At 41.2% G+C, this 218,633-nt stretch overlaps 2 protein-coding genes, 1 long non-coding RNA gene and 1 other non-coding gene across 9 annotated transcripts; all 4 read right to left on the reverse strand.

Moving 5' to 3' along the window:
• Positions 1 to 4,859: 4,859 nt before the first annotated feature.
• Positions 4,860 to 137,160, reverse strand: SCARA5 (scavenger receptor class A member 5). Of its 2 annotated transcripts, none has more exons than XM_077152879.1 (9): positions 134,168 to 137,160; positions 129,744 to 129,856; positions 98,435 to 98,563; positions 47,884 to 48,558; positions 38,958 to 39,038; positions 36,164 to 36,262; positions 34,284 to 34,340; positions 13,806 to 14,000; positions 4,860 to 7,958 (listed from the first exon to the last, which is right to left on the reverse strand). In XM_077152879.1, exons 2-9 carry the CDS (start codon positions 129,853 to 129,855, stop codon positions 7,822 to 7,824), a joined length of 1,485 nt encoding a protein of 494 aa, XP_077008994.1. In that variant the 5' UTR covers position 129,856; positions 134,168 to 137,160; the 3' UTR covers positions 4,860 to 7,821. The 2 variants fall into 2 exon arrangements, with proteins under 2 accessions (XP_077008994.1, XP_077008993.1); XM_077152878.1 differs by having other exon boundaries at positions 4,861 to 7,958; positions 129,744 to 129,861.
• Positions 26,934 to 27,004, reverse strand: TRNAR-UCU (transfer RNA arginine (anticodon UCU)). The gene has a single exon. It is a non-coding gene; the product is annotated as a tRNA-Arg (tRNA).
• On the reverse strand, positions 105,289 to 129,719 carry LOC143677189 (uncharacterized). 4 transcript variants are annotated; one of them, XR_013172430.1, is made up of 6 exons: positions 121,939 to 129,719; positions 118,179 to 118,332; positions 117,634 to 117,733; positions 117,384 to 117,522; positions 107,469 to 108,408; positions 105,289 to 105,935 (listed from the first exon to the last, which is right to left on the reverse strand). It is a non-coding gene; the product is annotated as an uncharacterized LOC143677189 (long non-coding RNA). The 4 variants fall into 4 exon arrangements; XR_013172428.1 differs by lacking the exon at positions 105,289 to 105,935 and having other exon boundaries at positions 106,954 to 108,408; positions 118,168 to 118,332; positions 121,939 to 129,712; XR_013172427.1 differs by lacking the exon at positions 105,289 to 105,935 and having other exon boundaries at positions 106,954 to 108,408; positions 121,939 to 129,709.
• A 19,133-nt stretch (positions 137,161 to 156,293) lies between the features above and the next one.
• NUGGC (nuclear GTPase, germinal center associated) lies at positions 156,294 to 214,790 on the reverse strand. Of its 2 annotated transcripts, none has more exons than XM_077152882.1 (19): positions 214,640 to 214,790; positions 202,574 to 202,661; positions 200,368 to 200,472; positions 199,704 to 199,812; positions 198,426 to 198,648; positions 197,648 to 197,878; positions 194,926 to 195,138; positions 188,568 to 188,743; positions 187,084 to 187,102; positions 186,798 to 186,887; positions 177,431 to 177,536; positions 175,778 to 175,911; positions 172,264 to 172,428; positions 167,487 to 167,644; positions 165,810 to 165,948; positions 162,433 to 162,541; positions 161,693 to 161,829; positions 159,539 to 159,629; positions 156,294 to 156,531 (listed from the first exon to the last, which is right to left on the reverse strand). In XM_077152882.1, exons 2-19 carry the CDS (start codon positions 202,614 to 202,616, stop codon positions 156,392 to 156,394), a joined length of 2,388 nt encoding a protein of 795 aa, XP_077008997.1. In that variant the 5' UTR covers positions 202,617 to 202,661; positions 214,640 to 214,790; the 3' UTR covers positions 156,294 to 156,391. The 2 variants fall into 2 exon arrangements, with proteins under 2 accessions (XP_077008997.1, XP_077008996.1); XM_077152881.1 differs by having other exon boundaries at positions 172,228 to 172,428.
• Between the last annotated feature and the right edge of the window lie 3,843 nt (positions 214,791 to 218,633).

The raw sequence follows: 218,633 nt of genomic DNA on the forward strand, positions 1-218,633 counted from the left end.
GGCATGTCACTCTCCAGCTGATGGAAGATTATGACAACTTAAGGCATGGTATTCCAGGGAGATTGGCCAACTAAACCTGGAATGATGACCAAAATGACATTTTCAAAACTTTTATTTTCTCTCAGACATTGGAATCTTGCTTTCAGAATATTACACTGTCTGGAATTGTCATTAAGAAGTTGAAATAGGAGAGGGTCACAATATTCCCAATAAGATACAGGATTCTAATTGCCTTTTTCTGAATTATGTCATCGAATCTGAACTTCCTAGGTCCCCAGCTTAAAACTTGGAGCCTCATAGAAAGCCCCGGATTTCTAACAAACCCAACTCCTGTCCTGATTTTCCTACAGCAAATTACCGCCTCTTTCTCTCCCATTTTGAACATTATAACCCAGTCTGAACCAACTTCCTTCCCTCACACCTCTCCCTGTGTAAAATGCAGGTACCCTGCCTGCCCTTTACCCTCCACTGCCCAACACTAAGCTATCCAAGATGGAACACCATAGGCTGGCCTTTATGTGATATCTTTTTTAACTTTCTGGTTTTCTGTTTTCACGTGTAAGTATGTCTCAGAAACACATGCAAAGAGTATGATGTTTATCTAATTATAGCTATATACCTTAGGAAATAAGTTCAACCTAAATAGTAAAGGACTGTTAAGCTTGATTCAGGAAATATTCTCCCTTTGCATGATTAGCATGTGATGTAGTGAGACCTGCCTGACATTCTCCTTCACATAGATTTATACAGCCCCAAATGTTGAACAGCTTTCTCCTCAGTTCAATTTGTGACTCAAGAATAAATGTCAAGTGATTTATGCCACATATTCATGCCAAATGATTTTAGCGAGCGAAGAGATAATAGACAAAAGTGGTGTGGTTTGAAATCCTTTGCTAAGAGAGAGTTTTTTAGGAATAATTTCAGAAATACCAAAGCTGCTGAGTCATATGGGAAGGAAAAGAAAGTAACCCAAAGTGTTTTGGATCATACATGGACTTATTTATGGTGTAACAAGGTCCACAGATCAGAGGAATTCCATCACTTTATCTTTACCTGACTCTCTTAAATGCTATAAAAAGCTGAGGTCTTCCAGGATTAGAGCGGGAGAAGGAGTCTCCAGCCTCTTAAGAGAACCTACTGGGGATCAAAGATAGTGTGATCTTTCTGTCCGGGTTGGTCATAATTAAGGGCATACTGTGGGCACATTTCCTATAGGTGATTGTGGCGGTTTGAAGTAGTATAATAAATACAGAATAAAACATGTTCTTAAGTCTAATCCATTTCTGTGTGAACCCATTGTAAGTAGGAGCTTTTGATAAGTTTACTGCAGTTAAGGTGTGGCCCAACTCTTAATCATATTTTTAGAGTCCTTTATAAGAGAATAAAATTCAGACAGAGAGAGAAAGCCACAGGAAGCAGGAACCCAGAAGAGAAGGACGAGACCAGGAGACACTGCCATGTGTCTTGCCAGGTGACAGAGGTGCCAATGGTCATTGGGAGTCAGCCCCAGAACACAGGTCTGTGGGAAGAAAGCATCATTTTGATGATGCCTTGATTTGAACATCTTCCCAGCCTCAAATTGTGAGCGAATAAATTCCCATTGTTTAAGCCATAGTATTTGCTGGAGCAAATTCATAGTATTTGCTGGAGCAGCCTAGGAAACTAAAACAGTGATGCTTTGGTCATTTGCTTGGGGATAACTGGATGTACGATTGTATTTTTCTGGAAATATATTAACAAAACTCAGGAGCTCAAATGTTTTTTATTCTGACATAATTGACCATGACCTTACTTTCATCTTCCAGAGTTGAACTTTCAGAATTCTAGTACTATTGTTGTTTATGTTTTATAAATAGAGTGCGATATTTAAGATTTACTGGATTCAAATTTAAAGTCTCCATCTACTGTGTGCTCCTCTCAGTGCCTGTGTTTCCCCACCGGTAGCACCAGAATGATTAGAACAGAATCAGCAGTTTTGAACATTCAGGGAGTTCATTCCTGTAAAGCCAGCTCCTAGAACCTGCCACACAGTAAATGTTCAGTGAATGTTAGCTACTGTTCCTGCCATATAATCTCTGCTTATCTACTACTATTTTGAATGAATGGGTTTTATTCTCAGTGTTTAATTATCTCCATCTGGAATTGTTGGTTATTTGTATAACCAGAGCTACCTGTGCCCATGTTAACTCACTAGCAATGAAGATGGTGATTAAATTTTTTTTTTTAACAATTAAGCTATTTTTGTTTTGCCTAATTAGGTTTGCAAGCAACCTTTGTTCCTTTGACCTATATATTTCCTGTGGTTCGATGCCATTGTTCTGTGTGTTGTTTAACATTATTCTAAAAGTCTGCAAAAAGCGCAAGAGCTTGAATATAAACTTCATGAGGCAGGGACCAAATCACTCTATCTGCTGTACCTAGCTCAGGGCTGTGCATGTGGGAGGTACTCCATACTTATGAAATGAACAAGTCAGTGAAAGAAGGGGAAGAACTGTCAAAGCCATTCCTCTATGGGTAGGAAATGGGTTTCCATAGAGAAAGAAACTTCATTCATTGTGTCCATCAAAACTCACCTGCATCTGTCATCGCGGAAGTACGAGGTCTCAGCGAACGGAGCCCAGGTGGGTGACAGAGTCAGCACGCTGTTTTCTGAGAAGACACCGTGAAACACAAAAAGAGCACCCATGGTGTGGACATAGGTAGGACCTGAGAGAAAAGTGAGCCAGTTTGGGACCACAACTGAAGTGGTTATTAAAAGACTTCTATTTTGGAGACTTGTCTGTTTTGAAGCTGTTAGAGTTTTTCTGAAAATACCTCCTTGTTGCTCATCCGTAGCTTAACTACGCCAGTAGTAAGGAGAACCTAGCAAGAGCTTTGGGGGCTAACCTTTGAAACAAGTCTGGGGGTGGTGGGCCTTGCTGGATGGAGTGAGAGAACCTTAAGTGGAAGACCCTACAGGTTCAGTCCCACCCAAGATTCTTGAGAATCTTGAGAACAGAGCTAGTCTCTGTGACTCTTGAGAACAGAGCTTGTCTCTGTTAAACCCTCATATTGTGTTTTAACAATGAAGGCTGTTCCTTTGTAATTCTCTCTGACCAGAAAATGCCTAAAGGGAGGATTTCTAATTCAGGGTGTATGAGAGGAATTACCAGAATTCCCACTGAAATAACCAGAAAATTGCACAAAATATTGAAACATGTATTTTCCGACATTGGACAACAGACTGTGATCCCTGAGAAAAGGCAAACAAGTAAGGTGAGTCCTCTCTTTGCCTAGGCTTTCTGCCAGACTGAAGTACAGGGAAGGGGGCCCATACAGAGTCTAAAAATCTTACTGAAGTGAAGAGATGAAGATTGGAGATGGGTGCAGCTAAGGCGGCTGGAACTTTCAAGGCACAGTACCAGAGAGAAGGGAGCTTCTTAGAAAAGAGTTCCAGAAATGTCCCTCGAGTCTTTGGCTGAATGCTATTCTGTGGATAGGTGAATCTGTGAGGCCCACAAGAACAACTTCTGAGGAAAGAACATTTTTCAGTGTCCACACAGGGCTGGGAGTCATTGAGTTCCCTCCAGCCAGAGTGAAAAAATTACCTAAGGGATTGAACATCTTTCTTCTTGAAATCTCTTGACCTATTCTAATTTGGGGATAAGTGGGCTGGTGAAGAGGGATAGATAAGTAAGAAAACTTTAGTCAGTCAGAACCCCAGAGCCCCTACTGGTCTTATTTTGCCAGGCTTCTATGATAAATACCTTAAAAAGGGTTGGCTTAAACAACAGCAATTTACTGTCTCATGGTTTTAGAGGCTAGAAAGCCTGCTTCTTCCTGGGGTTAGTAGTGCTTTGATGCTAGCTTGCATCAATTCTTGGGGTTCCTTGGTTTTTCTCTATTTCCTTCCAGTCACATGTTGATATCCTCTCCTTTTCTGTTCTGGGCTCACACTAATTTCCTGCTTACAGTTCCTCCTCTGTGGCTTTCTCTTACACTGCCTTCCCTTTTCTTCTTCTCTGTGAGGCCCCCAGTAATCCAGATTAAGCCCCAACCTCATTCAATTGTTATTCATAACTGTTTCAGTTTGCTAAAGCTGCTGTAATGCAATAACTAGAAATGGGCTGGCTTTTCCAATGGGGATTTATTAGACTACAAATTTATAGCTCTAAGGCTATGAAAATGTCAAAATTAAGGCATCAAGAGTAAGATAACCTTCTCTGATAAAAATTGCTGGCATCTGGGGTTCCTATGTCACATGGGAAGGCACATGGCATCTGCTGTCCTTCATTCCTGAATTCTGGTATCAAAATGGCTGTCTCAGCTCCTGTGGTTCCTTCTTGCTTCTTTCTCTGAGCTCTCTCTTGGTTTTATCTACTTTTTATACTCTCATAAAGGATTCCAGCAAGGAGATTAAGACTCGCCTTGAATGGGTTGGGTCACATCTCCATGGAAACAATCTAACCAAAAGGTCTCACCCACAACAGATCTGCCCCCACAAGGATGGATTCAGAGAATACGGCCTCTTCTGGGGTGCATAACAGCTTCAAACCAGCATAATAACTAAAAACAACATCTTCAGGAGATTCTATTTATAATGGGGGTTCACACCCATAGGAATGCAGGTTGAGATTAAGAATATGTCTAAATTAGGGTACATAATTCAATCTACTATACCAACTCAGCTCCAAAAAGCTAAAGGTTAGGGAAAGGAGAGAAAAGGCGGGAAGGCAGAGGAGGTGTTCTATGAGAGCTGAGGGAAGAGCTATTCTGAGAACAAAAAGACAAGCGACTTACACATCTGAAATCTTATAGAAATGTTAGAATACTTGATTGTCATAAAACAATATAGTTGAAGACTTAAAGGGCACCTAAGATTGAGAAAATTTTAATTCCTTTATGCATATCCAGTCCGTTACAGTGATTTTGTTTAAGTACAACACACATTGGTCCTAAAGCTAGGTCATCACAAGCATTTGAAAGAAGGGTGTCAGTGGTGCATTTTATATATTAGAGAGGCTGTAAAAAGGGGGTTCTCTCTCCTTTCCTATGGGAAGCCATTTACAGAACAGGAACCATAATGATTTTGCGCGGGGAGGAGGGAAAAGTTATCACCAGGCCTTTTAGAGGAGAGAAACAGGGTTCTTCCTCTGAAGATTTCCAGAAAATCAACTTTTTCTCTCTTGACTTCTTTTAGCAAATTATCATGGCCCATAGCAAGGTTGGGGCCATTGTGGATTCCCAAGGGTGCCAACAGTGAGCACGTGACCAGGATTAGGCAGTGGCCTCGGCCATACCCCACCTCTCCCAACTACAGCCCTGTACCTGGTACTTCCTGCCTCTCATTAGATGATGAGGCTCAGTGGCTTGGCTGACCTTGTACCTAGCTCTGAGGATTATCTTCTTACATGTGAATAAAAAATGCTAGCATTTATAATTCAACTCCAGAGGGAGCACATTCCCAAATAAGAATTCGAGGTGTGAGAAAATAGTGTATTTTCTTTATTAACTATGAAAGCAATTATCTTATAAGATGGACCTTGTTCTGTTGCTTGGGATTCATTTCCTTTGGTTACCAAAGAAAGATTGAGACATCATATTCCATCATGTTCTTGGTCAAGACTATGTTTATTGTCCTCCAGAAACTAATGAGACAGCTTTCCATATGCTCTCACTGAATTTTTTTGGGTGGGACTGCATGGTCCAGGAATCGAACCCTGGTCTCCCACATGGAAGGCGAACATTCTACTACTGAGCTACCCTTGCACCACCCCCACAGTCACTGAATTTTAATAAGAAAGAATATGATGGACAGCTTCTCAGTGACATGTTTTTAGCTTTATTGAAAATTTCTTTAAAATATTTTATTAATTTCAGACCAGGTCTAATGTCCTTTAGTCCCTAAAATACACAAGTCCATGATCATTTCCATGTCCTTTTAAGCAGGTATGTAAATTAATAGACTTTCTTTTTTTTAAGGTTCAAACAGTTGACACTTTTTTTAATTTAACAAACAAGATTTGTAAATTTTCAAATAAAAAGACCAGGTCAGAAATCTATGTGGGTCTTCATTGGTGTGGTAACAGGATTCTTGGCCAGAATTGACTTAGGAATTTATTTGTTAAATGTGACTTATTTCTGTGCTTATTATTTTTTTAAATGCAAACTTTGCATGTGCTGAGCTAAGTAGTAAAGAGTGCTATGTTTATATATGCATACATATATCGGCTCTGGAAAAAAGATGCATGAGTTCATGCGTGTTACACAAACATAGCAAATGGTCAGAAGAAGAGTTTCTGATCATGAGGACATTAATGAAACACAAGCATATTATAAGCAAAGAATGACCAGTAGCACACATTCATTGAGATGTCAGCTAGGAACTTTGATGGTCCTACACTTGGAGGGTCCAAGGTCTCAATTTTTCCAGACAAACCTGTGCTTGCCCAGATACGAGGGATGATTGTGCATCCAAGGCCTGTGAATTTGTGATTCCCCCAAACAAGGTGGATTGGTGCTCACTAGCTATGATGTAGCTCCCCTAGTCCTAGAACAATGTATAACGGCCCAGTCCTACCTCCTTGTATAAATATAGAAGATGATCTCTCTGTCAATAGAAGGGGACTGTGAATCAGACTTGCAAAGGTCCCATGGCCCTTTCTTCCCCCTGGAGGTTATAGGGAATCCTCACTTCATTCTACCCCTATAGGATCCATAGAGATGCATCACCTCCTGATCACAGGATTATATCCAGTGCAGCCTGGAAAATGCAACATCATCACCTCCAAAGAGCTCTGAGTTACTTGTGTGCCATGACAACACAGGTTTTAACCCTGATGCTCAATGACTGAGTATTGGCCTTGGTTTAACACAGACAGTGCCCATGTCACTCTCCAAATCAGCTTTCCTCCTGTGTACCCGGAAGCCAATCATCTCTGGTCTTGTACTTTTTACACCATAAATTTTGGAATACGTCGCTTTCTAGTCACATGTGTCTCATACCCAAGCTTCTTGCTCAAGCCTAGCAAATATAGAATAGGGTTCAGGTGAGGCCAATGGTCTCAATCATTCTCGGTTTTCTGATTTGTATGCCAGGTGAAAGGGTCAGGTGAGTGTTACCTGGAAGAAAGGTCCTACCCAAGTTTATAAGGCAAAGTGGACAAATGAATTTAGCACCCATGATACTATTTAGCACACCTTGGTTGTTATTCCATAAATGTTAGTTTCATTCCCTTGCTCCAAATCCAGTTTGATTCCTCCAGGTAACTACTGGCATTTCCTTCTCTTTCCTACAGCTGGCCTCTACCTTCTATCACTTCCCCAAACTAGAAAAGTCAGAGTAAAGAGGGAAAATGAATCATTCAGTATTGCCTCTTGCTGGGGAGGAAGATATTGAAACTACCGACTTAAATGAGGTTTAGGATTACCCAAGAAGTAAATGATCCATAATGCTTCCCTCCCAAGTTCATTGTTACATTTCTCTGACATATTCTCAGCATCAATCTGTAACTAACAGACCAAAAAGAACATGGATTCTGAGTCTTAATAAGTGGTGTTTGAAGGCTGAGCACGATTCAGTTGACCAGGGCTCCTTACGCAGGAATCCTGGTGGAAAGGAGATATTGGCAGTAGGTCCCAGAGTCACAATGCTTTGGAGCAGTTGCCCAAGTGGAGAACGATGACAGCCCACCACAGTCTTAGGATAAGGAATATGGGGGCAGGAGGGATGCTGGTGTGGTCAGGACAGGCATGGACAGAGTAGCCCAAAGTGATGCCTCATCCCAGGAATGCAGGAAGAAAGCTCTGCAGCAGTGCCTGGACCTGAGGCTGTGTCCACTGTCAGTGTCTGCTGCATGTGACCCCTGCATCCTCAGCATGTCCGCAATTTGTCACTCCCCATTTGGAGAAGCTGCAGCGGAAGATGGTATCCTCTGTGCCCTTGCAGGCAATGTCATCCATCCAAATCCTCCCTGTGCCTGTGGAGACAAGTCAATACAGTTTCATAGCAGCTATGCAGGAGATCAAGGAGTTGGGGAAAAGGCAGCATTCCTGTTTCTGTGCTTAACCAGGCTGTCCTGGGCTCCTCTGGCCTTCTCAAATCTGTTGGCTTCCTTCTGCTACACCCAACCCAGATTTCAGCCTTATTTTCTTGCTCAGTCTCTTGATGGTGATGATTGTAAAATTTACTGAGTACCTTCTACATATCAGGCATCTTACACATGATATTCCTCACCATGATGCTGTGAGATAGTTATTAATAAACCCACTTTATAGTGGATAAACTGAGGCTCCAAAAGCAATTGGTCCTAGTAGCTTAGAGTCTTGCTACTAAAAGTATGATGTGCAGACCAGCAGCAGCGATGTCACCCAGAAGCTTGTTAGGAATGCAGAGCCTCAGGTCCCACCCAGACATATTAAACCAGAATCTACATTCTAGTGAAGTGAGTAGGCATTAAAGTTTGAGAAGCACTGATATAGAGAAAGAAGTAAGCCCCTGCAGTAGGACAGACCTAGATGCAAGTTTCAGAACCATCTAGTGTGACCATTTCAGTTTTAAAAATGGGAGGGGATGACCAGGACATGGGATTTTCAGTGCTAAACCAGGTAAGTTCCAGGCAAGCAGCACAAATTGGTCACTCTGGCACCATCACTTATTGGTTCTACGACCTGGCACAAAAAAGCACTAGATTAAGAGTCATGAATTGGGTTCTAACATTTATTTGCTCTGTCACCTTGAGCAAATCAAATGAGGTAATGGTTCTTGTACTAGAAAGGGCCTTCAAAAACTACCAAAGCCCTTTCACAAGGTAGCTCAGGCATTAGAACCTTACCCTGATCCCAGTGCCTTCTCCTGCCTGAAACAGCTCACTGAAGAGTCTGGCAAACCACAAGACTCTCACATGGCACCCTCCCCATACCATTTCTCTGTGGCCATAAAACTTTCCCTTTTACAGAAATTTTGAAAACTATTAAAACCTTGAAATTCTGTAATTCACTCTTGAACTGCACCGATGAAATTCTTCTACAATGAATGTAAAGGAAACATCTAAACGATTTCGATGACCACTGATATACAGCATAATTAAACAATTAAAACATAGTTTTGTCATACAGAGATTTTTAGCACATGTAATGGGATTGCTTTGCAGTGAATTCAAGGACAGGGTTGGGGTGACATCTCCTTCCAGCCAACTTTTTGGATGTTGTTTCTTCATCAGAGCCTCTTCCCTGGCTCTGGCTCTGGCCTGGAGACCCTGTGACTCTTACACAATAAACCCTTTCATGCAGAGCAATCATTTGCAGATTAAACATCTCCTGGAAAACACATCAGTTTATAAATTACCCAAGAAAAGGATACATCCAGGCCCAAGAGCTCTGCCAGTTAGTCACACCCAAAGCAAATAAAGAAGCTCTGAGGAGACTGACAAATAAAGAATAGCCTAAGATTACCCAGCCCTAATGCATATAGAGTATATCTGAACTGTGAACAAATAATGGGAATGGGATCATTAAATTAGCATCACTGAATGTCTGCATTTACTAGACACTAAGTATGATCACTGAAAGGCTAATTAGGCAGTGAACCATCTTCCCTCCTCTGACCAGGGCCTAGAGGCCAAGATGCCACTACTCCAGGTACAATCATCACTTCAGCCTTAGAAGTGACATTTGATTATTCTAAGCATGTCCAGACGGGCGTCTGTTAGAAATGCAGAGACTTGGGCCCCACCCCAGACTTTAATTAGAGTTTACACTTCAATAAGACCCCTGCATACAAGTCTGAGAAGCCCTGCTCTGGAATTACATCTGCAATTTCACCTGAATGTTATCTCTTTTGAGCTATATAACAGCCCTATCAGGAAAGTAGGGTATTCTCCCTATTTCACAGATGATAAAAAAGAAGCAGCAATGAGGTAATGTTTCATCTTGAGGCTGCAAAATTGGGACTTATTAGAGCACTAAGGTTCTGCTTGAAGGTGACACCTGTTTGGGTGTAATGGAGACTGAACCTATCCTTAATATCCCTTCATTAACTCAACAAATATTTGAGGGCTTACTATGTGCTCAGTGCTATTCTAGGTGTCTGGAGTTCAATGATGAATAAAAAAAAAGATAAAACACAACAAAAAAATTCTTTGCAACATGAAGCTAACATTCAAGCTTGTATACGTTTATTTAAAATAGTACTAATACATGAATGTTTGTATGTTAAGAAAGTTTGTATGTTAAGATTTATCAATAAAATTATTTTGAAAAAAAGAACGGTATTAATAGTAGGAATAAATTATACTGAATCCTTCCACAGACTTCCATAGAAATGTAGGAAGGACAGCTTATAGAAAATAAAAAAACTGAGGTCCCCAGGGTCCCATAACTTTTAAGTGAATGAGACCATGACTCAAGCCTCTGATGCCCAGATAGTCCAGCACTTACTCCTTATATCAGCACAGTACACAGCACACAGCACCTAACACTAAGCCAGGGGTTGGCAAACTGGGGGCCAAATGCAGCCCAATGCCTGTTTTCTAAATAAAGTTTTACTGGAACACAGCCCCACCCATTTGGTTACTTTTGTGCTACAACTGCAGAGTTGAGTGGTTGTAACAGAGACTAACTAGACATATGGAGCCCAACTGAACACTCTACATGCAAAGGAGAGAATCACACGGCAGTGAAGCCCAGGTTTGGAGGTGGCTTCTCCAAGGTCACACAGACGGTGAGAAAAGCAGAGGCTGAAGTTCTGAAGATAGTCAAAGAACAGGTAGTCTGAGGAGGGGGAGAAGAGAGAGCTAAGGGTAAAGAAATTTGTAAGAAGGAGGGGCATGCAAAAACAAACAAACAAAAAAAAAAACCACAAAAAAACCGGCAAGAAGAAGGAGGGGCACGCAGATGGCAGCCAGGAGGCAGTGCCTAGGGGTCCCGGTGAAGGTGGTAGGAATGATGGGCCTGCAGTGAGGCAGCACATCCAGAAGGGAACAGATAGAAATAGAGAAGACGGAGGGGCCAAAGGGCTGCAGAGTGGGTGCCCTGGGAGTGGGAGTCAGGGCACCCCTGGGGTAGAGGGCTGTGGTTGGAGGGTGGGACAGTGGTGTTTCTGAAGACCTAATGCACAGCTCCCCCTGCTGCCAGGAGAGGCGGGCATTCTCTCCCCTCTGTCCCCACAGCTGCTGCAATATTAGAGCCTTTACCATGCTGACCTGAAACAATGAACTTGTCTAACCGACCTTCTAAACTGAGCACGTTGAGGGAGAACCAGGTTTATTTATCTCTGTGCCCCAGAACTCAGCCCATGGTAGGTGCCTGGAAGTTCCGCGTGAAGAGAAGGAAGAGAGAGTGGGGAATGCAGCTGGGCTACTGGAAAGGGCTCAGGAAGAGACTCTGTTATGTGATCCTTTCATGTATGTATCCAGGCCTCCATTTCTTCTGTGTGCCCCATTAACACCAGTCCTGTCTCCCTGCCAAGGTTTTGAGTGTCACTGAGATAAGTCACTGGACCACGATGAGGAAATAATAATGCAAATCTGATGGATATGTGGAAGCAAGTGAAGCTTACCATTGACTGGTTTAAAGGAATTGACTGGCAATTTTAGAGCTTCCCCACACTAAAGCTAGTACAAAAACCAAGGTGGGAAGAAAGAAGCCAGTCTCTGATGGGACTCCTGGCTGTACTACCTTTTAGTTTGAGGCTAACAGTACACTTTTTTGGGGGGGGAGGGAAGTGCATGGTCTGGGAATTGAACCCAGGTCTCCTGCATGGAAGATGAGCATTCTACCACTGAACCACCCATGTGCCCGAGTACTAATTTTTTTTCCCCAAAAATGGTTTTACTTCCACTTATTAGAAAGAAGGCCTTGTTGGAGCCAAATATGGAAAAGTGACAACTATTCCGAGTCTTCCTCTTATGAACAATAATGTCTATTTTCCTTGAAGAAACAGGCTGAAAGGAAGCCTGGAGTTTTAAGTAGAAGAAAACTGCTCTCTCCCAATGGACTGCCCCCCCACCTCCCACAGCCCCTTTGAACTCCCCGTTTGCTCTGGCCTTTATGTAGAGGCCGGCCGGGTCAGGCTGGGGTCAAGTGGCCGCTTTCTGCCAGCTGTCTCAACAGATGTCACAGACAGTTACTTTCTGCCGATGCTATTGAGATCGAAGGGACAAGATTCTGAGAAAGAATTGTGGGCAGTGGGTAGGGGAGGTAAGGTGAAAGGGCAACTGTGAGGAGTGGAAGGTTGCACGGTCAGTTCTGCATTTGACCTGGCTCTGTTTCCCCTGTCTGGAAACGATACTCATCTCATGCTGCACCACTGGGTCCAGTTAGCCATTTAGTACAGTGTGTATGTGTGTATGTGTATATGTGTGTGGTTGTGGTGCCAGCAGCCCACAGTCGTGGGCAAAACCCCAGGCATGTGGCTCATGCTGCTTCAGAGCTTACAAGGGGGATCAGGCAACAAGGTAGGAGAGCATTGGTCCAAACCCCTGCCCACAACCATGGGATACAGTGTCCTCTTGACAGTGAGCAGAAGCATCTTAAGTCCCAGGGGGAGCAGGCAGAAGGCACATCAGAGAGCCTGCCGACCCCCTTTAAATTACAGATGAGGAAACCGAGACCCAGAGAGGGGAAGCAATATGTTCAAGGTCACAGAGCCAAGGGATGGCCTGCTTTTATACAGGTATGGGGAGTCCAGGCTCAGTGCAATTGGATCATTGTTTTAGTTGTGTCAATATCAGCTTCTCCTTGTTCAAGGTCTGAGAGAGGAAGAGGCATGTGTGAGTGTGTGTGTGGGTGTGTGTGGCTCTGTGGGTGTTCAACACATGTTGGCCATATCTGCGTGCAAGTCTTTGGGTCAGTTTGGGTGGTGTCAGCAGTAAGCATGCTAGACTGGGAGAGAGGCTTGATACAGTGAATGGGGTCTGAGCTGGGGGAGAGGCAGCCTCCCCTCAGCAGGAAGGGAGTGGATACTGCAAGTGAGCCCCAACCCAGTAACGGTCCATGCTCCCCCCTCAAAGTCCCTTCCCATACTAGCATTTGGTAGGAAGGGAGGTGTGCTTGAGCATGTTGAAAGGAAATCAACCCAAATGGTGAAGGCTTTTGAAATCTTGTCATGTGAGGACAAGATGGAAGAAGTGGGGATATTCATCTGGAGAATAGAAAACTCAGAGACAGAGAGAGAGACAGCTCAGCAGGGTGGTTAAGAACACGGATGATGGAGCTGCCTGCTTGGGTCTGGAATTCAGTCTCTAACATTTGCTGGCTATGTGACCTTTGGCAAGTAACACAACCTCTCTGTGCCTGTTTCCTTATTAGAAAAATAGGGATAATATCTGTATCTTCCTCATTGTGTTGTAAGGATGAAATGAACAAATATCTGTAATGTGTTTAGAACAGAGGCTGGCACACAATATGTGCTATATAAATGTTAAGCAGCAAGAAAGAGGTGAGAGGGCAAAGTACTAAGATCTGAAGAGCTATGAAGTGGGAGAGGGATTTGATATGCTCTCTGAGACACAGGAAGTGGAAGTAGGGCCAGTAGGGGAAACTAAAGAGTAGAAAATATTTAAATTCAGAGAAAAGAAGAATTTTCTAATAATTATTAAGGTGTGAAGAAAGCCTGGTTTGCCCTGAGGGATAGTAAGCACCCCATTGAAGGAAGGACTCAGGCAAAGCCGGGTGCCCTCCAGGAAGGACTGCAGGATGGCTGTCCAGGGGATCCAAGCTTTGGAGGGGAGCTCAGACCAGTTAGCCCTGAAGGTCCCTTTCAGTCCCAAGACCCTTAAGCCCCCTCGTTATTGCAGAGCCAGTCCTTTTCCTTCTGAGTGCCTCACCTTGCCCAAACCGAGCGGTCCGGTACACCTCCTCCACGCCACGGAAGCCCAGCATGCGGCACACCACATCCCCATCCTTCTTGTCCCAGCCGTCGTCGCACACGGTGCCCCAGCGCCGGTCATGGTACACCTCCACGCGGCCCTCGTGGGGGCCCGAGCCATTCACCAGCCTGATGGCCATACTCTCCATGCCACCTGAGGAGAGCAGCAGGTGTTATCACTTAGCTCTGAAAGCAATAGGGCCCCGTTCAGAGAATGTCTCTGAATCCCCTCCATCCCCCTTCCCATCTGGGGCAGGAGTGGGTATATGGTTTTTCATCCTTGCCCTCTATTAGCCTTCTCTCCAGACCTGGTTATTGCCAGATGGCATCGGAGGTGGATGAGAGGAAACCCAAGTGATGGTTGAGGCTTTGGGGACAGGGTGGTCCAACTGTGAACTTAATGGCCAGAGAGGTCCCAGGAAGCATCTCAGCCCTGATTCTGTTACTCTGTCTACTTTCTCACTAGACTGTGAGCATGAAAGGGCTTGAAATCAGACAGATGGTTGTGAATTCTAACCCTGCCACTTACTATCTGCAAATGAGAGAGAGCTTCAGGAACTCGAATGTGCCACTGATTGTAAGGCACATTACTATTTTATTTTCCACTAAGAAGGGAAAAATTCCACTGACTATAATGGCAAATTACATCAGTTGTAGAATGCTTCTTGATTTCAGACATGTTAAAATGTCATAGAATCAATATATGTAAAGAAAGCTTAAAACAGCATCTGGAACATAATAGGCTCCTGTCTCTATCGGAATGACCTTAAGGAAGTCTTCTAGTTTCTCCAAGCCACATCCTCAACTGTAACACAGGACAAGCCTACTTCATAGGGCTGCTGGGCAGGCTACATGAAATCGTGTATTTAAGATGTATATTTAAGGCTCCTGGTGGAGCACCTGGCATATAGCAGGTGCTCAGCAAATGCTAGTTCGCTACCCCTTCTTTAATGGCAGAAACCCAGTTACATTCATCTCTAAACTCAGTTTTTAGCAGTATCTGGCTGTAGGAATAGAGATTTGCTGAATGGATAAGGTAATGGAGATTAATTTTTTGCATTAAAAAACACATTGCATTACTTCTTCAAGGGGGTATTTCAGGGACTCTGAGACCACAGGAGCAGCTTAAAGACGTCTTAAGATCATCTCAGAGTCAGGATTTGGCTGGGGAGTCAGTCTCAGGGTGATACATGTGGTTAGCATCAGAGTTGGGACTGGAGCTCAGATCTCCTGAGGTTGCCTTCTTCCCTTCTCTGCCACTCTCAGGGGGGCTGCTTTTACCCCTTGGGAACATGAGTTTCCTCATAAAACATAAGAGTTAATGCTGGTTCATAAATCTGACCATGCATCCAAAACATTAGGAATGCTTGTTAAATGTAGATGCCCGGGCCAATCCAGTCAAGGTGAATCAGAATCTTGGTGACTAGAGTTAAGGATTCGTATTTTCAACAAGTGCCCCAAATGACTCAGAGGCAGTTAGTCTATGGATTGGCACTTGGATGACAGGGTTTGATGATCTGAAAGGTTTCTTCCAGCTTTAATATTCAGTAATTCCAAAACCAGGGAAGATGTCAAAGTCATTTTTTTAATGACATTACTCAACTAGAAACCATCTGGAACATGTGGAATGGGAGTGGAGGCAGATACTGGTATGTGACCCAGTGACAAATGGCTGTCACGAAACAAGAAAATCCCTATGTGAATTGCCAGGAAAAAAATTGGCAAACCCATTGCGGTGAACACCTAGGGATGCCGAAACACCAGATGCTAGAAGAGACAAGGAAGGACCCTTCCCGACAGGTTTCAGAGGGAATGTGGCCCTGCTAACACCTTGATTTTAGACTTCTGACCTCCAGAACTCAGGCAATACATCTCTGTTTTGGGGGAAAAGAAAGAAGGCGAACCCCATAAAGTACTAAACTCCCAGTGAGCTGGAGGAATCTCCCCTTTAATGACTGTGACTTGGCAGGGAACCTTTGTAGGCCCTTGAGGTAATAATATAATTGAGCTGTGCCAAATGAGAAAGGAGAAGTGTCATTACTGATCATGTGTCTGTTAATCATGTGTGCTGCCTAGCCTGGGACTCCCCAGTACACTCCGCAGAGAGCAACTAGAAGCCACCAAGAAACCACATCATTTCCAAGGTGGTGAACTATTACAGGGTGTTTACTCTGAAAGGCTCCTCATGATATTTAATACTATTCTGTATGCATTCTTCATTACTGGCCAGGTCTTTCTCCCCATAGTTAGTGAAAACACGAGCTCCTGCCGGGTTGCCGAAAAAGGCCCAGGATAAGCAAGTAAGCCTAGGAATCTTGGAGATGAGGATAATATGGAGAATAGCCAGAGTCCAGAGAAAGTCCCCTGGGAGCAGTAACGAAGAGCTAACCTGAAGCCACTGGCACCAAATGAGCCCAGGCCCCTGGAAGAGGTTGGCTATGGCTGAGGTGTATGCCCAGGTTGCTCCCAGATTTCCCTCCTCTGTCATCACTGGGTCACAGTGGCAATGGGCAGGTCAGACTAGGTGGCTAACAACAGAAGCCTCAGTGGAGGGTCAGGAGGTAGAGGGAAAGATGGCCAGAGGACTCTGTGAGTCCCCTACAGGGCTTGGTGGACTAGTTTAGGACATCACACCATAACAGAAGCATAAAAGAATGAATGTCATTTGATTCTACTTAGATGAACTATCTAGAATAGGCAAATTCATAAAGATGCAGGGTAGAACAGAGGCTACCAGGGGCTTGGGGAAAGGTGGAAGGGGAGTTATTGCTTAACAGGTAAGGAGTATAGGATCATGAAAACGTTCTGGAAATAGTGGTCTTAGTTACACATACTGTGAATGTTCTTAATGATGCTGAATTGTACACTCAAAAATGGTTAAAATGGCAAATTTTAACCTACATATATTTTATCCCAATAGAAAAGGAAAATAAAAATAACACAAAGAGGCTGGACGTGATGTGGGTAGGCAGAGATGATGTTTGGAGATTTCTTGCCTTGTTCTTGGTTGCTCTGTCCAGGCTCAACTCACACCATTCAGTTATTCATTTATCTATCCATTAAACAAATATTTATTGAGTCTTCTATGTGCCTGACCCTGTTCTAGAAGCTGGGGATACAACCATGAACAAAAACCCTGCCCTCGTGGAACTGACATTCTAGTAGGAAAGACCGACAATAGGCAAAATATACAAATAAAAATATAATCTAAGGCCAAATAATGATAAGTTCATGGGAAGGGGATGGAAAGTGATGGCAGACAAGGAGGGCCTTGAGTAGAGGCCCAAATGACGCAAGGAAAGTCATGAACTCCTCTACCTCAAGAAACCCCTCTTTGGGCTCTGCTTTTCCTGTCCTTTAGAACTCAACTTAGGTGCCCCTTCTTCCAAAAAACCTCCACTGGTTCCCCAAACCTGGCTAGGGCCACTTCTACGGACATACTTGGCACTTTGTAAAATAATTGCCTGTTTATCCTCTTGGATGCTGTCAACAGTCCAATGACAGATTACATGGCCTAATACAGTGCCTGGTACACTAAGATGCCCAATAAATCTGTGAAAACTAAACACATGCATAAATGAATCAACTAGTTAAATAAGACAGACCCAGGAGGGCAGCTCCCCAGAGCCCAGGTGCCCTGGTGGGGGCCTGAATGGAAAATTGGCCATCAGGGCATTCCTCCATTCCCTCATTCTTTGCTATATCACAGCCACTTCTACTTACTCACCCACCGAAGGTTCCTTTGGGGGGATGTTCCTGGATTCTGGACTCATAGCTCAAGCTACTGGTTCAAGGACCATGCATCCCAAGTCAGAAAACAGGGACATGTTTGTCATAGGATTATGGCGGGTGCTAGAGGAAGTCTGGAAAGTATCAGTTGGATGATGAAATATTGGAATTCTCAGGATCTTTCAATGTATATGGAAGTGACTAAAGGATATTAAGAACAGGACAACTTCAAAACTTTCGAAACATATGGTAACCATAATTACGGGACCTGGTCCATGCCCCCTACTCCCTTGTAGCAGGCCTCTCTAGTCAAAAAACCCAGGATGTCCTCCACCAACTAGGACCAAATGGATCTCAGGGACTGAAAAGAGGAAAAGTGCCCATGAGGGAAAAAAAGTCTAGACAGTATCCTGCCAGAGTCTGGGGGAGGCACCACCGCATTCAGGCTCCAGTGTTGATCCCCCAAGCCCTGGCGCTTGTTCTCATCACTTGTCCCCAGATCTCCAAGATTGAGGACTTCTCCCTGCAGTGGAGCTGAACACCATCAGTTGGTACTGCCCTTGGGGTCTGCAGATGCCGTACCCTCCAAAGAGTCAAAATGATTCTGAAGGTGGCATCACCTCCCCTGGACTCATCCAACCTGGATGCCACATTTAATTCTAGCTCATCTTATGAATAGGGCACTAAGCTGTGATTTTTGCATCCCTTTTCTCCCCTAACCAACTCTTAGTTCTGTTGTGACCTCCACAGGCTGAAGTCTGATCTGTTTATGATACAGATTTTCCCAATTCAGGGACTATGGAAGTCCAAGGAGCTATTTCCATAACAATGTCTCCTGCCCCTGCCTTCTTTGCCCCTGAAGAGCTATGGGGATGGCAGGCAGACACCTTTCCCAGGCCCAAGAGATGACGCCACCACCTGGAACAAATTTGAGGAGTCACTAAACACACCCCTACAGTGACCTCCTCTCTTGCCTGAGAAGGACATCATGACTTGGTAAGAGGTTTGGGTTTCTGTGGGTGAAAGGTTTAAGCCATGCTTTTTCTGGCAGTTTCTGAACCACGGCAGAGCTTTCTTACCAAGTAACCCACCACCACTTGGAAATGTTCTCACCCCGTAGCTGTGTCAGTCCCCACATACTCACACATGGTGCCTGAGAGGCGGCCTCAGCCCAGTCTGTGACCTACCTACCCATGGCCCTCAGGATACTTCTTGTTAGTCCAGACAACTTCTTCCTTAGAGACCCCACCCAGAGAGGGCCCACCCAAAGTGGTTGCTGCAAGACGTCCAGGGTGCAAAGAGATGCCAGTGTGTCTGTCTTTACACATTACAGCAGAGGAAAATGGAAGGCAGGGGATTGAACAAAATTCAGGAACTTTTGGGCCAGTAGCAAGAGGGGATGATCCAGTTAGAGGGCAAAGTGCAAGTGCTCTCATGGTGAGCAATGGGACCTCAGGTTTTTGAAAGCGCATATGACATCTCTTAACTGCCCCTGTTTTAACGGTCCTGTACCTCCTTCTTGTATCTCATCTCAGAGAGCCCTGGGAAATCCTCCTGAAGCAAAATGAAAATCAGAAACCCTGAAGATAACCCTGCTCCTAATCATTCCCCATGTGGGTTTCTGATTTTGATTCATCCAGGAGCCTCCTAGGTGAAGGGAACATCAAACCTTTCATGTCACCTGCCCACAGTTTGCAAGCTGAGAAGACAGCACTGATTCCCAGACCAAATCCTGCTCAGCTCTGTGTACATGTCATCTTTTGGCTAGGAAACCCAAGCTAAAGGCAAATGCTAAGTAGTTTTATCACCAAAGGAAGAAATGTAGAGATTTTTCTAACTTGTCAGAAAATTTTCTAACTTAAGAGCTTAGCTTGTCCAAACCCCCAGTTCACTAAGCCTTAGGCAGAGCTTTTCCTTGTACCCCTGTAGCAGAGATACCCAGAGCTGCTTTTCCTTTTCCTGCTGCTTCAGTATTAGGGGCCACGGACCCTGCCAACATCCTTTGGCAAGGGTTCACCCATTTTATACACTGAACCAGAGAAGAGTCAGAACAGACCAGAGGCATCACTACTTAATTTCACTTGTATAACCCTAGAGGAAGAAAACTGATGAGTGGAAAGCCAGGGCAGGAGACTGGCCCTTTATGGCTGGGCAGCCTTCCTGCTTTCTCCCAGGTCAAAAGGTCTATTTCACTCAACAAGTCTTCTGGAACATCAGTGGTTCTAACTTCTTAGAATCTTCTGCCTACCTCCAGCCCCAGAGACTGGAGGCTTGGCTCTCAGTACCCTGACCCACTGCACTGACTCTGCCCCATTACTCAGGCCATTCCTGGGACCACGTATATAGCTCTCATCCACTTTCCTATAGCAAGGCCCCAAATTTGCTCAAATCTTGACCTGCAGAACTGATCTCTCAGTAGAGAGGGTGGGAATGAAGTACAGATTGGGTCATGTAATGCAGAAGGACTAGGAGTGGTGTCTGGACTAGGGAGTTTTGCATTTTCTTAGGATCTCCCTGATATTAACTTCCTTTAACTTTGTCATAGGTTACAGATGTCCCCATTACTTAGTGCATGGCACTAGGTTTAGGTAATAGTCACACAGTCTGTGGGTTTTCCAAGCATCACCAATGATGGAGAAGCATAGAATTTGCCAGCTGGCAGAGACTTGAACATCACAAAGTCCAAACTCTTCAAGTGACACAGAAGGGAAAAGAGGCCCAGAGAGGTGCTACATCTTGCACAAAGTCATCCACAGTAGAAGAAGAGCTACTTAACCCTCAGGCCAATTCTCCATATATAAACCCTTTTCTTTCCCAGAGTCCTTCATTCTTAGTAAGATTCCTTGAGCAAGGTTCATTAATTCTGCTTCACAACTTTGATGCATGATACCTTTTAATGGAGCAATTACATTAAAAACAGTACTGCTACTACCCCAAATTCAAACAGCTTTGCTTCTCTTGTCTTATCGGGGGGACCAAGATGGCAGGTGATGCTCTTGGGGAGCACAGCCACTGCTGACTTTGTATTTCAAAATGAACATGTTGACATTTCCAGGCAGAGGAAGGAGGCACATGCCTTAGCTTTTGAGGAAAGTGATAATATTCTTTGAAGTCCGGGATGATTCTACTTCTTGTGCACAAATTTGGGGTACAAAAGGTACATTATCTTTATTCTTTATACATAGCTTTATAAATGTTTGTATTTATCTTCTCAATGATCTACTTATCCATCCAAAAGCATTTATTGAGTCCCTACCATGTTCCAGTATTACATTAGGTACTAAAGATGCAAGGACAAATAAGTATAGTTTTTGCCAGAGCTGGCAGAAACCTGAGGGAATTCTTAGTCTAAATTCCTCATTTATAGATGAGGAAACTGAGATCCAGAGAGAGGAAGTAACCAGCTGTTACTGGGATGTGAGATCCCTTGCGCTCTAGACCACTTTCTTCCAACATGGGCCACTTTCAGTACTGTTTAAGCCATAAGACAGAGTTAAGCTGGTATGATGTTAAACTAATAGGGCCTAGGATGGAGGCAGGCTGGTACTCCTTACATCAGAGGATACTGTGTAATAGAGCTCAATAAAAGCTTTCTATAAGGGCTCTGCATGCATATCCTATTTTACCAATAAAATTGCCAGCTCCTTGGGAAGAGAAATCATGTCTTATTCATATATGACCACTAAGTACTTAATATTATTGACAGGCAGGCTGAAACTATTAAATAAATATTTGATGAATAGATGAGTTGAGGATAGATGGGTGGACAAACGCATGGCTTTGTCCATGGGTACAAGTGGAATCCCCATCTGAATGCCTCACGGTTCCTGTACCTCCCCGGTTCTGGTCCTAACCTTCGGGGTCTGGCTGCTCAGAATGGGTGCTAATCCACCTACGGGTCTTAACGGGTGTGAGGGCAGGAAAAGTGTTGCACTAACATGTGTACCACGTACTCACGGTGCACACAGCAACTGGACTGCAACTATTTGTACGCCCCATCTGTAGATCACTCTAGACTCCCCACTAGTGATTGATCTCTAGGCATTTATTAAGCTAGCCATGCAGACACTGAGGTATGTAATCCTGTCTCTAAAAGGCAGTTCCAGGCTGTCCCTGCTAAGTGCCACAGGAATGGTCAGAGGCAGGCAGTGTGTGAGAGGAAGAGAGCAGTGAGCCAGGAGAAAGGTGACTGGCAGAGGTCTAGTTGAGGCACGCTGCTAACCAGTTTTGAGTGCTGGAGGCACTAGGACACTCTGTTCCTCTATTTCTTTGCCGGTCATACAAACTCCCCAGGGTTGTTGAGTGGATCAAATGTGATGTCACAGGGGAAGCAGATTATAAACTGTGCCTTAGACACATGGTGTATGTTGTGCTCACAGCCCAGGAGCATTTCCTTATGCTTGGGTAAGGTCATAAAATATTGGTCTGGCTCAAAAGTTCTGTCCAAACAACTATGATGATGATTAGCAGGATAGAGTCTCTCAAGAACTGCAATTGGAGGAACAGGGAGAGAGCTGAGCAGAAGCAGAGGCAAAAACAGAGGCAGCCACCGTTAAAAAGCCACGTTAGCAATGAAACACTAGAGTGAAGAGGTGAACTCCCAGATCTGCACTGGATTCTAAATGAACTTCTAGTTCCAGGCTCTGTAAGCCACTTATTCCTGTTCTTCCAATGCTTGTGCAGATGTCCTTACCATAAGCCCTCATTACTCTAAATGCCCCAGATGAGCCTCTGGTCCTTGCTACCAAAAAAAGTACAAACAGCTCCTGTGAATCCCATACACCCCAAAAACGGCTGATTATCTACTTGCTTTCTTGCACCCTGGGTGGATTAGGGACTTTGAATGGAGGAATATACAGTAATGGTGATTCCCATAGGGAGGCATCACAGGAGAGTAGAAAGAGGTCAGTTCTAGACTTAGAAACAGAATTCTGCCTCCACCATTGGCCAGAGGCGACCACCCATGTGTCCTTGGTAGGTGAGAGCAAGGACACAAATAAAGGACTGGCCATACGTGGGCACACAATCACTGTGAGCTCTCACCCTGGCCAACAATGCTTTGCCCAGAGACATGCAGGGCTGACTCTGGAGTTTCCATGCTCTGCCGAAGATGGCCTGGATACCAGTGGGTTCATATCCATAAGAGCTTCTTTGCAGAGCAACTCTGCTGCGTGGGGAGCAGGATCAAGGGGGACTCATCTACATAACTGGATTAATCTCCTAACTTCCTCTGCTCTTCCCAGGGCTTAGTTCTTGGCTCCACAGCATATTAAGGAAAAGGGACAAGGGCGTAGGGCAGAAGACGGGCTCCTGCTGTCAGCAAATTTCTACACACTAATGCAAACTGGAAGTTATTCGTTAAGCACGGCAGCCCCGGAATGGTCTAGGAATGCAGCACTAGGGCTGAGGCCACTCTCAGGCTCCCAGTGCAGACTTTATAAATCTTCTAGTATGTGGGGATTCTCTTCTCAAAACAAGTGTTTCCTTGCTTTCTCTGCCTTATAAATATATCCTAGGGAAACAGTGGGAAAAGCAGAGTCCCAGATAGAGCAGCCTGGGGATTACTTACCCACATTCCTCTGCTTTGAAACTCTGAGCCCCAGAACTGGAAGGGGTCCTGGGAGTTGGCTTTCCAGCCCCTCCACCCACTTCCAGCACAGGAATCCTCCCTTCTCAGTATCACACCTGACAGCTGCTCATCCTGCCTCTGGGAATGGAAGGAGACTGGACAGTATCTCGAGTCTTTCAGTTCAGGGTTTAAAAACCAGCATCTGGTTTTATTCACCAGGCACTGGCATTTTTTTGATGTCTGCAGAGTTTTCTCATCTGATTATTTCCTACCTTATTTTACTCTACATGCTTTGGGTTTCAAAGCTATTAGCTAGGGAGCAAGAATTTGACTATCTTATTCTTTCTTTAGCATCTGGTAAAAGTACAATTAAGGGATTTGCTTCATTGCTTGGCCCCTCCATATCAGTGGGCTCAAGAGGAGAGTCTATTGGCCAGTAGCTGCCATCTCTTGAAACTACCTACTGCCAGCAGGTTCTGCCTAAGCTTGGCCCAGAGCTTCTCTGAAACCCAACCATAACAAAGCCAAGTTCTGGGTTCTCTCCAAGAGAGATTTCAAGTTGGGGATCAACAGTGAAGGGTACTAATAAATACTGAGTTCCCACTACATGTCAGGCCCTCCGCAAGGTTCTTTATATGTGCTTTCCCTCATTTACTCTTCACAAAAGTGACATGAGTTAGTTATTATGGCTCTCATTTAACAGAAGAGGAACTTGGAGCCCAGAAAAGTCAATAACTTACCTATGGTCACACAGTTGCTACATGGTAAATCAGGAAGAAAAGCAAAAGCCATGCATTTTCAAACTACAGAACCGACTTTCAAGCTGAATATTAATACAGATATTTAATAACAATCCTTTCCACATGTAAAGAGCCCCATGGGGACCAAAGTAATTAACCCTCAGGTGTAAGGGAAAGAGTCTGAGACTTAAAGCAGTGGTCCCAGCCCTGACTACATATAAGAATCACCTAAAGAGCTTTAAAAATGACCAGTATTGGGTCAGCTATATTTTAAAACAGTTCCCAGGTGATGCACAACCAGAGTTGAGAAACATTGCCTGTCAGAAAGTTCTGGGATCAAGCCCCAGCTACACTACTTGCAAACTGTTGGACCTTGTGAATGAGGTGGACGTACATCACCTCCTCAGGGAAGAATTCCCTGACCTGTAGCCCCATCACGTGCTCCCCATATGTGATAAATATTATACTGCATTTCCCTTTTTGCATGTCTTTATTTACTCATTGTTGTAAGTTCTGGGAAGGCAAGAACCATTTAGCATCTATACTGTTCACAATTGCAACCCCATTTGCAAGCAGAGGGCCTGGCATGTTGCAATGCTCAAAAAATTGATCTAAATGAATGAGCAAGTGAATGAATGGGATTCATAGCCCTTTGAGGGGCTCTAGGAACAGAAGTGACCACAAAATACCCCCAGAACCTATTTGGCTGGGCATTAGAAGGGTGCTGAAGCCTAGGCAACTTTCCTTTTAAAGAAAAAGAGAGGAGAGAAAACCCAAGGAGACCTGAAATTTTGTAGCTCCTTTATGTTTGTTTTTCCTGCCTTCCAATCCCCTGCCAGAACAAAACAAGTCAAAAGAAAGGAGGCTATGGAGAACAGAAATAAACACAGGGCGCTGGGAAAATAGGCTCTGATTTTCTGCAGCTGCAGAATAGAGCCTGAGGGATAATTTGGACCATCTGCCCATTAAGGAAATTGAACTTTCATTCTCTTGTAAAAGAAAGAACTCCCCGTGTCCCCAGCCTGCCGGCAGCACCAGGGCTGTTTTCGGGCTGGCCCCGCCTCCTGCAAGGCTGGGGAAAGTTGGACTGTGTCCTTCTCTTGACATGACACTTCTCTTTCCCCTGACATCCGCGGGAAATATGATCCATATGGGAAGGACAAGAGCTATCCCCAAAGCAAAAAAAGATGAATTTCTGGTCAGATTCTCCTGTAGCGCATTGCTTTCCAAATGTGGCCTGGCCTGTGGGTGTGCTTTATGAAATGCTATTTCCGAATGGTAATCTCTTAATATGGTACTTTACGATCCTTCAAAGCACTTTCATTAGAGAGTTTCATTTGATCTTTGCAGCAGTCCTCTAAGGTGGGTGGTGGTATTCCCATTTTGCAGGTCAAGTAGCTGAGCATCAGATAAGGGCAGTGACTTTCTCAGGGTCACATCACAAGTAAAGTGGCCACATCATGACTGGGACTTGGGTCTCCAGACTCACAGCCCGGTGTGCTATTGCATTGTGTCTCTCAGGATTACTCTTTCACTAGGGGTGACATGAAGTGCTTGGTATTTTCCTGGAAAGAAGGAGCAGCAAAAACATCTCTCAAAGGTTCACTGCATCTATGCCCGGTTGTCTCCCCAACTCTACTGAATGTTCTCTGGAAACTGGGAGTTTGTCCTTTCTGATTTTTCTTTCTCCAATGCCCTACCAAAATGCCCACTTCATAGTAGGTGTTCAATAAAAATGTGCCCAATCAAATAATAAAGCGCATTCCCTGCCCAGCCCAGAACCAGAAGCTTTCCCCATTGCAGTCAGAAGATGGAGCTTGCTCAGCTGGATTGGTAAGAATGTTCTGGGCAGCCCAGGTGGACAGATGAGTCATTTTCTTAGCTTTTGCTCCTGAGCCTCTCAAATGGCAGCAAGGCCAATGAGAGTTGATGTCTTTAGGACTAGAAAGAAATGATTACGAACCAGGGAAAGAGTCAATGACATCAAACTCTGATTTCACCAGGCTGGTAGCCCCTGTAAACACCTTGGAGAAAGTATTAACATCTATATGGCATTCTTTGCTCTCATCTCCAGATCCGAGGTCCAGGACTAGCACCCTTCCTGGGAGGCCCTTTCACACCCTATGCCTACACCCACGCTCCCCCACTTGTTTCATCTCTCAGGTCTGCTCGTCCTTCAAGTTCCAGCTCTAAAACCCATCTGGGATGCTTCTCTACCCCTGTGTAATAAAGACTTGAAGACAGGAACCATGTTTTGAACCACTTTCTAGTTCTATGATCTTGGGCAAATGATTTAACCTCTTGGAATAGTTTCTTCATCTGTTAAACGGGGAGATACCTTAGAGAGTTACTGTGAAGATTAAATGCAGGCCAGCTCAGCAACTGCGGTGGTCGGTTCTCAGTAAATATCTGTTGAACTTGATATAATCCCCAGGGATCATAGGTGGGGACCCAGGCATTGCAGCAAAGTGACCCACCAGCCTTCGAGTTGGGCAGGAAACCAACCCGTGACTCCCCTCCTGCCACATCCATGAGACCTCCCTGAGGAAGCCCATATGCTTCGCCTCCTGTTTTTCATCTTTTCCTTCCATCAGAATTTTACAAACAGCTCCCTAAAGAAAGCAGGCTGAAATCCAGCCACAGGGGAAGTTAGTCCAGCTAGACAAACTGGCTTTCAATACTCCTCAAGGGTGTTTTCCACCCTCTGCCTCTGGGGCCTCAGTCAGAAGCTGTGAGGGTAAGTGGAGCTGATCCAGTTTCATCAAAAAGATGATGTGGTTTACAATTTATCCTCATCTGTAGTGGGGGGACCTCCTGGACTTAATCTGCAGTAGCTTCAGCTCATTTTACTTCCCAACAGAAGGGGAAAGAAAGCAGGGTCATGGAAGTTAAGAACAATTCTTAGGTTTGTTTGAATTGTCTCCTAAATAAACAATTAATCATTCCTTGTTTTACTGTATGTCTAAACTTCAAACTTTCTTTGTATAATACCCAAATCAAAGACCAAAATGTCAATTCTTTGGTGTTTTTCATTTTTTATTTTTTTGGGTGCATGGTCCAGGAATCGAACCCAGGTCTCCTGCATAGAAGGCAATCATTCTACCACTGAACCACCCATGCACCTTGGGGGTGCTATTTTGTAAAAATTCCTTGCCCACCTTCAGTCTGAGGTTTGTATTACTAAAGAACTTTCTTGCAGGACAAATCCCAGAAACTGCATCATTTTTTTTTTTTTTTTGGTCAGGGAGTTGGGTATGAAAGAACTTTGATATGCCAGAGCTCCAGGAAGCTGCCCCATCAGGATTCTCCGTGGGAAAGAGCCCAACATTTCGATTAAATGTGGATACTGAGAGAAGTCAGCATACAGCATACAATAGGTTCACCGGCTCACTGTAAAAATAATAGATGCTTGGAGAACAATAAAACTGATTATCTCTACCCACAAGCATGAAATTCCCTGCTAGAGTAAAGGTTAAAAGCAGCAAACCTTCCAAAGTAACGATCTCATATCTGGCTGCTAACTCTTAACTTCAAATACAGGCTTATTTATTTTTATCCATCTAGGGTCCTTTTCAAGTTCTGGCCCTTGGTTCTTGTTTTAACTTAGCATATACTTAGCATGAAAATATTAAAGGTGCAATTAATGACCGCGTAGGCCTGCTCACTCCTTGGTGGGAGCACTGCTCTCTAAGCCGGGGTGGGGGTGGGGTGCTCAGTTCTCAGGCACACTCCCATACCTCTTGAACCCTCACTTTGCCACCTGGCTTCTTAAAGGGGCAGGCCTTTTATTTTTCCAGGCTCTTTTTGAATCTATTTGAAATCATTAAACCAAACATAACAGGGTTTAAACAGAATTAAATGGTTTTCTGCATATAATAATCTAAGCGCTCTCCTGGAAGGGGTCACTAGGAAACTTTAGGAAAAGTAACTGGATTTGGTTTTGGACGGCTTAAAAAAGGATTTTGGCAAACCAGAATTTCTGTAAGGCCAGATCTCATCCTCTGCACAGAACAGGGGGGAAAAGAGGAAATTATGGTCCAGGAAGGCTGAGCAACTGTCCCCTAGGGCTGCACAGACGATTGGGTCAGAATGGGGACTTGGCTCTAGGTTTTGCTACGCTAAGGTCAGTGCTGCTCCTGTAGAATTCCAGAGAGTTCATGTGTCTTCTCAGGAAATACAGTACTTTCTGAAGGGGGAGCAGCTCCGACACAAGAAGGAACAGCAAAGAAAACGTGGATTTGAAATGTGGACCTTTTCCACCGGGAGGAAGGGTCTACCTCCCATGCCACCAGGTCTTGGTGTTGGTGGCTGCACTGAGGGAATCCATGGATTCTCAAGGCTCCACTTTGGGGGCCCTGTCCTTTTGACCCCTTAATCCTGCCTCCTGACTGGTTCTCCTCCCAAACATCTACCATGTTGCTGTCTGGTCCAGGAATGGATTCCCAGTGCCCAGACAATCAAGCCAAACTTATGAGGATGACAAGGCCCTTTGTAATCCCTGTATAACTTTCCAGACTCAGTCATTGTTTCTTACATCCCAAACCTTGCTGTACCAAAAGATTCAGTTTTATTCAGCAATGCTGAAAAAATCTTTGCCTTCCACATCCATCTGTTCAACTCCAACTTACTTCAAAACCTGGGTCAAAGACAACCTCCTTGAATGAGCCCACCACGGCAGGCATAGTTAGCCTTCATACCTCTACCATAGCCCTCTCCACACTCAATTGTAATTGTTTGTGTATCTTTTTCACCGGGCTAGGCTGTGAGCTCCTCAAAGGTAAGACCGTGTCTACTCATCTTGGGCTCCCTAGCCCTTAGCTAGTACCTGGTACACAGCAAATGCTCAATAAATGTTTGTTAAAGTCACGAATAAACAAGTGCTCTCTTCCCCAAGCACTTTACCTACTTTCACACATTTAGCTTTTCCTTTACAGATGTATGGGAAGGCCAGTTCCTCCCTTCCCAAGGAGACCACTTCAATCTCACTTTGTCTCTTCCAGGCCCTGTTTTCGGATTCATGTAGCTCAGACCTTTGCTGGTCCTGCTCTCCCTGAAGCTTGCTTGGTTCATCTTGTTCCCAACCTCATTTACCATTTCCTCAAGCTTGCTTCTTTCTTTCTGGTGCATCCCAGTCTGTTACAGCTAGGACTGGAAGTAGTTTTTGCCTCAGGACACTTTTGCTGAGTGGATTGTATGTCCCTGTATATTTTTCAGTTACTAGACATAAACATAGGGGAAGAAACATTTGAAAAACAGTTCTCCATTTCCAGATATTCTTTTGTATCTGCATCTGTAGAACTACCATATATTATAAAGAGAATGAATGAATGAATTAACACTGCCAGATATGTGCCAGGTGCTTCTGTATTTCCATAAACCTATCTGGCTCAATTTAAACAATCAAGAACAATGTGCAAAGTAAGGGAGGCAGAAAGGGCTTCTCTGGCCGAGGCAGAGCCCTCCTGCATGAAGTCTGCCTTGGCTTATCTCAGAGCAACAGAAGTAGGTTAAAGCAACAAAGCTTGGTGAAAATTAGAGTAGACTGAGAAAGGAAGAGTACTTTAAAAGTAAGTGGGTCTTGCTAAGGAAAAAATCAGCATCTTCATATTCAGCAGTGCTAGGAAGAGGTAGGTTGGCCCATAAGGACTCCAGGATGTCAAAACAGAAGGGGAGAAAGAACAAAAAATATACAAAGATGCTAATGAATTCTCGTGCCCTTGGATAAGTTCCTTATTCATCTCTAAAATGGACGTAATCGTTACCTCCTGAATATGGCTGTGAGAGTAAAGTGACATAATTGCACAAAAACTTTAATTCTCACAGTATCAGGCACAAGTTTATTAGTATTATATGAGTGTTAAATTTCTCTAAAAGTATGGTTTACTTTTAAATCATTCTGTTGCTGGAACATTAAAGTTATATAAGATGTTAAGTTTATATACGTGGTTAAAGTTAATAAAGAAATAACTTTGTATGTAAAAGATTCAGTTGCTCTGTCTCTCTATGCCTGAAATAAGCCTAACTTCTGATGCTACGTTATCCTAGAAAGATAGCTTGGTGTACCTGGTATAGCCACCTTGAGCCCAGGGATGAAAGGAAGGGAGCTCCTTGACTCCAAAAGACTCACCGTGCATTCCTTAACAACAGTGATACAAACATTGCATCAGCTATAGACAAAATTCTCTAGGAACCATGTCCTCTGGCAATTAATTCTTACACTGCATGCTGGGAAGCCTATGGGACCATCCTCCCCCAAACTTACTTCTTTAAAAACTGAAGACACAAGTGGTGAATTTTTCAAGTTTTGAATTGCCAATGATAACCATCAACAAGCATTGGCTTAGAATTTACCCCCGTGTCATTCTGCACATTTTTTTCCCATATGAAACCAAACTGAGGAAAGTTTTTAAAACAATCTAAACTTACATCTTACTTTAAATTCATGCTATGGGACTTAAAACTGAATCCTTTGCCCACCCTCTAGCGCAACAACACTATTTATTTTGTCTGCAAATGGACCATATACCAGGGTAAAACAAATGCCTGTCTGTCTCTAGATGTGTATATGTAACTTTATTTTCCTGGCCAAACTCCCTAAGTCAAACATCTGTGTGACTGATATCACCCTTGCCCAAGAAAATCTTTACCTCTCATCATCAAACAGATATCAGGAGATGTAGACACTAGAACCAATTTGCCCACTGACCTAAGACCTGTGCCCTGGGGAGCTTTCTCCATCTCCCTGTCCTTGATTCCTCCACGGTGAACTGGCTGGTGGGGTTGGGAGTCTGAGAGGAGTTGATCTAAAACTCCATCCAACTCGAAAATTCTATGACTGCAGATCAAAACAGTGGTAAACAATTGCAAAATTTTGTTCTGAAAAAATATTATGACTCAAAACATGGGTCACTAGGAGTTTCTCTGTAACGTTCTCTTCAAAGGAACCCCCCCTGCATCACCCCACCCCCACTGACTTCCCATCCTGAAGGGAGGGGTGTCGCTTTTTTTTTTTTTTTTGTCAATCCCTCTAATATAGTAACATCTCCACCTGCTGGAACTTTAGGTTTTTGCTGTTAAAGGTACAAGCTTAGGAAGTGTTTGGAAAAGGCTCCATAGCCTCAGGCAAAAACTGGATTACAGGAAACCAGCCTGGGTAATAGCTACTCCTCTACAGAATACACTTTTGGAGGACGGAAGAGCTCTGGTGCTGAAAACTCCTACTTCCCACCCATGAAATCCCATGGTGGGGCTGCCGTTGCCCCAGGCAATGACTAAGAAACCACCAGAAATGGTCGCTCAGTGTTCATCAAAATTTCCGCACTTTTATGAAAGATGATCTGTGGCTCCCTCTCATAGCTTGGGTCTCAGGGATACAGTTAACGCCTTTGGAACTGGAACTCCTTGGAAACATAACCAGGAGTCTGAATTTAGTTTGGCATGGGCTTGGCCAGAAGCAGGCAAGGGGGTGGAGGCCGTGGGAAGCTAGACCTCAGAACTGAATCTCTTCACCCATTTCTGAAGTTACCCTTCGGCCAGTCACTAGGGGTTTAAAGGAACTGCAGAGAAGCAATGCAAAGGGGCTGTGGAAGACCAGGTACAAGACCACGACCTAAGTTCTCATATCAGAATTTGAGCCATCAGAAGAGGCTCAGGTTTTAGTTTCAGCTCGACCCCTTCGTAATGATTTAGGAAAGTCATTTCTCCTCTCTGGGCCTCTGAAAATAAGGAGAAGGCTGGATGACCTTCTAGTTTTGTTGCTCAGCAATTCCTATATCTATCCCAGGTTCTTTCTCATGTTGCGTAAAGCCTCCCATCAATGGTGCTATCTTCATTGAGCCAGCTCACCTTCCAGTTCCATCACCATGGAGGTATTTTGTACATCTTGTCAGGGGGCAGAAGGAAAAGAGAGCTTTGGGCAAGGGCTGTTGTCTGAGGGCTCCAGTGAAGGTACAACCTCTTCAGGGCAGGAAAGGAAGCGTCAGTTCCCAAGGAATGGCCCATCTGACACTGACATCAGTCTCTTGGTGTACAGCCAATAGGCTCCTGGGCCAAGCGGATTAGGCGTCCTTGCCCCACTGGTCCCCACCCATCCCTGAGGGAGACTGCACTGTTGTGGCTTCAGCTCCCACTGTGATTGATCTCCCCAGGCCTCAGATATCAATCCATGTGCAGAGCCCAGCCAGCTGCACCCACAGAAGCAAAGTGAAGAGTGAAGATAGCCTCTTTCATGTTAATGGTGACTCTCACCAACAACGACTGCCTTTCTCCTCTGGTCGGTCCTTTGGCAGCTCCTCCTCTCCAGTTAGCTGAAAGAATGTACCAAAGGATCCCTAACAAGAACCCCTCTGGTATGTGGGCAGTGTTTCTAATCTCCCTTTCAAAGGTCGTCTTTCTACAGTTCTTCCCTTCCTCCTCACCCTCATCAGAATTTATTTTGAAGAGATAAATGTTACCATGCTTCTTAGCTACCTTGGCAGCATTCTGTCAGAAACCAGTCAACAAGTAGAGGAGGAGAAAGCAGCACCTCCAGGGCAACATATAGTTTTCAACCTATTATAAATGTGACATATCTGCTACAGATGTCATCAATAATATCCAGGCTCTGGGGTTCCTTTGCCTTCAAAACTCTTTGTGCTCCCGGCAGGGTCTACCAGATCTCCTCATCTAGTTGGCACATTTCCAGTGAAGCCCTTGAAAGGTATCCCAGATAATGCAAGAAAAATTGTGAAGGACCTAAATTGCTTTGTGGATTACAACATCTAAGGGGAGGTGGGCATGGGGAGAGTCCAGGGTATAGTGAAGGTGCGACCCTTGGTTTTCTTCATGTACTTCCCTCATTTTAGAGTTCACAAAGTGCTATCATATACATTCTTCTTATTTGAACCTTCTAATCACTGTCCTAAGGAAGGGAAGGGCAGAGGAAGTAGGAATTCCCCTCTGTCCCTCTCTTGCTGCTTACCCCTACCCTTCCCAAGCTCTAAGCTAAACGGGAGGAAACTATCATCTTAAGGACCTACTGAAATCAAGGACGATTACCCTTAGGAAAACCACCAGTTTGAGTCCAACTTGTGAACCTCCAGTGGCATTTGTCCCTGAGTTTCTGAAGGAGAACCTAGACTGGAACTTAGGTGCCCCAGGAGGGGGTAACCTGCTTATGCTCTCAGTCATAATGGCAGCATTTCAGAGCCCAACAAATACTATATGCTGGTGTGTGTGTGTGTGTGTTTTGTTTGTTTGTTTTTGTTTTTAATTTGGAAACTTGGCTCGGAGAATATATTCATTATTTTTTGGCAATCTGTCCGAGTCTCTATATTGCCCTTTGGGGAAAAAAAATTCTAAAAAAGAGTCACATAACTAGATAAGTTGGCTTACCTTATAAATATTTTGGAAAGGACCCTTGTCAGAAATATGCCCCTACTTACTCTTGCTGTCTGCCAAATAATGAGATCTTTAGCCTCCCTGCTCATCAATGGCAAAGGAGGAAAACAGTGGTACAAGTCTTACTGCAGGTCTTTCAACTCTTTCCCTCTACCCTTTACAAAATGGAGTAACTTAGATCTTAAATGCTCAAAATGGAGCTGGAGAGCTATGCATACAGCAAGCTCTTATGCTATTCCTGAAAGCACCATTGTAAGTGAAATCTAAAAACTTAGAAAATACCTCCCTTTTTGGAAAAACAAAACATAACCATCTCCTCAAACTTATCTTTTTTTTCCTCTTTTCCCCCTTAAGTACCCTTGCCCAACTACTCCAACTGGGGAGACAAACTGAATTGCTATCCAAATCTGTGTTCCCCAAATTGCAATTCTAAGACCCCCAAATAAACATCTTTTGTTGCTTTGCAGCTTAGTTTGCTATTTCTCGGTTGATGGTACCCAGGAAAGTAGTGCATTTTAACAACTCAAGTAACTGAATTTTAGCATGCATCTCCAATAATTTTGGGAAGCATACCTGAATTGGGCATTATGAGGAATAATAATTAACACTTATCAAGCACTAACCAAGGACCCTGGATAACCAAGGCACTATGATAGATACTTTACATGGATTTAATGACCACAATGATCCTGTGATGTAGGAATCCTTATTATACCCATTTTATAGATGACAAAACTGACACACAGATGTGATATAGCTAGGCAGTGAGACACTTGGGAGGGAGCCAGGCAGTCTGCCTCCAGACCCATCCATGCAACCACCGCTGGAAACATACCCTGGGCTCCTGGAGGCTATCAGTATCCCCTGTGGGACCCATGGAGCCCTGAAGTAGGTGGGGGGCTTCCAGGACATTTGAGTCTTGGCCCATGGCCCCCTACAGTCTCAGGAACCATGGGGCCATTTGGGAACAGCCACACCTTTGCTGGCACAGTATATAGTGATGCCAAAAGAATTTCCTCACCAGCATCCCCGGCTCTCTCTCCTTTCTCTCCTTTCTCTCCTTTTGGGCCTCGGTCACCTGAAAGAGAATTGGAAAATCGGCATTAGAGATGAAAACAAACCGTATTTGTAAATAAAATGTTATCTGCAAGAGATCTATTAACCCAAGACCTGAGAAACCGCCCAGGCAAGAGTCGGCAGCAACTGGAGGACAGAGTATAGCAGGGAAAATAAAGGCATACCCAACTGTGCTGCCTACCCTGGTCTCCTGGGAGAGGAGGAGCCCAGCTGAGAAAATTTAATTCCCTCCTAATTAAGGCCTCGAAGAGCAACACCTACAATCACAGAATAAAAGAGTACGCGGCATTCAACTAGGAGAAGGAAAAGCAAAGATATTCCTATTAAATAGTTAAGTTTTACAAGTCTGCATTTAAGTTTGTTCTAACAAGCATGGGTAGGGGCAGGGGTATGGGAAACCAAGGGTTTTGGTTACATAGGGTAAGAGACAGGTTATATGTCAGACAGATCTTCCTGCGTTGGAGGCTGTAAAACATGAAGCAGAGTTTCCCAGGGAATTGTGGAATTTCCTTCCTAGGAGATGGTTTAAAGAACAGACCTCTTTTCCTGGCCAGTAACTCACTCTACAAAGAAGTCCTGACATCACTTAATGGAAATTAAGATGATCAGGGAATTTTATTTCAAGAACCTCCAGGAAGATAACTGCAAATCAAAAGCCCATGACATATTGTCAAGTGAAAAGTAAGTCAGCAAGTAACAGGGGAGACTATTAAGTTTGTCCAACTCTTGAAACATACAAACAAACAAATAAAGGCAACTATGTATGTATACACGTGTATAGGTGTATGCATACATATGCTTAGAAAGAGATCTTGCAGAATATACTCCAAAGTGTATACAATGGTTACTCAAAAGAGTAAGAACTGAGGGGAATGAAGGAATGAAGGAAAGGGGTTCTTACTTTTTTACTTTAACACACTTCTGCATTATTTTTTTCCCAATAAGCATATACTGCTTTTATAATCTGCTTTAAAGTCAATTAAAAAAAAATGGTTCATAAAAGAAGGGAAAACCTCAGCCTGTTTAATAACTAACCAGAATGTAGAATATAATTTCCTAGTGACCCAAGATCAAGAGACCAACCTAGACATGCAGTTGGAATAATTAACAATCGTTTTTTCTTAGTTTTCATTTTAACAAGTGAGGAGGGGGAGCTCAGGAAAAGAGCTTCAGAACTCACCATCTTCTGAAATTATGGTAGGAGGCTGGACACTCTCAAAAGGATTATGAAAAGAGAGGGACTGACTATAAATTTGGTTCCCTTAAAAAATGAAAGAGGGAACTAAAGATAAGGAAGTGATATGTCAACGAGAAGAAAAATATCAGAAGAAATACTGTTGGTACTGTACACTTGAGAACTGAAGTTCAAAATATCTTGGGGGATTGAGGAGTGGGGAAAATACTATAGAAGTTTAAGAATATGGCACTACTGGAGAGAAGGGGGGCTGTACTGGGTCTGCAGCATAGAGATCTGCTGGTAGAGTTTCTCTTGCAGGCCCTTTTTCCTGGCTTTTCTGGTTCTATCACTGGTGCAACCGGTGATAATGAAGCCTTGCATTTGGACAGTACTTTAGAGTTTACAAAGCATACATAATTTAATCCTCATGCTAGCCCTGTGAAATATGGTAAGGATCATGAGGACTTCTAGTTTTTAGATGAAGAAACTGATGCTTAACGAGGTTAAGTGACTTGCCTAAGGTCTCTCAGCTAGTCAGTGGCAGAGCTAGAATCAGAACCCAGTTCCACTCACTCCGGTGTTCATGCTGCTTCCGAGGGGATGCTCACGAGCAAGGCTCTGTTGGTCCACCTGAGATTCATTATTACCTTTGAACCCTCTCATGCCCATCGGCCCTGTGGCTCCCAGCTTCCCATCATCGCCCTTTGGACCAGGCAGTCCTGGGGTGCCTCTCTCTCCTGGCAGACCTGGGGAGAAAAGAGACAAATGATGGAACCACAGACTCAGCACTAGAAGGGCCCCTAAAGGCCACTGTTCAGTTCAACAGTTAACCTCAACCATGGATCCCGCCGTAACCTCTGCTTCTGATTCTTCAGTCAGTTCTAAGTTAAAGATACTGTGAAAGCAGTGTCAAAAAGGGCAGCTCAAACCTTTAACCATCAGTACCTTTTATCCAATTAGACTCAGTCCCCTCCCCCTGAAAGATTCAACTCTGTAGTGAGTGAAGGAGATGGGGCCAACCCCATTTTGGACATGTCCCTTCACTCATAGCTCCTTTGGAGATTTTGACTTGCCAAGCAGTTTTTGAGCACTTCCTATATGCCAGACACTGTTCTGGATACTTTTCATAAATTATCTCATTTAATCCTGGCAACACAGTTTTAGATGAGTATTATTTCATCTGTGCTACTTTACAGATGAAGTAATTTAGACACAGAGAGATTAAATAATTTGCCCAAGGTCACACAGCAAAGAGTGTTGGGGGCAGGAACTGAGCCCTGGACTTCTTGAACTAAAAGCTCATGGTTTCTGTGTTTCATCTCATGATGAATGGAACGGGCTTACTGGTATTCAGTGGGGGGAGGTGTCATTAGGGAGTAGGAAGTAGACGTAAATAGCTCCGCTTCCTATTTAAGAAAAAATCAAAAAGGTTTCTTGCCTTCATGACTTTATCATAAAAACAGGGAGGTAAAGCAAAGGGGACTGGAGGCTGAGGAGCAGGGAGGGAGTTAGCAAGGTCAGCGAAGGGAATGGATGGCCTGCTGCTGGCCCTGGCCCCGGGGCTCCAGCCACGAGGCCTCCTGGCCACTGGCCTGCATTTCACCACTACATTGCATCACTGGAGAGCCAGAATCAACAAACGGTTTCACCAAGTGAAGCTCTGGGTCTCCAAGAGGCCTGGCCTAAGCCCACAGTTATCTTTGCAAAGCAGAATACCCTTAAGTGATTGTTCTTCTCTGTTTAGAATGTTAGTTAGTTTTCTTTGGGCTTTTTCTGTGACAGGAAGAAAACTGGCCTATTAGTAATGATTTCTCCAAAGCTAAATTCAAATGGCTGGAAAAGAACAGGGTGGTCCCAAGAGGGTGAGAGGACTTCGGAGAAGGGATGATTGAATTTCCTTTTTTATTAACACAGATGTATTTGTTCCCAGAGTTCAAAGGCCGTGTGACCACAACACTCAGAATCTAATGCCGGCTCTGCCCATGGTGCCTCGTCCCTATTATTCATCAAGTCAGAAAGAGGGGTTCCAGAGCCTTGTGAGTCACTGGGCATCCCCAATTTTGATATTAGGGAGCTGACCTGAAAAGCGGAGGTCAGGAGTGGAAGACAGACTGTTGCTCTCCCTCTGCCAGCCTCTGCCTCCTCTCCTATATTTGCAACTCCTTAGAGATTTATAATGGGGATGGTTTGGAGGTATAATTACTAAAATAAATAACCACCCCCACCCCAAACTCTTCCCCTCCTTCCATCATTTAGAATACTCTACAATCTCTTAGAAGAATGTTGCTCATAGAAGAAGCTCCAGAATGGACGGGCTGGGATGAGAAGTTTGGTAGAATAATTGAACATGAACTCCTGAACTAATGAACTTAAGAATATACTTTTCAAAAGGCCAAAAAGATCCCCTACCAAACCCCAGATTTTCAAGGCTCTCACTGTGTATAGCAGGATGGGAAATGGGAGGATGGGTAATGAATATGCATCCTTCCATTCATAGTTAACTTCACGTGTCAACTTGGCTAGGATGACAATTACTACTTAATTATTTGGTCAAGAAAGAGCCTGTCCTCTTCTTAAGGTACCCTCTTGTGAGGGTATTTGGCAGAAGGGATTTGCATATATAATTAGTTGATTACATGTACAATCAACAAAGGAGATTGTCTTCAGTAATGTGGGGTCTTTCACCATCCAATCAGTAGAGGATCTTAAAAGCCAGAACTGAGTGTTTCAGAGATCAGAAGACGATATTCTACTTCAACTTCAGCATTGGTTCTTCCTGGAATTTCCAGCAAGTCAGCTTCACCTGGGGAATTTGGACTAAAGACCTCAACATCACCTTTATTGGAGTTTCCAGCTTGCAGCCTACCCTGTAGAGTTATATAGTGAATCTCTTTCCACACACACACACACACACACACACACACACACACACACACACACACACACACACATCCTGCTGATTCTGTTTCTCTGGAGAACCCTGACTAATACAGGTGGAAGTTCATGGTCCAACCATCAATCTGGGAAGTTTCATGAGTAGTGGAGGAGGTGTCAGGTGCCAGTGATTCAGGAAAACATTGACAGGGGTAAAACATACTTGAGGGGTTGGTCTGCACCGCAGAACACCTCCAATTCCTTCTGAAGGTCCTGGTCACAAAGACTCTGACCTCAGTGTTGGGAAGTGTCTTCAGTGATGTGTGGACCTCTCATGTGCCCTTTTCTTTCAGATCCTTGCACTTTCTATGAAAAGGTATTTGCTCCATCTTGTTGTTACACCAACCATCTATTAGCATCTTAACAGAACAGGGAATTTGAAATTGTGTTAAGTATTCTTCCAAGGAGATCCATCATTGACCATGAGAAAGTAGAGAGTAAGTGATGGATTTGGGGCTCATCTCATTCCTGGTATGCCTAGGTCTCTTCCAAGGGCATCTCCATTACCTCGAAGTCCAGGTAATCCAGGAATTCCAGGATCGCCTTCCTTTCCTTCATCCCCCTGATCACCTTTGGGTCCTGGTGGTCCTGAAAGGGTTATAAATAACATCCAGGTTAGAAGACTGCTTTCTGCAAAGAAGGTCTGCTGAGGAACAAAAATCCCCTTTCTATAGAGGAAGCACATAAGCTGCCACCTCAGCCAGTCTTGGGGAGATTAAGGAAGGCTTCCTGGAAGAAGTAATATCCAAACTCAAATCTCACAGATGAACAGGAGGTAGGCAAGTAGAGGGAGAGGAGGGGAGTGAAAGGGAGAGTTCCAGGAAGAGAGAAAGTCCCTATATGGCTTAACAGTAAGAAAGAGATGCGTAGGACACAATGGACTAAGAAGCTAGGGGTCCACTGGAGGAGGAAATAGAGTATCCCAGAGGCCAGGTCTAAGTGTTATGCTTTGCTCTGAGAACACTACAGGACACAGGAAGGGCCTGGGAGAAGAAGGTGTAGTCTTTGTCTCAGGTTTGCACATAAGAAAGATAGCTCTGGCTGCAAGGTGGGAAATGGATTGGAATAGGAGGGAGACCAGAGGCAGGAAGACCGAGGAGGTAAGAGATGATGAGGCTCTGCATTAGGGAAGTGGTGGGTCAGAAGGGAAGTAAGTAACCCATTCAAAAGCTGTTTAGAAAGTAGAAGAGATGGAACTCAGCTATTCATGGATAAAGGAAAGGGAAGAGGCCAGGATAACACTCTTACTGCTGGCTGGAACACCTGAATGCTTTCTATTTGCTGCTGAGTAGGACTATCTTCTGTGGCATATGTGGTTTATTTAGTCCCCACAACAACCCAGGTGTTGAAGTAGCTTTTCTGAGGTCACAGCTTGCTAGTAAGTGAAGGACCAATGACTTCAACCAGGTGTGTCTGGCCTGCGTTCGCTCTGCTGCACCCAACGTTAGGCATATTGCTGTTTCATTGTACCTTCCTGCCACCATGCCGCTGTGCCTGCTGTTCCCAGGCTAGGGTCACTGGGAGCCTGCCCTGATAACCTCTTACCACTGCCCACCCCCAGTGCCTGCTCATTGCCACTCTCCTGGTGAAACCATCTCTGGCCAATTACTCCTGTTTAAAGTGTATGCAACCTGCTTGAACTCAGGTCATTGTGCCATTTGATATTTATCTCACACTGCCTTGTCCTACAGGTATATGTGCACTCTCTTTCTTAACAAAATTGCTAGCTCCCTGAGACAAGGATTACACCTTTATATTTCTATGTCTGTCGTGAAGAACCAGAGTCCAAGTTCTTAACTCCTGATTCCAAGCTGCTTTTTGAGAGAGGAAGGAACAAGAAAAATTCCCAAACTGTACCTCACAGCACAGCAGTAATGTCTTGCACAATAAATATTTGATAAATGAATGACGCTATGAGATGAGAGGCTGTTAATACACACAAAACAACTATGCAGCCAAGATCAAGATGTACTGATACATTCTGAGAGCTGGCACTATCCTCAAACCCTAATCAAAGTTGACAGCTGTTAATAATTCCATGGCACGTGCATAGGAGGAAAATCATCAACAATTTAAAAATTCAAAAGTTACACAGATCATTTAAGGAGGACTCTGTTTTGTAGCCATCTTTCTCTTTTCTGCAAGAAAAGTAAAGTAAGACTGGTCACATTTCTCCCAGTTTTCTGATGAGAGAATTGAGCCACAGAAGATATCGGGGACATGTCTAAGATTTTATCACAAATGAAAGGCATAATTAAGAAACCAATGAGCTTCACAACTTCCATTCCTGCAACTGGCCCACCGTGTTGAGGCTGCAGAAAAGGTAACTGAGAAAGGTGCCTTATGACTGCACTCCAAAGAGCTTGACTGCTGGCTAGACCTACTCACTGGAAATCCCTATCCCTTCCTCACTTTTATCTCCCTCATCTAGAGTGTCCCCTGCCCCGCCCCGGCCATCCAGTGCCCAGTACTCCAGGCACTGAGCTGTTCATGGATGTAATGTACCTCTCCTTCCCTCTGATGAGGGTATGGCTCAATGTATGGGTTCTCCCAGAAGTAACTCACAAAGGGAGAATGCCGCACATTGGGAGAGCTCTCACAGTTCCTCTCACAGTGGAACTTAAAGTCCTGGGGCATCAGGGTGGCAAAGATAATTTGGGGGTGGGGTTGAATATGGGTACGGAGCTTCTTGGTTTAGGTCCTGGTTCTATAAAACGTGGATAACAGTTCTTCTCATGCAATTGTAATGAGTAAATGGATTAAGTAATGTAATAGAAAAAGGTTTTGTGGTCTTTGGATGGTAAGGCGATCCCTGACCCATTGGTAGCCCACTTGTCATAATATTTCATCATAAATATTATAAGATTACTGGTTATATTTATTCTAAGATGCATCTGAAAGTATTTTGCCAAGCTTGAATTGTTCATCCAGGGAGAAGTAGGTCTAAAACACAAATATGTGGTTTGTGAGGGTCTTTACTAGAGAGCAAATGGAGAGAAGTTGGAGTGGACAAGAAAGAGGGATGCTGATCTCCAAGCCTCCATCAGATCCATAGGCAGTGTTGTCCCAGCAGATTCAGAAGAGCCTAAAATTTTGGCCAACCTGAGACTTACAGGACCCGGATGACTGGCTCTCAAGGACCAAGCACTTCTCAAAATCATTGCTGCCCATGGGAAACACACTCTTGGGATCTGACTTTTCATAATGTGCAACAGCACTATTATTTCCTCAGAATTCCAGGAGAAGTCTCAGGCCTTCTTTGACTCCTTTCTTTCCTTTGACCATCTTCCTTTCCCCACCACAACCACACATATACAAGCCCTGTTATTCAAAGAGGTCAGACTGCAGTTCGCTTAGCAGGCCTCTCTCTACCTCCTTCTTCACTGCTGCCATCCTTGTCAGGGGCCTTATTACTTTGCTCCAGCCTTTATAAAGACCTCCTTAGTCTCTGGCCTCTCTCTCTAGCCCACTGTGCCTTGCTGTCTGATTAATCTCTCCAAAACATCAAAACAATCCAATGAACCCAGAGCCTCCAAAGGCCCCTCACTGTACAATGTGCCACACCCTCTGCTCTGCCAGACATCCCTGCAGCTCATTTGCAATCTGGCCTCTTCTTCTGCAAACTCACTGCTTCATGTTTCCTGATACAAATTCTCCTTCACTTCAGCCAACATGTTCTCTTCATGGTGTCCCTGGACATCAGTTAAACCCTTTCTTTTCTCAGAGCTCGGTCCGAGTACTCCTCGACCCTGAAACCCACCTTCCTGCCCAGATGCTCATATCATAGGGCACTGCTGACAGAGTCCCATATCCAGGCACTGGAAGAAGACCTGGAGCTTGCTGGACCCTGTCCCCTCCTTGGGCGCCTCCCTGAGCCTGGCCCTGCCAGCCTCTGCCTGCCTGTGGGGCACTGCCTCCCACCTGGGACTGTGGCTGCTGTGAGGACAGGCCTGTCTGCAGGCCAGAGTCTTGTGCCTGAATGACTCAGGGCAAGGATGGAAGCTGCTGTGCTCTAGTGCGGACCGGTGGTGCCCAGATGAGCTTTTTGACTTCTTGGCTTTGACACTGTCTCATTTCTCATCCTTTCCATTGCTTGAGCAGGTCACAGCCTGGAAATGGGCGAGAACAAGGAAGAGCAGGGTGGCACTTTCTGAAGCCAGGCCATTTCCCATCAACAGTGAAAACGGCTACTGAGCCTCCTCCGCTATGGCTTCCTGGCTGGCCGGTATGCCAGCTTCTCCTTCCTGATCTCCCTCCTCCAAAGGGTCTCTCAGAGCCCTGCACGGAGCCCACCCACCAACCAGTCCTGTTCACTCCCTACCCACTACTCCTAGCCAGTTTTGCCCTTGCCTTAGGCTGCCTGGGGCAGTCCAGCTGGAAATATCTTCTGACCGAGCATTTGGGAGAAACACCAGGGTTTTTCTGGGGACCAGCCAGCTGGATGGGAAAATGCAATGCTTTCTTTCCAGGGATCCTGGAACAAGCGATGGGGTAGGGGAATCTGTCTGTGCTGGAATCAGGGGGGTGACCCTCCAAGAGCAAATTATCATAACAGCTGATGAACCAGGCCTCAGGCCAGTGGAATCGTGTCACAATTTTAATGTAAACACCAACCACGGAACCATGCTAATCCCAGGGCAGTTAATAAAGGTCAAGTCCCTCAATTAATTGCTCCAGAGCAGACTCTCTGCTTCCCTTTCACTGATATCACTGGTGTTATCAAACTTTCAGTCTCCTTTATTACCTTTACAGCTTGGGGAGCTCCCTCACTTCCATCACTCAAGTTATTCTCTCCACAACCCTGAGAATGAGGACAGGGCAGGGACTGGCAGCCCCATTTCTCAGCTGAGGAGACCTTCCTGCCCCTAAAAGCTGTAGTGACTGCCCCCTGCTGCGGTGTGATACCTTAATCTTAATCCATGTTCCTGCTGGGTGTGAACCCATTTGTAACTAGGACCCTTTGAAAGCATACCATTAGTTAGAGCATAGCCCAGCAGAATCAGGGTGGGCCTTAATTTATATTACTGGATCCCTTTATAAGCAGAAGAAATTTGGAAGCAATGAGCCAGAGAAAGCCACAAAAGAGGAAACCAAGGACATGGCTATGTGACAGAGCACTGCCATAGCCAAAACGTTACCGACCCCAGGAAGATGCATAGCTTTGCTGACATCTTGATTTTGGACTCTTAGCCTCTAAATCTGTGAGCCAATAAAATCACCCATTGTACAGTATCTGTCATAGCAGTCTGGCATACTAAGATACACTGTCTCCAAGATCAGTATGCTTTCCTCTGAGCCTCAAAGGGCAAAGGGGGTGGTGGGTGGGATTTTCACAGCACGATCCAATCCCTTCCCAGAAAAGACATAGATGTGGAAGGGGAAATCACAGAGCACAAAACAGTAAACTCAGGGGATCTCTGCCCATTCATGCTTCACAATCCTTAGTAGAAACATTATTTGACATGCCACTCTATTCAGAGAGATGCTTAAAAATCTTCAAGGGGCTCCTATCAACTAGAGGTTAAAGTCCAAACTTTTGAGCCTGGAATCCAAAGCTCCACTCTATTACTCCATCCCTTTATAAATATTTGTGGAACCAGACTTTCTCTACTCTATGAATTTTTTTCTCAAAAAATGCAGTCCACAGATAAATGTGGTTTGAAAAATTGTTTTTATGCATTAACATATGTATTTTCTACTTTCAGCTGTGCCACTGACTAGACATTTGACTTGGGAAAGTCAGTTCTCCTGTTTGGACCTCTAGTTCCTCAACTGCAAAACAGGAAAACTGGACTAGCTGATTTCAGAGATCTATTACTGCTCTAAAATTCTGATCCTATAACACTTTCATTCTTGCAAACAGAGATATTTGAATATAGCTGGAGAGTTCTGTCTACACGCCTTCCCCACTCCTGGTATGCTTCCCTTCTCTGATTATCTTTCAAAGCCATTTGATTGCTGCTGAAAACAGAAAACACCTCTGTGGATGTATACAAAAGGCTCACTGGAGACAAAACTTATAGAAAACTGTATAACAAAGTGAAAGAATTAAAACCATTTTGGGATCATACTCAAGAATAATATAAATAAGCTCATATTTGAAAAATATACATAGTTGAGTACTTGTATATTCTGAGCCAGGAAAGAGAAAATGGTGTTGAGTGAGTGAGTGAGTGAGCGAGCCTAAGTGTGTGTTTCAAGACTTTAAGAGAGGAATTGGACAAAGCTAAGGCAGAAAGCTCTCTCCAAACAGCAGTATGCAAATGTATGGAAGCTTATCTGGTAAAGCCAGGGTAAAGTTTTGTCTCAAATGGTAATTGCATTCAGATATGTTAATCAGGAATTTCTTTAATAATACTAATCGAGGACCAGGCAACTGAGAGAAAAGGAGGTAGGAAAGGAAGAACCCAGTTGCAGTAGTGATTCTGGAAGTCAGAGGGTCTGAATGGTGGTCAACTGAAAAGCCAGGAGCTTATCCAGGAACTAAACCTTAAAGAATGGAAGCTCTGGAGGCAAGACTGAGGCAAAACTTTCAGTTCAAGGGAAATGAGTGAGAAACTCAGTTTAAGAGCAAAGAAAGATTACTTGGAAAATTTCACTATAAGAACCCTGGTAAACTGGTACCCAGATCTAAGAAGAGTGGACTTAGAAATTAAAGATCCAGGTAAAAAAAGTTCAGTGAGGCCCAGTAGGACACATTAGCAGAAAACACAGTGATCAAAAATCTTATCTTGTGATGTCTGTTGACTGGAAGAGGAAGGAAAGGGATAGAGCCTGGGAGGGACTGACCCCCAATAAAAGAATGGAGTTCAAGAGACCATGGTCTCATCTCTTTTTGCCACTTGCTTGTAGCTGGTACTTCTCCACCCTGGGAAGCAGCATGGGCAGTGATAAGAACATGGGCATCTGAGCCAGACAGACACCCTTTTGGATCTTGGCTTAGCCACTTGTCAACCTCAAAAGAAATAATGGGGGAAGTCATATAATTTTTTGTGCTTCAGACTATGCATCTATAAAATGGGGACAGTAACATCTTTTTTAACGGTTGTAAGGATTAGTAGTCTTTGATGTCTATTTAGAGGATTAATGTTGACAATATGCCTGATTCATAGTAGGTCATGATTCAGTGTAGCTGCTATTAATGAGCACTTGAACATACTGTTGTAGATGTGAAAGGTCAAAAAAAAGGGAAGGTGGGGCAAGGGTAGGTCCCAGGGCATGGATTTGAAGAAGAAACTCTACCATCTACTTTCCTTTGATTTCTCAGATATGAAAGCCCCAAATGATCCAGGACAAGAAAACCAAGCTATCCTGGGGAAGCCTTTGACTGCCTAACTTCAAGATTAACAGTTGTCTGATAAACACTCATTGCTGAGAGATACAGTGATGAACAGATCAGAGTAGAATCTGGTGTAGTGGAATGAGCACTGGGTTTGGAATTAAAAGTCCTGGTTTGGCCATTGAACTAACTATACACTTAAAACAGGCACATTTTATGGTATGTGAATTATATCTCAAAAAAAGCAGTTAATAAGACAAAACCCATAGCTGGATTAGATCGTTACTAGTTGTGTGCCCCTGAGTGAGCTAAATAGTCTGAGTCTGTTTTTTTTTTCCCTGCAGGAATGCTTCCCTCAATAATAAAACCTGCCTTAAGCCAACCACAGAGGATGTCATGAAGACCCAATTTAACCCAAAATAATGAACATGAAAGCTGTAAACTACAAAGTACCATACAAATGGAAGGTCCACCATTACCACTGTTGACCCTGATTAATGTAGGAGTTCAGAGGAAGGAGATCACAGTGAGCTAGAGAGGTCAGGGGAAGTTCTTGGAGGAGGTGGGTTTGAGTTAGGTCCTGAAGGATCAGTGGGATTTGGATAGATGATACGAAGAAGAGGAGGGCATTGCAACTAGGAGGAACAGCTTGAGTAAAGCGATGACAGTGGAAATGGCGTGACTTGCTTCCAGGGCAACAAGATGTATCCCACTAGATCCAATGGATCAGAGGGTCAGGGTTACAAACTGGCCAGCTATCGACCATATACAGTTCTCAGATGTATTCTGTTTGGCCCATAAACAATTGGGAAATTTCCATAAATCTCCATGTTTCTGATTTCTCTTGAAAAATTAGAAGACTTTGTCAATCTGGGCCCACATTCCAGCCTGGCAAAAATTAGTTGGTCCTGAGTAGTAGCTGCTCCCAAATCATACCCCTGACACCTAGGTCCCTTTACATTTTCACATTGCTCCACTAGTCCTATAGACAATTCGGTCTGCAACCCCTGGAACAGTGGAAGAGAAGGCAGGAAAGACAGACTAGGAACACATGTGATGAAAAGCATACTAGCTTTGGAAGCAGAAAGGCCTGGGTCCAAATCCTGGGTGTCCTGCTTCCTAGACCTGTCACTGAGGACACATTATTTAAACTTTCCTAATTTTAATGCACTCTTCGAAAGAATGAGGGCAACACTACTATCTCACAGAATTATTTTTAAAAAACATCATATCTAATACATTTGTTACAGTATCTGACACACAGAAAGTGCCCCAAATGGTATTATCATTACTGCTGACTATTGGGCTAAAGAGGTTTTAATGACTTGGGCAGTCCTTGGGGTCCTTGATGGGTTTTGAATGGGAAGTACTGTGGGAAAGGTGCCTATCAGAAAGATGCCCCTGGCAGTGACGTCCAGAATAAACTGCAGCAGGAAGGAATGGGAGTACAGGGGCTATGGGGACCAGGTTGTTAGGAATGGAAGTGAGGGAAGTGGGTCTATGCGCCCTAACATTTGTGGGGCCCAGGGCAAGAGAACAAATGGAGACCTACACACTTTTGCCATTATACTTAAGAGTCATAAATCAAGCTAACAAATTAAATATGTTCTTCTACCTGGACGAGTAAAACTTCACAACAGCCCAGAAGTCCAGGTACAAATTTGGAATTCTCTCACTCCTTGGAGTTCCACCCATTGGAACATGATTATGCTGGAGGAGCCATTTCTGTTCCTCTCCTGAGCCTGCTAGTCTGACCCTTCTTCCCTGTGCCTCCCAGCCCCAAATTCTTAGGCTCTGCAGCCAGCAAACTCTGAGTACAACCCCTCCATCTCTCCCCCGCCACACCCATTAGCCACACCTTGGCACACTGAGTGTGTGTGCTACACTAGGAAAGATTTACCCAGAGAAGAGAGCTGTGTAGGCTTTGCAAGTGGGCACAGGGCCATTTGAGCAGAAAATCCAGGAGTTCTGTAGAACAAAGCTTGAAACAAGGGGTATGGGTCCCCACAGCCAGACCACTTGTCTTATAGACTCCTGGGCCCTTGGGGAAGGCCAGGGGCCACGGGGGAAAGCCAGAGAAGGAAGGGCCCAGGGCTAGATCCCCTCTTGCAGGGGGGTGAGAAAGGCTGGCTTATGGGCTAGCCGGTAGGGTACCTTGAGCAAGAGAGATGTTCCTCAGCGCGATGGAGTGCTCCCAGTCCTTGAGGCGCAAGTCCTCAGTGACAACATTGAGCATAGCCAGCTCCTGCTTGAGCTGCAGCTCCATGCCCATGTGCACCAGCCGCATGCGGCGTGTGTCCTCACTGGCGTTGCTCACCAGCACCTGCAGGTCCTGCAGCCGCGTGTGGTGAAGCGCCACATCGTAGGACAAGCTCTGGTTAAGACCACGCAGTGAGCCGCCCAAGTCGGCCAGCTCCTCGCCCAGGAGGCTTACCCTGCGCGCCAGCCCGTCCAGCAAGCCTGCGTGGCGCCGCAGCAGCAGCTGGCTGCTGTTGCTCTCCACTTGCAGCTGGTAGAGCTCCAGCTGTGCCGCGTCGCTCTGCTGGCGGGTGTGGTCGCGCAGCAGGGCCACGGCCTGCTCCGTCTGGGCCGCCTGTGCGTGCAGCCCCCACAGCACGCCCTCCAGGCGCTGCACCGCTCCCGCCAGCGCCTGTAGTGAGTCCGACTGGTTCTGCAGCGCATCCTGCACCTTCCACACCTGCTCCGTCAGGTCAGCCTGCAGCGGGGCCTGCAGTAGCCGCAGCTGCAAGTCCCGGAAGCTCTCGTTCAGACGGTTCACGTTGCGAGTCAGCACCTTCAGGTCATCTGGGGAGCTGCGGGGCCTGGACACTGCGGAGGAGAAGGAGAAGAGATGAGCGGTGCTGTGGAGGTGACTGGGTCTCATGAGACAGGCCCGGTGCAGAGTAGTAGGAATGCAGTAGGTGCTCAATAGCTAATAGATAAAGTAGAGGTGGCTAATGTTAATTGAGTGCTTTGATATATCTCAGCCAATGGTCTCCAAACTTATCTGTACTTTAGAATCACCTAGAAAGGTGTTCACCTGCAGAAATTGTGATATCATTGGTCTGGAATGTGATCTGTGTTTTGAAATTTTAAAAAATCTGGAGGTGATGTGAATGTGCACACAAATTTGGGAACCACTATACTAATCTAACCATTATGTATCGCCATTTTTGCATGGAGAAAGAGTCAAATGTAAGCAATTTCATGTAATTCAACCTAATATATTGTGCTTTGTTATCTCTCCCCTTTAGGCGATACCATTTTATCTTCTTTTCCAGTAAGAGCTGTTAAAGTTGCCCAAAGCAGTACAACAAGTATGTTATGGAGCTGAGGTTCAAATTCAGACTGCTTGACCCCAGAGTCTAAGTGCTTTTCCAGTGCCTAAAGGCCTTCCCACAAGTCTGCAGAACGAACGCCAGCAACAGACAACAGCCGGACTCATGGAAACAAGTGTTTATTTTATGGCCTCCTCACATGCTGCAGCAAAAGGCCATTTAGGGGTGGTGCAGATGGCTTTTATATTGGTACTCTCCTTCTTCTCAATCTTCTCTTGACCTTATCGGCAAACAATTCATCCCAGTGACTTCTCACTCTTTCTTCTTGAATAGGTTTCCTTTTGTTTGTTATACACAGCTGTTTCACAATACTAATGGGAGGGACTTTTATCTCAAATTATAACCTCATCCGCTGCTGATTTACATCTGCAGTCAGCTAGGAGGTGTGCCTGCTGCAGTGAATGACATTTGACTTAATTGGCTGGTGCTTAAATGAGACAGCCCAATGTAGCACAGCCCAAGCAGCTCAGCATACCTCATCTCAGTACTCACAGCTGAGCCCAGCCCTTTGGAGATGCAGAAAGAAGTCACCCCAGAGAAAGTTGTTGGAACCCAGAGACCTGGAGAGAAGACCAGCAGAGATCATCCTGTGCCTTCCCACGTAAGAAAGATCCTCAATGGAAAGTTAGCTGCCTTTCCTCTGAAGAACTAACAAAATAAATCCCCTTTTATTAAAAGCCAATCCGTCTCTGGTGTGTTGCATTCCAGCAGCTAGCAAAGTAGAACAATGGCCATTCAGAATTTTAAAGATGGTTATTACACCCTTGCTTAGTCTTTTCTTGTTTAAAATCTATTGTTCCCTACAACCTCAACATGGGTCCATGGACCAGATTAAGTCCTGAAACCTAGAGGGCACAGCTTCTCCAAAACATGAGCATAGTTCTATCTCCCTACCCTATATTATTGACAGCCCCTTCCAACATGAAAAAGTTAGAATGGCTATAGCCCAAATACCCCTAAAGAGAGGAATGGAAAGATCCAAAGTAATGGTGGAGTTATACAGAGAAGGTAGGATTTAATAAACGAATATGACTGCTGAATCATTAAACTGATATTTCTTTTAGTCTCCAGTATCTTACAGCAGCTTGGAGTAAAAAACTAAAATTGTGGACTTGTAACCCATACCAAATCTGTTCTACAACTAATTGTTGTTCTGTGCTTTAAAATTTATTGCTTTTTTGTATATATGTTATTTTTCCCAAAAAAGATAAAAAAGTTGATTGTGATGATAAAAAAATATTTATTCCTTCTAGCTTCCTATGTTCTGGAGCAGCTAGAAGGAAAAACCTGAGATGTTAGTATGACAGCTCACAACAAACTCTGGGATCTGTCCGGTAACTCCTTGTTGAAGAGTGCTTTGAAAACGATTGCTTTTTTCTTTCTTTGCTTGTATATATGTTATATTATACAATAAGAAAAAATGTGAAAAAAAATCAATCGTTCCTTCATCTATTCCTCTGATGACTAGGTTTTAAGCCTCCCTCCATTCTGGTTTCCCTCATTTATACTTACTCTGTTGTTCCACTCTGGAAGGTAGAACTAGAGAGTTGCCAATAGAAGTAAAAATTCTAGGGAAAATGAATTTGTGACCCAATCATGGGCAAAGTAACCACAGGAATTGTCTGTTTAGGGTCTCCTCATTGGCCAGGATTTGATTCTAAATCTGGTGTGTTAATCCAGTATTCAACACGTACTGACTGACATATAATGTTTGAGCTGAAAGGGTGCTCTTACCTCCAAGACAAGAGCAGTTGGAAAACAGAAAGTCCAATATTTTATTGTCTCCTTTCATAGTATCCCTGGCATGCAAAGAAATACTACAGCTTATCAGAAGCAGTAAGAACTCTCTTGAGTTTTGTAAGTTCTGGTATTCAAATAGGGACTGTGCATGACTAAGAGAATATGGTACAACCTACTTGATTTTAAGGCCACATTTGCTCAGGGCCTGCCAGAGGCAAAACCACAAAGTAGGCAATTTCCCTTCCTCCTACTCTCTTCCCACCAGCCCTTCCTTCCCTTTTCAGGTGGTTCCTGTGCTCTACTGGTGCCCGATGCCCTGGGAAGGCCCTGGCTGTGCCCACCAGTTGCTTCCTTTCAGAACCTACCAGCTCCAGGGCTCCTTCTCTCTATTGGGAAACTAAATTGAAACTTTGCCCATATGGTGATGGCCAACAATCAGCAACCCCTTTGTAGGGAGTTCATTTGTGTCTTTTATTGTTGTTTATTGCACAACCAATATTAACATAAATTCAAATAAAAGAAACAAAAAACACTTTCACAATCCCACAACCTCCAGCAAAGCACATTTCTTTTCTTTTTATTTTCTTTTCAAGCTCTGTTCATATGCATACCAATCTTTACAATTTGATTTCCTGTGTTTTTTTCCACTTATTATTTCATAGGCATTTCCCCACCCTTTTTTCAGTCTTTTATCATTTTATGGCTGCATAAGAGTCCATTAAGGGATGCATTATAATTGACCTATTCTCTTACTTTTGAATACTTTTATCAATCATCATAAATCAATACAAAAAGATATTTCTTTCTTGAATTTTTCCCAATCAATTCCCAGAAGTTAGACTAATAGGTCAAAAAATATAGGCGTTTTTATGATTTTTAAAGTTATATCCAAGTTACTTCCCTAAAAGTTATACTAATTTATATTTAATTCTAGATTTTCAATGTACCAGTTTTGCTGCAACCCCACTGCAAAAAATATTATAATTTTCATATCATCAGTTTCACAGATATCAAATGATACCTTTTTATTCTAGTATATTTGCCTTTTTAACTTGGTCTTTTCAAGGCAATGTGTTAATTCAAAGAAATGATGTAGACAATTTACATAGCCTAAATTCAATCAGAACAGAAATTATTTGGGGTAAGTATTCTTTGGGCATCAAACCACGCCCAAAGGGAGTAGCCTCCCTTTTTAGGCTCACTTACCCTCCCCAGGAATGAATTATCTCCTTCCAACAGTCACTCTGTGTTCTCTGCTCGCACACCACCTCCCACTCACCCTCTTCCCCTATTTAATACCTTCCAGATGTTTGCTGTCCTCAGCAGGGAACAATTCTTACTTGAGTGTGACTCTCTTAATTCAGGTTTATACAAACAGTTCATTGAGCTCTCTGCTGGGCATATCTTCTTTTAATGTGCTTTAATTAATATTCAGAAATGGGGAAATAGATCATATAGTAACAATAATAACTGCAAACTTACTATGTGCCAGGAACTATCCTAATTGCTTTCCATATGAATGCATTTAATCCCATAATGACCCTATAAGGTAAGTTTTATGATTATCCTCATATTCCAAATGAGGAAACTGAGGCACAGAGAAGTTAAGTTAATAGCTGAGACTGAACTTAGGCTCCAGCAGTTTGGTTCCAGAGTCCTCAGCTCTTAACCACTTTCCCATATAATGTTTGAGCTGAAAGGATGGAAGGTATAATACAATTTTTAAAAAACTTTTTATTGTAGTAACAATTATACAACTAAAAATTTCCCATATTAGTCACACTCAAGTGTAGAATTCAGTAGTATAAATTACATTCACAATATTGTGCTACTCTCACTGATACCCATTTCCCCTACTTTTTCCTTACTTCAAAAAGAAACTCTTTACCTATTAAGCCATAACTCTCCTCACCCAAATCCCAACCCTGGTAACCTAAAAACTACTGTCTTATGAAGTCTGCTTCTAGGTATTTCATATAAGTGATATCATACAATATTTGCCTTTTTATTATCTTTATTAGAGAAGTTGTAGGCTTACAGAAAAACCATGCATAAAATACAGAGTTCCCAAACCACCCTATTATTAACACCTTGCATTAATGTGTTATATTTGTTACAATCCACAAAAAAGGTTTTAATTATTATACTATTAACTATAATGCATCATTTACAATAGAGGTCACTGTTTGTGTAGTACAGTACAATGTTAGTTTTTTATTTTTCTTAGTATGCTGTATGGTGGAGGTCACATTTCATTCTTTTTCCATATCAATATCCCATTATTGCAGCACCATTTGTTGAATTTTTTGTTTATTTCTTTCTTCATTTGTATGTTTGTTTGTTGGGGAAGTGCATGGGCCCGGAATCAAACCCATGTCTCCCGCATGACAGCAGAGAATTCTACCACTGAACTATCCTCGCACCCCACCATGTTAGTTTTTAAAATTTTTATTCTAGTAATATATATACACAACCTAAAATTTCCCTTTTAACCACATTCAAATATATCATGCTGTTCATTACATTTACAATGTTGTGCTATCATCACCACCCTCCACTGTCCCAAATAGAAATTCTCTATATTTTAAGGATTAAGTCCCCATTCCCTATCCCTACCCTGGCTCCTGATAAGCTATATTATAGTTTCTGATCCTGTGAATTTGCTTATTCTAATTATTTCATATCAGTGAGGTTATACAATATCTGTCCTTTGTGCCTGGCTTACTTTACTCAATGTGATGTCTTCAAGATTGATCCATGTTATAGCATGTACTAGTACTTCACTTTTTATGGCTGAATAATATCCCATTGTATGGATATACATCATTTTGTTTATCCCATCTGTTGATGGACACTTGGGTTCTTTCCACCTTTTGGCTACTGTGAACAATGCTGCCATGAACATTGGAATATAAATATCTGTTTGGGTCCCTGGTTTCAATTCTTATGGGTATATGCCAAGAAATGAGATTGCTGGGTCATATGATAATATGGTAATTCTATTTTCAATTTTCTGAGGAACTGTGACACTGATTTCCAGGGTGGCTACATCTTTCTACAGTATCACCAGCAATGTGAAGTGTTCCTATTTCTCTGCATCCTCTACAGCACTTATTATTTTCTGTTTTGTTTTGTTTTTGTAATAGCCATCGTAGTAAGTGTAAAGTGGTATCTCGTGATTTTGATTTGCATTTTCCTGATGACCAATGATGTTGAGCGTCTTTTCCTGTGCTTATTGGTCATTTGCATATCTTCTTTAGATAAATGTCTATTCAAGTCCTTTGCCTATTTTTAAATTGGGTTGTTTGTTTTTTTTGTTCTTGAGTTGTAGCAATTCTTTTTATACTCTGGATATTAAATCTTTTCAGATATATGGCTCTCAATTATTTTCTCCCATTCTATAGACTGTTTTTTCACTTTCTGGGTAGTGCCCTTTGACATATAAAAGTTCTTAATTTTGACAAAGTCTGTCTTATCTATTTTTTCTTTTGTTGCTCAAGCCTTTGGTGTCATACCTAAGAAATCACTCCCAGATCCCCAGGTTACGTAGGTTCTCCCCTATGTTTTCTTCTAGAAATAGAACAATCTTTTAACAGTCCAAGATGCAGATATAGGAAATAGGCTTTGAAAGTAGTGAGCTTTCCATCATAAACCCAGGCTGTGTACAGGCTGCTTGGCAGGAATCAGGTAGAGATTCAAATTCTGACACATATTCAGTATTAACTGCATGTCTGCCTCTAGTCACGCCCTGGGATACATGTTTGCACATGCATATCTCATGCAACCTTCTCATCTGCACCACTGCCTTCTCACACACAGCCCAACGCACGTCTGTTTCCTATTCCATGATTGTCCTTTATGTTCATGAAAGAAATAATGTGCTAATTGAGTCAAGGTGCTCCAGATATGATCCGACCAGAGAGGCTGTTTTCCCCAAACACATTGGTATACTTATGCCAGTTAGGCATTTTCTATGTGAGTGTGGTCAGGAGGAAAGAAAGCTAACCATTCTTTCACTGATGTTTAGTGACCCAAGCCTCAAAACATGGTGTCAATAATTCTTTATTTTTATACAGTATTTCCACATCCAGTGCCTCACTTGATTCTCAGTATTTAACCTTTGAGGGTAGGCAGGGTGGATATTCATGAAGATGTAAGATGAGAAAAGACAGGCTCACAGAGGTCAAGAGATTGCCTGAGGCCTCGGATAAGCGATCAATGTAGGTCATCTGACCTTAATCAAGTACTCTGTCCTCTAAACCCGATGCAAGGATAATCACACGCCTAACCTCAGACTCTGGTGGGAACAGGAAATGAGATGACACTTTTATTAAGCACCTATTATATGCTGAACTTGGTTCTAGTCACTTAAAGAAGTTGTTTCATTTACTCTTTCCAAGAATCTTGTGAAGTAGCAATTATACCCTTTTTTCAGATGAAGAAGCTCAAGAAAGTGGCAGAGTGTGAATGTAGGCTCAACTTCTCAGTCTCTGATGGCCCACTGGTCCCTCACTCTTCTTCCTTTATACAAAACAGCACAGAGCCAACAAACAAGGAAAAATAAAAAACAAAAAGCAACAGCACAGAGCCACAGATCCACTCCTCTCCCCTCCTGCTTTCTAGAATACTGGTGGAGAACATCATCAGGCCACTTGGACAGAGGCCCTGTACTGGGCAGAGGAAGTGGCAGGGACTTGTCAAAGGCTTGGAAGAGCACAAAGCAGGGGTGTCCTAGAAGCCTGACTGAGGAGGCTCATGGGGAAGCAGATGCTAGAAAACTGCCAGGTGCCTAAACAGCACCTCATGTGATCTTCTGAACTCTGCGGGCAGCTGGTATCACCATTTTATGGATGAGAAAACTGAAACTAGAGAGATTAGGAAACTAGCTCAAGGCCACATAGCTAGTAGGAGGTGGAAATGGTCTGTCTGACTCTAAGTCCATGTTCCTTTCATTGCCCCACACTGAACTCCTCTCATATCTTTTTTTTGCATGTTCTAAAGTATAAAAATTTTATTGTGTTCTCCCTTTTTTATTATTATTATTTAATTAAAATTGTAGGTTTACAGCAAAATCATGTAAAAAGTACAATTCTCCCACCATGTTGACTATATCCCCTACAACACTTTCATTAGTAGGGTATCTTGGTTACAATTGATGAAAGAATATCAAATAGTGCAATTAACTATAGTCCATAGTTTACATTAGGTGTATTTTTCCCATATACTACCCTATCATTAGTGTTTTACATTTGTTATAATTCATGAAAGAACATTCATATTAAACCCAGCCCATCACCCACAACAGGATTCACTGTGTTATACAGCACCATGTTTTATCTTCTAACATTCATTCTAGTAACAAAAATGACCCAAAACTTTCCCTTTCAACCATATTCACTTACATAATTCAGCTCTGTAACTACACTCACAATAATGTATTACTATCACCACCACTCTTTTCCAAATCTTTAAAATCAACCTAAATAGGAATTCTATACAAATTAAGAATTAACTCATTTTCTGCCCCTTATTTATCCCAGGTAACTTATATTCTTGATTCTAACTCTATGAGTTTCACTTATTATAATTAGTTCATATCAGTGAGCTCATACAATATTTTGTGCCTGGCTTATTTCACTCAGCATAATGTCACCAAGATTAATCATGCTGTCACATGCATCAAGACTTCAATCTTTTTTATGGCTGAACAATATTCCATTGTATGTATATATCACATTTGGCTTATCCATTCATCAATTGATGGACACTTGGGTTACTTCCATCTTTATTCAATTGTGGATAATGCCATTGTTGTGCAAATATGTGTCTGAGTTCCTCCTTTCAATTCTTCTGGGTATATACCTAGCAGCAGGATCGCTGAGTCATTAGGTAATTCTTATATTTAGTTTCCTGAGTAACTGCCATCAACAGTGAATGAGTATTCCTATTTCTCCACATCCTCTACAATACTTGTTGTTTTCTGTTTTGTTTTGTTTTTCTGCATGGGCAGGCACCAGGAATCAAACCCAAGTCTCCAGCATGGCAGGCGAGAACTCTGCCTGCTGAGCCACCTTGGCCCACCCTTCTGTTTTTTAATAGCAGCAATTCTAGTGGGTGTAAAATGATAATTTATTGTGGTTTTGATTTGCATTTTCCTAATTGCTAGTGATGTTGAGTGTCTTTTCATGCGCATTTTAGCAATTTGTATATCCTCTTTGGAGAAATATCTATTCAAGTTTTTTGCCCATTTTAAAATTGGGTTGTTTGTCCTTTTATTGTTGTGCTGGTTTGAAAGGATGTGTGTCCCCTAGAAAAGCCATGTTTTAATCCTAATCCCATTTTGTAAAGTCAGGCATTTCTTCTAATCCCTATTCACTGTATGTTTGAAACTGTAATTAGATCATCTCCCTGGAGATGTGATGCAATCGAGAGTGGTTGTTAAACTGGATTAAGTGACAGCATGTCTCCACCCATTTGGGTGGGTCTTGATTAGTTTCTGAAGTGCTATAAAAGAGGAAACATTTTGGAGATTGGAGATTGAGAGAGAGCAGAGAATGCTGCAGCACCACGAAGCAGAGTGTCCATGAGCCAGAGACCTTTGGAGATGAAGAGGAAAATGCCTCCTGGGGAGCTTCATGAAACAGGAAGCCAGGAGAAGAAGCCAGCAGATGATGCTGTGTTCACCATGTGCCCTTCCAGATGAGAGAAGAACCCTGACCGTGCTCACCATGTGCCTTTCCAGATGAGAGAAAAACTCTGACTGTTTGCCATGTGCCCTTCCACTTGAGAGAGAAACCCTGAACTTCATTGGCCTTCTTGAACCAAGGTATCTTTCCCTGGGTGCCTTAGATTGGACATTTCTATAGACTTGTTTTAATTGAGACATTTTCTCGGCTTTAGAACTGTAAACTAGCGACTCATTAAATTCCCCCTTTTAAAAGCCATTCCGTTTCTGGTATATTACATTCTGGCAGCTAGCAAACTAAAACAATCGTCAAGTTGTAGGATTTTCTTATATATTCTGGATATTAAATTGTTATCAGATATGTGATATCCAAATATTTTCTCCAATTAAATACATTATCTTTTCACTTTTGTGACAAAGTCCTTTGATGTACAAAAGTTTTTAATTTTGAGGAGGCCCCATTTATCTATTTTTTCTTTGCTGCTTGTGCTTTGGATATAAAATCTAAGAAACCATTGACTAACACAAGATTCTGAAGATGATTGCCTACATTTCTCCTAGGAGTTTTATAGGGCTGGGTCTTATATTTAGGTCTTTGTTCCATTTTGAGTTAATATGGGGTGAGATGGGGGTCCTCATTCATTCTTTTGCATATGAATATCTAATTCTCTCAGCACCATTTGTTAAAGAGATTGTTCTTTCCCAGTTGAATCTACTTGGCAGCTTTGTCAAAAGTCAGTTGACTGCCAATTTGATGGGCCAGGCACTCAATCTTGGGGCTAGCCATTATGAAACTTATTTCCGCAGTGAAGAAGCTAAGCCTACTTATGATTATGCCTGAGAGTCAACCCCCAGAGAACCTCTTTCATAGCACAATAGTGGCCTCTCTCTTTAAGCCAACTCTGCAGCTGAACCCATTGCTCCTTCACCCCACGTGGAACATGACTCCCAGCAGGGTAATAAATCTCCCTGGCAATGTTGAACATGACTCCCCGAAATGAGCCTGGCCCTAGCAATGTGGGAATGAGAAAGTCTTCTTGGCCAAAAGGGGAAATAGAAATGAAACAATTGAAGTTTCAGTAGCTGAGAGATTTCAAATAGAGTCAAGAGGTTATTCTGGAGGTGATTCTAATGTGATATATAGATATCCCTTTCAGGTTTTGGTGTATTGGAGTAGCTAGAGGGAAATACCTGAAACTGTTGAACTGTAACCCAACAGCCTTGATTCTTGAAGATGACCAAATAGCTACAGAACTTTTAAGGTCTATCAGTGTGACCTTATCAGTGTGACTGATAGGTTTCACCTATCAGTGAAAACCTTGTGAGTGACACTCCCTTTATCCAGTGTAAGGACAGATGAGTAAGAAAAAAGACAAAAAATACATAAATAAACAATGGGGGAGGTGGGATGTTTTGGTGCTCTTTTTACTTTTATTTTTATTTTTGTTTTCTTTTAAAAAAAATGTACAGAGCTCCTACCGGAACAATGGAAATGTTTTGGTAATAGATGGTGGTATAGCATGACATTGTGAACATGATTAACTGCAACTGAACTATATATCTGAATGGTTTAAAGGGGAAATCTTATATTGTATATATGGCAATAGGATAAACATTTAAAAAAAAAATTCATGAAACTGCACTATATAAACAGTGAACCCTAAGTTAAACCATGGACTATAATTAATAGTACAGTAACAAAAATGTGCTTTCACCAATTGTAAGAAATGTGCCACACAAATGCAAGGTGTTAATAATAGGGTGGTATATGGGAATCCTGTACTTTATGCATGATTTTTCTGTAAACCAACAATTTCTCTAATAAAATTTTTAAAAAGTCAATGGGCCATAGATGTGTGTCTATTTCTGAACTCTCAGTCATAATGCATTAGTTAACATATCAATCCCTGTGCAAGTATCACGCTGTTTTGACCACCAAAACTTTGTAATATGCTAAAGGCAGGAAGTGTGAGTCCTCCAACTTCATTCTTCTTTTTCAAGATGTTTTTGGCCATTTGGGGATTCTTATCCTTCCAAATAAATCTGATAATTGGCTTTTCCATTTTGCATAGCAGGCTATTGGAATTTTGATTGGTATTGCATTGAATCTGTAAATCATTTTGGGTAAGTTTGACATATTAGTGATATTTGGTCTTCCAATCTGTGAACATGCAATGTTCTTCAATTTATTTAGGTATTCTTTGATTTCTTTTAACAGTTTTTTAGTTTTCTGTGTACAAGTCCTTTATATTCTCGGATAAATTTATTCCTAGATATTTGATTCTTTTAGTTGCTATTGTAAACAGAATTTTTTTCTTGATTTCCTCATCTTGCTCGTTACTAATGTATAAGAACACTACTGATTTCTGCATGTTAGTCCTATATCTCACTACTATGCTGAATTTAGGTATTACCTCTAGTAGTTTTGTTGTCCATTTTTCAGGACTTCCTATATTTAGGATCATGTCATTTGCAAATAGTGACAGTCTTATTTCTTCCTTTCCAATCTGGATGTCTTTTGTGCTGGTTTGAAACTATTGTGTACCCCAGAAAAGCCATGTTTGACTATGATTCAGTATTGCTGTGTGGGATTTTTTGATTGGGTTGTATCTAGGGAGATATGACCCACCCAATTGTGGGTGGGACGTTTTGATTAGGTGGTTTCCATAGAGATGTGTCTCCACCCATTCAAAGTAGGGTTGATTATTGGAGCCTTTCAAGAGGGAACCATTTTGGAAAGAGCTTCAGAGCCCACACAGCCAGAGACCTTTTGGGATGCAGAAAGAAAATGCCCCAGGGGAAGCCATTTGAAGAAGTTGGAAGAGAAAGGTAGCAGACATCACCATCTGCCTTCCCACCTAAGAGAGAAACCCTGTACATCATCAGCCCTTTCTTTGGAGTTAAGGTATCTTTCTCTGGATGCCTTAGCTTGGACATTTCTATGGTCTTAGAACCGTAAACTTGCAATTTAATCAATTCCCTTTTTAAAAGCCGTTCTGTTTCTGGTATATTGCATTCTGGCAGCTTTAGCAAACTAAAACATCTTTTATTTATTTTTCTTGCCTATTTGCTCTGTCTAGAACTTCCAGTAAAATGTTGACTGACAGTTGTGACAGCAGGCATCCTCATCTTATTCCAGATCTTAGAGGGAAAGCTTTCATTCTTTTACCATTGAGTGTGATGTTAGCTGAGGGTTTTTCATATATTCCTTTATATTGCTGAGGAAGTTTCCTTGTATTCTTATTTTTCTATGTGTTTTTATCAAGAAAGGATGCTGACTTTGTTAATGGCTTTTCTGTATCAATCAAGATGATCATGTATTTTTTTCTCTTCTTTTTATTGATGTGATGTGTAACATTATTTTCTTATGTTGCTCCACCCTTGTACACCTGTATAAAACCCACTTGGTAATGGTGTAAAATTCTTTTAAGGTGCTGCTGGATTTGATAAGTATTTTGTGGAGAATTTTTGCATTTATAGTCAGAAGAGATATTGGTCTGTAATTTTCTTTTCTTGTAGTATCTTTATCTGGCTTTGTATTAGGATGATATTAGCCTCATAAAATGAGCTGGGTAGTGTTCCCTCCTCTTCAATATTTTGGAAGAGTTTGAACAGGATTGGTATTCTTGGAATGACTGGTAGAAAACACCTGTGATGCCATCTGGTCCTGAGCTTTTCTTTGATGGGAGGATTTTGATGAGTGATTAAATCTTTTTTCACTTGCAATTGGTCTGTTGAGGTCTTCTATTTCTTCTAAAGTCAGTGTAGGTTGTTCAGGTGTTTCTAGGATTGTGTCTATTTCATCTAGGTTATCTAATTTGTTGACATACATCTGTTCATATTATCCTTTTTAATGAACCTTTTAGTTGTTGTTGGGTCACTAGTAACTCTTCCTCTCATATTTATTTGTGTCTTCTCTCTTTTTTCCTTTGTCAGTCTGGCTAAGTGTTTGTTAATTTTATTGATCTTGTCAAAAAAAACAACTTTTGGTTTTGTCGATTCTCTCTATTGTTTTTTTTTTTGCATGGGCAGGCACTGGGAATCAAACCCAGGTCTCTAGCATGGCAGGTGAGTATTCTGCCACTGTGCCACCATCACATTGCCCTCTCCATTGTTTTTTATTCTCAATTTTATTTATTTATGTTCTAATCTTTGTTATTTCTGTTCTGCTTGCTTTGAGGTTGGTTTGCTATTCTTTTTGTAGTTCCTCCAGGTGTGCAGTAAGCTGTTTGATTTTAGCTCTTTCTTCTTTTTTTAATGTAGCCATTTAGGGCTATAAATTTCCCTTTCAGCACTGCATTTGCTGCATCTCGTTAAGTTTTGATATATTGTGTTTTCAGTTTTGTTCATCTCAAGATATTTATTGATTTCCCTTGCAATTTCTTCTTTGACCAACTATTTAAGAAAGTGTTATTTAACTTTCATATATTTGTGGATTTTCCAGTTCCCTGCCTGTTTTTTATTTCCAGTTTTGTTTTTTGTGGTCAGAGAAGATGCTTGTGTGATTTCAATCCTTCTAAATTTATGAGACCTGTTTTGTGACCTCACATGTGGTCTACCCTGGAGAATGATTCATGTGCACTTGAGAAGTATATCCTGCTGATTTGGAGTGTAATATTCTGTACGTGTCTGTTAATTTTGGTTCATTTATCATATTATTCAAGTTCTCTGTGTCCTTATTCTGTCTAGATGTTCCATCTATTGTTGAGAGTGTGATTTAAGTCTCCAAGTATTATTTTTGAGGTACTTATTTCTTCCTTCAGTTTTGTCAGTGTTTGCCTCATATATTTTGGGGCACCATGATTAGGTGCATAATATTTATGATTATTTCTTCTTGGTGGATTGCCCCTTTTATTAATGATTAATGTATAGTGTCCTTTTTTGTCTCTTTAACAGGTTTTGACTTAAAGTCTATTTTGCCCAATATTAGTATAGCCATCCCAGCTCTTTTTTGGTTCCTCTTTGCAGGAAATATATTTTTCAAACTCTTCACTTTCAACCCATTGTGTCTTTGGGTCTAAGGTGAGTCTTTTATAAGTGATATATATTTAGATCATATTTTTTTATCATTCTGCCAACCTGTGCCTTTTGATTGGTGAGTTTAATCCATTTACATTCAGTGTTATTACTGTAAAGGCAGTACTTATTTCAGCCATTTTGTCCTTTTTGTTTTATATGTCATATCTTTTTTTTTTTGTCTCCCTGTTCCTTTATTGCAACCTCCTTTTCTGTACAGTTGATCTTTTATGATGTATCGGCTAGATCCTTTTTAATTTCTATTTTTATATATTTTTAAAAAATTTTCTTTGTGGTTACCCTGGGGTTTATATAACCTATATCTGTAACCTACTAATTTAAAAAGGTACCAACTAGCTTCAATGGCATACAGATTCTGTGTTTCCCTATCTGTCTGTTTCTCCTCCTTATGTCTCTTTGTCCCACTTGTCATTTTATATTTTACACATCCATTATCAGGAGGTATGCCTTTTCTTGTTCAATTGCATTCTGGCTTGTATAGAAATTAAAGAGTAGAGTTGTATATTGAGGATATGGTACCATTGGGTTTTGCATTTACCCTTTTAATTACCTTACTGATGATCTTGATTTCTTCACCTTAGCTCAAGCCACTCTGTTCTGTCTTTTCCTTTCAACCTGCATAACTTCCTTTAGAGATTCTTGAAGGGCAGGTCTTTCTTGACAGACTCTCTCGGTTTATATTTATCTATGAATATCTTAAATTCCCCCTCATTTTTGAAGGACAGTTTTTCTGGATAAAGAATTCTTGGTTGGCATTTTTTCTCTTTCATTACCTTAAATATATCGCCAATGCCTTCTTACTTCCACAGCTCCTGAAGACAAATCGGCAGTTAGCCCTCTAGAAGAAGGTCAGTGATTCACAGATACGGGGAGACTGGGGAGACAATGGGTTGTTTAAATACTGCCAGCTCTAGCCAGCATTTGGGCATGGAGGACACCTGAGGCATGGGTAATGAAGCAGCTGATGGAGGCAGAGGGTGGGAGCAGTATTGCAGGACATTCATTTAGGATCCAAAAAGGGAGGCAGTCAATTGGTAATTTTTTTAAAGTACCACATGCGCTCATTTCTATCTCAGATGGATGCTCAGGATAAATATTTACAGTAGGCTAAATTTTCCTTGCACATAAACAAGGAGGGGAGCTTTCAGTTGCAGTTCCATGCAGCAGGAGTCCCCTTTGAGAAAGAAGCTAGACTGCTGTTTTTGCACAGGTGACCTGTGCTTTTCAATGCAGTGTCAATCTGGAGACTCATCTACCAGATGCTCCTGGGGTCATAAAGTTTTTCATGCATAGGTATGGTATCCTAAATGCCTACCTGCTGTTGCCCTTGCCAGTTCAGAAACTGGGAGGATTTTCTAAGTAAAGTTGGTGGGCAGCCAATTCTAGGTCTCACAGGTAGGATTCAGTAAATAAAGCAGAGGGTGAGGACTACCTTTCCACTGGAATGGTGGGTTGACTACAATCCTGACACCCATCATTTACAAGTAGACAATGTCTCTGACACAGATGGTGAAGTGGGGGATGCATAGAGTATATGCTGTCCAGTGGCCAGTTGATGGTGACAGATAATATTAAGATGGCCTGAATAACCTCAAAAGAAGAACCAACGTGTTTCTTACTTTTCCAAGAGGTGTAGCTGAACAATTCTTGCTCCTGGCACATGTTTCCTACTGGTGGTCCAAGCAGATGAATTCTCTGATAACTTATTGCTGATTCATGCGATGATGGGATCCAAGATGAATTATAAATCAAAAGCTTCATATTGAGATTATTCTTGGGACTCAAGTCTTGGAGGGCAGAGTATCTGAAATTATTACCAGTATCAGGAAACCCTGTATTTAGAGGGAGAACATTACTCTAATAAGAAAGCAACTAATTCTTTGTGAGTTTGCATGTGATTTAGTGACTTTACTAGTTACACTAACATAGTGTCTAACACAGAAATTGTAGCCTGGTTGGTGGTCAATAAATAGTTTTCAAATGAATAAATGAATGATTGAAAATGGAGAATGTTACTGAGGCAGAGTAGTGGCTTGGTAAAAAATAATGTCCTTAAAAATAGATCTGCTTGGGCAAGAGGAGATATCTGGGACCGTTCTTCAGACATGCCTCACATGCTTTCAGCCCACCTTTTACTCCAGCCACAGCTGGAGCAATGAACTTCAGGCAGGAGTGACCTGGCTGCTCCTCAGTTAATCTATACCTCTGATCTCTTGCTTTCTGTCCCCAGGGCTTCTATGACATCTCAGAATCTAGAGACACCTGTGGTAACTGCCAGGGACTTATACATGCATAACCTTAACCCATGAGAAATACTTGGCCAACGGGGGGGCAAGAACTGGTGCATAAATGTTCTCCTCAGACAAACAATTCTGAGGCCCTTACAACACAGCTCCTTAGGGACCCTGGCAGAATTAAGCCCCAGTTGCCCATAGTGGAGACCAACTCAAGGACACATCATTGTATTTGTTTTCCATCCTTTCTCCTATTTCCTAGAATCACTTCCCATGGAGATACCAAGCTAAGACAGGAAGCATCTCTTCCTCCTTTGGCACAAAGAGTCCAGATTTCATTTTCCTCTTTGCTCTCTGCTTTTCTACATCTTAATCCCTCATTGTCCCAAAAGACTACAAAGTTCAAATTTAGGACAGTCATTCATTCATTCATACATTTAAATCATTCAGTACATTTATGTGTGGTACCAACCCAATATTTGTCTCTGGACTATGAGAAATACAAGGAAGCCTAAAATACAGGCTCTTCTATCAAAGAATTTATAATTCACTTAGGGAGAAAAACACACAGAAAAGGAACTTACCTATAACTTTGTCTTAAAACTCCCCTGTTCTAACCCAAAACACAAGCAACAAAAGAAAAAATAGATAAAATGGGTGCTCCTCAAAATCAAATGCTTTTGTGTCTCAAAAGCTTTGTCAGAAAGGTGAAGAGGCAGCCAACACAATGGGAGAAAATATTTGGAAATCACACATTGGATAAAGATTTGATATCCCGTATACATAAGGAAATCATACAACTCAACAACAACAGAACAAGCAACCCAATTTTAAACTGGGCTAAAGATATGAATAGACATTTTTCTGAAGAGCAAATATTTTTAGAAAATAGATGGCTAAAAAGCACATGAAGAGATTCTCATTCTCATTAGCTATCAGAGAAATGCAGATCAAGACTACAATGAGATACTACCTCACACCTATAAGAATGGCTGCTATTAAACAAAAAGAAAACTATAAATGTTGGAGAGGTTGTGGAGAAAATGGGGCACTTATGCACTGCTGATGAGAATGAAACGGCCACTATGGAAGACAGTTTGGTGGTTCCTTAAGAAACTAAATATTGAGTTGCCCTATGACCTGGCAATACCACTACTCAGTATATACCCAGAAGAGCTGAAAGCAAACACAAACAGATATTTACACACCGATGTGCATAGCAGTAATTACTAACCATCGCCAAAGATGGAAACAATCCAAGTGCCCATCAACAGACATATGGATTAACAAAATGTGGAATATTGGAACATTGGAATATTATGGAATATTATGCAGCAGTAAGAGGAAATGATGTCCTGAAGCACATAACAAGATGGATGAACTTTGAGGACATAATGCTGAGTGAAATAAGGCAGGCACAAAAGGATAGATACTGTATGATTCTATTTTTATGATCATGGTAAAGGTAAAATCAGAGGCTTATGATAGAGAATACAGGAAACCTAGAGATGCACGGAAGCTAGAGACAAATGAACAGTTAGCTAATGTAGATGAACTCAAATGTAAGAGAATAGATAGAAGTGAAGGTGGGTCACTAGTGGGTCTATAAGTAACATTACCACATTGAAGGTGAACATGATTGCAAGGGGTTGTATAGAACCATGTGTCCCACTCATTAATGCTATAAATATAAATAAGTTCTTACATGAACTACAGAAAAGGTATGAATCTTGTACAAAGAGTATAAGTTTGGGTCTGGGGGAAAACTGCTATTGCATGCTCTGGGCTATGTTTAACAGGAAAACATCAACTGTATCACAGAAAAATCAGGTGTAAAATAAGGAGGAGGGACAAAAGCTAAGGGGAAGTTTAGATTTTCTATTTGGTGAGGGTGTACTTATTGGTTATTTTACTCTAGGGAATAATGAAATTATCTAAAATTAAGAGTACTGATAGAGTGCTGACTTCAGACATTATACATGAGGCCCAATGAATGGAGGTGGCTTAAAGATGCACTGACTGAGAAGTAGACTGGTGAATGATGGTGTATACATATGATCAAATATTATACTGCTACAGAAAGAAACGAAGTTGTGGGACATACAACATTGTGAATGAACCTGTGGGACATTTGGTTAGGCAAAATAAGCCAGAAACAAAAGAGAAAATATTGTAGGTCTTATTTAGGAAATACTTCTAAGGAAACAAGGGCCTAGATTGTAAGCTCTTACAGCAGACACATTTAATCTGGAGTGATAATTGTTATTTCTGGATTTTGACAGGCTGTTTTATATATGTATAACATGTATACATATGATAAGAATGAGGCCTATCAGGTTGGGAATAAGGTAATTCAGAATGCAGGGGTAAGGAAGACGTTGTCTATACTTTAGAACCATACCTACCCTTTGAGCCCAAAGGAAGAAAGGTTTATTTTGTTCAGAATCTAAATTTTCAGTAGCACATAATCTAATTCAATCTGTCTGGAGAAATCATTTAAACAATCCAAACACAGGAAGCCCAGAATAAGAATGATGGCCTTAATTCTGTATAGCTAAATGTAATGCCCAGTTACATCCCATAGTATATTAAGCAGATATTAAAAAATATTGGCAAAGTCCCTTGAGGGATGGGAAAAAAATATATGGAACTATTAAACTTTATGACTGGGGAAAGCCCTGATACTGTGTCAAACATTAGGGACATTCAAATAAATAGGCCAAGCCCTTGATCTTGAGGCTTGCTCTTGTGAAGCTTATATATACAGCAGAGAAGCTTAACCTACCTGTAAGTATGCCTAAGAATTACTTCCAGAAGAACTCTTTCATTGCTCAGATGTGGTCTCTCTCTCTCTAAGCCCAACTCTGCAAAAGTGAAATCACTGCCCTTCTCCCTACATGGGACATGACATCCAGGGGTGAAAGTCTCCCTGGCAGCATGGGAGATGACTCACAGGGATGAGTCTGGCCCTGGTACCATGGGATCAACAATGCCATCCTGACCAAAAGGGGGAAAGAAGTGTAACAAATAAGGTATCAGTGGCTGAGACAGTTCAAATAGAGTTGAGCGGCTACTCTGGAGGTCACTCTTTTGCAAGACTTAGTGAGACATTGCTACCTACCATAACTTGCCAGCCCCCAACCAAAACCATTCCTGCCCATCCCAAAGAATGCCTTGTGCATTATATAAGGTTCTACAAAGGTTCCATGTACTAAAGTAACTTTCCAGAAATCTACAACCTCCACTATGGGTCCTTGAACCAGGTAAGTCCTGAAATGCAGAGAGGCCAGCCTCTCCAAACATCAATTACTTCCATCTCCCTATCCTATATTATCAGCAGCCTCCTCCAACATGAAAAAGTTAGAATGGGCTTAACCCAAATAACTTTAAAGAGTGGGAGAAATACCAAAGGTAATCGTGGAGTTATACAGAGAAGGTAGGATATAACAAATGAGTATGATTGTTGAATCATTATATTAATATTTCTTTTAGTCTCCAGTATCTTAGAACAGCTAGAATTAAAAACCTAAAATGGTGGAGTTATAACCCATACCAAACTCTGAAATCTGTTCTACAACTAGCTGCTGTTATGTGATTTGAAATTTATTGCCTTTTTGTATATATGTTATTTATCACAAAAAAATAAAAACAAACAAAACTCCCTTGTTCTAAATGCTTACAGTGTTCATTGGAGGAAAAATGCAAAACCCAACATCAAGATTAATTAAAGAAGTTGAATTTAATTAGTATCATTTTTGCAAGATGCCTCTGTCAGCAGTGAGGAGAATTAATTGGAAAGGAACAAGAACTTGAGAAGGAGAATCAGGTTTGTAGACTGTGGCAGTGATCCAGACAAGAGAAGAGAGGCCTGATCCATGGCCATGGCTACTGGGATGGAGAGAGGAGGACAGACAAAAGACACAATTAAGAAAATAAAAATGACAGGACTTGATGGCCTCTTGAAATGGAACATTGAAAAGGAGGAAGATTTCAGTACTATTGAGTAACAACGATGCCTGGTAAAATGAAACCCTCAGCCCTGTTTGAGTCAATATGCTTACTGATGAGTAATGGTGGGTGCAAAACTGTGGCCAATACTATAGATGACAAAGATCAAATTCAGAATTATCTTAACAGATGTGAATTTTCAGCTGAGGAGAAGAGGATTACATATAAAAAGGGAAAACATGGTATTTTGCATTTACAATCAACAGTGAAAGAGTTCACTGGCTTAGATGTCAGCTCCTACTTATCAAATTCCTTTCTAAACTTTGGATATTCTATATATGCCATATCATTTACCCCTTTTTTTTCTTTTTTATTGACATATTCATGCACCATACACCAACCAATGGTTCACACTATCATCACATAGATGTATTTTCATCACCATGATAATTTTTAGAACATTTGCCTCATTCCAGAAAAAGAAATGAAAAAAGAAAAACCCCACACATCCCACACCCCCTACCCCTCCCTCTCATAGGCCTCTAGTATAGCAATCTACCCTGTTTTCTTTTTACTCTTTATCCCCTCCCCATTACTCACTTATTTTTTAATATTTATTTTTTTTACTCATCTGTCATACCATGGATAAAGGAAGAGTCAGCCAAAAGGTTTTCACAATCACATGGTCACACTGTAAGTGTTATATAGTTATACAATCATCTACAAGAATTAAAGCTACTGGAAGCCCTGATCTTTGATAAGGATTGTATAAGTATACTGTAAAAAATAAAACTCAGTTGCCCATGTTCGTATGGATCTACTTCTGGATGTTTTCTTCTGTTCGACTGACAATACTACACTGTCTTGGTTAACCTGCCTCTGTTGTAGGTCTTAAAATTGGGTAGAATGCAGTACCAATGGCCAACAAGGGGGGGGGCGGTAAGGAGTATGGGTTATTTGGGGTTTTCTTTTTTCTTTTTATTTTCTTCTGGAGTAATGCAAATATTCTAAAAATGATCATGGTGATAAATGCACAACTATATGATGATAATGTGAACCATTTACTGAATACTTTGAATGGATTTTATGGTATTTCAATAAAATTACATTAAAAAAAGAATTAAGGCTACTGGAACACTTCAACAGTTTCAGGTATTTCCTTCTAGCTATTCTAATACACTAAAAACTAAAAAGGTATACCTATTTGATGCATAAGAATAACTTCTTGACTCTATATTTGAAATCTCTCAGCCAGTGAAACTTTGTCTCATTTCTCTCTACCTCCTTTTGGTCAAGAAAGCTTTCTCAATCCCAGCTCATCCCCAGGAGTCCTGTCCCACATTGCCAGGGAGATTTACACCACTAGGAATCATGTCCCATGTAGGCGGGAGGGCAGTGAGTTCACCTGCTGAGTTGGGTTAGAGAGAAAGGCCACAACTGAGTAACAAAAGAGGTTCTCAGGGAGTGACTTATAGTCATAATTATAAGTAGATTTAGCTTCTCCTTTGGAGGAATAAGATCAAGGTCTCAGCCTATTAAATTGGTTATCCCCAGCGCCTGCAAGAATATAAGGAATTCCCCAGTTGGGGAAGTTTAATATTTCCTACTTTCTCCCCAGTCTCCCAAGGGGACTTTCCAAATACTTTTTATTCTCTGCCCCAATTACTCAGGAATATATTGGGGCATCACACTAACCTGGGAAAACCAAGAAGATCTCACTCCCTATTAAAGATTCCATGTAATTATGGTGTTCAAATAAACTGGCCATTCAAGTTAAGTTAGATAGTGTGCTATCAAAAATATAAATTTTGCATCAAATAAACATCTCTTCCTTTGGTCTTACACAGAAATTGAAGTTTTATAATATACCATATCATCCCTTACCCTGTATTCTGATTTCTTAGTCCTATCCAGATCACCTTCATTCATATCTCTACTTGAAGTCTGATCACTATTTCAACTTTTTTAACAGTTGCTGTAGGGAGTAATGCTGACTTTCATAGCTTCAGAGCTCTAACTCTGAGTCTCAGGTGTCACACAAATACCTGAAGTTCCAAGGAATGACCAGGTTATGCACAAATTGCTTAGCATCTCAGAATTTAGAAATAACAGTTACAACTCTGAAATAGATGTGACTGTTGTATGAGTTTATAATCTAGGAACCTTATAATAGGCCTTAACCTGATAACCTGTGCTCTCGATTTCAGTTCTCCAAGTTTGTATATCGTAATTAGTCCATATGAGTGAAGCATGATAATATTTGTCTTTTTGTTTTTGACATTTCATTCAACATACTGTCCTTAAGGTACATTCACCTTGTTGCGTGCCTCACAATTTCATTCACTCTTGCAGCTACTCAGTAGTCCCTTGTATGTATACACCACAGTTTCCCAGTTGATGTACCTTTAGGCCACCTCCATTCATTATGAATCACAAACACCACCACCATAAATACCAGTCCTGTCATTTATCCTTTAACAACAGTCCTGTCATTTATCCTTAAACAACTCTGTGAGTAGCCATTACCATCATTCTTTTAAAGAGGAGGGAACTAAAGCTCAGTGAAATTAAGTAAACTTTGTAATGTTTTAGAGTTAAGAAAGTACAAACCAGGTGATCTGAGCCCAATGCCAGAGTTTCACATCATGCTGTCCTCTCAGCTTTACATAAGAGTGGGGAAAAAAATCATGAAAACAAAACTGTGTGATGTTTTAAACAAAATTATTGGATATTATGATTCTAAGGTGCATCTGAAAGTTATTTTGCCAAGCTTGAATTTGTTATTCACAAAGATTCAGGTCTAAAAGTCATTCTACATATTGATACACTTTAAAAACACAAACAAGTGGTTTGTGAGGGTCTTTATTAGAGAGTAAATGGAGAGAAGTTGGGGTGGACATGAAAGACAGTTGCTGATCTCCAAGCCTTGGTCATGTTCTTAGACAGTACTGTCCCAGCCCATTCAGAAAAGCCTAAAACTTTGGCCCTTCTGAGTTTCTGGCCCCTCTGAGTTTCATGGGGCCCAGCTGACTGACGCTTGAGGCCCAAACGTTCCTTCAAATCATTGCTAGGCGTTGCAATAGTGGTTCAGTGGAAGAATTCTTGCCTGCCATGCCGGAGACCGTGATTCCCAGTGCATGCTTTCTTGGAGTTATTTCTAAAAAATGGGTCTTACGGACTTCTTAACTGAGCATAGTTATAAAGAAATAAAACCTTTCCTCACAAATTTAGACTCTGTTCTCAAACCACACAAGAAAAGCAGAGAACCATTTCGAGAAGAGTGACTTGCCCCATGGCAGAAGCTCAACTGATTTTTCCTGGCATCGTTCTTTGTCATTTAAGCTGTTGTCCTCCTTGATATATAATATAATAAAGCCCCCAACCTGTAATAAAGCAGTATATCAAGAAAGGTGGGGTTAAGCACTGCTCCTTTAGAGTGAAAGTTGATCCTATCTCCAGCAGTTTTCATTCTATTTAAAAAGTAAAGAGTGAGGGAAACCTTAACTTGTTGGGTTTTATTTAATACACAATCCTTTTAGATAAATATTGTACTTCATTTTCCCATCACAAAGTTGCAATTCTTTTCTGGACTCTCAGTTCATCATTGAACTGACAACCTGAAATTTAAATATTTAAAAAAATAACAAATAGGTGTTTTTACTTTATTAAGATGTGAGATAGTTTCAACACTTATTGCTGAAATATTCTGTTTATCTTGAATAATTAACAGGCAGGGGAATAAAAAGGCATTTACTCAGCACTTGTATCAGGCACTATGCTGGGCACTTTGACCATACATGGAATATCTGATACATGCCACGAGCTTTGTAATTTTATAGCAGTACCTGGGGATAGATGCCATAGGGAAACAGAAGGTTTTCTATCTATAGGCAAGATACTCATATCAATGTGAATTTTTAATTTATGTGGTAGAAGTTATTTTTCGGACTCCACCATCTCAAACAGCATTTCCCTTCTCCCTGCCTCACCAAAGTCTGGGCCCATGATTAGATGTGTGGAGATTAACCATGTACCTCTAAAGACATGGTCCTGTGCAGGCTACTGGGTCCGAGCCAGGGTTTAGGATCACAAGGTGTAGACAAACTATTGCTCTGTCCAGTGTCTTTGGTTTCAACCTCCAAGTTGATGAATGAACTTTGCCTTTTCCATGGCCCCCAAAAGAGCCTCTGTTCCCAGCCTATCAGCTCACAAATGTGCACTGCTATCCTTAGCAGGACTCAGACAAGAAAGTAGCAAGGTTAGAACTGAAAGGTACCTTGGCAACTATTTGGAAGCAACCTCTCTATTTTACAGATAAGGAAACACAGTTCTAGACAGAAGAACCTTCTTGCCCCAGCTCACACAGCTAAACAGAGGTATAGGTGGATTACTCACTTAACCAGAAGGAAGAAGAAAGAAAACTATTATAAATGGGGGCTTACTTGGTGCCAGATAGTGGGCTGGGTACTGTCAGGCATTTTATCTCATGTGATCTGGGAATGGTTAATTTCATGAGTCAACATGGCTAGGTTTATGGTACCCAGTTGTTTGGTCAAGTAATCATGAGTCTAATTATCACCGTGAAGGTGTCATGCAGATTTAAATAATCAGTAAATTGATTACATCTATGGCTGATTACAACCTCATCAACAGAGGCGATTGCCTTCAGCAGAGGAATCTCCTCAGCAAATCATTTGGAGGCCTCAAAGTGAAAACTGAGGATTTCAGCAGTCAGGAAAGAAGAATGTCTATTCCTGCCTCAGCCAGCCCGCTTTTCCTGTGGAATTCAATTTCACCTTCATCGAGTTTCCAACTTGCAGCCTGCCTTGTGGAATTCAGACTCGCCAATCTCCATGGTCACATGAGCTAATTCCTGTAATAAATCTCTGTCGGTTCTGTTTCTCTGGACAACTCTGACTAACACAGATCCTCTGAGGTAACTGTTCGTATTTACAGTTTTACAGATAACTGAAGCATAGAGGCATGGAGTGGCTTGTTCAAGATAACAGAGCTAGTGAATGGCAATAATTTAAACTCCAGGCTACCTGACTCTCTTCTCGCTCTCTGAGGGTGCAGGGTCCGTCCCTGTTGCTCTGACAAGAGCCTGACTGAGTCTGGGTTAAAAGACCCCTCCTGTGTCTCCAGTCTGCCTCCTGGCCAGAGTCACATGAAGCTGCTATCTGAAATCAGTGAGGGAGGCGAGTATTGTTTCTGTTTCTATCTTTCTGGACAATTTGTTCCATAAGTGCTTGTTTTCAAACAGTTCAACATTGCTCCCCCAGGGTTTCCAGGCTGCTTTGGATTGGAGCAGTGTGTGCTCCCCCCGGTTGGCTGATTTTCTCAGATCCATCTTTCTTCATTTGTCCCTGTCATAAAGTATTTTAAGGAGGTTGGGAATTATTCTCACTACTAAGCATGTGAGGAATCCGGGCCAGATTTGCTGCAAGTCTAGGCATTTATTGGGTTTCCTCTCTCAGAACATGCGGTTTGGAGCCTACGTATCAAAATCCTCACATCACTGCTCTTCAAAAAGCCAACTAATGATGCAGAAGGATCTTAGATGCTTTGAGCTGAAAGTGACATTAATAATGATTTACTTCTCATGTTCAGATGAGGAAATGAAGACTGAGAAAGGTCATATGAAATGGGTCCAAGTTGACCTAGATAATTGGTGGCAGAGCCAGGGATAGCACTATATTTCTTAAAACCCAGTTCATGTCTCTTTCCACTATACCACATGGCTATTGAGGAAACCAGAATTAGATATCTGTCCATCCATCCAACAATCCATCCATCCATCCATCCATCCATCCATAGATACCATTTATCTATCCATATGACTCATCATTGAAAATAAAGCAAAAAGCATTTCCACACAAAAAGGTAGAGTTTCTCCACTTAAAACCATTTAAGCTAAGAGTAAAATTTACACTGAAGGATTAATTGGTCCCCAGAGTTTTTGCATTATTAAGTTGGTTGGATGTCTTTAGTATTGCAAAAGACTCCTATGAAATTGTTTCAGTTCCAGTCATCAATCAGAGCCTTTTATACATAAGGGAAAATTTTTAATGACAACTTTTAACATCTTGTAATAGTAAAAAAACTGTATGCATCTCACGTTTATAATTTTTCAAAAACTGACAGTTTGTGTGACGTGCAGATTGCATGAAGGAAGTCGGTTTTAGAATTTCATGGACTCTGAGAGCCAGATAAGTCCTTAGGCATAAATTAGAAAAGAAGGAATATTGAACTTGAATCCAAAGGCCTGGGTTCAAGTCCTGGCCAATACTTAATCTGCTAAATATTCTTGGGCAAAGGAATTAGTTTGAGTGTCACCCTTTTCATCTAAAAATGGAATTAATGACATCTACCACACGGGGTTGTTCTGAAAACTAATTGAACAGTTTCTATGGGCCAGACATTGTGCTGTGTGTGTTTTCTGCAGATGTTATCCCATTTGAGGAAATCAAATATATGGGAAGAAAATCTCATATATACTGCAAAGCCTTATTCAAATTCAAACTACTGGGATTATTGTTAACATTATTTCCATGCACACCATTCACTCTGGATGCCTTCTGCCTCTTAAATGATGACTCCCACTACATCACCCCTAAGCAGGCTCATGGACATTAATATCCATAATGAAATATCAAACAGATGTATAGAGCTTTACATTTTATAGAGCACTGTTAAGTACCTTATCTAACTTTATACTGTTGACTAGAATTTAATCCCCAGTTATATCAGATGGGGAATTGAGGCCAATGAGAAGAAATGATTTTTCCACCATTAGCTTGTGGCAGCCAGGACTTGAGACTCAGTCTTGCAACTCTAGATCACAGTGTGTTCCACACATCTTTATCTCTCATTTTTCCCATGTTTATCATTTTCTGACATCCTGAGCATCCTCCAGTATCACTCCCTTAGGACTGATAATCACTTAGTACTGTCCCAAAAAGATCCAGAACACTGTTCTTCCTGCTTCAACAACCACTGCTACACCTATCAGCTCTCTCACCACGAGGGAACCTGCCCATTTTCTTCAATCCTGGTAACTTGACTTTGGCTATACATGGATTCAGAGCTGCTTTCAAATGTCCTTGGTCTCCATGTGAGTTTACCCACTTCTATGCTCAATGATGAACCCTGGCCACCTGTATCCACCTACTTTTCTTGCTTTAACTCTTAGAACATATAGCACTGCTGGAGCATTGTGCTAATCTGGCCCATTCTTTTGGCCCAAGCTCTTTGAATACACTTGGATACACTTCCTTGAGTGGACGGTGGGCTGGAACCCACCCCCAACTCCACCCCTTGGCTGCTATAGGAAACCTGCATGCTCCATAACTCCCAAGCCTGCTTGGTCCTACTCACTCTTAGAAATAACTTTGAAGTCACTTTACCAAGAAAAAGAAAGCCATTTAGCATGAATTCTATCTCCTCTGTACCTTATAGGTATCTACACATTCATATTGCTTCCACTGAGATCAAAGTAAGAAACATCCCCTTCCCTTTCCAAGGTAACCTGCACCCTCTCTGTTTCATTCCATCCCCTGCCTTCTTCTCTTTATGAAGGCACAAAGTGGGAGATGCAGAGTACATGTAATCTTTTCCCGGAATGACTGGAGCACCAAGTGGAGAGGTGTGTGTTTGGGGGGAAGGGGTGGTATTAAATAGTTACCTCCTAACATGAGGATTCCCTACAAAACAGTCCTTTAAATATGTGAAGACACCTTTTTATGTTTCTTCTTTTCAGACTTCACTTCTCTTTCCTTAAGCTTTCAAGTTCCTTTACTACCATATCATTCTTTCTTGAATGTGTTTCAGCTTGTCTGCATTCAGTGGTATATTGCTAAATGTTGCAGGGAAGAGAAACCCAATTTGAGGACTTACTAATTTCTGAGATGCAAATACTCTGGCTATGGTGGATTTTAAGCTACCAATGTGACATCACTGAATATACAGCTGGGAAAAGATGCCTATAATTGGAACTGGCTTCAGCATACCCCTGTCTACATCTATCTTAAACCTAGTGCCCAGAGATGAAAACAGCATTGAGGAAGGTTAGAAAAACCACTGTGTTATGACCAGCTTAGTAATAACTGATTAAGGCAAGAATTATTAATGGATATGGAAATCATTGGATTTGGGGGAAACAGCATATTTACACAACAATCAAAGTATCTCCCAAGAAATCACTTCTTAATTACAAAGGGGGTGAAAGAGACTCTTATAGAAAATAGCTCTGGTGGAAACCACCTTAATCAACTAATCAACTTAAACATGACCAAAAAAAGGAGGGGGGGGGACAAAATGACACAAATGTCCCTGATGCAACACATTGAGAGTACTTATGCAGTATTTCTGCTAAAGAATGTTTACTCTATATCTAATCACAAGGAAGCAAAGAAACCCAAATTGAGGGACATTATACGAAGGAAATAACCTGTATTCTTCAAAAATATCAATACCATGAAAGAATGAAAGACCAGGTGCTCTTCTAGATCAAAGAAAACTAAGAGACATGATAACTAAATTTGTGATCCTGGATTGAATCCTGCATGGAGGTAGTAAGTTGCTAAAAAAGACCATGGGAGCAATTTAAGAAAGTTGGATGTGAGCTATATATTTATAATCATATTATATCAATGTTAAATTTCTTGAATTTAATAACTGTATGGCAGTTATATAAGAAAATGTTCTTGTTTTTGGAAACAATGCTGAAGTATTTAGGGATGAAATCTGCAACTTACTCTCGAATGATTCCATAAAAATAAAAATAGTAATAATCAAAATAGAGAAACAGAACAAATGCAGCAAAATTTTAACAACTGGTGAAGCAACAGTGAAGGGTATGTAGGTGCTCATTATATACCATCTTTTGAAATGTTCTGTGGGTTTAAAATTTGACCTTTTAAGTTTTTTCAAAATAAAAAATTGAAAGGGAAAAAAGACAAACCACTGCGGAGTTAACTGGTATGGAATAATGGAATTGAACAGGACTATCACCTCCCTTATTCTGCATACTGTATCTCTATTAACATGAATTATGATTGCAATAGCTTTTGAGAGGCAACCATATGACATAGTTACTTATATCAAGTACACTGTCAACCACAAATTCTAAAACTTGCTTTAAAAATTGTTGTCACGTCACATCTTCTCCATCATGTAGTACAGGATGTTGTCAGCACATACATATTAAATTATCAGAAGTCCAGGCTGTCTCTCTGGGTTTCAGGCTCATTTTAGATCCTGATTCTGCCTTCCTTTGAATTCAGTATCTTTGCAGATCTCTGTGAACTGCAAATAACATGCTATTTGGGATTTAAGTACATTCATAAAAATTTATTGAGCATGCAACAGGCAAAGTAGTGGAATGGATACAAAGGAATCAACAATGAATAAGACATAATTATTGACTGTAGTCTTCTGGAAGATAAGAAGTATTTAAACTTCCTTAGTATCCCCAGAGTGTTAAGCATGCTGGTTGAGCATGTACTAGATACTTAATATCTGTTGTGGCATCAAACAGATAAGCAGGCAAAAGGCTTCAAAGCCAGTTCCCTTAAGAGGTGATACAATTAAGAATCAAATGTATGGACAAATTTACAAGATCAATAGTTATCAAAGAAATGCAAAACAAAGAAAATGAAATATCTCTAAAAATAATAGGATGGTACTACACGATGTTGGCAAGACTGGCGAAAAATAGCATGTTTTTACATTGCTGATGACAGTGTAAAATATTTTTGGAAAGAAATTTGGCATCTCAAGAGCCATGAAAATGTGCACTTCCTTTGTTCAATAATGTCACTCTTGGGAGTTTATCCTAATGAAATAACTTCATAGAAGGGGAAAGCTATATTACAAAGAAAAACATTACACTCTTGCTTGTAGCAGTGAAAAACTGGAGAAGTCGTGACTGAGTGATTAAAATAATTAAATCATGGTACATCAACTAGATGAACTTGAATAAAGCCCTAAAAGTTGTAATCATAAAGTCTATTATGTAACAATGTGGGAAATGCATATGCTATAATATTAAGCAAATAAAGCACACAAATACAAGGATTAAAAAAACAGGGATTATTAAGAGTAACTGAATTTTTAGAGTGGTGGAATTATTAGTAATTTTTATTCAGTTTTCTGATGGTGTTGTTATGGTTGAAGAATATAAATAATATAATCTTGTATTGACTGAAGGAGGAAAGGACCATAGTAGTCAACCTAGTCAGGAAGGGTTCACTTGGTTATGTCTAAGAGGCTAATAATCAGAAGACTGGGTGGGATGGACTGGTCATTACAGATCCCACCAAATGTGCCCAAGACCAGAGAAAATCTTATGAGGGCCCTTTTTCACTGTCTTCAATTCACTGAATGGAATGTCCAACCTTCAGGCTCTGAAACTTGCTGCAAATCAGAAGTACCAGCGAGACTTTTATATCACAGCCTGGGGATCCCGATTCAGGAAGTTTGGAGTGGGCCTGGGAATCTGCATTCTAATAACACCCCACTCTCCACCTCATTTCTGTTTCAAGGACATAGCAGTGCTGATATCCCGTAAGATGACTGAAATTCATTAGCTCTTAGTGCTCTTCTCTATGCAACCTTTCTGTTTCTCGTAGCAAACAGAGGTCCCAGTTTTCAGAATCTCCGGTTGGAATGTCAAGTGCAAATTGGTTTAAAAATCTAAAGGGAGGTTTAGATTTTTAAGACAATCTAAGGTGTCTCAGTGACAGAATTCTCACCTGCCATGCCGGAGACCCAGGTTGGATTCCCGTAGCCTGTCCATGCAAAAAAATAAAATAAAATAAAATAAAAATCTAAAGTGGAACTAAAGAGAGGAGGCAGGGTGGGGTGAGGGACAGGAAGATGGACTAAGTTTCTGGGCTGGGTCTCTGGACTTACTCCCTGGGGTAAGGGTGGCGGCTTAAGAAGGAGAGTAATGCTGGATCCAAGTAAGCACTCCAGGCAAGCAATTACTCAACTTGTGCTGAGTCCCACCCAAGGCCAGATGATATACGGCCTGATTGGGACTAAGTGGAGCCCCAGCTCAAGTTTCAGAACCTGGCCTGGAGCCCATGCTTTTCCCTTCTCCCCCATCTTTTCTTCAATCAAATAAAAAGGCCTGGGGGCCTGGGGCTGTACCTGTTCTTTGGGTGAGTAAGGATTGTCCTGCTCAGCTTTTCTGCCTGCTGGGAAGAAGAGCCTGGTGCCTGGGGCCCTGTGTGTTTGGGGTTTGTATGGCTGGGGATTTGAGAGCTCTTCAAATTAGCCTTTCCCATGGATTTTGGTGGGTAACATTCCCAGTCCCTCTCCAAGGAAGAAAAACAAACAGCTGAGAGCAGGCAGTTCCAGCTGTGGGGCAATTTCCAAGATTGAAAGGGGAAAAAAAATTATTACAGCTCCAAACGCCTAGTTAAATTGAAAGCAACGGCTGTAAAAGGGAATGGGAACTTAGCCATAAACCCCAGTTTTATCAAGGAAATTTAAAAATCCATCCCTGAGAATTTATGCATTTTGCTTTGTAATTTGCAATGTGGTATTATAGTCCTTCTTATACATCTGTTTGAATAATATATACTATAAAAGACCATAAAAATCCACATGGCCAGGCTACGTGAACTGAGCACAAATGGTGGAACAGAGTTTCGGCTTGGTAGTTGCCTTCCTTGTAGAAAATCATCGTTCTTGTCCCTCACTACTGGATGCTTTGGTTTCCCTATTTACTTCCTGCCAAAAGGACTGGTGATGTGGGGGTCAGACATTGGACTTCAGAAGAACACCTAATTTGATCACATATTAGTAGACCTTCCTACCTGGGCCCACAGCTCTAGTGCCAAGAAGGTCTGCATTCCCTTGGTGGGAGCCAGACAGAAACCAGGCATAAGGCTAATGGGATGAGCACTTGACTAGGAAAGCAGAGTCTGAGCTACAGCTCCAAAACTCTAGCCACAACCAATTAAATTTAATGAACACCTATTTATTTCTTCCATGAAAACTATCAACCTTTTTTGGCCTGTCTTCTCATCTATTAATGGGGATAATTATATCTGTATATAATGCTGTGAGGACCAAGTGAAATAATGGAAGTAAAATAGAATCAATACTGTAATACAATGATAACATTAGTGGTAAGGATAATAGGAAGGTGAGGGCTTTGGGAACCCTACAAATTGAATAGCTCTGGAATTAGGCCACTGAAGTCACACAATAACTCTATCCTGAGAAGGCAAGAAAGGTAGAGACAAGCAGCATCATATGATTCATGCCCAACTGACCTCCTTACACCTTCACCACATTCAATTAAAAGGGCTTTTCCCTGTGGAAATTGGTAGGTCCATGGTGACCCAAGCCAGATGGTAAATATCCCTGCCCAACAGTGTTTCAAGCCTGGGTGTTAGTCTCCACTGCAGTATGTCTGGGCAAGGATGGGGCAATTGTCACAGGTCTGGCTCCTGAAGAGGAGCTTGAGGGTGCAATGGGATGGGACATAGAGGTGCCAGCTGCTCCAGCCACAGGGAATAAGTGCTGTTGCAGAAAATACTTGAGTGGAGTTAGCTGGCTGGGCTGATGGGTTGCCAAGCATGAAAGAGGAGGCTGGTCTGGGTGGGTTCAGAGAGCACCTTAGTGTCCAGCAATGCATTCAACACACCATCATTCCTCACAGTGAGAGGTGGGTGAAGAGCCCTAAACCAGCCTGGGCAATGCCAAACCTTGCCTCTAAGCAGAGCTTTGCAGCAAGGGGAGGTCCAGAACCACCAAGGAGGTAAGAGGGCTCAGCACATCTTCACTGCCAATTGGAGGCTGGCCCCAGGGTGTGAGGCAGTGATACCAACACCTTTATTGCCATTAAATCACATGTGTCTGGCCTTGATGAGAGCCAGACCCCAGAAGTGTTAGGATCACATAAGCCTACCCAGAACCTTGTCCAAGCACACTCCTATCTTTTTCAGGAAAACATCACCACCCCTTCCACTTCCTGTTCATTACTCATGCATATGGACACCCCAGCCTGTATGTCCCAGTTTCACTCTACCCCCAACACCTGCAAACAGCTACCCCTTTGATAGCAATATGGTTTGCCCTCAGGAGGCTAGTCCAATGACCCTGGAAGAAAACTGGAGACTTCGGGGCATAGAATTCCACAGTCCCACATCCCTAGAGTGTGGTGCAGAATGAGGGGAACATGGGAGAGAATATGCCCATCTGGAGGCATATTCTCTTAACCCTGAGGACTGCTAGTCTTTTGGGATGGGGTATGACCAGATGAGGGACAGAGTGGGGCCCTCTAAAGTGTGGGGACCATGGTAGGGGCTCCAGTTGCCTGAAGCTGACAGTGACACTGACCATGTCCATCCTCAGCATTGCCCAGGAACCCCAGTGCTGATGCTATTCCTTGAATATATGTTAACAAATACCATCTATGCCTTCATTGTATCAATCTGTTTAAGACCCATTATAAAATGACTATATGAAATAGAACTGTACAACACAAAGAAGGAGCACTAATGTAAACCATGAACTATAGTTAACAATATAATTATGATATTGGTGGGGTGATGGGAAGTTTTCTGGAAACTCTATTCTTTCCACATGATTTTTCTGTAGACCTACAACAATTGTAATAAAAAATGTTAAATGCCTATAAGAGTGTTCAGCTCTATGAGAAAAATAGGTTAGCATAGACCAAACTTTGTTATATAGATGAAACCAATAACTCACATGTGTTAGAACTCACTGAATCCACTGCTTGCCAAGAGGAATGATGAGCACTTAAATACATTATCTCATTCAAGGGTCAAAGCAGTACTTAAAGGAAGCATTAGGATTCCCATCTTACAGGTAAGGAAACAGGCTCAAAGAGGTTAAATACTTTGCCTAAATTCACAGTGAAAAAGTAGCAAAATGGGATTTGAATCCAAGTCTGTGTAATTTCAAACTACACAGATGATGTAAAAATATTAAAATATGTCCCCTGCTCTCAAGGAATTTCCAGTTAGTGGGGTGTAGGACATAGAACCAACCAGCCTCAATACAAGAGCAGGACAAAAGAACTGCTAAATAGATGCAGGGTGGCATACTTTTTTCACACGACATTGGATTTTTCAGAGCTGATGGAACTTTGAAGGTCTAGCTCAGAAATACTCAATTTGGAGTCCCTTGATATAACCTTTAAAGGGTTCCAAAGTAGAAATGGGTTTTCTCATTGGCTAACACCTGGGGATTATTGACATGTCAAACGGTCAAGTCAAATGTAGGGGCTAGGCCTCCTGCCCAAGGCCATACAGCCAGTGGCAGTGCAGGAACTGGAAGATCTGACCACCCATCCAAGGATCTGTCCTCCACAGTAGAGCTGCTGCCCTGATCACAGCCACATGGTGATGCAGGAGGCAGAGCCAAACTGAGAATGTGCACATTCTTCCCTAGACATTCCAGATCTATGGAAGCTGGGAGTATGTCTCCTACACTCAACTGAGGATGCAAGAGGCTTCCTCTTCCCATGGAATGGAAGTTCTCCAAGATTCAGGAGGAGAGGAGGAAGCCCAGAATACTTTCTTCTTCTCAATACTTTTCACTAGGAATGACTACAAGTGTACTTTACTTAATTGGGGAGTCATTTTCTGGTCAGCTCAAAGTTGGAATATGAGACTTTGGATAGAGACACAAGTTTGTACGGACCATGTCCTTGGAAAGTGGCTGGACAGTGGACTCTCTTTTTGCTTTTGCTGTCACCACATAAGGGCATGGCTATACACACTGAAAAGCACTGCTTCCCTTGGCTCCCATGCCCTCAGACTGGTAGTCTAAAGTGCAACTAATCTATTTACTCAGTTTCTTCCAGGTAACAAGATCTTTCTTGTGGATCCAATAATAACAAACCATTTATACATATTTATAGTGACAATAAAATATAGCTGTTGCATGTAAATTGGTTCAAACTCTCCATAAATGTATGTAAATCCACAAAATGTATATACACTTTGACCCAGAAATATCATTAAGAATCTATCCTAAGGAAATAATTGGCTATAATGTGTAACTACGTATGCACAAACATTATTTATTATAGCAAAACAATGTGTTACAGTATAGATTTTTTCCCCTCTCCTTTCACCCCCTTCCTGGCCATGACACAGACCCAGCTCTTATTGGGACTAGGCATAGGCCAAGCTAGGGTAATAGAAGAAGGCCTTTTGCAATAAGCCACAAAGAAAAAGATGACAGGAACTCTTTTTAGCACAATAGTGAAGAGGAGTATTGCTTGGAAGAGGTCACTTTTGCAAGTAAAAGGTCTGCTACACATAGATGTCTGACCCTAAGGCAGAAGAGTGGGGGCTGTTTTTCTTCATCCCTTTCCCTCTTTCTGCAGTCTAATCCAGAGGAAAACCAGATGGCCTGAAGATTGACAAGCTGGGCCAAAGGCTAAGAAGAGGTAGGATGGGATGAGGTGAGATGGTGAGGTGGAGTGCAGGGTAGAGAAGTATAAGAGACCTAAGAGAGAGGGATCCATTGGGCCAGGTAGTTGGAACAAAAGAGGCTCCCTCTTGAGGGTTCCAAGAGCCCAAAGCTAAGAGGCATGGGTGAATATGCTGCAGGAGCCCTTTCCTACTCCTTACCCAGGGAGGGCTCACCGGGCTGCTGGAAACTGGGCTGAAGAGCAAGCCTGCACTCCTTCCTGGGCTCCGTATATTTACTCAGCCAGCCATAGAACAACATTCTCAAAAATGGACTGTTTTGTCTTGTCCTTCAGGTATAGAGTTGGAAACTTAAGTGTCCAACAACAAGGATTTGGGTAAAGGAACGGTGGTACATCCATATAATGTACTTCACAATTTATAGATGGCAATGCTATTAGCCAAGGTGAAGAATAAAAGAGGATGTGATAAGGGGAGACAGTGATTTGAGGCTTGTGTGTGTTGAAATTGAAGTGCTTGGGCACTTCTGTGGAGTTCTTTAAAGGCAGTTGCATGCACAGAAAGAAGTTGAGACTCGATGTCATCAAAGCCTGCACAAGGTGGTGGACACCATGGCAGCAGGTAATAATACATTTTACAAGAGTTGATCAAACCATCCATGTGTGCTCCTCACTGGAGCACTGGCTCGTGGGGAAGAGTCACCACTGCAGAACAGTTTAAGGGGGAACTTAGAGCATTCGGATAATGACTTTACTCACAAAAAAGGTAGAAGTTTTTTTAAAAAAATAGCAAAGCAATGGGCTTAGGAACCTAGGGAGTGACAGCGGGGGACACTGAGGAGAGTGTACAGGGAGACAGGGGATCAGGCTGGTGCATGTCTCCATTCTGCCACGAGGAACACAGATGCTCCCCCACTGGGTAGTTAGATTCAGTTGTCAACTTGGCCAGGTGAAGGCACCTGATTCTGTTGCTGTGGACATGAGCCAATGGTATGTGAACCTCATCTGTTGCTGATTACATCTGCAGTTGGCTAGGAGGTGTGCCTGCTGCAATGAATGATGTTTAACAATTGGCTGGTGCTTAAATGAGAAAGTGCAAGGTAGCACAGCTCAAGCAGCTCAGCATACCTCATCTCAGCACTCACAGCTCAGACCACGCTTTTGGAGATGCAGAAAGAAATCACCCCAGGGAAAGTTGTTGGAACCCAGAGGCCTGGAGAGAAGGCCAGCAGAGACCATACTGTGCCTTCCCACATAAGAAAGAACCTCAGTGGAAAGTTACCCGCCTTTCCTCTGAAGAACTAACAAAATAAATCCCCTTTTATTAAAAGCCAATCCAGTCTCTGATGTGTTGCATTCCCGCAGCTAGCAAACTAGAACACCCACCCTGCCTCCTTCTGTTCTGTAAAGCTGAAGTCAGGACTGTGCCTTTCCAGCTCTGATTTTATGGGTGACTCTGCCTCTTCCTTGCTGTGTCCTCAGGAAACTTCAGCTTCTCCATCTGTGGCAGGATCATCCTGCTATTAATTGACTCCAGGAGCTTCCATTGGCAGGGGTCTCAACCCCTTCAGGACAGCTCCCAGGTCATGGCTGAGGAGGGAGAAACAATTGACTCATTCACCCTTCAGATGGGAAGCACTGGAGCAGTCAGAACTGCTGGGTGCTGTGTTCTCTGGGTTATAGAAGGATTCCCATCCCATGGTTTTTCCAAAGGCGGTTTTATTAAAGCATTAGAGGAGGAAATTGAAAGAGAAAAATGTGTACCAATAAACTTACCACTCCACCACAGTTGTTTTCATTTCTTCAAGTTCCCTTTCACCCTTTAACCCTTTGTACACACATTTGTTTGCATAATTGCACTCATAGAGTGCACACACAATTGAGTGCTGTTTTTTCTTAACATTATTTCATAAACACTTTCCCATTTGCTTCATGAGTTGTTATAGTGAACATTTTTCAAATGGCTGTGTAATATTCCTTTGTGTTGATTTACCACAATTTAGCTAAACAACTCCCTTAAGATTGGGCATTTAGGCTTTTTTCCTAATTTTGAGTTGTCATGAATAATGTTACTAAGAGTTTTGTACACTTGCCTTCTTTATAATCATTTCCTTGAGACAAATTCCCAGGGGTGGGATTTCTGAGCCAAAGGGTATAACCTGCAATGTCCTGCAAAGCCACAGACTTCCTGAAGGAAAGCTGTTTGTTTCTATGTGCTAAATGACCGTGGCTAATGGTCAGGGGATGAATGTCCATTAGGGCCAGTAAATAAGAGATACCTTTCCTTGACACCTCCCAGAAGACGCAGTTTTCCCCAAAACTCTAGGAAATAATATATTGAAAATATTTCACACAGGACAAGTGTCCAGAGCCTGTTGTTGTTTTTGGCCACAGTAAGAAGGAGAGGCAAAGTGGCTTTGTAGAAGGGCTGCTTGACTGCCTGAGTTCCTCCACCCAGAACCAGCCCAATCACTTCTTGGAGAACAGTCCCATCAGTCACTTTGAATACTTTCTTCACTGTCTTCAACCCATGTACATCCAGGTGCCAAGTGTGTGTGTGTGTGTGTGTGTGTGTGTGTGTGTGTAAAGGGGGCAGGGGCTCCAAAGACCCCTCATGGAGATGGGGATTGCTGGGAAAAGGGGGGCTGGCACTGGGTACCCCCACAGATAACTGCTGAGATGCAGAATATGTAGCTCAGAGTAGTGCTCTGGCCAGAGAGAAACACAGTGAGAAGCTGTTGGGAGAGCTCCACCCATCCCCTGAGCTTGAGCAGAGCCTGGACCTGCCTCTCTTCTGGGGAGACTTGTGGAAAAGACTACATACACAAGCAGGACAAGATGGGAACACAGAAGGGACCACCCTCCTTACTTCTCTGCAAACCTTGGATACTCCCTAAGGATCTCAGTGGAATTTGGGGATCTGATGAAGGAGTTGAGAAAGGTAGAAATTCAGGGGATGCCTTGCCAGCAGTCAAGCCAAGCTGGGCTGCCCATTGAGAAGGGGAGTCAGGGCAAAGGAAGACTCAGGTTTCCTGTCTATAAGGGGTTTGTCAGGGATGGAAGGAGAAGGCAGGAGGCAAAGCTGCACATTACCCTAACAAAATCCAACACTCTACCACCACTACCACCAACAATGCCCTAGAAGACTTGAGACTGGTTATATGAGACGTTTTCTGCCTCCCTTATCCTTCCTCCTGGGCTTTTCTAAGAAATATTTGAGACATACACTAAAAAAAGTATTCGTTGTTTATCTGAATATTAAAATTAATTGGATATTCTGTAGTTTTCTTTCTTTTTTTTTTGCTTACTCTGGCAACCTGATTGGGAGGCAATTGGGGGTGTCCAGGTGAGAGATGACAGGTGTCCATCCTTGCTGATGGGGTAGATGTAGGAGTTGGGTGAGGGAAAGATAAATCTAGGAGGATTTCTTGGTTTGGGATTTATACAATTGGGTAGATCATGGTGTTATTTACAGAGATGGAGAAGAACAGGATGGAATAGCGAGTGCTTTATTTATACACTGAGTTTGAGATGTTTTCAAATAGCCAAGTGGGGATACCATCACAAGGCATCTAATATATTAGTCTTGGATTCAAGGCAGAAGTGAGAGGTGAGGACAGAGATGGAAATCTGATGGAATGTAATAAAGATCACTAGGAAGAGAGTTCAGTTAAAAAAAGAGAAGAGGACCAAGGATTGAGATCCTACTTACTCCAAAATTTAGAGGTCAAGCAGAGGGCCTAGGGCAACAAAAGAGACCAGTCGATTGCTTAACTGAATTAACTTGTGGCTTCTCAGAATGTTTTAGTACCTCTACTTTGAGATATATAGGGAAGAAAACATTTACGGAGTCTCTAGGATAAGCCAGGCATCGCTTATGCGAGGCACTTTGTATCTTCCCAATCCTGAGACATGGGCATTATTATCCCCATTGTAATGCTTAAAAAGAATAATGAGGTTCAGAGAGGCTTAAATAATTTCCCCTAGATCACAACTCATAAATGGTTTGAACTCAGGTTTGCCTGGTTCTAAAACATCAGTTCTTTTATCTACACAGTGTTGTATAGTTACTTTTACACGTGTTCTGCCAGTCAGTAAGATTTTTATGGCAGAGGCTTCGTTCTTTTGTCTTCCCCTGTATCTAACACAGTGCCAGGCAAAAAGTTGACACTCAACAAGTATTTGTTGTTTTGAATTTGAGGCAAGAAGTCTCCAAACTCTTGGGTGGTGAAGCCAAGGCAAACTGCCTACAGGATCACTGCAGAAATTCCAAGTCCTTCTAACTCTCTTCTCTCCAAAAAGGCAGAGAACAAAGGGCTCATTAGTTGCTCAGATTCTATCTCAGTCCAAACTCAAAGCTATTAGTTTGTAGCAAAATCTACTTGACAACTCTGGGCACACACAGCATGAGATACTACCAGAGAGCAGAAGGAAAGATGGTTAGAAGGTAACAAGGCTGAGCTTTGAAGAGGGAGATGCAAAGGTATGGAAAAAAGCAAAAGACGAATTCAAGTCCATTTCATTATCTTTTTGCTTAAATAAGAAAGCTCCTTTTCCTAGCAAGGTATGGGTACTACACAATGTCTTTGAACAGTTGCCTCCAGGACTGGCTCCTGGGATGGAAATGAAAGCACTTGACAAAGTGTCTCTCAATATTTCCTGCATAACATGGTGAAATGAGGGCTGGATTACCCCACAGTCAACAGGAGTTATATCTGGCTATAATGACATAACAGATCTTGATGACACTTACTGCGTGCCAAGCATGAGTCTAGATTATTTACATGGATAAATTAATTTAATCCTCACCACAATGCTCTGCAGTGGGTTATTACCGTTATTACTTCCACTTTATAGACGAGGACACTAAGGTGCTAGTAGCTTGAGTAACTTGTTCAAGGTTACGGAGTAAGTGGCAAAGCCAAGATTTGACCCCTGGCAGCCTGACTCCATACATTTCACTTCTGTGCTATGCTACTTCTACCAGGAGGCTCTGAGGGAGAGATGTCCTAAATTCACATCCCTCACCCAGGTCCCCATTTACTAGCCATGTGACCTTGGGCCCAAACAGGCAACTCCTCCAAGTCTCAGTTTCCTCATCCACAAATTGTGAACTATTTTCTGGGTTACTTGGATTGTCATGAGGATTAGATGACATTATGTATGTGAAAATTCTTGAAAACTCTAAAGCATAATCCAGAGGTGAAGGATCAAAGGGCTTATTAGTGGTCAGTGTAAGTTTAGAGCAGGATCAGTAAACTTTTTCTTAAAGGGCCAGGTAGCAAATATTTTATGCTTTGTAGGCCATACAGTCTCTGTTGTAATGACTCAACTCTGCTGATATAGTGCCAAAGCAGCCAGACAATACATAAATGAATGAGCATGGCTCTGTTTCAGTAAAATTATATTTAAAACAACAAAGGGTGGCCATATTTTGCTCTTGGGGCAGAAGAAGGACTCCAGCAGGATGTAGCTGAGATCAGTTCTCTGCCCTGCCCTATCTAATTGAAATTAATGATTTGGCTGGGGACCCAGAGGGCATATTTGTCCAATTTGCAGGGGATACATTGGCTGCCTCTACTCCCTCTGTTTTTCTCACCTTGGGAATGGTCTAAAGCATCCATCAAAGTCAAAGAGATAGGAAAGGGCTGTCTTTCTGTGCAGTAGAACCTTTGGTGGAGAAGTAAGGCTGTCAAAGTTCTCTGGGTCCTTTTTCCCACCACTCCCTTCAGAACTAAGGTGAGACTGGGAGTATCTTCTACTAGGGAAGAAGCTCTTTAGGGGGGATCCAGCAGAAAGGGCAGTTGGTTTCTCAGATGAGTAAGGCCTAAGTTTAAGTAAGAAGGCTGGTGGGGGACTCAAGGTGTCACCATTTCACCAGCATAAGACACGAAGAGTAAATTGCATGCATGTGGCTAGCGTGACATCGGTAGCATCCTCCCGGGAACTGTACTCGTGGCAGCAGGCTATGGAGCAGGGCTTTGGGTGGGATACTGGCTCAGACATGACAGATGGCACAAGGTTGAAAGGGAAAGCTAAAATGTTAGATGTCTGAATCCAGATTCAAATTGATCCAACAGGCTGCAATTCTTGGCAGAAACCAAAGTGATGACATTTAAGTGGGATTGCTGACAAAACCCATATTTAAGTTAAAGCAGCAACAAAACCAACAAAATTCAGTTGTACTAACAGAGGATGGAGAAGTCCTCACTAGGCAATGTTTCCTTTGACAGAAATCTGGGGTTGATGGGGAATTAATATAATTATTAATGGCTGCATAGTATTCCATTGTTTGGGATGTGGTATCACGCATTACTAAAAATACTAGAGTTACTACTAGAAATACTAATGCAAATTTAAGCTATATCAACATACATGAGTGTCTAGGTCAAAGTTGGTCACAGCTGCACACACTCTGCCCTGGCCAGACCATACCAGTATTGTGTCTATTTCCATTTACCACTCAGTCACTTGGAGCTTCTAGGGTGGGCATGGGAGGGGGAGAATGATTATTATGTTGAGGGGTTCAGTTTAGTCCAAACACTTATGAGCACCTATTATGTGCCAGGTATTATGCTAAGCACTGGAAATACAAAAATGCACAAGACACAAGTGCTTTATCATGAGAGAGGATTCTTTCAGACCAGAAGGGGAAGATCCAAATAAACAGATAATTTCAATATAACTTGGTAATTGTTAAGATAGATATCTAGATACACAGAGGTCTCAAAACCAGGTCAAGTAAGCCTAGTGTTGAAAGAACTGGGCTTCCAAAGCCTGGTATTTTAAATTTGCTGAAGAATGACCATGAGGATGAAGAGAAAGGCTTGTTTTGAGTTGTTCCTGCAAGAAGAACTAGAAACAATGTGCTGGGAATAATCAAGGAAGAGACATTTCTGTCACTTGCTGCTGTTTTCAGTATAAGCACAATACCTCCTCTGCCTGGGAAGTTTTGAGGGAAGGTCTTGCATTGGGAGGAAGGTGTACAAGGTGTTCTCTGAGGGGCTTTCCAAGACTGAGGTTCTCAGTACCGGGGTGGGGTTGACAATACAGAGCTAGCACACTCTTTCTCTCTCTCTCACTTTCCCCCTCTCTTGCTGCCTCTCTGTCCATTAAATAGCCACAATGCTGGAAAGACTGCCCTGCTTCTTGGCTCACTGAGAAACAGACACGGTAAGTCCATGATGCCTCAAAGTTTCTAGGCTTCTCTTGTATGTTTATGAGAAACATGTGGGATGTAGGGAACTACCCTCCCACCACAGAGAACTCAGTTCTCTCTGTTTTGGGACAAAGTTCCTGGCTGTTCAGGCTAAACCATTACATTTCTAATACTTTTCTACTTAGAAAGTAAAATCCCTCTGATTGTGACTAATAATAAAGATGATAGTAATATTTAACATTTATTGAGTACCTACTATGTGTCAGGCACTAAGAGCTTTTGTGTACTAATTAATTTAATCCTCACAACAATCCAAAGGGCTAGGTACTATTGTCATACCCTTTCATAGATGAGGAAACTGAAGCTCTGGGAGGTTAAATTGTTTTCCCTAAGATTATAGAACCACTCGGTGGTACAGTCTGGATTTGAAGCCAGAAGTTGGCCTCAAAACCCCTGTCAAAGCATATAACTATGTATGCCATTAGAATATTTGAAACACATATAGACTAATAGAACTATTGTTAAGCCCATAGTATTTCAAACTTGTGTCCTATTAGTGGATCAGAAAATAAATGTATGGATTGTGGCCATTTTTAAAAAATGACTAGAATAGAATAGGAAATCATCAGCATTCATCATACATTTAAGAGTTATTTCAGATATGGGTATATGTGCATGCCGGTTGTGATGTCAAGTAAATTTTTTAATGTTGGTCATTGTCAAAACTTTTGAGAAACACTGATCTAGTCCAACCTGCTCATTTTACAAATGAGTTGTACTAACGTTCAGACATCCAAAGTAACTTTTCCCAGGATTACAGAGTGTTAATGGATGAGCTGGGACTAAATTCAAGCTTTTCTCACTCTCAGTTCACATCATCAAGCTAATTTGACTTTAAAGAAAGCCAAGAAAAAGCACAAATAATAATATTAATAGTACTAGTAATACTACTACTAGTAGTAGTAACAATAACAATAATAGCAGCTAGGACTTGCATAGCACTTACTATGGGCCAGGTACTATATTAAGGACTTCAAATATATTAACTTATTTAATTCTTATAACAACTCAACGAGGCAGGCTTACTTATTTCTAGCATTTTCAGCTGAGGAAACTTGGGTACAGAAAGGTCCAGGAACTTGGCTAATACCATATAGCTGGTAATGGCAAAGTCATGATTCAGATCTAGATGGGCTGGCTCCAAAGTGCCTACTCTTAGCAAGTATAAAGTATTACATCATTCTGTTCCTCTTAATGTTCCCTCTCTATACTACAGTGTAAATACAGTGTATGTGTGTGTATTAATATAATTAATTATACACTTATTTCAACTAGCCAATATTTACGTGGGCATTCAGACACTTGGTTAAAAGTGAAATAATCATCTTTTTTCCACAAATAAGATTCACTCCAGGCATCCTTGTCTCTGTAATTCACTCAACAAATCACATATTTAAAAACACCATGCACTGGAAGAATCATGTGGAGTAGGCAGCTTTTTTTTTTTTAAGACAAAAGACTGTACAGCACCCTGCCTTGTTCCCAAAATATTAAGGCAGTTTATAAAGATACATAAAATACACTAAGATTACAGTAGATGAGAAAAAGGAAAAAGAACAAGTACGGAGAAACCAAAAATAGCCAACTATGCGAGTAACATAAAATGCTTTCCATAAAATCTATACACTTGTTGTGGGCAGCCTACAAATCCATGCTTTAATTTCAATTACGTTCAAATCCACACATCTCACAACCGGATGACAACTGACTCTCAGTTCTTGTTAATTACCTCCTTGAAAGAAAGTTTAATTATTTTCAAATTCACAGTCACTCTAAGGTAAAAGTAAACTATTCCTCAGAGAAAGGGTACCTTCTTCTGAGACTCAGACAGAAAAATAGTCTCTCCTGGATCCTTGTAAAGTCAAAAGAACAACATTCGCAACAACATCCTTATAATATATAGAAGGATAAAATTTCACAGGGCTGCTTCTAACAGAGTCTCCCACTAAAAGCCAATGGTAGGGAAAGGCTTAAAATGTAAACAGATTCTGTGTGGGACAATGGGAATGTTTGGTAATGGATGATGGGGATGGTAGCACAACATTGTGAATGCAATTAACAGCACTGAATTATATGTTTGAATATGGTTAAATGGGGAAATTTTAGTTTGTGTCTAAATTACCTGAATAAAAAGAACAACAGGACACTGAAGAACACAATGAACCCTAGGTTAAAAAAAGAAAAAAAGACAATGGCATCATGCTCTTATTTCTAAGATGCAGTGATGGTATGAATAATTGATACACTTTTCTCTGATTGCAGAGCCAAAGAACAGACCCTTCAAGGAAAGCGACCAAGAACAGTAGTGCTTAGTTCAAGTAACATTTGGATCATTTAGTCTACAACTCCTCTAGAGGCTAAGTAAGACCTTTCCCAACCCCTCCAGCCCTTAAGAATCAGGCTCTCCTTTGCATAATTTGGCACATAGAATAAGGTATGTCCTATTGTCCTTATGTGCGTGTTTTATGATTTTAAAGCTTCCCAGCACAGCAATCACCTTGTAACTTGCTTTATTTTCAGGACTTGCTCTGGAACCCCTGACCCACTGAGCACTTATGTACAAGCACTTGTTGAGGATGATGAAGGCAATGTCTGGCTGCTACTGTTAAGACAGAATGAAATTAAGGTGTGAGAGGAGCCTTTATTTCACCAGAAACTCTTCCAGGTCCAATCACTACAATCTCCTCTGCTGTGATTCTCCAGCTTCCCTTCAATTTAGACCCCGTGAAATATTTGCACTTTGCTTTTCTGCTGTTTCATTTTTACAGTGGGGGAATTCAAATTCATCAATGGAATCATGACAGGAGAGGGGAAGAAGGAGTGGACATTTCATAGGAGATATGATCCCTGATGATCACACACTGTCATCGCCATCATGTCCCAAAAGTAGCCATGGATAAGACTGAATCTCTTCTAACCCTACAACCCCATCAGAGACCACCTGCCTAAGGTGCTAGAATTATGACCTCCTCACCAAGTGGCCATTCAATCTCAAATCTCTTGTTTCTGAATTTAAGCCCAATGGTTTATACTGTCCAAAAATAAACCAGGAACAAAATGAAAACATAATAGGGAACCATCAGCCCAGGTGATAAGCAAACTGTTGAGAAGATAGAAAGACTTCAAGAAGTTTTTGGATAGGAGGAATTGACTTCTGCAGCCTGCTTGGTAGATAATTGAAGGCCCTGGGCTGAAGGAATAGAACTCAGTAATGTGGAAATATCAGAGGAAAGTTTATAGGAGGATGCTGGTCAGGAATGGAGTGTTAGATGACAGACAGAAAGTCCAGTTGACACCTAAGTCAATAAACCAAGCCCATGATCTTGAGGCTTGCTCTTGTGAAGCTTATTTTTGTAGAAGAGAATCTAAACACTTTTTTCCAGAAAATCTCTGTTTCTCAGATGTGGTCTCTTTCTCTCTAAGCCCAACTCTGCAAGTAAAATCATTACCCTCTCCCCGTTGTGGGACATGACATCTAGGAGTGAAAGTCTCCCTGGCAACATGGGACATGACTCCCAGAAATGAGCCTGGCTCTGGCACCATGGGACTGATGCCTTTATGAACAAAAGGGGGGAAATAAATGTAAGAAAATAAGGTGTCAGTGGCTAAAAGAGTTCAAATAGAGTTAGGAGGATATTCTGGAGGCTACTCTTCGGCAAACTTCAGCTAGATATTGGTAATTACCATGGTTTGCCAAACCCAAACAAAACCATTCCTGTTAACCCTAAAGAACACCTAGGACTCTGAGATTCTACAAAAGTTTCATGCACTAAGAGTACTTTCCAGAAACCTCCAACCTCCAGGTAGTTTCCTAGGCCAGATAAGTCCTGAAACCAAGAGGGTCCAGCTTCTCAAAGAACATCAGTTAGTTCCACCCCCCATTCCATACTATCAACACTCCTTTCCAACATGAAAAAGTTAGAATGGGCATAGTCCAAATACCCCTAAAGATATGGATCAAAGGAAAAAGAGAACTTATAACAGAGAAGAAAAGATTTAACATATGAGTATGACTGCTGAATCATTATACTGATATTTCTTTCAGTCTCCAGTGTCTTGGAGCACTTAGAAGGAAAAACAACATTGTAGAACTGTATATAACCCATATCAAACTCTGAAATCTGTTCTATAACTACTCATTACAATGTACTTTGAAATTTTCTGCTTTTTTGTATATATGTTATATTTCACAATAAAAAATGTGAAAAAAAAGAAAGTTCAATTGAGAGAACAATTTGGGTGATGACTGGATTAATATTCTGATGAGGGAAGCTCAGCTGATGCAGACACAAAAGGTACAGTGTTTGCACTTTACTTTCAATATTTGGGTAAGGAATGAATTGAAAAGTCTCATGCAGAGTTTGTAAGAGTAATATTTTTCATATAATAAGAATATAATTTTATAATGTTGGAAAACTGTAAGAGTAGGCATTTATATTCCAATCAGATTTTGAGATATGTAATGAAATGAGTACAATATGCATTATCCAATCAGGAATTCAGATATAACATTTGGTTGCTGTGGATAATTTTGCTATCCCATTGTAAGATGTGTAAGATTTGTGCCAACATGAAGGTTTTGACATTTAAGAGTGGTTCAAACTCCTGTACAAGACACTCTCTGCAGGACACTGATGAGCAGGTGCTGCCCAGGATGGGAAAATGCTCAAACCAGGATACCTAACAGAAGGCCAGCAGGATCTCCGCGTTCTACCCTGAACCATGGATCTCCCTAGCATCTGAAAGGGAGCATGACTGAAGGTCTTCATTCAGGGTGAATCTCAAGAAACTCCCTACCTGAGATCAGGCAGAGCATCCTTGAAGACCCCAGCCCATTTCCAAGTCCCACCCCTCTGGGTGAGGCAGCTGGTGACTGCTCTCTCATTAGCCACTTGCATCAAACCTCTCCCAGAGACCAATATGGTTTTCCAGACAAAACCTGGGAAGGGGACAGTGGTCAAAGGCCCAGAGCCAAGAGACAAAGTATGATGTCCTATTTCATCAGATCAATTCCAATTCACCTGTGGTTTTTGTGCCACACAGGCAATCTGGTACCCAGAAACTTCAGGTCTGAAGGTGATTAAAATGGTCAAAACTCTCCTCAAGTTTCCACATGGAATGACTAAGGAAGTGTGGCAATGTTTTCATTAGATTGAGAAACTACGTTCCACCCTTCTTTCTGATATTTCCAGGATGTCATCATAAATCCCATTCAACCTCCAAGTCAGGGAAAAAAGCTTTCTGCCTCATGCTGGACAGCACTACTTGTGAAAATATTCTCCTTCATTTTGAATGGAAATCGGTCTCTACAACATGCACCAATTCCTCCTGGTTCTATTCTCTGGGGCCACATGGAATACATCTTCTGTTTTCTACACGGCAGTCCTTCAGACACCAGAAGAGAACTCAGTCCCTTGCAAATATCTTCAAGTCATGATGCCCTTCCAGGCCCTCTAGAGACCACCCCTCCACACACACTTTGAGCCCCCACAGGCTTGGTGTTTCTTCTCTCAACCCCTTCTGTCACCTAGATGTTCACATCCAGCAGTTGTAACCATGTAGCCTGGCTTTCTTGTTGGCCTGAAACACTTTCCAAACATTCCAAAAATTTGTTACGGTCATGACAGCCAAGCCCACAAAACTCAGATCCCAATTTCACCAAGCAGCACAAGAACATGTTCAAATCATCCTCCGGCTGGCTTGGCCAGCGATGGATCCTGCTGGGCGTCATCCCCCAGCCCCTGCAATGAATCATGAGCTCCTCTTGTTGTTGCAGTTGGTCACCCCCCACGACGATGGATGGTGGTACAGCCACCACCCTCAATGTATGCCCCAGGCTTTGAGTATGGAAATCTCAAAGCAAAGGCAGCAGCGAACATCCAATCACGAAGCACACATGACTCATCTCACTTAAAAGAAGGTAAATTGAGCCCAGGGAGATTCTGGGCATCTGCCTCAGGGTTTCCATTGATGGGTTAAGTTCCAGTTCCCTGCCCTAGAGTTAACTCGAGGACCCCACCCTCAGCACTCCGAGTCAGCTCTGCCTGGCCAGCAGCCCCGCTCCGATGAGCCTCACCCTTCTCCATGCCACGCCCACACTCCCCCTCTGCGGTCTTCCTCTGCATTACCACAGCAGTCATTTACACCCCTGTAATAATGACCCTATCCCATTGTGACTTGACACAGGCTTCTCTCTGCCTGATCCTGCTTCACCATTTGGATGGGAGCTCCTTGAGAGAAGCCACTGGGTCTTATTTAGCCCTGTGTTCCCAATCCTTCTTATCTTGTCCAGTTCCACATACCTCCAATGAGAAAGGTGGGAATTGAGCATCCCTTTCTCTGAGTAAGAGTCAGGAGGGGACCAGAACAATCTTTGCCTGGGTCTGCTTTCCTGGCTCCATAACAGTGTGCATGGTGAGCTGGGCTGTCAGAGCATGGGATCTACAGGCCCCTAGTTTGATCCCTTTCTAAGAAGTGAGCTCTGCTTATCCCTGGATAGAGAATGTGCTCCAAATCCAGTCTATCATCACTTGCCTGCCTTGCAAACAGAAACTGGTGAGAAGAGCCCAACTGGATTGGAACAAACCACCACCACTCCCAGTAACTGCAAAGGGCTATAGGGTTACCATGTCCCTGAATATCCTCAGCAGCAAAGTACCTCCTGATTATTTTTATCACAGCTCAGGACTAGGGGCTAAGATGGTGCCCAGGCTATTTGGTACAAACCACAACACAAGACTCAGGGTGGCCCAATGTATTGCACAGTGTCACAAAACTAAGCCGGAAAAGACTGATGTCACTCAGAGCAGCTAGTTCTCTGCTGATGGAATCAGAGATCTCACAAACTCACACAACCCCTGCCAACTTCCCATCCCACAGGAAACTAGCCTCTGAGGAGTTGTATTCAGTGGGAAAGCAAGCTGGCTTCTTCCTGTGTCCTTGGTGGAAAGGACAGCATATCCGGGCTCGTGACAGCAGGAATGAAGAGCTGAGGCTCCAGCTCTGCTGTTCCTGCATGTGCTCACTTTCAGCATAACTTCTATATCCTTAAAGCCCAGGACAGAAAATGGTTGTTCTCACCTGCTAAGATGAAAATGCCCACGAGGATCAAGAAGACCAGCAGATAGAGCCCAAGAACAGCATGCTTCAGTGCTGACAGCGACCCCAGCTGGGTGCAGCAACCTCCCGCCCGCCGCTTCTGGCATGGACCTAGACAATAAGGTTAAGAGAAGAAAGAGGACACTTGAAAGCCCCATTAGCTGTTTCTCCTCTTTTGGTTTCATCTCTCCCTGTTCACATGGTCCCCCTCATACACCTTTAACACATGTGAAAGGCAGCTGCCTAGATGGGGAGTATTTCAGAACTATCACAATATTTTCAGCTCCTAGCCCTCTTCCCATCCTTGGCATACATGAGCAAGCCAGATAGGCATGTCCACAAGTTCACACACTCCCACAAACCCATCCACTTCGAGTTGGTCCAAACTTGAAGTAGGCTTGAATATAAGTCCTGAACAAAATCTCATTGTCCCATGCAATCTAGGGAACACCAAGAGAACTTAAAACAGGAGTTGCAAACTAAAATGTCTACAGTGTCTGAGAAAGTATAGAAATGAACACAACAGGCTAGGTGGGATGGTAGTGAACTGAAAAGCATGCGCGTTGTCTAGGAGAGTTGGCCATGCAGGGATGCAGCTGAGTGTGTCCAGCTCCCAAACTTTCAAGATAAATTAAGAGTAATTATAAGAATTCTCCCTATTTTTAACTGTTGGCAATGAATTCAAATAATAATAATAATAATAAACACTGGAGAGTATAAACAAAACACACTTGCAAAAAAATACACATACACAAACATCACATTTGTGAACTGGATGGATCTGACCTCAGTTTGCAACCTTAGGTTTTGACTTACAGGAAAACAGAATAGCGTCATCCAGTGAACCAGTAAAGCCACACAAGATTTGCCAACTTTCAGTCAAAATGGAAGAGGGAAATATCAGTGCTGTAATGGAATTGTTTAGTGCAAACTTTTCAGGTTACAGATAAGGAACTGAAACCCAGAGAAGGTGGTGACTGAATCATGTCCTCAATAAGGCATGTTCAAGTCCCAACTCCCAGTACTGTATGTGTGGACTCATTTATAAGCAGGATCTTTGAATATTGTAAAAGGATGAGGTCAAACTGAATCAGAGTGGACTTTAATCTAATAAGACTAGACTCTTTATAAGCAAAGGAAATTTGGATAGAGTAGCAGAAGCCACAGGCAGAGAGCAAAGGAGAGAGATTTCCATGTGATGGAGGCAGAGATTGAGTTGTGGATTGCTGGCAGGCCACCCCCAGAAAGCTACAGGCTTCTGAGAAAGCATGGCCTGCCAATACTTGATTTTGGACTTCTAGTCTCCCAAACTTTGAGATAATAAATTCCTGTTGCTTAAACCAACCAGTGTGTGGTATTTATCATAGAAATCCTGGCAAACTAAGACAGAAGGGAACTGACATTTAATGTCAAATGTTAGTGGCAAACCCTGGATGAGTTCCCAGGCATCCTGACTTCCTTTAATCTTTCAGTTGGACTTCTCCTTCAAGGCAGCCTTTGCAAATAGCCAGTGTAGAGGTCAGGAAGCTTACTAACTTTCACCCATTGTGTCAACTGAGAGTTGAAAGGAAGGAACGCTCTCCCTGCCCTTGCCCCCAGCAAGTCATGTAAGACTCGCTGCAGGGAATTTTAAAAAAATATACATGCCCATGTGTGCCAGTTTGAAAGTATTATGTACCCCAGAAAATCCATGTTTCGATCCTGATTTCATCTTGTGGAGGCAGCTATTTCTTTTAATCCTGATTTAATAATGTAGGTTGGAATCTTTTGATTAGATTATCTTTATGGAGATGTGACACAGCCAATTGTAGGTATTAACTTTTGATTAGATGGAGATATGACTCTACCCATTCTAGATGGGCTTTGCTTAGTTTATCGGACTCTTTTAAAAGAGGGAACATTTTTGAAAAACCTCAGAAACAACAAGAAATGACAGAAGCCTTAGAGCCTACAGAGAGCCGACAGAAACTTCAGAGCAGAGCGGACCAGCAGAGAATAGAGATATGGATGTTTGGAGATGCTTGGAGTCCAGCAGACGCTGCCATGAGATGTTAAGCAAGCAGAATCTGGAGAGAGCCAAGGGAAGCCAAAAGATGAAAGCCAGCCCCGGAGAAGCAAAGTGAGGAACCCTCACAAGAACAGAGGCTAAAACCAACAGAGCCCAGGAGCAAGGGAGCAGCAGACGCCAGCCATGTGACTACCCAGCTGACATAGGTGTTCTTGACCCATTGGCCTCTTTTGACTGAAGATAACCTCTTGCTGGTGCCTTTATTTGGACACTTACACTTCCTCAGAACTGTAAACTTATAACTTATTAAATTCTCTTTTTAAAAAGCCGTTCCAGGGCCACGGTGGCTCAGCAGGCAAGAATGCTCGCCTGCCATGCCAGAGGACCCAGGTTCGCTTCCCGGCGCCTGCCCATGTAAAAAAAAAAAAAAAAGCCGTTCCAGTTCTGGCAGCTTGCAAAGTAACACACCCTGCAATGCTTATTTCCTAGCCCCCTAGGAAAATACCCCCTCCATAGGGACTCTGTCACTTTGTGTGTGTCATTAACTGGAATCTGAAGAAGGTGTAGAAGCAGATTGAAGTTGACAACAGTTCTTGAAATAAATGATTCAGAAAATGTTTAAAAAGGTGGTGTGATATTTGCAATTTCTTGGTAGGTTTGGGTTTGGAAGGAAAGTACTTCAGGGCCTGTTTATTACCTCTCAGTCATCATTACCATCTTGGCCTTCATGAGATTTTGTTGCCATGAGTGAATGGTGGTAACTAGTTGATGCTTTATGATCCAAACAGCCCTGGCTTCCCAAAGGTATTGTTAAGTGAGAAACATTTTCCCACTCAGTTACTCCATTTTATTGAAAACATTGCTGTTAAAATAGCTTAAGCAGAACTATAATATAGTACCACAAATTGCTTGATACAATTTGGAGTAAGTTGTCAAGAAATATAAACTCAATCACCATTCTTGGTAATTCTTAAACGTTAGCAAACACTGAAGAGTTGAATTGATTTTCCACTAAGAGTTGAACAGAGCATATCTTTCTAACTCACTCTAAATATTCTTTTCCAGATTTTTCTGTACTTTTGCATACTCTATGATCTACAACTGTTTTTGCTTCTAAATATGTAAGCTTCTTCCAGCATTTCATTGTTTTTTCTATTGAGAGCCACTGACTATCTGATTGCAACTTATTAGAGGAAAGTCTGTTTCTGTCAAGGGGGAAAATGATAGGCACAGTATTGTTATAACATTATATAAATGTTAGTTAGCATGATCATTCTGGTTGCTCCTGCTCTAACTCCTGCTTCCCCTTTAACTTCATGACAGAATAGGAAGAGGAAAATTGCACAGCCATTAATGCTACTAACTTGGTATTTGCCTTTGTTCTTTTCATGTGTGTTGCTAGCTTACTGCTTGGTTCGTAGTAAAGTGATACAGTTTTATTTTTTCACATCAAAAAAGTAGGTCCCTTTCCCTCTATCTAGGCTTCTATTTAACAGTGAACACCCACACTTGTTGTGTCTTTTTGTCACAACACCATGATAGCTCTCTTTTCAGCAAAACTCAATTACTTTGTATATTAAACAGAATCTATTTAAATAGAACATAATAAGAGTTTCAAATAGTGATTTTCCACAAATGGTCAGAGAAGGATAACATGACTGGTTCTGGCAAGATGCTTAGAGAATATGATTGCACAGAAGATAATTAACACTTTTTTTTCTTTGCTTGGGCAGGTACCAAGAATCAAACCCAGGTCTCCAGCATGGCAGGTGAGAACTCTGCCTGCTAAGCCACCGTGGCCTGCCCTGCACAGAGGATAATTAAAGAGAAAGACAAGTTACTAAGACTTTCAAAAGCACATTTATTGATTTCTTTTCAGATGATAGCAACATGTTACTTGGGTAAACCATGCAAATTATCTAAGCCTAGTGGAAAATAACACCACATGTGATGTCATCAACATGGTGGCCTAAGGCATCCCCTGAAAAAAACCTCACCAGAGAGGCAATGAATAAAGGGGAAATCTCACTTGCTGAGAACTCTGGAGGATGGTAGAGACTGGAGAAGGACTCCACAAATACTGAATCAAAGAAAAAGAAAAATATTGGTAGGAAATTTGCATCCCAAGCCCACCACTTCTGTTCCCTTCCCCTCACTCACTCCTGTGCAGTCTGGGAATTGCTCAGAGGCAGCTTTCTGTTAAAGCAGCCTAGGGTCGTGTATATCACTAGAAGGAAAGCTAGAGGATAAAACATGGGACTATATTACATAATGAACTTTGTTGTGGGTGATGACCTGTGGTAAATAATACAAACAAATTATTTTTCATAAATTTATAATATATGTATATCACTATTACAAGGTGTTAACATAAGGGTGGACTATGGTGAAAATGTGCTTAATGCAAACTATGGATTATAGTTAACAGTAATATTTTAATATTCATTCATCAGTTGTAAGAAAGGAACCCCACCAAAGCTAAGGGTCAATAATAAGGGGGGTATAAGGGGCATGGGGTTTTTCTTTTTGGAGTAATGAAAACATTGTAAAATTGATTGTGGTGATGATTATACAATTTTATGAATATACTACTAGTTGTGGACTGTATGGTGTGTGAATATACTTCAATAAAACTGCTTTTAAAAAAAAGAAAGTTCTTTCATGAATTCTAACAAATGTATGACACTAATACCAGGTGTTAGTAATAGGGTGGTATATGGGAAAAAATATACCTAATGTAAACTATGGGTAATAGTTAATAGCACTATTTTAATAATCTTTCACCGATTGTAACAAAGGTAACTACTGTTAAAAAAAAAAAAGTGCAATAATCAGTTCTGACAAATGTTCCACACCAAAGCAATGTGTTGGTGGTGGGACGGTTGTATGGGAATCCTGTATTTTGTGCATGTGGTTCTGTAAACCCATAATTTCTCTAATAAAAAAAAAAATTAAATCATTCCAAGTGCTACAACCAGCAAAGGTAGAGCAGAAAGTGTGGTCATTTTTTGTTAAAGGAAAGAACAAAAACAACAAAAATGGGAGTGGGTTTGACACATTGCCCCGCTGTGGTAGCCAGCTTCTGAGATAGTTCCAAAGATCTGCAGCCCCGTATGTAGTCTCTTTCCACATTGCACCAGGGTTGGTTTGTGTGAGCAATAGAATATAGAAGTGATGGAATGTCATTCTTAAGATTAGACACTGATACTGCAGCTTCCTTATTGCTCACTCCTTTCTCGGATCATTCACTTTGGGAGAAGCCAACTGCAACATCATGAACTACCCTGTGGAGAGGCCCACGGGGTGGCAAACTGAGGCTTCAACCAAAACCCTGTGAGGCCGGATGCAGACCTTCCAGCCCAGTCAAGGTGTCAGATGACTGCAACTCTAGCTGATATCTTGACTGGAATCTCATGAGAGACCCTGAACCAGAATTACCCAGCTGAGTTGCTCCCAAATTCCTCCCAGATTACATTATGTACAAACATATTTTGGGGCAAAAATTTGATCTGAGAAAGAAAAAAATGTTGGCTTTCCTTGCATACTTATACTTACCCAGAAACTGTGTGAGATAAATCTTTGTTGTTGTAAACCACTAAGGTTTGGGATAGTTTGAATTTCAGCAATTGATAATAATACATTTATGATGGGCATTGGGACGTAAAAAGATAAGCTACAAGAGGAAGAGATTTTATCAGTGTTGTTCACAGCCAACTCCCCAGTTCCTAGACCAGTGCCTGGCACATAGCAGGTACTCAAAAAATACTGGTTTTGGCAGAGAATAAAAAGGTATTTGTAAAGTCCTCTTGGGGGACTGGGGAAAAAGGAGGGAATATTAAACTTCCCCAACTGGGGAATTCCTGATATTCCTGCAAACAGTGGGGACAAACAATTCAATAGGCTGAGCCCTCAATCTTGGGGTTCGCCCCTATGAAACTTATTACTGCAAAGAAGCAGCTAAGTCTACTTATAATTTTGCCTAAGAGTCACCCCCAGAGAACATCTTTTGTTGCTCACATGTAGCCTCTCTCTGTAAGCAACTCAGTAGATGAACTCACTGCCCTCTCCCCTGTGTGGGACATGACTCCCAGAGGTGTAATTCTCCCTGACAACATGGGACAGGACTCCTGGGATGAGTCCTTTGGCCTTCTTGAACAAAAGGGGGAAGAGAGAAATGAGACAAAAAAATTTCAGTTGTTGACAGATTTCAGAGTCAAGAGGTTACTCTGGATGTTATTCTTATACATGAAATAGATATCCCTTTTTAGTTTATGGTATATTGCAGTGGTTGGAGAGAAGTACCTGAAACTGTTGAACTGTGTTCTAGTAGCCCTGATTCATGAAGATGATTGCTTAACTATATAGCTTTTACAATGTGACCATGTAATTGTGAAAACCTTGTGTCTGATGGTCCTTGTATCTAGAGTATAGACAGATGAGTAAAAAAATAAGGAAAATAAATAAATAATAGAGGGGATAAAGGGTAAAAAATTGGGTAGCAGTCAATGAGAGGAAGGGGTAAGGGGTACGGCATGTGTGAGTTTTTTCTTTTTGTTTCTTTTTCTGGAATGATGCAAATGTTCTAAAAAATGATGATGGTGATGAATACACAACTATGTGATGATATTGTGAGGCATAATTGTAAAAATAAAAATATTTTTTTTAAATATTGGTTGAATAAGAATCAATATATGACCACTGACCTTCAGATACAGTTAGTGGGGAAAAAGATATGTAAACAAGTAACTATTACACAATGAAGAATTAAGTAGGTGTATTAGAGGGAGATGGTACAAGCTAAGTGTCGTGTTGCAAAAGCAGTGATTCATTCTGTGTTGGGTGGTGGTCCCAGAGAGTCACTCAGCAGGGCTTTGAAGAATGGGCTGTTCTAGATGGGCTAAAATTAGTGACTTTCTTTTCAATGTTATCATTCGATTTACAGCTATTTTAAATTTGAAAGCTATGACTTTAAGAGGAAAGCGTTCTTCCTCCCTATGAACACAGATGTGAAGGAAGTACCAGACAAAGCTGTTAGTTATTACAGAGTTGTTGCTTGCAGACACAGTCATGCAAGACCAGATCAATGGTGAAAATGTCAAACAAAACAAAACTTCTAGGATCTAGAATTGAGGAAAAGGCTTTTCTATCTTGCAATGGTCTCCAGAAATGAACGTAGTATCTTGGGGAAGGCGAGGAATGTGGACTCAAGAAATCTTGGAGAGGGCATGGCGAGCTGCTCAGAGACAGCAAATCAAAGCTAAAAATTAAACACAAAGTGATCTGAAGAAAGAGCCCAAACGTCAGGCTGGAAAATGCTGTTCATCTCTGCATGAAGCACATGGCTTTCTAATGATTGCCTTGAAGCAGTCAGCGAGATGGTTTCCCAGCTTCAGTCATCTGCATTTGTGCACAGTCTGCATATTTTCACTATATCTGAGTATCCCTGGGCTGATGTTTTCTTCCTCTTTTTTTAACCTAAATTTATTTTAGAAGGAAATTTTACATTATCACCTTAAGTGGAAAATTAGTATTTTCCTATTACACATTAAAATAAATATCTAACTATTAAAATAACACATTTATACTTGCACATTAATTAAAGTCCCCTTGAAGACCACACTCTGGGAAACTGAGTTCAGTACAAGTAATTAAACAACAACTAAATGCCGAGTTGCAAGAAGCAATTTGATGGACATCAAGAAGCTCTCATTTATAGAAAATCCTGAGCAAGCTTCTAGATGTCCAATATTAACAATGTTCTAGAAAGTAGTATGCTAGGAGCAGGGTATGTTTTATTAATCTCTGTGTACCCATCAAGTAGCACAGTGTCCAGTGCATGGCTGAACCTATAAAAGGTCTGTTAAACAAATGCAAGAACGACACATGTAGTACATTTCTTTTTGCTGAAAATCTTGTTTCTGAATTTTTCTTATGAAAATAGACAAATTCTGGTTGACCACATAAACAGATTTTTGAGCAAAATTTTGACCTGAAAAAAATAAGATCTTGGCTTTCCTTATGCACCCATGGCTTCTGATTGCCACCTACTGACCATGTAGATAAATAGGAATTGTACTGACATTTTAAATTCATCCTGGCTAAGTATCAAAATCATACGTGTAGCTTTTTAGAAATATCAAGGCCTTAGCTGCACCCCTGAACACTCCAATTCAGAAGGTGTGGGGAGGAGCCTGCTGTGATGAAATGACACAGAGGTGCACAGTTCTGGAGAAAGGCACTGGTCACATCAGAAGATGCATTCTTGGAAAATAGATGAGGTCTTACTATTTTAAGAGCTTCGCTTACTTTTTAAAAATAAATCTTTCATTTCTTTTTAATAGGACACATCCTAAAAATGGTTGTCTTAAACTATTTTATCATTTCCAGAGGCTAAAATTTGTGGAGCGGTTCCTTACAACAATGGGAATGGGATTCTTCCAAGGAGCTTTTGCTAAAATACTATATGCTGGAGGTGGGGAGGTGCTTGGCAGCAGGGATTTAAGAACAGGGAAGTTTAGATACAAACCACGCAGACTGAGAGAGTTTAGCTAAGGGTGAGTAGGGAGAGGAAGCCCCAATATCAGGACCACACTGAGATGGGAGCCTTAGAGTCACTGGATCGCGCTTTCTCTGTGTACGGCAGATCAGTGCCCCTAACACTCTCATAAAGTGAAAAGCATGGATTTGGGGCACGGTGAAGGTTGATTCAAAACCTACCTCTGTCATGCATGGATTGCAAGAAAGAATCCTGGTGCTACCCCCTTCATTAATTTATCCTTTCTTAGGAAAATAATTTTTAACTTCTTAAAACTAATATTCAGTTTCTTAATATTAATTTGAGAGTATCTGGAGAGTTATCTGCTTCATTTTATTTTCTTCCCATTAAAAAATATACCAATTGGATCTGACAAAAGTGTTTATTTCCAAAGAAATTAGGTCTTACTATCATAAAAAACAGGATGCACTTATTTAATGGTCACCTACTTGAGTTTTAACAACAGTACATACCAGTCATTTTCTTTTTGTTCTCACTGGTGCCACAGTTTGTAAACAGCAGGTGGAGATAGGGTTTTATTGCCGGGAGGAAGCTCAGAGATCAATTCATCCAAGGATCTTCATTAAAATTGTTCAAGGCTAACTTCATTAGAATAAACCTCATCATTTTCTCTCTGGATTCATTGTGCACATTGTTCTTTGTATGAGGAAGCCCCAAATAACCTCTGTCTATGAAGCTGCCACCACTTCCTGATTTTAACGGGGATCCCTGTTCACTTGCTCTAGGTGAAAGGAAGGAGAGTGTGCAGGAGAGATTCCGTAGGTGTCTTCATCCACTCAACTTTCACCTGACATATGAGAACAAGTCACAGTTAAGACTGGGAGGATTCCCAACAACCCACTGGAGTATAGTAAACACCAATGATCTTCTGCTCTGAGGGATCACAGCCAGGGCCACCAGATGTAGAAGCTCCACCTTCAGAGAGCAACGACAAAGAGACTAAATCTGAGACTCCCACATGAATTTCTAAGAAGGAGGGATGCCCAGAGCCAACTTCATTTAGATTTTATGATGACCTCAGACAATTTCTCCTTGTACTTCCAGAGACATCTTGTACTTTTGTAACTTCCTCACAGTGTTTGTTGTTTTCTTCACCCCTATTCCCAAGTTCCTTTACATAAAAATTCTTAAAAACAAAAGGGGTCTGTGGGATCATTTCGGTAGAAGGAACGCAGAAGGAGGAAGGAAAGCTGGTTGCCGTGCATCTTATTTTGCCGCAGAGGGTAAAAATGGAGTGAAACCCAGGTAGGAGGTGAGCCGAGGGTAGTCACGGTGAGCTGGCTGATCACTGCAACCAAGAGGAAGGTAGAGAGCCAGCGAACTCCCCAGGAAGAAGTAGGTCCTGGGACCTGTTGGAAGATGCTCTACTCTTCTCCAAAAATGGATAGTGCACTGAACAGAAGAAATGCTGTCTCAATGTGAAGACACTCAAACAGCAGCAGGCGCAGGGTTCTGCCTAAATTCTGAACAAAAGACCCTCCTTCTATAGAGTGGCCCTCGATCCCTACCAAAAAGGTTCCCAATTCGCCACCTGGCCCATCTAAGCCATTAAGTCATCTGATGATGTTTGCAATGTGGAAGCCAGGGCTCAGTTATTTTCATTTCTAAATAACTACTCTCTAGGATGCTAGTGTAACTCTGTCCCACCTCCACCTCTACCTCCACTGTGATCTGATGAATAGGCTTACACTCTGGGTAGGACTGGATACATTTAACCCTTCCTGTCTCACTCTCTCAATACCCACTCTTTATTCAGTTGCAAGAGCTATCTGGGTGTCTTGTTTTGAAGACAGGGAGGCTAAGATTTCAGCCCATGCAACCTGTGCAGGCTGATTTTGGTATGTCCCTGAAACCTATGTGTGCAGAATCCTCCCGCACTGCTTCCTCTGTACAGCAAGCAGGGCTGCCTGCACCACTGAGGGAAGTTTGGCAGAGCTGGACAAAGATAATGGGCCTCTGTCATTTGGTGATGCCTGGAACCAACAATTATTATGTATAAACCTTTGTTTGGAAATTGTAGACCAAGATGGGTAGCTAATAGAGCTGCATTTATAAATCAATGAACATAAGTAGAGGGTGAGCACCATGAGCACAGAGTCTATGTCTTATTCATCTCAATATCTCACAGGGCTAAAAATATAGCAAATGCTCAATTAACATCTGTTGGCTGTTTGTAGATAAATGAAGCTCATAAAATAAACATAAACATACTGTGCACTCCAAGCCAATAAGTTAGTCTGTATCTACCCTGTTCAGGCTTTGGACCCTCCAATAAAGTGACACAAAAGAATAATAGCTACCATCTCCTAATCACATACTCAGGGCTGAGCACTCTACATCTATTAATTCTAAGCACTACAACAGTCATGAAGATAGCTATTATTATTTTCATTTTGCATATAATGAAGCTGAGGCTGAGAGAGATCAGGTGTGGTTAGGTTATGTGGCAGAGTTGAGATTTTCTAGCTTTAAAGAAAGGAGGAAATGTGAGATCAAGAGTAATGACTGTTAGAAGGGAAAGACTATAAGGATGTGCTGGTTCGAAACTGTCATCTTCCCCAGAAAAGCCATGTTCTTTATTCCTCATTCAATATTGCTGGGAGGCACCTTTTTTATTGCTTCCATGGAGATGTGACCCACCCAATTGTGGGTGGTAACTTTTAATTAGATGGTTTCCATGGAGATGGGTTTCCACCCATTCAAGGTGGGGTTGCTTACTGGAGCCCTTTAAGAAGGAATCATTTTGGAAAAAGCTTCAGTGCTGACACAGCCTACACAGCCAGAGGTATTTGGAGATGAAAAAAGAGAATACCCTGGGGAAGATGTTTGAAACAAGAAGTTTGAGACCCTAGTAGATGCCAGCCATATGTCTCCCCAGCTGAAAAACATGTTCTGGACCCATCAGCCTTTCTTGAACCAAGATATCTTTCTCTGGATGCCTGGATGCCTTAGTTCAGACATTTTTATAGCCTTAGAACTGTAAACTTGTAACTTAATAATTCACTTTCTAAAAGTCATCCTGTTTCTTGTATGTTGCATTCCAGCAGCTTTAGCAAACTAAAACAGATATTGGTACCAGTGAAGTTGGGTGCTGCTGCAGTTTGCAAATACCAAGCATGTTGGGACAGCTTTTTAAATGGATAAGGGCAAGATTCTGGAAGAGCTGTAAGAAGCTTGATAGAGAAGGCCTACAATGCTTTGAAGAAACTGTTGGTAGAAATGTGGACTCTAAACATACTTCTTTTCATGCCTTAGAGAGAAACGATGCATGTGTTACTGCAAACTGGAAGGAAGGTGATCTTTGTTTGAAAGTGGCAAAAAAAACAGTTAGCAAAATTGACTACTCGTTTTGGACAGAAGGCAGATTTTAAAAGCCATGAACTTGGATATTTAGCAGGAGAGATTTCCAAATTAAATGTGGAAAGTGCAGCCTGGTTTCTCCTTGCAGCTTATAGTGAAATGCAACAGGAAAGTGGTAAGCTGAGAACTGAAATCTTGGGTACAAAGAGGACAGAAATTGATGATCTAAAAAATTCTGGGCTTCCTGAAAGGGAGACCCCAGATAACATGAGGATTTAACCAAACATGAAAACAGTCAGCCATTTCAGAAAAAGCCAGGATTGGAGATGGAGTTATCCAAGAAGGATTTGTGGAAAGCCCTATTGTTTAGTGGTTATGAATACAACCACTACCAGTCTGGTCTAAAAGGGACAGAAAAGGGACAAATTGAAGGAAAATACCTTCAAAGGAAGAACCATGAAAGCTAAGGTCTGAAGCCAAGAAACCTCAAACCAGGAGAGTGGACACCCCATACACTTGGAGTGGGTGAGTTTGCCCCAATGGCAGAGGGTAGGCCTTCCATCTAGATGTTTTGGAACTGTTGTACCACCTCAGGCATTGGAGAGGGTGAAGCACATTCCCTGGGGATTGGGGGGAGCCTGGTTGCCACTCCACTGGTCGGGGGTGGTGGTGGTGTTAAGCATGTACCCTGGAAACGATAAAGAGCCAAATGCTGCCCTGATGCTTGGAGAGGGTGGAAGAAAAAGGTGGTCTCCTTAGTTTCCCCAAGGTTGCAACTGGAGAGAAGAGGGCCTTGAATAGGCCCTTGGAAAGGGTGGGACTGCCACTTTCTAAAGCCCTGAGCATAAATGACTCTCAGACTTTGAAATATAATGGAGTTTGCCCTGCAGGTTTCTAGAACTGTTTGGGTCTGATGACCCTTGTGTTCTTTCCAATTTCCCCCTTATGTTCCATAGGGGGAACATCTATCCTATGACTGTTTCTCCTTTTTATGTTGGCAGCAGATAATTTGTTTTAAGTTTTACAGGTCCAGAGCCAGAGAAGAATTGTGCCTTAGGACAGACCATGTCTGTGGCTGACTTTGTTGAGATTTTGTACTGTTTCTGACTTTGTATTGTATTTGCATTTTTACTGAAATGATTTAAGGCTCTGTGATATTGTGATGAATGAATATATTTTGCATTTGGAAAGAACATGTCTTTTGGGGGTCCAAAGGGCGGAAACTGTCATGTACCTAAGAAAAGCCATGTTGTTTAATATTAATTCAACATTGCTGGATGGGATCTTTTTTATTGTTTCCATGAAGATGGGACCCACTCAATTGTGGATGGTAACTTTTGATTAGATAGTTCCCATGGAGATGTGTCTCTGCCCATTCGAGGTGGGGTTGCTTACTGGAGACCTTTAAGAGAGAACCATTTTGGAAAAAGCTTCAATGCTAACAGAGCCCACACAGCCAGAAGCATTTGGAGATGAAAAAAGAGAATGCCCCTAGGGAAGACATTTGAAAGGAGAAGACAGAGACCCTAGCAGATGCCAGCTATGTGCCTTCCCAGCTGTCAGAGGCATTCTGGACCCATCAGCCTTTCTTGAACCAAGGTATCTTTCTCTGGATGCCTTAGTTCAGACATTTTTATAGATTAATATAGTTATAAAACTCCAAACTTGCAACTTAATAAATTTCCTTTTAAAAAGCCATTCTGTTTCTTGGATATTTCATTCCAGCAGCTTTAGCAAACTAAAACAAAGGGCAATTTGTTTGTTCATTCAGTAACCATTTCTTAAGCAAGGTGTAATATTTAAGATTGCTGACTCCAGACTCCATCTCTGCTGCCCATATGGTTCAACATGAAACGTGCAGCTCCTTTTCCTACTGGCAACCAGTCCCATGCATCCTGGAGAGTTATGCTGCTTCTGGAGCATAACGGAAGAATTCCATGCCTGTCTGCTTTTTTCTGCTGGTTGTCTCAGAGAAAGAGAATACAGCCAGGGAGCCCAAAACAGGAAAAATCCTTGTCTTTACTTAATTTACCTTTGTATCCCAGGACATTTCTGTTTCCAGGCTTCCTTTGGTGATAGAGTTCTGCCCCCCAAAACTCTCATGACCTAGAACCTAGGACCTAGATTAGCTACCAATAAGACATTATAGCTTTGAAAACTCATCTAGAAATAGAGTAGCAACAACACATTTTTTACATTCCTAATTACAAAATATAACTCCTTTAAAAAGTGAGCTATTTGTGGAAAGAAAGGGAAAGGGCACACCCAACAAGCCAAAGAGACCAGAGGCTGCTCTAGGTATCAACAGAGAAGGGGAGTCTTCTTACATCCACCAACTGGCAAGACAATGCTCCTCTTACTCTTAGTTTAGCTATTTCCTTCTGGGATCCACAGTATAATCCACACATTAAAGGCATCTCCCCAAAGACAGAAAAATACTTAAAATACTTAAGATGTTACATTTACATTTTAATAGACATACTTAGGTCAGGGTTGAGAAATCATCATAACCTTGGAGAGAAGAAATGGTATTCCTAGGTTTGGCAAAGTATGTTGAGGTCTGAATGGGATGAGGAACCCAGATGCCAGGACAAAATTTGTGGGTAAGGTTGACAAGGTCAAACTCACTTTTAGTTGTAGACAAATTATGAGATGGCCTTGCTATCACTATTACTCTTGATTCCACCATTCCTCACCTGATTGCTGCCATCTTCCTTGCCTCTGCCTCTACTTTGTCTTATCTTCTCTGTCGCTCCTCTGTCAACGAGACCCCCTGTGACCCTTGAATAATTTGAAACTAACCTACACTGAGGTGTCAGTAAAGGAAGCCAGCCCTCTCCTTCCAGCCTCCCCTCTTAAGGGAAACTTCCTAAAGACAAAGTTTCTGCCCAGTTTGTGCCTAGTATGAATGTGTTGGATTATCTTATCTTAAACTGAACCTTAAATCAGATAGGGAGAAGTGGGAATGCCAGCTCATGGGAGACACCAGAGAGCAGTAGTTTCCACTGTGCAGAGGGCACAGATCAGTTTGCACTCCTGGAAGCTGTGGTTGGGCCTTAAAGTTAATTAAAAAAAAAATCCAGGGGGTGGGGTCCCAGGCTAGCCCTACACTGCCAGGCCCCTTATTTCTTGGATGTGTTTATATTTTTCAAAATCCATGGGGGCAGGGTGGGGGGTATTTCTCTGACCTAATGTCAGTCTTGAAGGTTAATAACCTAGGTTTCCATCAGAAGCCATTTAAGACTGTCACTGTGCTTTTGTCCAAACCAATTTGAATTTATATCCATTTCTCGCCAATGGCACCCCTTAGGATAATTCATTCCATCTGTCTCCTACACTTTAGCCATTTATTCCCAAAGCCCCACCCTAGCCTTGTTATGGCCCAGAACTGCTCCACCTCTGAAACCTTAAACTCCAATAATCCACCCTTTGGCCCCAGTCATATCCTCCTGGCCCTCATGGCCCTCATTGTCACTAGACCAGCTCTTCTATTGTGTAAGGACTCCCAGGTCTAGACTGTGGGAAATAGAACTGAGCTGTGATAAAGGGCTGCAGTTTAAGGACTAGGCAGACCTGAATTGGAATCCAGGCTCTGCCCCCAACTAGCTGGTGACCTTGGACAATTGACTTCACCTAAGACTTCATTTTCTCTTCTACAAAGAAGAATACTGATAACATATGCTGAGGTTTGAAGATAATTTACTTAAGCCCTGAGCACAGTGCCTGCCCATACTATGTGCTCAATCAAGGAGAGCCACTGTATTACTATCAGTTCTAATCGGACCCTTGCCATCTTTCCCCAGCTTCCCCTGGCCTCCATGCCTCCCTCAGCAAAAGCCTAAATGAACTTGAGAGCTCCTCGGGCTCCAGGACAAGGTGACCTCTACCCTGACCAATACAACACAGTGGCAGGAGTGGTTGTGCTACCCTGACTTTAGGTGCTCCTGGCAAGACCCCTCCCCACAAACACTCCACCTTGTTGGTACTTTCTGCCTAGAAACCAGCAGGATAAGGATCAACCTCACTGAGTTATTCCAGTTTATATCAGCCTCACAAGAGGCTGCAGAATTCCCAGGACAACTTCGTCACCCACATTATAATCCCCAAAGGGTGCTATTTATTCCCCTTTGACCTCATCTCCCTCTCAAGCCCTGAGACCTTCCCACTGCGGTCATTGTATCTCTCAGTCAGTCATCAGCAAAATCCCCCAAACTCTGCTCTGAATATTTTATTTTTCTTCCTTGTTCAAACTAAAACCTGACTCCTTTCTCCTTTCCTTGCCCTCTCAAGTCTGGATTATCTCTTTCCCACTCTCCTCATACAACTGCTCTACCAGTGAAATAGTTGTTTTTCTTTGTTTCTCATCGCTATTTCCACACTTTTTTCTCTCTCTCCTCTTTAAAAAGCCTCGGTTTGGACCCATGTGTCATCTGCGAAACTTCCCCTCCCTTGATTTGCTGCCTAAATCTCTAAATCTCCAGTTATAACTCTTGCATGACCTCCTCCTCTTCATTGATTTTAACTTCCAGCATCCTTTAGCCATTCACTTTGAGCACTTCTGCTGCTTTAGAGCATCTTTACCATTAACTGAAAACTTTCTTAATCCTAGTTTCCTGCCTCCTATCTTTACAGTGCATTCCCCTAGTATCCTGACTCCAGTGTACTTTGACATTTCATGGGCCCCACTAAAACCTACAGACTATTGATTTTACACCCTTTTGACTATCTCTTACTGCTCGTGTCTTGTTTCCCTTTTTAACCAATTTATGTTTCATAATTTACATTGCAAACGCCCTTATATATACACTAAACTTCCTTGCCCCATTTTTATTTTCTTGTACTCACTTGGCAAAACCTAACTTTGGTTAAAGCTAACTCTTTGCTAACTCTGCACTTCCATCCACATGACTGAGCATAGGTGGAAAAAAGGAAAAACATGTCATCATGCCAACTGGTCTTATTTTAAACTCATGACCACTAAACCCAAGTGGACCCTTCAGGCTGTCCAGTTGACATGCTGCATTTCCCCTCCATTTCTCTGTCCCTTGAAATGTCTTGAAAGAAATATATGTACCTGTCAGAGACTGAATCATTTTCCCCAAAAAAGGCATCTTCAGGTCCCAACTCCTGGTCCTGTGGGTGTGAACCCATTTGTAAACAAGACCATTGAAGATGTGCCCAAACTGAATGACAGTGGTACTTAAATCCAATATGGCTGAATTTCTTACAGGCAAAGGAAGTTGGACATGGAGAGAGAAGTCATGGAAACAGCCAGAAGCTGGAAATCAAAGCAACTCAGAAAAGAAAGGAGAAAATACCACCATGTGAGCTGCCATGTGACAGAAAGGCCAAGGATTGCTGTCAGCCAGCCCCATAATGCCAGTCTTTGGGGAGAAAACATCACCTTGCTGATGCCTTCATTTTGGGACTTCTTCTAGCCTCAAAACTGTGAGCCAATAAATTCTCATTGTTTAAGCTAATAAATTGTATTGCATTAGTTTTAGCAGCTGTAAAACTAAAACAGCATCTACTGCCTTCAATTTCTCTCCTCCCATCCTATCTTGAACCCATTCCAATTAGCACCACCCAGCCCCCTTCCACTCAAACTTCACTGACTCTTGCACAGTCACTAGTGACCTCTGCATTTGGTCAATGGCCAATGCTCAGGGCTCTTCTTACTTGACCTTTTAGCAGCATTAGACACAGCTGATCACTTCCTCCTCTTCACTTCAAGGACTCAATAGCCTCTTGGTTTTTCCTTTCATTAGTTGTTCCTTCACAGTCTCCTTTGCCTGCTCCTCCTTAGACTTCTTAGATTTCTTAGCACTGATATGCACCAGAGTTCCCTCCCTGAACTGCTTGTTTTCTCATACCCCATGTCCAATCTGTCAGCCAATTCTGTCAGCTCTAATCTAAACATATATGTTCAGAAATGGATCGCTTCTTGCCTTCTCTACTGTATCATCCTCTTCCAAGTACCCACAACTCCTCACCTGGATTATTGCTATGGCTTCACAACTGGGCTCCCTTCTTCCATATTTGTCCATCTCAGTCTCTACACAGAACCCAGAATGTTCATTTAAAAACAAATCAGATCACAGTGGCTGAGAGAGTTCAAACAGAGTCGAGAGGTTATTCTGGAGACCACTCTTATGCAGCTTCAGTTAGACATTGCTACCTATCATAACTTGACAAACCTCAAACAAAATCATTCCAGCCAATCCTAAAGAACACCTAGGGAAATATATAAGATACTACAAAGTTCCTTGCACTAGGTAACTTTACAGAAACCTACAACCTCTAGATGGGTCCCTGGACCATACAAGTCCTGAAACCTAGTGGGCCCAGCCTCTCGAGAACATCAGATAGTTCCATCTCCCTACCCCATATTATTGATAGACTCTTCCAACATGAAAAAGTTAGAATGGCTATAGCCCAAATATCCCTAAAGAATGGGATAGAAAGATCAAAGGTGAGGATGGAATAATACAGAGAAGGTAGGGTTTAATGAACGAATATGACTGCAGAATCATTAAATTGATATTTCTTTTAGTCTTCAGTATCTCAGGGCAGTTAGAAGTAAAAAAACCTAAAATTGTGGAATTGTAACCCACACCAAACTCTGAAATTTGTTCCACAACTAATTTTTGTGCTGTCCTTTGAAATTTATTGCTTTTTTGTGTATATGTTATTTTTCACAAAAAAGAAAAAAAAAAGTCGATTGTGATGATAAAAAAAAGATTTATTCCTTCTAGCCTCCAATATTCTGGAGTAGCTAGAAGGAAAAAATCTGAGATGATGGTTTGGTAGCCCTAGACAAACTTTGGGATCTGTCCTATGACTACTTGTTGAAGAGTGCTTTGAAGACTATTGCTTTTTTCTTTCTTTGCTTTGTATATATATTATACATCAAAAAAAAGTTGAAAAAAAAATCAGACCATAACACATCCCTGCTCAAAACCCTCCAGGGTTTTCCCATTATACTCAGAAGAAAGGCCCAAATCCTTGCAATGACCTCTAAGTCCTTAAATCTCTGGCTTTCCATCACCTCTCTGCCTGTTTCTTACTTTTTTTCCTTCTCTCTCCTCATAGCATTTCTGTGAATATGCTGAAATGTTCTTCCTCAGGATTTCTGCACAGTTTGCCTCTCACCCCTTCAAGCCTTTGCTTGAATGTCACCTATCAGGGAGGCCTTTCCTGATGATCCTGTAAGAGATTATGACATCCCCAGTTAACACTCTATCATCCTTCTCTACTTAATTTTTCTCCAACGCACTAGTCAATGTCTAAATTATACTATATAATTTATTTATTTACCTTTTTGATTGTCTCTCTCTCCCATTAGGATGTAAACTTGGTGAAGGCAGGGATTTTCATCCTTTTTGCCATAATATATCCTTAATGGCTAGAACAATGCCTGGCACATTATAAGTACAACTATTAGCTGAATAAATGCATGAATGAATAATCGTATCCCCCTCCCCATACATTCGTCCTTACCCAGCCTGGTTCCTGTATTCACTACTTGAACTACCCTCTCAACAACACTTAATTTCCTGGTCCTCCTACCTTTCACCTGCAGGAATCTGACAAACCCTCCACCCCTGGTCAGCCCCACAGTCCACCCTTGTCTGCCTCTACAACCAACAAGCTCAGTAAGCATTTCCTCATCCCCAATGAGCATCTTTCTCCCATTCACCTTCATTTTTTCTCCTCATCCCTGCACACAGCCCTGCACTTTCAGCAGATGGCCTCACCTCTCACTTCGCTAGGAAAATCACCACCTGGCAATAATTCCCCAACTTCTCATTCTCCACATACAAAACTAGCTATACCTGCACCACTTCTTACCTATTTCTCACCTATTTCATGCTTATCTTAGAGAAAGAGATGTTTCTTCTGTTTGCTCAAGTCTCCATTTCCTCCAAAATCTCACTTCATCCATTAACTCCTCTCCTGTGCCTTCAGCCTCTCTATTTACTATTAATTTTTGATGATTCACATTCTCAGGGTCTCCTATATGGGAGAGAGAGAGAGAGAGATTGAGAAACAGAAAAGAAGGAAACAAAGTGAGAAAGAGAGAAAAAGAGAGAGAACAAAGGAAACAGAGAAAGAGGAGAGGGGGAGAGAATGGGGAAAGAAGAAGGAATAAAAACCCACACTCAACCCCATACTTCCCTCTACACGCCAACAATTCTTTTTTCAACTTCACAGCAAGATACTTAGAAAGTAGGGACTGCATTTGCAGGGTCTTCTCCTTCTCTTTCAAGTGAGATTTTAATACAATGCAATCTGGCTTCTCCTATATTCACTCCACTGAATTGGTCCTGCAAAGGTCACCAGCGACCCACCACTGGGAAATCTAATGTTCTGCTGCAGCCAGACTGACCAGTGTAGAACACAAATCAGAGCCTATCATTTCACTGCTTTGAAATGGTTCCCCTATTGCCTCTCATAACTCAAATTCTATGGATGGTTAGAAGACCTTCCATGATTTGACTTTAATTTCAGTATAGTTAAGAGTGTGGGCTATAGATTCCAGGCAACTTAATTTTGGAATCTTGGCTGAATTAGTTAGCCTCTGTGTCTTGGTTTCCTCATATGTAAATTGGGCATAATAATGGGATTCATATCATTGGGTTGATATGAAGATTAAATAAGCTCATACCCATAAAGTGCCTAGAATAGTTTCTGACTGGCAGAACTCCGTAAGTATGCAGTTATTATCCCCAACCACTCTTCTTCCTCAACCTCAGGTCCCTGCAGTTACTCTCAGTTTGGAAAACCTTTTTCTGCCCTATCCAGTAGGCAGACTCCTGGTTGGCCTTTAGTATTTCACTCCAGTGTCTATTTCTGCAGGAGGACTTCCTTTCCTCCTCAAGGAAGACAGTCTCCTTTTCTCACCCTCTAACTGCACTTCATGTATATTTCCATTAGAGTATTTATCAAATTATAATGCTGTCTCTGTTTATATGTCTGTGTTCTCAGGGGACTTTAAGCTCCTTGAGAGCAGGATTCATGACCTTTTATTTATATACGCTCAGTAGTAGCACAGCAATACCTTACAATCTATTGCAAAAAGTAGGTCACAGTTCCTTTCACTTGTCTTAATCTAACCTCTCAAAGTCTTCCTTCATCTGATATTTATGGATTTGATAAACAAGAATGTGTTCATTCATTCAACATGGGAAAGTGCCTGCTATGTGTAAGACACCATTTTATTATGTGGATATCCCCTTTTTAGTTTATGGTGCATTGGAGTGGCTAGAGGGAAGTACCTGAAGCTGCTGAGTTGTGTTCCAATAGCCTTGTTTCTTGAAGATGATTCTATAATGATATATCTTTTACAATGTGACTGTGTGATTGTGAAAACCTTGTGTCTGATGCTCCTTTTATTTAGGGTATGGACAGATGTCTAAAAAGTATGGATCAAAAATAAACAAGTAACGGAGGGAATGAAAAAAAAGACACCATGCTAGCTGTTGGGGACATTAAGATGAATCGAAGGATGACAATATCTGCCCCCAAGTTGCTATGGTCTAGAGAGGGACACATCCACAACTGCAGCAGGAGTACTGATGGATGGGCAGACAGGGACAGGGGAAAGCATGCCAAAGGCCTGAGAAAGAGATAAAGAGAAATTAGGCTTTCTAAGTCAGGCTCAGAGGGCCTCAGTTATGCTGCTTATCATCCTAAAACCAGGAATCAACACCAGGTAAACCTGGGAACTAAGTAGGAACAAATCTCACTATTTGTAGACCAAATACAGGCCAGAGAATCTGGAGGAATTGAATCTTCATGTATAGGCCCCAGGACAGAAAGAGACTAAGTGAATGCAACAATGCTATAATAAGAGCACTTATGGACCACTCAGTATGTCCTAGGCATTGTTGGAAGGTCTTAATGTTGATTAACTCATTCAACCCTGCAAGTCAGGTACTTTTATTACTCCATTCTCTAGATGAGGGTTAAGAACTTATTCAAGTTTTCACAGCTAGCAAGTGGCAGAGCTGGTGTTTGAACCCATCTTGTCTGGCTCCTGTGCTTTCTAACCACCATGCAATACCATCACAATAGACAGTGGTGAGACTACTAAGAACTTCAGCTTTGGACTCAGATACCTGAGGCTGCCTGTGTATTTCAGGTCAGCTACACAGTTTGCACCCCGAATTTACTTCTCACTAGGCTCATCTTTAGGTAAGCTTTGCACTTGAACCAATCTTGGACTAGTCTTCAGTGGGTAATGCTGACCAATTAGAATTATGGTAAAGTGATAGAGGGCAGGGCCTTATCTTATGCCTCCTTGTACCCCTTGCAGCAGGTAGCCAGTGCATTGCTCCTGCAGGGTCCCCAATAATATTTCTGTTAAAAGAAGGAATGAACAAATGAACAAGAAAATGAATGAATGAATGAAGGCCAGGACCCACAAAAGCAAGGTCTTTGGTGGGGAGAAATGGGTGGTAGTGATGAAAAATAACCATGCCCTGATGCATCACACCCTCTACTCAGAGCTGTCTCCTGAAGCCCACCTACCCATTCATGCCTCTGCTGTCCCTGCAAATCCTCCTCCAAGCCCACCTACTCCAGAATGGGACAAGTTAGTGGGTCAGGTTAGTGACTTAGCCCTCAGACCCATCCTCACTACCCCTATTCCTGTAGCAATTCCACATGGGATCTGGTGCAGCTCAGGTGATGGGAACAGGAAGGAAGAGAGCAGAGGATTCTATTTGTGCCTTCCATGTGAGAAGGAGCCCTAGGGGCATCTGTGTTCCTCTCACTTTTTCCCTATGCTTCCATGGGACACCAGCCTCCACAGGAGGATAATGAAATTCATCCCTTGACTTTTCCAGGAGCAAATCTCAGAAAGTCCCTGGGAGCAAACACCCTCTGACAGGGGTGAGAGAGAAGGGAGTTAAGGACAGACTGAGCACAGAACCAGCAGTCCTCAAGACCAGATGATTTCTTGAAAATTATATTAAGAATATGATGAAAAGGGGAATACGATTAAAAGACCTTCCTTGATTTCTGTGAGTATCCAGCCTTCAAGGGAAAGCCTAGTAACCAAAGCTCTACTTTATTCAGGAGAAGGGAAGAAACAGCCTTAAAGCTCTCACCAGGCCCAGGGTGTCTGAGAAGTGGCGTGGGTGTTTTCTGGGACTCCCTGGATGGCAGAAGCTCTCTCTGGTCTCCTCATCTTTCCCTGTCTTTCTTCCTCACTTCCCCAAGATTGGAAAAGGCCACTTCTCCAAACAGTAAAATAAATATTTGTTGAGGGCCTTCTACTGCTAGGTACTTTTACATGTTCGTAGTACTTAAGTGCCCACAAATCCTAGGAGCTTGCTAACATTATTCTCACTTTGCAGATGAGGACACTGAGGATTCCTAGCAGGAAACAGGTGGCCCACCCAAATCCAGAAACTTCATAGGGCTTAATAAAGGAGCTCTTTATAAGATTTGGCCAGGGTATGAAAGGCCCATAAGGTATGGAGAACTATACTAGGCTGTAACTGCCCCTAAGCCCAAAGTGCCAAGGAAGGGAGCAGTTACTAGAATGTGGAAGGAGAAAGACCACAGAGAGAGGGCAGCTTGGAAATAACCATGACCTCTGGTAGAGGAACATACCCATCCCAAGGTGAACCCATAGAGCAGATGCCAGGAGAATAAAGGCCTCAACTACCTTCACTCTCTTGTCTCCCCCAACTAATTTTCTGCCAGTGCTTCCCATTGGCCAAATCCAGTGATGCAGAGAGCAGGGTGACTATTGGCTATGAGAGTGGAGGGGCAAACAGAAGACATTCAGCACAAAGGCTTAGGTCACAACGCCAGTGTGTGTGGTCTGTGAATTCAAACCTCAAAGCCTAGATCTTCTCACCTCACCAAGCTGCTCCTCAGGTGAGGAGCAGAGGTGCCCATCTAGTGGAGATAGGAGCCACTGGAAAAGAGAATCCCAGGGTCCAGCTTGGCTTCCAGCTCCTCCAGTGACCAGAATGCTTTGCTTTTTGCTCTTGTTTTAACAGGGGCAACTCTTGAGTGTGCTGCGGGGCTGAATGAGTTAAAGTTCCACTCTCTTCCTCCACTGCCTGACTCTCCAATCTATAGAGGGTGGGGATGCTTTGTGAGGACCCTCCTAGATAACTTACTTCTGCCCCTGGGAAGCTGACCTGCTAGTTCTGAGCTATGCCAAATAAGCCAGGGAGATGTGATTGATGAGAAGGTAGAAGTGGGGATTCCCCTAGAAGAATGATTTAATTTTATGGGGAAGAGACACAGGAATGGGGAACACAGTCCCTAACTCAGCAAGCAGCCTGCCTGCAGGCGTCCAGTAGCGGGAAGGAGCATGTGCAACTCATTACCTCAACGAGGTTCCCATTTGCAACTGAGTGGGATGATGTCACGAGTGTGGTAGAGGGGCTGAGGCCACGGGGTAAGCATGACTGCAATATTTTTCTGACACTAACGCCTCTCCCTGGCCCTGGGAAAGTGCAGTGGAGGAACTGGGCCCAGTCCGAGTACCACCCACTCCCAGCCCTCTTCCTCCTCCTCCTCCTCCTCCTGGCACCAGACTGGAGAGGCAAACAGCTGTACAGGCAAGCAAACTGAAAGTGGAAGGGGGGACGGTGAAGGAGGAGGGAGAAGGAGCAGAGGAGACAGGGAAGGGGGTAAGGGAGGGAAAGCAAGTCCAACCAGCCCCTTGTTTGGGTTTCTGTGCAAAGGGAGGTATAAATGAGCTCTCTGAGTGCAGAGAAGGCTAACCTGAAGAAGCTTCGAGATTACATTCTGGGATTAGCACTTTCAAGCAATTCTATCAACACGGGGTAGGGATGGGGACGTCTGCCATTGCCTGATAGAGAAAGGGAGGTGATGAAGACTGGTCCCTGCTCTTCAGAGCCTCCCCATCTAGCAGTGGGGCTCAGATGAGAATGCCAATGACTAAGATACAAGGCCAGAGACAGGTTCTGAGAGATGATTCAACAACAGGGTACAGAGGAGGGTACCAAAGATGTTATGGAGAGGGATGAGCTTCAAGGATGTGGGGATCTGAGCATGCAGGAGAGGGGCCTGTTGGCATCTCATATGGAGGGGACCAAGAAACCAAGATATATGACAGTCCTTCACTTTCCCTTCTCACCTGTTAAGTGAAAAAAGGGAAGGAAAACAGGGAGGCAGGGGGAGAAGAGAAAAGAGGAGGGAAAGGAAGGGGAAAGAAGGAGAGGAGGGAAAAGGAGAAGAAAGGAGAGAAGAGGAGAAAAAGTAACACATAATCTGAAGAGCAGGCATGGTGATAGCAGGAACTATTTTGCTTAGGGAGTGGTCCCTTTCTTTCCACTGTGCAGGGGTTCCCCCAGCCCAGCCCACAGCATAAGCCTACACCCCCTGGGATCTCCTCTCTTTCTTTTCCCACCCCCAACTCTAGTTGCACCAGAGGACTTCTTTCACTACCTGGAGTTTCTGCCCAAGCCGAGAAAATAGGAACTTGTCAGCACATCTGCCCTCACAAGGAAGTGCTGCCTTGTCTGATTAGTGAGTCCCAGTTTTCCTGATGAGTGGGGCTAATCAGATAAAGATCATTTTGCCCAGGTCCTAGTTCTCATGCTCATTAGTCTTTCACATGGCTGGCTGGGGAAGTGTCTCCCCAATAACATGTCTCCAGGGCTTGATTTGGGGAGAATAACAGTAAACTGCAGGTCCAAGCCACATGCTTGGATTTAGCTTTACCAGGAATAAGATAGATGCTATATTTCAATTCCTACCTGCCACCTGGTATACTTCTCAATTGGTTTAGAATCCGAGGTGAGAGGAGTTATCCCTCAGCATCATAAACCCCAACACCATCACGTTACTTTCTTAGAAAGGAGTCCTAAATGACAAGTATGGAGACTGGGTTCAGGTTTCAGCTCTGCCACTAACTAGTGGAATGAACTTGGGCAAGTCACGTACCAACAATTACAAAGATTTCTTGAGCACCTACCATGTTCAAGGCACCAGGATATTACAGAAGAGTGAAACACCTTCCCGGACCTCAAGGAACTTACAGTCTAGTAAGAATGAATAGCCTAAGAGCACAAGCTACATCAGAGTAAATCTCCTCACTCCCAATCAAGTAGGGACACAGAAGAGCATTTCAGAGGTAGGACATTGGGGCCCAGAGCAGGGATATGCCTTGATGGGAGAGATCTACAGAGTAATTGTGGATGGGATTGGAATGGGGTTTCAAGGATGAGTGGGATACAGAGGAGCAGAGAGCATGGGGTGGGAAAGATGGCAAATGTCCCAGGAGGAAGATGCAAAGGCACTAAAGCACAGATAGACTCCCATGGATCCATGTTGGGGGTGATGAGGGTGAGGAGGTGGGATATAAGTCTGGAAACTCAGATTAATCAGAAAGAGATTTGTCAGGGCATGCCTTCTAAAATAAACTGCTTAGATTCCAAGTTCTTTAAGATCCCACCAGCATTAAAGTGAGACTCATACTTTCATATCTAGGCATCACTTTATTCCCATTAATCCCAATATCCTCAAGGTTAGCCTGAACAAGAGAGCACAGCATCTCCTGCCCTCCTCCTCCCCATCTCCCTACAAGCAATGGGGCAATCTTGTAAGGGACTATAGGCTCCCACAAGACCTAACACTTTGCTGTTCTAATTTATTAAAGGCCCATAGTGTGGCTTTGACTCTGGTTCATGGTGCTCGGGGTTTCACCCCTTTCTCCACCTCTTTCCATTCCTCTTCTTTCCTTTCACTTCCTCTGCCCAGCCTCAACCCTTCCTTTTCCTCTCCTGTTAGAGTCTCTAGAGAGGAGGATCAAAGAAAAAGCAAAATCCTGGGGTAGCAGATCAAATCTGGCTTGAATTTCCCCAAGTCAGAGCTCACCATTTTTTTTCTTGAAATGAAACAAAAAGAAAAAGTCAAATCACATATCCACAAGCTTTTAGGTTGCTGGTCTCCCCTCAACACCCCAGTCTTCCTTGCTTCCACATGCCCCCATGCCCAACTTGGCCACCAGCAATGGAGGGTAGGAGACACAGGTTTAGAATATATCTGTTTTACTCCCTTTAGATTTCAAGGACCCCTGTGTTTGTATGTTTATTCACTCATTAATCCATTCATTTATTCATCCAGCAAATACTCAGTGAGCTCCTGCTATGTTGGGCTCAGGAGACATCAGTGAACAAAACAGGGATGCTTGCCCTTGTCCAACCTGCATTCTTGCCACGGGTGACAAACAACAAACAATAAACATAATAAAGAGAAAACTGTATCATATATTAGTGGAGAATATGGGAAAAAGGAACTAGACACAGGGAATGAAGCAATGCAAGGATGCGGGACTCAAGCTGCAGTACAAACAAGTTGGACAGAAAGGCCTCATGAAGAGGGTGAGATTTGAGCAGAGACTGGAAGGAGGTGAGGGAGTTCACTGTGCTGGTTTGAAACTATTACATACCCCAGAAAAGTACATAATATGTTATTTTAATCCTGATTTAATATTGTAGGGTAGGACCTCTTGATTAGGTTGTGTCTTCCATTGAGATGACACAACCAATTGTGGTTGTGACCTTTGGTTAGGTTGTTTACATGGAGATGTGACACACCCAAGTGGGTGTGACCTTTTGATTAGATGCAGATATGATTCTGCCAATTCAAGGTGGGCCTTAATTAGTGTACTGGAGTCTTTAAGAGAGCTCACAGGGGAAGAAAACAGTTCAGAGCTGAAACAGATGCAGATATTTGGAGGTCAAGACAGAAAAAGCCCAGGTGCTAAGCAAGGACTCCGAAACAGCCTGAACCTGAAGAGAAGCAATCTCTGGCCCCAGAAGATGCTAAGCTAACAGATGAAACCCAGAGGTTTGCCCTAGAGCAGCTAAGTGAGGGCCCATAGATGCTTCGAGAAAAAGGCACTGGGATCAGAAGCTGGAAGCAACGGACTGGGAACAAGGACCAGTAGACACCAGCCTCATGCCTTCCCATGTGACAGACATTGGCCTTTCTTTGGAGTCAAGTTATCTTTTTGTGGATGCCTGAGTTTGGACATTTTTAAGGCCTTACAACTGTAAATTTGTAACTTAATAAATCCCCTTTATAAAAGCTGATCCATTTCTGATATATTCCATTCTGGCAGCTATAGCAAACTAAAACATTCACCAAGTGGGTACGAGAGCAAGAAAAACTGAGGAGAGCATAGAATCTGGGGTAAGCATGATGGGAAGGGAGCTTACTTCCCATGAAATAGGAAGCCATTGCTGGGCTTTGCACAGGAAAGGGTTCAGTTTTGACTGAGATTTTAAAAGGGCCACACCCAATGCAATGATCAGGTCTATTTTTACCTAGAATTTTAGATCTAGATGGACCTCCAGAAACCCCACTCATCCCCTGTATTGCAGATGAGGACCCTGAGGCCCAGAGAGGGACAATGCTCTGCTCATATCACACACCTCACTAGTGGTGGCATCCAGGTGAGACCACACCTTCTAACCTCTGCCATGTGTCCTTTGCCAGGTGCTGGACTTCAGGTAGACCCCACTTCATAGGACACATTATTGTCTGGTTCTGAGCCTACTCTTTGAATGGGCCCCTGGGGGAGACTGAATTATGTACCCCAACACAGACATCTTCTTAATCTTAATCTACATTTCTGTGAACCCACTATAGGTCTTCTTGAAGATGTCATTTTTGGTTAAGATGTGGCCTGACTAAATGAGTACAGGTCTTAACCCATATCACCGGAAGATATGTAAAGAGAAAAAAACGGAAGTCAGGAATTAGAGAAGGCCACAAGGAGAAGCCAGAAGTCAGTGGAAACCAGAAGAGAAGATGCAAGGAGAGGACATCACCATGGTCTGGAAGACAGAGATATAAGCTAAGGCTCCCAAGGTGTGCTGGTGTGAAAGGATTATGTTCCTGAGAAAGGCCATGTTTTAATCCTGATCCAATCTTGAGGGAGTAACCGTTTCTTTTAATTCCTATTCAGTACTATAGGTTAGCAACTTGATTAGGTTATCTCCAGGAAGATGTGATTCACCAATTTGTGGGTATTAACCTTTCACTGGATGGAGTTCTGACTCCACCCATACCAGGTAGGTCTGGAGTAGTTTACTGGAAACCTTTAAAAGTGGAAGCATTTTGGAGAAAGTTTCAGAACAATGTGAGAGCAACAGAGCACAAAGATGCCCTGAGGACAGACCACACAGCCAGAGACCTTTGAAGATGAAGAAGGAAAATGCCCCCAGGGGAGTTTCATGAAACAAGAAGCCTGGAGAGAAATCTAGCAGACATCACCATGTTTGCCATGTGACTTTCCAGTTGAGAGAGAACCTCTGAATTTCATTGTCCTTTCCCTAGTGGAGGTAACCTCTTGTTAGTGCCTTAATTTGGACATTTGTATAGGATTGCTTTAATTGGGACATTTTCATGACCTTAGAACTATAAACTTGCAACTCAATAAATTCCCCCTTTTTAAAAAGCCATTCCGTTTTTGGTATATTGCATTCTGGCAGCTAGCAAACTAGAATACAAGGATTGCAGGCAGTCAGCACCGAGACACTACAGGCTCTGGGAGAAAGCATGCCTTGATAATACCTTTGGACTTCTTCTAGCTTCAAAATTATGGACCAATAAATGCTTCCTGTTAAAGCCAATACACTGTGTGGTACTTGTCATAGCAGCCTGGCAAACTAAGATGGTCCCCCACAGTTGGGGAGTTTATAAAGCACAGTATCTGGGGCTACTACTGTTTTTCAGATCTCTTGGAATTCTTATCTGAGGTCCACATAAGGGGAGAGTAAGGGGAGGTAAGGGGAAGATGGTATGACTTCCTGGTGATATTTCCCACCCCAGGCCCTCCCCACTCCTAGGGCCCACCTGCCCTGCCTTGCCCTTCTCCACTGGCACCCTGAGCTGGTCCTGGTAGCTTCTGAATCACCTTCCTGCGCTGTACCCCAGTTTATTCTTGCTAAACTAGGCCTCTTTATTAATGTGCCACTGGAGGAGAGGATGTGGGAAGTCAGCTTCACCTCTGCTGATATGCTGAATTGGGGAGAGCCGAGCAGAACCTAGAGACCCAGCTCCCAAGAGTCCTTTCTCTTTTCTCAGTGGACATTAGCCCAAGGAAACACTGCCCTGCTGGCTGTAACTCAGCCCACTCTTCTCCTATCAAAATCTTACTCAGTCTTTTCCAGAAAGCATTTTCCCTGATTTATGTCCAATAGCCACACACTTTTGCCTAAGCTATATTATGGTTAGTTGTACACACACCATCCCTTTCACCAAGACTATAAACCCCTTGAAGGCAAGGGCTTGTCTAAATCCTCTTTAAAGCATTCCTGGCACCTAACTTGGCACATCGTAGATCTCGAAATCTGTTGACTGGAATCCAAAGGAAAAGCTGTAACAATGATGATTGACTAGGACAGGGAAGGGGTGAGTGGGTCTTGGTCAGGAGGCCTAATCTGCTGCTGAGACTGTCCCCACTTCTCGGCCTTTTGAGCCACCCTGTCTCCCTTCCTACACTCAGCTCTCTGTGGGAGGAAAACAGGCTGGAGTATGAGGGGAGTCATTTCTCTTTTTGAGTAATTTCACGGCAAAGGCAGCTAGTTACTCCATAGTTTGAAGTAAAGCAAACTCTGGTGCTTGAGAAAAAGCTTGGCAAAGGTATGTCTCTATTCAATTGGCCATCAGTCTTTACTAGGCCCTTCTCTAAGCTTCCTTGTGTTCATCTTTGCAGTGAGGATGATGCTCTCTTCCACATGCACTGTAATGAGGAGTATATTCATCTAGGCAGTAAGCATTTACTAAGCACCTACTAAGTATCCAACTCTGTGCAAGATGCAGAGGAGCCAGGTTGTTGGCAAAGTCCTGTAGGCTCCTTCAGAGGAAGCTGCATCTGTTGAATCACCAGAGTTTTAGGAAAGAGCCAGCCCCTAAAGACACAGTGAGTCACTGACTCACTGGAATGGGTAAACCCATCCTGAGGTATGACCTGGGGCTTTGGATCCAAGGGGAGGTGAACATTGGAGAGGTATGTGTTCCCTTCACAAATGCTTCAGAACATGGATCAGAGAACTCCCTGCCAGAAAGGATGGAATGAATGGTTTTGACCTTGTTTGACCCAAACTTCACTTGCTCATGGGAGATGACCATGTGGAGGCAAAACTACTGTCCTGGCATCAGAATACTCAGTGCTGGAATGTGTGCCTATGTTGACTAGATGTGTGATCCTGAAAGCTTTTCTCAGCCTTAACTAACTCATCTGTAAAAAAAAATGGGCACCCATCTTGCTGATCTCACTGATTTGTTGAGATGAGTGAATGGCAAAACACATGGAAAAGATCTTGCAAAGTAGGAAGTTCAAAATGTGTAGTAGCAGGCAGGGAGGTCAGAGATGCCCTGAGGCAATGTAAAATTGGGAGGGCAGTCCCTGAGGAACTCACCATCCTCGCACAGGTTCAGCTTGGAAAGGCTTCTGCCGTCGAAGGGCTCCTCAAAAATGGAGCCAGTATCCCGGTCACTCACCGTGTGGAGGTACATGGCCTTGTTCTCCATTCTGTCCTGCAGCAGCAGTAGAAATGGGAAGAGGACAAAAGGGGGAGGAAGGAGGCAGGGGAAATATGAAGAGAATAAACTATAGATGGAAACAAAAGCTAACAGCGAGAACAGCAAGCCCACCTCCCAGGATCCCAATTCTGAACCCTGGTTTCTCTTCTCATCATCAGGAATGAAGTTCCACCAGTCAGGTCCTTGTGGTCCCATACTCGCCCCCAACTTCCTCAGTGCTTAGGAAGGCCAAGCAAGGCCCTTTGCACCTTCCTCATTGTGAAGCATGTCCCCTTCCTTTCATGACCTCTTGGGATGGGGATGGAGGCCTGAGTCTACCTCTTGGGGATTTGGGGGAACCCTGTGAGCCATGCTGGATGGGGACTGGAGAGCAGTTTCTGCAGACCCAAACTGTAAACAGGGAGCAGTTTCCTTGAACAAGGCAGAGATGGTTAAGCTTCTGCCCTGTGCTGTAAAGAAGGAGTACTAAGCACAAAGGGGTTTGTACATAGGAGTATGGAAACCACCAGCCAATGCAGGCATTCCCAAACCCTGCATTGCACTATCAGAGGAGTTTGGTCAGTGACAACCATGGCAATAACTCATCTTCCACTGAGCCCAAGGAGCAGGTAGCTTTGCAGCGATGCCCCCAGATGCTTTGAGGCTGGATAACCCCAGAACAGGTGAAGGCCACGGCATTTGGCACCTAAACCTCCTGAGGCTGACTCTGGGTCTACCTCATGGAACCATTAAAAATCATATTTCACTGACTTGGGAACATCTATACTATTTTAAATTAAAAAGCCCATCTATGTAATAATATGTCCACTATGATACCATTTTGTAACATATATGCACATATGGCCATATATATCGATGGACTTGACAATGTTATGGATTGCTCTGGAAGAAAGACTGTTTTACAAGCTAGAGGGGACTGTGGGGCTTTATACTTCCTTCTGCTTGCTGGATATTCCAATTTTTCTATAATGAGCTTATATTACTTGTATAATAAGAAAAATCAAATTTTCAAGCCAAATCACAAAGTATTTATTTATATAAAATACTTTATATTATTTTTCCTACATATATCCTTAGTGATTTTCAAATTACTCCATTTTTATCTCAGTTCCAGCCATTCATTTATCTTGAACTTTGCTTCTGATGCCTTTTTTTTTTTTTTACAAGGGCAGGCTCTAGGTATCAAATCTGGGTCTCTGGCATGGCAGGCAAGAATTCTGCCATTGAGCCACGGCTGCACTGTCCCATTTCTGATGCTTTTTAACTCTTTGGATTACAGTCACCAAAAAAAAAAAAAAAGAAAGAAAAAAAGAAAAAAATCCATAAAAAATTAATTATTTGGAATATAAATGCCTCTAGGAAGAGGGTCAGAGGCCCACCACTGGAGCAAATTACACCCAGAGGGGCCAAAGCCAGAAATGGAGAGGGCCACAAACTGCCAGGCAATGGGTACCCTTTGATCAAATCAATCAATCAATCAGCAGTACCTCTTCTGAGGCCCGTGGGAAAAGAGGCCTCATTATCATTTCAAAAGATAGATGATGAAGGAGAGAGGCTGGCAGAATCACTATGCCAGGTGTAACAAAACCTGAATCCTATTTTCATGATTGAAGCTTGTCTCTAGAGGCCTCTAACTTCAGGGTTGAGAAGAAGTCAGAGCTGACCAGCTGCTGCACAACTGTACTTCCAATAGCCCTTGAAGGCTCTTGTCTCTTCAAATAATGAAACTCCACATTCCCTGCACACATATGCACTCACACACACACACGCACACTCTCTCACACATGCAATCATGGCATTTCCAGTCCCCACCCTAGGAGAGGCCAGGATGTCTTTGCTGTGTCCCAGGGATTTCCCAAAGTTCAAGACAGCTCCCACCCTGCTGCTCTGTCCTGTATTTGTGGTGACCTGGCCACGTGTGAACAGTCTGCTATTCTCCTAAAAACCTGTCCCTCCATCCAAGTCCTCCACCCAGGAAAGGCCTCTTGGTGGGGCCCTTAACAGCTCCATTGCTGTTAAGCTTCATGGGCCCCTCCCTCATTTAACAAGCACTACTTGGCACTCTCCCTTTGGCTTCTCTTCTCGAGAGCTGGGAAGCAGGAGGTGGGTGTCTCTTCTTTATGTGATAACTCACTGTCTGCCAAAGGCAACAGCTTCTGCTGCCCAGAAGTTGCTGGAGACCAATGGGGGGGCACTGCCCGTGCTGGGAGGGGAGGTGTGGAGGCCGGGCTTGGGTGGGGCTGAGCCCCAAATTTATTTCCACCTACTTCATCTTTTGATCAGCTCCTGGATCAAAGCTAGAATGCATGACTTGCTCTCTGGAATCTGTCTGTGAGGCTGCCCCTGCTTGCCCTCTCCTCCCCATCCCTGAGCTGCTCGGGGCACGAGCCCAGGGGAGTCTGGTGGGGAGAGGGGCTCAGGGCTGAGCAGGAGGCCAGATGTGAATAAGATGAGTTTGGAAATGCTCAGCCAATCTAGCCAATGTTTGTTATTTGGAAATGAAATATAAGAATGTTCTGCTTGCCCCAGGTTTTATTTTAGGTTGTTTTTCGTTCTTAGGAGAAAGGGGGCAGAAATTTGGACCCTTAGATCACTGGTCTTAAACCTTTAGGCCAAGTTTGTGCTCTCAGGCAAAGCACAACTAACTGTACAGGCGCCTCACAATGTACAGACTGGCTTCCCTCCCAGACCTCACAGTTCCCTGGGAGCACCATGAGGCAGGCAGGCAGGTGACATCATTGCCATTTTAAAGCTAAGTCAACTGTGGACCAAAGATGTCAGAAACCAATTCATGTCAGAAAGGACTAGACACCAGGCAAGGGGGCTTCCCACACAGGGCACAGGCTTCTGCTACAGTTGCTTTATTCAGGAAGTGGGTGTCAGTCCCTTTCCGTGGCCACCCTAAGAGTCCAGCACCTGGAAATGAAGAGGGCCACATCTCAGCAGGCCAGGCCAGCCTACTCCAGCAGATGGGGGCCCTGGTGGGCTGAGGAGAGGCTCTGAGAGCTTTAAGGGCAGGGTCCTGTGTTAAGGAAGCCCAGGCCACCTGTGGGCAAAGCCCATGTGACGTGCACTTGGATGTTTCAAATTCAAGAGTGGGGCCTTTCTGTCAACAGGGAGAGAACACTTCACTGACCACTTAGGGGTCCCTTGATTCACTCCCAGGCAATCTCATCTGAGGCCCTCAGGCAGGTTAGATGCCAGATCTACTTCTAGACATGACATTTTAGAGCTGACAAAGACCTTAGTAAATTTCCATGCAGGCATGTAGGGATTGGGGAGAGCAGATGGCACCGGTTCATACCCTGCCTCCACTACTTGTAAGTTGGAAAACTTGGCCCAATCAGCTAATCTGATTCAGCCTCAGGTTCACCACCCCTAAAATGGGAAGAGTAATACCTGCCAACCACTCAGGGTTAGGGTGAGCCTCACTTGAGATAAATGGCTTTTATGAACAAAGGCACACTGGGCACTGGTGGCAAAGCTGGGATGAGAACCAAGATCCTCCTGCATCTCTGACTGACACTGATAAACAGCCAAGTTAATCCCAGAAAGCAACGCTGCTTGGTTTTCCCTTTGTGAAAGGCAATCGTGAACTCAGCTGCAAGCAGAAATCTGGACCCTGGCTCTCGAAATCCCACTCTGGACCTCAGAAGGATTCAATCAATTCTTCCTGCCTAGGGGAGTGGCACGAGCCTTGCTGCTCCAAAGACAGTTTCTCTGGGTTCCAGCATCTAATTCTATAGGGCTTGCAGCTTTCCTTTAGATCTCCTAGTTTTAAACACATCAAAACCAGTAAAAATCACCATGAATGTGGCTCCCTCGAGAAGTAGAATCATTAAGGAGGCTTTGAACTCCTTCCCGCTCTAACTGTACTTAGTTAACGTCTTAAATCATAGCTCAAAGCTGGAGAGGTGCAGATGTGTTATAAATAATTTCTCCTTCATTTGTTCTACCACTGGACATGGACACACACAAACAGCACACGTACAGGGGCAAATCCAACTTCAGGCTGTCACCTGTACCATCTGCTCTCTGAATAGACTCTTGAGCTGCGACATGAACTAGGCAGAGCATTGACACTGGGCAAATAGCTTCCCTCCAACACCCCAAATAACCCCTGCTGCCCTGGAGGGTCAGACAACTGGGATCTTCCCACGTGCAACAGGCACTTCCACACTCTGCAACCTGAGGATTCCAAATGCAAGGCTCTGATCCATCCCAGCACTGCTCTCCCGCCTCCTCTGGCTGACTTTGGGACACCACGACCAGGTGCAGGAAGAAAGTTGCCAAGACTCACCTGAGTGCCCCCCTGCTGAGGCAGTGGAGTGGTGCCCTTAGTTCCCGGCATTAGCCATGGTGGAAAGAGAACTGCTGCCACCGCACCAGGGCAAAAGTAGCCAGCCCCTCAGAGCTTGTCTCCACAGCCAGGCAAGTGCAATTGGAGTCATAGAAAGTGGCTGCAGGGGCTTCCAGGAACTTGTCTCGGGGCAGGACCACAAGGGTTACTTCTCCAGCAGGCTCAGGTCAAGAGGCACTTGTGCCCGTGGGGGCAGCCATGTAGGTGCTTGCAGCCTGGAAGTCCCTGTCTTGGTGCCTTGGCCAGCCACGGGCAGCAGGAGCCTTCAGGAGATGTTCTGTGGAGGCATCAGCAACTCTGCTAGGTGCTGACTGAGATGTGAACTACAGCTACTCTGGCTGCGAGTCTTTATTAAAAGTTCTTGGAGTAATTGCAGCTGTCAAGGCTCTTTTTGTGGAAACTGGAACACGTTCCCCCTCTTGTGGCCAGTTTGAGGCATTACAGCTTCATGCAGGAATTCCTACCTGGCAAAGAGCCTGAAGCGAGCTTTGTTCTCCTGACCTTCTATTCTCAAGGCACTGGCCCTGATTATTACACTTTTGAGAGAGCTTCCGGGGGAGTAGAATCTATACCTTGCTTACTGGTCACCCAAAGAAATCAGTTTCCTAACTTATTTATAGGGATGAATTAGCATTCACCAAACTTGGCTTAGAATTACATTTCCTATTTCCCTGAAGTCAAACCCAGAAGACATATGTTAGCCACACTGGGGACATTCAGAAGAATGCCCTATGGGCTCTGAAGGAACTCTACAAAGTTGGGTTCAGCACAACTCAGCAACAAAACCAATTTTAATGGAACATCTGCATTTCTGTATCCCAAGTAATGAGATAGCTTGCTGCCCTCCAGGAGAGGCAATTCAGTAGAAGAGTCAGTCAGTGATACACATCACTGTGAATCTAAGATAATCAATTAAGTTATTAAAAAGGTATCGAACCAAACTGTTAAGGAAGCAATTAAAACCAAATTGGGGCGGCGGTAGCGGGTGAAAGGCATTAGGGAAATTCCAAAAATATTTGGAGCCCCAGCAGCACCACCAGTTTGCATGGACAGCTTCCCAAGGACAGAACTCTGAAGGCATGTTCATAAATACACTCCCATTTGTTGGTTAAAATTTCAGCCTCAATACTTCAAGGTCAGACCTTATACATGAGAACTGTTTGCCAGTATTCAGCTCTTCCCACACTATAGCTGCCAACCCACAGCTGACTCAGAAATTAGTCATTTTCAGTGACGGGGCCTCGTGGCCGTCCCTGGGAGGTGGCTCCCACACGAAGCTTCATGTTAAGTGGGAAAAATATATATAATTATACCATCATCATAATCATCGTTGTCGTCAATAATAGCAAGCAATTGTATAGTGCATACAATGTTCTAGGCAATCCGAGCATTTCCGTATATTAACTTATCTAACCTTTAAAACAACTCAATGACGTAGATACTGGTATTATTCCCATTTTAGAGAAACAGAGATTAAGTAACTTGTCCAAGGTCACACAGCTTGCAATGACGGAGCTAGGGTTCAACCTCAAGCAATTTGACTCTGGAATTTGTGCCCTTAACCACTCGCCTCCACTGCCTTTCAGTGCCCTTTAAGATTGTCCTTAAATCACCCATCAGTTCACCAACATCCCCAGGAATTTAATTTTAGGAAATAGCCAGAAATGTGCTCAAAATTTGTGTCCAGTGATCTACATTGCAGAGATGTTCATATTAGTTAGAAATCCAGTAGGTCCGTGAGACCTTGGTGATGTCCTACTTTACCTAAAACGAAGATCATCTTTTAACACTCCTATGCTGGCGTACAGCTACCACTAGGAGAAAGGAAAGGATGAGTACTAACAGGAGCGGAAATTCAAATGCAGCCTCAGCTGTGGGGTGAGCCTGTCCAGTTGCCATTTTTATTTGGTGATACCTACATGCAACGGGCCTAATTTTCCATCTGAGACTCACAGATAGGCATACAGCAGTTCAGCTGTAATGCCACAGGAGGAACAACACGTATCTTTTGAAGCCACAAGCAAGAAGACATTTGACGGTGAGTACAGGAATGACCCACAGGGCAGGCTTTCGGCCAGTGAGAGTCCTTCAGCAGCTTCCAAGTCAGATGATAACTTCATGCCACCTAAAAACCTGTTTGCTTTTATTCAGTGACAAAAGGTATTTGTAACAGCCATCCCCCAGACCCCGAAGATACTATGAAAATGTGATTACACTGAAGGAGCGTTGCATAGACTTCTAGATCTAAGAAAATATAGTTAATGAGGTTCTGCATGTCCAAATGGAGGGACAGAGCTTTCAAAAGTTGCAGATAGAGAAGCTGAGAGGGCTGTACAATGACCCCCTCAGCTCTGATATCCTGTGTGGGATGTGGAGGCAGGCAATGCACATCAGAGCAAAAGAGAGGTGCACAGGTGTGCATTTTATCATCTCACTCGATTGTCCCAACAACGTCACTCAGCAGCGCTGAGACGGAAAGTCAGAATGCTGGACTCTTGGCTCCAACGTCCACAACTGTATTCAACCCCTGAGAATCAACATCTGACAGGATTTCTCTCCCACTCAGTCATTCGAAAAATATCTGCCGCATACCAGTGCTTTAGAACTGGCTGCCATCCTTAAAGATCTCGGCTGAGCGGGGGAGAGAAAACAACACGGAGAATCGCAGCTCACTGACGTCCGAGGGGCCTCCTCGTGGCTTCGGGTGTGTTTCGGCCTGGACGCCTCAACCGCCATCCTCGGGGCTGAATATCTTCCACCTCCACCCCCAACGGGACTCTGGCTAAACAGTTCTAATTTTCTTTAAATGTTTAAAGAAAAGTGAGCACGTCATAATTGTACATACAAACTACACAGTTTTCCCAAGCCGAATTCATTTGTGTGACCGGCTCCGAGGTCAGAGCGGACGGTCCCACGCAGGCCGGAAGCACGCTTTGTGCACTTCCGGTCGCTAACTTCACAGACGTTTGTGCGCTTCCGGTCGCTAACTTCACAGACGTTCCTTCGTTCTCAGTTTGTTTTAAGTATTCCGTTGTGTGAATATACCACAATTTATTTAATCTTTCTAATGCTGTTGGACATCTGAGCAGTTTCCACGTTTTCAAAAAATTAATGAGTATTTTATCGTTTTTTCACCTGTTGTAATAAAATGCAGGTTTTGCCTTAACTGAAGATACAGCTTTAAATTTTAGCCACTGATTTAAAAGGTGGTTAGAAGGTAAGCTTATAATATTGATGCGAACATAGTTGTTAAAGAAAAAAATACATACAATCCAGAATTTTGGCTGAAAATCCAGAAGCATTCTTTGAATTGTTGCTTGAATTTTTTTTAATCATTTTTTTTTTAATTATTTTTATTAAAGAAGTTGTGTGTTTACAAAAAAATCATTCATAAAATGGAGGATTTCCACATACCACCCTATTATTAATAACTTGCAGTGGTGTGGTATATTTGTTATAATAGATGACAGCACATTTTTATAATTGTACTCTATGGTTTAATTTAGGGTTCATTGTAGTATACAGCTCCATGGATTTTTTAAAAATTATTCTAATAACATCAATTCAATCTAAAATTTTCCCCTTTAACCACATTCAGATATATATTTCAGTGTTGTTAATTATGTCCACAATTTTGTGCTACCATCACCACTGTCATTACAATACTTTTCCATCATCCCAAATAGAAACTCTGTACCTTTTATGACTTAACTCCCTGTTCCAGTTTTTGACTATTATAAATAATACTGCTATGAACATTCTTGTGCATGTCTTCTGGTGAATTCACATGTGCATTTCTCTTGGGTATATATGCCTCGGAGTGGAATTTCTGGATCATAGGATGGCCTTGTGTTTTCAGCTTTAGTAAATTATGGCCAAAGAATGTTCCAGAATGTGTGAGAGTTCCAGTTGCTCCATATTGTCACTAGTACTTGATAATGTTGATCTTTTTCATCCTAGCCATTCTGGTGAATATGTAGAGGCTTTGTTTATTGTGCTTTTAATTTGCATTTCCCTGTTGACTAATGAAGCTGAGCACCTGTAGATATGTTTATCAGTTCTGATTTTCAACCTGAACATTGGGCCTGTACTTCCCATTGTCTGTATTCCTCCATTTACACCAACAGGTTCCTGCCTGACGGACCTTATGTTCGCAGCTCCGTCTGCCCAGACTGTTTTCCCCAGATATTTGCCTCCTTCAACCTTTTCTCAAATGTCACCTAATCACTGAGGCTGCCCCTAATGATACTATTTAAAATTGCTACCCTCCCCACTGTTACTCCTTATCCTCCAAATCCTGTTCTGTTTTTTCTTTTTCTTTTTCTTTTTTTTTTTTATTGCCCTTATCAACCTTTAACTTACTACATAATATACAATGCTTATCAATGTTTACTGACTTTTTATGGTCTGCCAGAATATCAGCTCCACAAAGGCAGCTAACTCACATATCCCAAATGCCTAAAACAGTGTCTGTCACAAGTGAAATGCTCAACAATATTTGTTGTGGGAAGATCTGGGGACAGAGCATCCCAGGCACAGAGGATGACAGATTTTAAGCCTCTGTCTGGAAACAAATAAGACATTGATTTAAAAGATGGTAGAGGGTAAGCTTATGATAATGATGCTAACATAGTTGTTAAAGAACTATGTAACACTGAGAACACATTGCACTAAGAGATAAAGCCAGAGACTGGGACAGACCGTGTGGGAGGACCAGGATTCCATTTTGAGCACAATGGTAAGCCAATGTCACTGCTCTTGTGTGCCTCCCTGTTCTCCCAGAGAGCGCAGAGACCACGCTTGCATTTTGTTAATGCAGTCTTGTATTTATTTCTACATTTTCCTCTGCCTTTGTGGCTCAATGGTGGCTGCCAGTAAGTTGTATCCACATCCTAATCCCCAGAACCTGCAAAGGTTGCCTTATTTGGAAAAAGAAATAAAAGAGTCTTCACAGATGTAATTAAGTAAAGGATCTTGAAAGAAGGAGCTTGTCCAGGATGATCCAGATGAGCCTAAATACATGTGTCCATACAAGAGAGAAAAGCAGAGCAGAAGGAGGCCACCTGAAGATGGAGGCAGACACAGATGTGACGCAGCCACAAGCCAAGGATTTATGAAGGCAGGAAGAGGCAAGAAACGGAATTTGAAATCCATCACCCATCCCATGTCCAACATCCCCTTACACCCCAGGCAGTAGTAGCTAAATCTGAGGGAGGAAAGGAGGATGGATTCAAGGAAAGGGACCTCCAAGTCTTCCAAGCAGCCCTAGCCTGTGGAAGGGCTATTCATGATCAGTTTTTTGTCATTCTTAGCAATTTTTATTTCCTCCTCTATAATTTTCTGCCCCCCACCCAAATAATTATGTATACTTTTATTATGAGCAGAAGTGCAATGGCCTCTTAAATAGATGATTCAAGGATTATGTTTATCCTCAAAGTACTAATGATTGGTCTAGTAACAGAAAGGACACATATAAACAACAAATGCCATTGTAAGACTGAATTATGGACAAAGCCCTAGATTTAAAGTCTCAAGTCCTGGGCTTTCATCTGGCTGTTCCTAGTTGCATGTCCTTGGATAAATCACTAAGTTCTTGTTCTCAGGGATCTCGTCAGATATGAGCATTATAACCTCATATCACAGGGAAGTAGTGAGGACTGGGTGGGATAAGGCAGTGACCGAAAATCCACTAGTTCCATGAAATATTCCTAGGTGTTCTCTGGTCAAAGCAAAAGATCTTCACTCACAGCATGACTTATCTGAGCTTTTAGAGTGATTATTGAGTATGGTCATTCTTTAAAAGGAGAGTATGATATTAAGTCTTCTCCGTTCTTAAGTGAACACAGAAAACAGGCTAGTGTCCCACAGGATGCATTTAAGGAAATCCCAAGCTAAAGTAGTAAAAAAAAAAAAAAAAAAAAAAAAAAGACTTGTTTATATTTTAAAACAATTTTAGAGAAAAATAAGACTTATTATTCTGAGCATCAGATAGTGGAAGATATTGCATTCTATCAGAGTGTGAGAAAGTAGTCGTTCATTCTGGGAGGACAATAAGACAATCCTGCCTATCATCTTCCTAGGGGAGGGACCATGTCTCACTCTTCATGTACCCCTAGCATGCAGCACAAACCTTCTCACTCATGAACACAACTTTTCAGACCAGCACAAACACCACCTCTCCCCGAAGCGTTCTCCACTGATGGCTCCTCCTTTCCTCTAGATTGTTACTATCTAAACCCCTCTAGATTGTTACTCAGGGGTTTCCACCTGCTCAGGTGCCTGGACTAAGTGCTTTATGTTGCTTCGAGCTCATTGTGGTCAGAGATTGGTGTAATATATCCTTGTGTGTAATCTTCTAGTATCAAGGCCCAGAGTAAGTGATAAACCAACACTTACTTATTGGTTACATGGATGGTAAACTCAGAGATGCCATGTGGAATCAAGGAGAGAAGACTGGATTTCCAACCAGGAAGCCCATTCTTGACCCCCAACTCACTCTTCACAAGCTGTGTGAACATGGGCAAGTGCCTGACCTCTTTGTCTGTAAAACTGAGTTACCACTTCCAGGCTTTCCCGTCTCAAGGGCTCTTATGATGAGAAAGCACTTTGAGAAATCTTAAGCACTTTACAAATGTTAGTAATTGTTCATATTTTCCAGAGTTGACAACCCCTGATAAATGGACTATTAAGGGAGAGATGGCTCTTTCTCTAGTGTCCAGCTGCTGACAGCTGGCTCTGAGAAAGTGGGAACAAGATCCTGTGCCTTGTGAAGTTCCCTGCTCCTCTCACCCGTCATAGACTCTACCCAACCATCTCCTTCATCTCAGTGTGCTTGGTGCATTTTAAATAATGTCCCATAAGGTGTGGGGATGATGGATTGCATGAGACAGGCCAGGTTTTCTGACAGTGGTGCAGGGCTGTACGCAGTAAACCAGGTGAGCCTCCTCCCTGTCACGTGCCCAGCAGGAGACCCAAGAGCAGAGCCTTCCTGGAGTGCCTTATATTGTCAGACTCAGTGGTTCAGGGCACCCGAGATGGGCCATATAATGAAGAGCTTAAGGGAGCTGAGATGGTTTAAAATTGGTTTGGGAATTGGATGGTGAAATCACTTTAATGTGACCAATTTATAATTAGTAGCCACGTATTTTCATTCACGTGAATCAGAAGAAACTTCTCCAAACATGGCCAAACTTGTAACTTTAGGCCAAACTCATAAGAAGAGATTTAGTGGGATAGGTGGAAAACTGGCACCAATGTTAGAAAAATCCCCTGCCCACGTGCAGGTTATGGAACACCGGAATCTTCAGAGGCACGAATTAAAAAGACCTAATATTTTAGAGGACTTTCAGGTTAATGCCAGTTAGAAAGAGTTGGGGAAAAAAGCCATTTCAAAACTTAGGCTGCAGTAAATAGACGCATGATGACAGGAAAAATGGAGGTGACAGAGTCCCCGAACTCTTCTCTGATGAGGTCACACCTAGTGAACTATGTTCAGTTCTATGTGCCTCTGACTGAAAGATTTAGTCACAAATTAGAGGGTGCCTTCAAATGTTACCATCCAGAAACCCTCAGGACATAGCAATCGTTAATTAACCCAGAGAAGAAACCACACCAAGGGGCACAATTTGTGTTTTCAGGTATATCAAGCGCTGCCCCAGGGAGTGGGGTTAGCTGTTCCATGAGCGATCATAGAGAGAGAAGCTGACTTCCACTCAACATACAGAAGCTCTTGTTCACAATTGAGCTGTCTGGACGTGGGTGCCCCGGCTGGTGATTGAAAATTCCCATCACTGATGGTATTTAACTGGAGCCTGGAGATAAGAACTGCAGAGAGTCTACATTGGGTGACTAGTGGGACCCAGTGGTCTAAGAAAACCTTTGCAGGAAAACTTTCTCTGCCTTGAAAAAAAGTAACTTAAACTGAATTTGCTGCTTTGCTTGCTTTGGTTGGGGAACAGAAAGAACATTCCACGCATGCTTTTCATATTGAGAACTAAGAACAGGATATATTATATTCAGTAAACATAGTAATAATAATAATAAAGATATTTCAGCCGAATATTCTGCCAGAGAGACAAAGAGAACAAAGGAAAAAAGATGAAGAGAAATTGAGGAAGAATGATGGAGGAAAAAAATAGAGAAATAGTAGGTCAAAACTGTAGAGAGAGAGAAGGAAACAAAAAAGAAGATGGAAGAAAAGAGTGAAGGAATGTGAAGGGATAGCCTCCCTCCCTCCCTCCCTCCCTCCCTCCCTCCCTTCCTTCCTACTTTCCTTTCTCTTCCCCTTTCTGAAGTAGATACATATCATGGCAAGGGAAAAAGGGAGACCATTTTAAAAATCTAGCTTTATATACATATATAAAAATATGAATGTATGTTTTTTTCTTATCTTTTTTTTTTTTTTGCGTGGGCAGGCACTGGGAATCGAACCCGGGTCTCCAGCATGGCAGGCAAGAACTCTGCCAAGTGCCACCGTTGCCCGCCCAGATGTATGTATTTTTAATAATCAATTCTGCAAGGCTTATTATGAATAGAATCTCCCTAACCTCCCATTCTGTGCTCTGCTACTTATAGGCAAATATTTTCAATTTTCAGCTGTTACTTTTTTTTAAACTGTGAAAAATAGCATATATACAAAAAAAGCAATAAATTTCCAAGTATATTTTAGTTACAGAACAGATTTTAAAGTTTGGTATGGTTTACAGGTCCATAATTTTTCATTTTTTCTTCTAGCTGCTCCAAGACACTGGAGACCAAAAGGAATATCAATATAATGATTCAGCAGTCATATTCATTTGTTAAATCCTATCTTCTCTATTACACACCTTTTCTTTTTTTGTGTGAAAAAAGCTCTTACTTCTTGTATTTCTACAAAACACAGTTATAGAGCCAGTTACTGATTTTTTTTTTTTTAGGTGTATTCATTATCCATTCCCACTACAGGGAAAAGAGTCAGCTCAATTTTACCGTAGTTCCCATCCAACAAATATTCCATCTCCCATCTCCCCATACAGTTATATCCAAATTGTGCTTAGATCATTTTTTAGTTTATTTTATTATGACTGCATCAGCTAATACTTTTTATTATGACTGCAAGCAAAATACTTTCTTCAACAACATTTTATTTTCCTTGAAGTTAATAATTGTTTTATTTTTCTTTATGTGTAGTTTTCTACTTATTTATCACTAATGCTTCTCTAAACTCTGCATTCCCCACCCCTCAATCATCTCTTTATACAAATTCTTGTTAAGTAGATATTGGCCTTCCTGGACAGATTCTGTGGTTTTCCTCACTTTTCTCTCCCAACTCCCATCTTCTTTTCTCCTACCACTGTTGGGAACATTTCCTCAAATGATCTTTCGAATCTCTTTAATTAAAACAAAATTCTAACACACTTTTTAATACTCAGGAGTTTCTTTCTTGTTCTCTGATAATGCTTTCTTGTTTCTTGGATGCAATATTTTCTATAGTCTCCTTAAAGATATTAGCAATAGTTTTAAAATATGTTCTTCTTCCTCCAGTTGTCATCTCCAAATTGCTTATATTTTTGTTTGCTTTAATCCCTGTCTTTCATGTTAGCATTTTTCCTTTGGGTCTGGTAAGCCTTGGTTGTCTATTCGTATTTAAGAGTGACGGATTTAAAAAGTTGGTTGAAACCTCTGTGGATGTGGGTGGGTCAGGGAAACTTGGGTTTTCACTGTAGGGTAATCTGAATGGGCCACTCCACTAGAGAATCCCCACGCTTGGGTCTTCAAGGTCTTTTTCTCATCATCTGACTATCTTCAGTCTTCCATTTGGAGTGTCTAAGACTACCTGGCAATGTTCTGAGAGTTGAAGGGCAAAAAAGAGCTGGTGAGAGGGTCTTAGTATCCAGTAGGTACACTTAATCAACTTGCTTTTAGTGTGTGGTATCTTGCCTTTCAACTGGGCATGATGGCCTTCAGTCTAGAAACCACATGGACTATAGCCTACAGTTTTCTGCTGGAGTAGGAAAGGAGAGTTGCCTATGGAATCAGGGAGTTTAACCACTTTATAAACAGAGTCTTAGCCAATTATCTACTTATAAGTCCCATCTTTACCCCAGTTCAAAAGGTAGCTGGTGCTGCCAGTTCCTGAGACTTTGGGAGTTTTATCCTGTATTCCAGGCACTATTGCTATGTAACAAACCATTCAAAATTTAGTGGCATGAACCAACAGCCAATTTATTATGTCCACAGATTCTATGGGTTAGAAATTTGAGTAGGTCAGAGCAAGGATGGCTTGTTTCTGCTTGACAAAGTCTGGAACCTATGCTGAGAGGGCTCAAATGGTTAGGGAATGACCCAGCTGGCTACACTGGACACCTGGGACTGGAAAATACACTTCCACCATGGCTTCTTCACTCACTTAGCTGGCATTTGGGCTGGAATGACTTGAAGGTTGGGCCCAGTTGGGACTGTCTACCAGGGCAACTATACATGGCTTCTCATTGTGGTTTAGATTGCTCGCAGCATCATACCTGGGTTCTGAGAGAGCATATTGTGAGCAGGCTTTCTGAGAGAATCAGGCAGAAGCTTCATGGCCTTTTAATAATGAGCTTTAGAAATCACACAGCATCACTTCTATTAAATTCTTATCAATTGAAGATGATGCAAGCCCTCCCAGATTAAAGGGGAGAGGACAGAGATACTCTCTGTTAATGAGAGGCATGCCAAAGAATTAGGGGGCTGTGTTTTAAAACTATTGTATGGTGTTTTTCCTCAGCCTCTTCACTTTGCTCATACCCAACTTAGAGGTCAGTCTTCTTGAGTCTGCCAAATCAGCTGAGATTTATTTTTCTGCTTTCTAGCTCCTAAGATTTGTTGCAGTTGTCTCATCTCCCATTCCCTTGATCTGGGTATATGCCTTTAAAAAACACCTTTTATTATCATTTCAGTGAGGTTCTAAAGGCAGAGGAAGTAAGTATTTTGATTCAATCTGCCATATTTAACCAACAGTCATGTATTTAATTTTAAAAAATTCTTTGCATATGTAATTTTACATGATTGTATCATCCATGATTGATTTTGGTCTATTTTATTATTTTTCTATCATTCTATGTATGTTTTGTCTCTAGACCCTTTACCATCCTGGTTATCTTCCCATAGACAATCCTTTCTCAAAGAACCTGTTTAGATGAACAAACCAACACTGAACCCAGGTCTGCAGATATGTAAAACCATGAAACAATTACCTGCTTGCCCTGGACAATTCTTAGCTATTGCAGCCTGAGACCGAATCACCCTTTTTAATTGCTGCTCCATGCTGTTGACTTACACTGAGCCCTAGTCACCCAAACCACACAGTTTACCATTAAACAGGGTTTTCTCCATCTTGTTCTTATATAGTTGACTTGTGGACAATGAATGGGACACTTTGCATTTATCCCCAGTTATATTGCATCTTGCTAGCTTGATTTCATCATTCCAGCCTTTTGAGGTTTTTTAAATTTTGACTCTGTCTTCCATGGTATCAGCTAATTCTAGTCATTTACAAGCCTGATAAGACTGTAGCAAATGTGCTACAACCAGGCCATTAAAAAGGTTGGACTTTGCTGATAAGGTCAGGACTAAAGCCCTGGGCCACTTCGCTGGTTCTTTCTCCACAGGATGATGCAGATCTATAAGCAGCTATGTCTAGTTCTTAAAATTCAACTTGTATCTATTTGGCATTCAGTCCATATTTCACCATCATGAATGTAAGATGCCAGGAGTCTTTTTGCTAAAATCCATATTCTCTGTGTGTGAAAATCCCCTTTTCTTCTGCCCTGCTAATCTTCTGGGCTAATGTTTATTCAAGATGAGTCCATGGTCAATCTCAGTGACTCAATGCTCATGATGCAGTAGTTCTGCTCTCTCATTGCCCCTAAATATTATCTCTTTTACCTTCCTCACTCAAGAGAAGGAGAATAGAAGAAAGTGTCAGAATAATCTAGCCATTATTACATGGACCACTCTTAGGATTCAGCACTGCTTATGAACAATGGGGGTTCCTGTGGGGAGGCAGTAGAGGTGCAACATACAGGGAGTAGCCACACTGATGCACCCTACACCCCTTTTTTTTTCTGAAAATCAGTATGTTCCCTAGAAAGTATAAACATATAATGTATATTCTTCTCAAGGTAAGTCCATTCCTAAATCAGTGGTTTTCCCAATTCCCTACTTCTTGTGGAAACAATGCGTGAAACCTCAGATCCAAGTTTAAGGCTATGAGTTAGACAAGGCCTGCTGTGATTAAATGTCTGTTACCTAAGACCCACAGAGATAAGCAAAAAAGAACTATTTACAAGGGAAAGGATGCATGATGTGCTCTAGGCCATATTTCCCCTTTTTGGGAAGGGGCACATTTGTCCAGCATATACTGGTTTTTGCCCCATACATGCCACCATGCCCCTTACACTGCAGACCACATCCACCAAGATTTGGACACATGTAAGAAGCAGGCCAGTGAATCTCATTTTCTTTCTCTGGAAACTGTTTCATTCCCTTGAATGAGTGGAGGGGAGCTGTTGATAGCCAGATCTCAGCTGGAGGCGGGGTCAGAACCAGGAAAACTGCTCCTGAACAGTACAGCCCTTCTGCCCTGGTGTCTCCATATCCACAGATGAAGCCAGGGAGTCAGCGGGACCATAGGCACTGTGAACAAAGTGGATTCTCCACCTGGCCACTGAGGTTTCACTCCTTGGGTTGCTGTTCACTGCCACAGCAGGGTGCAAGGAGAACACCCCATAGCCACATCCACCCCACTCCACATGTCTTGTGTTCCTAACATATACATCACCTGGGTCAGACAGAGATTCATCAAGAGGGATTCAAAGGTCCCTTCCAATGCTTATGTTCCCTTCTATTGGTTTTTGATGGAAGGATCCTCCTTTGAAAACTGTACTCCTTGGGATCAAGGCCTGTTTTCAAGTTTTCTTCTTTGACAGTCCCTTCTTTCCAGCCAGATCGCCTGAATTTGGGCAAATACAGAGTCCATTCCACTGCCAACCGGTCTTCAGGCTGGATGGCAGTATCTCAGGACACCACGTACGCATGGCTGAGGGGCTGAAACCATAGTATCCAGATGCTCCAATATATGTCAAGCCCACACCTCTGGCCTTTTGGAGCATTTGAGGCTTCCAGGCCCCCTAAGTGCTAACATTCCAGTATTCAGGTAGACATATTCAAGAATGCAGGAAATCTGCCATAGTGATTGTTGGAGGGATGTGAATCCTACAAGTATACTAAAATCCTCATAAGAATTGCCAGTTTATTCTACATGACAAGGAACTTTTGTAGGAACTCAAGACTCAAAGGAATAAACAGAGATATACAGGTTTGCTTTGTAACCCCACGGTTACTCCATCGTATAACTCTGAGGGTATCATTGACATTATATTCTCTGTATATTGTACCCCCTGGAGTTGTGCAGTGCTACTACCCTGCTCACCCCTCCTTCCTATTTCTTCATCTAGCCCCAATGTCATTTGGAATGCAATTCCCTACTCCTCTGGTGAACTTAAGTCAGTCTCTTAGAATGTGAGAAACAGAAGGGTTCATTGAATTTAATGAAACCAACTCCCTTATATTGGAGATGAGGAGGCAGTGGTCCAAACGGTCTTCCAGGCACAGGCAGGACCTGAACCCAGGGCTCTTGACTTCCTCTTCCTCTTTGCTACCCAAAGTGTGGTCAGTAGACCAGTAGTAACAGCAGCAGCTGGGAGCCTGTTTGAAATGCAGTTCCAACCCCAGCTCTACTGAATGAGAATCTGATTTTTACTAAGATTCCCTCATAATTTGCATGTCTATTAAAGTTCTTTGCTGCTCTTTACCACAGCAAAGAAGAAATAATAGAGAGCTTTAAAGGTGCTCAGTTTCGAAATAATTCCAATTTCCCCAGCTCTGAAAGGAGAAGGTATATGGTGTATGTGTGCACTAGGGGTATGAATAGGATGGGGGATGGGGGGCAAGGGAAAGCTAAGATGTATTTCATTTTTGGAATGCACTCACCTGGCAAACCTCCACCTTCCAGGGCTTGGAGAGGACATGCATGAGGCCTGAACAATAAACCTGGGGAGGTGGGACTCGCAAGTACTTTCCTATCCTCTTACACGAGTCTTTTGAATTTTGCCTGACTGAACAAAGGCACCACCTCTTCGTGCCTCACCCTCTTGATGTCAAGAAACATGGCACTTTGCAATGAGGAGGAGCCCTGGGAAGAGTGAGGGCCTTGGAGATGGACACTCTCAGGAAAGGAGGATGGAATCTTACACTTTGTAGCTCCCACCAGACTTAGTGGGCAGAGCGGAGCAGAGTACAACAGGACCGAGCTGAAGAAGCGCATGTAGGGGGCCAGTGTGGAGGCCACCAACTTGCATAAGCTGACCGGAAGTCCTGGTCTGCCCTGGGTCTCCCTTGATTCATGAGAGATAGGACCATGAAATGCCCAGTGAACCAGATCTGACTTTGCAATAACTCCATCTCTGGCTTACCCATTATTTTCCATTTTTTTGAAGAACAGAATTTTCTAGGCTCCAAATGGAAAGATTTCTATTTTGTTATAAACAAGTCGTAGAAGGAAATAGGAGTTTGTGGGCAAGATGTAAATAGTTTTCTCCCAACTGGAAAAGAATCAGCCCTGTATCTGATTTTCTTAAGGTTGAGGTCTTTATTAGCATATTTTACATCAGGGAGTGTATATGTTCCTTTTTACAGGCTTAATTAGATTTCCTTTACAGCTGGGAAACCTATAGTCTAGGAACTGATTTGGTCTGTTGCTTGTTGGCCCACCACCAATATTTCTAAAACTCTGTGCCCAGGAGAGAAGCACTTTCAATGCATAATAACAGATACAGTGCATGTAATCTCTTATGTGCGTGCCTGTCATTCAAATATGTGGGTCGTATTTGTATCACCCAAGCTATTATTCTATTTTGTGATTATATCTTATGACACTATTGGTCTCAATGTTCTTGTCCGTCTTATAGGCAGCCAGTCCTTGCACATCTGGAGCCATTGGAGAGTGTGTTCATGGTCCCTCCTGAACTGCCTATGTGAGAAGCCAGCTGTGACTTACCTTTAGTGATCTAGACCTGAGATTCTTAGAATACTCCCTTCTCCCCACAATGTCTCCAAAGGGGGCAGACTTTGCTCAGACACTTAGCATTGCTTCTCCTAGTGGGAGGTCATTTTCCCACTCTTGGCCCTGAGACGGTGGAAACCCTCACCCAGATATATGGGTCAAACAGAAGCATCCTTCCCGTCCACCCCTTGATGGCTGGGTCCCCCACCCAGAGCCCCTCTTTCCTAACCTGGACCCCTCTGAATCACTTAGCATCACCCAGGGGCCTGAAACCACACCAGTTATTTGAACAGAGAGAAATTAAAATAAAGACTTGCTGACTAAGGATAAAGTCTGTAGGTTGGTGATTGGAAAGGAAAAAGAGAAGGCTTTCAGGCAGGCGCTAGCAGGGGATGAGGGGGGTGGGGGGTGGGGGAGGGTGTACCGCTAGGCAACAGCTGTGACTGTTTCCCTTCTTATCAGTAGGGAAGATTAAAAGGCGTCTCCTTATCCCTCTGCCTGTGTTTCAGCTTGGATCTCGGAGAAAGCCTTCACAAGGCCTGACCTCATTGCCTTCTGGAAATTGCTCTGAAGTTAATCTTTGAGATTGTAAGGCAAGATTTTTAACCAGAGAAACCTTAGTATTGGGTTAAGGGAAATTTCAGGAAATATACCAGCTGGATATTTCTCTTTTGTCACCATCTTCCTTTCTTTTATCTTCCCTTTCCCTCTAATTTCCACCTCCATCCCTCCCCACTACACACAGCTCTCTCTTCTTTTGAGAACTGAAAGATTATTTTTAGTAATGGAGGTAGCTATCCTCATTGTTCTCGATAGACTGCCAAAAATGTAACCATATGATCTTGATACACCATATACTTTGCTAGTCACAGGAGACGTATCGCATATTTTAGGATGCTGAATTTTAGGTTCTCCAAAGCATAGAACCCACAGGGAAAAGGGATTTTTAAAAAAAACGCCTGATGCCTGAGACCTACTCCCAGAGATTCTGATTAAATTGACCTGCTGGGCATGGGCATGAGGAGTTTAAAAACAACCAGAGATTTAAAGGGCAACCAAACTTGAGAACTATGCCCCCAAAAATACCCTAATAGTATTTTGAGACACCATTTCCAAAAGAATGAAAAGTGAGCAGTTTCATTAAGATGTAAAGAAATACACATGCCTAAAAATAACCCTTAGGCATTACCAATAACCGGTATCTAATTTTGGTTCCACCCAATCTCATGGGCTTGAGTAGGAATGTTGAACTTACCCTGAATTCTTTCTAAGACACAAGTAGTTATAGAGTTTCAACAATTCTACCAAAACTTTAAAAATGTCTTTCTTCTACCACAGGTTTTCATTTCTCTAATGAGAGATCAACTGCCTTGGACTCACTTTGTCTCTCAGGCAGCAGACTTCTGTGAACCATAGCTCAAGGCAAAATCTGCCTTTTCCTCCGCAGGGATGCCAAAAGAAAAAGATCACAGTCACATAACTTGTCCCCTTTCCAGCAGCAAAAACCCACATGTTTCTTCTAGGGGAGTGAAAGAAAGAATTTTTATATAGAATATACAGCAAGATTTTTAAATAGAGTAAGTTTAAAGTGGTTTTTATCACAGAGAATATCTAGAGCATAGTTCTGCCTAGATTTCATGGATCATTATCAATTTACTTTTTGTTCCTAAATTATATTGTGTGGTTGGGAGAGTGGGTTATGACAACACTATTTAGAAAGAAGAAAATAAATCAACACAAATTCACACTGAGTAACTCAATTGGAATGGAAAGAAATGGAAAAGAAACAAAAGATGAACCAAAAGTCAGATGATAACACGGGTTGCGCATGGTAAAAAAAATGCTTGGAGAGGAAGAATGGCTTTTTTTTTTCTTTTCTTATTGCCTCACTGACAATGTTTGAATGGAAATGCCTATGTTGTTGTATTCTGATAACATGACATTTCATGTATCCATCATTATTAGGTAACAAGTGCTCACAATGACACATGCAAGCTACTTTGAAATGGTTCAGAAAAAGTATGCAACACATGCACACATAGACCCAAAGATAAACCAAATGTTGTCAAATGTTAGCAAGTGGGTACAGGGTATATGGGAATTCTTTGTACTATTATGGCAACTTTTCTGTAAGTCTGAAATTCTTTCAAAGTAAAATATCAGAAAGAAAGTGATGGAGAACCCTAGAGAAAAGGCATGTAAGGGCAGTTCAAATAGAAGAAATGCAAATAAATATGTAAATGTTCAACCTCATTAATCCCACTAATAACCCAAGAAATGCAAAATGTTATTTAAAAAAACTTATGCAATTATCCTACTACAGGAAAGTATTATGTCCATTGTTGATTAGGGATCAACAAAACAGGAATTCTCATTCCCTGCTAAATAGCAGAAAATGTTTTGAAGAGACTTTAAAATATTCTTATATTTGGATCCTAAATTGGAACTCTTAGAAATTTACTGTAAATAAAAAGATCAGAGATGAGAATAGAGATTTATATATAATAATATTCTTCACAGTGTCATTTGCAATGGAGAGAACTAGAACACCCTCTTAATGTCCAAATCTAGATAATGGTTAAATAATAGTGCATCTGTGCATTAGAATATTATGCAGTCATTTGACAGTTGTGTTTTCAAAAATTATTGTGTGTAATGCCTCACCCATTAGCAATCTAATTTCTCTCCTGCTGTGAATTAGAACCCATGACAGGCCTATTAAGCTAGACTAAGGAATACAATGAAAGACTTTTGCTCCCCATATGAATCTCCTAAACCAGCCGTCCTTTTCCTGAATCTTCCATTTTCCTCTGGATTCTACCCTTGTTTTTTTTTAGCTCCACCTCTCCCTTTATTCCATGAGTTCTGACCTTCTCTCCTGGAATCAGGTCAGTATCAGCCTTCAGCCTCTTACCCAGATATTAAACCTCTTTCCAGGACCCAAGACTCTGACCCAGCTTCTTCCCCATTTGTTCCCCTCTGCCAGTGTAGTTCCTTTCCTCACAGACAGCTCTTTGCTGCATTTTTCAGGCAGTTAGCAAACAGCCCCACTGCCAGAGCCAGCTCTGACTAGCCCTCTCCACATTGGCTGGAGTTAACTCCTTGGCTTCTGATAGCAATGAGATAATTGTATTTGGGCTAAAGATGTGGAAGAAAGAGAAGTAAATCCAGCAGGATGTGAGTCCATAGTCCTCACTTGGCCCACTGGTTATTTTGAAGTGTGTTGCTTAGTTTCTACAAATTTGGAGATTTTCCAGATTTCTTTCTGTTATTGATTTCAAATTTAATTCCGTTGTGGTCAGAGAACACAGTCTGTATGATTTCCATTCTTTAAATCTATTGAGACTTGTTTTATGGCTCAAGATGTGATCTATTTTGGTAAATGTTCCAAGAATTGAAACATTTGAATTGAAAAGAATGTGTATTCTGCTGTTGTTTAGTGGAGTGTCCTGCAAATCTCAATTAGGTAAAGTTGGTTGAAATGGTTTTTTAAGTCTTCCGTATCCTTGCTGAGTTTTTCTACTTGTTCTATCATACCTCAGAAGGAGATGTTGAAATTTCTAACTATAATTATGGATTTGCCTATATCTCCTTTCAGTTCCCTCAGTTTTTGTTTCATGTATTTGAAACTTTGTTATTTAATCCATAACTATTTAGGATTATGTCCACTTGATGAATTAATCACGTTTTCACTATGAAATGAACTTCTTTACCCTATTAATATTCCTTGCTCTGAAATTTATATTGTCTGATATTACTATAACTACTCTAACTCTCTTTAGATTAGTATTTGAAAGTATATGTATTTCTATCATTTTGCTTTTAATCTATCCAGCATCTTTATATTTAAAGTGGGTTTCTATAAGAAAGTTGGAACTTGCTTGTTCATTTAATCTAATAACCTCTGTCTTTTAGTTAATGTCTTTAGGCCATCTGGCTGCCTGTTTTCTATTTGTACCTTTTGTTCTTAATTACTTTTCTCTTTTGCTGACTTTTTTGGGGAATTAAATATTTTTTATATTCCATATTTTTCTCCTTTAATGACTTATATGAATATATATATATATAAGCTTTTTATATATATAAAATAGTGATTGTTAGGACTTATAATATACATCTTTAACTTATCACAGTCTACCTTCTAGTAATACTGTATTGCTTTATAAATAGCATAAAACCCTTACAACAATATACTTCCATTTTCCCCCTCCTGGTCCTTGTGCTATTGTTATCATACATTTTCCATTTTGTTGGGTGCATGGACCCACAAGAACTCTAAGTCTAGAGCTCTTTTGGCTCCGGTACTGAGGCAATACCCTTCAGAGGACTCTCCTTGATATTCTGTATACAGAGAGGCCTTTCCGCTCACACTGTTCCTGATTCGATGTGAGCTTTTGGCAGTGTTCTGCCTGCTCCTTTCCAGTGGTTCTTTCCCCAGGCACAATAATTTCCTCACATGCATGTGCTAATCAGTACTAAGTTAAAGACTCCACTTCCTATCTCTGGAGCTCTCTTTCTGTACAGCTCTCTCCTCTCTGGTGCTATATCCTGTGAATTCTAACCACCTGAGTCTCCCCCAGATTTTAAGCCCCGTCTTCTCAGCTCAGGGAGACCACCAGACTCTGTTTGGGCTCCCCATCCCTGTGCTGAGGTTCAGAAAATTTCTTTAGGGCTCATCTTATTTGTTTTAGGGATCACCATCCAGGGCTGTTTTCCAATGTAGGAAAACTGCTGTTCCATAAATTTTGTTCATTTTGTAGTTGTTTAAGGCAGGAAGGTAAATCTGGTCCCTGCCACTTCATTATGGCTGGAAGTAGACATCCACACTCCTCACTTGAAATATGAAAAAGTGAAACTAGGCCAACTGCAATAGAACTGTTTTCCTTTATGAGTTTAAAATGAAAACAAATAGACCACCAGGATCTACCATGACCAGCCATGAAACTGGATCCATTTTTATCTTACTTAGGCAAAAAAGATAGTAAAACAAGAAGGGAAGGGTTTATAGCCTTGGAATTCCAAAGCAGCAAAAAAACTTGTGAAATCATCTAGTTCATTTTCCTCATTTTGTATATGAGAAAATGAAATCTTAGCGATGCTGAGGAATTGTCAAAGGCCATATCAGCACTGGGCAGAACTGGGATTAGAACCCAAGTCACCCAACCAACGAGCCACTCAACCATGTTACTTCTGTTCTTCCCCAAAATAATAGTTACCATTTACTGAGTCCTAATAGGTACTATACATACTTTAAAGGATCATTTTAATCTTCCTGACAACCTCAGTAGCATAGGATAAGTATTACTGTTGTCACCAATGTTCAGATAAATAATCTGCAGCTCAAGGAGTTTAAATGACTTGTCTAAGGCAGCAGTTCTCAAAGTGTGGACCCTGAAGCAGGAGCTAAAGGATTAGGCAGTCTGCTAGGTCAAACCCATTTTTGTAATAACACTAAGTTATTATTTGCCTTTCCTACTGTGCTGGCATTTGCACTAATAGTATAAAAGCAAAGATGCATAAAACCCACTTGCACCTTAAAATGGATCAAGGCAATGACATCACACTATATGCTAGCAATTATTGTATTCTTTACCACCATACACCTGTAGCTAAAAAAAATAGCGAGGTTCACTGAAGAATTTTCCTAATGAAGCAGTAAAGTTATTAATTCTATTAATTATTGATCCTTAAATACATGGCATTTGATTACTGTGCATGACAAAATGGAAAGTACATTTAAAGCACTTCTGCTGCCTCAAGGCAAAGCACTTGTGTGATTGACTTGTGAGCTGAACTCGGCACTTTTTCATGAAACATCGTTTTTACTCGACTTGGAAGAACAACTGACAAAAAACTATGGTTAATCAGATTTGGTTAGATGGTGGAAATTTCTTAAAAGTGAGTGAGTGAAACTGTGACATCAAAAAAAACAACTGACAGCATTTGTGGCCAATGATAAGATGAGAAGAGCTTTACAGCTTCCTGACCATCACACTTCTGATGAGATTAGTGGTGAGATGAACAAATATGAGTTTTTGATAATTTGGTAATGAACTGTGTCGACAGGTGGAAGATCTGCTTCTATTAAGTAGTTTCCTAATGACCAATGACTGATGCCACAAAATCATGCATTGGTAAAAGATCCATTTGAAGTACCAGATAGACAAACAGATTTTAAAGTAACGGAGTATGAAAAAAGTTCATTGGTAGGGTTTCAGATTTCACACTGCAACTAACTTTAAGAAACTATCAATTGTCAAGTTTGTAATATCAAAGGAGAATATCCAGAAAATATCTGAAAAGTCTACTAAAATATTCCTTCATATTCCAACTGCATGGCTGTGTGAGACTGGATTTTTCTTCATCTATATCAACCAAAAAGATGTATCGCAACAGATTGAATGCAGAAGCAGATACAAGATACAGCTGTCTTCTATTAAGCCAGAGAATAGAGGAATTTGCAGAAATCTAAAACAATGTGACTCTTCTCACTAAAATTTTTTTTTGAAAACTGTTTTTTCATGTAAATCTATTATTGATGTTAGCATCCAATAGTTGATTTTTGTTATGTTTAAACAAGTTATTATATAATTATTTTTAGAGTTTCTCAGTTTTAATTTTAAAGATGGTAAATATCAACAGGTATAACCCACAGAAACAAAAATTCTTTAGGATCCTCAATAATTTTAAGAGTGTAGGATCTTATGATCACGATGTATGATCACTGCTGGCCTAAGATAACATACCTGAGAAGCAGTAAAGCCAGTCTTGTATCTGTCTAGCTCCCAAACCCATGGTGTTTCCATGGCACAACATCGCTTTCTTACTCAAGAATCTCATCAGTATTAAAATGGAAGTAGAACTGGGGTCCCTAAAGCTTAGAATTCCAGTTAGGGAGTCAAGATGATTCTTTTAAGCTATAGAATAAAATCAGCTTATGCCATAAACAATATATGGGGTTACATATAGTACATAAAGCCCAAATAATTGAAAGAAATTCTTTATTAGATTCAAAACGCAGAGGTAATTCTGATCCTTTGGGCTTATTTTCATAACTTGGGGCTAATCTCGAAGAATTGAAGTTACATCTGGGGAGGGGCAGCTTTGCTGGGTGACATTCTCAGAAGGAAATCTCGCATACCCCTCCTCAGCACAGCATTCTCAGCGACCTCCCTCAGGCTTCTGTGTAGCTTTTCCATCTCCTTATATTCACTCTTGACATCTACAAAAGAGCAGACAGTGTGCATTTCAGAAATATCCCCAGGAAAATCAGTCCCCAAGAATCCTGTTATGATCTGGGTTACCTGTCGCAGAATGTAGCATCTGGAATGGTGCTTAGATAGTTCAATCTCCTTGTTTGAAAAATAACCTGATTCTAACCAGGCATCCTTGCTAGTTCCTTAAGGCCCATCTTAGCATGGGGCTCACCCTCAAAAGAAATGCAAACCTACCAATTAAAAAGCAAACAAGCAAAACCTGGGAAATCACTGTGGGTCTTTAGGAAGGCCTCATAAGAACCCTGTGGAAGGAAAGACAGAGCACATCACACATACACACACACACACACACACACACACACACACACACACACACATACACAGACCCTCTCCAGGCATCTCTCTCCTTCCCCCAGGCCCTGTTCTAAATGAACTTGGTCTCTTTGGGCATCCCTGGCTTTCATCCCAGGTTCTGCAACCTAATTACATCCCTTTTGCAGGAACGCTTCAGACTGACCTTGGAGCTGGTCTGCCTATTCTTGGTTCCAACTCTGTTCCTGGATGTCTTTCCGCCCTCCTTGGTTCTACATGCCGCATCTCCTAACTCCGCCTGGCCTGGCCAGGAGCCTGGCCTGCAACGAGCTTCACACGAGTGGGAGAAGAGTTTGAACCCCGAGTCTATTTGCCCTGCCCCCACATCTGTAAGGCCTCCTTCCCTCTACCTCTTAAAATCCTTCCAGTCTCCATTCTTGGATCCCACTTACACGAATCTTCCCTAATGCCCCTGCCCTGAATAACCACTGTTTCCAAACTGCTGGGCTAACCATTTTACCTAAGGGGGCCCCCTCCCTCAGGTCTTTTGCTTAAGTGTCATGTCCTCAGTGAGACTTCCCCTGACCTCCCTGTTGCCTATTCCCAGCAGTCCCCCTCTCCTTTCCCTGCTTTATTTTTCTCCATAATCTTTATCAGGTATTTTAATTATTACATTTTGTTTATCACCTGCCTTCCACCCCCTGGGCTGTAAGCTCAGGTAGGGATTTTAGTCTGTATTGGTCACTGCTGTATCCTCAGTACCTGGAACACTGTCTGGCACCCAGGTGGTGCATATAATTACTTGCTGAGTGAATGCATATTATCTAATAATGTTAACTACATTCTTGCACATACTGTCTTACCAATCAGGCTGTAAGCCCCTTGAGAGCAGGGACTGATTTTATAGCCTATTTTTGGGTCCTTGGCACCTGTCCGCATCATCTACATGGTATGCATTTGTTGATGACAGCAAAGAAAAGAAAATAACTTTACATTATGACAGGAACAATTTATATCAAATTTAGGGGAATATTTTCTGTCTGTGAGACCTGGATAGTTGGAAGACCTTTGGTGAGTAGGAACTCTTTAAAGAAGATGCAGCTGGATGACTTTCATCTTAAAAATCTGGATTCCTGTGGAGACCTATACAAAAGGTCATGAGAGAGTCCAGTAAATTATAGTGTGACAGTGTTGTATCATTCCCTGGAGACCATTAAGAAAGGGTGAGGCATCCATCCAAGCATCCAAGATGGGGATAATGATGATTTCCAGAGAGATAGAAAGCTGAAGAACAGATGTTTATAGCAGCAATTATGGCTTTCACTTTGTAAACGCTTCCACTTCTGACCATTTCCACCCTGATTTACTCAGCGCTAGCATCGAATTTATTTTTTTTCCCTACCAGGCTGCTGTGCACATGGTTGAGAATTTAAAAGGCACACAAATATACAGAACAGAAAGTAAGTCTCCTGCTCCTCCCTGTCCCCAGTTCCCTTTCTTAGAGACAACAGTTACCAGTTTCTTATGTATCCCATAGAGATTTTCATGCTTTATAAGCATATGCATATGTTTGTCGAATGGTAACATATTGCACACATTTTTTCACTTTGATTTCATATTATTGCATATAAAGCTGCCTTCTACTTCTTCTTTTTTAAAACATGGGCAGGCACCGGGAATTGAACCCAGGTCTTTGGCATGGCAGACAAGAACTCTGCCACTAAGCCACCGGGGCCCTCCCTGGCTTATTCATTTTAACAGTTGCATTGTCCCCCACTATGTTGTTGTACCTAATTTAATTTAGCTACAGAAAGATCTTTGAGTTGCGCCAATTTTTGAGGTTATAAACAATGATGCCCTCAAAATTCTTGTACATGTGCCACTCTACCCGTGTATAAGGACACGGATGGGATAAAGTCCTGGGGTAGGACTGTCAGGCTGAAGGATATGTGCATTTCTAAGTTTGCTAGAAACTTCCCATTTGCTTTTTTGTATCAGTTTACACTCTCACCATGTAATAAATCAGCCTGAGTCATGGTACCAAATCTAATAGGCAGTAAGCCTAGACCAAGGCCTCTAAGCCAGAGGAGTCTGCTGGACTGGACTGGTTGGCCTGTGATCCCATGGGAATACACGCAGAGGGATGACCCACTCTGCAGCCTTCTGTGTGCCTAGCCTGCATGGGGCCTGGTGGAGCATAGGGCATGAAAGGGAGGTGGTTGCCTGCATCAGGCCACAAGTAGCTGGTATTGCAAGCCCAGGCTCCTGATGGATCAAGGGAAACCTTTCTACTAGAAGTCACCATCAGAAAGATCAGGCCTTTCCTGATAAAGTATCAGCTGAAAGGAAAGACTTTATGGAGAGAGCATTGCCACTTTCTAGCTATGGCACTTTGGGCACATCACCTAATCTGAGCCTCTGCTTCTGCATATCTGCAAAGTGGTGCAATAAATAGACCTCTGTGAGGTGTTCAATGTGAGAACTGAATGTGAGAATTCAGTGAAATGTGTAGAAAGCCTCAAGCAGTTTAGTCTCAGTTGAGAGTGTAGCAAAGGATGGTGTCATTCATATGGTCATCATCATCTCCATTCTTAGTCCTGAAAATTCTTCCTAATCTAATTTTTTTTAGTTCAGTAAAGAAGCCCAATCACTAGGTGTGTCTGCCTGATCACCTTTTATGCAAAGGTTTTATGCATTTACCTGCGAGTTCTTTGTAGATGCCATCCTCCTGGGATGAAGCAAGGGTTAGCATGGTGGAGATACTGCCCTTCACCTTCTCTGTGATTCCATTCTAGATGACAAAGGATGTTCATTCTGTTAGAATAGCATGGCCCAAGACAAAAGGACACAATCATATTCCTAGCAGGAGAGGGTACAGATTGGGGATTGCCATATTCAAAGTCTACTTCAAGGGTAAGCTCCCAGTTAGCCCAGGAGTCACCAGGGTAGCATTTCTGAAGGTTCCACCTGCCTCAGCCTCTGTTTTCCTACCTGTCAAGACTCATGGGAGATTGTACTTCGGGTGCTGATTGACTGAATTAGGAGCTAATAAGGATGCATTGAGATATGAGGAGAGAACAGGTACAGCAAAGATGGAAAAATAGGAAAATAGCTGGCCAACATGCATTTAGTCATTGGACAAATGTTTATGGAGCACCTTCTTTGCACAATACACCATACTTGGCATACCTGATACTTCTTTCCAATTGCTTGAGAAATATCTTCTTGCTAATCTCAGTCCTTTTATCAACTAAAACCGTTTCTCCTCCTGACCATTTCTTGCTTCTCTTTGGAAAAACACCTGACTCCTAGCCTGGCAGAGCCTAGTTTTAAATCTAGGTCTCTTGATTTCAAATCTCTTTTTTCAACACACCAAACCAGTAGTCTAATCCCTAGTCCCAGCTCTAGCTGATAGCCTTGAGCTAGTAACTAGCCTTCCACCCCCTGGGCTGTAAACTCTGAAAAGGTGGGGGTTTTAGTCTGCATTGGTCACTGTTGTATCCTCAGTGCCTGGAACACTGCCTAGCTCTGGGCCTCAACTTTCTTGTCTGTAAGATCAGGGAATGGGACTAGGAGTTCTCCATGGTCCTGCCTACATTTCTGTGGTTTAAGATAGATTTGCACATGCTCAATATACTAATCAGTTTTTAATGGAATTGTGTTCTTGGGCAACTTAAGGCCAATTTCTACATACTACAATGGGATTGGCTGCTACAGATTCCAGCCAGTTTTCTGCATGTATTTGTAGACTGTGGTGATATGTTAAGTGACTAAAACTAAACTGCTACTGACAAACTCGATACCTCGGTGTCCTCTGCAGAAAATTACTTTCTTTGTATTTGGAAAAAGTGTTTTCCAAAGCTGCAGTGGTGGGAGTAGGGGAGGGAACTGGGCAGAGGCAGGCTGGAGATGTTACAAGAAGAAGGTTGGTTCAGAGGTTACTGATAAAGCAACAAACCAGGTTCCTTAGGTGGTTGGGAGACAGGGTCAGCTAAGCCTGGACTGAGGCAGACAAATTTGGAGGCTCGTATAATCAAGGGGAGGTCCAGCTGGAGCTTAAATTATGACAAAGAATTTTTATTACTTGGGGGATGGGAGAGCAAGACAAAAAAACCCTGAGCTGAGGCAAGATGGTCCAAGCACACTTGACAGACGTACTTAGGCCAAGGATACTATTAGGAACTGTCTTCTAAGGTAGACAAAGTCAATCCTAAATCTAGACATCATAATTGGTCGATCTATAAGTTTATTGGCATTTATTTATTGACTAAAATTTAATATAGATAAGTGATTTCTCTTATTAAAAAAATATCTGCATTGAGATTATCCTTTCACTGGGGACTCTGAAGCCAGGTTAACTGGTCTCAAATCCTAGCTCAGTTTGACTACCTGCATGACCTGTGGATATAGTTCTCTGTGACTTAGTTTTATTATCTACAAAGTGAGAACAAAAATAGTACCTACCTCACAGAGTTGCTGGGGGATTAGATGAGCCAGTTGATGTGAATAACTTAGGGCCCCATCTGGCACACATGACTAGGAGTCACTGTGGTTGTTATATATATAACTTATTAATGATGAAGGGCCCAAGGGAGATGTGGAGAGATTGCGTTTCTGAAGTCACAGCCCCAGAAGAGAGCTTGACACCAGCATGCAGCAGCAGGGAAGAAAGAATGCCAACCACTGGCAGGCCTCTTCTCCTGGTACCTGGGCATCTGATGGGCCCATTTTGCAGGAGTTATCCAGCTCTATTTGGACCCAAATATTATTATTTCTTCTACCTTCTGTACTCGCTTCCTCTACTCCCTCAGAACACTCCCTGGTTTTGGAATTCAGACTGTGGATGCAGAATACCTTCAGTTGCTGAAACTGGTGCTGCATCCTCTCTTGAGCCCTTTCAAACATGCCCTCAGCCACCTGCTGGTCCACCCCTCTTCTGATGACATCTTTCATTCTCTCACAGGCTTTTTTGCCAGTGATCTGAGCTGCCTCTGGCAAAAAACAATAGCCACAGTCATACTACAGCAAAGACTTAATAAAAATCTTTAACATCAGGAAAGAAAAAGAAAAAGTGTGCATATATATACAGAGAGAGAGAGAGAGAGAGAAACAAACACCAACTTCTCAGTGGTGAAAATAATTTAACAATGCAATGATACAAGCAAACAAAGCTCTCAATACTTAGATAGTAACAATCATTCAGAGAATATCATGAATGAATTAAGCAGAAGTTTACAAAATCCAACCACTTCCCCATTCCCCCACAATGGGGTCCCCCAAACAAAAGGATCTGGGAAGTGAATGTACATATACTTAAAGGAAATGAAAGTGAAAACTAGACCATAGATTGAGTCTAATCAGCTGAGGTTCAGCATGTAGAGAAGTAGGGTATCTAGATAAAAGGTGGACAGAGAACGGCAAAGAAAGCAGATTAAAAGGGTTCGTTAATTACCTTTCCCCATGCCCTTGCAATTATATGGACTTAGGACACAGGAGGACAAAACCTTTGAGGAGGAAGCAGCAGTAAAGGGCACTAGAGGAGTTGATAGAAAGACCCTGGAGGAAGTGGAAATGTTGCTCTCTTGGGTGTGCACCTTCATAACAGGACTTCAGGTCGTTCTGAACAGAGGTGGTGAGCGACTCGTAGATCCTCCTCTTCTTTCTCAGAATGTGTCCCTCCAGGCCACCCAGAATGGCATTTATCTGAGAATCCAAGTTTAAAAAGGCCTTTTATGACAATTCTTTCTACCGAAGCAGAAGGTGTTCCTGTATATGTGCCTTATATTATGGTTGACTGATTACAGGTGTCTCCACTACTAGGCTGCAAGCTTTTCTTGGACCAGAACTTTGTCCTAAGCATCTTTATAAACCAGAAATGCTTCCTACAGTGCCTAGAACCTATGAACTACTCACTAAATATTTGCTGAGTTGAACTCAAGCATGTGGATGGCAGCCTTTGGTGGGATTGTCCTCAAGCAGGCCCTTTTGAGTGAGGGGCCCAACCTCACCAAAAGGGGGGAAAGAAGTAGAACTAATAAAGTATTAGTGGCAGAGATAGTTCAAATAGAGTCAAGAGGCTATTCTGGAGGTTGCTCTTACACAAGCTTCAATTAGACATTGCTGCCTATCACGTAGCATGCCAAACCCCAACCAGGACCGTTCCAGCCAATCCAAAAGAACACCTAGGATTCCTTAGGATTGGCTGGAATCCTAGATCTTATAGGATCTAGGATTCATAAGATCTTACAATATGTAAGATTCCACAAGGATTCCATGAACTATGGCAACTTTCCAGAAACCTACAATCTCCAGACAGGTCCCTGCACCAGATAAGTCCCAAAACATAAAGGGCCCAGCCTCTCCAGAACATCAAATAATTCCATCTCCCTACCCCACATTAGTGACAGATCCTTCCAACATGAAAGTTAGAATGGCCATAGCCCAAACACCTCTAAAGAAAGGGATGGAAAGATCAAAGGTTATGGTAGAGTGATACAGAGAAGATAGGATTAACAAGGGAATATGAATGCTGAATCATTAAATTGATATCTCTTTTAGTCTCCAATATCTTAGACCGCCTAGAATTGTGGAATTATAACCCATGTCAAACTCTGAAATATGTTCTACAGCTAATTGTGGTGCCGTGCTTTGAAATGTATTGCTTTTTTGTATATATGTTATTTTTCACAAAAAAAAAAAAGGAAAGAAAAAAGTTGATTGTGGGGCAGGTCACAGTGGCTCAGCAGGCAGGAATGCTTGCCTGCTATGCCAGAGGACCCGGGTTCAATTCCCGGTGCCTGCCCACATAAAAAAAAAAAAAAAAAAGGTTGATTGTGATGATAAAAAATTAAGGTCTTCTAGCCTCCTATATTCTGGAGCAGCTAGAAGGAAAAATCTGAGAGGATCGTATGGTAGCCCATGACATACTCTGGGATCTTTCCTGTAACTACTTGTTGAAGAGTGCTTTGAAAACTGTTGTTTTTTATTTCTTTGCTTTGTTTATATGTTATACTATACAACAAAAAAAGTTAAAAAAAAAAAAAATGAAGTCCCCATACATGCAACAAACATGGTTGATCCCCAAAGAGATCATGTCAAGTAAAAGGAGCCAGACACAGAAAGACAAACATTGGATTATCTCACTGATTTAAAACAATTAAAATAAGCAAACCCACAGAGTCAGAATCTAGAATATAGGAACAGGGTGGGGCTAGGGAAGGAGAAGTTGAGGCTTAAAATGTACATACAAGATTCTTATTTGGAATGATAGACATGTTTAGTTAATGGATGGTGAGGCTGTTAACACAACATTGTGAATGCAATTAAAAGCACTGAATTAGGGTGGGCCACGGTGGCTCAGCAGGTAAGAGTGCTTGCCTGCCATGCCCGAGGACCCGGGTTTGATTCCCGGTGCTTGTCCATGTAAAAAAAAAAAAGCACTGAATTATATCTCTATGACAAAAGGGGAAAAGTCAGATTATATATATAGTAACAGAATAAAAACTTTTAAAAGTCATAGAACTACACTACACAGACAGGGAGCCCAAATTACACTTTTTTAATGGTACAATTACAAAAATATGCTATCATTAAGGAGGAAATATTCGACTTTCCTATTTGGAGAATTTCTGATATTCATGCAAGCAGTGGGGACGGCTAAATTGTTAGGCTGAGCCCTCGATCTTGGGGTTCACCCCTATGAAATTTATTCCTACAATGGATAGTCTAAGCGTACTTAAAATTGGGCCTAAGAGTCTCTCCCAAAGAACCTCTTTTGTTACTCAGATGTGGCCTCTCTCTCTAAACCAGTTTGGCAGGTGAAGCCACTGCCCTCCCTCCTACATGGGACATGACTCACAGGGCTGTAAATCTTCCTGGCATATCCTCCAGTACCCAGCATCAAGGAATTAAGAAAGCCTTCTTGACCAAAAGGGGAAAGAGATAAATGAGACAAAATAAAGTCTCAGTGGCTGAGATATTTCAAACAGAGTCAAGAGGTTATCCTGGAGGTTATTCTTATGCATTATATAGATATCCCTTTTTAGTTTATGTATTAGAGTGGCTGGAGGTAAGTACCTGAACCTGTTAAGCTGTGTTCCAGTAGCCTTGATTCTTGAAGATGACTGTGTAAGGATATAACTTTTATACTATGATTGTGTGATTGTGAAACTCTGTGTCTGATGTACCTTTTGTCCAGGGTATGGGCAGATTAGTAAAAAAAAAAAATGTGGATAAAAAAATGAATAGATAATGGGGCACAAAGGGGAGAATAAATTGGGTAGATGGAAGTGCTGGTGGTTGATGAGAGGGAGGGGTGGGGTTATGGTATGTATGAGTTTTTTCCTTTTTCTTTTTCTTTCTTTTTCTGGAGTGAAGCAAGTATTCTGAAAAATGATCATGGTGATGAATATACAGCTATGTGATGACATTGTGAGCCATTGATTATACACCACATATGGAATGCATGTGTATGACAATTTCCCAATAAAATGTTTTTTAAAAATGCTATCATCAATTGTAACAAATGACAGGCAAGAATTTTATATACAAAAACTAAAATGTGATATTTTAACTTCTTTCAGCTTTACTACTTGGGACAATACTTCATTTCACTGGCAAAAAAATGATAGAGACATTAGGGAAAGTGTTACAACTTGATTCAAATTTTTGTAAGACTGAGTATTCTTTGAGGATTATTTCTGGGAAATAGCCTACTTTGTAATCTCGGCATTTATTATTAGCTGCTTTACAGTGAAACAAACTTTGCCTGGGTGTCCTATACCTCTGAAGCATTCTGTCACTTGCCTCTATCCCATTATGTTTTGCATGTCAATGCTCCTCCTGTGAGGTACTTCCAGATCCCAGAAACTCTTGGAGAAAGAGCAGGAAGATGTAGGCAATCTCTAAAATCCTTCTGGAAAGGAAGCCACTGCTCAACCTTACCACCTTCTTCATTTTATGAGGACCTTACCTCCTGGATCAGGAAACTTTTTTTGCAACTAACATATTTCCATCCATTTCTTATCCCAATTTCCGTCATTTTTTCCTGAAGAGAGTGCTTAAAAGCTTCTATGTGAGGCATCAGAGCTGAACCAGAGGAGTTCCCAGCCCTACAGAAGAAAGTAAAGCAAATGTTAAGAGACAGTAGTGGCTACTGTGGGGCTTAAACAAACATGAAACTAGCTGGTATTCTTTTTTTTTTTCATTTACAAACAAAGAGAAGGGAGACAAGATCCAATAGTTATCAAATTCCAATATTGTGCCAGGCACTGTGACTGTCCTCAGCCCTCGACATAAAAACCTGTGCAGTTGGTGTGATAATCCCCATTTTACAGATGAGAAAACTGAGGTTGAGAGTAGATTACTGATGTGGCCAAGGACACACAGCCATTAAGTGGCAGAGACAGGCTTTGTATACCAATCCGTTTAGCATCAAAACTCAAAATCTTTCCACTGCCCAGCTGTCTCTAATTGAAAAGGTAGAACTTGAACCACACTTTAAAAGACAGGTAAGATTTAGGGAAGTGACAAGAAGGAAGAGTTATTCCCCATGAGGACAACATGGGTGAACCAAGTTTCAGACTATCCCAGGAGTAAGATGCAGCAGGTTGCAGAGAAGAATGGTCCAGATGACATTGGGAAAATTGTGTGATCCTGCAAATCTCATTTTTTTTTCTCTATAAAAAGACAGAAGCCACTTCATAAGGTTATTGGGAGGATTTAATGATCTAATGCATGCAAAGTACTTAGCACAGAGCCTGGTACATCACAGTTGCTCTTTCCTACCCACCAGGCTGGCTAAAGCAGTGGACTCATACTGGGCAGTGGGGCAGGGCAAGACTGAAAAAGGCAGATTGGAAAGATGTGGAATGTTTTGAATGTCACCCTAAGAAATCTGGAATTTATCCTGCAGACTTCTAAACAGGGGTGGGAATAGGTAGAATGGCATGATTCAAAATGAATCTAAAGAAACTATCAGAAAGGTGGGAATGGATAACATGGGCTGTAAGACATAAGTAAAGGTAGGAGAATAGATCAAGAAGCAGCACATTATCGAGCAAATGAAATGCCAGAGGTGAAGGAGAAGGGAGATTGGGAACAAGCTACTGCATTTAGAGATGAGGAGATTCTGCTTCTGTTGATGGAAAAAGGAATGGAAGTCAGGGGAGGAGGGAAGTAAGGGGGTACCAAGAAGTTACACCCCTCCCCATCCATGTCACCTTTGTGAGCATTCACTGTGTCAAAACATGCAGTCATCGTTGAGCCTCTTTTTCTTTTCACATACAGCTAAATTTCTGTAGGCCATGTGTTTGCTTACCTTCACTCTCTCCAACCAAAATATCCTGTCCTTGGGTCAAATCCATAAGAAAATTTATCCCCTACTGCATGTTTGAGATATTTGAAAAATAATGGGAATCATAATATTAGTCTGAAAGCAACATCTCAATTTCTACTGTTGGTCAGAATGTGAAATTTTTAAATTAACCAAACCAAGAAGGCTTTCATGTTTTGCCAAAGACCAAGCTTTCCTCCTCAAGTTGCAAGGTACTCTTTATACACTTCCAGATCCAAAGTACAAACTCTTAAAGAAAGACTCAATGTTCTTCAGATGTTTGTTCTCAAAGGAGCAAGATGAAATGTGGTTTACCTAAAAATACCTCCAAAAACAGGATCAATTTGGTCATAAATAGGTTGAGTGATGGCTTCATTCAGATCTATTCTTGCAAGAGTCCTGGAGGCATAGATGCCATTTTTAAGGCAAACAGCTTTCAGAGTCTGGTGAAAACCTTGGTTTCCTTTACTTCTCTAGATAAATAAACAGTAAATCAGTAGGGTTAGTAGGCATTAACTAGAATGTTACAGGATCAGAACTGCATTGCTTTTAGCCAAAGGCTTTAACCAAGTGCCACAGGAAAGAGTAGACACAACATGATATTCAAACATGTTACTGAGCTAGACAGGAGCACAGCACTCACTCCTCAAAGTGGCTAGATGCCCCTGCCTTGAGCTTCCAGAGCACAATTCTTCTCCCCCAATTTTATATCTTGTCTGTGTACTTATCAGCCTCCCATTCTAGATCATCAGTTTGTGGAGATCAGGGACAATGTCTCATCCATTGTTATGTCCTCAACATCTAGCAATGGCAATCAATAGGGTTCAATAAATATTTGTTAAATAAGAGATTATTACCTATCATAGTTTGCCAACCCCCAAAAGAAAGCCACTCCTGCCAACCCTAAAGAACACCTAGGGCTTCACAGGAGATTCTACAAAGGTTCCCTGCAGTAAAATTACCTTCCAGAAACCGACAACCTCCAAATGGGTCCTAGCCCAGACAAGTCTTGAAACAGAGGGGCCAGCCCTTCCAGAACATCAATTAGTTCCATTCCCCTATCCCATATTATTGACAGCCTCTTCCGACATGAAAAAGTTAGAATGGGCATAGTTCAAATAACTCGAAAGAGTGAGAGAAAGATCAAAGAAGATGGTGGAGTTATACAGAGAAGGTGGGGCTTAACAAATGAGTATGATTGCTGAATCATTATATTGATATTTCTTTTAGTCTTCAGTGTCTTGGAGCAGCCAGTAGTAAAAACCTAAAATTGTGGAACTGTAACCCATATCAAACTCTGAAATCTGCTCTATAACTCATTGTTGTGATGTGCTTTGAAATTTATTATTATTTTTTTATATGGGCAGGCACCGGGAATCGAACCCGGGTCCTCTGGCATGGAGGCAAGCATTCTTGCCTGCTGAGCCACCGTATGCTTTGAAATTTATTGCTTTTTTTGCATATATGTTATTTTTCACAAAAAAGAAAAAAAGTTGATTGTGATGACTGCACAACTATATGATGATACTGTGAATCATCGATTGTACACGTTGGATGATTACATGCTATGTGAATATATAATATATATCAATAAAATTGCATTAAAATAAAAAATAAAAAATATTGAATGAATGAAAATGTGCTATGACTTTACAGTGAGTGTATCTTGGATTTTCCAACTATAATACAAATTTTATACACATTTCATTAAATATTAATGAAATACTACTTGACTTTTATATCTTTGTAAAATTTTCCCCAAAGCAGGTAAATATGCCAATCAGAGGAAAAAATATAAGGATAGAGCTATAAGAGACACTAAGAACTTTTACTCAGATGGTGATCCTTAGAAAAGGATAAAGATGCATTTTGCATTGACCAAAATTTCAGTAGAGGGATCTGTAATCAATAAGCAATATTTCAGTGTAATATGTTCAAGTGAATGGCAGAGCAGCATTTTATGGTTGGGAGCATAATATTGCTCTTTTCACTTAATATTACAATATAAACATTTTCCAAATTCATTGTAGATACTTTAAAAAATCATAATATAGCATATGGACATATAATTATTTTACCTTTTTTTATTATTTGAAATTTAGTTTATTTTGCTATAAGTAATGATATGATATAAGTATGTAAATGTTTGCCCAAATTTCTGAGCACAAAGGGAAATTGTTTATAAGATAGGAATACCTTGAGTATGTTTGTAGTCACAGAAAAAGAAGTCATTAAGGGCTGATACAAGAAGGTATAATTGAGACAAACGACAAGTGAAAACCGAAGATGGCTGATATTTCTCCTTCCTTTTGAAAGCAAATTCTCTCACAGGAATGATCTCCACCTTGTGCCTTCGCCTTCTCAGTGCTCACTCACTAATCACTTTTTATGATATGGTTTCTTCTACGAGTGCCCAGAAACACTTAGTTTATTTGATTGTCCTTGAATATGTTTTGTGATTGCTCTTCTAACATCCACTCCCTCATTTCCTGGTAATTACCAGCTGCTCCCACATAATTTTTCTGTTCTTAAGAAAGTTAACTCTATCCCTGACCCTAGGGTAGGTCTCTAACACCAGCCTAAGGTATTTGGTACGAGGCATTCTCTTAGTTTAAGGGATTGGTTTGGACATAGGCATGTGACCCATTTATAGCCAAAGATATAATAAGGAAGGTTTATGGTGGTGTCTTCACTCTTATGAGAGAGCTTCCAGGAATGACCATCCCTCTCTTCATCTTGACCAGTGGTTCTCAACCTGGAGCAATTTTGTCATGATTGGAGGGGTGGTGGATGTGCTACTGGAATCTGGTGAGTAGAGGCCAGGGATGCTGATAAACATCCTACCATGCACAGGGCAGCAACCCAACAAAAAATTATCCAGCCCTACACATCAATAATGTTGAGGCTAACAAGCCCTGCTTTCATCTTCATAACATGCAGATGTGAATCCAAGAACAGCTACAGCCATATTGCCATCATGAGGGAAGCACCTGAGAATGAAGCCCACACATAGAGGAAAGCAAGAGGATTGCAGAGAAGGAGGGCCAGTGACACTGGGCTAAGCAGATCTACGAGGCCCATGTGTCCCCTGGACCTCAGTCATGTGAGCTAATACTTTTCCTTATGTTTTAGGTAGGCTTGAGTGAGGGACTCTGGGATTTGTAGCCCAAAGATTCCAACCTGCCATAGCCCCCAAAAGAATGCTTTCCCTCTTCTGAACATTTGGAGAACTTTTTGGGTCTCATACAGTCCTTACAGCATGTTACCTTTTATTATATTTCTTTTCTTGTTATCTCATCTCCTCAAGGCAAGGATTGTATTTCTTGTTATGTCATCTCCTCTAGGCAAGGGTCTATCTTTCTAATCTCTCAAACCTACTACTAATGATTACAGTAGATTGTTATTGGATATTTTCTATGTGCTGAGTGCTTTTGTCAAGCACTGGATTATCTCCTTACATACATTATTTCAATTAACCTTTATGACAACCCTTTGACTTAGGTACAATTGTCCTAACTTTACAGATGAAGAATATAAAGCACAAAGAGGTTAAGTAACTTGTCCAAGGTCCCACAGCTGGTAAATGGGGAAACAGATTAAACCAGCACCCCATGCCATTTACAAGGGGACACTAACTCTTAGCCCCAAAGACTTGTTTTCATTATTACTTGTTACATGAAGAAATGAATGAATGGGCCAAAGTGTACTACATTTATGAGATTTATAAATGGTAAACTATATAACTGGTTAGGTATAATTCCAAGTAGCTAAAATGGTTTGCAGAGTACAGTTTAGGAGATACAATAGTTAAAGGTAAAGATTGGAGGTCTGGGCTCTGAGGCTAAGTTAGATGTGGATTCAATGTGTGGCCATGAATGAGTTATTCAGCCTCCCTACAAATTAAAATAATTAAATAAAAGAGTAATAAAAAGATTAAGTAAGATAATGTACATAAAAGGCTTAGTACAGTATCTGACACCAGAATAAGCATATTGCTAATGTTTACTGAATAAATAAATACATACATACTTACATACATAGATACTTCAACCACCCAGGAAATAAGTTTTTATTCCTTAATCCCAATCAACAACTATGTAGAATCACACTCTAGCCCTAATTCTTCTGTATCCAAATACGAACACTCTTCTCCAGTGAACTGGAATTATTCCAACTTACTTATTGTTTTAGCTTTAACTATTTTGACATTTATTTTTTGTTTTACCCTAGAGGCATCTTTTACTTCCCTTTCATCCAAATCTCAGCATATGTCTACTGAGCAAGATATTTAAACAAGGTTTTACATAAAACACACAGATCATAACCCTCAGAAGAGGCTACATATCCTAGAAAACTAGTGTCATTCATGTATAGGGAAAAGTCTATAGAATTTTAAGAGCTCTATTACTTACAACCTTTCCACATAGTTTTCACTACTAACCTTCTGACTTTCCAAGTTGAAAAATAACTACAACAACATAACCAAGTACTACTTCCAGAACCGCACACCTCTATATCTTCCTTGTCACATTGCCACTGTTGTCCATCATCCCTTACTCTTCACAGCCATCTTTTTTTTTTTTTCATTCCTTAGTGTTAGATAATAGTTCATTGAACTCACATTCATCCCTTGGAAACACCGTATGACTAACAAAAAAAATCACATGCCATGTGAGTGGTTACAAGACGCTTTCACTTTATGCAGTTTGATCAATACTTATATCAACCCTACATGATAGGTAGGGAAAGTCTTTAGCACCCCCATTTTACAAAAGAAAAGAGTGAGAGGCTTAAATGGGGTTAGGATTTTTCCCAGGGCTATCTGATTTATGTGCAGTAGAGCTGAGACTCAAACCAAGACCCTCAGATTCTAAATTCCAACTCTGTTTCTGCTGAGCCAATTACTCTTTCCTCAGCACTTGCAATGAGTAGTTGGACAATTCCTTATATATACATTTCTACATGCAATTTTGACTCCTATTCTCTTTTACCCCTTTATTCTCTCAGAAGCAATAGAATGGTGAAGAAAAGAACCTAGGGAAAAGGCAGACCTTACTGAATATATGGGTTTTCCTTGAAAAAGTTCATTTACCACCAGGCATCCACTGAGGATCCGCCGGAAAGAAGTCCTGGCATTTCTGACCCCTTCTTGCAGAGGCTGCTCTATGTGGGCAAAGCACTGGTCAATGGTCTTCTCCAGCAGCTGGATCTTCTCTTCCACAAATCGCCTCAGTCCACTCATATGCAAGTATTCATTCTAGGGGTAAGAGTCATATGGAGCATCAGGCCAGCGCGTCCCTCCCTAAAGGCATTTTCTCTCCAAACTTTGCTTCCTTTAAGTTTGTCACCAATACAAGATTTAGCTTGAGTTATTACCCAGGGTTGATGGCCTTGTTGTCCCAATTATGATATCCCTAAGTGCACAGACCTCCTTAAGCTTTGTTGGGTCAGGAATTAGAACAAATATATACCTCCTGTGGTTTATTTTAGGTGTATAATCTATCAGGCTATTTGGAGAAGTAATTATCCAAACGAAAAATCCAATCTGCATTCAAACAGAATTTTCCAGTGACATCTACTTCAACAAATGTTTAATTAGCTTCCACTTTGTATAAAAGAGTTTTTGAGGATGATACTCAAATTTTATCATTCATATGAATCACCTAGATATTTATTAAAATCTGAAGGCCTGAGATTCTACATTTCTAACAAGCCCTGCGGTGATACCAAACTTCTGGGCCCTGGATCACACTTTGAATAGAAAAACTACAGGACCACAAAAATAAAGACACAGACCCTGCTGTAGGAGAATACACTCTAGAAAGAGAAACATGTGTTCAAATAATACAGGGGATGGACCATCAGGGGCAATCTTGACTGCCAGTTCCAAGACGAGAACCCATAGCATTGTTCCCCTGTGTCAGAACCACAATCCTTAGCTTGCCACTTATGGCCCATAATCAAGACACAAATCAACTTCTCCAGCACCATTGTCTCTTCATTGATCTGACACATCCTTCTAGATAGCTGTCCTTGAACTTGCTACCGTTCCCCAAACATGCCATTCCTTTCATGACCGCATGTCTTTGCACATGCTGTCCCTATCTTCTTAACCTTAAAAACATAGCTCAAAACCATATGGTACTTTCTCTGACTTCCCTGGGCAGAGTTGGGGTTCTCTTTCCTATGCGTTCATAATATTTTGTATACTCCTGTATTACAGCATGCATCACACCATATTATGCCTGTTTTTTACATATGTTTCCTTCACTGAATCATGAGCTTACTGAAGGGATAGACTGTGTTATTCATGTTTATTATTCCAGAGCATGGCTCAAAGAGTGCAATAGAGAAACATCTGTTGAGTGAATGAGTGGCATGGAGAAACTGCTGGGTAACATAGGCTTTTAAATTCTATTCCAAAATGTTATGACAGAAATAGTTCCAAAATAGATATATGACCTTAAACAGATGACTTAATATTTCAGGACCTCGATTGCATTATCTTTAAAGTAATTGAATTAGACTAAATTGTCTTGAAAACAACCTCAAACTCTAAAACTCTGTTAGTTTATGAGTTTTAGAGTTCTGGAGACTATTTAACTTTGGGAGCACCCTGGGAATTTTCATAGTTTTCACCATTAAGAATTATATAAGCCATACTTTTTTCCCCCCTAGAGTGGCCTTTAGATTCTTTTGAATTTGTGGTGTCACTGTTGGCCAAAATGAAACAAGAAAAAACTCATCAAAGAAAAGATAGGAGCAAGATCCTTCCAATGTCTCACTCTGAGTAAAACCTGGTCGAATGAACAAAAGAATAAGAAAGCAAAGAGCTGGGAGTAAAAGAACAATAAGAAAGGGAAAAGCTGGCTTCAAGTATGGATAAATGCAGAATTCATTCCACATTGAGATGCCATAATGAACTTCCAATTTTTCTTAAAAATAATGACTATATCCCTGTTCATTTAAAAATCACTATCTACCCAAACTTTAAATTTTTTATTTGTCACAAATCTTTTAAAATGATCAATCACACATATTTTTAGGTTTGATTATTCAGAATTCAAAGTAATGGACAAAACTCTTGCTTTCCAACTTTCCACCAAAGAATTAAATCTAAGACCAAAATCTGAGGCCAAGGAATTTGGAGAAAAGTTTCTGGAAACTCTCTTTAGATGGCTACCAGAGAGGTGCCACTCAGCCCCTTCTGCCTTTGTTCATTCTATGCTTGGAGTTTGGCTGCAAGGATGGGACTGACCCCTGGTCACAGGCTGAACCTCCAAGTTAACAGAGAATATGATGTGGGGCAGGCAGTTCTGTTTCCGATTGCAAAATGCCTTATCCTTGGGTTTGTAAAAATAAACCAACCACACACAACATCACATCAGACGGGTTTTCCATCAGTACGTCCAAAAGCAATCTTTTGCTGGGCAGAGAGGCAAAGTTCATCCTAAAGAAGAACTTTCTCAGGAAATAAGAAAGTCAAACCCTTCCCCAGTAATTCAGAGGGCAAAAGTCTAATTAGAAAATCTCATATTCCAGGAGTATGGGTTTTTTCTTGTTTTTTTTTCCAGAACCAGACCAAAACCAGGCATAAGGGACATGATGAGAAATAGAGTTAATTTCACTTTTAATTTAAGTCATTTACACAGAATTTTTAAAACATGGACATTCAAACTATTTGGCATTGCTTGACACTGAAGTCAGGTCCCGATTATCTGCCTGTCCTTGCCACCCTTCAGGGTCATTCCAGGTTCACTTTCCCACATTCTCAGGATCAGCCTCTTTTAATCTCATGACATCCTACTGGTTTATTTTCTCTGCCCCTTCCCTGTTACAGCATAATAAGAAGTCAGCTAACTTGGTTGTACAAATCTGATGGGGAAAAGCAAGGAAATGGTTTGGTTGGCGATTGATGACAACTAAAAGTTTTTCTCCAAAATTCTCCCAAGCCTCTTAGAGGTTCTTTAGCAGCTTGTCCCTCTTATTTGGGGGTAAAAAATTTTTCCCATCAAACAAATAAATGCACCCATTAGTATAATAAAAGTAATTTTTAACTGATCCTTCAGAAGGCCTTCATTCTAGATGGTAAAGATAAATATCTAAACTCTTTGCTGAAATTCATTCCTCGTTTCCTTTCTGTCATTTTCGTACATTGCTCTGAGCCTGAATTTCTGAAAGCATCAGGGCACAAAGGAAATCCACAGATGGGTTAAAAAAAATCTGGATTGTACATACAAACAAGCCTCTCTGGGATAAGCAAGAATTATCTGTTTACTAGAAGTAAACAAAATCACTCCTGCCTTCATTTAAACATATTCCATCTTGTTCAAGTCACAGAAGAGATGGAAAATAGCCATTGGCTATTCTTACAGTTTCCTCTCAGCCCATCTGTACCAGGTAAAATATTTTTCCTTTTTCTTTTACTCAAATGTTACTGTTCTTTCCTCTAATTATCTCTGTTCTCTTCTTTAGACTGTTGAGCTTAGCATCTTCTTTTGATATGAAAAGAAAAAATACCATAAGTTAATTTTCTGACTTGGTAAAAGAGAATACATTGCCCAGGCTAGGAGGGAGAGAATATATAATGCAGGTGTCTTCCATACTGGCAGATTTTCCACGGTGTTGAAACTGTCCGTGAGGAGCAAAAGGCCAAAGGCTTCGTTGACATACTTGGTCACCCTCCTCCTTTTCTTGTCCAGGAGTCTTTTCCTGATATATTCTCTCAGTTTGGGTATTTCTGGAATTCACAGACAAAACAAACAATTGAAAACAGCCAGAATAGTGTAGTCAACAGAATTAACCATAGTCAAAGTCCTACGTGGGCTGGATACCAACAAAACCGGCATAACTGAAGGACATCTTTTGCATCTCTGGGATCAACAATAAGAAGTGGCAATCAGCAAGGTTGAATAATAGCTTCATCCAGTTGTATAAGGCAAACCACATAGAAGCATAAAGGCTGGTAGAAAAATTTAGCACTTACCTTTGGACTGATACCTGCTATGAATTACGAACCCCAACAAACCCATGTTCTTAATCGTAATCTGCCTCCCTGTGGGTGTGAACCCATTGGAAACAGGACTTTTGAAGACGTTATTTTTAGTTAAAGTGTGGCTAAATGAACCAGGGTGGGTCTTACTCTGCATTACTGGAAGCTTTATAAAGAGAACCTGGGAGTCACCGAAGCCAAAGAGGAGAGTTACTTGTCAGGTGATGAGAAGCAGAGATACAAACCAAGGAGCCGCAAGGATTGCTGGTAGCCAGCACCAGAACATCACTGACCCTGGGAGAAAGCATAGCCTTGCTAAGGCCTTGATCTGGGACTTCTGGCCTCTGAAACCATGAGACAATAAATTCTTTTTGAGCCAACCCATTGCATGGTATTTGTCATAGCAGCCTGACAAACCAAGACACCTGCATAGTTTGACCTAAAGATGCACACATATTCAGTGTCTCAGATCTTTGGTAACCCTACAATTTTTCTATCTCTATCAAATATCAGTTAACATCAAAATAACCTATGCTTGCTGTAGAAAAGAGCAAGAACTTCTGACAAATGGACTCTAGATTAGAAACTCATCTTGGTCCAAATCCTTTGTTAGTCAGAAGATAATGGATGTCGTTCTACTTTCCCCATTCATCCTGCAAATAGCGATTTTGTTATATTATTCTTTCCATATGCCTTGCTAATTTTGTCTTTTGTACACTTGTTCCCCCATTTCTGGAATATTTCATATCTTCTGCTCCTTAACCTCCTCTCATACATATATGCATCTAGTGAAATACATATATTATTCTTGGTGAAGCTGAGGTTTTCACTGAGTTCTTCAGTCCCCACGAGTCTCTAGGTTCTTTGAATTTCTATTGCACTCCTAATCAACACCATTTAATTAAGCCATATATTTTTTTAGTTTTTGCACATGGGTTGGATTTAAGCTCCTTATCTAGTTCTGTGAAGAAAGGGACCATGTCTTATTCCCCTTCACAAATGAAGCATATGATAGCTGTTCAAAAAATATTTCTGAAAGCCTTGGCTGGGTAAGTGAGAAATCTCATATCAAATACTAAGCCTGGCTATTTGACCTTAACTAACCCATGGTAAGATTTGGAGGACAGAGGAATTGTGGTCTTAGGCACCTCAAAATACAGATAGAAAAAAGCTGGCAGTGTAACACAAAATGTTCTAGAAAGGGAAATCTGGAACACCAAGCTTAATATCGAAAATTTCAGTAATGGAGATAAAAAATATAAATTACCAGTCTCTTCCTCGGTGAGGAGAGCCTGCTGCCAGTACTCCTGGGCGCTGACTGTGTACACTAGATCCACAGCTTCCAGAACCTTCGAGTGAGCTGGCAATTTTCTCTGAAGTAAGAGAGAGATACACAAGGCAAAGAATAACTCAGCCACGGCAAAGGAAACCATGAATGGACCTCACAAGAGCATTCAGCGAATTTCAGATCATTTGCTTTCGGTTCTGCAGGAGCCCTCTAAGGAGGTGGCAATCTTCTGAGAGCCAAACGGTTCCCTCTGTCCACTTCTAACAAGGTCAAAGTAGTGAGGAAACTGCTACATAGAAACTATTCTCTCTGGAGCTAAAAACATCAATTCTAGAAGAAAATGTATAGAGAAAATAGTTCAAATTTGTATTTAAATGTTCAGAGGGGACAAAGCACCATGATCCTTTTTGGAAAAAAAGAAGCCCATCTTTTGCAAAGGTAGTGATGTGCTGGAGCTAGCGTGTACCACTCCTGAGAGTTGATTATGCACATATCTTCCCAACTTCACATTCAGTGGCTTCACGTTGGTAGCCTGAAATTGGCTGTAGTGGGAATATTTACACAGCAGGAATTGGCAAATGCTACAAATAAGATTTTGATTTTTGCATTTCGTTTTTGTGGGTTTGGGGTTGTTGTTTCTTTTTTAACAAAGAATTCTTTGTTAAACATTTACAAATATAACACAACACTGGACAAAGGCCCTATAAAAGTGTGAGGTGCTTAACAGGGCTGTTAATGAGTAATCATATGCAATCTAATGCAGAGTAGTATTTAAGCAAATGAAGGTTTTAAATGCCAGAGAATGGAAAATCTTTTTTTATGGTTGGGAAAACATCATCAGAGAGGAGTCATATTAGAATTATATATAAATATTGTTTCATAATCTCTCATTCTTCTCACTTAAAAGAAAAGAGAAAAACCATATAGAATGTGCAAATGTATCCATAGATATGTGTGCTTACACATGGATTTGGGAGAGGTAGTAAATAACAGAGTTATCAATTTTTCTGAAGCAAAGATACAAAAGAGTTGAGTGAGTAGAGATCCTGGAAGTCCACTGGGAGAGATAAAAAGCCATATCTCTGGGAAGTTGTAAGCATGTTTAGTAAAGCTGGTATAGAGATGCTCTTTTAACTGCCAGAAATCCCACACACTGGAATTGGGGTTGAAATTGTATAAAGGATCAGCTGAGTTTAATTTTTTTTTATAGTTTTGATCCTAAAAAAGCTTTAAGTAAAGTCAAAAACTATTTTTTGCTGAAAGGATGGAATTAATGTGGAATTAAATTTAAATAGAGTTTTAAAATCTTTACAAGTTAAGAAAGGATTATACCTAGGTGTGCCTTGGTATTTACATTATTTTAAATCTTCGTATAAATTTTTTATCTCTTTCCTAAAAATTAATGAAGACTAAGTGACATTTATGTTTGCTATTATAGTAAAAAGGAATGTTTTTCTTTTTTAATTTTTTTTTTTTTACATAGGCAGGCATCGGGAATCGAATCCAGGTCTCTGGCATGGCAGGCGCAAACTCTGCCTGCTGAGCCACCGTGGCCCAAAAGGAATGTTTTATAGTATCTATGAAGTGACTAAAGTATGGGGGTAAAAGAAGTAGAAAGTTACAGCTGGAGTGTAAGATGTCACTAGATACTTGTCAAATTACGTTTCAGAAAGATTAGTCACTGTTATAATTTAAACATGTTTTGTCATGACAATGTATAGCACAATATATAAAACTTGTAAGATGCTGTATATGACAGAGGAGAACACCTAGAATCACAAAATCAAAGAGATACTAAATGGAAGCAGAATAAAAGGAACCCATAGCTTTGGAATTGGGCTGGAATCAGTAATATAAATCAGACTCCTTTTTTAAAAAAGTATCTTTTCTCGATCTGTAATTAAAATGATTTAGCAATGATCTTACCTTGCCAACTATCTTTACTTATATGAAATAATTTGATATGTACCCCTAGCACTCTACTTTTATTTTTAATATTATTCTCTAATAATATTAGAGAATATTATTTTGGAGAGTAATAGGTCCATGTCCTGGGATGAGGATGGGCCTGAATATTTCCGTATCGCTGGGGGACAAGAATGCTTTAAAAATGTCTGGGTAATGCTAAAAAGAGTCAGCTTAAAGGATTCCACTGGGCAAGAGGTGAGAACTTGAACATCAAAAAGAACAAAATAATTCTATGAAAAGCCATGAATTCATTATAATGTTGAGAACGGATCAATAATATGATGTCCGTGAAAGGTAAAGTACTGCATATTAATCAGTTCAAACAACGTGCCTGAGAATGTCAAACCCCAACCTGAGAATGCCATTTGAGCAAATCCTAAAAGAGTTCGTAGAAGAATGTTACAATCTGGATATGGGTGCACAATTCCATTTGGTCGAATCAGGCAATAAAACTTGGCAAAATAGGTTAGAGTAAAAAGTTGTGCAAGAGATCATGGTAAAAAAACTTTATCAGCTCCCCTGGTCCCCATGTCCCCTCCCTTGGTCCACACAACTTAGGCATCTCTCGGAGGTGGCATGGCCCAGGTCCCTCCAACCAGGGATACAGACTATAGAGCCCCTCATGGCAGCAAGATGGAAACCCATGCATATGCAGGCACAGGGACTCTGTCTGCAGAGAGCCAGCACTGAACACAAGCCACTAAGTCCTGCTGCATAGAAAAGCAAGGCAGGACTGGTGTGGTTGAACCAGGGCAGAATTGTTGACAAGAGGTATGCTTACTAAATCCAGATTCTGTTGGCTGAACCACCTAAATGCAACGGGACTTTTCTGGAATGACTCACTTTTTCTGGATTGAATACATCCAGCTCCCTGGGGTATCCTAACAAGGAAGAAACCAGATGCAGAAAAGCCTCACAGAAGAAGGGAAAAAAAGGTGGGGGGTAGGGGAATGGTATTTTAATTGAGCTTCTATAAGACAGGAAGAAGTCAGAACCAAAAAGTGTAAGGAAAACAGGGCACTGAGTGAGGGGGTGAAGTTAAACAAACCACAGGAGCTGGGGAAAAAATTCTGTGCAAAAACAAACAGAACAGATCATGTTCCCAGAGAAGGAGCAGAGTAAAGGGTTTGTTATCCAGAATATATAAAGACATCTTATAACTCAACAATTAAAAAGGCAAAGAATCTAATTTAAAAATAGGCAAAAGACTTGAGTAGACATTTCTCCAAAGAGGAAATACAAATGATTAAAAAGCACATGAAAAGATGCTCAATATCACGTTACTAGGGAAATACAAATTGATGCCACAGTGGGATAACATTTCACACCCACTAGAATGGCTGCTATTAAAAAAACAGAAAATTACAAGTATTGGAGAGATGTAGAGAAATAGGACACTCATTCATTGCTGGTGGCAGTGCAAAATGGTGCAACTTCTGTGGAACACAGTTGGCGGATCCTCAGAAAGTTAAGTATAGATCTTCTCTATGACCCAGCAATCCCAATACTAGGTATATACCCAGAAGAATTGAAAGCAGGGACTTAAACACATATTTGCACACTGATGTCCATAGAGGCATTATTCACAATTGCTAAAAGATGTAAGCAGCTCAAGAGTCCATCAACTGATGAATGGATAAACAAAATGTGATTATATACATGCAATGGAGTATTATTCAGCCATAAAAAAGAATGAAGCCCTGATACATGCCACAACATGGATGAACCTTGAAGACATCATGCCTAGTGAAACAAGCCAGACTCAAAAGGACAAATATTTTATGATCTCACTGATAGGAAACAATTAGAATAAGCAAATTCGTAGAGTTCGAATTTAGAATATGGGTTACCAGGGCTGGGTTGGGGGTAGAGAATGCTTAATTTGTACACAATTTCTATTTAGGTTAACTATAAAGCTTTAGATATGGATGGTGGCGATGGTAGCACATTTTTGTAAGTATAGTAAGCAGCACTGAATTATATATGTGATGAGATTAAAAGAGGAAATTTTAGGTCATATATATGTTACTAGAATAAAAATTAAAATATTTTTTAAAAATCTGGGTCAGGACAAAATTTAAGGAGGCTAAAATGAATCACAATGTACCAGGCTATGAGAAAAGTGTGGCCCTGTAGCATCCTGTTATAATGAAACACTGACTCAAGTCATCTCGTCTTGGTAGGATCTAAGTTCCTGTGTCTCACTCCTGAATCTCAAATTAATAACCAAAATCTATAACCTGGAATTCCCAATCATCAATCACATGATTTCAACTGACAAGTGACCATAGCTTATCAATTTTAAGATGTACATTTTTTCCACATTTTAATATTTCTGAAGCTGAGATGTGCCCAGCAATCACTGCTGGCCAGGTGGCAGCTGTGAGGTGGGTGTCGTGGCCTGCGCATGCAAGAACTTGGTCACAGCTATTCGCATTGCCCTTCCCTCAAATGAATTATGTGCATTGTTGGCACTGTTCTATTCCATTTCCATTTAAAATTATATTATGATTCAGCATGGAAAAGAGAAGTTATTGTGTACATCAAAAGGCCTGGAATCAGAGCAGTGGGGCATACAGTTGATACTAGTGAAAAAAATGTTCATTGTTGGTGAAATGACAATAATTCCAGAATTTCTTGTAAAGCAATACAAAAAGTGTTTCATGGGAACTAGGAAAGGGAGACATCTACATGTAAATGAAGTTGGGTTATGTTTTGTTACATATACGTGCAAAGTGACTGCCCATCACACAACAAACAAAAAGTGCCGAGATCAAAACTTGCAGACTAAAAAATAAATAAATAAATAAATAACTTGCAGACTTTTTCCATGTCAGTGACTTGAAAAAAAATCTAGAGACAACAGTGGAGTACTCTTTTAAGAAATGCTGCATTGCCAGTGCTCTAGATGGCAGAGAAGATAATACTGGAAGGAGAAATATAGATATTAGTGACTCTGAGTCAAAAACATGATTTAGAAGAGTCAAACTCTGAATGGAAAAAATAGTTTTAGGAATTCCCTAATCAATACATTTCCCTTATATTTTCATTATTTTTTGACACACACCAAAAAACATGGATTTTAAAATCCATGTCTAAATAAGAATAATACAGATATACTGATAAGTATAAAATAAAAACTCTAAATAATAAGAAAACATTATGTCATAGTTCAGTTAGCAGCATTTTCTTTTCTAGAAATATATATTACTATGATACATCTTAAAATTGATGATGTCTTAGTTTTTTTTGAAACACAGTTATTGTGCTTCCCAAGTAAGGCAAGGGGTTTTGTAGCCTGGAAAGGTACAAAAACAAGTATAAAGATGATAATTAAATGACTCAAACTCATATTATAAATATTTTTATATTGAATTTAAGAAATACTTTGTGAAATATTTTTATAATCTGTGCACCTTCCATCGCCTTTATAGGTGTTTGAGGTGCCAAAGTTCATGATTATAGTTTGAAGTATTTACAGAAATTTAATTAAGTTATTTTAAAAATGGTGTTTTTTAATAAGGAAATTTAATGTCGACCTTTTTTGCTAATTGCGCATTAATCAAAGAAATGGCAAAAGTTTTAGCACCAAGATTATTATATTTGTAAGTAAAATAACAAGATTTACAAATCGAGCTCAAAGGCTCCTGCTTACTTTGACAGTTTAAGCAAAAATTATTTCAATCAAGTAGAGCCCCTGTATTTTACAAAGCTCATTATTTTCATATAAAATAGGATGAATTAACTAGAAAGTGACCAAGTTGTTCAAGTTGTGGGAGTAGCTACAAGAGGAGCCACGTGTGACAATCAGATCTGAAACTCTCAGATAAAGGTAAGGATACATCATCTCTCCCTATCAGGTCATTTCCCTACCATGAAATATGTCAGAAGGACGGTATCTCCCAAATCATCATCTATAGACCGTCCCACAGGCTGCTCCGAGGGCTACACAGCAAACACATTCTGTGCACACAGGACCATCTGAGACACCACAGTAAACCAGTGTGCCACGTCATTGCAGAGTGTGTGGTGCGTTCTGTCCAGTTATTAACAGTTATGAGCATCAGCCTCAGCAGGGTTTCTCAGCATACCATGTTAGTAAAAGCTGTCTTCAGATTTTCCATGATATCTGTAAAAATTTCAAAACTAATAGAAATTTTCTCCTAGAAACTCAGAAATTTCCAAAGGCCTGCTGTGGAGCTAAGGGACAGCTTTCTTAGGTTTTCTATTGACAATACCATGTTCAAATCATTTTTCATTCTTCCTTCCTGTTTACATAATTTCCTCAAAAAGATTTGTACAAGGGATTTAAAAAATAGCACACCTAATAAAGCACATTTTCTGACTGCTTCTATCTAATACTCGGAGGGAGTACTGCTTCTACTAGCAGGAAAGAAATATGTGTGGATAATGCTTTTCTGTGACCATCCTCTATTTACACTTCTTTTTACAGACAGCTTCTTGAAAGATGAGCTGTCACTGTCTCCCTTCCTCAGTTTATTGGATTATTATTCACTCCATAATCCACTGCAATTCAGCTGCAAACCTGGCCCTTACACCAAAGTAGCCCTCAGTATATTCATTAATGACCTTCTAAATTGTAACCAATGAATATTTTTTAGTCTTTATCTCACCAGCTCTCTCTGCAGCTTTGAAAATATTGTGCTCCCTCTATAGACTCCTTGTCCTTAGTTTTTCTTTTAAATGTTAATATTGCCTATGGCAGAGGCTCTTGACTGGATGACCAAATCTGATTCACATTCTCTTCTCCAATGCCACCTTCCAGCTAGGACACAGTTCTGGCCAGTGAGTTGGGAAAGGTTTGTTTTCTCAATAAAACAGGAATAGACTTGGCTGGCACACTTTTATTCATCACCTACCTGTTTTTTTTCTGCTTGGAAAGTGGACATGAGCCATGGGCTGCAATGGCAATTTGTTGATGTTAGGATAATGTGCATGAAGACAAAAGTCAACATAGCAAGGATGGTAGAGCAGAAAAATAGAAAGAACCTGGCAGTATCATCAAGCCATCGTACCAACCCTGGATTCTTATAATGTTAGCCAAATAAAATCCCTGCTTGTTTCAGTCACTGTTTGTTGTTTTGTTACTTGTGGCCAAAGGTACTGTTAACTGATATATTAACCCAGGGTTCACCACTACGGGGCATTTGGTATAGGGGACAGTACTGTTATTTGAAAGGGCAGGTGATGGTGTGGCATGGCTTGCCCTACAGTTCTTAGGACAGTCCTACACAATGCCCCACCCAAAAAATGTCAGCAAGGCCCCTATTGAGAAACACTTCAAAGTCCCAAGACTAACCTTACACTTGCCTCTTAACATATATTATCCCTGGGCAACCTCATCCATGCCCATGGCTTCCAGATCTTTACCTTGTATTTTTGCTCTGGTCCATACTCATAAAGCCAAATATCTACTGGATATCCCCCAAATGCTCAAACTCAGTATGATAAATTCATTAATTTTCATTTTTGGCTCCCCAAAGGCCTTTGCTAACCCTCTTGAAGTTTGTTTTCCTGAATACTACCACCTATCCTGAGCTGTTTCAAACCAGAAATCTATCAGTTATGTCAAATATCTCAAGTCTTTTCTTTCTTGTTACTCCCACATACAACTAATTAGTCATCCAGACCCATGGATTTGCCTTCTCCAAGAGCTTTTGAATTCACACTCTCTTTTCTATTGGTATTACTACTGCCTAGTTCAGGTTCTTATTGCTTCTCACCTCCATTACAGAAAAATCCTCCTAATTTGGTCTCTCTACATCCAGTATTCACTCATCTCTCTCCCTACCAGCCATTTTCCATACCACTGGAAATACAATCTTTCTAAAATGCATGGCATTTTCCACACTGAGATCTATAAATGTAGGCTCAGGGATTGGCAAATTTTTAACAATATTTTTTCTTAATTTTTTATGCAATGAAAAAAATAAGCATAGACATCTATATGGATGACTACCTTATAATCAAATTCTACTTCGTATTTTCTATGATTAAAATGCAATCTGCTCCCAATTAAGGCACGTGGTGTGAGCAAAAGTTTCATGATTCAAATTGAAACAAAGTGGTTGGAGATGGAGAGCATCACCTCGCCAGCAGGGGTGCAGGTGATCAGAGCTCAGGAGAACTTGCACCACAGCAGCCAGAAGCATAGTCACCCTGTAAATTGATGTATCGGTGCCCAGACCATTTTCTATAAGCCAGTTTGCCACATTTATTAGCAATAAGTATAGTTGCAAATTGTGCATTGAGTATTTTATGTTTCTGGCTCCATAAATAATACAATTATGTACTCACAGAACACATATTTCTTTAAAGCCAGCAGGAACAATTCAAGCTTTACTGAGTTACCACCTCATTAAAAATGGCCTTCAAGAATTGCGTGGTAAAAGACTCTGGCTTATGTCTGAGGTCTGATTATACTGAATTAGAAACAAAAGCTTTGAAATGTTCGGTTCCACTGTTGTTAAACAGACAGTTTCTGCATCAATATTATGGAAGTCAAAATATAGAAAGCAATGGAATACAGAACTGAAGAGCAAGCTACATGTTTTTACTATTAAACCCAATCCTGAAGATTTAGTTCAGCAAAACCAAATCATCTACTACATATACTAACTCTGATATATCAATGATACAGTTTTCTTCACATTTTAAAAAGTGGTTTCAGTTTATAGTTGCATAAGACTATTGTAAGGAGTTTTATGTTTATACCTATTTTATTGACACTAATAAAATAATTTAAGCAAACACCAAGGGTCCCCCCCGCCCCGACCCTGAAGGACTAGTCAAGCTTGAAAGGTGCAGCACAAGCCTTATCTCTTCTCAGCATGCCCCTTCCCATACCCTTTGCTAGACCACTTGCATATGGCTCACCAAACACGGCAGGCTATTTCCATCATGTTCTTCCCTCCACCTTGAATGCCCTTTCCTTTACCTCTTCATCTTACCAAAGTCTACTTTAAAATCCTTCTCAAAAGGCTGAGAGGTTTTCACTGAACCTTCCCCAGAACTGCCTCCCACCACTGTCATGTAATTTGGGCACCCTTCTTCTGTTCCCACAGCACCCACCCAACCCTCTATCAAAGCACACCTCAAGATGTCTGGTAATCCCTGATTTACCTGGATTTGGTTCTCAGAAGACAGGAGGTAAGCGATTTCTCCCATTTTACAGGTGAGAAAATGGAGGCTTAGGGAAGTAATATCATGTGCATAAGGTCACAAAATTATTAAGCAGTGGGACTGAGTTAGATCCCAATTTTCTACTACAAAGCTGTGCTCTTTGACCAAATATACATTTGCTTCTCAAAATCTGCGTGAGGAGCAGAAAAATACATAGGGAAATCTGGTAACTCACCTTCAGTTTTTCTTTGAGTATTCTATTCCTTTGTAATTTTACTGCTTCATTTCTTTCTAAAACAGCCTCTCGCTGACTTTGAATAGCTTGCTAGATTGTGAAAGAAAATAAAAGCAAGGTAAAGAATCCAGGATTATCAACAGTGACAAAGTGATAAGAGGCACATTTTTTCCCATTAGCTCTTCATTTAGCCCAGGCAGTCAAATGTGCATATATTTGAATTATGTAATATTAATCATGAAATCATGTCATATTCATCAATTAAAAATAAATGGTCCATACTTACATTCCCCATTTTTCTTTCTCTGAAAGGAAATGAGAAAAATTTAATAATTGCTTCATTTTTTGTTATACATCATGGCAAGTTTTCAACTTTCCCTGAAAGTAGTGCATACCATCATGTCTCTGTGCCTTTACATGAGTTCTTTCTTTGGTCCCAGTGTTCTGACTTCTAATCTACCTCCAGTGTCTATTTGATAAAATATGCTTTATTTCTCAATGTCTTGTCTCCTGCAAAATCTTCTGTGACTCTACCCCTGTCCTAGTCAAAGCGCAGCCTTCTCTTCTAGGCTCACATAGCATTTGCTTGTCCTTCCTGTATAAGCTTTCACCCTCTTTTAGACCGTGAGCTCAGCAACTAGGCAATGTGACTGTCTGAATCCACAACCCCTATCATAGTGGTCAGTAAATGTTTATTAAATTAGAATGATTTGCATTGTTTTAGTGTTGGTATTAAAAGGGTGAGCTTGAGATATTATTCTGTAGATGCAGGGGAGAGGAGTTCCTGAGAAGGAAAATGTGGGGAAAGGGGAGGAGAAGAGAAAGAAAATGAGGAGGAAGCAGCAGCAGCTGAGATTCCATCCTAGACCATGAAAGCAAGACATCGGGGGAAAAAGCCTATTTCTCAGAGAAGAACATTGATCTCACAGAAGAATTTGCTCTGTTTTGTGAGTTCATGGAACCAGCAGTCAGACTTAAGTTTCAGCGGGTATGAGGGAAATGGTGGAGGTGATGGGTAAAGAAGCACCAGTTAGAGCAGGAAAGCACCAAAGATTTCCTATCATGAGCCCATACATCCCATGCACCCAGGACAGCCTAGTTTATGCCTGCTGTTCTTCTGGAAGTATTAATAACATTCCCCTTTCACTCTTAAAGATATCTCAACTTGGGAGAGGTTATACAGTCACCAGAGATCTACATGGATGTCACCTTTTATTGCATTAACAGCTATTGTTTTAAAAGTTTATCTTTCATTATTCTTTGTTAGAAAATGATTTTGTAAGAATTCCAAAGTTCTAAAACTTTGAGGGCCTTGCTTCAACTGGATTACAAATCTCAGTAGTAAACAGATCTGAAACAGCATTGGATACTTCAAAGTGTGGCATGTCAGATAACACAGAATACATCTTCTAGTTGCAGGGGAGTCTACATTTTTCTCATCCATGGGTTGCAGAACCATCACACTGTTCACCTCCAGAGGCACCATTTGCAGTGTCATCCCTGTGAATGGTGCTCCCAGAGTTGTGTAGGGGATAGCCTCTTTGGCCTTAGGCAGCTACTCTGGAAGCAGGAACCAGTTCAGATTACCAAGACAATAGACCCAATGGTCTTGCTGTCCCAAGAGCTCACATAGATTTCTACTTCCTCCCAAACAGTCACTTTCCTAAAGCCAGCATGCCCATGAAATCAAAGCTCTGATGTTCCTATAGTTGGGACCCATGGAGAAAGCCCCAGCCTGGGACCCACATTCCTGCCAACATAGTGCATTACCTTAAATATTCCGGCAAGTGGAGTTTGTCGGTCTTGGTGACCACCAGGGCAATGTCCCTGCAGAAACCGCGCTGGCAGGCTTTGATGCTCTCATTCAGAAGATCTTCATGGGCTCTCCCCCCAAAAACTCTTTCTATATCACTGATCACCCAGATCACTGAGCATTTATCAATGGTCTGTAAAATAGAACCACAATATATGCAAGAACATGAACAAGGTCTTAGATCTAGAAGACAATCCTTAATGTGTCATTTATGAGCTCCATGCTCTGTCCCTGCCTCTCCTTCCAGTCCCACTTCTCACCACACTCTATAAGCTGCAGCTATATTGAGCTGCTTGCAGTTTCTCAGATGTGCCTTTCATCCCTCAGAGACTTTGCACTTGCCTCAATCTCTGCTTAACTTGTATTCACCCTTCTAGGCTTTGCAAAAGACCACTATGAGGATGGGTTAGCTGTCACTCCCCTACATCCGATTGCTTACCCTACCATCGTATTCTCATACAGAGTTGCTGCATAAGTTCTCTGCCCCACCAGCCAACTTGTGAGCTACCCAAAGGGAAGGGGCTGTACCTTTTAACTTGGAATCTACATCACCTAAATCACACTGCTTTGCACATACAGAGGATTCGTAGGTGTTTTTGGTATTGGTGATTGACAGAATTCAAGAAATCAGACTTCCAATCTGTGCTGGTTTGAAGCTGCTATGTGCTCCAGAAAAGGCCTTGCTCTTTTAATCCATTCCTGCGAGTGCAGACCAATTATGGGTGGGAGCTTTGATTAGGTTGTTTCGATTGAGATGTAACCCGCCCAATTCAAGGTGGATCTTAATCCTTTACTGGTGTCCTTTATGAGAAGTTAAAGGACATAGAAAAAGCCTAGAGAGCTCAGAAAAAAATAGCCAGAGAGCTGAGAGGAAAGCCCCTGAGGAGCCAAGGAAGGATTCACAGCAGCTCAGATAGGAGGCCACCGGAACCAGGAATTGAAAGCAACAAAATTCAGGAGTGAAGGACCAGTAGATGTCGGCCATGTGCCTTCCCAGGTGATAGAGGAGTCCCAGATGCCAGCAGCCTTTCTATAGAGTCCAGGTATCTTCCTGTTGATGCCTTAATTGGGTATTTTCATGGCCTAAGAACTGTAAATTGTAAGTTAATAAGTTCCCATTGTAAAAGCCAAACCATTTCTGGTATATTGCATTCTAGCAGCTTTAGTAAACTGAAACACAGTCCTAAATCCATCATTGGCTTGCTGTGCTACCTTAGTAGCCAAACCACTGTTCTATACCTCAATTTTCCTCTAGGGGAAATTAAAGTATTGCTTTCCCAGAAATAATTTTGATAGTGTATCTACCCCAAAGTTGTCACTTCATGGCATCATTTTTTTTTTCATGGTGCCATTTTTAAGATGTTTGCCTGCCTCTGCATTTTTAGCACACTGCCACCATATGGCAGCAGGAAACTCTAAACCATATGACTCAAGTTGCAAAGTTCAGTGAAAAGGGAATTACAACATATTAATAACAAATTATTTTATTAAATATGCAACTTTTATGAAACAAGAAATCACATTTTTCCCAAAAACAGTGACATTTCTCTTACTATATTGTTTCACTTGTTTTCTCTCCATAAAAAAATGAAAATCTGGCTCAATTCAAGGATTGAGCCTATTTGCGGTACTTCAGAACAGAGCTTTGCACATAAAGGCATGACAAGTTTGCGACTTGATAATTAAATCATTACTTTGCTTTATAACAGTGGTTATTTACTAATAGTGATATTGCACCCAGAGGACATTTGAAATGTCTGGTGACACTTCTGTTGTTACATATTAAGGAGTGCTAAAAGGTAAAATCCAAGGATATTGCTAAATGCCCTAAAATGCACAGGACAGATCCTCCACTACAAATAGTTGCCTGGCCCAAAATATCAAGGTTGAGAAACCTTGATGTAGAACAGTGGGTTTCAAACTTGTTTTTAGCTGTGGCGTCCTTTTCAAATGAAATCTTAGGAAGAATTCTAATTTATAAACTTGATTTACAAAAAATCCCAGAACTGCTCTGGTTAAATTGGGGGTATGAGATTTGGAGCCCTCCCCGGCTCGGTGTCCGCCACTCCCATCCATGAACTCTTGGCCTCATGGATCATTGTTTAAAAAGCATCAGTCTTCGGGTTAGATACGCCTGCCTTGTTTTATAGAGAAGGAAATAGGCCCAGAGAGGTAAACGGATTAGTTTAAAGCCACACAACTATGGGTCCTGAATTTCCTATGCGTGTGGATGAACTCATGTTTAAGCAGGAGAATAAAAACAATGGCAGCCTTCCAACATGAAAAAGTTAGAATGGCCATAGCCCAAATACATACCCCTAAAGACAGGGATAGAAAGAGCAAAGGTGATGGTGGAGTTTTACAGAGAAGATAGGATTTGACAAATGAATATGATATCTTTTAGTCTCCAGTATCTTAGAGCAGCTAGAAGTAAAAACTTAAAATTGTGGAATTGTAACCCATGTTAAACTCTGAAATATGTTCTACAGCTAATTGTGGTGCTGTGCTTTGAAATTTATTGCTTTTTTGTATACATGTTATGTTTCACAAAAAAAGAAAAAAGAGTCGATTTTGATGATTAAAAAAAATCTTTAAAGCCTTCTAGCCTCCTATATTCTGGAACAGCTAGAAGGAAAAATCTGAGAGGATCGTATGGTAGCCCACGACAAACTCTGAGATCTGTCCTATAACTACTTGTTGAAGAGTGCTTTGAAAACTATTGCTTTTTTCTTTCTTTGCTTTGTATATATGTTATACTATACAATAAAAAAAGTTAAAAACTAAAACATTAAAAAAACAAAACAAAACAATGATTGCCCTCCCTTTTCCCAAATTGTGTCAACAGTGGGCAGTGAACTGCGGCTTGTGGAACCTCATAATGAGCTCCCAGGCTGTGAGTCCCTTGAGGACAGGGCCTCTTTCACCTTTGTATTTTCCATGGTCTTGGTAACTTAGCAAATATTTAGTAACTTAGTAAAAGCTTAGTAAATGTTTATTAACATGAGAAAAAGACTGCAATCATAAAGATTGCAATGGTTAAATTTCAGGCCCTACACACAGTTCCTAACTGCCAGAATTTGGTAAGGTTAGATCACTGAAGACACACCAAAAAACATACCTGTAAAACAAGAACAACTGGACTAATGAGCAGGTGGGATCACATTACCCCCTCCACCACTTCCATCTTTCACCCTGATAAGAATGAGGTAGAGGTTAAACCTCTTTAACCTCTGACTTGCCTAAAGTCACACTACTTCTAAGTCACAGAACAGGGACAACTGAATTAATAATAGAGTTAGCTTAGGGAAGCTAAGTTTTAACTTAGTGGCAGAATGGAGACATCTGAATTTATAATAGTTTTAGCTTAGGGAAGGCAAAGCTGGCGGCTAGAGAGGCAGGGGGAGGGATCACCGTGCTTTGTTCTCCCTAGAAAGATGGGACTCTTTAGTAACTTCTTGTGGGGAGGATATCACAAAACCACAAGAATGTACAGGCACCAACTCCAAGCAGAGTTGCCTGGAACCATCCCTTTGCTTCAGTTCACCCTTCTCAGAGTTCTTGTTCTGAGCCAAATCTGGCCCCTCTGTTCTGAGTGGCCTTTGATAAGTTGCCAGTGTATCTGAACTGCCTGCAGTCACAGCTCCATCCAGGGAGAAAGTCTGGCTGCCTTCCCAGGCTGCCTCTCACTTGGTCTAGTCTAGTTGAAGTTGGTGATTCCACTCCCAGGAGCAGAGACCGTGCAGAAGCAAAGGCTCACAGGGACAGGCCTGAGCAGAGTGACTAAAGTAGCAAATAATGAGTCTCCCTTCATTTCAAACAAAGTAGGTAAAGGGGATTCCTAGGAGGATGAGATGGATACATAGAGTCTCAGCTGGGAAGTTAGGAAAACTGCTCTTTGGTTCAAATTCTGTCACTCACTAGCTGTGTGGTCTTGGACAAGTTACTTTCCCTCCCCAGGTCTTTGTTTCTCCAATTATAAAATAAAGGGAATAGACTAGGTTATTTGTACATGGTCATCCTGCTGTATTACTCCATTATACAGAGCTCTCCCAGTCCACAGCCACTCATTTAGGACAAATGTACAGACTTTAAAGCTTAAAGTCAGTCATTCTGAATTGAATCCTTTGACAGCTGCTGAGCTGATCATGACTCGCCAATAGTGGGCCTCCCTCTTGGTCCCTTTCCAGCTCTGATCCTGTGCTCCTGTAATCTCTCTGCCATAGAAGCCTTTTTCTTTCTCTTTCTATGTGACCCAGTTCTACTTGTCCTTCAGGCTTCTCCAGGAAGCCAAACTCTGGCACATTAAAGTCTCCCCCCAGCTTTTCCAGGCTTGTCTTCTGTCACCTCCCTCCTCTACACAGCCTATGCCCACTTCACTCCAGCCACCCAGGAAGACCCATCCTTCCCCCAACACACCAGCTTTCTCATCACTCTGGATCTGGTGATTCCACTCTCAACACCATTCTTTGCCTGGTGGTGTCATCTCTGATGCCCCTTTCAGCCCCCAAGTACTCTCACTTTTAAGTAATATGATTTGTGAACTTGTGTTTGACTCCCTTCTGGACTATAAGACTCTCAAAGGCAAAGACCTCATCTTTGTCCATCCAAAATTAGCACAAAATTGCATAGATGCTCAATGGGTTTTACTGAAGAAACAAGCTCTTTTGTTGGAGGTAATTTCTACTTTTCAATGCTCACTGCACTTCGTACTTCTCTCACATCAGTTTCTCCATTTATTTAGTTATCTGTATTTTTAAATCTCTCCTATTAGATTCTGAGCCCCTTTGGAGGCTATTTCTTGTTGATTTTGTTTTAGTTTATTTTCAACATTTTAGTTGTAAATGCAAGACATGTTTGTGCAAAATATACAAACAATACAGAGGTGTGTATAGTAAAAAGTGGTAGTAAACACAGAAACTTCTGGGTATGTATCCTTTTGTTAACAGCCAAACTGTTCTTTATTATAATAGATTGTGCTCTGCAATTTTTCCTTCATTTTGCATTTAGTTTCATCTTACTAAGTAGGATATAGTAGGGTTGAGCATAGGTTCTCAAACCAACTTGCGTTGGTTAAAATCTCAGTTCTACAACTCACTAGATGTTAGAACCAGCAACTTACTTCACTTAGAACAGTGCCTAGCACGTAGTAAATGTTCAACAAATGTTAGCTAGTATTGTTAGCTATACTTTTGAACCCTCATTGCTTAGTTATATCTTACACATTATATATGTTTGATGAATGAAAAATAAATGGACAGAACAGGCAACAGTGGCTCAGTGGCAGAGTTCTCGCCTGCCATGCCGGAGACCCAGGTTTGTTTCCTGGTGCCTGCCCATGTATAAATAAATAGATAGATAGATAGATAGATAGATAGATAGATAGATAGATAGATAGATAGATAAATTCTTAAAAATACATCAACCTTTAATCACTAATGCAGATTGAGCTATACTAATGCTTAACTTTTCTCGGGTGCCTGATCAGCCATACCCCACTTGCTGAGAACTGAATCTGCACCCAGGACTTCAGCTAAAGGCAGGGAACCATCATCCAAATTGCTGCCTTCGGCCACAGCTGATTGCATTAAGAATGGACACCTAATTCAGATAGAGCTAATGTGTCAACTGGGCAGTAAACAATGAGAATTTCCTCCTTAGGAATTTGAACTAAAAGGCATAGAAACTATAGTTAGACAGTGGTAAGCAAGTTCATTTCGAGACAGGACTAGGCTTATCATTTTCCACAAAATGAACCCCAATGGCTAATTAGAGAAAGCTGGTCAGAGGGGAGAAGCAGAGATATCCACAAAGGAAAGCAGGGCCATGGGAAATGATGGGGAGAGAATGAGAGAGAATAGCTGCTTTCATCCAGATAGCTTGTCTTGAGGCCTGGCTATGTCCATGAGATTTAAAAATATATATATTCCATTGATAAAACTCTTTTAATTTGATATTGTTTTAATAAGTTTCTGTTTCTAACAGCCAAACATGGTTGCAGCCCCCTGGTTCCTTGGTTCTTGGCTGCCAGCTGTTTTGCTTTGTACCTAATTCTTGGCCTCTCTGGACTACTCTCCCCTCTTTTACTGTGCTTACTCTACTGCTGATCCTTTGCATACAATAGACACTCTTGTTCTAGCAAGCATATCTGTCCTCTGATTCCACCCTCACCAAGTGCTCTGTCCACCTGTAGCTTAAATCTGCCTTAGACCACAGAAAATGGAAGATTTTAATTCCAATGAACTCATAAAGTCCCTTAAAATGAAAGTGTGGAGGGGTTGAGGGAAGAGGGAATGAAGTCATATGAAAGAGGATCACCTTTTTCCACATCTCATCTCTCTTACTGTTGAAATCACCTGTGCCTGGAATGTCCACCAGCACAACCCCTTCTGGAATCAGCTCTGATTTGGGAAGAGTCACTTCCACATGTTTGATCAAGGGCCAGATGTGAGTCTTAGCTGATTCTCCATTACAATCTCCTCTTCTCTGGGTCCGGATATAGGGGTCAAGCTTGACAGACAGCTCTCCTGCCTGAGGAAGAAGGACAGAGTCACAACCACCAGCCCATCTTCTAGCGCACTTATCCCGGGATTGCTATGATTTGGGTTCATCAAGGTATATTGAGTAAAATCGTGAGAAATCAGCACAAGACAATGGGCGTCAGGAAGCTTCTGAATCAGTCTTCAAGGGCCCAGACTTTGAGAACCAGAAAAGGCTCTGGAGATCAGGAAGTTCAAGCTCCTTAACTTACAGATAAAGAAACCAAAGACAGTTAGAGTGAGGCTGCAGGAAAGTTCTATCATCACTGGATAATCATTTTTTGTCTCTAAATTCCAATTAGTTAATATGCTGTTTTCTAAATTTTCAGAGAGAGGACTTTTCCCACATGCTAATGTGAACATATTAATTGCCAGAATACAACTAATGATGAGACTATAGAAAGTCAGTAGTGATATGGTATCCATATTTTCCAAATTGAAAATTGATGTGAGAAAGGTTTTTAAAATTTATCTTCCAAGTACAAATAATATCTTTGCATGTAGGCTTCTCCAGCACATTTTAATGACAGTGGGCACTGCAAGGAATAGTTCTCAGCCTACTGTCCTGCCATACTTATCTTGGGATAGTGACACATTTATGCTAGCCATTGTGGTAGTGGATCTCAACTGATATGGAATGCATGGTGGTCTTTTTTAATAAATATCTATAGAATGGTCCTAAGATGAATAAGAAAGTAAACTCTTCAGAGAATTTAGATTATTCATTGGATGCTCATTTAGATTACTCATTGCAATCTGGGTAGAGAGAAATAGATTTCATCAATTCCAATCAAGTAACTAGAAATTGTGAAAAAGAAGATGATAAAAGCTCCTTCAGATAGTTTAATTAAAACATAAAGCAGGTAGAATAAGGTTCATGGGCTTAAAAAGTCCCTTTTTATAAAAAAAGGACTCAGCTAAAAAACTGTTTTGCACCAGTTTGCTTCCATTCTGAAAGGCACACTCAGATTCCCATGTCCTAGTCTAGAACCTCCTATCCAAAGCCCTGAATTTGGAACCTCATTCGCTAAGTTGGTAATTCTGTTCTCCTTGTTTCAATGGGTAAATATGTAACTCTGTGAAGAAATATTTCTAAATATAGGGATGTGAAGAGATGAATATTATGGTGTTGGTATCTTTGTGTAAGTTGTGTGCTTTCCAATAAAGTAGCTAGCTTTGTGATCACTGTGTTTTTTTGGAAATGCTTGACTAAGTTTTAGGCATAAGAAGTGCTATCATGTTTAATAGTAATATCCATTTAAATATAAGAAGTGATTGCTTCATTTGTTTTATTTACTGGATATACAAGACATGGCTAAGTGCCGAAAGTGTTCATTCATTTGATTTCTAAGTGTGCTAGTCAGTTCTTTAAAATGTTTTGAGAGAATTAGATGTATTACATTTGAAATATAATATATGTCTAAGGTAATTTGATTAGTTATGTCAGAATATCTAAAGTATTTAAGGAACCTTTGCATTGTTAAACTTGGGAAATAACTGAACCTTAAATTTTAGAGCAAGTATAAGTGATTGTTCTTATTTTACACACACAAAAAATGCTAGATTTATAAATAGAATAAGAATGTTTTTTAAGATGAATTTTAAGACACCAGAAAATCCAGGTTTTGAAATGTATGACTTTAATACATTGAAAATTTGTTCCACACATATTTTGTTTTATTTTAAAATTTGGATTTTAATTTAATAAAATAAAAATTATGAAAGTGAGGAGAGTGTTGTCCTACTAGCTGCCTAGCCAATATCCATCCTGTTCTTCATCCGTGCTAGCAGGTTCCTGATTCTTATTTTTAGATTTTTGTTTTGAAGGGGCACTGGATTGTGATAGCTCTAAGCCAATCCAACAAGTCTGTTTGCTGCTTTTCTATACTTTCTTTCAGCTAGGGCTGTCCATGTGACTCAGTTATGAATGATGAGCTCCACTCAGAAAGGTGATACGTGTGTTTCTGGGAAAGCTTTTAATTCTCAAGGAAAGGGAAGATGTGATTGGTGCCACCGTTTATCCACTTCCTCTTTCTATGGTATCTAGCATTTCAATAGCAATCTTATGATTATGAGGTGACAAATATGATGGAAAGCCCAAGGGAATCAAAGCAATGTTGGTCTTGGTACTGTTGAGCCACTGAATGACCTCAAGTACCTGACTGCCTCCAAACTTCTTATGTAAGAAAAATAATAACTTGTTTACACCATTAGAAATCAATTATAATTCTTATCATTTGCAGCCAAAAGCATAATCCTAATAATTTGCAGCCAAAAGCATAATCCTAAATAATCCTCAAGTAACTGTAAATAGTTTTTTTCTATACACAAAATCTCCCCTATTGGACAGTAAAAATTCCCATTTGATAAATTGGGTCATGGACACTTCTGATTTTGATATAAACTTATTTCCAATAATAATACTGGAGCAAGCCCCTAAACAGATTCCATCGTTATACTTAAGTCATAGGAGAAAATAAAGGAAAAATTATTGAAGATACCTCTTCTGCCTTGAGCGTAATGATTCTGGAGGGCGGAATCTTTCCTTTGGGTTTTGCCCTTAGTAACTCCTCATAATTCTGACTTTCTGCTCCCTTTCCATAAAACATTTGTAGCTTCCAAATGGCTTCCTCCACTGCATCATCCTTGTCCCATGCATCTTCTTCTTCTCTGTCCACATTTTCTGTCCCACGCAAGAGTCTAGTCAAGTTCCTCAGTTCTTCCTTCCATTCCTGCCAACGTAGAGAAGGGCCAAGTCCCTCGTGACATAGATACACAAAAGAATGACAAAGAGAGAAGTCCATTGTTTCAAGAGAATCATTCGGTTTGTTCCAGCTTCCTTGCCTGGGAAGCACCCCTGTGTTACTACCATTTCCAAAAGTCATTTTCCTTCCAAGTGGCTTAAAGGTCTAGCAGTCTATGGGACAGCAGTAGGGCTGCATAGTCAGAGAACGTGTAGCTGCCAAGGACTCAAAAGAGAATCAATCCAACTGCCTTGTTTTGTAGATCAGGAATCAGGGACCCCTAGAGGAAAGTATTTTCCCCAAAGTCCTGCAACGGGCTGTGACAGGACCTGGGTTAGGACCTCCATGTCATTCTATAAACATTTTCATTTTGCAATATGTTCTTTTCATTCAACAAAGGCATGAGCTACATTTACAAGGAATATAATGCTAATCCCTGAGAGAGAGAATGAAAAGGATAGAAAGAAAAGGGAAGAAGGAAGTGAGGAAAGGAAGGAAGGAGGGAGGAAGGAAGGAAAAGAAATGAAGCACTTACCTGGTCAGAGAGAAGGTGGATTTTGGCTTCATATTGATCACAGCAGCTTGTGCTCACTTGTACAATACATGAAGTACATATACTTTCTCCAGACACTGGTAGAAACATTGCTTGCTGGATGATGGCATTGATTAGGGAGCTCTTCCCAGCCCCAGTGCTTCCAAGTAATCCAATGTAGATTGGATCCAGTGATGGCTTTTCAATCAAGGCAAGAAGCCTGTTTCTGGATCAGTTTTAAAATGCACATTATCATTATCATCAAAACGTAGTAGGGCAAGCATTGGAATAAAATAGAAAAGAACAGAATTCTTATCCTGGGCAAATCATTACATCTTTCTGCGTCTCTACTCTTTCCTTGGTCAAAGGGGAATATTAACTCTCCTTACTAACTAGAGTCGTCCTGTGGATCAAATGAGATTATGGAAAGAAGGCTTGGTAATGATAATTCTATACATACTCAATAATGTCTATATAGATGTGAGATATCCCTATTTGTGTTCTATTAAAATTATATGTTCTTGACCCTAGAAATAAAATCTGTGCAGAGGTAAACTATTATTAGGAGTAATACAGAATTTTATTGGGCAGGAGAAATTGTGGTAGTCTCCTTACCACTCAAGTCCTTCAAGTCTGTGCAGCATCACCAGCTGAGAGCACAGGCTCTGGAATCACAGAGCCTGGGCTGAAAACCTGGCCCTTCCACTTACCAGCAGGGTGACTTTGCTCAGTGTTTTGACCTCTTTGAACTCAAATTTCACTAAAATGGAGATAATCATAATATTTCCTATCTTATATGGGTGTTGAGACGATTAAATGAAATTTGATATGTAACAGTATTTAGCAGATTACCTGGCAACAGTAAGCGCTCAATGAACCGTAACTATCGATAAGAATGGTGATGGGGGCGGGCCGCGGTGGCTCAGCGGGCAAAGTGCTTGCCTGCTATGCCGGAGGACCTCGGTTCGATTCCCGGCCCCAGCCCATGTAACAAGCAAACAAAATACAATAAAACAAGAAAATGTTTAAAGATGTTTCCCTTCCTTCCTTCCATCCTTCCTTCCTTCTCTCTGTCTTTCCTTCCCTTCCTCCCTCTTTAAAAAAAAAAAAAAAAAAAAAAAAAAAGAATGGTGATGGCCCATGGCTCTAGAAATTGTCAACCTTCTTTGCTCAGTTTCTAATTAAAATTTCCCTCTTATTATTGGGAAAAGCACAAGCACCTACAATCACTTAAAGAAAGACATCGACACAGAGATCTGACGTGACTGAGTTCAGACTCACATGAGATACTTGACTCCACTGGGAATATTGTCATCCAGGAAGACAGACTGAATAAGTTTCTGATAAGTGTTGCTCAAAACCCTTCTGGTCCGTGACTCCAATTTCTCATCTGGAATCGATAGAGATGTATTATCTGGAATGTACCTGGCAAGAATCAAGTGGTAGGTCTCCACATAGGAGCCTGCTAACCATGGCAGAGAAAGAAAATGAAATGAAATAAGAAGCCAAGTAAACAAGGAGAGCATGATCTGACACCAGGGAGAATAGCTCATCAGAGATAGCAATCATTGATTCTGAGAGCCTCTCATGGAGCCAGCCAGCCCTGAATTTCCTTAATCAGGCATCATCATATGTCTTGCCATGGAGTTATAGCCACCTAGATTCTTCTCTTCTATGATTATGAAAATAAAAGAAAAAATATATAAACACCTAACTAAACATTTTCACACTCTTTGTTCTACTCAGAGACTTTTGTCTGCCTGGAGACACCTGGAGTTAAATTGTCAAATTATATATCTTTGCCAAGACTAGGAAGCCTCTCTTTCTGGAGGAGGCTCATTTGAAAATGTTCCATCCTGCATCAGAATTTAACCTCCTCTTCCTTTGAACACGAACATATTTGGAAGAAAACAAACGTGCTATATAGCCAGTTCTTTACACTCACATTCCTTCAGAGCACTTTGCTCCACTGAGGGAAATGCTCGGAACCTCTGGTCTCGATCCGATCGTCTTCTTTTTTTCATTGGTTCTTTAAATAAATCATTGTCAACTAAAAATAAACAGAAGTCACTAAAAATGTATAGGCCTTCGGTTATGGTGTATTTGCCTCAACTTCTACCAATACTCGAGCCCAAAGACTCCGAGAGGCCCCCTTTCAGCTCATTTCAGAAGCAGGTACTGTTGGGTCATTTCAGTTTGCTTCCTACTTCCCAGGGACGAGGACCCTAGTTCCAAAGTGCAGAGTTCACCATATCTCCCCACAGGAAGGGTTTTTGTTTGGATGTCCTCAGAAGCCAAAATGGCTGGATATTCTTCATCAAATGTGAAGTTGTAAGAAATCAAACAACTGTGCAGAATGAAGCTCAAAGCAGGGCTAAGTGTGGGGTAAAGAGAGCCATATTTCAAATCAAGGGGAGCCTCTGGAGGGTCTTTCAGACAAGGAAGTAAACTGAACAGAGGAAAAAACAGGCCATATGACTAGGGCTAATCATTTTTTCTCCTTAAGCCCCAGTTACTTCATTTGTAAAATGAGAGTTCTCATGCTGTGACCAGGAGCTGAAAGTGCTTGTTCTTCTGACCTTCTATCTTAGACATTCTAACTTCAGGATTGAGCATAACTCTAAGAATTCATCCTGGCAGAGTTTAAGGGATGCATTAAAATTAAATACCTAGTAGCTGTTGGCTCCATGGCTGGAGCTGAAGAGGAAAAGGCAAAGAAAGAAAGCCTACTACTAAAGCACCCAGACTAGTCCTGGGCTCAAGAACACTTTATGTTCCAAAAGTATCCTGAATTCCAGGATGTCTCCATGGAAAGAAAGCAAAAAGATGTAGGGCTTGATCTCTACTTTGTAACTCAGAAATGACTTTGTGCAAACAACGTTTACATGGAATCTTAGGCACATGTACAAAACAAGGGACAAGTCTATAATACTATCTCCCATAGTTTCAAGCTTATAAGAACTGGCAAACTGATAAGTGATTGGAAGTTAATTTCTCCACTAAAGCAAAGGCTAAGAAGTTAGACAACATAGCAGGATTTTAAAGTCTGTCTTCAATTTCTTTAAATAAAAAAAATAATAAACCTAAAAAGGAGAAAACATTCTATTTTGGACTCATACCATTATACCATTTAAGGGTAGTACTTTTACATTAAATTGTAATGGATTAAAATGGAATGTCCTTGGACCACATATTATGTCATTCCTTTTAATTCCTCAAGGATCCCTTTGCCTTTTCCAGCATTTTATTCTGAATTATCCTAGGAAAGAGCAGTAAGGGTGAGGGGAACACTCAAAAAAATAGACCTTAGGCTATTACTGCTCTGGTTTCTTGCTGCCACAAGGTGTCGCTTTTGAAAAATGATCCCAAACAACATGACTTGTGATGTGGGTTCATTATTGATCCATACCATTGCCAGGGGCTGCATATTTCTTCTAAGAATAGTCCCAGTCTTTTTTGTTGGCTAAGTGCAACAAAGGCTGCCCCAAATTTGCAGCTCCTTCAGTTCACGTGCCCAGCCATCCTTCAGATGCCACTACCTCACTGACCCAGAAACTCTGCTTCTCTTTCCCCTGAGAGAGCCAGGAAACTTTTCCCTTTTGATTCTCAAAATACAAAGGATCTGATTACAGCCTCATTTTCTGCAGAGAGGGACTACTTCCCTGCCATCTTTCTAGGAAAACTCCCTTGTTGGCTCATGGGGCCCAAGACCCAGTCATCTAAGAGAAAGAGACCATCCTTAACTGACTCCAAAGCGATTCAACCTTCCAGGGAACACTCCAATGTGCCTTCAACTCCCATCCTAAGGAAAGCCACCTGAAATAATTCCAGGGATCTTACCTTTCCCATTCTAAGAGAGGCCACCCTTGAGAGAACAGGGTGATTTTTTTGGAAACTTCTTAAAGAAAGGAAAAAAAGAGAAACCCTACAAATTTAATTGCTGATAGGATAATCCACAACATTATGAATAGGCTATTTTGGTTTATGTTAAAATAATTAGTATTCACTCACTATTAAAGCCAGAAAGCAGCTTCTAGATAAGGAGCAATGAACGATTACTGTGGTTAAATATAGTCTCAGCCTATTTGCTCTTGATTAGATAACAGTAATTGTCCTATCTACTCCATCCAGGGATATAGCAGGGATATTACCTGGGTATGACTCCTGACCCACAAAGTCCTCAGTTTCTGCCATTTCCGGTTACATGAATGTTGCTTTTGTCCACTTAGTAGAACCAGCCTGGAAGTATATATAAAGTACAAGGGGGGTGGGGGTGGGGGGGGGGGAATGGGAAGCAGCAGAAGTTGTAATTACAAAAAGCAAAAAAACAGAAACAATATGTAAATCTACTTGTGCACTATGTTCCCACATAGATTGTGAGCTCCTAAAGGGCAAGAACTATTCTAACTTCTCTCTGAACCCCCAAACAATGCCTAGTACACTGCTTAAAGATTTAATATGACAAAGATCAATGTCTGACCATTGGTTTTCAATAATTCTTGTATCTATAGAAGTTTAAACTGATACTGCTTGAGACCTTTAATGTAAACTCACACTAAAATGAGACTAAACCTCTGTTGACCAGAGCTGAAAAAGTGAAGTTATATAGCTTTGCTGTTTTGGGTGACATCAGTGCCCCAGACTAGTAAACCCTGAGTGTAAGTAACAGTCAATCCCAGGAAGTCTCAGCTTGAATCTGAGAAATGAATGGAACATCAGGTACTCCTAGGGCTCCTTGGAGCTATTTTGGGGGCCATTGAGTAGGAAAGGGGAGATCCCAAAACTAGGTTCTCTAAATCTTCCGCACACCCCCACTCCTCTATTTCAGCCAGGAGGCCACCTCTACCAAGGGCTGGAAGCAGCACTGCAGCATGAGGCACGTGCAGGGAAGAAAGAAAAGGCAAGGCACATCAATAAGGAGAAATGTCATATCCAGTCTGTTTATAGTTCCCTGGGAGAAAGAGCTTAGGTATTGAGGGATATACTGGATCCACAGAAGCTCTGAACAGAAGGCACTGTAGAGATCAGGAAGGAATATGTTATCCTGGAGCTTCTTTATCTCCAAACATAGAGATTCTGGGAGGAGCATAATTGGGAAATGTCAGAAGTGTTTTCTAGCCATACCTTTTGTTTCCACTTGGATCATTCAGTTGCACATTTCAAAAGCAGAGTTACCAATCCTTCTGAAATATGCTCTCTGAAATAACTCCCACCTGATCTGGCAACTGTGTAGACCCATAGACTGTTAGCTGGGGAGATTGTACATCATTTACATATTAACCCCAAATTAAAATCACAAGCCATCCGTTGAAACAGACTCTCACTCTATTCAGTTAACAAACTAAATGGCTTCTGTAATTGGAAAAATTAGTTGGATGTAGACCCAACCTCTAATAAGTGCAAGGTCCTGAGCCTTAGGTAGAATTCCTTACCTTGCCATCCCTTCTCTTGCAGCCTATTCTCAGGCCATCCCAAACTAATCCCACTTCTCTGAAGTAGGGTACCCTACTGCACTTCCATGTGTTTGAGTGCCTACTCTTCCTTTTGTGTGGGTTGCCCTTCCCTCTTCTTCCTTGTGAATTCCTACTCTTTTTTCCAGATCCTGCTTCCGCATTTCCACTGTGAAGCTTTGCCGTCACTCCTAAATTCAATCTTGATCATTTCCCTTCTGTGTCACTGCTGCACCATGCATGTCTCCATTATATTTCTTACTATGTATTCTTTTTTTTTTTAAAAAAAGGCAGTTTTATTGAGATACAGTCACATACCTTACAATCCATTCAAAGGGCACCTCAGTGACTTTTAGCCTAATCAGAGTTGTGCATTCATGACTACAATCAATTTTAGAATATTCAAAAATACTCAGCTATTCAAAAAAGAAAAGCCCCATACTCCTTAGAAGTCACCTCTCAATCCTGCTATCCTTCCTCAGTCCTACATAATCACTAATCTAATTCTGTCTCTATAGATTTATTTATACCTACATTTGATACAAACGGAATCATACCATATATGTGTACTTTGTGTCTGGTTTCTTTTTGTTTTTTTCAAAAAATCATTGTTATTTTATTAGAGAACTTGTGGGTTTACCTAAAAGTCATGTAAAAATACAATCTTCACATATATCCCCTTATTGTTGACACTGCATCTGTGTGTTACCTTTGTTGCAATTGATGAAAGAATATTAGAATATTACTGTTAACTATAGTCCATAGTCTGCATTAGGCACATTTTCCCCCATACACGATCCTATTATTAACACCTTGTACTGGTGATATACGTTTGTTATAATTCATGAAAGAGCATTCTTTTATTTGTACTATTGAGACCACAGTCATCATCCACAAGGTTCACTGTGTTATGCAGTCCCAGATTTTTTTCTTCTAACTTTCCTTCTAGTAAAATATACGGCTCAAAGCTTCCCCTTGTAACCACATTCATGCACATAATTCAGTGCTGTTAATTATACTCACAGTAATATGCAACCATTCCCACTATCCATTTCCAAACGTTTATAATCAGCCTAGTTAGAAATTCTGTACAATTTAAGGATCAGCTCCCCATTCTCTACCCCCCTTCTATCTCCTGGCAACCTGTATTCTAGATTTGAACTCTGTATGTTTGTTTAATATAATTAGTTCATATCAGTGAAATTATACAATATTTGTCCTTTTGTGTCTGGTTTAATTCACTCAACATAATGACATTAAGTTTCATCTATGTTGCCACATGCATCATGGCTTCATTCCTACTTATAGCTGCATAATATTCCATCATATATATATATATATATATACTACATTTTATTTATCTAATCATTAGTTAATGGACACTTGGATTGCTTCTATCATTTGGCCATTATGAATAAAACCACTATGAACATCGGTGTGCAAATATCTGTTTGAATTTCTGCTTACACTATTTCAGGGTATATATGTAGCAGTAGGATGGCCATATCATGTGGCGATTCTACACTTAGCTTCCTAGGGAACTACCATTTTACATTCCAACCAGAAGTGAGTAAGTGTTCCTATTTCTCCACATCCTCTCTAACACTTGTAGTTTTCTTTTTGTTTTTTTAATATTTGCCATTCTAGTGGATATGAAATGATATCTCACTGTGGTTGTGATCTCCATTTCCCTAATAGGTAGAGGTGTTTAGCATCCTTTTTATTTGCTATTTTGCCATTTGTATATCCTCTTTGGAAAAAAATGTCTGTACAAATCTCTTGTCCATTTTTTTAAATTGAATTGCTTGTTGCCCTTAATCATGTTGAGGAAAAGAGAAAAAGAAGATTATAGGCCAATATCTCTCACGAATGTAGGTGCCAATATCCTCAACAAAATACTAGTAGACCAAATCAAACAGTCTATTAAAATAATTATACACCATGATCAAGTGTGATTTATACCTGGTGTGCAAAGTTGGTTGAATATAAGAAAATCAGTCATACACCACATTAACTAAATGAAGGGGAAAAAAAAAACATATGAATCATCTCAATTGACGCAGAAAGGGCATTTGACAAAATCCAGCATTGTTTCTTGATGAATACCCTTCAAAAGATAGAAATAGTAGGAAACTTCCTCAACATGATTAAGGGCAACCCTCACATTTATGGCCAACTGTTTTTTAAGGAGGTGGCAAAGACCACTCAATTGGGAAAGAATAGTCTCTTCAACAATTCTGGGAAAACTGGACCTCCATTTGTCAAAATAATAATAAGGAGGGCCTCTACCTCATACCATATACAAAAATCAACTCAAAATGGATCAAAGACCTTAATATAAGAGTTGAAACTAGCAAACTCCTAGAAGAAAACATAGGGAAGCCTCCTCAGGACCTTGTGTTAGGCCATGGTTTCTATGAGCTTACACCCAAAGCATAGGCAACAAAAGAAAAAATAGGACCTCATCAAAATTTAAAACTTCTGGGCTTCAAAGGAATTTATCATGAAAGTAAATTGGCACCTGTGCTGCTTTGAAATTGTTATGTACCCCAGAAAAGCTTTGTTCTTCTAAGCCAGATTCAATGCTGTAGGGTGGATTCTCTTGATTAGATTGTTTCCATGGAGATTGTGGTGTGACCTTTTGACTAGATGAAGATGTGAGCCTGCCCATTTAAGGTGTGTCTTGATTAGTTTACTGGAGTCCTTTAACAGGGGTGACATTATATAGAAAACACAGTTTCTGGCAGAGGCGCAGACATTTGGAGATGCTTGGATGCCAACAGAGAGAACAGACACCTAGACATGGACATTTGGAGATGAAAAGCCCAGTAGACATCACCATGTGCTTTCCTATGAAATTCGAAGCAAGCCAGAAGCCAGAGTTGTATTCCAGCTGAACTAAGTGATGGCCAACAGATGCTTAGAGAGGAAACTACTGGCATCAGAAACTGGAAGCAATGGAACTGGGAACAAGGACCAGCAGATGCCAGCCATGTGCCTTCCCAGAGCTACTTTTCTTGAGCCAAGGTATCTTTCTCTGAATGCCTTACTTTGGACATTTTTAAAATACGAAGAATAAAGGAAAGAGTTAAGAATAAATATGGACAAACATATACAAGGCGCAGATTAATAGTGAGCAACTGGGATTACTTAACTGGAGGAAAGGAAGACAAAGGCAGGACAGAATATGGAGAGAGGACTTCATAGTGGTCTTCAAATCTATCACCTTATAGCTGTCATGTAAAAGGAAGATGATGTATGTCCTCTATTGTCCCAAGAGAGCAGAACTAGATCCATGAGGTGGGAAGGTACAAGAAAGCACATTCTGGCTTAACATTCTTTAATAGTCAGAGTTGTCCAAAACAGAATGAATTCCCTAAAAAAGTAATAAGTTTTCTTTAAGTTGAGGTGTCTGAATCTAGACTGGTATGACCACATAACAATGACATTTTACTAGATGATCTTGAAGACTTCTTCAAATTCCAGGATTCCATGTTCTTACTTGAAATATTCACCAGTAATCTGGTGGTAGAAGTGTTCTATGAGTCCATTAAATTTCATGAGGATTCCCTGGTTTGAAATACTGAGTTGTAAATACTAAACCACATCAAAACCAGATGATTAAGGAGAAAGAAGCACAGAAGAATTTTAGAGGAAAGTATGTTGTAATGCCTGTTAATAACTTCAGATGCAGAACTAGGAATTTCCCCTAGGAAAGAAATCTGCTGTTTTCTGAAGAAAGCAGGTCAATAAGAAATTGTCACAACAAAATGTTAGGCATTATATCATCCAAATGGCCACTGGAAACAAAACAAATTGCATGCTCATTTCCGTGGACAAATTAATTATAGACTTCCAGAACCACTTGCATCTGGTAGTCAGATCTTGGGAGGAAATGTTGGAGGTGGATAAAGCCCAAAAGAACTAATAGACCAGGTTGATAAATTACTACATAGAAAGTCTGAGACTAAGGCCTTTAAATCTTGAAAGGGAAGTGGATCAAAGACCATAAAATCAAAGTGCTAGAAGAAATGAGAATGTTCTCATATTAACTCCAGTGATGAATGCATAACTATGTGATTATACCAAGAGCCATTGATTGTACACCTAGGATGGGTTGTATGGTATGTGAATAAAAGTGTTAAAAAATAATAGAAAGGGATAAGGGGTATGGGATGTTTTGGGTTTTCTTTTTTATTTCTTTTCTTTTGCAGTAATGAAAATGTTCTAAAATTGATTGTGGTGATAAATGCACAATCTGGTGATCATACTATAAGCCATTGATTGTATACTTTGGATGGATTTATGGTATGTGAATATAGCTCAATAAAACTGCATTAAAGAAAATCAAAGTGCAGTGGGTCTATAAGTAACATTACCATATTGAAGGTGAACATGACTTAAAGGGGTTGTCCCACCAATTAACACTACAAATATAAGTTCTTGCATGAACTACTGCAAAGATATGAATCCTGTACAAAGAGTGTATAAGTTCAGGGTGTAGGGGGGAACTGCTATTGTATGCTATAGGCTATGTTTAACAGGAAAACATCAAAAGGACCACAGCAACACCAGAAGTAAATGATGGGGGGAGGGACGAGAGTTAAGGGGAGGTTTGTATTTTATATTTGGTGAGGGTGTGTTTATTGGTTATCTTTCTCTTGGGAACAATGAAATTATCTAAAATTGAGAGCGTTGCTGGACTTTTGGCATTGGGTATTATACATGATGCCCAATGAATGGAGGATCACTGACTGAGAAGTAGATTGACAAATGATGTTGTATACATATGATCAAATATTGTGCTGCTACAAAAAGGAACAAAATTGTGAGGCATGCAACATTGTGAATGAACCTGTGGGACATTAGGTGAGGCAAAATAAGCCAAAAACAAAAGCGCAAGTATGGTATACTTATAAGGGAACAGGGGCCTCGATTGTAAGCTTTTATAGCAGTCACATTTAATCTGGAGCAGTAATTATTTCTGGATTTTGAGAGGCTGTTTTATATACATATAACCTGGTATTTAGTGATAAAAATGAAGCCGACCAGGTCGGGACTAAAGTAATTCAGAATACAGCGGTAAGAAAGACATTGTCTGTATTTCAGAACTTCATCTACTCTCTGAGACCAAAGGGAGAAAGATATATTTTGTCCTACTCTCTGAGACCAAAGGGAGAAAGATATATTTTGTCCAGAACCTAAATTTTCTGTAATACATAATCTAACTCTAACCTAATCAGGATAGATCATTTAAACAATCCAAACACAGGGAGCCCACAATAAGAATGAGGGCCTTTCATCCTCTATAGCTTAATGTAATGCCTGGATACATTCTAGAGTATATTAAGCAGATAATTAAAAAGTACTGGCAGGCAGGCCACAGTGGCTCAGCAGGCAGAGTTCTCACCTGCCATGCCAGAGACACAGGTTTGATTCCTGATGCCTGCCCACGTAGAAAAAAAAAAGAATTGGTAAAGTTCCATTAGAGGGACCGGAGAGAAAAAAAGATGAAACAATTAAACTTTACCATCAGGGGAAACCCCTGATACTGTGTCAAACATTAGGGACACCCAAATCAATAGGCCAAGTCCTTGATCTTGAGGCTTGCTTTTGTGAAGCTTGTGTATGTAGCAGAGAAGCTTAGCCTAAGTATAGATATGCCTAAGAGTAACTTCTGGAGGACCTCTGTTGCTCAGATGTGGCCTTTTTTCTCTAAGCCCAACTCTGCAAGTGAAATCATTGTCTTCCTCTGCTACATGGGACATGATATCCAGGGGTGAAAGTCTCCCTGGCAGTGGGGGAGATGACTTCCCAGGAATGATCCTGGCCCTGGCACTGTGGAATCAACAATGCCATCCTGACCAAAAGGGGGAAAAGAAGTATAACAAACAAGTTATCAGTGGTTGAAAGAGTTCGAGCAGAGTTAAGAGGCTACTCTGGAGGTCCCTTACACAAGCTTCAGTTAGACATTGCTACCCACCATAACTTACCAAACCCCAACCAGAATGATTCTTGCCAATCCTAAAGAACATGTAGGGTGCTATACAAGATTATACTAAGGTTCCATGCACTAGGGTAACTTTCCAGAAACCTACAACCTCCAGATGGGTCCCTGGACCAGATAAGTCCTGAAATGCAGAGGGCCCAGCCTCTCCAAAGCATCAACTAGTTCCATCCCCCATCCCATATTATCAACAGCCCCTTCTAACATGAAAAAGGTAGAATGGACATAACCCAAGTACCCCCTAAAGACTGGGAGAAAGATTAAAAGTGAGGGTGGAATTATACAGAGAAGGTAGGGTTTAACAAATGAGTATGACTGTTTAATCATTGATTTGATATTTCTTTTAGTCTCCAGTATTTTAGAGCAGCTAGAAACAAAAACCTAAAATTGTGGAATTTCAATCCATACCAAACTCTGAAATCTGTTCTACAACTAATTGTGATATGCTTTGAAATCTATTGCTTTTTTGTATATATGTTATTCTTCACAAAAAAGAAGAAGAAAAGTTGATTGTGATGATAAATGCACAACTATATGAGGATACTGTGAACACTTTGGATGATTACATGGCATGTGAATAAATAATATATATCAATAAATAAAAGATAAGGAGGCAATGAGACTCAGAAAAAACCCAAAGATTGTAATATAGATTTCAATAAAGAGCATGACCTAGTTGAAAAAATTCAAAAAAAAAAAAAAATCAAGGTACTATAGAGTTTAGAGTGCAAATAGACATGCTCATCAAATTTCGGAATGTGAGTAATATCTTGTACTTCTTTCAGGATTCTGCAACCTCAGATTTGTCTAATTTCATTTCCAAATCAGCAGTACATTGTGACCAGCAAAGACTATTAACATATACATATCTAGATTTGGACTGGGTTTAATAGCATCCAACAGAGACACCAAACATGAGCCTCTCACTGTAGAAGCATTTGTGGTACCAATAAATAAGTAATTTGTGACCTCTAACTGAAATTTAGAGCAACTGGAAATTATTTGGATGTGGTTGCAGTGAATTCAGCTTCAAATTCCTTCTGCCTATATCCAAAGACTGGCAAAAAAGAATTCATTTGACTGGCAAATTAAGACCTAGAAAATGGAAAGGAATTACAGAAGACTAAGAAGGTAGAATAAAATAAAGAATAAGCACTTCAAAAGGAAAACCTATAAACTAATATGTAAATAGATAGGGTGGTCATATGGTATAGACAGTCTTTAGTCACCAAATTTAACTAAATGGTATGGTGAGAAGCACATTAGCCTGGGAATAAGGTATGATAAATTCTAATTTTGGCTCTGCCACTACTTAGCTGCAGAGCTTAGTCATTATCACTCTTGGGCTCAGTTTTCTTATCCATAAATGAAAGATTGAACTAGTTCTTTAAGTGCTAATGTTTTCTGACGTAGGTACATGCTAAAAGGATTCAAATACTCTTTTTGAAATGTCACTTGTCATTAAAACCAAGACTGTACCAATGACTATGGCTCCTGCGTAATCAAAAGCAGCACAACTGAGCTTATTGTACTTTCAAGTTCATTTTATTAAAGATAAAAGATCTATGTGAGCATGGTCCTTTTCTCAAATTGCTTTGGAGTCTATTTTCCCACAAGGGGAGGTAGAAATGGTGGTTATATTGTGAAAATTTGGTTTCTGTGGAGAAGCAATTGAAAATATTTAAAATGTATTGCTGGGACAGGCAAGTTTGCATGTGTGGTTTATTTCACCTGTTGTATTTCAAACTGTGTGGTTAAGTGCTTACATTTTGCTATGAGTACTTATTTACATCCGTGTGCACTAAGCCTAAGAATAGCGTCTTTTAAATGAGACTCTGCATATTTAGCTAGATATGGGCAAGGGTGAGCAGAACTGGTTTCCTGTCAAATAATTGCTTCTTTTGACAGTTATTCTTGCTTTCTCCCTTTCTTCTGTTTCTGTTTTTGCTTGTGGTCTTTCTTCTTAAAGTAAAATAACAGCGATGACACAAATGCAGTACTTATTCCTATAGTAGAACAACTGCATAAGATGGAATAAAATAAAGAATACTGGAGATATAGGCACAGAGAGAAAAAGGAACCTGTCTAAGGCCACATAACACACTAGCAATGAGGACCAGAACTCAGGCTTCCCAACTTCAAAGCTCTTTTCATTACCCCAAGCAGCCTCTGTTAGACACTTTTTAAGCAAACCCTGTAGAGTTTGGGAGTGGGAGAAGGTAAGGAGCAATGCCTTCAAACAAGGGGTTCTCTAAAGGCATGACAAAGGCATTTCTTAGGGTGAAGGCTTTTGGTAGGAAAGAGAGTCGCAACATAATGAAATTTTGCTTGGGGACTCAAAGCTTAAAGTTCTTGCCTGAAAATCCTTAGATGCCCTCAGAAGCAAAACAACCCAAATAAATAAATAAATATAAAGGACAGAATCAGAGTTGTGCACTTTCAGAGCATTTTTCTGTCTGTTGCAAAACTGAAAGGGTGTGTAAAGAATTCCAAATGTTCTGTTTTTTTCCCTTTAGTCAGAATCTCATTTCACCCTATCTTGCCTCACATCAATCTTACCTAATAGTATTATTTTCCTTTAATTTCCTCCCCAAAGCAGCACTAATAGTAAAACATAATATGCTTAAATTAGCAATGTTTCTTTCAAAGGATTTTTTCTTCATTAGCATAGGTTTATTGCTTACTTTTTAATAAATGTGGAAAGTACTTGGCACATAGCACTTAACAAATATTTGTTGAATGAATAAAGTGCAACTTTTAAATGTATCTTAGATGGTAGGATTAATAATGTTAGGGCTTATATTCATTCATGGATTCAACGAATATTTGTTGAGCATTTATTACATGCCAGCCACTATTCTGAATGTTGGGTATGCAGCAGGGAACAAAATGGGCAAGGCGGTAAACCCGTGTGGGCTTACACTCCAGTCTGTGAATGGTGTAGTGGAAATCATTCAGAATTTGGAGTCAGAAGCTGTATTTTAGGTCCAGTTCCAATACTTCAATGTAACACTGAGCAAATCACCTACTCTCTCTGAGTCTCAGTTTTTCAACATATAAAATGGAAATGATAAAAATATCTATATCGGGAGTTCATTGTGAGGATTAAATATGGTAATGCATGTAAAAGTGCTCTATATAAACTTAAGGTATAATTTGTATTTTAGAATATTTGGTGAAGGCAGTTAAACTAGAAATGAGTATTAATATTCACGTAGATGAGCTCTATTTAGTTTTGGGGAGAAGAGAAGCCACCTTAGCTGATATATTGATTCCCATTCTTGACTCCATTGGTTGATCAGTTTGAGGACTCTATGACTTCTTTCTTAGGGAGTCTTTGGTAAAGTCTCACTTCCCTCCCACAAGAGGTAGGATAAAGAATGAAATAGGGAGAAAGAAGCGCGTCTTAATAAAATGATGGAATGTTGATGGCATTTAGGATTCCTTTTCCTTTTAAGATTTAGATTTAGTAACTTTGGAATTGACAGCATTTTCCAACCACCTTAGAGGACATTTGCATTGCTCTTTCAAACTAGTTTTTGCTCAAAAGAGCAATTTAACTACATTAGCTCAGAAGCAAAAGATAGACAGGGGCCTTCAAGCTGCAAAGAAAAAGAAGTATGTTTACAGCATTAAAATATCAGTTCTCATGTGTTAACTTTAGAAGCCTGGCCACAGGTAGACCCAGTAGAAAGGCGCTGGGATGATTTCATTTTCTCCATTCTTCTCCTCCAGGTGGATAGGTAAGTTTAATACAGATATTTTCACAAAGCCCTCACAATGCCTGAAATAAATATTTTCTTTTGTGAGGAATGAGAAGTGACTGCTTAAGATCATGCTAAGTAAAATTCAAACCAAAACCTGATTCTCCAGATTTCTAGTCCATTTGCCTTTACATAGCCTTCAAATTCACTTTACCTAACAAATAAACAAACAGGAAAGTAAAATTTGCTTTTCCTCAAGAAATAGCTTACTTTATGAAAAATCAGCCAGAGGAACAGAGACATATCTGTGCAGAAGAATTACAAATAATTTATGTTGCTACTTTGCCCTAAAGGAGGGGGACTGTAACTCCCCACTCCTTAAATGTAGGTTTCACATAATGACTTCCTTCCAAAGAGTATAGTTTGGAAAGGGGGGGGGGGAAGGTAACTTTACTGTGGAGACACCTGACAAACACTACCTCAACCAAATACAACATCAACAGTCATAAATCATGTTTCTAGTATGTACCATTGAAATCGGATGAAAATGGCACTTTAATTCCGTAATTGTCCTCCTGCGAACTCATAATCCCAGTCTAATCATGAGAAAAACATGAGCCAAATCCCAACAGGGGCATCCTCATCCTAGAAAGTATCTGATCAATATTTCTGAAAATGGTCCAGGTCATTAAAAGCAAGGAAAAATTAGAAACTGTCACAACCTAAGGAGCCTAGAGACAACTACATGCGATGTAGTCTCTTGGATGGGATTCTGGAACAGAAAAAGGACATTAAGTAAAAACAAAGGAAATCTGAGTAAACCATGGACTTTAGTTAATAATAATGTGTCAGTATTGGTTCATTAATTGTAACTAATGCACTATGCTAATGTAAAATGTTAATAACAGGGGAAATCTAGGTGTGGAGTATACAGGAACTCTCTGTACTATCTTCTCAACTTCTCTGTAAATCTAAAACTGTTCTTAAAAATATTGTCTATTTCTAAAAAAATTGACGACAAATTATAGTACAAACTAGATAAGAGAAACAACTTACCAGATGTCACTGAGCAGAAAAACCTGCTTTTCCTGCTTCAGCTTCAGGAATCCACAAAGGAGATGGTAGCAACTTTCTTGCCGTGGTACAGATATTTGCAACCAACTGGGGGAGGTATATCTCCCTTCACCATCACAGCTGCAAAGCAGCATTTACATAAGCAGAAGTGAGACTGATTTGCCATCAGAGAGCTATTTATGGCAATCTCCTCCCTCAAATATTGACTTGTGCTAATTATCTTTTTACTTAAATTGTATGTGAGTTTGTATGTGAGTTTCTCTGCCATATTTCTACAAGCAATCAGTTATAGTCATGTTTCCTTATAAATATATTGTAGCATCTATCCTGCAGCATCCTCTCTGTGAGGGTGAAAGCAATTGAGATGGATGGTATGAGATGGTAAATATAAATTGATTTTTGATAAAAAGTCATGAAATTTACCAAAAATAAAATTCACCAAAAATAAAACAACAATGGATTGCTTGATTGTAGAAATGTGTCATATAGTTTTAAATAAGTCTTTAATGTATACCTATATTTTAAAAAAAAATGACAACAGAAAAACATCAAGCTTTGTAAAAGTGTTTCCCAGGTGAAAAGAAAACAGAACATGCTTCAGTCTGCTATGTTTGGTAACCCAAGCAACCACATTAAATACAGGTAAAAGACTACTCTTCGAAACTTCATTTTTAGATAGCGTGTTACCTTTGAACGCTGACTCAGTCATTATCAGGATAACTTTTGGTAACTCTACACACGTTGTTAGTCCAAGGTGGAAAGTCAGAAAACAAACAGTGTAAATGTGAGAAGAACTGAAGACGAATATTTAGACTCTGGCCTTAAAAATTGCTTTGAACTTTTAACATAATGGACCTCATCCATAAGAAAACCATAGAAATACAATATAAAGTTCAAAACAAAGAAAATAAATGCAAATACTACCATTAATCTCAGATGTTCTATTTATCTACCTGGGCAATATCACATATATTCATTTCACACATGCTTAGCTCTCCCTCTACTGGTTATTTCTTTGCTTCAGCAGTTAATTATATTCCCAACCAGAGGTGCTACGTAATGATAAAATTAATTTTGACTTTTTTTTTTAAAAGCTTACTGGGTTCTTTGTGGTGTCCCTACCACCTGATATTGGATACCTGAATGCTAAGCCTGTTGGAAGTTTACTCTACCAAGCTGAATTTCCATGAATTCACTGAAAATGTTGAAATAATTGAAAGAGAACTTTCATGGAGTCCCGCCGTCACACCCAGCCACCTATTAGAATCTGCACTCACATGCTCTGCCTTCCAGCATGTGCCCATCTAACACTAACTTTGTGCACCATATTCCAAACCCTCTCTGCAACTGAAGGACCAGGTCTAGCCGTTCTCTCTCTTCTCTTACTTCACCAGTATTTCAATCCCTACTAGATTATTCCTATTGGCATACAAACTTGCTACTGTTCCATTAAAAAAAAAATGACCCCACTTTCCCTGCCAACTGCCTTTGTCCATTCTTCCTCCTCTTTCCAACCTATTAATAATTATTTATTTATATTATAATAAATATATATTTATTTATATTATATATTTAAAATAATATATAATAATTATGTTATATAATAATAATTCTATTATTAATATTAATAGGTCTCTTCTCTTTCCTATTCACTTTCACCCTATTTCATACCTTTAAATTTCATCTATATACTTCTCTCAAATTTATATCACCAGCTCCAGTCTCTTTCACGTCTAACCGCTCACTAGGCAGCCCAAACACATCATGTCCAACTACTAATCTTCTGAGACAGCCTCTGCAAACTCTGTTTTACCTACTGTCTTGTCCATTTCAGCTAACAGCACCACAATCCCAGTCCCTCAAGCCAAAAGCTTTGGTGTCACCCTTGACACCTCTCTTTCTCTCATACCCCATATCTGATCTGTTGGGAAGTCTTGTTGAAATCTTCAAAATATGTTTAGAATCTCAACACTTCTTACCATCTCCCCTGCTTACTACTCTCATTTGAGTCACCATCATCTTCTGGTCTCGTTTAGTGGTTCCCAGACTTTGCTGCACATTGGAATCACCCGAGAATCTTTAAAAACTACTAAAGCCTGGCTCCCACTCATTGATATTCTGATTTAGTTGTTATGGGGTGTGACTTAGGCACTGGGATTTAAAATCCTGTCCAGGTGATTCTAATGTGCATTAAATTGGGGAATCACTGGAAGGGTTTTAATTGCCACCCACCTTTCTCCCTGCTTTCCTGTTCTGCCCTATAGTCTATTCTCATCACAGCAAATAGAGGTACTTTTAAGTTTATAAATTCTACATCATCCCTCTGCTCAAACTTTTCCAAAGGCTCCCCCATAGCACTTAGAATAAAACCCAAAGGCTTAACAATGGCCTACAAGATCTTACATGAGCTACAATGCCCCCCATTCCCACCTCATTACTTCCCTGACATCTTTTACTTTTCTCATTCACCGCCCCATTCACACAGGCCTCCTTACGCTCCTTGAATACTTGAGGTATTCTTTCACCTTAGGACCTTTGCACTAACTCCTCCCTCTGCCTGAAACACTCTTCCCCCAGAAATCTGCATTTCAAATATTTACTCAAATATCACCTTCTCAATAATGCCTGCTCTAATCCCTATTTAAAATTATAACTGTATTGCTTGCTCACCCTTTCTCTCTTCTTCTCTGGCTGTTCTTTTTCTTAAATCCTTTTATCCATACCCTTTTCACAAAACAGATAATTACCTTCTTTATTGTTTATTGTCTATCTCCCCTTGATAGAATGTAAGTTCCATAAAGGAGTAATATTTGTTTTGTTTATTGATGTATTCCAAGTTCTAAAAACAGTGATTACCAAATAGTAGACAAAATAAATCTTTGTTGACCAAATTAATGAATTCATTTATTCACAATAGGCCATATGCAGGTATTTGATCTCTTCATTCTTTAACAAATACACATTTAAAATATATACTATGTTCCAATACTGTATTAGGCACTAAGGATACATAGGCAAAAGAGACAAACAGGATTACGGTTCTCATGGGTCTTTATACAATGCAAAGAGGTAGACAATAAATGATTGAGTAAATAAACAAGTCAGATAAATTTAAATTTTGATAAATGTTATAAATAAAATAGAATAAAGATGGGGAAGGGGCAGTTCTTCAGATAGGCCAGTCAGGGAAAGCCTCTCAAGGAGGTGACATTTGAACAGAAACATGAACAACAAGAAAGTTTCAGCCATATGAAGGTGTTGGGAAAGAATGCCCCATATAAAGAAAACGAAAGTGCAAAGGCCCTGAGGTAAGAACAAGCTTGGCATGCCTAAAGAGTAGAAAGAAGGTGAGTATTTCTAGAGTTAAGACTAAAGGGTAAGCTGAGGCTAGATCATTTTTGGCTCTGTAAAGAGTTTGTTCTTTATTCTTAAAAAAAAAACACAGAAGTTACTGAACGGTTTTAAGCAGGGAAATGATATGATCTGATTTATGTTTTATGAAAATAATTGGCTGCTGTGTAAAGAATGGACTGGAGGGGGACAAGAATGGAAGCAAGGACACCAGTCACTTGACTGTAAGGGTATACATGTATCCCTAAGCAATATGTGAAGGCTCTCTAAGAGCTACCCAGGCCTAGATTTTTCATGAAAACAAATGTCCAATGTACTCTCCTACAATCAATCCCTTGCCTATAATGAAGACGCAGTTTCTCCTTTTCCATCTTCATGTACACAGTGGCCTTTCTTCCACTTCACAAGAGAACACATCTTTAGTTCATTCCTATAGAGCACTGCTTCTGGATGTAAAAATCTACAGGATGCTAAACAATGGACAAGTGGAAATATTGGTGTTTGTGATTTAAGAAAGTGAATAATAAATTCCTTTTTTAAAAAATATTTTTATTGACAAATCTTCACTCATGTACAGTCCTTGCATGGTGTACAATCAATGGCTCACAATATCATCACATAGTTG

Source organism: Tamandua tetradactyla, chromosome 3, assembly GCF_023851605.1.
Source record: "Tamandua tetradactyla isolate mTamTet1 chromosome 3, mTamTet1.pri, whole genome shotgun sequence".
Taxonomy (NCBI): domain Eukaryota; kingdom Metazoa; phylum Chordata; class Mammalia; order Pilosa; family Myrmecophagidae; genus Tamandua; species Tamandua tetradactyla.

Coding starts and splice junctions, on each gene's coding strand:
- SCARA5 (XM_077152878.1), bottom strand. CDS start 134,218: ATGCCGGGAACTAAGGGCACCACTCCACTGCCTCAGCAGGGGGGCACT. Junction 129,862..134,167: donor CTCAGCAGGGGGGCACTCAG/GTGAGTCTTGGC, acceptor CTGCTGCTGCAG/GACAGAATGGAGAACAAGGC. Junction 98,564..129,743: donor GCTGAACCTGTGCGAGGATG/GTGAGTTCCTCA, acceptor CTTATTGTCTAG/GTCCATGCCAGAAGCGGCGG.
- NUGGC (XM_077152881.1), bottom strand. CDS start 202,616: ATGGCAGAAACTGAGGACTTTGTGGGTCAGGAGTCATACCCAG. Junction 200,473..202,573: donor GGGTCAGGAGTCATACCCAG/GTAATATCCCTG, acceptor GTTTATTTTTAG/TTGACAATGATTTATTTAAA. Junction 156,532..159,538: donor CATCTACAAAGAACTCGCAG/GTAAATGCATAA, acceptor GCTCTTTTGTAG/ATGTCAAGAGTGAATATAAG.